Raw genomic sequence first — 248,388 nt, 5'->3', positions numbered from 1 at the left:
CACACACCCACACATTCTCACTCTTTCTGTCCACAAGGCCAACAGATGCATAGCAGCAATACAGCCACTTTTGCAAGGCATGGAGCAGAACGAATAAACTGGAAAGTCTTAGCTTGCTCCGTACAGGGCCAGCTAAGGTGTCACTGCATCCTGAGGAAGGGGAGGGGGGGCAGGGAGAGAATAGCAGACAGTGACTGTGCGTGTCTCTTGTGTTTACCCATGCTGCAGAAAGGTTTAATACCAGCCTGTGTACCTCACATATGTGCATAGCCAGACTGGCTAATTATTGCTCTCCTGCTCCAGAGCGGTGAGACTCACAGCCCAGGGACCTCCCCCCAGCTTTGCTGTGCTAACTGTGCAGCTGCATGTGTCTCCACAAGCTCCCCAGCAACCCTCCAATACAGGTTTTTCTACTGGCTGGAGTATCCCAGGCCTCCCAATGTTGGGGAAGTGATTATAATGTATGGGCATGTTATTAATCATTCATAGCATTATCATGCTGAGCCTTGGCCCAGGCCCCCATGCTGAGAGGTGCTATACAAAGATGAAATGAAGAAGTCCCAGGTCCAAAGTCTTTACAGTCTAAACATTTCCTCCTCCCCCCCCCCAAAAAAAAAAAAAAAAACAAACACAAAGCTTTATTCTACTTATATTACAGGGTTTCTTTGATGAAGGAGCAAGAGCAAATGTGCATCTGGCTCCTGCCTGGTCTGTCAAGACTGGCATCACTATGTTCAGTGAATTAAAACACCAAGATTTTCTTTATTTTAATCAGATTCCAAGGTTAAGGCCCCAGCTGCACATTTGAGGACATAAGTACATCAATCAATTCTGGTGACTGTTCAGCTTCCAGCGTCACCTGCTGATGCAAAGCTTCCTTTCTTTTAGCAGTTCTCATTCTTCTCCTGGTTCTAACTAACTGAAGTGGGACAGAGATTGGTACAGAGAAGAGAGAGAGCAAGCATGCTGAAAAAGGAGGAGAGGCATATTTAGATGTTCCTTGTGAATACAGAGCGCATACTCAGCTTCAGTTCAGATTGCCCAGGGCTGAGTCCACCAAATCATAATGCAGTGAACTTAGTAGCCCCAAGAGAGGCAGAATTTTAGCATCCAGTATTTTTGTTTGTGCTATCCAAAGACTTCTTGTAGTGCTGGAGGACTAGTGCTCCAATAGCCTGCAAGAGCCTTTCCTGCACTGAGTTGCTGTGCCCCACAGCAGTAGAAGAGGTTCCACATAAGGTGGTAGAAATCATGCCCTTTAATCAGTGCTCAGCTCTGCATAAGGCAAAGGCAAAACAGGGTTCAAACAGTACTGGAAATATTTCTACAGGTCAGAGACAAAAGTCAACAGGGAGCAGGAAGAGGCAAACCCTCTGAGAGCCGGAAGCTGAGTCAAGTGAAACAAAGTGGGAAGCAATGACTAGCTAATAGAGTAAATGTCTGGAAAGAAACAAGGTGGGAGAAAGGACAAATGAGGCATCAGAGGGAAGACACTGCCTCTTAAAACACACAGCAATACTCTCCTAAGAGTCTCGTGAGAGATAAGCACCTTGGAAAGCCATACATACATACATACATACATACATATATGAGAGCAATATAGTCATTTCCATTTTCCTCAGGTTAAAATCCTGTTTTGAGAGCTGCTAACAAAGCCCTTGCAGTGAAAAATTGATAACACTTTACGACAACGGATAAGGGCAACTTACAGACAATGCAAGAAAAAGGAGTGTCCCTTCATTGCTTCATTGTGCCTTTTCTCCTTTGCTAGAGCTGTGCCTCGCAGTGGAGCCAGCTGTTTTCCCCAGGACTCGCTGGGGGTTAGTGCTCCTCATGGAGGTGGGTGGGAACAACTATCTGCTTAACTTGTACACCAGGTATACTTGGGGCTGCATTACTCTTGCAACAACATGCCTTTTTTCTTGCACTACAACACTGAGGTTTTTTTGTTGTTTTGTTTTCTCCACAACACACAACTCCTTCAGGAAGGACTGTTTTATTTTACTATTTAAAAGTGACTAAAAGCCATTAGCAACTTTTATTAGAGATAGCAACTCTTAAATAATTACAGTATAAACATAGCATCTCGCTCAGAGAGGAGCTGTGCCAGACAGCACCTACAAACAGAGCTTTTCTGAATTCTTCTCTTGTTCTAGGAGCAGATCCTAAATCCCCTCCTTAAACGACTGCAGTCCCTGTGAGTTGTCCTTCTCTCAGGCTGATTTATACCACATTTGAATCAGACCTCCAACTCCTTCATCCACCCTGATAACTTATTTTCCAGTATAGCAGCCTTTAAATAGCAAACTCCTGTAACTGATTGTGAATTTGGTTTAAATTTTGGAAGACTTGCATAAACATTTACATTAGTTTTGTTTTGTTTTTCTCTTTCTGCCAAGAGTTAAGACTGTGTTTACTAGACTGGCACTAGTCCCTACTCCAGTAAAGTTTATCTATTGCTAAAAAAGCATAAACATGCTTATACTAAGGAAAAAGTTTTTTATTCTTACCTCCTTCCCAAAGTTTTTTCTTGGGGAGGTAGGGAGGGAAGCCTTTGCTTAAGTTTGCAATTTGAATCCAACTAGGAAAGTGTTGCTATTTAAACAGGGAAGACAAATGAAGAGTTTCCTTAACTTCTCACCTTTCTTTGCAAGCATAATGAATCCTGAGCAGTTCAGTCCTGGCAAGGAGAACCTGAAGGGAACCTTCTGGGGCACAGTGTACATCTCAGCAACTCCATTCTAATAGCAGCCTGTTTTATATTTTGCTACTATATTGTAACAGCTGTTATGTTTAACTTCTCACTTCTCTTCCAGCTGCTGAATTTTTAAACAAAATCTTTACTGAGCTGAAAAGTATTCTACGGGAACTAGACACCAATCAGAAAATTGTCCCTCATCTCTGTTTGGCCTTCACCTTTGAGGGGCCTTCCCTTTTGGCAATGGTCTAACTTGGTGAATCATACATAATGCACTAAGTCTGCTAGAAGCTTGATTTATTTGCTGACTATGGGAACAAGGATGGTGCATTAGCAAGTCAGGAGAGGAATATTCCTATTGAGGAATAAAGCTCCAGGAGAAAAGTCAGATTGTTTAGCAGTATCATTTAAATTACTGTTTGTGGAAGAGAACAGTATTTTTAAAAGCAACTTGTATATTTTTGGCCATTATTTAAATAATAATCTGCCAGTTTGCAGGTGGGTATAGAATAATACGTTGGGGTAATATAATCATAACAGTGGAAAGCATTAGTATGCATTGTAATTATGCAAAGATCTTTTCCTCCTGATTGCTAATTTCACTGAAGCCCTGAACTTTAACCAAGAGAATACTGTTTGGAGTCTGAATAGGAAGGAAATATAGGCATTCCTGAACACTTCAGCTGGACACATTCTTCCCTCAAAAATGTAAGGCAGAAAAATAAACATAATAAAGGGAAGCATTTTAATTAACCTTTCACTTAATAGGATTAGAAGATGAACTTCTGTCTATCTAGAACTATAAATATTGCAAACAGTTTCATGCTTTGTTGAGCTGTTTTTGATACAGCAATAGTTTGCATGCTATAGTCCTAGAATCTGCTACCACTCTTGTATATGAAGACTGTACAGTACAATAGCTAGTACCTTACTAGCCTAACCTAGTTATTCTGACATAATTCTAAATCTGAAAGAAGCCTGATAAATTTTAGCTTCTGCATTAGAAGCGCTGTTATGTTTATCATCCTGTTTCTTCCTTGGCTTTCTTTTGTTTCTGTTTTAAAAAGCAAACTGATTTTCTTCAGACATTCTACTAGAATTGGTCACAAATAAAAAGCTTGCCCCTCAAATTATAAAGGTCCTGTTTTCAGTCTCTCTATCCTCTCCTTTGGCACAGAAAGTATCAGAAAGTGCTCTTCACAGGCCCTGTTCTGTAAACTGCAGTCTGCTGCCTGACTATTTTCAGATTTCCACTAGGTCATCAAATTCATTAGCCATTGAGGCATCATATAAATGCAGGTTGATACAGGAGTTGCACTATGATAGGCAATTTAATAGGTTATTCTTGCATGTACAGGGAACTTTACCACTGCAAACCATCCAGAGCTCTGGAGTTAGGCAGCAGTTGAAGAGGGGAGATAGGGGAGGGGGTGGGGTTACAATTTTTAATTTAGGTGAGCTTCAGCATCGAATTCCTTCCTCAAAATTAATAGTTGGGTTCTGTTCTCAGCCCTCCTACCTTCTTGGCATGTGATAATTGATTTGTCCCTCAACTGCCCTATCAGTCAGATACAGAGAGAATACATATCTTAGTACAGGTCTTTGACAGCAAAAGGTGAAATATTTGCTCCCCCCTTCCTCCTCCCTCCCCTCCCCCCTGCAATAACATTTCCTGTAAGGAAGCCTATAGGAAAAAAATCACATATATTCAGACTAGGTTAACTTACTGAAACCACAGGTGTAGGAATTCTGCTCACCTGGTGCTTGCTTTCATATTGCTCCATTCTTTCTTAGTTGAAGGCAGACATTGTTCTTTAGCGGGAAGAAGTCTGAAGAGATGCGATGAGACACTGAAACATCAGAAGGTGGAACATTCCCCTTGGTCAGACATCCACCAGGAGGCTGCGTTTTGGTCCCAATACACTTGACCTCCTTTTGGTTTAGATAATGCGCAGAGCTCTTCCTCCCCTGAGTTCAGTGCCACATTTACAGGCACAGCCTTTCTGCTGGTCACCTTTCAAGTAAATAGGATCATACAGTCCATCTGTGCCACAGTTCCAGGACCAGGGCCAACCCTTCAGATCCTAGCAGCTTAAGCACATCCTTTCTAGGTAGTCCAGCATGGTGGAATCGGTGAGTTTTCCTGAGAGACATATTATGGCTGAAAGTGTATACAGATTACAAAATATACAGGTAGACAAAACAATAGTGACCCTTCTTTCACTGCTTCTGACTTGTCTTTAAGGCAGATCTTTTCAGGACTCCCTGAAAAGGAATTAAAAACTCCAAAGAACAACTTTACTTCTTTTCAGACTTGCAGACTCTCTCTGTCTTTTCAAGCTCTTCAGGCAATGCTCTTCTAGTCTCCTGGCCAAACCTCTTCTGAGCTGATGATAAATGCTCTTTTATAAACCTCACTCCTCCCTTCCCCTTTATCGATTCTGTTAGATGGTCAAAGAACCTGCCTGGTTACCAGCTCACTTGGCAGATCCCTTTTCTCAGTTTGACCCCTTTCTTTGCTGTACTCACTGTCCAGACTTGTTAGCCCATTTGAACTGGCTCAGCATTTGTTAGGTAGCACAAACATTGCACATTCCTATCTATATATGTGATACATATACACGAATGCACTTTTTGCTCACTTTTCCCCTATTCTTCACTCTTGGCGAGTGTCTTTGGGAACAGGCTAACAACTGAGGTCATAACTAATGTACAAGTGAAAAGAAATCAAATCTTTCAATACTTTAAAAAAAGTCTCCAGTATTTTTCTGTATTTTCTGTAATTTTTATACACCTACCATTTTGTCACTATTCCAATGATGTTTTAACTTCCTGGTGCTAGCAACTTACTGCGTTTTGTAAATTCTACTCTGTCATACGTGTTTAGGAGAACTATCTCTTGGGAATAACAGTCCATAAGTTACTGTGAGATAGACATATTTCAGAAGATAAAAGAAACCACTGGGGAGTAACAATTCTAGATTTGGGTCTACTGAGATTCAATTACAACAGAAGGTAGTATGAATTAAAGGTAATCTTGGATTGATAAATGTTTGCTAAGAAAAAATAAATTCATTAGCACATAATTTTAAAAAGTGAATAGTCTGTAAAGACAGCAGGTGTAAGAGGAAAACTAAGGGAAGCAAAAGTCTGCTGCTAATAGAAAATAATAAATGATACACAACATATTGCTTCCTTGCTTCAGCTCTGATGGAAAAGTCTGTGACTTACTGAAATGTATTTTAAGAGGACACAGCCACAGACCAGAACAAAGAAAGAACAGTATACAGTAAACATAAGATAGTTGGGTTCAGATTGGCAGGACCTGGTTCAAAGAAAGCCAGTTTATCTTGAAGCAAATACATGCAAACCAAAAAAACAGAAGCAAAAACCCCTCTAGATGACAGGAACCTGGACTTCAGAAAGAAATTCAGTAAAAATGTGGTAGGCCTACTAGTGTGAATTTGAAAGAATGGGAAAAAAAAGTATTTTAAAGAAAATAACCAATCAGAAAGATTAAAAGCAGGCAAATGCATCATATATCTTCATAAAACAAGGAAATGATGCTATCAATCTAAGTTCAGCGTCCCAAAGATGCTAAAACAAATAGTTAAACAACTGATGTGCAATTAGCCATGAGATAAAATGGTGAAAGAAAGCTAACCCTAATTTACTGAGAAGAATCTATGTAAACAGTCAAATATCCTCCTCTGACTGGTAGATTAGTCTAATTAATAGCAGGGGATATACAGGCACAATACAGTAGGATTTCAGTAACAGTTTTGACAGTATCTTACATGCAAATCTCTAAAGAAATTTAAGGGAATATATTCTAAATATGATGGCTATTAAGCCATCAAAAAATAATCTAATTGCACTAAACAATACTCTTCCAAAAAACCACCACCATATGTTGTAACAAAAATAAAATCTGCTGCTGCAGACTAATCCCATGTAGTATATGTTCCTGCAGACAAGAAAAACAGGTAATACTTCCTTTTGTACAGCTACATCTTGATAGTTGAAAAAAGAATTTACTATTTTAGTAGTAACTGAATATCAAAATATAGAATTTAAAACAACACCTAAGGCATTTGGTTTCTTTTAAAAAAGCTTTGGGATAGTGTCACTGTTTAGATATACCTCACCTTTGATGAAAAGCATAATGAGCCAGGAAACAGTTTTAAGGCTTTTCAGTATTTCCAGAGATTAATTATTAAGTTATGACAAATTAAAGGAGGGCAACTGCTCAAGTCCTACTGAAACTTGGTATCCTTGTTTTATGGCTGCCATCTTCAGTACAAAGATTTTCTATAGCTCCCAAATTGCCCAACCTAACTATGCCAATATTCATGTGTCTCACTGGAGAGGAAAATGGCGGGGGGGAGAACGGGACAATCTAATTTCTAATCTGGGTCAACACCGTGCTAACACAAAACCATGAATACACAGTAGTACTGTGCTCCACTTCTTATTTGCAGTCAGAAGGGATCCATCAGCCACAAGATGGACTGACCTAAATAATGAGAGCTTATAACATACACGTAGCCTTTGTTGTTTTGCAGTCACTAGCTCTATTATACCATTAAGTTTTGATGCCTGCTTCATGGAAGACGCATGGATGCTTTCTTATTCCTCATGTGGCCAGTGTGTGTAAGCTGATGAAGAGCTGTGAGTATTTGCCTCCTACTGCATCATCCTGTTAAAAAGCAATGTGATAATTTTAAAGAAAAAAATAGCCTTGTAGATAGACATAAATATTTATTATCAGTTTAACTTCATTTTCCTAGAAGTCCTTAAACAGTTTTGCTTTTTGCCAAAAAAAGTGTTGCATCTCTGACATAGTTGCTAAGATCATAGCTTCCTTGCACCGGAAATGTACAGCTTACACTCAGATTCCAATACAGTCTGTTCAGGATAAAGAATCTTCAACTTTAGTGCATACAGAGCTATTCAAAGATTGGTAAAAAGACCTCCCTTCCCTCCCCCAAATTAAGAATCTGTTACAAAGACATTTCTTTACCAAAAAGTGCATATAAAAATGCTGAAAAAAAATGCTGGCTTGAAAAAACTGATTTCAGAATTTACTGTACACATTGTAACAATTTATTATATAAGCTGCTTCTACATGCAGGCAGATCTTACATTTGGTGTAAAACATTTATACACATTCTTTACAGTTTGTACATATTTAAACGGCTGTATCAAACAACACTGCACTATGGAATTTTGGAAGCAGAACAACTAAAATTGGGAGGAGGAAAGAAAAAGACAATGCTTATAAAATGTGAACAAAATCCGTGACACTGAAAAGCATCTGGACTTAGGTTTAGTCTTGTTTTGGTTTCAGGCTGTTCAGGCAGACCCAGATTTTTCTTCTGGGACACAAATAACACCAATGCAAAATAGAATAAGGCAACTATTCAACCAGCAGACTGTACCCGTTACTTAGAATGGCTTGTGGGTAAAATGCTTTTTTTTTTTTTTTTTTCTCTAAAATGTTTATGTTCTATGCATATTTTAGCAAAAACAGCATTTTGGCTTTCCTGCTTGCTTATGGCATTAAGTGAATTACTGTAGTTGGTACCCATTTTGAACAGGCTTTTTTTTTCTCCTTTTTAATCCCAGGCTCCAAATGGCATTACACTAATAAGGAAGACGACAATGGGCCACTCATTAAAATGTGATAAAGCACAGAGTTTGCGTGATAACTGATGATGTTATTCAGCATCTTTGTCACCTTTTAGTTTGCATTAGAAACTAATAAAATGTAAACCCAAGCCAACAACACACCGTACAGCTATGTGAAGACCTGAGCTTTGTAGGAATTTTAGTACTTTTACCAGTACGGGTTAGATGTGACTTAGTGTCCCCTTTGCTGAAAAACTCAAAACTCCTGAAGACATAAAAAGGAGGCTGGCTCTGTACAGCACTGAAGAGCACTAGTGCTTCATGGCATAACATTTGAGGGGGAATCAAAATGCTGGTATGGAAAACTTGTCTTTCACTCCTTCCTGAATGGCTCTTTCCTTGTTTGAACTTTGTCTTTTACACAGTGCATAGCGAGGAAGAAAGAGCCTGACACAAGCTCTGAGGCTTTATGCCATAAGAACACAAGATTTAGTTATGAAGAAAAGAAGAAAGGGAAAAGTGAATGAGTATTTACCAGAAGTCATAATGAAAACAGTATGCCATGGCTGCATATGGGAAGCAAAACTTCTAAAACAAAGTGTTCATTCAGGAGATTATCATGAATATGTACCAGAAACATACATGAATATAATTCCTCCTGGCTACTGAATTGCCAGCAGAGTGCTGAATTTGATATAATGAGAATTAAAACAAAGTCACTTTTTCAAGTGTGTTTGCTTTCCCACTTTAAAAAACTTGTAATTCTGATGTTGATTAAGAGTATTTGGAAGAACATCTGGTAGATGCAAATCTACATGTAGTCCATGGCAACACATTAATTTGATGATTTGGATCCCAACAACTGACAGCATTATTTAGCTGCTTTTATTAAATAATGATACAAAGGGGAGAGCATTCAAAAAGAACCTAAATATCTGATAGATTTAGACTGATAAAGTAAACATTTTAAATCATTTCTTTCTTTTTTTGCAACTGATTTTTTTGGTTCATTTTTGGCTGGCAAAGGCTAACAAGTTTTTATTGGCATTGCCCCCCAAATCAGAAAAGCACTTCGGAGTTGTTCTTCATTGTTGACTATTCCTTATTCTCTACATCACGGGAAAGCGACTGAGTGCCTGCCTCAGCTTTTGTGCAATCTGAAACAAAGAAACAGAACATGTTAAATATGTAAAGTATACAGAAATAAGATTTCAGGTTGAAAGATTAAAACAATGTTCCCTCATCTTCCAGAAATGGCAAAGTGCTTCCTCTGCATCCCTGATGCATACAAAGCTGACAGCATTGTACATTCAGCTGCTCTATTAATACAGCAGATACAACACGGTACCTAAGCACAGGGAGTATTGTACAGTCAGTACACCTCAACTCTGACCTGTTGGTACTTTCTTCACAAATTCAAACAGATTTTGAAAAGGACCAGCTGTCAGCACTGTCACCAAAACTATTGTTTAGACTGCAGTAATGCACGACATTGGTCTTGGAAGACAACTGTCTGTTCAGGAGAAACATCTGCTGATTAATAACTTTGACTGGTAATGACTGAAAAGCGTTCCAAAGTCTCTGATGTGGTTCTTCATGCTACTAGGGTCCCTCAAGCTGCAACCCACCATCACAGTGAGGACTGCTTTGATTCCATGTGTTTTACTACAGGTATTCTAGTCCAAAATCCCTGGTAGACCCAGGCATGAAGACAATTGAAGTAGCAGCCCTTTTTTTCCTCCAGATCTCATCCAAGGTGTAAATTATGTCCCTCTGTGTCATTTCACTAACAGTATTCAGATAACCCATTCTAGCTGAGCAAAAGAACAAGAGCACAAAGAAAAAATCTGTAAAGGGATTGCTTGATCCAGGAGTCTGGGTCTCCACTAGGCTTCTCTCCTTCCAGTAGGAGCACTGTTATTACACAGAGAGCCTGTATGAATTTTCTGTAGCTTGTTCTTTTCTACATGCTGAGACACCAGAAGTAGGTGTCCTTTCTAGTGTATTTTCATGTACAACATAGGCACACAGGCAGGGATCTGTCTTTGGGTCAAATAGGAATTTTCTTTTGGAATGTTTTAAAGCAGATAAAAATCAAATTCAGAACTCAATCAAATACACTGTCCCTTTTGGTGCCACATTCTCATTTATATTAAGAATGTTTTACTCCACTCTTGTAGAATATACAGGGAAGGAGGAAAAACATGCAAGAAAGATTTTCTAGCAATATAACTGGCATTACATAACCCTGTAAAATAGACCATTATATTTTTTTCCATTTGGTCTGAATTCATGATTTGAAAGATTTGCCCAATAAGAGAACAGGGTTATGAAAGTTGCATGTACTCCTCCATGTCTGTTAAACAACTTAAGAGTCACTAGGATGGTGTGGGAGGCAGATATGATAGAAAATGTGGACTTGCATTAATGCTCCATTGTCTTTTTGGGTAGAACTAAAGAGAAGTCTGGTAAAACCTGGTTATGGCAGAGGGGAAAAAAACAAAACAAAAACAAAAACAACCCCTATACCTACAACTTGCCTTGGCCAGTTCTGCCTGCTGTGAAAGCAACATCAGTCCCAGATCATCTTGCCTGCTACCAGCAGGCCAGAGAAAACCAGTTTTTCTCCCTCACTCCTGGGGGCTGGGGAACCAAAATAACCCTAAAAGAAACAGAAAACCCCAAACCACCACACACCCATCTAAGCAAAAACCCATTTCTCCTACTCACAGCCCAAACCCCAGGTTGCTTACAAAGTGTAACAATTCTGATAGTTTCCACCAGAGCTGCTTATTTTCATGTGCAGCACTTTTTGCCTTGTTCATTTTGTGCTTTCAATTCTCAGGTTATATGTTGGATTAAGTACTGTACACAGGAAGGACAGCACGCTGCCTTTTAGATTATCTAGCACTGGACTATGCAGTATAAGAGTCATTTTTCAGTCATACATAGCTTTCAGGAAGGGCAACCATTTGGCCAGTAGTTTTCGATACTGGATGTCTGAACACAGGCTGATGTTATCCTAGAAACTTGTCAGCTATTTTTAAGAAAGAGACAGGGAGAAAAAAAAAATATATATATATATATATATATGTATATATGTATTGCTCTGCCCATGTAACCAAAAGCCTCTTCACTTTGGACCAGAGACTTCTTATTTGGCTGGAGGAAAGCAGCAATACTGGAGAGGCACCTTTGATCATTCCAAGGAAATCCACACAAGCCTGGTTGAGCTGTAAGCCTTAAGTTAAAGGCTAAGGAAAAACTAACTACTCAAAAGATCCAGTTATCAAACATGCTTTGATACCCATAAGGTAGGGGTCTAAGGAACAATGCCAGATTTTTCATGAAATCCTCTCTCCTGGAACAGCACATCGGAGCTGAGCTCAGTTCCTGTGCTCTCCCTCAGGCCTTACAGTGCCCAAGCACCTCACATGTGAATGCAGATCTGATCCCTGTACTGGAGGAAAGTGGGGGACTGACCCAAGGAGACTGGTGAGGTTACAACTGGGAGAGGAGAGAACTGGAATAGACTGGGCAAGAGATTTGAAGAAGGTAAGGGAAATGTGTGCCTAACCTCATCAGGTGAGAGAGAAAATGAGCAAGGTGACCTGAAGTTCTCATCCACTAAAGATACCTCTGAAGCCCCTCTGGCACCTTTTACTGCTGTGAAGGGCAACCAGTTGCTTATCACTCCTTTAAGTGATAGAACCAGGTTCCAGCACTCTCAAACTCATGTGTTTTCCCAGGGTACCACATTAAGGAATTTGTTCTCAGGCTTCATTTCAAGAAGCACAAGGGGTGACATACATAAGAAAACAATGTTAGATGAAAACTAAGGTTGCAGGTCAAGTTCTCAGAATAAACATGTTGAATAAGTTACCTAAACCACTGTAAACCCACTTCTTCCCTAGACATATACATCAGGCTTTAATCACAGATGCCTCCTTTCGCCCTCCCATTCAATGGAATGGAAGCATCCCTCAAATGGCTTACTATTGTATTCAGTGCTATAGGTCTTATTACATACTGTTCAAACTCATCTCTGAAAATAGATTAATTTTGTGTGCATAAAGCTAACACAAGCTCTTTGTAAATTTAGTTGTGGCATTAAAAAAAAAAATCAAGCTGTCAATTAGCAACAATGTTTCTCAAAACCTTTTAGGTCTAATATGACACAGAGTTATAGCACAAAATAGTATCTATAAGAAAATGTTATTTCAACTCATTCTTTGTTCTCATGGAGGGTTTTTTTTTTGTTTTCTTTTTTTTACATGTACAATTCCTCTTCAAATATCTGCTCTCAGGGAGAGGCCCATACAAAAAGATGACTAAGTGCAGTGAGCCTTTCATACACAATGAATGTAGCAGTGCAGCATGGGCCAAGAAAGTGGCACTGAAATACTACAGCTTACCGTTTCATAGAACTGTGCCTGCTGCTCCAGATACAGGCGAATGACACTGTTGTAGTCATAAATCCGGTTGCTGTGGAAGTGATTCATCTCAGCTGTAATCAGACCCAGGAAGCAAACATTTTTAAGAAGTGTTCATAATTCAGAACAGTTTCACTCAGTTCAGGTTAGTTACTGTGTAAACAAGCTCAGTGACCAGCCCTATCAGTATAGTTACTATTTTCACACTTGCACAAACCATTTTGTCCACAGCACTCAAGTTATGATGGAACCATCTGTAAAACCAGTAGGGTGTCCTTTACTCACTGACAAAATGCAGACACTTCTTGGATAAAGCCAGGATCTTGTTATAGTATTCAAGTGTACAAAGATTTGAAAAAAGAAAACCACTAGGATTTTATCCTGTTGAGGTAACAGCATTTTCCTCAAGTTTTTCAAAAAAAATTTAGCCAAGGCAGTCAGATTTGGAAGGGTATAGGTATTAAGTTGCAAGCCACAACTGTTAGTAATCAGCTGAAAAGACAGCACATCCAGCAGTGTGCACCCATTCTTGACTGAGGCTGTTTCACTAGGAACTTAAGGAACAGCATTACTGAGTCCATAACACTTTTCACCACATCTCTGTATTTGCACCTTCCAATTGAACTGATCCAACCAGACCACTGAACTTGTCAAGTCACTAAACAAGGCAGCTTGACTTATGGCTGAAATAAAAAGTTAATCATATTTTCTTTGAGATACCCATAGAAGGAGAAGAAATATTCTATATCCTAACAGTCATCCTAGAGGTCTTTTTCTATGATTAACACTGAAACAGTGGAGTCATTTTGCATTAGTGTGGCCAGGAAAAAAGTGTTTTTTTTTTGTTTTTTTTTTGTTTTTTTTTTAAACTCTCACCTCTAAATCAGCTAAAAAGCAGCTCTCAGAAATGAGTAATCCCACTGAAGTCAGTGACAGGAAGCATTTAAGGGCTTTGTATCCTGCAGGACTGAGCCCTGGCTCCTTACTTTCCCAGTTCTTCAAGTCCACTGTGCTATATCTTGTACTTACAATAATTCTAACAAAGATGAAAAGTTTGAGTGACATTGAAGGAACATCCAGTAAATAAAGCCTTATCCACAAGAATATTAACCAGACAAGATCCAGCTGAGGTTAAGCCATGAGTCAGAAGAGTACTTGCGCAGGTGCTGACCTGCTTCCTGCATCTGGGCCCAAGCTCTTTGTTTGAGACACTGTCATTTGAAAATGAAAGAATTAGTAGTCTGAGGTTGTGTGTGTGTTTTTTTTTTTTTTTAATTGTGTTTCTAAAATATATAATATGAGATCTGAAAACAAAATAATGGGCAAAAGAGCTATAATTCTAGAGGAACAAACAAAGGATGACCAAAAGAAAAAAAAATATATATATATATATATATGTAATACAAAAAAAAAAAAAAAAAAAAAAAAAATCACACTAGCTCTCACTATCGTTCCTGGTAGAGCAAAGATTCTCTAAGTTTGTTACTAAGTTGTTAACAGTTGTCTTTCAGAAGTCGACAATATTGTCATCTAGCCTGTTTTACCTTGTAGTGCATAAGCCATGGTGCTCACACGTTTCACCATGTTCTGTTTGTCTTGTGGCGTTATCTTACTGGTCGCAACTAATTTGTCGCTTTCCTTCACTTTTTCTATTGCTCCCTGTAGAAACCAAAATACAGAAAGATTAAAAGAGCAGTCAACTTAAAGAACTTATAGTCATCTTCAGTGGCACTAGCCACATTTTGGATTTGCACACTATACATACACAATGACCAATTCTGCCTTCTGGCATTTTCACCTAAAGTTTGTTAAGGGTGCTAACAGTTTGCAAGAGTGACTTAAAAACAAGGCATGAGCTCAGTCAGAAACTGAATTTGGTAAAGACAGTAATAAACAGGGATGTGTACAGGAAGGACAAAAGGACCAAATTTTAAAATATAATTGGCTCTAAGATAATAGACATCCAAAAGCCTCAAACTACCAGATACCGGTAGAATCTTACTTGCACATTCTACAGCATTCAGACAAAACACTGTTTTCCAAAAGGCTCCACTTCACTGTGACATTTGTGTGATGCAAGGCTTCTCTCAGATCAAAAATTAAATAAATAACAAGAAACAAACACCTCCCTCTTCACAGTATATTTGTAGTGCACTTTCCTCTTCGTGACAAACAATATTCAAGAAAATCTACATGTCTCTTTGCCATAGGTTGGCGTTTCAGGTTTTAAAAACATTTCTTCCGCATTTTGTTTATGCTACTATTTTTTCCAAGTATTCTGTGGGATTGGGCACCTTAAATATCCAGAAGAATTAAGTTTACTGGAATACGTCTAAATCTGACATGCTTTTATAGCTCTTTGCTACTCTTGTAGCAAACAAGAACATACTTTTACATTTAGCACTTCAAGTGGTTGGAAAACACTTGTGTTCTTGTTTAAAATTTTAAATTTTAGTTTCTGAAACAAGTAATAGCTGTCACATGAACACGTGGACAATTCCAGGAGAAAAGAGAAAAACTGAACATGCAAAACTAAAAATAATGACTAAGTTCATTGCTTTATTGTATGATGGCTATCATGTTACAGAGCACTTTTTTGGCACAAAGTTAGCCCTATTGCTCTATTTTTAAAGATTAAAGAAACGTACGGGCAGTGCACAGCTGGATATCACATATCAATAAGTCAGCTATATAAATGCAGACTTTTTCCTACAGTATTGATATGCTTCAGTGTCAAGTACCATGTAAAATTCATCAATATTACAAATTGATACTACTGCTATTCACCATTTAGGGATATGAAGTTACCCTAAAGAAAACCCTGAAGCTTCTAGTGCTCTGCTATAGCAGCAAACCATGATATCCTTAAGTCTAAGACAAATTCTAGGTTCCCTCCCCTCTAAGTATTTCTTATTTAAAAAAAGTCGTCTTCACAGAAGCTTTCCATGTTACAAGCAGCAGGGGCCAGACTGCAGTGCAAATGCAATATAACATACCAACGCTTTTGTTGCTGTGTTCTGTAGGTCTTGCTACTGCCTACCCCTTACTAGGAAAGGCCTCCTCCCACACACATACCTTATGAGCTCCTATGATGTCAGGGAAGCAACCAAGAAATCCCTTATATTCATGATTTGTTTCCATCAGAAAGTGAAGATCTTTCTTTGGCTAACAAACAAAAATGTAGCATTAGTAAAAAATATCTGTGGCATATTAGTAACACAGACACTGAAAAGAAAGATGACAGAAAAGAAGGGAGAGAAGAAAAAGAAGGAAAGAAAAGGAAAACACATCCAACCAAAACCTCAATTGCTTGTTGCAAGTTTTTTCATATTTAAACAAGTTTTTTGCCTGCTAGAAGAATAGTATTTTGAGGTAAAGGGAAGAGTTAAAGGATTCTGAAAACAGCATCAAGATGAAGTGTTAAGCCTGGCTGCACTCACAGAAGTGCAAATCTTCCCATTATTTGTAACATACATGGGCAGGTAAGTACAGAACCTTTATAAAGATGAAAGCTCTTTGGAGTAAGACACTGAGCACCAGTGAGCAGATGCCTTGGTTCTCCATTTTACTCAGCACTGGTTCTCCATTTTACTCAGCATTGGTTATAAAGTGAGGGGTTTGCACCGAAATTTCCATCGAAGAGGAGCTCCTAGCCATAGCAATGGCACTGTTAAGCAACAGTCTCACTGCACATAAAGATGTGCCTAAGCACAGGTGCATCTCCTTATTTGTTGATTCGGAAAGTCGTTTTAAGAATAATTTCCAGACTCAACATTGAAATCAAGATGCTCTGCATTTTGGAGACTTTAAACTTCACAGGTGGTAAACACAAATTTATGACTTAAACAAATTTTTCAAGAGAAATTACAAAAATTGAAGTTACTGAAGCAGACAATTGCATGTCAATATATAATCAAGAGCAGCAAGATGAGGATTCTGTGGACATTTGAGGAAAGCAGGGAGAAGAGGGAAATCCTATCCTTGATTAAATCTCATTCTGTTGCATCTGTAATGAAGATGGCCCACTGACATCAGAAAACAAAGCCATTTAAAGAGGAAATAAGCACTTTAGGATTTTAGAAACCCAAAAGTGAGCCTTCTTATCCAAGAGAAATACCCTCCCATCACTTCCCCCAAGCTCACATGTAGTAGAAAAGAGAAGTTGAAGGTACATTTAAAAATATTAACAGTAATTTCATTGAAGTGGTCTGCAGCACTAGCATTTATTATGTTTTAATAGAAAAAAGAAAAAAGTCAGAAGTGAAGCAAATAGGAGATAAGCTTGCACACACTGTGCCAATGGATACATTACAACACTTCTACCTGATCTGCTACAAGACTGGCAATTTCCTCATAGGTTTTTCCTGCTTCTGTTATTGCTTCATTGAGATCAGATTCTCCTAAAAGTAAATATCAGTGCTCAAATTACAATAAATTACAGACACAAGTCATGATTCAACCCAAATTTAAAAAAAAAAAGACTTATTTTACAATAATAAAAGCCTATGCATCATTTTATACCCAAAAGTAATAAAGAAGTTGGAAAAAAGTGTTCTTAAAGCATAAAAAAAAGCCAAAACTCTTAAAATCTTGTAGAAAATGAAAGCTAGAGGGACCATTTAAACACTGCTCTGCTGTATTACTAGTACTATTTGCTTCCACATTTAATTAATATACATAGTATAAATACAGTTATTCCTACACACAGGACAACAGGAAGCCTACCAGAAAGGGAGGGGAAGGAGGACAATGAGGGTGACACTAGAAGATACCCCACCTGCAGACATACTAACAAAGCTGGAGAGCGCACCTGTCATTCCAGTTTTTAAAGTAACTTTCATACCTAACAAGCAGCAAATTCTCCACGACATCCTACAGAGCAATGATGATAACCCCAACAACTCCAACAGCCCTGGACCATAATTATTAAAAAGACAGGGGAAGGGATAGGCAGGCCCAACTTTTTTCCTCCCTGTCAACAGGATTTCTGTCACTTTAGAGAACTCTTAGATCATGTTTTCAGGCTCTACGAATTTCAGATTTTATCTGAGAGACTGTTTCTAGCCTTCATCATTATGTAAAATAGATCAAGGGACCCCAGAAGCTACAACTAGAAGCACAAACACCACCACAAATCCCAAACTAGACAACATCACAAGAGCTATTACTAGCAGGACATGGCTACATGGAACAAAGATGAAAGCAAGCCTTATGTTCTTGTTTTTTCATGACACTTCACCTTCTAAAAACACCAGTTTCTTTCCATCCTTGTTAGCTTATCCAAAGCATGTAGTCAACAGTAGGGAAAGCAGGTTGAGGTAGAGAAGGGGGAAGGTATAACTTGCAGATATTGAATACTAGTTCAAGGATTTTTTTCATCCCTTCAAACATGTCTTGATATTAGCGAGCAGTTACAGTATTTTACAAACTTTTTTATTCTATGGACATATTAATCAGGAACTCAATTTCCAATTATAAACCTATTAATCATTAATTTGAATATTAAAATAGTTTTTTTTACTCCCACATATGAACTCATCTGTGTTAGAGATTTAATAGGACAGGCTGAAATGAAAGAATCCTAAAGAAAACAGAAGAATGACCGAATATTCAAGTCTATCAATCAGTTCTTACTTTTCCTTAGACTGGTTTCAAAGCCGAAAGCTTTGAGGAGGAGCTACTGAACCTAAGTGCTAGTGAGTCCAGCAATACAAACACTGCTAAAGAAATGGCTGTTTTTCTCCTATTTCTATTTAAAAGCCTACCTGTCTGGCTAAAATAATAAAAAGTTTTAATATGAAGTCTAATTGACTTCATAAGTTTAAGAGGCACATAACTCAAAAGGGAGCTTACTACTGTAAGACTAAGAAGTTTCAGGGAGATCAAATTATTATTTCACGCAGATTTAAACAATTTCATTATTGCAGGGTTCCAAGCCTGCTCAGGAGTAACCTTGAGTTTACTCAGACTGCTGCTTAGGCAACTTGTTCCTAGATTTTGCAACAAAACACCGTATGGCTTCAACTAGATTCACAAGCCAGGTTGGTCTGGGTGTTGCTGTTCATTTTATAACACCATATAAAAGAAAGTTACTTTTCCTATCTGAGCAAAAAGAGGGAGAAAGTGTTTATATTCGAGTAGAAACTACTCCTGTCCGTGCAGAATTCACCCAAGGGACTTTCACAGATTGGAGCTGCAAAAACTCCAGACAAACCCTTCCAATCCTGGTCCTCTCTCATTTGGGGGACAGCAGGGCACAGAGTCAGCTTGTAGAAGGCACAAGGTATGTTCAGTTTCTACTACTAGCAGAGACATTCACATCCCTAAAAAGCTGGGGCTAAAGAATGATTTAAAAGTTGGTCTAGATGGTGGGTCCCAGCAATAGACAGGCACACAAGTGGTAGAAGAATATTTGCAGCTTCTTACATTGTAGAAGGCCAAAGGATGCAGTCCCTTTCACAGATAATACCAGGGCAGCCTTAAGAATTAGGCTTGTCACTTGTACCCTCCAAATTCAGACGTTATCAGCAGTGTCATGTCATGCTCGGTCTGTCATGCCTTACACTAGGCCTTTGAGAAGTTACAGCATGCAGTTGCCATGCTCACCCACCAAGGCAGCTTGAGTTCCACCAGCAGATTGCTCCCATTAGTCACTCTTGGTATGGGTTTCAGCCAGAGTTTGCTATTTCGATAGGGCCACATCTCCAGCAGCCTCAGCTTCTGGAGATCTGTGCCAGATGCTAAGTTGGCAATAGGCTGCTTAACCCAAGTGAAGAAGGCTGAGCTGGGTAATAGGTCCCAGTGAAAGGGCATACCAGGATGTCAGGTCATTCTTTCATCAACGGAAAAGTAGAAAGCACCACATCCTGCTGACATATTTACAACAAAATTAGGGCAGTGTCCACTACCTATAACCTCAAGAGAAGCAGAGAGGCCTTAAAAGCACTGATTAAAGACACTCATAAAAAGACCAGTTAAAATTGCCAATAATCTTCTGCAGCTGTTTTAACACAACTGTGAGTAGACAGTATGCAGGTCCCTAAAGCAATGAAAATATGTCATGGGGAAATGAAAGAAGATGTGAAAGCATAAGGAGTCTTTTGAAGATGTTCAGCAGTGCCTCCTAGAAGTTTAACTGGTTGGTAAATGCCAGTGGTTATCACCTGAGAGAACACACATCAGGCATACTGAGAGAGCTAATATTCTGTAAGGCAAATGATTAGGGCCGCAGAAATTTTTGCCAGGAAGTCCTGTCCTGTCCCCCCCCTTCCCCCCAAAGCAGGTTTTTAACAGAATCCAGGAGTAGGAAAGAGATAAAGTTTGATGTACTACAGATTACTTGTAGCAAGTAATTTTTTTTCCCCTGGAAAAATGCACCTCAGACTGGCAACACCTAGTACACGAGCACCTTGGAAGGCAAGATCTGTCTGTTGTTAACTGGCAGGATAGTGAAACTCATATGTAACTACCTAAGAAAATTCCTGAGGGGTGATGTAGAATTTGGAGATCTCACTGTGGTTGAATGGCATACCATAGACATTACTTTCTTAATACAGAAGAAAGACTTGCCCAGATTTGGCACCGCAAAAGGAAAGTCATGCTATTTAAGGCTGTGTTAACCTCAGAGCATCATACTTTGCGATAAGATAAGCAAGGTGTATCAGGCTGCAAGACTATTTCCAGCTGTATTCTGGAACTGTCCAATATATGTTTTTGGACACGGATCATATTTTCACAGCTGATATTCTTAAAACAGATCAGACAGTACATAGGCCCATGACCAAGCTAAAAGAGAACCTTTTGATGCATCATTAATAGTTTTAAATGTACTCTTGCTTCTGCAAAAACTGGGGACAGATGCCTTATATGCATTGTGGGTGGCAACTAATTGATAAGGCTCATTCTGTAGCGTAAGAGAAATAGCAGGATTAGGTCAGTTTAACAAGTGGATCTTAACAGATGCAGCCTTAGACTTTTTAGGCTGTAAATTAAGAGAGAAGGCAGTAGATATTCACCACACAAGGCTGGCAGGGTAAGAAGGCAGCACTGATGAAAAAGGTAAATTGGTTTTAGGTGGCATTCAGAAATGAGGTTGTTAGCAGTGCATGCAGGCCTTCATCAGAATATCTGAGTCACAGGCAGGCTGGCAGGCCTGCAGATGGGCTGAGAGTAGCTGTTGAAAGCAAGCTTTCCAAATCCATAAGGCCAGTCTGATGGACTCCAGGACAGTGTCACATTTCAAGGTGAGCATTCCCTACTAGCCAGTATTGCCTTGCTAATGTTTCTTCATTCAGAGGAATAGGTTTAGTACTTTCTTTTAAATATTGAGATTAGCAAAGCTGCATCCTATTGATTTACATCCAGGTGCTTATGTCTCTTGCACAGAGCCTGCTCAATCCACAGACCACTATTCAAAACAACCATCAAATAAAAATGCACATGAACAGCAGCAGGACAGACTGAGGGCAATAGTGACAAAGACATTTAAAGCAATACATACACTTCACTTGTTCTCTCTTCTGGGATCTGAACTTTAAATGCAAAGAATCCCATATATTCTTAATTCTGAATGAAATACACTGCTGTACCAGTGAAATGAAAAAGAGCAAAATAGATGGGATCAGGACAGAGGCTATCAGTGGCAAAGATGACATTTTCCTCAGTAATACACCGGGGTGCAACCAGGTACAACTAGGGAAACAGCAAAGGGCAACATCCCTGCCTTGCTCCCAGGTATCATGGGATCTATTTTTCATACCATTCGAAGATGCTGGAAATCAAACTGAAGCTTTCCTTCGTAAGGCTGAACTGCAAGTTTGCATCCTAGCTTTAAGCCATATTGTTTTCCCTTTACCCTGGTAAAAGAATGTGTGTTACAGTTCAAGTAATTTTCAGTCCTTTCTCAAGAACTATTGCTACATATTGTATTTGGCTAGGGTTTACAATTCTCTAACCCATGATAAGAATATATAACTATGCATCTCCTCTGTTCATCTCTCACACCAAAAAGTAAAGTTTAGGTAAGATGCTACTCTGATTTTAAATAAGCAATCATCCTGTTAAAATACAGAACAAAAGAGGGAGAACAAACTACAGGGAGTATACCTATTTCCAGTGTTTCAAGCAGCAGAGATCCTGAATTTCAGAACTGGTTCCATTTTAATACAAGGCTAACGGGTCAAAAGAAGTTTTAAGAGTACAGAACAAAGGACCGATTAGTAGTTAGCAAAGTAAGTACTGGTTAACTAAGTGGCCTATGATAGAAAGACTTCAGGAAATCTCCATGCTGTAGCAATTAATGTTTTGGAACAGAGCAATTTAGCTATTAAGTCTTGGGAAAAAAAATGGCTTAAGAAATCTGGAGAAAAATGGACCCAATCAGGTCCCTTTGGGATAGAAAATACTTTCCAATTACTTAGAAAACATATTAGCAGAATTTAGCATATCAAAGCAGGATAAGTTTGGCCTAAATACTACATTTTAGGAGAATATGAAGTCTACAAAAAGAAATGGCAATCAATTCCCTCCCAGAACTTTCATACCTAACATGACAAGCTACAGTATTTTAGGACTCTTGAAGGAGAAGGAAAGGTGAAGGACAAAAATAGGCTACAGCAGCCAACCCTCCATCTCCAATAATGGCATACAAGAGTCTTTTAATAAGTTTTCCATCCTCATGTGGAGTTACTGTTTCATGAAATAAGTCACACAACAGTTTTGGGTGGCAGATATTTTTCAAGGCTGCATTTTTCTTCCCTTCCCTTTGATATAACACAGAAATATAGGTCATGAGAAGATACTGCAGCATATTTTGTTAGTCAGGCCACTGACCAGATTACATATTAATGAGATCAAACAGAACACCCTTCCCCCCTCCCCAAGCCATCACACAGCTGCACAGTGAGTGTAAACAAGACTGCAGACTAGGAACAACAACAACAAAAACCCCACAAACCACACCCAAAACAAACAAAAACCCTGTAATACACATGGGGAAACTAGGTTTTAATATTTTGTCAGAAACAGACTGAACATATTAAAGATTTTAAAATTCAAAGAGCAAAGCATTAAGATCTTTGGCAAAAACGATAGCATGATCTAATCAAAATATCTTTTGTTAAGGAAAGTGCAAATGAAGATACAGAAGTACCTTGGTATCCACTAGTGCTGAAGACCAGTGCCAGGCTCTGCAATGCTTTTCCTATCTTCTGGTATTCCTTGGGTAGTGCTGCAGGCAGGAAACGGATGGGAAAAAGAAGGAAACAAAAGCAAAAACACAAGAGTAAACGTGACTAAGTCTGCAGCATTTCCAGAACTTGACAGAAACAAATGTCAAAAAAAAACCCTAGGTTTTATTTTTTTCCCCTCTAGTGAAACGTTTAGTCACATTCTTACCCCCTCCCCTACAGAAGTTCCACAATTGGATAAAGCAAGTGCAATCTGGCTTCTCGAAAGCCACAGCTGGGGAGACTGTGTGTGACTGCTGTAGAAATCTCACTGTACTCCTAGCTTACAGTCTTCCAACCTATGCATATAGTGAGTTTTTTTCTCCCCCTCTGTGAGCAGCCTGTATCTTCCCAGAAAAAAATGCTGAAGTGATGTGGAGATCTCATCAACATTTTAAAGAAGGGATTATTGTACAGACCTATAATACCTAACCTCTCTTCAAATCATGGATTTTTAGAGAGACTAGAAACCAAGATTTTCTGGGAATAAAAACAGAAGTATCTGGATCATAAAATTAATTGTTAGAGTCTAATTATTAGAAGTGTATGTATAAACTGCTTCCTCACAATGAGGTCAAAAAGCTGTGATTTATGAGTAGGTATTCAATTATTAACTATTTGAATACCATCACCCCAAAGGCCTAAAAAGCAATCTGAAAAGTGAAAATAAACTACTCTTACTAGCAGAAAACAAACAAACAAAAAAAAACTAGATCTGCTTTTTGTTTTCAGACATCTGTATTCAGAGGGTACGCTGTTTGGTTATAAGAGCAGTTTTCAGTTCCTCTGGCATGACACAATCCAGATGTTTAGAGGGACCCTCACGTGGTGGTGGTGGTGAATCCCATGTCAGTTTATTGACCTTGCTGGATCAAATTCTTGCCCAGAAGTTAGTTTATTTTTTGACAACTGATATTTCTTATGTAACAAATACATTTTAGAGTACTGAAGTTCTGCTATAAGCCATTAGCTCATTACTCCATCCCCAGTAGGAACTCCAATGAAAAATGTCTGGTTTTTACTTGCATTTAAGAAGTTTCGGCTGTCAGTCATTTTAAATATTACTGAACAGAATGCACATAGATATCACACAGAAAGTGCCAAAAATACTTCTCACTAGGAGCTGGGACTAGTGTTGACAGGAGAGTAAAAATTATATATTATATTATACATATATAAAAAGACTACTGAAGTTCTTATGTTCTTGCATGTCCAGGTTTACCTGCCTCCTTGTCTACTCTGTATGAACGTCCAGAAGGTCCAAACAATTTGCCAGCATGATCACAGCCGATTTGTTGTGTTTACACTGGCTAATAGCTATAATTATTAGAAGAGTCATTACATACCCAAAGCGCTAATGTCATAAATTTATGGAGATTATGTTGTATTTTAGTAGCAAACAAAATACTGAATTTCTACCATAAGTATAAAGAGCCAGCCCTTAATTTGGGGGTTTTCATCTCACTTGATCTGTATAACTGCACAGTAACACTGTTTAGAAAGTTGCTTCTGAGGGACCTTATTCCCTCTCCCCCCTCTGCTTTCCCGTCAGTATCATTTGCTAGTGAAATGAGAGCCATACAGAATCAGAGCAAAGTCCTGTGAGAGAGGAGACTCTAGGTTAGACAATTTTTGACCTTAGTAGCAGGAGTGTCAATGATGTGTAGTGGTAAACCCTCCTATTCAAAGGAGAGGAATTTAATTAATTTAAAACCACATCCTACAGGCACAAAGGCCTAATGTAGTCACCACCAGAAGAGACTGTGCTCCTCTACTTTCCATTCTGTCTGGTCAGTCCCAGATGTTCAACTGCAATGTGAGATTGAGAAAAGAGGCAAAGAGGTAACTCGGGAGATGTATTTACTCCAAGTCTGGGGACAGAGTATTGCATGGGAGTAAGAAAAATAAATACAAAAAATTGGAGATTTGAAGAGATTTATGTGATAGGTCTTTGGTAGCCAGACACTACAGCCTGCCCTGAAGTGTTTCTTATTATGATCCTCAGCTGTAGTACCTGCTTCCTTTCAATAGCTGCCTTGTGGTGGCCACAAACACTGAACACTGCTGTGGACTAGGAAATTAGAGCTCAGGCAGAGACATAGGGACTTGGTGTGAAGTTCTGCAACCCTAAATATCTGTGGGAAGGAAGAGACAAGATAGGAGAAAAAGAATTGGGCTAAAGAATAAATTAGAATCAAGACTTTATTTTTTATTTTTAAGTCTCATTTCACCTTTAAATCACTCCTCCTGGCATGCAAGAATCCTAAAAAAGGGGTTAATAAAATGCAACCATTTATAATTTGATCAAAAAGATCTACTTTGCCCATGTTACTAAAGTCTAGATGAAGGACAAATATTATTAGAACAGGTCCAACAAGGATTTTTAGCTGGATGATTAGAACTACTTAACTTTAACAATTTTAACATATGGGCGGGGAACAGATATTTTCTGTCATGAGAAAAATAACAGGGGAAGGAGAATTGTATGCTTTATACTTTCAGACACTGAAAGCAGACAGAAAGGCATAAAAACCTCATGACAATTAAGGATTTCCTCGAGTTTTACGATGTGCCTTGAGTTATTAAAAAGTAAAGAAAAAAGCAACACAGAAATCACTGCTGAGTTCAGAAGGGACACTTACGCCCTGTACACCGTTTCCAGTGCTCTTGTCCCACTGTCAGAAGCTCTTTAACACCATCATCCATTGCTTTGGTGAACCTACCCACTGCATCACACTTCTGTTCTCTGTGGCATTTGGAAAAAACAAAAACAAAAAACAGTTTAAACAAATGCATTAGTTTAGTCTAGCTCTAAACACAAAAGTGAAATATTTAGAAGTGCCAACTATGTCTGAGAATCACAGAAATAAGTGAATTCCATGAAATCTCTACGAACTCTGATGTCAGTGAAATTCCTTCTTCGGATCCAGGCATTCATCATGCTATTTTTCATCTCTTAAGAAATGTGTGGATCAGGACTATCATTCTTACTATGGTTCCTTACCTTAAAAAAGGCTACTAGCTAAATATCCTCTGTGATGGGATCATGTAATAACAGAAGAGCCAAATGCATATCTAGAGCACTAAACACAAACAAAAGGACCTCACATTGTCAGAAAATTAAATGTTAGAATAACAGAAGTAATAAAAATTCATATAGCAATGAATAAATAAACAAACTGTTCCACATAAACATTTAAGTCTGAAGTAGGTGAATAAAAGGTAATAGATCAGTTCTTCTAAGGAAATATATATGCATAACTTAACATACTTTGACAATAATCAAAACTTTCCATCAATATAGCACTGCATGCATAGTAATGCTCTTAAAACTTTACAGAAGATGATGGCATACATGTTCCAACTGTAATTTTCCATCAGAATTTTTCAAGCTGCATCAGATGTTACGAACGCTTTCTCCAGAGCCTGCAAGAGTCAGTCTCTTGCTCCCAGCAAGGCAACAGCAAGCAACTCCCCCAGACCCTGTGCAGCAGCTCTTGGGGCAGCCCAGAGACTCCCACCACCCCACCAGCACCTCCAGCCCTTGGATGGCAATTATCCCTGGAAAGTTACTTGTTCACATGAAGACAGAACCTCAGCTTTTTAAGAGTTAAGCTGCCATGTTCCTCGTTTTACTCTAGCTTCCCCAACAGCAAGACATCCTCTTTAATTCCAAATACTTTTCTGTGGTCATGATACTGTAAAAGTCCAGCCAGCACAGAGTTACCATCCTTGGGTCAAAGTCAGGATGACACACAGGAACAAAACCTAGAACTAGCAAAATGGTTTCAGTAAATAATGCCTTTCACTGGAGAACCTAAAAGCTATTGGAACAAGCCGATTTGCCCACTTATATATATTTTCTTGAAAGCCATTACTCCTATAAATTTATATATATTTATATAAATTTATATATATATATATATATATATATATATATATATAAAATAAAAATCAAGTTTTATTTTCAAGGGTAAATTTATCTTTTTTGGAAAGAGGACAGACTATTTAAGGGAAAAAAATTAAAGCATCACAGCTGCACACCCCAATACCCCAAAAGACTAACAGGATGAAACAACTGAATTAATGGATAAACTAAAATTGGGCTGATTTACAGGAGGAAGTTATGACAGGTGACTGACTTCCAGCAAAGCTGTTCAATAAAGTATGGAGCTCTACATGTTCAGGCCCTCAAAAATACTTAATGTGATACCAATAATGCCACACAGCTGTGAAGTTTCAAAGACGCAGTAAGCTGTTCTCCTCGCTGTACTATTTCCATTCTTGTTTTTCTGAAAACTCTACTACATAATTAACCATTCCAGAAGTAGTCCCATTTTTACCTGAACAGTGGCATGCTTCAGTTGCCACTTTCTTTGAAGTGAAAGAAACCGAGACAACTTTTTAAAATCAAGATACATTTAAATATAATTAAAAAAAAAATCATTATATGAATCATGAGTTGTTCTCCCTGCTCACCGTTAAAAATACCTAAAAAATCCTTGAAAACCACCCTTTAAAAAAAAGTTCTGCTTTAACTATTCCCTCCTAATTTAAGAAAGTATGAATGAAGGTATACAACTACTTCTGTTACTATTAGCAGTTTAGTATCAATGACAGCAGACTTGCCAGATGACAGTATAGATATATCTGTACTTGCGTGTATGCTCAGACACACTTTTTTCCTTTAAGAGCACCCTGAAAGGTTCCCAGACACTGGAGCATCATGCGTATTACTGAGGTGTTAGAGCCACCCCTGTAATGCTTGTAGTTAGGCCCCCAGCACTGTCCCAGCTCAGGAGCCGATACCCTCTGGGGATTATTCTCTGCAGGCAGCTTGCACATCCCCACCTTGCTTTGGGGTCTAAACGTCCACCAGGACGGAGGCTGCTCGGTCCCCACCAGTGACTGTCCGTGCCCAACTGCTCCCCAGCGCGTCTCATGTGCTAGCAGACGCGAGTTGCCCAGTTTGCAGGGTGTGTGCAGACCAGCTCCCACACGCGCTTCGCAGGGCTGACAGGGCTGGGCTTGGAAGGGGCAAAGTGATGCCACTTTATGAAGTCTGTCCCAGTGGTGACCTTGCTCAACACCACAGAAGTGCTGTGGTGCACACATATTTGTACACACATACCTCTCCATTTATACTTCCAGAAGGCTACCCCAAAGATGTAATAATGCATTTAAAAATGGAATTTGATCATTTAAATCACTTCATTTGCAATAGCTTACCATGGATTCTAGCCATTAGAATGATTCAGTGCATGCATTAAATACTACAGATATTTTACAGAAATATTTTTTTTGCCTGATGGCCCACCTACAGTTATTCCAAGCTGCTTGGAGAGTCTAGCACACTTTGAAACTGTTCAGAATAAGGGATAAAAAGAACAAAACATACTATTTAACTCCACAGGGTCTATCAGTGTCTTGGCAACTAGTTTTGGTAAGTCTTTTCAGGATCAGTATTCAAACTCTGAAGTCAAAGAGACATCATGTGGAGCTCCTCTAAGTTTTAGAAGAGCTTATGGGCAAGGAGGGGAACACCCCCACATAAACCAACACTCATTCAAAAGAACTGAGCAAAACACCCATTATTCATACCCAACTTAATAAGCATCTCTTCAAAACTATGAATACATACATGTGTGCACGCTTACTATTTAGTTTTATACTTGTAATTCAGTTTATGTTGTTAATATGGATGCATAACATCCATGCAAAAAGAAAACACCACCTTACATTTCTACCATGTCCAAGTCCGGAGCTTCTGGCTCCACTGTAGAAAAGATCAGAACTCCTACAGTCTCATCTTTTTCTGCCTTTCTCTTTCCCATTTTCCACTCCTTGAGGAAAAAAAGAAAAAAAAAATTGACCATTGCTATTCATCCACCTTTAAATACATAGACCTAAACAATGAATGAAACTTCTAGAAGAACTAAGCAATAGTCTACCCACACATTAAAGCCTTTCAGATGAAATAGTTTCAGTGGGGCCAGAGTTTTAGAGTTTCCCTCCCTTCTTGTGCACTTTGTTTTCTAGATCCTAAGGTGAACAGAACCTTCTTGCATATTCACAGAATCACACATATTATTGAAGTACAGAAAGGCAATTTTATTCAACTTTATTTGCACATGTGATAGTGCTGATATTAGAAGCTAGTCCAGAAGATCATGAGACTATTACTCAATAGCCATATTAAATTCTTAGTAGGAACCGATAGAAAAAAAAAAGTTTAAAATTCCAGATGTATTGCACCATCGGTTCTGTTTACTTCAGCCTGTAAGTTAGTTAGATCCTATGAACAATTGACTAGCTAGCAGTTACACAACTCTGCTCTGGCCATCCAAACAGTCCTTCACTAGGACTGTAGCTTACTATGTTACTAAGCCCTTACCTACAGGATTACAAAATAATTTAGATTGAGGAGGTTGAGTCCAACCTCCTGCTCAAGGAGGGTCAGCTGTGAGGTCAGACCAAGTTCCTCACGGCTTTGCCCAGTTGGATCTTAAAAACCTCCAAGGATCATTTTATTTCTTGAGCAAAGTCTGTGTATTTAAGAGTATAACTATGTGATGAAAACAGTTTTCTTGTTCTTTCCTCAATTACTAGATACCCAAATTGGTAATAGAGTTAGAGCTTAATCATGGAGAAAACATTATTTACAGAAGGTGAAGATATTAAACCTCTAGAAAAACATATAGGAAAATGATGTATAACAGGAAAATTGAGAGGGGTTGTTATATCAGGTAAGACTGCAGTTAGCAAAGCTGTACCAGAGGACTGTAGCATCTAATAAATCCAACAGATTTGGATCAGAGCAACAGTCAAAAGAGTTCTTATAATTGTTCTCTTTCTACTGAAGGAAGATTATACACAAAGCAGTACTGTAAACAAAATCGCTTTAAAGAGACCCACTTCTGTTATGATAGCAAATAACATTTCACAAAGCAAGTTTATTTTTCATTTTAATCAATGAGTTAAGTCTACTAAACCCAGCATTTTGCAGCTCTTCATTACTGCCCACTGGGGGGCAGACAAATCAGCAGACTACAAAACTGAACTCCTATCTGAAAAGGGTGATGGTGGTAGGAAACAATTCCTCATTCCCAATCTTTTTGTGAACATTATTTCCTACCTTTTCATCTCGGAAATTGAGAAATTGCTGGAAAACTTCACTTTCTGAAACAACAGGATGGCGACACATCCTTGTCATCCAAGCTTGCAGCCTCTCCATACGCATTTTGATAAATTCTTCTTCAAAGCGCCCTGTAATACATTAAACAAGGATTGTTACATTTCCACTTTATTAGCCTCGGGGGTTTTGTTTGTTTTGTTTTTGTTTACTTAAAACAGGACCTGTGATTTATCTGGCAAGTTATTACAATGGATATAGAATTTACATGAAGGAAACATTATCCAGACAAATCAGAAGAGCCTTATGATGTATTGTACAATATATTGATTACTGCAGAGAGAACTGCTCCTTTTAAAGATGGTCAGGAAATATTAAAATCCTGCAATTTCCACACCCAATCTGGATCAATTGCATGGGGTGGGGGAGCAGGGAAAAGGAGCACTTTCGGATGAAAAACAATGTATTCAGGTGACCCAAGAGAAAAGCTAGACACAGGCTCAGAATGTAGACAGCTTATGGATACAGTTTACTCAATCCTTTGGTCAAGATGATGCTCGGAAGAGTGAGAGAAAAGGAATCTCAAGTCCTAGCTACCAAGATGTCACATCCTAGCTAACAAAGCATTTGAAACTGTACTCAGCTCAAATACAAATAGCAGATTCAAAAAAGCAATACCTCCCATAAATATATTTCTTTATAGGTAAATGATATGTCAGAAAAATAACAAAAGACTTGATAAATCATGTATGTATTCTATTCAGTTTGCACGTATGTAAGGCTCAATATGAATTTCTTTTGTAGTTAAAACAGTTTGTGCTTAAATCTCTTAAAAGTAGGTAACCAAAAGAAATATTTCTACCAGCACTGTTTCACCATTGTATTTATAAGAACCTTTCAATTTTAGCACAAACTGGGTCTTCGAGAGAAGCATGCAAGAAGAAATGCACTATGTTGGACTTCTAAAGTGTACAGTGAATAGGATGTGTCTGAAAGAGATGAGAGATTCCTCTAGCACACTAACTGTTCCAGTTTCCATAGCAGGGTAGATGGCAAACCTTGAATGTGCATACTCTCAATATAATCCCACTGTATAGTTACTATGGCAGCAGCTCACAAGAGGTTCCCCCCCGCCCCTTTTTATTTTTTTAAACTACAAATAAGGGAACTGGCAATACTACAACCAATGAAAAATTAAATGTTGGTATGAGCACACTTCCTGCAAATTAGCTAGCGAAACAAAACAAATACTACAGAAGAAAGATTATAACCCACACTTGTACCTTGTTCCTTGACCTATACAGAGATCGCAGCAACATTCCTGTAAGGCAACAGGAACAGTAACATTTGGAACTTGTAATCTAGTCATTAGGCATATCACCACCAGCAAAATTATGATCCTCTTCTGAGCAAAGTCAGTCTATTTGCATAGAATCTTGCTTTCACAAAATTAAGGGGCAGAAAGAGACCTTTCTAAACAGTCTTTAGAAAGAAGCCTCCCAAACACAATGAAAGATACATACCATTTTTCAAAGAGAGCTGCTTTTAACATTTCAAAAAAGAGAAGGAGAAAAAAACCCCAAAAAACAGAAAAGAGCTTTTTTGGCATGAGACTAACAAATCAGCTTCTCCCATAGACTCCAAAAAACCAGAAATCCACAGGCAAGGTTTAATTGAGATGCAAAGCTCAGTCTTTTATGATACAGTTACAATGAAGTCTGGAGACCCCATCAGGTCTTCTGATTTCTTTTTTAGTTTACATGCACACATTTAAGTAAAAATACTGGTGAATTCTAAATATGAGGCTAGCTAAGGGGAGGAAGTCACTTCCTCACTTCTCAGTTTCCTCGGCATTTATCCCAGCATTTGCATCAATACTTAGCTTTCTTCAAACACAGCAGAGCTGTTGCATTTTTAGTGATGCCCACAGACACACGGTTGGCTACATGCCGGCTTTTGTGTATTTGGTTTTGGCTGGTTGTCTTAAATGCTGTGTAAAAATCTTATCAGAAAACACACAAGTGGAAATAGGCAAAAGTAATGCATTTTCCTTCTACACTGGCGTCCAGTCTTTTCTTCACATACACTCTAGCATATCCTTGTAAAAGGGGAGCCAGAGACCACTGAAAAAGCACATATACTCCCAGATATTCAACGTAACGGCTGAACTCATGAGTGTCTAAGAATTCAATCCCACTCTTCCATTCAGAGAGTTTGATCAAGCTGAACTAACATCAAATGTGGCAGAAAATTATACCAATGAAAGATGCTTTTAATCAAGTATCAGGAAGAACAGCTGCAACCTTTTTGTTACAAGCAAAACAAAGTTTGTCAGGGACTAAGATCCTCCCCTTCCTCCAGAAAATGCAAAAGAAATGAAATCAGTTCTCCAGACAATCAGCAAACATAGAACATAAACAAACATCTCTCTCCAGTAATGAATATTCTTTTCTGTAATAACTAGGGTTTTCTTAATCACTAGATTAGAGGACTAAACCTGAGTTCTGAAATATGTTCCTAGTGGCAATGTTTTGTTACCAACAGACCCTCACATCTCATCACCAATTCTGAACAGTGAAGATTCTTTTACAGCTTCTCTAAACATAATAAAAAAAAAGAAAACATAAAAAAAATAGTGAAACCATGCACAAAAGTGATCTCTCTGTTTCCCATCCCATGAATTCACAACTAGGAACACTTACCTGTTACTTGCTTGTCTGGAAGAGATGGGATCGGAATGGCTAATCCAAATTTAACCAGGAGACGCTCATATAACCAATCAAAGTGCTTGTATCTGTGGTTGACAGACCGATTAGTGTTCTGTAAGAGAAACACAGCTCTGAATTTTGACAGGCATCTCCAGATAGTGATATGAAACAAGGGTGTCCAAAATAGTAAACTTTGATTTAAGGCTCTACATAATAACTTTTAGTTACACTCCATAATGACAGAAGAATTGGAAATGGGGGGCAAAAAAAAAGACTAACTCTTTGAAAACAATGTGACAGCTATCACTTATTGTTACAACCTAGTTACCAATTTACACAAGCTATATTATTTATACGTACAAGTGACCTCTGTATGAGAGAGAATATCCTGTTCCACATAAACTTACAGTGCAGGTCAGCTGATATTCAATGTAGCTCTTGAGACCATACATTTTGGAACCTTTTTTGGGATCTGCCACCACACAGTCAAATGTGGAGGTAGGATAAACCCACATTGGGCCATAATCACCAATCTGTCAGAAAACGCAAATATTATCTTTTTTATAAATACATCACATTATACCAGGTGCAAACAAAGACAAACATTTATGTGAAAGAAGCCCATTTTGAAAAACTGAGATCCTAACTCTCTCCATTAGAAAATTTCTGTTGATTTCAGTAAGAGTTTGAGACTCAAGAAATGTTACCAGATCTCTTTTTAGGGTCTACTCCTACCAAGTTTCTCCTATAAGGATACTGGAGCAGTGAACTGTTGGGAGACAGACACTGTTGCAGATTGCTACTTACCACTTTCCACTAGAATATCAAATGTCCAGAACAGTCTATTAATTAGATGAGAAAATGACCTGACCATCACAATTGCAAATGTTTATGAATGTAGTTCCTCTGTATAAGATAACTATCAAGACAGCTGACAGACAGTGTATACATCCACTCTGCCCTCTCCCCCAATAAGGCTCATTTTCACAATCACAGATAACACAAATCAGCTGTGCAGCATGAGAAAAACAGTATTAAAAAGAAGAAAAAAAACCCAAAAAGATCCCCAGCACACTTGGAAGAAGCAAGGAGTTAAGACTTGACCCTGAAAAATCCCTCAGTGGTACAGGATTCTGAAACATGGTCTACCATGACTTGAAATGTTGAAATGGCATACAGTTCTCTTACAATAGTTCTGTTTTTAACTCTATGTTCCATAGCAGTTTCTTCTGACCCAGATACACATGAACGACCCTGAGGCTAAAAGTTAGGGTGGGGAAGAAGGGAAGGGAGGGGAGGAAACAACAACAAACAAAACCACATACACACACACTTACTATTATGGGAATTTTCTCTTTGGGTTTTGCTAGCTGCTTTGCCAACAGATACTGTTCCATCCCGGGTTTTGCAAATCCAGGAAATCTAGTCAAATAAACCAAGCAATCAGTTTACTCTTCATTCCCCCTCCTTTGACTTATGCAGAATTCCCAGCCACTAAGTAAACAAATCTCAGCACTTCTCAAGTATAGAGAAGAACTATCCTACGTGAAATCTGTGCTAAATGTGGATTTAACAGCTAGCAATTTGCCCCCCAAAAAGCAGAAAAGCTTAAGCTACTAACCTCCAGCTTGTATTTGTGTAATACAGGCCTCTTACAGTGCACAGTAGCTATTAGTGCTTGCAGCCCATCAGAGCAAACATGACAACAGGACATGTAGCAATATCTGCCACTCCATCAGAGCCCACTCCCTGCAGGGACATACACACACACACACACACACACACTCCTCCCTATTCCAGATGATGAGGATTCAATCATCTGAGAGAACAATGAATTATACATTATTAAGTGCTTCTAAACATGAGTGAGGTTAAATAATTTATCTACCAATAAAAACAACACACCACCACAAAACACCACCACAAAACACAAACTGATGAACAAAGTCTGTCTCTGCATGACAAGTCCTTAAGTTCAGTTACATACCTGAGGAGACAGTTATTCTACTATCATTTTCTGTTCTTTCACTCATTTTAAGATTACTACACAGTAGCTTCTCAGACTAATAATAGTTGTAGAATAAACAAATCTTAAGTTATAATACTAGTATAACCCAGACAAAGCTTCGTCCTGTTGTAACTTTTTTGTTTTTGTTTTTAATTTTAATCTACCAATCACAGGGGCGGCCGGGGGGGGGATAAAAAAAATTAATTAATTAATTAATTAGAAAGAAAGAAAGAAAAAAAGCAAGCTTCCTGTGACTCAAGGATCAGCCTGGGCTGATGCACCAACACAGGAGAGCAGAACTGTCTCCTACTTCTAGCAACTCAAATTGGCAGTGAACTCTGGGGCGGCACAGCTGATCAGCTTTGCTATATGGACAAGCCTCCATCACCTTTCACTAAGCACAGAGTGCTAAAGAGAGCTAAATTTTAAAAAATAGTAGGACCAGAAGTTTAGCCACTTTAAAAACATCATTTGACTGTATGTTATGCCTCCAAAAATATACAATTATGTCATGTACTCCAGGCCGTTCATGGATTTATCTTCTCCAATCACTTAGGGACAATGCTGAACTACAAATCCATCTCCACTTTTACCCCAAACCTGTAATATTTCCATTGCATATTTCAAGTAGGTTGAATGGGAACACACTTTCACAACTCAAATTCCAATTCTCTTCAGTGTATACACATTTGTCCCACATTACTTGTTAAGTGGCAACTTCATAGCAGCTGCACGAGAGTTTGCACGCTGGGGCCCCCCAGCCTCTGATGGCTCAGTCTCCTTGTAACCAAGATAAGATGGTGCAGTTGATTTTGGGTCATCCCAGTCATCATCCCAATCATCGTCGTCAGCAGCTGCTGCAGTAAAGAAGAGGAAAAAAGAGAAAAATTAGATGTTTCCTCTTTACAGAGAGGAAGCAGCCACCTCAGCACTCTCACACAAATAATCAATAGGGTGAAGATATTAAGCACTAGTTCAGCCTCGTATTTTTTGATTCTTCAACAGTTATTCCCTCTCCTACCCTTCCAAAACATGGCTTACAAAACACTACACTAGAAATCCACTGAGGGGAAAAAAAAAATGCTGGTGTGTTAAAACAAATTCAATGGTGTTCTGTATTCATACAGTCCAGGTTAGCAATCTCCAGATATAAGTTCTCTTCATTTAGGCCTTACCACAAAACAGTGAGGAAGCCTTCTGAAAGGCTAGCCAGTCCTTCAAATCCAGAGATTAGAGCCTACCTCATCATAGGCCTGAGGGCACAAGTTTAAGGGTGTACATTTGCAGAGTTCTTGTCATGCATGTTGAACATGCCTGGGAATTGATCATTTATGCACAGACTGGCTTGCCAAGTCTCCATACAGGTTTGAGGTGTATGTTACTGTAGATCACCTGAACTTTTTTCTAATTAAAAAAACCAATACTTTAGTAGCCTGTTTACCTGTGTGGCAGTTTGCTACTAGTAAGGTTTTTGGTTTTATAAATCATATTCTGTAGTTAAGAAAGGTTAGGCAGTTCCCACATCTATTGCTCACCTATTCTAATGTATTCAAAAATAAGAGCATTATCACACCTGGTCCTTGATATGCCTGTGGATGACCAAATGCTGCTGCTTCCCAGTTATTTGAAGCACTGTTTCTCTGCCCCACTGCGCTTTCAGGTTTTGTTGCCCAGCTATCACCAGCGTTTCCATTATCCCAGTTTCCAGGCTTCCCAGCGTTCCAGCTTGACCAAGGATCGCTGGCATTGTTTACCTACATTATAGGAGACAAATTGGAGACAAAACTGAAGAAAATTCTGAAGAGAACAGAGATGATATACTTTCTTCTTGGAGCCTTTGCTCCTCTGCTGATAGGCTATAAGTCTGCATTCAGCACTTGACTGGTTTGGTTTAGGAGCAGTAGCTAAATCTCAAGTTCCCAGCTACACAGCTCTTCTAAATGCAGTAAGCACCTCAAAGGCCTGATTAACTTTTTCAATAAACTGACACTAGTACGTACTGGTAATAGTGTTCCATTTCCTTAGGGAAAGGAAATTCTTTGTTCCAACAACGTTATAAAGCACTCACCTACAGTAATTATTTTACATTAACACCAGAAGTATGGTGCATGCGAACCATCACACACACAAAACCACACGCTAATTTGCACAGTCAGAAGTCAAGGACTAAGACTTTATTGAATGCTCTATTTTACTAAAGTCAGATTAGTGGCTTCATTAGAAGCAAATCATAAGTTTCCCACCCACATCCTCACTACCAGTGTGACAGTTCAGGCGTGGGGCCCAGTAACCTGCTTGGCTTCCTTGCCAGGGGTTACCTCATTTACAGCAGAGATGAGGGAAGGAAGCAAGCATCTCTGAGGGAACAGAGTCCGGCATCTCCCTGTAAACCTACTCCCTCAGCATAAGCTTCTGACAAAAGGTAATCATGTTTACCCTTCTGCTGACGCTGCTGTGGAGGCAGAAATCTCAGGGAAAGAGTGTACGGCAAACACGTCTCAAACTACTGCATCAGTTTGTCAAAGTTTATCTGTCAGTACATTGGATAATAGCTTAGCATCCTGCTTGGCTCTTTCTGCTTTTAACACTACACTTTGACAAAGCATTGACTAGTTGAGTGTACTCCACTCCAAACACTTTTAGCACAGAGACTAGCTGGCAGCAACGAAAAAACAACAAATCAAAACCCACACACCCAAAGCGTAGAAGGAAGGAGGAAGAGAAGGGGAATGAAAGCAAACAAAGTCTACAAAGCTTGTCTTGTTCAGCAAAGGGAGAAATTCTGAGTTTTGCAAAAAGAAAAAACCTCAAGACCTACAGAAGTCAGTGTGTTATCCCTATCATGCAGCAGCATCTCAAAAAAGGTAAATCTAATAGAAATTAATTGCTATTAGAGGATAAGATTCCATGAAGTTTAGAGCATTTGCTAGAACAGAACATTTAAAAAAAACTCACTGAAATCCAAGTTATTCTTCTCAAACACTGCACAAGAGTTGAATGATTGTTTCTTCCACACAAAAAACCCCCCCAAAACCCAACACACCACACACATACACACACTGTGAGTCCACATTTTATCCCCCCACCCCCACCCCAAATTTTCCAACTCTTATTTCAGCTTACAGACAAGTCTATTTCTCTACAAAAACTGAATAAGATCTGGTTCACTACATGGATTTGAAGCATTCTCTTGTAAGCAAAAAGAGCAAAAAACCTGGTTTGTGCAACAAATAAGCGTTCAGAAGGTAAAAACTGCAAGTGTTTTCTGGCATTCAATCCATTTAAGACAAAAAACAACTACTTTTACAGATTTTTAAATTTAAGACTGCAGTTATGATTTTCCTTTAGATTCTTTGATGCTACCAAATGTCAAAACAGTCCTAACAGTAAGAACACCACATTTTTCCACGACTTACTGGAAAAATGAATATCTTTTTCTAACAGACAGCTGTAATTATGCCGACACATTACTGTTCTACAAATTTAGTTCTTTAAGCTAATAATTTAGCTCTGCTAAAGAGCTCTGCTTTAATTTTTTCCAAAAATAGTCTTCTTACAGCCAGACTTCACAGGCAAGATCAAACCTCTGCAAGAACCAAAAACACTTGAGACCTATACTGTTGAAATCATATGGCAGCAGCTCTTTATGCCCAGAGTCAGGTAACTCAGTTGGATGCATGCAAATGAGACTTCCCCAGGAGCTGGAGGTGAAAGCCAAGCCTCCGCAGGGTGGGGAATCACCATTCAGAAGACTACTGAGAAATAAGCAAACCAGAGCTCAGCAGGCATCTCTAGGGCCTGATGGAGAGAGAGGGATTACATGGACAGCTTCTAGATAGATGAAGGTTTGGGTTTTTTTGAGGAATAAACTGATCTAAGAATACTCTCTTGGGGAACCAAGGTCAACTGCTGAGGTCTACTTAATTCTTGGACAGCTGACACACAGGACTACTCTTGTGCATTACAAAGAAGTTGCCAGTAGCTTACAGGGCGTCAGTCTGTTCTTCCTAGGATGTTCACCTGATATGAGATTACATAATGAGAAAAAAAAAAGTCATACATGCCATGAGAGTTTAACATCTTTGCTAAAGGAAAATGCATACATATGGGAAAGAATGTGCCTACTCCTAACTTAACTTAGAGCACCTAGAAAAGAAGAGTTTGCATAACATTCATTTGCATATACTTCTGCAATGCATGTTGTGCTGACAACTCGCAAATGGAAGTCCCAAAGTGGGATGATTGCCAGAAGGCTGAGTAAAGTTTTCCTCTCCTCAGTTCATGTGAAACCTGGTACATGAGTGGGTAGCAAAGAAAGCTTAAGATCTGCCGCAAAACAAGGGGTAGGCAATAATACTGGTTGCGCTACTAAAAAGAATGACTGTCAAGAGACATCACCTCGAAACTTAAAGACAGCTGCCGATACACATGTTGTACAGTGATGTACAGCAAGGGGAAGTGAATTACTTGAACTGTTCTTTGTAACTAATCCATCTTTCTTCAAATATTTGCCTACGTACATGCACACTGTGGACAAGTGGCAGCCAAAAATCACCTGGAGAAGGATGCAGGAATCCAAAATCCTCAAGTTCCCATAACACTATGGAGGCCTCAGTAGAGACACAGCATTTGTTAAAAGAGTAATCACAGCCCCATTCAGCACCTCTGCAGATCTCAACAGCTGGCAAATTCCATTAAGCCACTATTCGGTGGCTGAGCTCTGGTTGAATGAGCCCTAATTAAACCAGAAAGTATTTTGTAAGTGATTAAATTACATTCTCACACCTTTGCTTTTCCAGTAACTGAAACTGAGAATCTTCTGAATCACTCTTTAGTCAGCACAAAAAGATGAAGAGTCCTTTCAAAAACTTCTTCAGTCAATGTAACTTGACAAAGCACACCTAACATCTAAGTATGCAAAGCAATCCTCAAATGTAAATCCACAAGAAGAAAATGCCATACCATACATACTTTAGAAACTAATCAACCTCCAAATGAAAGGCTGTCTCTCTTCCCTCCTTGAGCACAAACACAAGTACTTGGTTTTCTGTACTTTTTCCAGTTTCATTCCTATTTTCTTACCTGTGAGGTTATTCATAGTCTAAGTGGGCTAGAGCCTGCATTGCATCTGCACAGTGCAAGCACAGGATTTCCATCTATTGACTCCCGATTCAACTCTAAAGTCATGTTTGAGGCAGAGAATGGTCTTTTTGGAAAGATACATAATTTGAACTCGAACAAAGAATAGATATCAATGATCGGGGCGGGGGCAAATCATATCTATTGCAAGATCATTCCAGAGGTCACCCTCACTGCTTAAAGGAAGTGATCTTTCAATTCAAGTTTGCTTAGTTTCAACTTTCAGCCACTAAAAAACCCTGCATACATTTGTTCAAGGAGCTCAGACTTCTGTTTTTGTCACCCAGGCAGGCACAAGTAAATGGCAATCAAGTCACATCTTGATATCCTCAAAGAGGACGTAAGGAGGGTTTCTTGAATCTTCATTATAAATGCACTTTTGCCACTGTAACTATCCTCGTCTTCTCTTGAGCTGACTTCAGTCCCTAATGGTTTTGTCTTGAAACACAGATGAGAAATTTCAGACAGTTTTCCAAGGAGCAGTCACACCAATACCAAAAATGGATGACAACTCCCTATTCCTCTGATGTTCTCTTCCAGACATCCCAGGATCAAGTTATAAAGATTAAACAAAGTTTCCACCTTTATCCTTTCTTTGTGGGAGAAGCACCATCTATTTTTGTTGTATAACAGACTACAGAGTTTTCACCTTTTTGCCCTTCTTGGGGGAGGAGTTGAAGGTGACAACCACCAAGGCTTTTCAGATTACCAGTCCAAATGACAAATGCCAAAGCTTACTGCTTAAAATAAGAAGTGCTCAGTGAACAATGAAAAAAAAAAATTAAAGCAGAAGATAAAGAATATACTGCACTAAACTTCCTGCTGTTGAGTGTGGGGAGTGTTGGGGGGGGGGGGGGGAAATCAGTGCAACATATGAATGCCACATGTCTCAGGTCACTGTAAGCACACATGCAAGTGGAAACACTCATACAAGAGCTGACAAGACTGTCACCATCACCAAATTAAAATATTCTGGTAATAACTGGTCAATGGCAAACTGCTAGACCATGATGCAACTCACAAAACAAGAAGGCAAATAAAAACAAAGCTATAAGAGAAAGAGCATGCAAGCACTGTAAATTACAAGACACTATTTTAGAAGTAGTCAGATTTTGCCTGAGGCTACAAGAACATTATGAAGAGCGACAGAAGCACTGCAGTTAACAACTTGCTGCCTGTCACTTGAGCTTTTGCATTCCATTAGAGGACACATGGAGACACACACACACACACACACACACACACACTCTCTCTAGATTTTATTTATCTTATAAAATCTTAAGACAGTTCTGTAATTTGAATTGGTACAACCACTCATACGTCTTTTTTTTTTAAATAAATATGTAAATGCAATGCATTTCAAAGCGAGCAAGCCTCTGTTTCCACTATTTTATAGCACTGATTGCCTGGAATTTTTGTTAAACAGGAGTTGGTCACAAATTCCTTTTACAGGTCTGAGTGCAATTTTGTGACTTAGATGGGGGGGGGGGGGGAAGAGTTGCTTTCAGGCTACACTTAAGAATGGAGGATGTTATATTGTCATAATATGTAACGAGAACTGGAAGTTACTAATCATGAAAGCAGCAAGTCAAAATAAAACACTTCAGGTATTTTTGTGACTTCTGAAAAACAGTTTCACCCACAACTAGTTTTGCTTGTACTTCTATTTAGACACCTTTTATGCTATGCCAATATAGATTATTTATGCACAGAGTAACTTTACATTTAATCCTATAATATTTAATTATGTATGTTTGTAAACATACATATTTATGCAGAGTTATGGAAGCAATAATTTTTAAAATCCATAATCAGTTACAGTTATTGCAACCTCCAGGGTGAACCTACCTGCATATATTTTATGATAAGGTATTTTAGCATACTGGTTTAACAAGACAGACTGGACCCAAGCAAACATATGAGTCATGCATGCCCCATGACAATACTTCTACCTTACTACAGGTATGTAGCGATGACAAAGCACAGGAACGCTGTTGCAGGATTGCAGTAATTGATGCAAGTCATAACTTTCACAGAAGTGGAATAGTGTATTTGTATTATGAGCACTATATTTATTTTCTTCAGTCTTAGCATTTACTGCTGTTTATAGTATTTCCACACAGTGTGGGGGAGGGCAAGTACACAAATTTAACAACTACAATTTGTCTTTTCAACATTAAGCTGCAACTAGTAGAAGAGAATCAAAGTAAAGCTCTGGGAATAGCTTTCTTAGTGTTTTCCTTGTGCATGTTCAGCACTGTGTCTACACACCAGGTAACTTACCAGTTGTCTCAGCTCCTGCACACCAAACTAGGAGTTTTCACTAGTCCCAGTCTTCTGAAGGGAAAGGATTTTCTATACATAAGGTAGCCTGTTTATTTAGATACCCTTCAACAACTGTGTAGCAGCTTTACTTGTTTCACTGAGGGAGAAACTATCTTGAGTTATTTCACATTTACCACTGGGCAATAAAATATGAACATAATAAGATTCTGTTAGCAGCTCCTTGTACCTACTCATGGACCCTTACTGGTCAGCCCACAACACAACCGAAAACATTTAATGATTAGGTTTATTAAAGTTACACAGGAATTAACCAATACAAATCCACAATTCACAAAAACATGAACTTGCAGGATACACATTTTATCCGGAACCAAGAGCTGTACAGTCATATTTATACAGAAGTAGTTTTGGGCATGATCAGAGAATCATTGTCAAAAAAAGGGAACAAACTCCTCTATGAATGCAACTTACAGTCAGCAAGAAGTATTTTTATAGCTAAAGAGCTGTAGATGTGGCTTTACAGTACTTATGTTGACATAACGGGTGATCCACTTCCAACCTGAAACAGGCAGTATTCAAAAAAATTTTTTTTGAATTTCATTATGCATTTGTATTTAATACTAGGTTTTTGTTCTTTGGAAAATAGCTAGATTTTAAGCTACAAGGAGAAGGGAGGAAAAAACCTGCATACTAAAATACATAGTATATAGAAGCCTATGCCGTTTCTATCATATGTGCAAACACACGTTATAAAGGCTGTAAGTAACCTGACTACCTTATGATTATTGTACATACTGTTTGTTTACAGACCACTGATGAAACTACTGTACATCTTAAAAAAAAAAAAGGCTTGGCCTCTCAGTAAGATGACTACTTTGGTCTAGTGTAATTAGTCAAATATACACCATTTTTTTAAAATGGAATAATCCAGTAGGGTAATATTTGTTCACATCTTTTAAAACATTTTAAAGTTAAATAAATGAAAAGCCACCATAAGTTGTGGTTCAGAACAGATGCAGATCATTACTGCTAAAATAGTTGTTTATGAAGCTGGAGCACATGCAAAATAAACACAAGCACATCTGACTCAAGAAGCACTATTCTGGATCACCTAAGTGCAGGCTCTCCCAAAACAGTTAGAGGAAACTACCTGGAATAAATATTAGACAAAGCTTGTATTTCTATACATACTCCAACTACCAACTCCCCAATTACCAACAGAATACCATCAAGCTAGCAGTCTCTTGCTCACTCACAGTAAGAAGGAAGCACTATTAAATAAAAGTGAATAGCAGGATATCAGTTGTTGTTACAGCTCCTGGAAGCAGCTCAGAGTCAGAGAAATAATTGGGGGGGGGGGGGCGGGGAGAGGGAGGCCACTGTTATCTTTCAGAGATGAGAAGTTTTCCCTTCAGTGTATTTCAAGATAATTTACATTCATTTCAGTGCCATTATTGTCAGTGTTACTTTAATAACAGAATAGTTTATAGGTAAGTTATTGAACTGTATATATGCAATTACAATGAATAATAAAAACAAAAACAACAAAAATTTAAGAGTTGATACACTTGCTCACTGGTTGGCCCAAATGGCAGTCTAAAATTAGCGGCCTGCATCGCCATGCACAGGAGCGATGGTTTGACTGAGAAGGAAGATTTCCTATTCCCTTCACTGCCTTCCTCCACGGCTACAGGGTCAAAACTGCTTGGCCCTGCTGTGGGGCCAGGACTGTGGCCCCTGCCTTTGGCAGCTAAGGGTTACTTAGTTATTATTTTTTGACTAATTTTTTTTTTTTTAAAAAAAAGATCAGATGCTACACCTGCCCATAACATTTGTGGTTTAACATCACATTCTCCTATCTGTTCTTCCTCTTCTCTATTTTGAGTGTAAAAAAAGGTCACACAAACAAGGGAAAAACTGACTAAACTGTAGTTAACTTCACTGCTTCCTCTGACTGACTGCTTCTATCCCCCTACAGGCAGCTCTTTGAAATACCCACCTCTTCCTGGCTATATGGGTACGAGTTGATTAAGTCTCTAAAAGAGTGGTTGACCAAGAGCTTTACCAAAATGCTGATTGCTGGGACACAACTTAAGGAAGGAACTGCGGAAAAGAAGAAGATTGAACTGCCAAGGGTCATGTTGACTATTTCCCTTCTCTTTAGGGAGCGTATTTGTGCCCCCTGTGTATTGCCACTTCACATCTGTGGCAATGCCAGATTTGGTACATCACCAAAAGTCTCGCTGTGGCCACTGTATCCTTTTCAGTGAAAAAAAAGGAAGTAAGAGCAGCTGCCTTTCGGTTATTGCTTATTATTTTTTTTCCAGGAGATGATTTACTAATCAGACACCTTCTTATGAAAGGATAGAAAGGAGCAGGACAGTGATTTAGCTGATGATCTTTCTGTGACACACACACACAAAACAAACAACCCCCCTCCACCAAAAAACAAAACAAAACAAAAAAAAACAGTCAATCAATCTGGAGTTGTAGAGTGGGAAACCAAAGGCCTCCAGCACATCTGAAAAGCAAAGGAGTTGGGAGGCAGGTAGGTAGAATGAAGTTTCATTTTGAGAGAGAGAGAAGCATGCATAGGAACTGATCTGGGAAAATCGTAATGGTTTAGGGTCCTGTACTGCAAGCAGCACTGCTACTTAACGAAAATCAGTCTCCCTCCAGATCTATCAGGGCATGTCAAGATAGGGATAGGATAAAACGTTGCCATTTAAGAGTGCTGTTCTTACTCAGTGCACCACAATACACCTATAAACACTGTAGTTCCTACTACGCTGGCCCCTCTATCACCAGCTCTATTTTAACACCTTATTCATGGTTTTCCTATGCTCTCTATAGCCCTGATCACACAAGTTTCATTTATAGATGAAATGCTTTGTGCATTGATCCAGTCACTCACTAAGACACTTGAAAACAGTAAGTCAACCGCTTGCAACTGTGCATCTGAATCTAAAGTGCCTGACTTAACTCATGGTGAACCATAAATGTTAACAGAACCACATGCAAATACATTTAGGAACAAGGAACATGGGTCATACCCACAAAGCAGAAGATTGTGTTCTCATAAGCAGTGGCTCTAATGAGAGGCTAATACTTGTAGGAGACTAGCAACTCAGTACGGCCTCTCAGTGCAACTCTAGGACTAGAGCCAATGCAATCCTCCAGGGTAGCAGTTTTCCATACACCAGAACGGAACATTTAACCTCTGCATTTGGCATCACGAGAGGTACACGGGAGTGATGCATACGACTGATACCTCCGTTTCACAAATAAGTCAGAACAAAGCTTTGCTGAGAACAGAAAAAAGTGTCTTGCGTCAAGAAAGCAAACAGGCTGAGGTGTTTTTTGTTGTTGTTTAAAGTCAAGAGGATGACCAACCATGAAATTTTTGCAAGGACAAAATACCATACACTAGAGAACTCTGATCTGGTAGAGAAAGACAAAGACAGCTGGAAGCTGAACCCAGACTGCTCAATATACAAATTAAGTCACAAGTTATTAGCAACAAGCCACTGGAATAAGCTACCAGATTGACAAACTCCAGTCCTGTTAACTCTTCACTCGCCTGTCAATTGATATGCAAAAGAACTGATAGCACAAGAGCTAACGTGCACAAAGCTGTTGAACAGAGGACTTAACAGAACTAAAGTTGTCTACCAACCGATATGCGCAAGGACTGATATGCGCAAGGCTGCGGAATGGCAGCATTAACAAGCCTGAAGAAGTCTGCCACCTGGAATCTGCAAGGACCCCCGGGGAGGGAAGAAGCAATACGGAGGTGTTGTGGTCTTGCCTCGCTAGCAGGGTCCTCCCGAGCAGACAAACAGACAGTCCTGTGATTGCGAAACTTGCTAAAAGTCAGCAAAAGCAGTGTTTGCCCAGAGCCCCAGCCGTATAAAGAGAGACTTGGGAGCTAGGAGAGTTTGAGCAGGGACAGGAACGTGACCTGACCATCCTCTCCGGCTGGACCGTGAGCATCCCCCCCCCCCTTTTCCTGGGACGCTGGGTTAAGGTAACTCCTCGAGGTTGAGAGCCCTCTCACTAGGAGAGTGAACAAGCTGGCTTTCAAGTAGGGCTAAGCAGTGCTTCCAATTAATAGCGCAGTAATTGACGGTTTCAAGTTATCCTTTCTAAATTAGTAATCGCATTATTTTAATGGATGTTACTAATCCAAGAACTTGTGTGAGGAAATAAATTTTTTTATTATTATTATATTAGTCTCAGTTGTTGCTATCGAACCTTCATAGCATGACAGTGCAACACAGATAAACATCAGAAGCTGAAGAAACCAGTCTTCAAATCAAGATCTGCTGCTTTTCTAGAAAATATATAACCAAACAGCAGTTACTGGCTCAATTACAGGACAACTGCGGAAAACAAATCACCTGAGACAAAATCTTGACCGTGTAACAGTATGGTTCCTGATATGGGGGAGGAGGAGGGGGAAAACATGCTTAGCAGCCTGCAGCAATTTCTATTAGCTTCCCCCAAATCTTGCGTGGACTTGGCTGCATCCAGGTGCACACTCTCCTTCTCTTTCTTGTATTAATATTAGCAGTATAGTACTGCTGCAGTACACTGTGGTACACCAGTTCTCCCAACTGCTTCACACAGAATTGATGGATAATGGAGAGGAGTAAGACCCTGATAAGGATACGGAACTGATACAGAAGATTCAAGCTTTTCACGTGAAGTTACTGTATTCCAACATCTGTTATGAAGAAACTGCAAACTGTGTATATTACAGGGCCAATATACTGCTGATCCTTATTAAATTACAGTTTATGCCAGGTGATATTAAGTGTCCATATTTTACATTTTTCCAGCTCCCTCCCCCAAAGTACACCTTTCAGAACTAGATTGACATAGCAATTCTCTATTATTTAGAACAGAACAGATACATTTATTTTAATTTTTCCTCCTGTGTAGGCAAGAGGGCTTTTCTGCCCTCCTCCAGGCATACAAGTACCTTGTGTTAAGCACTGACCAAGTTCTAATAGATACCTGTGCTACCATTCAAAGTATTCTATATTTATTTTGCTGCAAGTAATTCCTCCTAGGTTAAATTACATTATACTTTTCTCTTTCTTCATAAAGAGAACAGTATTCAGATTTGACAGAAGTAAGTGCTGCAAGTATTTCAAGCTTCCGCAGCCTTAAAGTTTCCCTAAAAAAAACTCCATAGAAGGAAACAAAATTGGGGCAGGGGTAACAAACAAAGCAAAAGAGATGAAATTTCCGCTCTACCTTCAAAATTCCTATGAATTTTACTGAGGTAGAATGAACTCAAGTAGAATGAACAAAAAAGTCAATGCTTTTGGATCTCTAACCCAAGAGGTAGTTCAAGAGCTCTGTGTTTAACCCAAATATTCAGCTGGGCCTTAATAAAGAAAAAAAATAATAAAAAAATATATAAATACACACACACACTTTGTTGATCAACAATGAGACAGTCACAGTGAGGTCTGGAGTTCTGAATATGCACACAGACAGAGCTGTTCAGGAGCCAAAGAAAAGATGCATTAATATCATGCCTTGGCCTGGAGCATGATGAAGCATTTCCAGGCACCACAGGAAACTTCCCCCCACTCCACCCTCTCAAACTTTATTATACAGTAGCAACAATGCAAACTGTACGTGATCACTGAAGCACAGCTAGAATCTTTTAGTTTGAAGCTAGGCAATCCTTGTATAACTCCTGACAGCTGAATACAAGCAGGCATAAACCAAACACTACACAGTGAAAGAACTGTTGTATCCACTGTCACACAAAAATATACCATATATAGTTCAAGAGAGATCTCTGTCCATCTTAAAGTCCTGCAACGCAAATTACAGTTAAGAAAACTAGTAGCTGATTTTTAAGTGCTCCACAAATTAGGAGTGCATCTCCAGCTGCTATGATGAGTAAAGCATTTACTTTTCAACATTTGTGACCTCTACATGCTGCTGTTAGAAAAAGCAAGTTTTGTTCTTCTGTTGACCTCTGGTCGTTAAAGTGTTTAAGTGTTCCTGCATGTGGTATATGTTGCAGTCTGAAGACCATAATAAACAGCTTGTGTTTAAGATAACATAAGTCTTCCTATATCTAACCTGAAACTAGATACTTACTACTAGATACTTAGTAAACTGACACACTGGACAAAAAGAAAAAAGGAAGGAATGAAAAAAAAACAAAATAAAACATATCCTTCCAGCAAAACCAAAGTCAACCACTCCTTCAACTGACCAGAGACTATGCAGGAACTTGCTTCATCACCCACTGTGCCTGAAAAACCTGCAGACATACCTGATTGTTGCTCTTAGCAGCTGAGTTAGTCTGAGCTGTATTTGAAGAGAGGGAATCAAAAAAGGCTTGGTCAGCTAATGAGTTACCACAAGTAATTCCATCTTTTGCACCTTCATTTATAATCTGAAATAGAAAAAGTTGTTGTAAAACATTTGCCATGCTCCCATTAACCAAACTGCACTGATTATCTTGTATAATCATCCTAACATGCTTGTCACTAGACATTAAGATTCTATGACAATTCTACATCAAGGGTTGTATATGCCATTTTTGAACTCAAATTCAATTGTACCTTCCACTAGAAGTTGTGGAATAATGTGGAGGATTTATCTTCATAACAGATGGAATTGGTTTACACTATCACAGTGCAACATGGAAAACCTGTGGCAGTGAACACCCATCCATAAACTCGCTATGGATTAACAGGGATGTTAATATAACTGCTTGGAAACTGAGAGGATCCATTTGGGACCAGTTTGGAGAGCCAAAAAACTACCAGACCATGAGCTCACACTAACTGAAAGGGGGGGCGGGAAGGACAACAACAGAAAAGCACTACCACACACCCACAAGATTATGCCAGCCAGCAATACCCTCCTGCCCTATACACTTTAACAAAAAAAAAAAAAACCCAAACAAACCAACCCCAAAAAAACATAGTACTGGAAAAAGAGGCAACAAGCCTTAAGAGGAGATTGCAAAAATCACAGCCAGAAGTCTTGACTGAGCTGCCAGCCTGCAGACTTACCAATACTGGGCCCCCCAAGAAAGAATGAATTAGAGTTCAAGAATTACATTCAGCAACTCATTTCCACTCCCTCACCCAGGAATACCAGTCATTAAACAAACCAACACACACACACACACACACACACACACACACACACACACACACACACTGAGGAGTCAGCACTGGCCCCCAGGAACAAGATGGGGATGGGATGCTGTATCCTGAACCCCAGAGCTGGGGTTCCACTCCAGAGATTTATGAGCACATGGCAAGTCAGCCACAGCAACGTCAGTGTAGACTTTTATTACTCATTTCATTTTCACATCTGCATCCTCAGACAGGAAAACAAAACAGTTACTGGATCATGAGACCCCCCCAAAATCAGGAGGAAATTCAGAGTAGCCAACATTCACAGCTAACAAATTACCTGTATTCACTACAGCCAAGCTCCCTCTGCATTTCTTGGGAACCCACTAAGAAGCACAGTGGTTTTGAATGAGATGTTCGCACTGATCTCCAAAAATCACCTACAGTTGCTTTCATGAGATTAAGTACTCTGAGCTTTAATACTGCAAGTTTTAAGTTTGAGCAATAGAGTCTGATCAGCAAATCAGAGGGTGGCTTTTTCAGTAGTTTTGCTTTCTTAGAACTTAACACACTGCAGTCACTTACTTCAACGTAATCTGTTGGAACTAGTCCCCTCTCTCCTTGGCTGTTTTTTCCTTCTAACCAGCCTCCACCAACATCCTAAAAGAAAGGGGGGGGAAAAAGAAAAAAGTAATAATATGGAAGCAGTTTTGCAACGGATCCCACAGCATGCTTTAAACAATTCTGGAGGAAGCACCGTCTTGCTTTCAAATGCAAATTGCAATGTTTGAAAGACAGTTATGACTGTATGACCATGAACAAATTCACTTAAATCTGCTGAAGCAGCAGAGACTCATTTAAAAAGAGAACATTGACCCATGCATGTTTCACATGGCTACTGTGGACTTTAGTTTTAACAAGCAAGAGGAAAAGAAGCTCGATTTTCAGCACTTTTGATTGTTCATGCAACCACAGTCAATTTTTTGAGCACAGACTGCATCAAAACACACAAGGTTATTAGTGTGCTGCTTCCAAAGGACTCATTCAACAGACAAAGAAAGAAGACTCAAGGAATGAAGTTATTGGTAATGTCTGTAGAACTGCTGCTTCGCTTGCTGAAGGTGCAGCAGTGTCTGGTGAGCAGGAGCCGTGACCCACAAAAACATTAAGGATAATCTCAAAGTTGAGAGGCACATGCCAGACAAGAAAGAATATCTCCAGGTCTTCTGTATAAATCTAATATCACACTGGTAGGTCTCATGCTATTTGTTTGGAAAGACCTAGCACACTGCAGCCTTAATCTCAGTGGGGCAACCTCTTATTGCTTGTTTTAGGCAACACAGACGTACATTTTATATGCTAAAAAGCCTTGCAGACCTTTACAATTAAGCAAAGTCAATGCCAGGACAACATTATCTGGAATAAGCCAGTTCTGCCTGAAGTCCAGTTGTTCCTTGAACACATAGTTACATATCAAGCTCATTAACAGCCGAGAATTGGAACCACCTATGCTGGACAGCAGTTACTGAACTTCAGGATATCTTGATTTACTTTGTAATGGATATATTGGTTTTACTTTGTAACAGATATATTGGTTTAGGCACACTTTTATTCTTTCACTTAGAAATTCTGTGTAAGCCTCTACATAGCAAAAGAGAAGTCTGCTTATTAATTGACTATTTCAAACAGTAAAGTCAATCACTTATGGGAATAAGACTTCAGTTTGCTTTTTCTTATGTACCTAAAAGCTTACACTCAAGAACACAGAACAACTACACATCTCAGATCATAAATTCAACCAGCTTGGTTAATCTGCAAGTGTAATGACTTTTTGAGCCATAAGCCACATTTGCACCATTGCACTTTACAGTGGGCACCAATGACTTCATGACTTGAACTACTGCTGTCTGAACTTACCACACTGAAAATCAAGAGCCTTTGTGGCTATCTATCCCGCAGTTTCATCATGGATGGTATGAAATAAATACCTTTGTTGTTGTTGTTTTAAATATACTGCCTTATGAACTCACAAGAACTAGCTTAAAAGTGGTAAGCTATTTGTTTAGCCCTACTTATAACGCAAAACAACATTAATAAACTCCTTCACTTGGAAACAAACTGATCTGTTGTGTGGAATAGAGCAGTTAGTTAATTTTGTTGTTCCTTTAATCTTCATAAACTTTAAAGTGTTACTTCTGCTACAGCACAGCACCCTGTTCTTCAGGAAGGTGCTGGTTCTATTTAATATCTGCTTCAAATATTTGAATCGGTGCAACTTAAATGATCAGGACTATGGGTGATTACGCTCTTTAGAGACTTGGGATCTACAGACTAAACTAATTTCTTAAAGTTTCCTATACAAACAGATTAAACAAAAAAAATATCTTTATGCTAGATTATTTAAATTGTTCGCACACAAGAAAGCCTGAGCCATACTACTACAGAAAACTCAAAAGTTTGGTAACAAAAGTGTTAGTTTATTAATGTACGAACATTACAAAAGAATAAAAGCACATCCATCATAAATTAGCATGTCAAATGTCAATGCTCAAGAGTACTATTAATTTTAAGATTCCTTGACAGCATTATCTTAGTATTTTCCCTACTCCTCCCCTGCACCTTGTGTATATTGCTTTAATTGTGAAAGGACCACAGATTTACTAACAGATGCTGTGGTAAGTTCTCTGAACATACCAGTACCTTGGCATGCTAAAGTCATTAATTAAAAACCCAGAGAACCTTGAAGCAAGTCAGTGTGTCAGAATTATCATTTAAATGCAACTGGCAAGTATGCGAAAGATTACATACACCCCAAAAATGTGGGCCACTAACCAAGCAAAAGGACACCACATCCAGATGTAAAAGGTATCACCACCATTAGCTGCTTCCTCTGCCTTGGCAATATCCCATTTAGAGGGAGAAAAGTGCCGAGCAAAGAATTCTGAAGCGTGCAGGCACAGGCTAACAGGGCTGTGGAAGATGGCCTGTCCGCCAAAAATTGTGCTCATTACATTCGTTTCCACAACATTACTAGAAAATTCTATGTATTAATTTGTTTGCTACTGTGTCAGGGGAGGGTAGCCAGTGCTTTCTGCCCATATGTCACCCAACACCTCTTTTCTTCCAGTTGCTAGAAACAAGTCAGGACACTGCACTGAAGCCTTGTTTCCGTGCCATTTTTCTTACCGGGTTGGTAATTATGATGATCTCCCCTTCACTGACAGTCAGCTCGTTGTTTCCAGGCTCAGCAGCAAAGTCATACATAACACGAGCCTGTTTGTGGGAAAAAACAAAAACAAACAAAAAACCAGTAAGCCTTCCATCCTAATCAGAATAACTCTTAAACAGGAGAAGCAATACTAGGTATGGGAAAGGCCAACTGTACAAAGAGCAACAAAATGTGGGAAGCTAACATTTTCTAACTGAACACTGATGCAAACTTTACAAGATGAGTCTCCCCTGCAGAGCTTGTTAGAGATGACCAACATTTTCCGGGAGGATTCACAGTTTAAGACTGGCTGTTCTCTGCAGGGCCCAGGACTATCTGTATAACTTTTTCCAAGAGGAGAAGGAAATGCTTCTCACTTTAACAAACAGTCTAATAAATAATTCTAGAAGACATGTTCCAACTTCAATTCGGGTAAAGGAGGGTTTCATAAAGCAAGCAATTAAGAAAAGGAAATCAAAAGTTACTGCAGATTTAAGTAACCACTGCTGTATTTAGAAACACGTAAAATTGCATTTTGAGACTTTCTTTGCATACAGGATGAACTATGCAAATGCCTAACAAATAGTGAGAGTAGGCCTATTACATATTTGGGGGAAGGGGGAAGGAAAGTAGGGGATGACACTGCAAAAACATATCCTAATTTAAGTGTTTAGACACAATGGCTCTATTGGCTACTGACTACTATGATGCTATATTAAAAAAGAGGTACGTTTGAAGCACTGACAAAGTTGCCTAGCATTTAGGTAACAGTTCTGCTTCTTTATACAAGGAATTGTGGCATAGTACAAAATCATATTCCCAACCATCTTTCTGTTGTCTTCTATTAAATTCCCTCACTGATTTAAAAGTAAAGAAGGCTCTCAGGAAACACAAAGTAGCTAAATTTATTTTCTCACAAACTGTGAAAATGGATACAGAAGAGTATCTGACAAAAACTGCATATATTTTGCCCTGCAATCTTAAAGGAAAGTCTAAAATCAAGGTTTTAGCCTTCCATTGAGAGTGGCATATTAAATAAATTTCAAACCTGGGACCCAACAAGAGAGCAAGATACCCTTTACCTGTGCTTCTCTTCCCCTGAAATAAAACTCATTGCCCTACTAGGGCATATAAATAATAAAATACTGTATAATAATATAAATAATATAAGTATTATTTATACCCTCAAGTTTTCAAGTTAACCACTTGCTCCAGAAGTAACTAGCACATTATTTTGTTTGCTAGATGCCAATGCAGAAGTATCAGAGAGCTACAAAATGGAAAGCTAGACTACAGGTCAGGGAGTCCAAATAGCATTGCCTGTTAACATGTGTACATCTTCTAACAGTTGTAACAAGAAACTTTTGTTTTGGCTGCATAAGAAGAAACAAAACCATAAACTCTGTTCTTAAACCCAAGAGAGGAGAGAAAAACAAAAGTCTTCAGTAGCTTAAAGATTAGGAGAAAAGTAATTTCTTAAGAACAAAGGATTTGTGGTTGTATAGAAAGGCCTCTAAAAGCAATAATGTAGGTATTTTACAGGCCTGAAACCCACAGAAGGGACAACTAGGAAGAAAAACATTTCTCTGTCCTGGTACATCAGCAAAAAATGATGAAAAACTCAATATAGATTACATCATAGCTCCTATTTCCCCAACTCATATAGGATGAAGAGCTGCAGAAAGCTTATTTCAGGAAACACATTAACTCCCATAATACATATTGGAAGATGCAAGATTATGGCCTTGTTTTCACCACTGAGATGTAAGCTGTAGTTAGCTCATGGTGGGCATGGGTTCCTGCAGGGAAGGGGGCGGGGGGTGTGTGTGAAAAAATTGAGGGAGGGAGGGAGGGAAACAATCTTATAATAGCATTACTGTGTGAAGATAATGTCAGACAAGGCACACAGCAAATGAGGTCCTTCTTGCACTTGGAGGTCGGGGTAGGCTGGGAGGGGGAAAAAGGAGAATTGGAAATCGTTTTGCCATAAAGAGTATACAGTAAAATTACAGTAAAATTTCTGCTGTAAGCAAGTTATGCAAGAGGGGGAAAAAAAAACAAAGACATTTGTCATCAAGTCTTGCCTGTCTCAAAACTGCAGCTTGTTATGATCCCCACATAGACACTCCTTCCTCTGACATAAAACCAGAAATAAAAAAAGAAGAGAAATCCTTCCCTCCCCCATATTTTAATTTTTTTAAGCCTGGAAATATTTCTTGCTGGTCAAGAGATGCTTTACTTGAGCGTAAATACACACAAAGAGGGGAAATAAAAACCTTATGTTGTAGCGCAGCTGACTTGAAACTAATCATGAGTCACTCACACAGCAAATCAAGTACTTGGTCTTCGCTACTAGAGAAGTACAACAGCGAAGAAAATCATGTGTTCCAAGCGCGCTTAATGCCTCCTACCATGACGTCTTTTCCCTAGGAACTGAGGTTTTCCACACTTTCAGGTTATATTGTGCAAAACAAAGATGAACAGAAGAAAACTGTGTTCAGTAATTATGCTGGCTGCTTTCCTTCCTGCAGGAGTCAGGCCTCTCCCCCCAGCATTAATGGGAGCAAGTTGTTGACGGTGCCATTTTTTCCAGCAGATTACTGCTACTTGACCTGTTTCTGCAATTCGACTTAAAGCTCAGATGCTAGACATCTGAACTGCGAGGAAAACAGACTTCTCCAAGAAGTTTTTCCTCCCTGGTTAAGTACAACTAGTATCAAGTTCTTGCTTTTATTCCCAGGAATGAAGAGAGTTCACTAGGACATGGGCAGATTTTATTAATCTTTAGGAAAACTAGCAAAACATCCAAAAATAACGACTGCAGTGGGAGCACAAGATACATTTGTTTCTAATAACTTAGAGATCAGATGCATATACTCAGTTCTTCAGATGTATCACAGAGACAAAAGTAATTCCAAAAAATTCGGAAGTATTCAGCTTCTAGGGAAGGAAAGACCAAAAGAGATGTGTAGGATTTAATAAGGTCAGAGGCCAAAGGTTAGCCATTCCCCTGCTCCAAACTCCTATCTCAGAAGTTGTTAAAAAGTCAAAGACGAAAAAGCTACAAACCCACCCAGTAATTTGTGCCTTACTGTAGTGTGAGAAATTGCAAAGAAGAAAGATTGGCAATACCAGAAATGGTATCCACAGATGCCATAGCCACAAAAATGGATTATTATAGAACATTGAGCATTTGAGGTACATCTGTAACCTGATCCATATGTTGATGTCGCAAATACACTTCCCAGATTTTTCTGCTAGCATTCCCCCTTTCACTTGCATCTCTTTCCCCTACTTTGGGGGTGAATCCCCTAAGAAGTCCTGGCAAATAAGCTGTAATGCTACCCTCAGACTCTTGAGATTTAATGGGAAATACTATCAGTTCAACCCATTCCAAAGTGAATACACTTGCAAAATTAAGTGACTAAATGTCAGTTAACTGTTTCCTCACTTTAATACAAGTATATTGTTAACAACTAAAAGAAAAAACCCTTCCCTCTCCCCTTCCACTAGCCTTTCCTTAGGCAAAGGCATCAGCCTCACCCCTATTTAATTTTTTGACAATCAGTTCCAAAAAAAACATAAAAAGGAATTTTTTTTTTCCTGCAAGAAACATTCTGTCCAACTTACTAGCCACAGATATTACATCCAAGTAGCAGTTACAGCTTGGAGTTAGATCATTGCCACTTATGCAAAACAGCACGTGGATATGGAGAGAACAAAGCGTCAGACCAGAAAAGGATTTTACATCCTGTGCACTGCAATACATGCATCAGATATCAGAGCTAAGCTCTATGGATGTTTTAAATATTTATAAAATGGGACTCTCTAACAAATGAAAGATAAAATTCTGAAAAAAAATACATGGAACACTACAATTTATTCAAAAGCATAGTATTTATACGTATTAGCAGCACTCATCAGGCTTAAAAAAACAACTAGATGTTACAATGACCATGATGTATCATATTTACTTCTCATCCTATGTAAAAGGATCCAACAATTGAATAACTGCAGGAACTTCAGAGATTCAGCTACTTAGTTGGTGGAATTAAGGCCATTACTTCATTCACAGAAGTACTGGAACCTCACAAAACAAGTAAATGAGTAGCTGAGCAATCTATTAGAAAATTAATTTAACTTACTGCACTTAGATTTCTTCCCACACACAGGGTACAACTGATTCCAGATTCTGAAGTTGTTTCCCAGATCCTTTGAGAAAAAGGATTTCTAACTCAAAGATTTTAACAGATTTCATTGACTAGACACAAGCCCTAGTCATTGTAATGTACATCTACTGCCTGACGTTGCTTAGGTAGGAGTGGAGCTTCCAACACTTCCCCAGAGAGCTTGTAACATCCTGGCTTTCATCCCAAATGCTCCCTCAAGTGAGAAGAGCCCAGTGCAGATTAAGCGCATACCAGCGAGAAAAGGGCTCTCTGCTCTGCAAAGCCCCTACAGCTCTCGAGCACATAACTGTTCTGCAGAATGAGGGAGGTAGCAGTCTTCACTACAAGGCAAGGACAGTGAGAAACTAGCACTAATTCCTCCTTATGAAAGGAAGATGAGCTTTTCAGGAGTATGGATATAGATATTTAAACTGTAATATGGAAAAGGGAAAATAGAAAGCAATAATTCTCAATTTTACATCAGCATTCTTATGACCTGATTGGACTTGCTGTTAAGTTACACATCTGGCCTGCTGTTTCCTGATTTACAGATTTGCTGACCTGTTACATTACAAGGTCTCTCTTTCAGAGATTTTAAGCATCATAATCAATCACTGACTTTTTAGAATGGTCATTTTAATAATGTCTAAGCATATAAAATACAAAGATCCTTTATACTGAAAAGCAGTACCTAGACTAGTGAAAGCACTATTCCTCTGCACATTTGGAGCAGAGTTGGCTTTTATCCATTGGTTACTTCTGTCACTGAGTTGAGTACCTTCTCCACCCCCCCACCCCCCAAAATCTTAAAAGCAGAGATTAAAAAAAACAAAAAAAAACCACACATCCAAAAAACCAAGAGCATTTGCCAAGTGATTTATGCAGCAGGCATAAGAATACGAAACCACAACTGTCAGTGTGTCAAAATTCTTGGTATAAATTAAGTGGGCAGGAAGTTGGCTAGAAAAAGAAAAAAGTCATTAATATAAAATTCTAACGAAGGATTATATCATCACTACACTAAATTACTAGAAGAGTATCCAAGATTTTTGCAGACATCCTGATGCACTGGCTCCTCTCTACTTGTCCCAGAATCTTTAAACAGGTGATACAGAGACAGAAGCACCTACTTCTCCTAAGAAGAATCTTTCTGCTTTTTCTAAGATGTTTTAACCAAGAGACAGCTCAGATGCAAGAGCAACTTGCCGCAAGCCAGACAGCCTGCATTACAGTTCACCTGCAGCAGGCAAATTTTGTCATGGAGAACTAGGACAACTAAAGCTCTGCGCACTCCTCTCTAGTTAAGGATATGCATACTAACAGTTAATGCACATCAGTTGCGCTCAGAGCAGCTTTTACAGTAGTTTGCCTGTCTAAACCTCTGTTGACAAGAATGATTAACAACCCTCAGTGATCACTTCACTGTATTTTGTTCAGGTTTTTACTTCTGAAGTTCAATGTTTTTGCGATCCCAGACTTTCTGAAGGAAAAAAAAAAAAGAAAAAGCCTGCTGCATTATAACAAAAGTATGCTTCATAATACTAACCGTGGCAAAGTATCAGTGACATCCACTCAAAAATTTAAACATGTCCTTGAAAACACTTTCCCTATGTGATTCAATTTTACTCTATTAGAAGGAGAGTTCATTCGTTATGCCATAGACTCATCTGTTTCAGCCATCTGTTAAAGTTTAGGAAACTTATACCACAAGATGGCTGTTCCTCTAGGACAGCTGGCAGTGACAGATAATATAAATTCAAAGGAAGCATCTGTAGAAGGCTCAAAGTGTTAAGTTTCTATAATAAATGCAAGGCTTCTTTTTAGTAGTTCACAAGTGATTCAGAGCTTGAGCCATACAGCAGGGCTCTTTTCAAGGGACAGGGATTCACATGTTTCATTTGCTTGGTGGCACTGTCTCAGAAAGACAACTGTTGTATCACAGCAGCAAAGATGGCAACAGCTTCTAGGTTCGTACTCGGTCTCCAGTTTCAGGTCCTACTCTCCCATACAGTTGGAGACAGCAGTTCCCAGGCACACAAAATGGGACCCAATTCCACATTTCTTTTGTGGAAAGGAAATGGGGCAGATGGGTCTTTCTAAGAAATCTGCATCCCACTAGATAGGCAGAAACCATAATTTGGGAAGCCTGGTTGTAAATAGTGTCTTTAAAAGAGAGAGAATTCAATTGTTAGCACCAGTGTCTTTTTTTGAGCTAGGACACTTATTCACAATAAGCTCCTAAAATTTCATAGGGCCTTGATAGTGAGCAGACTTCTGAATTTTTCTAGGACGTCAGCTTAAGCTTGCAGCTGGAAGGAGTAATGAAGGGTTTCTGGTCAAACCAGATAACTCTTGTAACATTTTGGCTACAAATAAACAGGGGATAGACACAGAGACAAAGATAACTTCATAAAGTTTTGCTACAATAGCTGCATCATTTAATACAGGTATTCTCCACTACATCTAGTGAACATGAACTTTTGAAATCAGTTACCCATGAAACACTGACAAGCACTGTTGGTTACATCTGGATGCACAGAACTGTAAGGTACATTTCTGTCTTCCTTAACTATTTTAATTCATTCTTGACTATGAATTTTTTATTACATTCTCTAAACAAGCAGCAAAGCACCAAAGGAGAGGAAGCAGAAGACCCAATAGACTGGTTCCCTTCTCCCCTAATCACTTCTCATCTTTGTCTAGAATTTCTCACATCAAAATTGCAAAAAGACCACAAATACTCTATTTTCCTATCACCTATAAGAGGCAGGTAGGTTCCCATACAGATGGGGCTAAGGGCAAAAGAACATCAGAGCTAAAACACCAGTTCAGCTAGGCACGTATTTAAGTCAGGCTGGGCTGAGAGAATAATTTCTCACTCCTAAATAACTCCACTGTCATTCAGCATGATTTTGCCTATTCTGAAAATCTTTTGGTGAGTGTTGAACACCTTTGTTACAGAAATACACAAACAGTTGAAATGAAAAATTCCCATGAAAAGCCAAGCCATCTACTAAATTCTGAGAGTTTTTCCAATTCCACAATCACAGCAATTGTAAGTATTTATTCATTTATCTTGTTGCACAGGAAGTTTTGCATTAATCTCAGATTAATCTTGAGATGTTTTTTGCATTTTCTGTTCTATAGTCTTTGATCTTTCACAGCATTTTGTTCTATAATTATCATCTAGTAGTTTCTGAAGTAGCTGACTACTACTTAGAACTGCAAAATTTAACTTAGTATCAGCTGAAAAGTCAGCATTAAAACCCTTTTTTCACTGCGTCAGTGAAGCTACAGAAATTTATGTAACATAGACAAGTCTTTCAATGACAGTTTAACCATTGTTTCATTTCGCCATAATAAACAGCCAGAACAATACTTAAGTCTCCATGCTTTAATCAATGCATCTTTCAGACAAACTCTCAGCAGGCCAAATATATGCACTAAGTCCCAGTGTTCATACTAAGGGAACAGAGAGAAGTTTAAGAATTAAAAAGCTGGTATCCACAGAGCTAAAAAAAAACAAAACAAAACAAAAAAACCCACCACACACACAGGAAGCAAAAGGGCTTTAGAAGCATAGGTAGGAACTCCCCTCCAGAGTACTATTCACTGAGTACACTACCTTTCTTCTGACAGTGTCCATAACTTGTGTGTATGTTATTCTCCCCCCCCCTTCATTTATTCTGAAACCCAAGCTCACCTATAAGCCAGTAAGTACTCCTTTGAGACAGAACAGTTTTTCACTAAAGCAGCTGCAATATGATTTAAAAAAAAGCTTCTTCATTTTAGTCCAGCTATCACAACTGTATCAGACTGCTTAGACTAAGTGTATATTTGTATGGTCTATGCTGAAATATTAAACAGCTCTTACAGTGCCTTTGTCCCTCGACCTAGAAAGGTAGCTACCTTCTGTCTTGCCTACAGTTGAAAAAATCTCTAAACCCAGTCACATGTTCTTTTTACAGACATTCCCAAGAGGCAAGAAGCAAACAAAGTGAAGATGGAAGCAAAACAGGACACTAGGGGCATTGTCTCTATGCTCCTAGAGAGCTCTAATTTAGGAATTCAAGAGATTATACATAGTTTTGCAAGCTGCCAGTTACAGTGATAAAGATTCATTGCTTGTCTTTTTAACTAACATGGACTGAATGGAGAAAGTTTATAATGTTTATACACTGCTAAGCATCATCACTGTTTTTGTGTATGTGCTCAACAATATCTGCCTAGGGGAAAAAAACCTACTTGACTAGAGTCTGAAGAAACTGAACTGTCCCTTCCAATTGGACCTGCATTAAACAATTAAAAACTAAAACCGACTTGTTTAATAAAAATCTCCCTTTAATGCTATATTTTTTCCCCAAAGCAATTTATTTTTTGTGTTGAACAGCATTATTAGAACACTGCCCCTCCCAAAAAGGAAACCAAAGTCTAGTCAAGTAGGTCACTCCACCTTTGCATTAAGATCACATTATTCAGAAACCATTACTCCAAGCCCCCCCCACCAGCTGTAACTGGTGGATCCCTGCATTAATCTGAATCTGTGGAGTAATGCGAGTTGACAAATTTGTCTCTACTGTTTACTCAACCAACATTCACTGCATATTGCAGAAGTCTGCTGCACTGCCTCCCCTGGTATCTGCCCCACAAACTTTAGAACAATCAGCCAGTATTAGATCTCCACAGTTCTGTCCCCAAAGACAGTGAAGCAAGTAAGAGGTAAAGGTTTCAGACAACATCTACAGCGTTCATCCAGAAAAATTGCCATGTTGTGACCTACTCATTAAAGCAGTCTGTAGTTACACAATAGTGTTTCCTGTATGAGAGAGGAGATTATAGAACAGTAATTATTCCAATAATTGGAGAGACAGACTTTGGTTAAGGTTATCTAAGGATCTTGAAGCCTTTTCAGGCTGAGGACACTATTAGAGGTGCCAGCCCGTACATTTAATTTGGCAAACATTTCAATGTACCAGCTGCAAAAGGCATTCTAGAAGTGAACAAAGAACTAGTAAAGCAGACAACCTGCATGTTAAAATAATGCTATTTCAAATAAAGCTTGACCTGTGAAATACAGAAGGGAATAGTCTTACTACATTGAAGCCCCAAACACTGATAAAACTCATTAGAAAACAAGTGCTCAGTAACATGCTAACTGAATACATCAAGGAAAGAATTTAAAACGCAGCTAACTAGATTCTCAGCTTGGAATTCTGCTAAGTTCTCTGTTACTAACTCTTGAGTAACCAACACTAATCAGGACACTAATGTTTTGGGATCTCATAGTCCTTTTTTTTAAAGAAAAAAATACTTTCACAAAAGCTTAATAATTGAACTTTTCTTATATTTATTTTTATATTATGATGACAAGTGAGGATATTATTATACCAGCATAAATATATTACCATTTCATTAGATTAAGTTACTTCAACTCCAGAAACAGGCAATGTTCAACTATTTAAGCTTCTCTGTGGAAAGCACAGCAAGTTACAAGACCCTGTACAGTTACAAACTATTCAAACTGCAGCTACAAAGCTCTACTAGATCTAGCCAAAGAACAGCCAGGACTTAAATTGAACATTAGTCACCTGCAATTTAATGCAGTGTGCATTAGCACTAAGATCAGCAGTATTTCCCTATCCCACTTTAAGTATAAAAAAAACAAAACAAAACACGCATTAATGACAGAACTAGAACCACACACCACACTTTAGTAAAGTCATGCAATATTTGAAGTTCCTCCTTTACAAATCTCCATCTTCCATTATCCAGGAATGAATTTAAATTGGACACCAACCAAACTTTCCTTCCAGTAGAAACATTCATGGTGACAGAAACAATGAAAGAAGTCATGGCAGCAAGTTGGAACTGCTACTTCCTTATAGGTTACTAGAAAACTTGGAAGCTTCATAGAATACAACAGAGCTGCCGATATAACAATTACAATTCAAAACTCATATACAAAGTTCTAGAAATATGGTCTAGTTATTCACAGGGAGAAAGCTACTTTATTTTATATTCCATAATCAATCACTTTCAGAAAACAAGTACAGGACCATTAAGGGAGGAAGTGACCGTACTGCTGATAGAAATGTGCTGGAATTAGGTATGCACTACCCACATTATTTCATCGTATGTTATGAAGATTTTCAACTATATACTCACATCTTACCTCAAAAAGAAAAGACAAAAAGAATTGTTTAAAAGAATTGTTTACTGCAGTGGAGGAGATAAAGCATTTAAGCTTAATTCTCAGATCTGAAGAAGTCGAGCACAAAATGAAATGCCCCATCACTAAAGCTCTTAGCGCAGCAGAAAGATCAGTTCTGTGAGCTCTTTAATGGATCCCAGAATTTAAATCAGAACTAGCAGAAACAATAAATACAGTGCTCTTGTATCAGTGGTCTTTCTTTTGGAACCCACCCTCTAATCATGACAAAGAAAAACATTCTTACACAGAAGAGAGAACCAATTTAAAGCCATCCTAAGAGAATTTATAGTTTTTCTTGAAAATCAGCCATTTAGTTGGATCAGCCAGGAGAACAAGCACTTTGTTTGAATTTAACTAGAATCAAGAGGACAACTTATTTTAGCTCTGAAAGTTGAGAATTGTAGCCTCAAAAGGCTGGGGAAAGCAAAGCAAGTTTAAAACCTACTGTATATAAATAGAGAGACCATATGAATACCCAAAAGAAAACACAATGGGTTCCTTTGCCAAGAAGGAGCAGATGGCAAGTCAGAGCAGAAGTCAGTAACACAATAAGTCATAAGAAAATGCCCATTAACAAGTTGTAGACAAGTCCTGCTTCTTGCAAAAACAGTACTGAATGATTTCACATGGGCAAGTCCCACTTGCAGAAACCCCAGGTCAGGCATCACTGCCCATCCCCAGAAGCAGCTGTTTTGCTTCTGGCTCTCAAGGGACCTCCCTCAAATTGCATTGCCTAGCATCTTCCTACAGCCCCCCTCTTCCTTCCAGCCATTGATTTTGCATACTGGAAAACCCTCCTGTAAAGTAGTTTCCGTTACGAGGTATGGCCCGGAGAATGGAAGCACTGCCTTTAGACTGCTTTGGGGGAGCTGCTCTAAAACACAAGAAGAAATTAAGAGTTTTAATTGACAAAGAAATTGGTCACACACACAGACACTAGTTTGACTGTACCTAGGATGCTTTCTGTGGGCACTGCACCCTTTTATGAGTGGTGCCCAGCACAGTTCCTGGGCCCTTCATACCATGCCATGTCCTGAATGTCCTCTCTCAAGTACAAAGCAGCTGCACCAGCGTGCGTGGAGGCAGCTCCCTACAAGAAGAGTTACATCTCAGGCCTCTTTTCATTTACTGTGGGTCTCACAGAGGAACTGTCAGTTACAGGATTCTGGTCTTAATTGCTTTCTTTTGACAGAGATTTCTTAGCCATGCAAAGCTCAAACAGAAGGTCTGCTTTAGAGGAAGAGGGGTACAGCTCAGAGCTCAAAAGAGACTTTCCAGTAACCCAAATGCATACACTTTTTTCCTGTTCAGTAGCATTTCAGGTTTTCCAAATTTCTTGTTACCTGGGAAGCACCTTTTTGACCATAAATTGCTGAGAAAGCAAGAATACAATTAAAGAAAAGGAAAAACAAGTCCTGATGTTTGGCCCCTCAATAGAAAAGTTTAAAGTGAAATTTAATGAACTTCTAATTGTGGAGCATGCTTTGCAATAGAATAGACTGCTTCCAACACCATTAATGTTGCAATTGCTTGTAAATATAATACAGGTGGGAGCCAATACATATAAAATAGCAAAGCTCTCATATCATTTTCCCTTGTCTCTTTATAAGCTTTAGCCTCTGAAATTTGCTACATGTTCCTAATCAAATAAGAAAGCTTTATAGACAGAAGAATGCACACATGTTCATATTTAAGGAGATTTTAAGACACAAAGATCAGACGTTCTAGAAGAGGAAGACAATTCAGAGGAAAATAACAAAAGAATGATGCAAAATAAACTTTACTACAAAGCCGCAGTTAACTGTAATGATTGCTTGCTGAAATACTGATACATGGAGAAATTCTACCATAATGAAAGTTTGAATCACTGAGTCTGTAAAACAGAGGAAACTTATGACATCTGATATCAGACTTCCTTCTCTTTAGCTGCTAGAATCATGTTTAAGCAATAACCTCTGGTACTGAGTCTCTGATGACTCAATCTCCAAGTGCTTAAAATAACTTTGAAAAACTGAGTCACAGAAATTATTACCCAAGCATAACATAACGTCACACAGAATCTAATCACCTCTCCAGCTTCCCAACACAGAGTTTAGTTACACAGAACCAGGCTTTCAAATGAGAGGCCTTGTGCCAGTAATTGCCGGAACGTAAAGTAACCCACTTACCACAGAGCTTCAAAGGGTCGTAAAGCCAGACAGAGAGAAGAGAGAGAAGAAAACCTGTGTCTTAATAGAACGATACAGTGCCAGGTCTTCTTGTGCTGTTTAACTCATCTTGACATCTCACTATATCACTAGGTCAGGGACTTGGGGTAAATTTGTATTACCATGCATTTTCACCTTCGCCAGTACTTTAAAAAAAATTAAAAAATCCTGGGAAACATTTTCACATTTAGTTTTAACTGAAAAACAAGCAACTTTTCATAGGATTAAGACAATTAAATTGAAAGGCCTTACAGACAGAGGATGTGACAGATCAAAACCAATCACAATCTCATTCTTTGTATTAAGTCCTGATCTGCTGTATTTTCCAACAGTGGAACACACAGACTAGATTATGAAGTGATCAGCACAGGAAAGTTTCATCACAACTCACTAACATATTAGGAAAATATTCAGTTAGCAAATCTTAAGATATGACTTCCTAGAAAAGACTTTTGACTTTCAAAGTGATGACAGTACAGAAAACAGACTTGCGCAACGTGAAGTTTGGGTATTTTGGAACACTTAGCATATGAGGGATACTTCACTTTCCAGCTGAAAATCAAAACAGCGAGAATTGATTCTGTCCGATTCACAGGGCAAACATACGAACAGTTTCATGATGACACAACTGAGAACGCTTCAGTGAGACTTCTTTCAGAGAGCCTTGCACTGGTAAGGGCAATACAGAATGGAAAGAGCAAGCTGATAGGAAGGATACACACCTGAGAAAAGTAATCTTTAAACATCTTCAGTGCTGTTATTTCCTCCTCCCTGCCCCAATTTTTCATATATAAATCGTGGTCTTCCCTCACCACAATTTTTTTTTTTTTTTGCAAACTCAAGTATATAACAACATTCATAAGAGATATTCTAAGGTGATAAGATGGAGAAAAGAGCCTTGAACAACAATATATCTCCATGTATTCAAAATACTGCAAAGCTATACCTTCTTCTAAGAACAAAGTATTTGTTCTAAGAACTTTCACCTCAAAGGACTTCCTCCCACGAAAAAGGGCCCAGTCCTATAAACTGAACCAGACAAGTGAGTTCTTAAAATAGACAGGGCATTAAACAATACAGAACATAATGCTGGGATACAGGTGCCCAAGGTTACAGAGGGACAAAAAAGCCTTGATATTCATACCAACAGGGGTCTAATCTCACGGACTTGATCAATACTTATCTCTAACCTGTGAAAGTCATGTCACTAACTTCACCACTACTACTCCTATGAATCAGAGTTTGAAGGATCAGCTTCTAACTCCAACTTCAACTTTAATTTAAAGCCTTTGCTGCACACTAGCGGCACAGGTTCCAAAGACCAGTCTTGACCATCAGCGTGCACTTGACCTTCTGGCTTCTCTTGTTATCTCTTCTGAAATTATGACTTCACAAATTGCAAAACATCAGGCTCAACAAAAAAAAGAATTGCTTACATTATTAAATAATAAATGCCTCTAAAAACAGACTGAGGTAGATAGTACATTACATAAAAGTCAGCATATCACTTCCTGACATTTCTAACTCTCCCTACTCAACAAAACTCAAAAACAAAAGAAACTGCATGAGTGAAGTTTGCAAACGTTAGTGAGGAAAGAAGAGAAAGAAGAAAGGCCAAAGTCAAGAAGCAGGAGGGAAAAAAAAAAATTAAGAACGGGAATCTGATCTGCATTTGGAAATCTTAAGCATCATTATATACTTTTACGCTTCAGCATTTTTTGCTCTTTTTATGCATACTTAAAAATAAGGAATTAATGTGCTCAATGTTTCTGAAGGAAGCATCCGAAATAAAGTATCCAACTCGATGCATCTGTTCTTAAACACGGATCAGCAAACTGCCTACCTGTGAAGTCAGGCTCAGTTAAGTTACCACTCCTCAAAACATCTGAAGCTGGGATCTCCTAAACAATCCAACTTTTTTTTTTTTTTTTTCTTCCTTTTAACATGGCTCCGTTTTTGTAGCATGTGACCTTGAGCAAGCCTTTAGGGAAACAGAAAGGCCACAGCCAAGTTACAGTAATGATACACAAGCAGCCAGCCAGACTAAGAACTGCCACCAAAAGGCTCAGATTCTCCTTTTCCTGTTTTCCCTGTATATTTCTACCCTGCACCATGAAGACTGTTCTCCCCCGTCAGACCTTTTGTGTTGGCTCTGAGCAAACTGTCAGCCACTCTACCTCCCTTAAACAGGGGAAAACTGTCCCACCATTTTCACCTAGGGTGCATTTTTTTTTTTTTTTTTGCTATTTTAGCAAGTTACAGTAGCTCAGAGACAGACCTGACAAGCACTGGAGTCAACTCCTAGTAAGTTCAGAGAACCCAGGAGTAGGAACAAGGCAGAAGGAGCAGTGGCAACTGCTTGGACAGAGCCACAGCCTTCACAGGATTTAAGTCCTGCAACCATCCCTGCTTTGTTTCAACGAAAGACTGCTTCCTTTGCCAGTTTACAAATATTCTAGGAAAGCATTAGTAAAGGCCTTCTTTGATAGAAATAGCAGTCTTACCCTTTAAAAAACTTTGCATTATTTCAATAGGCAATCTCATTAGCTTAAATGGTACAGGGAAGAGCCAGGAGATTGCAAACTGTAACCATATTGTCACACCTCAAAACTCAAGGAGCTGAACTGATGCAGTTTATCAAAGTGGGAGTTAGGAGCAAACTGACCAGAGTTTACAAACTAGATATGGAAGAAATGCCAGTCTTCCCCATCAGCCCCCCAAAACTCTAATGATCTGATAGAAGTGTTTTTATAGCTAGCAGAAAAGAGGATAATAAAACTGGAAACAGAAGCTAGGCAAATTCAGATTCAAAGTAAAACAAGCGTCAACAGCAAAGGAGTTGATGATTTAATAAAAAAAAAAAGAAAGAAAAAGGAGACAGGCTGGATTTTCCATTACTGAAAGAGTGCAAATCTAGACCGAACCCCACTCCCACCCCTGGAAAATATATTCTAGTTAAAACAGGAATTAATTCAGGAAACACTAACAGCCTGGGCAGTGCAGGCCAGACCTGATTGACAGCCATCCCTACCAGGTGTGTAGGTTCAAATGCCACTGAAGTTTGAGAAATTCACACCCCAGAAGACTAATTGTAGTTTTGCCTTGTTAACATTTTATGTACAGTTCCAATACACTGCGTACTTCTTATAGAACTAAACTATTTTGGAAGGAGAGGAAGTAGAAGGTGGGAAGTTTGTTTACAATTTAAAAAACAAATCTGACTTTTCAAGTGAAATAGTGACTGGTTAGCTGGCAGAGTTCCTAAACACTGTTTACTGAACACAGCTGCTCCCTTGCACCATTGAGAGGAAAAAAAATAATAATTTTTTAAAAAAATCCTTTTTTATAGCTGACATTACAAGAAGTTTAACCAATTAAAATCCAGAATAGGAGCATTAGCAGAGAATGACAGACCTCATGGGTGAACCTTACAGAAAATAAGGTTCGCTTCTGCTCTCAGTTATCAATATATCAAAATGAAAAAAGAAAAAAAAAAAAGCACAAGTCTTCAGTGACTATCACTTCCTGATGTTAGCCTTCAAGTTAATTACCATAACTCAAAGTGTAGAAGAAAAAAAAACAACACAACAACAACAAAAAAACCCCCAAATACTTGCATCTTTCTCATCTAACTTCAATAAAGTTCTGGTTAGTAAGTTAGAAATCGCATACCCATCATTCTGAGGCCATAACAACTCCAAAAGTTTATCTCAAGAAAAACAAAGTGCAAGCTTCCAAATGTACGAATACATGACTCCATGCATTAGGCACAGAATAAGCGGAGTCCTGCACATCCTCAAGACTAGATGAAAAACAGTATCGTATTCCACATGTTAAGCAGATAATATGCATTACTTCTATATATGTGCATATTAGTATGTAATTCAATTTTTCTTACTACCTGCAATAGTTAAATGTGTTTACATATTATTCATACACATACCCCACAACTCTGTGGAAACAGCCAATATTAAAACTGAGTCCATTAACAATATTCTAAAACTTGAGGAGACAGGAACACAAATTTCACTATGCTAATACTTCTTAAAGTGCCTAAATGATTTTGAAGCCTAAACCACTTTCTTCTGTGCTTCTGAAAATGTTACTAGAGCATGAATAACCACCTACTTCAATGGCTACTGAGACTACTACTTATATATTAGATTCAACATATTCAAGACGCAAGTTTCTCAACTATTGAGAAACCCAGTATGAATAAGTGGTGTACTGCACGAGACCCATCTGAATAAAAGGATTTTTTTAAACTACAGGCCAAGCCTATGGAATCATATGAATTTGAAAGCATTATTTCAAATACCAGAAAGCCTCCTGCAGTATTTAGACAACTTACAGATGATACTTGTTTGTGGATGTTAACTCACACCTACACAAAGCAGAGACAAGCCAGTATAGCCACTTTCATGGGCTAATATAGTAAATAAATATTGTTAATTTAGAAAGAGGCCAGTTTCAGATAGGATGTGCTAATTTTAATGGCTGCATTAACAGCAGACACTGTTGAAGAACAAAGCAAAACAATTTCACTTCCTACATTTTTTTTTTTTTAATGGACCCTGTTATTAACAAGTCGCATACTACAGACTTGGGACTCCCACAAGGGGGGGGGAATAAAAATTAAAAAAAAACCCTAGCACGCCTATCCGCCGGGTGACACCCCAGCAGATTTCCATCAGCTGCTCGGAAACACCACTTACGGCCTCCCCTTTGGCAGCCGTATTTCGTAAAGCGGGGTTAGGCGGTCACACCGCGCCGGGGGGGGGGGGGGGGTCGCACCCCCCCCTCCCCGCACCCGGCCGCGGCCCCGGGCGAGCCAGGCCGCCCCGCCGCCCCCACCCCGGGCGGGGAAGCGCCGAGCCACGGGGGGCAGCGGGGCGCGGGGACCGGGGAGAGGAGCCGGCGGGGCGGAAACAGAGCCGAAAACAACTTTTCCTCCTTTCCCCGGGGCTGGCGCTGCCCCCCCCGCGGCCGGCGCCGCCGCGGCCCGGCGGGGAGGCGGGACCCCCGCGGCGGGCAGGGGACTGCTCCCCCCCCGGCCCCGAAACGCGGCGTTGCCCACGCGGTACCTCCCGCCGCCGCCCCGAGAGCGCCGCCGCCCGCCGAGCCCCCTGCGCGGGGCCTGCCGGGCGCCGCGGACTGCTCACCTTGGTGGCCATGGCGCTGCCGGTGCGGGCCCGGCCGCCGCCGCCGCTCTCCCCTCCCTGCCGCGGCCGCGGCTGCTCGCTCGGCGCGTCCGGCCCGCCCGCCGCTGGGCCGCGCAGGCGGCTCCTCCTCAGCGCCCGGAGCCGCTGCCGCCGCCGCCTGGGGGCCGTGGGGCGGCTCCGCAGACCGCCCCGGCGCTGGCAAGCGGCGGCTAATGAAGCCGCGCGGCGCTGCCCCCTCGCCGCGCCCCCCGGGCGCCCTCCCCCCGCTCCCCCTTCGCCTTCCCCCGTCGCGGGCGCCCGCGGCCGCTGCTTCCCCCGGCCTCGCCGCCAGGGCCGCAGGGAGGCGGGAGGGGGCCCCGCGGCGGCCGGGCCGCGGGCGGGCAGCGCGGCCCGGCGCGGCCCCCTCGGCGTTTTCCCTCGGCGTTTCTTTCCCTTTTTAGCCAGCATTTGCCTTCACGTTCCCGTTGCTGCTGGCTGTAGCGCCTGTGCTCGGGGTACTGCCTCACGGCGTCGTCGGCCCTGGCTTCGGCTGCCGCATGCCACCGAAAACTTTGAAATCCCCGCTCGCACCGTGCGCGGGGAGCAGGTCGGCGTGGAGTCGTTACCTCTCGGCCGCTTGTGAACAGCGGCTTCAGAGCAACTGCACATCGAATATAAAAAATAATTTCTCTTCAGCCAAGCTCCCTCCGTGGCTGTTAGAGATGTGCTTCATCTGCAGCCTCCTGTTCCAGCCGGGCCTTGTTGTGTGGTGGTTATTAATGGTACAAAATAACACCAGGAAACTGGTCAGGATCCGTACAGGTCCCATGAGACGCTCTACAAACATGTTATTAAAAATAGCTGTGATCCCACTCGGTTTCTTCCTCCCGATGGGAGGCTAAAACAAGGGGGGAGGGGAAAACCCAGCTGCAGTGCTCAAGCAAGGTATGTGCACCATTTGCAAATACAATATCTTGTGTGTATGTATACATACAGTGTTTGATTTGGATCAGTGGATGTTTAATTTCTGCAAAAAAAAAAAAATAGCGTAACTGTTAAGACTGCCAAGGAGATTCCTAAAAAGCAGGTATGCTGTCGTGAAGTTACATACCTCTTTATAGCCATATTTCCTTGTCCATAGAAATTATAAACCTCTCTTCTGCCATTAGTATAATTGCCCACTGAGACAACTTTATCAAAAGCGAAAAATAGATCCACAGGTTTTTTTAAGTTGGAAAAAAGGTTTTCTTTTAGGTAGGACAAGTGAAATAATAGTTTCTGTGGAGAGTGAGGATGGGGACTTAAGAGGAATCCAGCTGTGTAGGAGCCACTACTTTTCAAACAGTTGAGCTGATTAACTTGAGAAGTTTTTGAACCCCATTATTTCAGTTTTTAACTTCTGCAGTATTCAATTAAATACATGTGATGGTTCCAATTTTTTATTCTTTGTAACAGCAATATCTGAAGTGCAACCTTTGTATGTGACCCATGAATGGCCTTTTATGATACTGCATTTAATGTGAGGTATTCTATTTAGGGTCGGCTTTGCTGTGTGGTCCCTCCTAGACTCATATTTCATCCATTTTAGTAGCCCCTTCTGAGCAAAACTCTCTGAAGCCCTGCTTTGTCTGTATGTTAATGGAGCCTGTCCTAATTTCTTCCTAAAAATCTTTGCAACATTGCACATTTTGAACTCGGTCACACTGATTAAGATGTTGGTTGCCCTTGGTACAGGTTGGGTGGATACAGTCCCTCCTCCATCTCTATATGGCGTGGGAGAAGGGCCCTACAAAAGGCTGATTGAACCACAGGAAGAAAGGTGGAAAAAGGAGCTTCAAAGCTTGGGTATGAAAGAGCCTGTTTCTTTCTAAATCCACAGGAAATAGGGATTTATCCATAGCTGGAAAGAAATGCTGTGTACTGCAGATATATTTGTCACTGGCATTGTTAGAGCCAAAAAGAGGGGAGTTCCAAGAAAAAAAGAAAAACTTGCTAATGTCTGCTTGGATTTATGCCTTCTTCAGAGTATCAGCTTTTGGGGTAGAGGTCTTAGAGGTATAGGTACATGTACACATACCACAATGTAAAGGAGGTATAGCTACGTCCACCCTGCTAGAAAGGAAAAAGGGCCTGGGACTGATTTCTGTCCCTGCGGCCAATTAGCAGTATCTGCCTCATGTCCGCACTGCCTAGGGCTAGCTCCCTGTACAGCAAATTTGCCTGGCCAACAGATAGCTGGAATGGTTTAAAGCCGAGTTAGCCAGGTAGTTAACGATTAAGTGATGTGGACGTTCAGGGATCTTGTGCTCAAGGTTGCTCCCTGGCTCTCTCCCCTGTAAACTGGCCAGACCCGCTGCAGAGATGGGGTAAGGACCAGCTCTTACAGGTAGCAGGCTGCAGCACCTTTCTGCACCTAGAAACACCAATTTGTAGTTGAAGGAACTTTTAACTGTATGAAAAATGACAGAGGTGTGTGGAACCAAGGGACCCAGTGGTGTCTTATTTAGGGATTCCCAGCTGATAGGTATATGAAGCACCCTATATGCATTCACCTTGTTTTGATATGTGATTTATAATGCACTTGTGGCTTTTGCATAAGCTTGAGTCTGTCATTCTTCGCTTGTGGTCAGAACAACTGCCAGAAAAGCTTAAGTCTACAGCTGCCAACCAGTATGCTTTAACAGAGCCCTCTGTGCCCATCTGAGGGATAAGGAACAAAGTCATGATTTGTTGGGCCTTTCTATATGCATAAAATCTCCAGTTTACAGTCTTCTTCTGTGAGTTACTCCTAAAAATAAGTCTTGCTTGACACATTTGGGGATGAAGGCAATGTTAGCATTTCTTTCAGGGTGAAAGAATGTTCTGGGAAAATTATTTTGATGGGTTCTTGCCAATTCTATTTGCAATTAACTGCTGTTAATTCTTGCATCTACAAAGATTCAGAATCTCAGGAATAACTTTGGATGCCAAACAAACATATTTCTTCTTAGCTGCAAGCTTTATTATTGCTTGGCACTAAGGGCTAAATACCAATGATGAATTGCAAATGAATGTCACCTAAAATTTCCAAAATTTTTGAAATTAGTTAATTTTCTGCTACCAAGCTGAGGTACTTAAGGGTAGATTTTTTTTTTAGCTCTAGACATATAAGAAATCTCACTGACTTTGGCTGGATTGTTCACATACTTAAGTATTTGTTAGGCTGGAAGTAGCATGCTCTGTATGTGGCTTACCAGCTCTCAAACACAGTTGGCTCTTTATTCAGTTTGTACTAAAACTCCAATGGATGCCTTAGTAGTTAAAAATCTCCACCTCAGAAAAACCCCATCAACAAGAGAAGACGACCCCTTGCTTGGTGCATCAGTTGCAATTTTTTGGTGTTCTCTTTATAGTTTTTTTCTAAATATGTATTTTTGCAGTTAACTTCTCTACAGTAGTTTCCAGGAACAATTGCCTCAGCAGAATGCAGTGAGAAGTGATCTGTTCCAGAGAAAAGGCTGCCTAATTAAATGAAAAGCTCCTGTCAACAGCACTCTGTGAATTTTTTAATTGAAGCTGGACTCTGGGCGAGGATGTGGAGAACATTCCCCAACTACTGTTCTCTGCTGGGCAAGGCCTGCCTGTAACTTCAGGATCACTGAAAGTCAGCATTCCTACAGGTGCTGACTTATCCAAGCTTGCTAGGGAACAATAAAGAAAAAAATCGGATTATTCAGAAAACCTTCAAGCTGAAAAACAGGTACAAAAAGAACTTTTCTGCAAGGAGCTTGCAGGCTCCTATGCTGCCATCCTCAAGCACTTGGTGGGGTGGCGCGTCCTTGAGCGCTCCCTGCTAGTGGGCTCTGCCCTCGGCATCGCCTGCATGGTGCAGAGGGGGGACCCCAAAAATGACCAGTGACACTGAGGAATTTACTGCAGCCACGGAGGGACCATCTGGGATGATTTCATTATCTTCAGTGAAATAAGTGGCAACAACTTTGCAATTGTCCATCAAACACCTGTAATCCCAAAGTCTTTTCAGAAGACATGCTGAGAGTGTATTGTCCTAGTTCTTTATTTTCAAAGGTATTCTATGAAGTGAAAAACATGGGGATTTTAAGGGGTTTTCTTCTGATGGAGAGGGTTGAGGGCTATTGATGTGAAGTGGGATATGTGCTAAAAATTATACAATAACATCAGTTCCACATTACATGTTTTTAGCTCAAGAATGAAAGAAAAATCACAAAAGTAAATTCAGTTGTGTAACTCAACACTGCTAATTGATCAGGAAAGGCTAACAGTGACTAGGGAATAATTACAAAAATAGTTCAAATTTTTCTTATGCCACTTTTTAATCACCATGATTGCCTTAACTGCCTGATACACCTCTTGTTTTAAAAAAGAGCAGAGATCTCAAATTTTCAAAGTCTTTAAACAAATTGTTTAAGTAATAACTTAATAAATCAAAAATAATAGTCATGTGTTCTTCATTTGCAAAACTCATAGATACCTCTCCCTTCAGAGGTTCTTCTGCTGTCATAGTTGGTTTCCCCGTGGCTGACCAGGCAAGTCTATTTTGGAGCTGGGTTAACACTATTTCTTTGGTACTTCTGAGAAATTTGCCAAAGATCAATATAAAATATTACCTCCTCCCATCTCACCCCCACAAATTGGACAGAAAACTATAGGTGCTACCACGTGCATGAAACCTAATGTTACTTGCTCAGAGCAGCAGTGGAACAGCTGGTGAATCATGTTTGCACATCTCTCTGTACAATAGGGCATCATTTGCAAATTCTGCATGAAAAATATATTTAATGAAACATATTCCAAGGAAAAATGTGATTCTTTATTATACATTGGGAGACTTTAGCCCCAAACTCTTTGATCATTTAGTATTTGCATCAAAGTACTAGAGCCTCTCATTTAGGCAGAACTTTATATGGCAGTGTAAAATCATGCTCAAGAGATTACAGACACGCTCTTAAATCTGACTCCGTACCTGGTGCCAAAGGACATGCAAGACCACTATCAGACTGGTAAGCCAGCCAGTCTTCAAATACCATCGGATGTTAGGGCCAGATTTCCCTAGTGCATAAAAACTGCTGTAGAAAAAAATTGCACCCAAATCCTCTGAGTTTTTCATGCCCAGGTATATGTCTCTGAATAAGCAATTCTGAGAAAAACTGTGCTTACCATGTATTTGCTTTCGCCTTAAGGGCTTTGTGTCCTTAGAGCTCGTGATCAAATGCCCTTATTACTTATCTGAACTCTGGCATGCTATATGGTTATTTTCCCAAGTAAGTTCTGGTCTGACATAGTTATACTTTTGATAAATACACAGCTAAGGATTATTTTTGTGTTGTGTGTGAAAATGCTGTTCTTATTTTCTTTATGCTGGGGAAAAAGTGCTATGAGGATGGGGTTTTTTGTTTGTTGTTGGTGGTTTTTTACACATTGGTGTGAAGCCAACAGTTTTAAGTCATGCTGGACTCCCTGGACTTAATTTTCTCTTTAAAAACAGAAAAAAAAAAACCTGTGGACCATTGAAAACATGTGAACAAGCTACACAGAAAAAAGTGTGGGTGTTCCAGAGGCAAAACATTGTTGCAGTATGCTTTTGGACAAGGCCAGCTTTGAAGAGCAATTTTTTCCATTTCTGTGGAGCTGATTGCAGAGCTCAAGTTTTGGTGCAAATTTGGTCACACTTCCAAAACGCGATGGGAGCTTAAACACCCAGTGCAGATCTTCATCAGTGAGCTCCATGACTGCAACAGTTATGAGTTTTCTTCATCATGATAAACTATTCTTTCTTCAGATAATCTTAATAGTGTCGTGTAACATCACCTTTTCTCCCTTTTGTCCCTGTAAATGTAACAAATGTTTTGACCGATTCTATATTTTATTCTTTTTCTGCTTTAATAGCAGAATAATCAGTAGTAAGCATTATTTTCTTACCAGCACAAGCTTTGAAAGCAATGAAATAAAAATTATGACTTCTTCTGCAAGGAGTTAAATAGACTTCCTGAAACATCGAACACTAATGTCATTCTTACTGTCCTCCCTTTTCACTTTCCCTTCTGGCCTGACTACCACCAAGGACTTTCAGGGCCTGTACACTGACTGTTAATTTATTATATATGCTTATATCTGACCTAGGATACTTGTGCATGCATATGTACCATACACTTTAGATGTTTTGCATTTGGATTTTATGGTAACATTTTATATTCATTTAGATTTCGATACAATGACTGTGATGTTAATAGGTTTTGAACTTAGCATTTCTGAAAAATGAATATAGTTTACTAAAAAGCATATTAAAAAGTATTTCAATTGCCGCTGCTAAATGCACTGTTTCAGTTTTGCTCTTCGCTAGCTTTAGCAAAAGCGACTTGCCTTTAGAGCTATCGAGTCTCACCACTACTGACTCAGTCCATGAGGAGTGCTGGCTGCCTGGGGCTTATTTCCAACTTTTCCTGTGCTGTGGGAGGCCCCTGCCAGCTGGAGTGTCTGGGGACCACAGTCTCAACAAGCAGAGCAACAGGAGAGGAGCATGGTCTGCTGCGTATGTCAACTAACTGCACATGTGGCTCTGTGACAAAGTCACACTAACTTTAAGAAGCTAAGGGTTGCACCTAAATTGTCTTCCAACACACAGGTTACTAAGAGTACTGAAGGTGTAACTATTCTTTGCAGACTTATTTGTAGTCGTAGTATGATGGCTAGGAGGACAGGATACCATCCCAGGGCTTGTTGCATTACTTCACCTCTGGATGATGTTTCAGTTATTCATCCTCACTGAGCACCTGACCTGTTGAGAAGGAACTTTATAAAAGGCTACAGAACCAGATTAAAGATTGGAGCCCACTTGCTCTGGTTTCTGAGACTTTACATAGGGAAGCGGAGGACCTCATTTAGTTTTGCCAGTGTAGCATCAGGCTGGAGTTTTCCAAGGGAGCCTAATGAAATTAGGTACAGGAAGCTCACTGAACACGGACCTTGGGTCCTTCACTATATATTGCCTTTACACCCAAATTAACAATAGCACATTAAGTATCAAATCAGTGTGAGGCACTTGCAATAGTGATCATGCAAAGCAACAAACCCTGTGGATAAATGTTGTTTGTCATGGGTGTATAATTTTTACTGTAAATAAAATAACTTGGGTGCTCTCCATTATAAAAATAAGAATTATCATTTTACTGACCTGACAAACATGGATCTTGAATGTGTTTTACTCATAGTTCAGTGTTTGTTTTCCAGCATTCCAGTGTGCAGCGTTCACACTTTTTTTCCCATAACACAGACACATATTTTGCAGTAATATGATTCTGAGTTTTCAAACTGCTTGTGTCTTTTCAATTCTAAGAGATTTATTACTTCACTGCGTTTTTTGGTGTTTTCATCATGGCAGTTGGGGGAATTTCAGGGACTCCAGCTGACTGTGTTTCCATACAAAAGAAACTGGGTATTGTGGCATTCATATGGTAATATCACCACAGGTCTGAACCAGGCTTTAGTGTCCCTTACCCCTTAAATCTTGCTTTGAGCCACTGCTTCCTTTAGAAATAATGATCGAAGAAATGACTTCATAGAAAGAAATTCTTGATCAGCAGATTCATGAGTCCATCTTTAACAAACACAGCTCAAGATGATTAGAACTGCTCCAAAACAAATGCAGAGTAGCATTAATTTCCACAGGAGGTAGTGTTCATATGTGTTTTCTCTGGTAGGGTTAAAGTGGCCTGCAGCCAGAAGAAGAATTCTGAAGCTTCTCTCTAATGCACATGTATTTCTCTTTCATGTCAACCCATGTCAGATATCCAATGCACAGACTGTCTTATAGCACAGAAAAACCTTCCCATAAGAAAAGGGAATAGATAAAGTAAAAATTTCAATGAATTTCATCCTACTACACTAGATATTCTCCATTTCTATAGTTTTTCCTGTCTTGAGGATGGAGCTTGGAATCTTGAGGTCCCTCTTAATCCTACTTTTTGTGCATTGTTCTTGCAAGTTATAGCAAATAAAGAACATACTAACCTAATAGAGATAATATTGTACAATGGAAGAAAAAGTAATGCCTGTGGCTAGATGCTGGGCTCCAAACATGCTTTGTAGGCTGCATACCTTGCATTGCTGCTGAGGAATTATGCGGCTGTGGGCAGGTCAGAAAATGTTAAGTATCTGTGAAATTGTTTACAACCACTGCCTCAGATCTGGGTTTGCAAAAAAGCATTTTTATTTGGTTGCAGGGCACAGGACAATTCATTAGTAGGAGTATTAAATTAGTAGTTGGGAGTTCTGAGACACATTATAGAAATAGGTGTACAAATCCTTTTGAAAACCCAGTATTGCTAGCAAGATCAATAAGTCTGCTCAAGCATTTAATTTATTACCAGTGCTACAATAAAAATGATGCCCTAGGAATTTAAGTGCTTCATATCTTTCTGCATGTGTCAAGATGTTCAAAACTAGTTGACAGCTCTTTTCTTCAAACAGCCCTATCAGTTTTGTAAGGGCAGATGTCCAAAAAAAACCCCTGCAAATATTTCCTGGAAATCTGACCCTCACACTGAGGTAAAAAGAGCAGACAGAGGTGAGTAAATTTTGCAACTCCCTTTTCCAGAGCACAAATTTTCTTATTTTTTGGTAGGCAGTGAAGTCTGAAGCTTGTTTGAATGAGGAGCTCTAAATGCATTCTGTAAAGAAAGACTTCCCCTTTAAGTTTGCAGAATAAGCTTGTCCAAACTTTTTGTACTTGAGGGGGGCATAACAGATGCAGCACTCAGTCATGTGTTCCGTTTGCGGTTAGCCACACAAAGCCAACTTTTTTGATGCTAAGTTTTACTTTTTTTTTCGAAGAAAGACTGAACACAGCTACTCTTGACATCAGAAATAGTCACTGAAGAAATAAAATAGAAAAGCAGTATACTATCCAACTGACAGATGAAATTTAGAGCCCATTGCCATGAGTTTACTGAAAAAAGGACCTCCTGTACCACAAAATACCTTTTTAAACTTGCCTGAACCCCACGTGTGTGTTTTTATATCATATCATGTCATTCTGTTTGCCTATCAGAATGGTTTTACCTAAAAGGGGTCCTTTAAGAGGAGCTTGCTGTCTTTTGCTTGTCGTTGCTACTCAGTCCAAGCTCTTTACAAGCATAAAATATAGCTGTTACGGACAAAGTTGTCCCAGAATTAAATTGAAAGGAGACTACTTTGAAGTTATGATAACAAATGAAAGAGGAAATGTGACTGGAATATGACATTAAAAAAAAAACACACCTTAAACACTGCATTGAGCCACAGAACCTACTAATATTTGTAAGTTTGCTTTATGAATTTTCTGTGTTATTTCCGAGCTCTATTTTCCAGCATAAATAGGCAGCATTTGCACTTTTTTCCCCATGGTCCAAACAATAGGAACAATAGGTTCAAATTAGGAACAATATGACTGCTAGCTCTCTACCTGCCCATGCCCCTTCCAGTTCCAAATTTATTACTTCACTACATTTCTTTGTCTGTGTTTTTATCAAGGCATTTTGGAGGACTTCAGCTGAAGGCATTTATTCAGTTACTTAATTCCCAGCTAGTATGAGAAATTTGCCCCATAATATTACTCCATTAATTGAGTTGGATGCAAATGTTATCACTACTGTGCATGCTCCTTTCCTCCCTGAAAGCATCCTGACTAGTTTTCCAGAAAGTGAATTTAATTCTGGATATACTACCAAAAATATTTCTAAACCGCTGGCATCTGCCTTAACACTTCTCACAGGTGAAGCTCTTCCAGCAACCCTGACAGTGCCTTATGGCGGAGGAGGAATGAGGCTGGGGTGTAACGTAAGGCTGTGCTAGCATGTGGTATCTCTTTATAGTTTTATAACTGTTTGTATGGTGGCAGTCCCTGGGGATCCTCGTTATGATGAGTGCCCTGTATGTGAAGCACTGTGAATGCACCTAACGTCTTGCCTGCCTTTCCGATGCCCAGCCCTACTATCACGCTTCCTCGCTGGCTCCTTCTTTGACTCACAGGGCAAGCTGGAAGCTTTCATTCCACATCAAACCCCGATACCTTCTTTTCCTTGAACATTCAGTCACAGTCCAAGTGAACCGAAGCATTTCCTAGCACTTTTTCCGGACCGCAGGCCCCAGCCTTTTCAATCCAACGCCTGTGCGGAGGGAGGCACGGCCTCACTGCAACAAATGTCCCCGAGTCAGTGACACACTGTGACAGAGAGAAAACCCAGGCCCTACCCTCATCCTGCTGAGCTTCAGCTTGACCCCAGCTGGCAACCAGCATTTGCTTTTTCTCAGGCTGGAGCTGCTTAGAAGCTTCCTTATACAAGAACTCACTCGTAATTGCAGACTTCTCAGGGACGGCTGATTTATAGCCTTAAACTCTCCAGGCTCTCAGTCGTGTGATCTGGGAGAGGATGGGGAACTGGCAGAGAGGAACTTCTGCAAGAAAGTTGTTCATTCAGAATTAAGAGCTGTTTTCCTGACAATTCAATTCATACGTATCCTATCCCTACAGTGGCTGACAAGATACATAGACGTGTTTGCTTTAAACAAGTAGGACTGCTCCCTTAACTGAACATTTAGACTCTCCTGATTTAATCCCAGCATGGTGTCTCCAGCCCATGTAGATGCCGTTATTCCCTCCTCACCAGCTGGCTTCCTGGAAACTCCTCTGTGGCCAAATCTGCAGCAGCAATCGCTGCTGGCTTTTTCTGCTCCATCAAAAGCCTGTGGCTGTATTACAGCCTTGGATTTGCTATTCTGGAATAATTTTCTCTCATTTCTTTTTTTGTAAGATGCTAAGTCCTTCTTATGGGTGTTTTGTTTGAAGAGAAATCTTGATTTCTATTATCTTTAATTACAGTGGATGTGAGAAGAGACACTTCAGGCTGTTTTCAGCTGCATCCCTCTGACAACATGCCTCCTGTAGGTATCCCATTAACCAATATTATTTGTTTCAAGCATCTTTCCAAAATAATTTACCCCAGGTATTTATTATCCATATCGGTTGGCTTCTGGGACCTGAACGACAGTAGGCAGTTCAGAGTAACGGCATTTATTATTTTCCTTACCTATTTAGCAGAGTCCAGGTTTCACAGTGTCAAAATAATTTGAATGTTATTGTCCTGCGGAGAAGTTAAATCAGCAGATTTTGCTGTGGGCTTTCACTAAGCTAATAAAGGGAAGTAAGAGGGCATAGTCTTATTTTAAAGCATCAGTAAATTAATCCCTGTGTGCTGAGAAGCTCTCTGCTGACACGGTGCCAACTTGCAGCAGCACAGGACCAGGACATGCTGCTGCTATGCTTTGCTCTCCAAGGCTTTTCCCCTGTTGCCAGTGGCAGAAGTGCATGGGGCATTGCCATGACCATGTTAAAGGCTGAAGTTCATTTTAAAATAAAAATTGGAAGTATAATGTCTTTTCTGTGTGTTGATGGCAGCTTTGTGCTCCTGGACTACAATTTGGCCATTCTTAAAATACCTCTTCTGTACAAAATTTTCTGCACTAATAAACTGTGTCACAGCATAAGCTTATTTCTGTTTAAATCAAATAGGTGTCTTACTGGTCAAGTACGAGGAAAACCATTTTACTGTGTAATCTTTATGGCAGAACAGTTCAGGGGTTCCCCATAACTTCAGCAGAAGTGCTCTCTGGGCCACTTACTAATTCTCATTTCTGGTACCATAAAGCCACACAGTCCATGGAACTGGAAAACTGCTACTGCTCTGAACATCAATTAATGCAGAATATATCTGTGCTAATACCAAAAAGAAAAACAAAAAAAACCCCAAACCCAGAATCAAGGCCTCTACAGTATTGCCTTTATCACCATAGATCAGAGAGTTTTTCCAAACCTCAGTCTCTGTCTATACCAGTAAATTAAATGAAATTGTTTATGCCAGTAAACCATTAGGTTGTTCCCTGGCTCGGCGGTGGCTGGTGCCAGCTGCTGCCCTCCTGCACGCCTCATGGGCCCAGTTTGAGAATTACGGCCTTACAGGGACGGTCCCCAGCGGGCAGTGCGCAGGCGGCCCCACCGTTGCGGAGGCGAGCTTGCCAGCGGGGACGGGCGCTGTGCCCTGCCGGCTGGCCTCCCGGCCTGCAGTCAGTCCCGCACACGCTTCGTTTGCTGGTACAGACATAGCCTGTAACACCAGCACCAACCTCAGTAGCCTGGGTGGTGATCTTGTGAAGTCCTTGAATTAAACACAGATTGGGCTGAGCAATACGAGGGTGAGAGCCCGGCAGTGAAAGCGCAGGAATAACCTTGAGTTTAGACAAGGCACAGAATAAAGATCTGGAGTAGTCACTGAGTTTTGCAAGAAGATACATGAAACCTTCACATCCTCATGTACCCTAATACCTTGTAAGTGGCTTAAATTCAGATCCCATAGCTCTAGCCTGCTTTGGGGATTGCAGGGAGAATAGAGCAAAAACTAGCTGGGCCAGCCCTTGCCTGAGTGGGGACGGTGACAGGGCAAAAGTCTTAGCAGAGGAGATGGAATCAGGTTTAATGTGGAGCAGTAAAGAAGGAATAAATGAGATCTGTCTAGCGTGCAATTTTCTGTGCTTTTTGAAAGAGAAATAAATTTATTATGAAGTGGAAAGGGGAACTGAACTGGTTGTTTATTCTGTGGTTATGACAGGGTGAGTAGCTTGGTAATTAGTGCATGTAAACAGGCTGAATCCTTTTGGACTGGGTGGAGCCGCTGGGTTTGGGGAGCGACAGACTTCAGCCTGGTGGACTCACAGATGCTGCCGCCAGGAAGGGAGGACGGAAACCCCGCCGAGCCCCGAGGACTGGAGCAGCGTGATTTTGGGTTTCTCAAGAGCAAGCCCAACACAGGGCGGTCACTACGTAGGGCCTGTGTTCAAAAGTGAGTCACATACTTTGGGTGCCTGCATTAACCCCCTGTCATTAACACTGTCATTAACCCCCAAAACCCAGAGTTACTTCTGAACATGGGACATCAGGCCAGGTCACGCCAACATGAATGTAGTTACATAGTTCCTGGTTTTTAGGATTCTTGGCGTTCCAGGCAAGGCTGATCAAATTTTTCCACTGAGTCTGTTTTTAAATGAAAGTGTTGAATTTTTGACTGAGTGACATTTTTATTTCTTTGAAATGTGCTTTCCATGAAACAAACACACCCCAGGTTCTCAAATGAAAACTTACAGCATTTTTATAACTTACTAAAAAGGAAAGAAGAAGAAAATGCCTGTTCTTGACCAGCTGTAATCCTAAATTATTCAGAGATGGCTTCAGAAAACTCAGTCTAGATCACATGCACTCTGGAAAAGCTTCTCTCTGGTCTATTCAACACCTGATTCTTTCCAAGAATACTGCAATATTCTGTTTGGACCTTTGCTTTATTTAGCAAAGTGTACATATGTCCTTCACATAATGTCCTAAGCTGGAAGGGTTAAAAAACATACTAGCAGCTATGCTTCCATGATAATTCAATTGCTGTTTGAATTGCTGTACATTTATTTCCAAACACATAAAGTTTATATATATGTAATAAATTACAAAGGAATAAATTTGTAATAAATTACAAAATAATGCTAATTGTCGCATTTGGATTACAAAGCTTAATTTGGATAAACTAACACATGAAATAACTTAAAACAGCCTTTCAGTCATTTCTTTGGTGATCTGAGCTTTGAGACCTGCATAATAGAGTAGTGAAAATCTGAAAAGCGATGCATAACTGGTTTTAACTAAGATGACTTTCATAAATTTGTAGAGCAAATTTTTAGAAGTTGCTGCATTTACTTTTTTGGAGAAGTTTAAAAAATAATAGCATTAAATTATGATAAATGAACAATGGTATCTCTGTCATAGGCACAGATTTTTTTTCAGAAAATTTCTCTGCTTACCAGATTTTGGGGATGTCTCAGCTTCAAATCTCTAATAAGCCAAGAAATGTTCCCTAATACTCTTTAAAAACTCATTCTTAGCTGAAACCTTTGAATGTGTGAATACTGCTTCTGGATTTACATTTTCAAAAGCTATTCCACTGATAGTTTTTCATCTCTGTTCTAATACGTAAAGTAGCTATAGGGGAGAGTAATACTCAGTGTACATAATACACAATATTCAGTGTAGAGCAATAAAAAGGGGAAAATAATGTTTAGCAAAATGAGAAGCAAGTTGTTGTTAAGAAGCTAGCAGGTGACACATATTTTGGGTAACGGAAGGATAAGTTCTAGCCTAATGAGGAAGGGAAAAAATGTTGATTCTTCATTATAAAACTTAATATTTTGTCTTAAACAATGTGCTTATACTCCTATAGCATAGCGTTTCCTTTTACATATATTACAAAACAGGATGGGATGGGAGATGGGATTTCAGAAGATAGGAAGAAAGGATGTATAATGCCAATTTTAAACAGAGGAAAAAAGGGGGGAAGCAGCTAATTATAGTATTTTCAGTACTAGGAAACCATTTGGAACCATCCTGGCCCTTTGGGAGAGACTGGGAAGTGAGTGAACTGTCAGACTGGGTTTACAGCAAAGGGGTCCCAGTAGACGAAGAGCATATGTGTCTAGACGAGGAAAGGAGGTCATATTTAAAAGCAAGCTAGCTAGGGTAGAGACAAAGACTGATCCCAATCTCTTAAATATGTTAAACCTGTTTTAAGTAGCATTTATGATTGGTTTGTTTGGGGGTGGAGGGTGTTAAGCACACAGTAGCCCACATCTTTTAAATATGACCTGTTTTCCTAATCTGGATAGGGACAAAATGGCTTTTTTTTTTTTTTCCCCAAAGAGAAACAGAAACAAAAAACCTATCAGCCAGACTAGTAATTGATGTGGGAAACAGATGTGTTCTGAATGGATTTCAGTCAAGCTTTTTAGTAACATATTTCAAAGAAGATTAATTGAAGAGCTTTAAAAACGTGCTAATGATGCTTGATCGGAGGGAGAAGTTCTGCAGGAGGCCATGAAGTACATGGTGGCACAGTATCAGAGAGAAATACCTGGGTCTTGACCCAGAATTTTTCACAGCCGATAGAAAGTCTGCTCTGGGCTTTGGGGAGAAGTTTATCAGAGCTGCAGAGTATCACAACACAGGAGGAGCCCTAACAACCTTATCCTGGCAGTTCACTACCCTTCTGCTGTATCCTACCTTTCAAGCTCCCAAGCTATTTTAGTTTATTGCACTCAGCAAGGAAGTTAAATAATATTGTTTCCTACTAGTTAACTCAGGTGCAGAGAAGTTACGCACAAGATTTTGTAATCTTTGCTCAGGTTGGTGATCACTCACTCACATGTCTTACTCCACAGCAGGCAGTGGGACTGCTCATGGGTTTTAATTGCTCCTCAGCATGAGTAAGGATGATAGTGCCCAGCCCAGCTGCCCAGATCACAAGGTCACACGGGAGGTATGTGGCAGAGCCAGCTGTAGGATGAGTCTCCTTATTCCAGCACCTCTACTGATCAAATAGGCAAAAGTTCAACAATATTAAAATATCAGCTTACCTAGAGAGGTTAAATCCAATTGCAAGAGGTAACACACAAATCAAAAAACAGGGAAAAAGGACCCATGGAAAAGCATCACCCAAGGTAGCAGACTCCATGTAGGAAATGAAAAATCAGTCCGAGACGCCCTAGCTGTGACTTTAGTGGCTTTGTCTGGGGTTTCCTGCCTTACCTTGGGATTCCCCGTGCCAGACTCTGCACCACAGGTGAGAACAGCAAGCAGAGGAGCAGCAGCCAGTGCTGCTGTAAGGAGACCAGCTGGCAAGAGGGAACAGCCCACCTTGCAGGAACGCAGGAGACAGCAGCAGGGCATCAGTCAAAGCTGGCAGCATCCCGGCTAGAGCTGGTCCCATGAACTATTTGATGCTGCTCAATGGCCAGAGCAAGACTTTTTGCTGCAGATGTCAGTGGACCAGAGGGAGAGAAGCCACATGCCTGTTTGGGTATAATGAGAAGAAATTTAGGTGGATGGAGTCCACCTGTTGAATAAAAGCTCTAGGTTCTGACCTAGGAAAATCACTAACCGGGTCTGTGAAGTAAACACATGCTAATACACAGTATGAATTATGTTTTCTTCTATGCTAACATTGGATTGCTATGTTTACAAAAAATTTCTGTGGGACTTCATATTTCCAGGGACTGGCGAACTGGTATGTAGGAGAGAATTATTGTAAAGGTGGCCATTATATTTAAATTTGAAGGGCCAAAAGACTGCCAGTGATTTAGCCCGGTGCCTGTAGCTACTTTAGAAAGTGCCCTGTGTCAACTCCACTCTCCCAACTACTTCTTTTGACTTCTGGTAGATAACTTGTCCCCACAAAAGACTATGGTCTGGGACTTGCTCTGATCCTCTCTTGTCACTGAAAGCGCCAGGACAGGTGCCAGGGTGGGTGGCAGCCTCTTTCTATCTAGGGTCATCTCCGAGAGGCAGAATTACATGAGGATAAATGCAGCATGCACCATGATAGCTTCCATTTTCCCTGCTCTCAAGTGCAAAGGATGTTTTCAAGTTTATGGTAATGATTTCTTGATGAGGCTTTTAAGACTCAGATGTGTTTCTGTCTTATATGCGACTCAAACAAAGCAAGATTATTTAGGAGACAAATGCTGATTGTTCATTAGGAAAGATTTCTGCCAAGTTCCAAACCCTTTTGGGTTTGCCTGAGCTGTGGAACATGCATGTTTAAATTTATTAAAGCAGAGCAAATTTTTGACTACAGGAAATTTCTTTTAGCACTTAACTAGCAGTTCAGAACAAAATAAAACTTACATGCTCTCAAACTTCAGGAAATTTTGAACTGCTTTTAGGGTTTTTTTCTTGTCTTATTTTTCAACTTTTCATAATAGCATAAATAGAGCTAAAATACTAAATGTTTATTTATGGAGACTTTTGAGCCTGGCATGCAAAGGAGTTCTTGAATTAACTCCATTCACCAGTAGACTGGCACTGTTACTGCACAAATACTCTTAAACCACACTCTCCCCAAGATCCTCATGTTGATTCCTAAAACCTAGGCATTATGTCGTCCTTTTCATAGCCAAAAATACCTTGGACAGTTTTTATCTCCACACTGGGAACCCTCACAAAGTTTTATTCTCAACAAGGCTTGATTCACATATAGGGGCTACACTGCACTGTGTAATTTTAAAAACAGAAACAGACAACACATGTAAATGGTACATTTTCTTGGGCAGAAGAAGAAAGTTTTAAAAGAGAATTTCATAAGATAGAGGATAATGTACTACCTAATTCTAGTATTTCATCATAAAAAATAATTATCATGTTACTGACACACACCCCTTTACTGACCACAGACAGGCTTTGGACCAAGCCACAAGTCTGAACTGTTGTTAGGCAGATGAATTAACCTCTTTTCGCTGCTGGGAACATGTGTCAACACAGTGGGCAAGTAGGCATTGGCTGTCAACAGATGGAGCAGTCTTTTTTAAAATTTAAATTCATTTTCCTTTAAAACAACTAGTTTTGCAGAAGGCTGCAAAGTTATGCTGTTGCTGTCTGTGGACCCTCCTATGTGGCTATCTGGTAGGTATGGAGGGATAAGTCCTGTATTTTCTGAGTTCTTATAGTTCCTATATCAGTGAGTGGGTGCAATGATTTGCCAAGTTTTAATGTAGTTTCCCATCATTGCCTTTCCCACCCAGGTCTCCCCAGCAAGAGCCGGCACTGCTGCATCCACAGCGGGTCTGCCCAGACAGTAGAAACTTCTGTGAGCAATGAGGTCATGGAAACTCATGACAGCTGAACCCTCATTTAGAGTAATGAAGCCTACAAGGTGCTGGTCACCCCTGCAATTGCAGCATGCTGTAGCAAAGGGATGCATCCAAAGAATGTGCTCATTCAGCGGCACGCTACAGACACTTCACCCAAATGAGTTTTGGCAGGAAATGGAGGGCTCGAAAATCCATTAGGGAGCAACGCTTCCCCGTTCTCCATAGGGACGTCTGTTCACTTCAAATTCAGAAGAACTATTTATGTAGGGACAATTAATTTGTATCTTGCTATGCTAGCTTGTCTCTATTTCTTTGGTTTTCAATAGCTTGTGAAAGTACTTACAGTATTACAAGATAAGCTATTTCATAAAATGTCATGGAGAGCTAATATGTAAGTAGGCATATATACACATACCTATTTCGTATCACTAAAATTCACATGCACTTTAAAAACGCTGGAGCATGTTAACTCTGTTTCCTGGGCATTTTATTCCAGGATCATAGTCTTAAGAAGGATACACTGCTCTGTGATCACATAACAACTGAATCGATCCTTAATGTAACCCCACTGATTTTGATGGTGCTATAACAGAGTTAAATTTGATCACATATCTTCACAATCTAAAACTGAATGTCTTACCATCAGTGCTTTAGAGTGGCAAAGATTTTATAAGGGAAAAACCTCTCAGGGTTCTTATCTAGTCACTGTTGTTTTTATGACTTCATTTTATTCCAGGATGAATTATTTTTCTATTGAAGTCAGTACATATAGTTATCGTTTGTTGAGCTAGATATTAAAAGCACCTATCTCAACTTAGACATGTAATAGGGCTGCACTCTTAAGTCTTTTCAAATGTTTATTTAATCCTAACCTTACAGCTCCAATTAAACCCCAGCTGTGTGCTCTGCCTTGTTGCGTGCATACTCTTCTGGCCCACTGCCTTTCTGCTTTAGTGTCACCCCTGACCTGTGCCAGCAAGCTTTTGTGGAGGACATTTCCACTCCAGCTGACATTGTCCCCGTCACCTGAAGGCTCACACCCAGCAAAACATTCAGTGATTCATCACTGCAGCCTGGAAAGGCAAAATTATCTGCTCAGGAATTCCAGAGTCATTAGTCTGCTGCTGTTTCGTCACATGCTTTCCTCTGGATAGTAGGCAACTTCCTTTTCTGAATTGTCCAACGCCTGTGGGCCAGCAATTATTTAATGGATTCTCTGCTACTCATTATTTACTTATCCTCCCTAGGTATTTGGTTCTGGGTGCATCACGGGGGGGTTTTGTGTGTGTGTGTGTGTGTGTGTGTGTGTGTGTGTGTGTTTGTTTTTTTTCTTATGACTTTCTGATCAAATTGTCTCATGGAGTGAATCACATTGTTCTGCCAAATCTTTCCTCCGCCACTATCAGACAATATAGTCTATTCTTTCCACTCGAATGCAATAACCACAAATAAAGACTGTGTGAGAAGAAAGTCAGAGGGAGCTTGAAAAACAGTGAAAGATGAAAGAACCTACCTCTGAAAGGCAATACATAATGAAGCAATGCTAACGTGCGGGTCTGTTGTTCCTAGGGTTTCTAGAGCTGATCTTCGTCTGCAAAACATGAAGTCAGCTGTCCCATATTCTTGCTCAAAGAGCCTTGTACTCTTCTCTCTGCAAAAAGACCTGCTGAAGGAAATGGCCCAATAAACATGAGTAAAACCATAGCTGATTTCATATAAATTGCCTTTTTGTGTGGAATATCTGACTACTTTTTCAGTGTAGTATAAACTCTCCAAATATACCTAAAGTTAGATTTTAAAATAAGCTCAGCTTTCATGAAGTCATTAAAGAAAAATGTTTTCAAATAAATTTTGCACTCGGTGCATAGAACTCGTAGAAAAGTTGGCCCTTGATAGCTGCTATATGGTGTCTGTCACAAATACTTTGGAGGAAGCAGAAATTATCATTATACACAATTGGAATTTATTTAATTTAGATTATTATTAGATTTACATCAGGAGGAATAGATTTAAGACAGCTTCCTGGGCAAGAGTCTATGTGGGTTTTTTTTTCTAAAATCACATAGCAGCTAGTAAAGTTGTGGCCAGTAGAGGCAGTGAGAATATAAAGTAACACAGCTCTACAACCTATAGTAGATCTTGAATCTCATCTTAATGGCCTGCATACATTTGATCAACCTTAGCTGCTGTGTTTGTATCTGTTTCAGACTATTTTTATTGAATATTTTGCATAATTACAAATTAATTTTCAAACAGATCTTCAAAGAGCTTCCCAATTATAACCTTCAGATATTTAAGCTTCATAGAATGACCCATACTGGAAAATTACATAATTAGATACAAACAGGAGCAAAATTCAAGATATCTGATAAAATATTTCTTTTTCACAAGCCGGAGAAGGAAATTCAGTGACATCCTGAGAAGATGGATGGTATCCTGCAGTTAAGGCACCTCGGTTCTCCAAAAAAGGCATTTCCCTTTCCCAGCTTCATCACTTGTCAGAACTGTATTGCTTACTTGCAAAAAAAAAAATAGACAAGGGGGATTATTTGTTGAACAATATCATCATGCTAAACTTAGGCTAGTCTGCTTGTCTGCCTAAGGGTGGTAATCATCAGAGGGATCAGGGACTAACCATTATCACCACGTTGCTGCAGAGATGGCAAAATAAGCTATGGAGAGGATATGTACAGATGGATTTGGTCTGAGGCATTATTTTTTGCCATCTGCTGAAACAGCCAAGGACCTTATTTCCTTTGCACTTTGTGTAATAGGCCATCTTACCGGTTCCCCCAAAAGAAGCAGGAAAAAGTAAGGGCTACTGTGGTGAAGTAACTCCTATTGTTTCTTTAGAAGAATTGTGAAACCACTTCATGCTGGTCTAGGATCCAAGAGCAAATCTTCTTTGCTGTCCCCATAATGCTTCTGTTTAACACAAGTTATGAAGGACCACACATGGGCAGTAACATATAACATTTCATACAGCTTTGATTTGCTTACTTTTCTGCTAGGTATCCCAATTTGCTCACTGGAGATTGCATTTCCTGAAAACTAGTTCCTAAATCAGAATCATTCCCTTTATTACCACGATGCATCGTAACTGGAAGGAGTGTCAGATCTTCTGTGTGCTTTCCAGAATCCCCTGTTGTGCTACCTGCCCAAATCTAACACATCAGAAAACTTCAGGCATCCTGAAAATGTGCCATTAAGACTACACTTTGTGTCATTTGTGAAAGAAGCATCATATCTTTTCTGAAACAATTGTTGCCACAGCCGTCACCGCTCGCTATATCCACTGGTTTGGCTCCAATTACTATATTCATTTTTTAGAAGCAGATACGTTCTTATGACTATTGATATGCTAAGTAATCTGCGCGTACACCTTAAGAATTAGATTTCCTCTTCAACTGAAGAACTGAGCATCTTTTTTCCATTAGCAGGTATAGACCAACAGAAGGCACAGAAATTCTTAAGATACCAGAATAATTGTACCCAATATCCTAAGAAGCATTTGTAACTCTTTCCAAAATTATATGCCCATGCTGGTATGAATTTCTGTGAATTAAGGTATGTTGGTGATCACATTTTGTGCTCGAAAAGGACATATTTTCCTACTCTTGACTTTTTCTCCCCTAGCTGTATTCTCAGATTTCCTGAGACTTCATACTCAGTGTTTGTTATGCCCTTAAAAAGTTTTGGAGAGTGATTTTTTGCTGTTATTATATAGAGTGAATATTACAGACAAAACATTACAGATAGAACTCTAGGAGATCTGAAAATATCAGTTGTACAGAAGGCCAGCTGGAAAGAAAAAGCTGAGTTACGGGAAAAACAGCTGAATTTGATCTTGAGATTGACAGTGAAGAGGGACAGGAATTTCCAGCTTGGAGTCAAGGAAATAAAAGTAATTTTGGATAGAAATTGCAATACATATTGTTCACATACTGCAGTGCATTTAAATAGTTTCATACATACTGAAGATGGTAACAGTTTCTTCTATTTTTGCTTAATCAATATGTTTAATATTTTATTTGGTTTAGATGCCCAGCAATTGATGTTTTTAGTCAGATTTGCACAATTGGATCTGACCTACTTAAGACTAACATTTTCCATTTGCCTCACATTACTCACTTTTGGGAAAGATCAGCTTTCTGGGACTTCTGACCATTTGTTCCAGGGTCATCTTTACTGACACTGGGTCTGTTTAGACAGAGGCTTTTTGACACAAATATTGCATAAAGCATAAATATAGCACGACATCCTCTGTGACTGTTAGCTCAGTCACAGTACTGGATGCTTCCACTAAACAAAACCAGGAAATGGTCAAAAGCATCTTGGAAAAAAAAGGCAGGGGGATAAAGATATAGCCTTTTCCTCACCTCATACAGTCAGGACCAAGAATACAAGCAAGCTAAGTTTATTTATTTCAAGCATCATATTATTCTTTCAGAAATGCTGCTAGATTTAAATATGCCATATCTTAAAAATATAAAGAAGTGAATATTTTGAGTTTTCTTTGCATATCAAATGACACTAAGAAAATGAAGAAAATATTGCCATTCACAACACTTTAAAGTTTATTGGTCTTCCCATGAGCAAATCCCTCATCCAGAGGATTGATTGTGAAAGTTCCAGTCTGGATGGAAATCTGGCATCAAACCCTTCTGGATTCATAATACTATTAAACTAATTAAAAACAAGCAATGCTTTCAGAAGAGCTATTTCCACCTATTGAGTTAATAGTGTAATAAACATTTTCTTCTCGTCATCCTTTTACAAGAGCACTCAAAATTTAGAAGCAAAATGGGGTCTCAGTGTGCCCTGGGTCCCGCTTCTCAGCCCACTCTTGCTCACGGGGCTTGGAGGAGCGTCACAGCTTGCTGCCCAGCCAGCCTTCTGCGGGTGCGAATCCTTTCTCTTCCTCTGCGGGTACGAGCCCTCTGGCGGTCCTCGGCAAGGCCGTAGCGGCCCTGCGTGCTCGAGATGATGGGTGCCGACTCAACCGCGCCAGCCTCAGCGCCGTGCTTCTCCCTGGAGCGTAAAGCAGCTGCGGGGCAGGGGGGGATCTGGCTCTGCGACGCATTGCAGGAACTTGCATTAAACTCATTCTCAGAGCACCAGGCACAGACAGATGAGGTGTTCACTCGCACACAAGCAAGTATTTATTCAGTCCTTTGCACACTGCGTCTCTTACAGGCATCCGTCTCAGCTTCCTGTCTATTTGAACAGGAGAGAAAACAGGGACAGAAGCTGAGGACTCCTGAGCTTTAATTTGACTTCTGGTATTGACTCATTGTTTGGCCTGACTTAGTGACTATTTAACCTCTTTGCCTTTAGTTGCCTCACTGAAAAAGGGCCAAAAAGTTGGATCTGGCTAGACAAGACAGCTCTCCTCAGGAAACAAACCCAGAGGCTGTTGCAGAGAGCAGCTCTCTCCGGGGCAGCCGGCCATGAACAGAGAAGGAGCAAAGTGCAAGAGGCAGATTCGGACCCTGACCTGTAATATACTGTTACTAATCTTTAACCTTTGGAAATGATTTCCCTGAGCCCTGCTACCACAGCTCCCTGTAGCTGACATAACGTAGACATGAAGCTGTTCTCTCTTCCCTTTTTAACACAACAAATCACAGCTTAACTTTGCTGGTGAACGGTGTGGCCCTGCTGGTTTGGAGGTGGTGGCTGGCTGCTGTGTCCCCCCCTGGAGGCAGGGGGTCACGGGAAAGGCAGACGGTAACCACAGGTTCGAACCAAGAGGCCAAGCTGTGCCACGGATGCAGAGGGGCCTCTGAAACAAGGGACGTCCTCTGTCTCAGAAAGCATCCGAGCGGCCTGGCTGACGAAGAGGGAGCTTCTAGGTACCCACTGTCACACCAGCAGATCTACAGCATGAGAGGCAAGAGAAGAAGCTCTGCCCAAATACCCAAACCGAAACTGAATGACGGTTTGGGTCGGTGTGTTACGGCCTGGAGAATTTCCTCCTAGCAAAATTGTGGGATAAAATTTGCATTCTGTGACCACTGTTAAGGATTGTTCGAAGAGAACTGAACCAGCATAGCACATAGCTTTGTAGAGGCCAGGTCCCACATAATATAACTAGCAGTATAACCACATGGCTTTACTGTTATTAACAATACTAAACATTTAATTCTTTTTCTTTTTAGTTTCTATATTTAATTCTGTTATAGTCACATTTCCTCCACAGCCATAAAAATGAGGCTAGAGGTTGTCATTTAATCCTTTGGCTGCAGGAGCTGAAGCTTTGCAGAGCTACCCAATAGCTTTTGATAAAAGCATGAAAGATGGCAACACAAGCACCTGCCAGCACAAGCGCTTGCCAATATTAACAGATAGAAGAGATGCGAAAACATTTCAAAGTGCCAATGAAGGAACTAAAATGCTCTTTAACTGAGGGGCGTCTTTCTACTTCTATTCAGCCTGGGTGAAGGTAGAAGAGGGAGCTGAGCAGTTCTGGCCAACACCGCTGTATGAAGCAGAGCTTGAATACCTGCCAGGGGACCGGTGGCTGACTGCTTTATAATTCCTGTCACTCTTGCGGGGGCACAGTGATGAAGTGCCCAAAAAGGGTGGAAATCAAAACTCCGACATACACATATGTCCCACACCTGCCATCCTTAGTGGGCACCATCCATAGGAAGGTGCAATTTATGTGTCCATCCATAAGCCAAGGTCTGCGGGTATGCCCTGTGGAGGAAGTGCAGTTGGGGTGGGCCAAGAACAGAAGACTTCACTTCTTTTTCTTCTCCTAAAGGAGTGAAGCAGAGGTCAGAAGAAGAATGTCAGTCCAGTAATTAGGAATTGGCCTTAGGCTTGGAAGGCCTGCTCCAATTCCCTGCTCCTACGCTGCCAATATTACCTTAAATTAGATGCTTTGGAGGAAGCCCACAAAGGAAATAAAGCACCTGTCACCTATTTATGTGCCTGAACTCCTATTGAAATTGCCAAAGTAGGTATGAGGTGCCTAACCATCTTCTCAGAGGTGGTCTTTATGATCTGTGCTGCCAGAGAAGTAAAGATACAGGTCTGTTCAAGACTTGAGGGGAGCTGAGAGGTGACAGAAAAGCCCAAACATACTTAGCACCTAAGCACAGGGCCACAGACAGGCTGTGCATGGGTAAGATGAAGTGTGCTACAATCAGTCTGCCAGCACATATCCTGAGCTAATTACAAGAACAAATGCAAGCTGCTCAGACATGACAGTGGCAGGTCCTGTATCAGCATCTCAGACCAAAGTAATCCCTCTGTAAACTGTTAAACATCTCAGGGCAGCTGTAGCCCAGGGGAGCTGAAATGGGTGAAACTCCTATGTAGAAGCACATAGCCTCTACAAACTCTTGGAAACTCCCATGTTTTGGCCTCACCATTAGGGATATTGTTCTTAAATGCCAGTTCCTACCCCAGCTAGAGAATGCAGCGTAAGATCTTGGCAGAGATTTTTTTTTCCCTAAATCTCTCCCAGAGCTTTTGTTGCAGAAGGAACAATCTGGTCTTAGGAAAAGGTTTCAGATCTCACACTTTTTAGAGAGGAAAAAAGTCAAAGCCTGCTGATTAAAAGCCTGATTAAAAGGTATTGCAATGACTAATATGCCACATGGAGACATAACTCACTGTCTGTTTTAGAATTAGGGTTCAGACCAGCTGCTCTTCACAGACCCTATACCATCCTGAAAGGATTTAATCAATACTGTGCCACAGTAATGGGCTATGTGTATTAATCTCCTGAACTTTACACAGCAAATCATACTATATACTGTCCCATATATTCATATCAAACACAGGGATCATCATGTAAAAAAAACCGTACAATCTGGAAAGTAAATGTTGTCCAGCCTCATGCGGAAGGACATTCTGCTTCACAGTGGGCTTGCAATCTGTTACGGCTCAGGCTGGCACTGCAGCAGTAGTTACCCAATTCAGTTTAACATTTGGGCAGGCAGTAGTTGCACGTGGGCAGGCTGAAGGGACGTTAAAATTTTTGAAGCAGGATAGGACAGCTAAAAGTGGAGAAAAAACTCCAGGCTCAGAGGAAAAGTAAAAATGGAATGTAATAGTGATCCTACTTTGTTAATCCATGGATATCTCTTGCAAATGCACCCCGAAGAGAGGAGATACAATATACATCAATACAACTTGAGAAGACAGAGTACACAGCATGATCAAACCCTTCTTAGAGGCTACAGCTTGTCACCTAGATACAGAGACAGGCTTTTGGATTTGACCTTGAGATAAGGAAGTATGACTTTCTTTCCTGTCTTTTATACAAATTTAAAGGGAGTTTGGAATAATCACAAAAACAAGAATGACACCTCAGGCACGCCTGACTGAGCATGAGATTATTCTTTTACACATGGGAAAATGATAAAGAAAAGGTCAGATGATTCAATCTGGGGAAAAGTAAAATTGTTTCAGAGCACTGGTTTTTGGGTGCTTTGCTTAGGGAACCTTTATGGTAGAACCAGGAAGGAACACCTTCTGCAGAGGTACTTGATCAAACCTCAAATTACCTAACTTGGGTAATAAGGGTAGTACATCCCTGTTAGTGTGGTACACAACCTGAAGCAATCACCTCTGCTGCGAACATGTTGGGGGCACTTGCTTCTGCTCTTATTCACCAGAAGTTCGAACAACATTATTTGGTTCACTGGAGTAATGTTGAAGTCACTCCAGCTGGACATCTGTGTAGCAGACAGCAGAATGCCCCCCTTTTCATTAAAAATGCTGGATAAGAAAGGTGTCTGGCTTCATGCACAAAAGCTACAAAAATTCTGACATTCAGACAGCCTATTTTTGCCTTCTCAGAATCGTTTTGAGATATCAACCATACAAGCAACCACTTGCAGGTGAGTCCTGCCTGTCCGAATCTCTCAGTGGCCTGGGAGGGAAGCCTGAGCAGCCTCCCAGACCTGACTGCGGTCGGTCATGGCTGTCAACCTTTCCTGCTCCTCTCATCGCAAGGGCTCACTTCAGGATTGCACTAAAAGAAGGCACAAGGGGAGAGGAAAGGGAAAACATGGGCATAAGTGAGGTTCCCTGGAGTGGAAGTGCCTCAGCTGGAGCACCTGGGGGTCTCCAGAAGTATAGCCTAAGATCAAAAATACATGAGGGCTGAAGCACAGGCTTTGGGCAGCAGGTACAGGCTTCTGCCACCACTGCACAAACACCAGGGAGCCAGAAGTCAAAAGGCAAATCACTGTGACTTACAAATGTATGAAGGACTGTCCCCTGCCATGCTCTGGTGTCAGTAAGCAGGCATATTTTGTGGCTTTGTCAGCAGTGTGAAAGCAGGGTTGAGAGGACCTCAGCAAACATAAGGGAATGTAAGAAAGCCAGTCAATCCTGGCATCTGACAGGTGCAGAAGGCAAAGATCCAGAGAGGCTTACAGCTACCAGGAGAAGATGCAGGTGTCTTTACGGACATATGGAATACCAAGAAGCAGAAAATACAGCATGAGAAAGCATTCATGTTAAAACACTCACAGTTCTCTACCACGTATGCCTTACCACACCCAATTACTGGAAGGCAGTACAGATACATACAAGACCTCATTCTGCCAGCGCCAGAAGATATTTTTATCCTGGCATTAAAAAAAAAACAAAAAAAACCCCTTTGCATTTATAATGCACCAAAGCTTAATTTCACTCAACTTGGAACCTCAAGCAGCAGTTAAGATCAGCACAGAAACAGCCCATAGCAAATATTATTCAAAACATAGTGACTGCTCAACAAACGCACTGTTGATTACATATTATATATACTAATACAATATGAAAATCTAGGACAAAGCAAAAATCATGTCTATTGACTTAAAGTGCAAACCCCAGTCATCACATAAATCAAAAATTACTGAGCCTTATGCATGTTTTTAAAAAAAGGCAAAACTTAAGTATTTGTTTACTACACAGTAGCTGTGATAAAACTGACCTGCTTGCAGCAACAGTTCTGGAACATGCGGCTGGAGCCATGGATGGTGCAGGGGCCAGTTCCAGCTGGAACAGGGATGCTGACAGCAGCTACAAAAGGAAACAGTCTCAACAACAGCACTGGCAAACTCTGGAGAATATGAAACAGGAACAAACATGAGCAAGCTCTTAAAGAGTAAGAAGATTTTGCTCTTGCACAAATATGCTTACTGATAAAAAAAAGTATGAAAGAGAAATAAATCTAAAATACAGTTCCTCAATAGAAAAGTTTCCAAATTTCCTAGAAGCTATTAATGTGCTGTCTGACTTCAGAGGCAATCAGTAAAGCTGGTTACACTTGTTTTTTTGTAATTGTGGATAATTCTAAATTCCCAGTTACTTTAGTTGCACTGAACTAAAATCATTACATTGCATGTAATTAAAATACATATAAATGTTATTTTTTAAATTGCAATGGTTTTCTTACTAAGAATTGAAGAGAATGGCTTATCACACAGCTGGCTCAGAGCTGCAGGGAACACAAAGATGAGGGGTTTGGGGTTTTGGGTTTGTTTTGCATCTGCTTCCTCGTCTGTGCTCTTCCTGGCTGCCATAAAGACGACAGCCTGCTACTGTTATCTTGCTCTCCAGTCCACAGCTGGGACTCCTGTGCTCAGACATGCATATGTCTGAACTCCCTCCAGTCCATCCCCCAATTCTTTAGAATTTAAGCATGCAGATAAATAAATACCACAGAACTTTACGGAGAAACTCTCTGCTATAGCCAAAAAAGTAAAAAATAAAGTAAATAAAATAAAAATTAGGCTTTTGAGCTCAAATCTGGCCTGAATTGTGTCTAGCTTACAGAGGGAATAGCATTAGAGGCACACAGTTATCTGAGATAAATATATCCACATTGAAAGTGAACATTTATAAAGAGTGCAGGTATCACATATAAAGATATTTTTTCTTCTTTTCAACTCATCAGTTATCACTAATATCTGTATAAGAACTTCTCTGGAATGGATATAAAAAGGAACGAACAAAGAGCAGCTAAATCTTACTTCAGAAAGTGATGAATTTTTGGATCCCAAATCATAGCTGACCTCTCTCTGCTGCATTAAACCCAGCCTCACCACCAAACAGGTGAAGCACAGGTGGTGACAGTGCCCAGGGCCCCCCATTGCCAAGGCTGCTCGGGAAGGTTTACCTGGTCTCCCAGCTCACTCTTCCCTGCTGTTTTTGCCAAGACTGACCGAACGATCCCATCAGGAACACCAGCTGGGGAGGCAGACTTCCTCCTGCAATGTCTGCAGGTCCCAATTAGTACTGCGGCTTCCCATGCAGGCTCTGTGAAAATGTCATGTGAGAAGTAAGCTGTCCTTGTCATGGTGAAAGATGCTTTATGGAGAGCTTAATATTAGTTCTCTCAACCTCTGTTGAAGAAGGTTATGTACGTTAAATGCAGGCTTTGACAGTTAAAGCTCTGCAGTTACTCACACTGCCAGGCAGCTGCACAAAAGGAGGTTTCACAGCCCGGGTTTGTCTTCAAAGCCAAGGTGGCCTAAAAGGAGTTTTGATGGGGTTTGCCTGGGGCAAATGTCAAGAACTGAGATTGATGCTGAAAACTTGTTTTTTTGGGTGACTTAACTGGATGCAAGTCCTGGAGAAAGATATTTCTGGAGACAGCCAGTGGGTCGGGCGCTCTCCTTCTGAGGCAGAAGAGCTGAGGAACCTGTACACAATCTGCAAGCACCGCTGTTCACGAACTGGACTTGCAAGCATCTTACAAAAAAGCAAATTACATTGGAGCCTATATCCAGCGATGAACTAGTACCATACACAAACCTTGGACAAACAACACATCTATTTGCTTCCTCTCAGAACTTTAGTATGGAGATTGAAAGTTAGCAAATGAAAAACTTAAAAAAATATTTGGGGGTAAGGGGACATGTATTGAATAATTAGACAGCAGAACTCTCTACCACACGTATCACAGACACCAAGATCTTAACTGGAATCAAAAGCATCAGACATTTTTAGGGAATGACAAAAATATCCAAAGGTATTTTTTTTTTTTTTAAACAAAAAGAAACAAACACCACCATCCTGATGTTGTGAAACAGCTATAAATCATCAGGTTTCATAACTTGGGCCAGCACTTTCTAGGAGAGATGATTCCTTCAGTGCTCCTGGCAGGATATCATGCATTTTCCTTCGGGCCTTTGCAGACAAATGAAACAGGCCTAAACAGATCAGTGGCCTGATAATTGCTCTATGCTGTATTTTTAATTAAGCCTAAAGAACTTGTAACTTACAATAACACCTATTTCTACTTCCAAGACCTTTTCTGGTTTCATATTTTAGTATTAATTTTATAAAAATTCTATAAAAATTAATTTTAATTAAATTACTTAATTTTATAAAATTTTGTAAAAATATTTCATATTTTATTAGTTGTTAATTTTATTAATTATATTGAGAGATTTCAAATAAAACACCAATTAAAAGTATCCTGATTAATAAGTAAATAAATTTCAGTACTGGGTCCAGTCTTGTTCAACTTCTTCATCAATGACCTGGATGAAGGGACAGAGTGCACCCTCAGCAAGTTTGCTGAGGATACAAAACTGGGAGGAGTGGCTGATACGCCAGAGGGCTGTGCCACCATTCAGAGAGACCTGGACAGGCTGGAGAGGTGGGCGGAGAGGAACCTCCTGAAGTTCAACAAAGGCAAGTGCAGGGTCCTGCACCTGGGGAGGAATAACCCCCTGCACCAGTACAGGTTGGGGGTTGACCTGCTGGAAAGCAGCTCTGCGGAGAAGGACCTGGGAGTGCTGGCGGACACCAAGTTAAGCATGAGGCAGCAATGTGCCCTTGTGGCCAAGAAGGCTAATGGGATCCTGGGGTGCATCAGGAAGAGTGTTGCCAGCAGGTCGAGGGAGGTGATCCTCCCCCTCTACTCAGCCCTGGGGAGGCCCCATCTGGAGTACTGCGTCCAGTTCTGGGCTCCCCAGTACAAGAGGGATGTGGCACTACTGGAGCAAGTCCAGCGAAGGGCTACAAAGATGATTAGGGGACTGGAGCATCTCTCTTATGAGGAAAGGCTGAGAGAGCTGGGCCTGTTTAGCCTGGAGAAGAGAAGACTTAGAGGAGATCTTATCAACGTGTACAAGTATCTGAAGGGAGGGTGTCGAGAGGATGGGACCAGACTCTTTTCAGTGGTGCCGAGCGACAGGACGCGAGGCAACGGGCACAAACTGAAACACAGACGCTTCCATCTGAACATGAGGAAAAACTTTTTCACTGTGAGGGTGACAGAGCACTGGCACAGGCTGCCCAGAGAGGTGGTGGAGTCTCCTTCTCTGGAGATATTCAAAACACGCCTGGATGCAATCCTGTGCAATGTGCTCTAGGTGACCCTGCTTGAGCAGGGGTTTGGACTAGATGATCTCCAGAGGTCCCTTCCAACCTCAGCGATTCTGTGATTCTGTGATTCTGTGAAATTAACAGATCTCCAGGAACCTTTTCATGTGAAACCAGACCCGACTGAATTAGTCAAGGCGATTTATTAGGACAGTGCAAATACTACCCTTCCTGCTCCCAGGAAATTAAATCAGAAGAAATAAATCATTAAATTCAGTTTCTTGTGAACAAATTTGATCTGCTAGTTGATTTTTAGGGGAAGAAAACGACCCTCTTCATCAAAACTTTCTACTTTTATACCAGTGCTAGTGAAAGAGAAAACTAAAAGATAATTTTTCCTATAGTTTGCTAATCTGAGCTTAGTTTAGAAAAGTTCTTTGCTGTTTCCTTGACTTTTTGCTAGGAAAGAAATGATAAACATTTATTTTAGCAAGCCATTTCTATAAATCCAATGCTCCGGAAAGAAATAAAACTCACAGAGTTTTCGGAATCCTTTCCTGTTCCTTCGGGCATTGGGAGGACGGTTGCAAGCTAAATGGACACGGCAGGTCCTCGCTCCCTTGTGTCTGTCACAGACCTATGGCACAGCCATCAGTTGACTGAAGTCACAACCCCTCCTCTCCTTGCAATTCATTTTTGTATCACAACAGATTCACCTGAAGACAAACAAACAAAAACACCCTCCCACCTCTCCCCCCCAAAATAGCCACAACTTAAAGCTACAACCTGGAAAACTGGCATTCAAGTTTCAGTACTTTTAATGATGGAATGAAAATTAACATACATGTTGATAGCTTACCCTCCAGAAGTGTAGTAATTTTAGCCAATCTGAAGATATCTCAATCATCTCTAAACATGGGTCGAAAGGAGGAAAGATGATGTGCAGAAATAAGACTATTTTAACAATACAGATATAGGTACCGTGTAGAAATGCAGATCACAGAAAACCTACTGGTCTGCACACTCTTAGGAGATAATAACAAGGACGGAGACAGCTCAGGAACACCTTCATTTTTGGACAACTATGCAGCTGTGGTGAAAGAAGAGGAGAAGGAGTCATAGCTATGAGTATTTAGTAACTGACTCTCTACACTGGCAATGGTCAGAAGACTGCAACACTGCTAGACTGCAAAGAGAAGCTGGAAGCATATTTGCCTTTCTTCCCTTTCTTATTTCACATCTGCTAAGGATAATTCTAGCATTAGAACAACATAATTTTATCACCATTTCTCAAGACTCTCAATCTCTCAGGTTTGCCAGACATTAGTGAATATGATTGATCTACGCCAGCGATGAGACTGGACTATGGCCCAAACATATCTGACAAGCCAGCAGAGCCTGCAGCGATCACCAGTGCGGGGAGTACAGATTATGAAGTCACTTTTGCACAGTCTCCCTCCAATACATGGACTTGTACCACTTATCCTATAATCACAGTGTAGGAGCCATCTCTTTTGCTCAGTGGCACAAGCAATAAGGACTCCACAAAAGCTGAGTTTCACAGTCTGAAAGCTGGCCTCAGCATGCCTCAGAGGACTTCTCTCATACCTTGGAGAGCAAGCTGCCACTGACGCGTAGCTAGGAGACACATGATTTAGCGTTTCAGCATCTTGGCACCTCTGAAACCCATATGCAGCTCTTGGCAATCTGAAAGACAGATTTATAATGAAGTCAATAGAGCTGCAGATTTGCACCAAGATCTTCTGAATGAGGACTGCAGTCTGTCCCCATGGATTCTGGATATAGGCAGGAATAGGCTTCACTTAAGTACAAAATCACATGACTTGGCAACTTCCCTACACCAAATTCAGAGACACTGTGGAAACATTGCCTGGAGCAGTCGACCTGAGACAGTGTCACCCAGAGGTTCTCAGCTCTATTCCTGGACCCTGATGACGACTGTTCTCCCTTCTGCTAGTGACAGGTACCATCTTTGTGACAATGACAGTCATTTGTTTCTTACAAAGATAGTAAAAGGAACACACAAAATATATTTTGATTTTTTTGTGCAATGTAGCAACAACAGCGGCAAACAAAATCAGCCCATTTTTTATGGGCTACCAACGTGAAGTCCAAGAACTGCAGGTGGTCTGAGGACTGCAATTTGGAAGCGCTAGACCTGATTCTTATGATATTTTAGATACCATTAGATCCTTGTATAGCATCTAACATATCATGTCCCAGGTTACCACAAACTTACTTTCAGCAATGAACCATAGGAAATGCATTCCACTTAAGAAGTATAATGCCACTTTGTAAACATTAATTTAAATGCAACACTGTCAAGTTTTCTCTCGTTATAAGATGGCACAAAATAAAATCTCCCAGAGCAGAGGCAGTTTAATACCTGACTATAATTCAGCTAGTCAGGGAAGCAATTTTCCTCTCCTTGTTGACTATAACCTACTGTGACTATTAATGTCAAAATGTATGTTTATCTACACACAGACATACACATAAAAATATATATATGGTAAATGCCTGAGTGAAAAATGGTTGATCCATGATGATTCTACAATTCAGTGTATTCTTTAATCACATCAACAGTACAACACATATTACTCCATGTCCTCTGGGATTTATCTAAATCTTGAGCATCTTCAAATGACCTACTGAAAAAACAATTACAAAAACTCAGCCAGAGAAATTGTTCCTTATTTTTGCTCAACTATAGGATTGTTGATTCCTCCTTCTACCCAATACATATGTGATTTTTATTTAATGGCACTATGAGGCTAGAAATTAAGAGAAATAAATTTTGTTTTCCCCATTGGGACTGAGAAATCACTGCAAGCTCTGAAATGCCCATAATTGCAAACATTTTTAAGTTTACAGAAAGTATACAAGTGTTTTAGTTTTCCTTTTTAACCCCCCCCCCCTTTTTTGCAAAGGAACAAAAAGTTCCAATAAGAAATCTAAAGTCTCTCTATTTATAAAGGTCTTTTTTAGATATACATACACATAGACATATATACAGATATACACATGTGCATATTAGAGGCTAGTATAAGGAAGTAAATCTCCCAAAGCAGCATCACAGTTAGACTCATGTGCATATATAGGTAGCCAGATGAGTTGATTTTATAACCAGTCATGTTAAAACTCCTGTTCTCCTTGTAACCAGGATTTTACTTTTTGCCAGAAATTGGCTTCCAAGCCATTCGCTCCACATGCATCTTTCAAGCAAGCGTCTGAAAAGTGAGAACCTGTTTGTTCAAGGCAGATTCTAAAGTATCCACAGATCATTGCACAAGAAAGGTCTTATAAATCATATGGTGATACTTCTTCAGAATACCCTAGCAGCCTCCAACAGATGGCAGCTCCAGGACATCTCTGTCAGGTTTCCAGGCCACAGAAAAAGGTGTACAACCACAGATATGCAGTAAAGCAACATTTTGTGACAGTCACCCAATTAGTTCATTCTAAACTAAATTCTAGATAATTTTGTAGGGTTTGGGGACTGCAGAACATGATAAACCTGAAATCCAGAATTCTCATATTCTAGATTATTGGTGTTTGTTTTCAGCGTAATACATTTGTTTTTAACTAAACACAACTCTTCTCCCGGGGGATGGGAGGGTGAGGAAGCAAGAAACCACACTTTACATATGCAGAAACATAGGATTAAGCTAGATTGCTTTTCTGCCTGGAAACTGCATCTCCATACAGTAATACAATGAAAGTTCCCAGAATGAACCTAACCAGTGTATAGAGCATCTGGCACAGTAAATATGATGACAATAAACAACTTGCTTGAGATTGTGCAGCAAGTTGGTCATTCAACTTCCTGACTGAGCTTAGTCCTATGGCTAAGTCATTAAGGGCAGGTCTACATGGCACACTTACTCCAGAGGACTGGCTCTACTGACCGAGCATCAAGGTTAATTAACGTAAGATTATGGTGCAGACAAACCTTAAATGGTTCTCACTCTTACAAAAATCATCTTAGTAATACCGTATTCAGGACAGGGTTTTTGCTTTTTTCCATCTTCAACAAAAAAGCACAACCCAAAAGATTGCGAGGGCTTGAGTGTCAAATTTCCACACCCATGGCCAATATAATTTTTGTATTTCCTACTTTATAAATTTCTTTCCCAGGTAACTTGTAGCCTCAGCCAAGTGGCTGGTTCAGAGCTCTGTTCTTTCCCAGTAAAGGACATTTTTACACCACTCCAGAGGACCCTTGCCTTCATCTCTGCTCACTGGGATTCCAGCACTTCTCCGCAAAGTGCTGAACCCAACTAGAGCCTGACGTGTGCTCCAGGCTGTACTCATCTTTCACACTCCCCTCTTCCTCTGCAACTGTTTTACCTCATCAAGCCATCAATTCAAGCCAATTAAAATTTTGGAAGACTGAACCAATGGAACTGTAGTTGCCTAACAGGGCAGGAAGTAGAAGTACCCAAAGGTTCTTGCATACATGGGTTTCATCTGCTCCTTAGATCTGCCCTTCAAATCCTTCAGATGCCTTTATAGCACTTTATCAACCACAGTATAAAGAACATGCTATCTGCCAGTGATTAGTAGCACCCTTCTGGCCGTATACAGGCTCTCGCTGAACAAAACACACAAGTAATCCTGCTTAATTCAAGTTCTCTGATAAATAAATGCACCAAAAAATACAATAAATCGCAGACAGAGAAACAAGCTGCATTTCCACTATGGAAGGGAACAGAGGGGCACTGACCTGGCTGGTTGGTCTGAGCGTTCAGAGGAAGGATGGCTGCAGGCAGCTCAGACCGCTGAGCCCCAGCACATCACACACCAGAAAAAGCGGACTCAACACTTACTGGAGCGTTGCTGGGGAGCACTGGTGTTCCCCATGACTGAGAAGGAAGTCTCAGGGACTAACTGAACATTTTTAATCCATAAATGCTATATAATTGGTAGGTGGCTTGAAATTCTGTATTATATTGCAATTAATTAAGTGTTACTGTTGGGGTTGTCTGGGGAGAAGCATATAGGAAGCACTACTTTTAAAATCCTTTGTCAGGAGCTATTAGGAAGCAGCTGCTGGAGAGTAAGCTCAGTTTACCCAGTTTGTTGAGCAAGTACAATTCATATGCAAAAATGAAATAGACTTCATGGAACCAAATCATTTTTGAACATCACATCCTAAAGCGCAGAAGAACTGTATTCAAATAACCTCCTTATTTAGACTTCAAACAGGTAGTTTGAACTAGTAGAAATATAACAGACATACTCCTCCTTTCCTTCCTTCTCTTCCTTCGCCCCTTCTCCTCCCCCACCAATCTCCCAACAGCCCTCCATTTCTGAATGAGATAAAGATATCACACTCATGACAGGAGCTGAATGAGATACTGAATGGGTAAGTAGTCAGACAGTGTCACACAAATGTCTCCCAGAAGTATCCCTCGTCCAACGTGTAGGAACCACCAAGACGATATAGGCAACGCACGTAGCACTGCAGCCTTGCTGAGAGTATCTGATGCAGAGGAACTAAGGTAACACCTGTCCTGCTACTGTGCATCGTGGCCTAATGCGAGACCTTGCATTGCCAATAGGCTATCCTGAGGGTGTCTGAAAAATGAAGTCCTCTGCCTGGCTGTCTTATCATAGCAAAGAATGCGGATCCGTGTTGCACTGAAACTTTACCACAATTGCATGAAGACAACAGTGAGGTCTCTTTCCAAAGAATCATGCCAGTTGCCTTATGAATTTTGGAAGAGCTGACATAAATGTCACGATGCATCCCTTACAACTAAAAGTTACTCAATCTCTATCATCTTCCTTATGCTTTCAGTTAATACAGTAAGATCTAATTACTTGTTCAGCTTTTCTTCATTTCACTGCACTTTAGAAGTATTGGAAATGAAATCAGTAAGATCTTCTGAATCCATTAAGGAGTTTCCCAAGTAGAATTAATCAAGCCTCATAAGCCTCCCTAAACAAGTATCACTATGTCTTTTTTTACAGACCAGCCGAAATGTCTCATGGTAACAGACAAGAATATGGCTCAAGCAAGTATACTTGGCTGGCAGCAATTCTTCAGTAAAGAATTTAGGGCTTATAGTGCATTAAACTGTGCCTGAGTCATGACATCAAGTTGTTATGAAAAAGGCAAATGACATAATGGATAAGTGGAAGGTTTCTGTTACATGAACCGATCCTCTGCTTCCCTCAGCACTGACTGGGTCTCAGCTAGAGTCTCACAGGCATTACAACTGTTTTACACAGGCATTGCACTTTCCAGGATGCTACAAGACAGCTGGAGAGCTGTGAGAAAAGCAATGAGAGCAGTTAGGGACATGTACTCTGATGACAGAGTGAACCAACAGCACGTTTAGCCTAAAGAAGAGAACAGCAGCTGCTGAGGCAGAGGAAAGAACATGCCCCCATCGGATGCAGCAAGGAGTAATGGGAGTGAATTATGTCAAGGGAGATTCAGGTTAGACATTAATAAAATTCATCTAATGGTGAGGATATGGAAGCTGTAGAGGATGTGAGCCTGGGGAGGTGGTGGAGTCTCCCTCATTACAAGCAGTATAGGCAAAATCTTTGACATATGACAGGAACAGGTATTAGTGTGTCTTGAAAGCATCTAATCCATCCTCGCATCCCAAATTCCCTTTCAGCAACACTTCCTAATTTCCTGACTTTAACTTGGGGTTTAACATTTTCAATCTATACTTTTTGCTTCCTGTGAAATATAGTCTACTCTAGGATTAATACCAGTTAAACCTCTTTACTGGGCCAGACATCTCTAATTTAGTTTTCTCAGAGTGAAAACAGGAAGACAAAACACAAAACAAAACAAAACAAACAAAAAATCCCTTACAGAATATGTTTCACTTCCTTGTGAGCTAAACATTCTCTTCCCAGAGCCTAGAACATGGGTTAAATTATCACACATGATGCCAATTTTGAGACTTCAAGCAGAAAAAAACAAACAAACAAACAAACAAACAAACAAACCCCAGATGATCTCCCAAAAAAGCCAAAAGTTTCTCACTTTCTTGGAAATTATAAAAGACAAACCAAAACTTAAATCCCACAATTTACTGAGGGCAGCATGAAAACAGCAAATGAAAGAGAGTCCTAATCTGTTTACTAGCAAAACCTAATCTAGCTCACACTTACAGTACGCATCTAACTCATCACAGCAGAGAATTGATTCTAAATGCTAAGAATTGAACATGGCATCAATGTAAGCCTATTTATTTGTTATTGTAAAACACTGACATGAAGCAACTGTGATCCAAACATTTGCAAATACAGCAATGGAGAGGTCATATGAAAAGGGATTTCTTTCTATTCGTTAATGTGGGCACGTAGACAAAGAATTTGCCTTATCTGATCAAGTCCCTGGATGGCACTGCTTTGTATAATATTGTGCGCCGGTGTCCAATACCTACTGCATACAATGGGCAAAACTATCAATTGCTAACCAATTTTGCAACATTATAGGCAGACAGGAAAAGAACCTTTCAGAAGACCTTGACTGCAAATATAATTTTATCTTTTGGAAGCAGGTTCTTTTTTTTGGCAATAAGAATGACTGTGAAACTCTTTCCTATGCACTAAATAGCCTTTTTATACTAGCAACCCAACAACCATTTTGCTAAAGACTTTCACAGAACATGCATTCTTCAGGAGTTATTACAATTTTGCCAAAATATGTGTTTATAGATGAAATGCTTGTCAATACAGGGACACAGAATATTCTCCAAAAGAAGAAGAATGCTGCTCTGGGAGGAACTACAGGCTGTTTTGCAATGTTCCACTGTTGTAAAAATGATTTGGAATGGCGGAGGTGAGTTTTCTGTGAGGTCTGTTACTTCTTCCTTTGCCTGAAGTGCCTTCTACATAGCTGTCTATATCAGATCTTGAAAAAAGTAATCATTTTTCTTTGAATGACAAACATATTAATTCCCAGTGAAGTTTCCATTTGTAATGCAAGGTCTTTAGGCCATAAAGACATAGGGATGATAGCTATGCACAGGTGTTGTGTGGGCCTGCTTCAGAGTGGATTTTCAATCAGTTAAACTAACAATTGCAGTAGAAACTTCCCATATTATCACAAGTGAGTACAATTATTGCCCAGAAACTTTCCTTTATAAGGATACAGTGATTATTAATTATAATCCCAGTAAATAAGCATTCATTTAAACAGGCAGAATGGCATGCATCTTAAGATGAGGTGATAGATGTAATGTATTCATTTAGAGTGTGGATATGTGCAATACATTTCCACAGGAAAAGAACCATCAGATTTTCTGTAAGGCTGAACTAGCACATGATTAAACACAGCTGCACTATACTAAGCAGATATTCTGGAAAAAAAAACAAAAACAAAAACATATTTTTTTCTAACCAGTAACAGTTTTAAAAGCTCTGGTGTAACAGTACAATTCAACAGGGTTGTATTCCTACTGTTCTCACTGTTTTCTAGTCCTAGATGCAAAATACTTCATTATTGAACATAGAACCAGTGATGCAAGAAAAAAATTACAAGGAACAGAGTTGCTCTAATACTGAGTAAACTGTGCTTCTTTTTGTGTACGCCTGCTCATCCTCGTGTTAAGTATTCTCTGAATTATAGAAGAGATAACCTAACTTCATCCCTTCTAGAGACACAGGTACTAAAACATTTATAGGTTGAGTCGTCCACCAAACCACTTACACAAAATATTATCTGCTATCTTGAAGCTTTTGGCAGACTTTCAGTTTAGCTCAAGGAATGGCTCTAGTTCAAACTCAGAAACACTGGGGAGTTGCAGAAATGCACTGAAAGAAGCTTTTTTCTATGCCATACTTAGAGCAGGAAAGAAAGCCACGTGCTACACAGCTTTGCACATATGTGGTTGAAACTCCATGCTATCGTGGACTTGCATGTAAAGGAGGTCAAAGCATAAAGCAAAATTATAAGGAGTGTCAGGCAGCATGCCGAGAGCAGGGCTGCCACTGAGAGCGCCCTAGGTGGGCCGGAGGAAAGGGCAACTGCCTGCGAGAAGGTGGGCAACAGCCCCGCCAAGCTGTGTGGGACCGTCACGCTGCCGCTGCGAGAGAAGCGCAGAGAGTCCGAGTCCCTGGAGCACCCCTCGGGCAGGGAATCGACAGCCCGAGGCCGCCAAGTGAAGAGAAACGGACAATATATTCTGCCGTCGCCTAGCTCATACACAAAATTGGTGTATTTCCAGTTTAGGAAGCAATTGCAAACATTGGCTGGAGTAGCAGAGACAACTGACATTTAAGTGCAAGTAACAAAGGTGGCTGCGGTCAGAAAAAGAGAACTACTTAAAAAAACCAGAAATGTTTAGCAGCTTTTGTCCCATGTGAATTGAGTGGGGTTTTTGGGTTGTTTTTAAAACAGACTTCAGTCACAAAAAAAATACAATCTTGTTTTTCCTTTTTTTTTTTTTTTTTTTGAAACCTATGCAACTGTGGGGAAAAAGCTGTGTTTTTTTCAGTCTACGCATCACTAGAAAATGCATACTCAATTGATCAGAATCATAAATCTAACCACATCTTTATTATACCTATATATTCTTACTTTCACTAAGGAAACTAGTGAAGAGCTACAAAAGCCAGAAAAAAATAGCATTCAGATCCCAGGATATCATAGCCCTAAAAGGGAGTGCAAGAAAAAGAAAAAAAAGTTTATTTATAAACAAGAGATAGCGAAATGAGGGAAGCTATGAAGCCCTACCCCAAAGATGAGATATATTTGAGGCCCAGCAGAAAGCTACAGACCTCACAGTCTTAACACCACTGACTCAAGAACTGAGTTAGAACTGAACTGAAACTCTGCTTATAGTTGACTCCCCCTCCAAAGAGTTGTGATCAGAAATCAAAAGAGGAATATTATCTCTATCAATTAACTTCCTAAAAGTCCCCAACAAGAAACTTCCCAGCAGAACAACCCTCTGACAATGAAATCAGAAAAACAAGGCAGGGCTGTGCACCATCCAGAATCAGTCACTGCCACCTGAAGGAAGAAACCAGGGGACAAATTATAGAGGTAAGTATTTATGCAACTCAGATGACAGAGAAGAAACCTGAAAACATTTCCTGCTTCTTGTTTGGGGCAGAACTGTGATCGCTCACACTTCTATTAGAAAAGGATTTACCACTAAAAAAAGAAAGCAAAATACTGCCTAAATTTGTGAGAATAGACAGAAGCAGCACCTCCAATCTATACTGTGATACTATCTTGGGATACAGCCTGGCTCTGTGAAGTCAGTGGAGCACCCTGGTGAGAGATCATACCTGGATATTTATTTGTATCGTCAGTCTGAGCTGTACAGTATCAGATATGATAGACACAGAATGCTGAAAAGCTGTTTTTCAAGAAAAAGAGATATGCTATACTCAAAAATAGTACTGTGTGCTCTTAATCTACTTCTGTCTTATTCAGAAAATTTGGCTTTCATCATTTAATTAAAAAACAATCTCACAACTCAAGATTGATATTAAATCAACACAGTATTTGTGATTTATGTACTCCTGAAAATGTAAAAAACCCAAAAAACCAAAAAACTTTAATCAGTCAGGGCTGCCTGCACTGGGCAGCGATTGCATCCACTAAGCCATATTTTTCTGCTGGAAATTCAGTATCTAATCTGAACTTATTAGAACTTTAAAGACATGCAAAACTCAGATTTCAAGCAAAGATTCAAATATAGTTATATTTCTAAATTACTTGCAAATTGTAAAATTAATCTTAATAATTAATCATTTTACAGCATGTTAGTACTCAAACATTTCGGTTATATGAAGTAGCTAACCCTAGAAAACTGTTTGAAAAGCTCTTTCTCTTTTTTGCTAGTCTTACTACCCTTTAAACTGTATGACCTCTGTAGGAGAAAGTAGATCAGCAAGCAAGAACCAATACCTGGCTCACCCCTATCAATCCACCTCAGGGTGATGGTCAGACTCAATTACAAGTTAGCATGAATTGTGCTGACAAGCAACATGAAAAACTGCATTTGGAAATGGCTAGCCTGCATGTTATTGTGGGAATAAACTTGTATCACACAGGCTACCAAACCAAACCAAACCAGACCAAACGGAAAGTCATTAGTCTCAGGTATTGCTGTGTCTCTGGGTGGGGAAGGGAGGAAAATAGCTTTTGGTATCAAAGATATGCCTTCCTATTTTTCTTCTCTAAGAGAAATCAGAGAAAGCCAGCTTCAGAAAAAGCAAGGGAGAAAATTTCATGTGTTTAGGGACTGATTACTTATTTGTGTATTTTGGTACAGGATTCTGAGTATATACAAACGCCTCTAATGCAGATGTTCAAGCACTGATAACTGATAATGCAAACAGCATGCTGGGTCAACAACTAACCTCTAGAATAAGATAAGATACACAAATTGCAGTTTAAGGGGCTTATACACATGCTTAATTTGCACACAGTCATTATGAATCAGGTAATGGGCTCCATGCAGCAGCCCCACTCTCCCGTGATTTTCCTCATGACATATATGCAGTGCATCTGCCATTGTGCTGGAGCTAATGATTTGTCATTGTATATCTTGGTAAAAAGACAGTAAGTTAAAGACCTTGAGGTTTCCTCTTTAAATCCTTTATGTGGCTTGATGTTCCCATGTAACACTAGTAACCACAAACTGTTTGTATGAATGTGATATGATATTAGATTAGATAAGATTAGATAAAATGAGATTAGATAAAATCCAAAACACTGCACAAGATTTCTATTTTCTCAAATGTAACCTGATGTTATTTCCTTACAGTCAAAGAAACACATCACTTTAAGACATTTTATATATGTATTCTAAGCAGCACTATGCTCTTTAATGACATCTTGAAACATACAAAAGTAAAATTCAGCAGGATACTATCATTATTATAACCAGTGGCAACATGTAGGAAGAAGAAATGCAATCATTAATCTCAAAATACTAATCCATTCCTCAGGCATCAGTGTTACCAATTATTATGTCAAGAATGTAAGATCAGAGCCTTAGATCTGTATTTTCAGAGCAACTGACTGTTAAGTAGATAGGACAGGAGAGGAGGGCAATGAAGCTTCCCATTGTTCAGAAAAAAAACACACAGTTAAAATAATACAACCTATTTAAATCTCCTCAAATAGATTTGCATAAATGAAAACAAAGTCTTACCTGTAGAAACCAGCAGAAAGCTCAGTTTGAGCTTTAACAGTTGATATTACAACTCATAAACTAATGAAATCGGTATGTACAACAAATCAGACCCTAAGATTTCTGGACAACACATTGTCACAGTGAGTGGGTGTCTCATGGAGGTATGCGATGATACTGAAAGCACATCCCTGCATTGCATGCATTAGTCTTGCATCTGACCAAATTCCAAAAGTGCTTTCTGGGCACACCGTTAATACCTTCCTCTTTTAAGTTTTTTTTTTTTTTTTTTTTAAGAAATGTGCCCTGTGAATTCACAATAGCTAATTTTGACAGACTATGAGGTATTTCGCTATACAAGTTGGTTATGAAATCTACCTATGGCTATTTTTACTTTCACAAGTAGTGACATTAATAGGAGTAGATTTCTGTAGCAAAATATTTGGTGCTGATGACCTGATGTTCATACTGTATGTTTTGGGGATTTATACTTTGGACTAACTCCAGTCTGGTCCCGTTAGCATTTGGAATGCATTAGGTATGCCCCTGGAAGGTACCTTCCGGTTTAGTTTTATTTAAAAGAAATCTAGCTTTCATGTTACAAGACTGCTCCATAATATGAACCAAAGCGCTAAGCAGAGAAAACAGGAAGTTTCATTCCAAAGATGCATTAAGATACTAATGTGGATGCACCCCCAGTTTCCGGAGCAACAGGACCAAATGCCAGAGGAAATTCAGTCACAGGACCATTTAATCAAAATGGTCTGGAGATACAGCTTCTCACTCTCCCTCACCCCTATATACCTTCCTTATAACATATGTCAGCCTACAAATACAAATTCTTACTAATTTTTTCAGCCTGGTTTCCTATGCAAGTGTATGGCCAGTGTGTCTCTCAGTCTTCAATTCCACATATAAGAACATATTTCAATCAAATCAGATAAAAGAGTTGAAGTCTTGAAAACATGGAAGTCCTGTGCATTTCATGAGAACAGGCAACTGGGAGGTGACATGCTCCTCACATTACTGTGTGCCTCCCTCACCTCAGAGAAAGGCTTCCACGTGAGCTCAACAACAAGATTCATTTCAAGAGAACCCACATAGGAAAGAGCAGTCAGAAACCCGGCTTGTTTTATTGCAGACACAGGGTTTCTCAGGAGTCACAGAACTGATGGAAGATGCGCACAGGGTGCCTGGTAAGCGTGGAAAGGGGTGGAGCGACTAATGGGGAAAAGACCGAGTCAGATGCCAGACTGGAGGACCCTGAGCCCATTTGCCCTGGGATTTTCTGAGAAGGAGGTGGGGAATGGGACAATGGGAGGGAAAATTTACCCTAAAATGGGAGATCTGAATTTTCTATGCCTCTCTGATATCAAAATCTGGAATCTGGAGGTCTTTTCATACCATGTGCACTAATTCTGTTACTATTGTGCAGTAAAGTCTTGTGACACAAATATTAAAAAACATTATTATTATTAAAAATTTAATTGTATAAATTAGAGTAGCCACCATTTTTAGTATCCCTATCTTATCCTATCAGATGTCCTATCAGATTAATCAGATCCTATCAGATTAATAGAACAAGGTATGATGTGTTACAGAATATTTATTTAGGAATGGAAGAGAATTTTAATCTTTGATATTACAGAAAAAATACTCCAGACGAAGACAAAAATATTAGAAACAGCTGCTACTTGTGCAATTACGGAATAAAACATTTAATCCTGTTTTCTTCCTCAAAGGTAACTATAATAAAAGATTGACACTGTGAATATGAAAACAACAGTAGGAATTTGGGATATCATTTTAATATTTTACTATTTTAATAAAATTAAAATATTTAATATTTTAATAGAGATGATGAGTCATATAGGTAACAAGTTATATATGAAATACACAAACTTACTATTCATTTAAGGATTAACTGCTATTTGTGTTTCAAAAAGTTTTTCAAATTAAAGTTTTCAGAAGCTGTGGAAGTTCTTCAGAACCTTGTTTTTCCTTTCAATTTAGGGTGAAAAACAAAAACACAAAACCTAGGTATTTTCTGCATGCTACAAACTTAGATGGTTAGTTAGCTCTACTGAACATGTGTTTAATTTTCTGTGACCTACCTAGAAGGAGACTTAACAGTGAAATGAGCTCTTGCTGTGGTTTCTGCCAGGAACGCCACCCTCCAAGAATTCCAGGCACTAACCACAGCCGAGTGCCACACCATGACAAGGCACATAGCGGGCGGCCACCTTAGGGATCCCGTAGCCTCTTGGCTGTCTATTGCAACACAGTTGTGGTTCACCTGCAAACCCATGCAATAACTGCACATGCTTACGTAAAGTTAAATTAAAACTCTCAAATATAAGCAACCTTTTTTTTAAATGGAGAGAAAAGAAATTCCCCGATGACAAGCTGTGCTAGTGCTCTCTCTGCTGACAGTGCAGGACACTCAGGAAACAGGACATCAGACTCAGTCTAACACCCTTTGCTACCACAAACCTTGTGCTTAGCAAAAATACACTCAACAGGAATTACTTACTCATATCCTTCACGCAAACACTGTGTCAGCTACAGTTCCACTACCTGCACTGAATTTTGCACCATTCTTTAAAGTTCATTCCCTAACAAGTATGAAGCCCAAATGTTCCACTTCATCTTCCACCTCACTATGGGCAATCCCCAGTACAGTCACATCCCTGTACGTTAATACAGACACCCTATGGAGCGCAATACCAAAGTGAGATACTTTGGAGCCTGCCAAATTTTTTCAATTGTATATGGTGGTCTAGGAGCAAGGTTCCTTTGAGAGGAACCCAAGAAAGGCTCTCAGATGTCTTCTCACATCACAGATCACTCTGCCAACTTACTTTAAGTTGGTCCCTTCATGTCTTTTCGGATAACTACACCTAAATGAACACAGATAACTTCCAGCAGTTACTACTTCAGCATTAGGGAGAATTAAATTATGGTAGAGTTTACCTTGTTTTTCTAGTTTTGTTTTTCCTAGTTTTCAGAAGAGGCAGTATAGCTGAAATTGGGAAGGGCATCAGGATAATATTAACATTTTGCTGCCAACGGAATTTTCTTCAGTAAATACTGCAAAGTACACATCTCTAGGAGACAGATTTATTTGGTTTGTAAACCATAAATTTTATCTGGCTTGTAGTCTTAATTTCTACTTGCACGCTAGTCAGAGAAACTCCGACTGAATTCCAGGCTTTATGCCCAATTGGCTAGACCACTACTTAGAAAAACACTTTTCCTTATGAATGAGCAAATTTAATGAAGGAATCACCAGGAAACACAGAACCCTACTACACCATTTTCCCAGTGCAACAGCACTCCAGGTATGAAAATACAGAATGCTAAACAATTACCAATTTTTGACATAGTCAATGTTTTAAGCTTACCATTAACTTCAAAGGGACCAAGATTTCAGCTGTTTTTATGTTTACAAATGTATTTCAAAACCAAAGAAGGAAAAGATATGGAGGAAAGGAGCTTGGAGGCACATGAACTACTCACATTTTTCTCATCATCTTCCTACAGCTCTTTTGCCTCAAGGTCCGACCTTAGTTCTCTTTAAATTTTTTTCATAATTATTTTTAAGAAATTTCTCACAAAAATATCTGAATACCAGTGAGCAATCCTCTTTTTTCCCCTTCTTTGTGACTTTCTTGTTTATGCCTGCTCCATCTTCTTCCACAGTTTACAGATAATTCCTGTCTTCATCCATGTCACCTTCTAATCTTGTCTGTTCTGCTTTCACTCAGACTTCTCCTTTTCATCTTCTTATTCCTGCCTTCTGTGACCTACCACAGAAACAAATTCCTATTTTCTCTCTTTATAACCTCCTCAAGTTGTTCCACCCTCTACCCCGTACAGTTTGGGGTGACTGTTCAAATTATATAGTTGAATGTTAACAGACACTTGCATGCTGCTGACAGAACTAAATTGCTGCATTGACTCGGAATTAGTATAGATTTGCACAGGTTTGAAAAGCTCACTTAATCTCACCAGTCTTTTCGCTGCCAAAGCGGTACACTCAGCCAGATGTCAAACTGCAATGTCTTTGGAGGCTAAACTATTGCTTTTGGCAGCAGGATGCTAAAACAGATAATCAAAACCAGGAAGCATTGACCCAGATAGATCTCAAAAACTAGGACGTTTCCAGCATAAATGAACTAAATCTGTATGTGACTGTCTAAAACACATTCCATTCATATTTAGGGCCTAAGAATATTTGGAAGTGTGTTAAAATATGCTACCTGATTTCGCTTTGTTTTTTAAAACAAAATTGCTTGGGCAGCAACTGATTTTCAAAACAAAGAGTCAGGCTGGTCTGATGCCAAACACACCGTGCTCATGATCAGGATACCACTGGTGATAAGAATGGGGAGATCAATAAATACATGATGACAGTCCCCTCATATAACTCAAAACAGAGGAAAATTAAAGGAAGGATTAGATCTCTCTACACATTACTGAATTCTTCTTCAAACTGTATTAAATTTGGGGACTAAAAGACTAGCAGAAGCTCCATTTCGTTAGTTCTACAGAGTTGCTCCTTCATTTAGTATTTTGAACATTAGACACCAACCTACTTACTGTAAACCATTATACTCATTGTATAGACTTTAAAAGATACAAAATCTCTCCACTACTATCACAAGCTGGTCATCTCCCTTGTAACACATGCTGCATGTTATCTCTTTGGATTTATGAGATGAGTTTGCTTCTTCTGTTCATCCACTAGGATCAACTCCAAAATAGCTTATCTTCACCTATAAAATTAATTTTAATGAATACATTAACCAATTTATGGACAAATAAACCTACCTGTATCGTCAATTGATACAAACAGATTAGAAATTGATAAAGGATGCACTGATACACAAAACCACAATAATCTTCTGACATTTATTACAAGACATTACTGTTTAACTGATACGAATATAAAATTCCCTTTTAAAGTAGAGATGTCTTTGAGAAAGCCTTTAAGAACATTTTATGAAGCACTGAATTCACTCTACATAGAATATTATACTGTATAGACACCCAGAAAGGAAAAAAAAATCATTAATAAAAAAACCCAAAGCAGAATAGTTTTTATCAGATAAACCAACCAGCTTCTACACAAAGATTTTAGACTTTTAAGCAAAAATTAAATATTCACTTCTGTGTAAATATCAACTTTCACTTAGCTTCCACATTTAAAAATCAGATGAACATAAAAAGAACAATTTTAATACCAGTATACTAATTGTCAGAGAAAAGAAACACAAAAACACCTCTGCAGTATTGACTAGGATTATCGTTTTGAATGCCTCGTGTGCATGCTCTGTAACCATAGTACAAAATAAATCAGTCTGAAGAGCAGGGGATGCACAGTGCTGACTCATTCCAGATGTATGTACAATTTCCAGCAAAGCAAGTTCCCATGACAGAGGACAGTTGTGATGGAGGTGGAGGGGAACGGACTGAAAATCCTTTTAGAGGCACCTCTTCAATCAACCTGCTGTTAAATCCCTGTCTGCTGTTCATCAACGACCGCAACTACCCAACCATAGGCATTAATAGACTTAGTTCCAAAATTTTCCAGCAGATGTCCTCACAAGGCAGTTGTGTCAGGGAGGTTAGAGAAGTCACCATTTAAAAAAAGACTGGGATGGGAAGGAAAATAGATTTAAAATATGGGTGATATAAATATCTATATAGACAAACTTGAAATATTTTTTTCTCAAATGACAACCTTAAAAATATAGACAGCACTTAAAAAAAAAAAAAAAAGACCGTCACCTTAATGACTAAAAAAAGTCACCTGATCAAATATGTAACTCCAGCACATCTGTTTAAAGTAGCACATCTATTTTAATTTTCTTAGGTACTTCTTATTTTTCAGTCACAAACAAAACAGAAGGTTCTAAAAGTGATGGTGAAAAGCCCACACTGAAAACAGCATGAAGACCTCTCCGTAATCCTGTCCTCCTCCCTTCTGCTCTATTTAAAACTGTCACTAATTTTATCATGTGCATAAAGCTAATGTGCAGTTTTCTGCACTACTTGCTAGTGGTAAGGATATACAAATGCTGCCACAAAGCTGGTATCTGTGGAAGCAAGAGACCCCTCACGTATTGCAGGGAGACTTAAAAAGAATAATTTGCTTAAAATAATGATCTTTATCATCAGGGAAAAGACAAAATCCCTGTATTGGGGAAAGACAAAATCAAGATGATGAGCATGACTGACTCTTAGAAAGCAGACTCAGAAATAAGTGCTGATTTAATGGGAGACCAGCCAACGCGGAAAGCATCAGTCACCTGGGTTTGGCTGGTGGAAAGAACTTGGGACCACCCCAACATTAGAAAAGAGCTGAGAGGGGGATTCAACAGCTGGACAGACCCGTCTGCCACACGTTCATCTATGGAACATTACTGCAGTTATGGCAAGAAAGTATTGCTATTTTCTATACACTGAATTAGGTCAAAGCTGGCATCATCAATTATAGAAACACGTTCCTTACGAGATCTTAGAGGAGTAGTTTTTTGCCAGTATCTTGTCTGATATTTCAATAGCATGGGTGGCTGAATTTCTGCAGGCTGATTGTCCTCACTATCAACAACAAAAATAGAAATAAAAAGATTTTTAGCTTGATGTCAGTGAATGACCATGCGTGAACAATACAGAAACGTCACATTTCTTAATTGCTAAACACTTCCACACAATAGAAACATCAGATAAAGCACATACTGAACTTAGTTTGTCCTGAGAAAAGAAGAATCCAGGTTACACATCCTGAAAAGCAAGGCAAATACAATATTACACTTATTAAAGCTTTCTCAGCTTAACTAAGGTCCTCTTCAGCTATCGCTGAAAAAAAAACCCCAAACCTCCTTAACCTGTTCACTGTGTTTTACTTAAACACAAATAAAAGCACAGAAGAATTCTCTGAAATCAACACTTACATTTAAAATAATAGAGGAAAATACAAATGAAGCATGATGGCCAGTGTGCAGCTACAGCGTATCATTTACCATACCAGTTTACTCCATTAACCTGTCTCTGTCTGTCTTGAGCCTTAAGTCCCCACTCTTTAGCCACATGACAAGAAGCACAGGAGTAAGGTGCAAGCAGATGCTAACTCCACAGTCTCCAAATACAGGCTTCTTATGGGAACAAATAAATATCTCAAACAAAAGCATAAAAGATGTTGAAGCAACACTAATCAAAATCAGAGCTCCCTAGCTCTGGTTTTGTTATGTAAACATATTCAAATTAAACCCTTTACAAACCGCGTAATCAAATCATGATTTTTCCCTTTTTCCCCAGGAAAACTGTGCAAGGATAACTGTACACATGTGCAAGAAATAGAGGATGTCATTTTATTGGAGGTCCACAGGTAACTGTATCACATCAGGGAGTGGAAGAATCTGTGGTATGGCACAACACAATACCTCACTCTAAACACTTAAACAGAAGGCTAAATGATATGTAACATGATCAAATCAGTAATTCTCCATCTCCTAGGCACCACTGATTAATTTAAAATAAACTTTAATAAACTGAAAAAATAATATAGTCCATTAGTTTGTTTGTTGCACTGTCTTTAAATGAAACAGCACTTTGAAAGTCACAAATAAAAAAGCAGCACTTTCTCTTAATACCAACACCACTGTAACACAGACTGTAGCGTGGCATGCAATCCATATCTGTAGTCTTTTTTTTTTTTGTATTAACAAATGGAATGGTAATTTTCTATCTCAAATATTAGTAGCATAACATGTAAGTGCAGATCATTCTGGCCACAAGTGTGGTAAGCCTTTACAAGTGTGTATTACAAGAGCATAAAACAGAGCATGACACTTACATCCAAGAGTCTCTCTCTTTTGTACCGTACAATGGTCTTTGCTACAGGCTGAATTCCAACTTGCTGTACCCAACCTTCAAAAAACAAGATTATTGACTGCTTCTGGTTTTACTTAAAAATAAAATGTAGTCACCATCAAAGCACAACCATTAACAACCTGGTCAAAAAATGCCATAGCTCCACTGAAAAAATAATTTGTGTTTTTAATAGACTCCATTATGCGGTAGTTTCCATTATATAGGCATGGTACAAAGTCTTACAGTGTCATTCCTGTTGAATAAAGATTTGTATAGACACCGTGAAATGGTGCAATGTCATCAAAAAAGTTGTTCAAACTGAGCTAAGCTTCACAAGACCACGTACTGAGTCTTCATGCAATGAATCTTGACTGGCTAGACTCAGGACGTGCATTGTATGGCTGTGTATAATAGGACTTCCACTTGGCAGCATCCCAGGGGGTGATGGAGCTTCTTCAGGAGTAAGAAACTGATGACCTTCGTGTTCCTCTTTTAATGGTATCATGTCTGTCAAACCTGAATCTGATGTGAGATTTGGCATGGAAGATGGTGGTGTTGGTTGCCCTAGAGTCAGGGTTGCGCAAGGCCCACTGATAGTAGTCTTTCCTGGTAAAGGTAGCTCTTCGCTAGTTATGCTGGGCTCACTCTGTAGTAGGGGGGTGGCAGCAGCCTGCAAAACGAATTTAGTGCTCTGAATGCACTGATCTTGGTCACACTGTAGAATGGAAGGGTGTCAAAATCATATAAAGCAAACAAAACAGAGGAAAAAAGGGGAGGAAATGGACAAAAGGTATGGAAAAGAATGGGATGTGAAGAGAAAAAAGAAAGTCATTAGTATCATTCCATGGTTAGCCACCCAAAAATCCCATTCCATGCTGCCCAGGAGAAAAAAAAAAGCAACCCCCCCCCCAAAAAAAAACAAAAACAAAAACCCAAACCCAAGCATGCTTAACCAAGCCAGTGTTTTGGGTTGTTGTCAAAGCAGATTAAGATAAACATCTATAGTATTCACTTAATGGTGTTTGGTTACCTCCAAAATAGTACTTTGTAAGAATTGTAATTCATATGCTTTGCTTATTCTTATTTGAAGCCATTTAGAATGCCTCACTGAACAAGCCCTTGTGGAGCTAACTGCATGGGCCACCTCAAAGCCTCCCTGATTTCAGAGGAGGTAAGCAGGTGAAATCGCTTCTTGCTACTCATTTTACCCTACAGTAGCTAGCAATTCAGAGAAAGGCACAAAGGCATAATTCAAGTATCCTCCAAGTTTAAAAACACTAGGCAAATCTCTCTTATTTTGTTGGTCTTCACATGATCTAGGAATTAAGGTGCTACAGCAGTCTTCTAGAACAAAAATTACTTTGGATGCAGGTGATTTTGTAAAGATATAGCTGGCAATACAGTCTCCATGACCAAAATTTATATTTTCCAGTCTAACACGTAATATTCTTCCTCTAAAGGATGTCTAAATTAGGTTATTTCTTGTCTTGATGTATTTAATCTAGATAATGTGAAGGTTCAAGCTACAAAATGCAAGTTTTCTGGCAAGCACTTTTATAATAACAAGCCAAATCCAGCACTACATAAAACTTTAAGCTTAGTGAGCATTACCAGGAATGCTTTTGGCTTGGCACTTAGGAATGCAAAATTATCATTCATTCCTTGCGATGACAAGACAGGTGGGTGTTTCAGTAACATCCGACTAAATGCGTGTTGCATGACACAGACTTTTGCTGTAGCACGTAAAGATAGCTGCTTTTCAAAGAACATCTACAGTTAATCTTTTCTGGTGAATTTTAATACTTGTTGCTTATAAAGCACTTCCCTTGTAGAGCTACTGTCAAATTAAGTTTCTCTAACACTAACCAGGATGATTTTTGAGAGCTTCCAATTATAATGTATATTTAATTCATGGCCTGAGCAGTTATAACATCTGCAGATTTTCAAAATCCTGTTTGATTCATTTGCTATTCTACTGTTCTGTTGTGCAAGAGAACATTACGCACTTAGTGAACACAACAATAAATCCAATGCAACAAGGATAAAACTTGAAAGCAAGCAAGCAGAATAAAAAATATATCCAGGGGTAAAATATGCCTATTTACTGCTGTTATTTCAAGGATTCTGTTCGAGCAGTACGTTCTGCTTTTTGTCACTGACTTCTTCGACCCATATCAAATTACTGACAGACATTACAATTCCAGCTTCAGTTCAAGATATACCTAAGCACAACCGTTGTTACTAGCATTACAGCAATTTCTTACAACGTCCATTTGAGTTTAATAATCCACTGTGATATGTTCTATGTAAACTAATAGAAAGTCTTTTGTTTCCTTTAGTATATCATAAAAAGCACTTAGAATGCTTCCTCTGATATTTTCAGATCCTTAAATTCTAATACAGAATACCTGAATGGTGGATCAATTCACATTATATTCAAAAAGTGTGCATGCCAACTACCTCGTCAGAAGAGATAGGTAGTACTTTAAACGTGCCTAAGTGCTTTAGGACCACCATGCCAATTACTTTTTGACAGGCAAAAGTCTGATCCTTACTTGGTTATACATTATCCAACACTTATGCTTTCGGGCAGGCAATTCTTTAGGCAACTTTTTGTCCCGCAAAATGATGAATGGCCCCAGCCAAACAAGTAGCCTCCTATCATTTCAGAGGGATTACTCACAGGTTTAAGAACAAAATCCTGCATAAATACCTTACTAAGGAGAAAATTCTCAGCACCTTATAAAGCCAAGCTCTCAATTAGTAATTCACTGCAAATAATTCATTCTTGATTAATACACTGTTATTCACCCCTGCTGGTTTAAATTACACAATAGCCCCTGAACCAACCTTACTATGCAGGCCTTACAAATCCCTTAACTGAATTTTACAACTTCAAGACGACCAACAAAATTCACCTTCTCCAAAAAGCAGTAGTCAAAGAGCATGTCAAATCACAAAGTAATGCCTAAAACCACTGGGGTACACCAAAAAGAAGTGATTTTAGCAGCTGATTTATTGCCTTAGTGACGCTTCAGCACTTCAAAAGCAAATCATTACTTAAGGAGTTCCAGGCAACACAAGCACACAGTTTTAAAATAACTGAAGGTAATTTACTTAAGCTCATTGTATAGCCTGAATTAATTTTCTTACCAAATTCTACTGCATTTCAACTGAATCAACATCTAAAAGATAAAGCAGCCACATAAAGTTCCATTAAACAGAATATTATAAAACATTCTCAGGTGTTGTATATCTCTTCTTAGTTTTCTTTTCCATTCACTTCTCACTTCCCTAAAGCTCTCTTCCTAATCTGGTGCATAGTACATTACTCCCCGCCACTTCCCCCCACTTTTTGCATTTTGCTTTTAAAGAGGCACTTTCTAACATGCCTGCACACTATAACTCTGCCCTCAGGAAAGAGTTTTCAACAATTGCTGTTGGGTGGGGGGGAACTGGGGGAGGACGGATACAATGACTAATCCCCTAAACGTGGTGTCTTTCTTTACTTTTTCATCCACTTTTTGTTGCCTTGAGTTTACACAGCTAGCCTGCAAGATTTTTGGAGATGGCACTAGTTCTTACACCATGACGTAATGTGGGTAAGGACATAAGTAATGTCTAGCCATGTGCTAAGTTTAGTGATCAAATATAGAGATTTACACGTTTTCAACTGGGACTGAAAGCTGGTTTTATGGATCAAATGAGAAAAAACAACTGAAGCAAATCAGCTAATAACCTCTACAACATTCTCTCATTCAGATGCATAACTTCAGCTTTTCATTTTTTATTCATTTAATGAACAGCGACCAGCATGATGTAAAATTTTATGTAAAATACAGGAAGTAATCAGCTTTCAAAAGTCACTAGAGTGGGATTTACACTAGAAAAGCTAGATGTGTTAAGTGAAGCTCTCAAAAATACACGGCAAATACAATGCATACTATGCCGGTAGAATATTCTTCAGTTTAAGCAGTCTACACAGAACTAACAAAAATACAGATTCATTTATAGGGCTGGCATGATGGTTTTCCTTGGTTGTATATTTCACTCTTAACTAAATAAACTATATGGACAAATATCTTAACAGCTACAAGTCACGTGAATTATTCAATGCTAGCATTTCAGGCCCTCCCCCCCCCCCCCATAATATATAAAAACAGAGTTAAGCGCTGAAATCTAAATAGTTAAAAATCTACTAATAGAAATTATTTCACTAGTATCTTTGTATTTCAGACCTATTGATTTTATTTTCCATTTACAATTTCTACTGTTCAGAGGAACAGCAGATTCTGAAGGTAGGAGAAGTTTAATTAAAGTTCTGTAAGTAGAGAAGTTCAATTATATATGGACATAGAAATATTTAGTCATCTTGGTATTTATTTTTACATCAAAAGGCACAAACCAAAGCAAATTAGACAAAAACTAAAATTCTGTATTTATTTCACAAATAACAAATACAAATAACTAAGGAAACAGTGTCTTTAATTTTTTATGAAGAAAATCTGATTTTTTCTAGGCTACACAAAACATACATATTAACACAGTTCTTGTACATGGCAATATAGTTTTCACATTTGTAATGCCAAGACCAGAGATTAGTTGTTTTGAATTTAAAATTGACTTTGTTAAAATTTTTCTAACACTGGTAACATTAAAGAAATGTTACAGTTTTTGGAAGATGTAAAAAATAAAGGCTGAATTATCTCAGCATCTCTGAATAAAGTACAAACAATACCAAAATGAGTTCAGAGGAGATTTGGCCGCACTGAATGACAGTGCTATGAATAACGGAAAGGATGCTGAAATATCATAATAGATGGATACAACAGATGGGTAAAGAGTGGAGGGATGGAGCTGCATAACTGTTCACAATGTCTGTAGGAGTTCAGACTCAAAACCATGGTACTGCAGATATCGTGCAACAACTGAGCCACAGAACTGACCAAGACAGACAGTGGTTACATTAGCACGTTGTGCAGTGTAACAGGAGTGGATGCATGAAGAGAAACAGTTCTGAGAGCCAAACGTCAAAGTATGCATGTTCCAGGGATTTTACTTCAGACTAGCTGTAGTTTGTTCTTGTGGACTGAATGTCCAGGTATGTTACAGCACATTAGGTATACTCCAGGGACACATCTTCCGAAAGAAATGTAGTTCATATGCTCTGACATTGCTCCGTGATGTGAACAAAAATGCAGTAAATGGGGATGGTCAGAAGAGTGGCTTCTAAAGCACACCCTGACCCAAAGCAAAATACTAATGCAAATTCACTGTATTTGCCCTTAGCCTGTTGTACCTGTGAAATAAAATGCTTTAATGAAAAACCTCTTTCAACCTTAACTTGACTGTAGTAACACTGACTTGATAAGAACCCCAAGTTGTGTTTTGGGCAAAGAAAAATCATATTTGTGAAGTACGAGAGTAAATATACATGGAACCATGTTTGTAAAACTCTCAAAGTGCAGTTCCAATCCTTGTGGAGCCATGTATTGTCACGGCAGAAATATTTACTACTAACGATCAGAATATGAAAGCTAAAGGATGCTAGAATAGTCAGAGGTAATGTTTTCTGGGTCAGTTGGATTCCTGTTTCCTGATCAGTGCTAGAAATATCTGAGAGAGGACTTCACTGCATGTCTCACTGGTAACAAACAGTTGCACATGCATTAAGAGGTTTCCTTCATTTTGGGGTGGTAAGTATGAGTAAGAAAACGAGCACTCTAACCAAAGAACTGGCATCCAAGAAAGGAAAGGGAGAACTGGAAATAAGGGAACTTGGCAAGGGAACGAAGCACTGGGGAAGAGATGCCTAGAATGCAGGGGTACAAGCTAATTCCTTTAAAACAAAGAAACGAACCAGTCCTGATGCACAGGCTAACAGAAGCCACTTGATAAGGCAACAGAGAATTCCTAGAGACATCACAGCAAAAATAAACCAAACTAATAACTCTAAAAAAAGTGCATGGAGTGAAATTCTATTTTTCTCTATAATGGACTGATAAAGAAGAAAATATCCTGCATCAAAACCCAAGAATCAACTCAGGCTTTTAAGATAAAGGTAAGTACTACAAAAGTACAGATTCAATTAATGGTAGCTGATGGGTTTATGGTGAAATAAAAGCTTTATCAGAATACAAAGAAAATAAACCATAAAATGAAAGAGAAGGAAAGAATAAAATAAGCAAAAAGAATAACATGATTTCATAATGGATGAGATGCTGTGCTTCTTGCAAAAAAAAAAAATCTTTTTAGAACGAGAAGAGAGATACTTGGGCAATCAAACTAATGAAGAGCTTATAAAAATAATTAGCAATAAAAGGCAATAGGGAAATACTTTGGAAATATGAATGTCTACAGATCATTAACTTCAAGCAGCATGCTTCTAAAGACAATAAGAAGCTGGGTAATGAATTTATCAAATTAATTTAAATTTATTTTGAAAAAGAGATTAAAAATATTGGGAATGTACCAAGAAAAAAAAATGTGGTAACTAACCTTCAAAAAAAGTTAACCTCTGGTAAATCCAACTTCAGTCCTTAGTAAAATAAAGGAGGTACTAAGGAGAGAAGGAGGAAAGCAGCTCTGTTTTTAAAGATCTAGAAAAAAGTGATACTGAGGGTCTATGAAGTACTGATTATACCAACAACCTTGATTTGCTGAGATTGTGGCAAACATAGTCAATACTGCAAGTAGGGTAGATCCTCTAAGAAATACTCAAAGTCACAAAGGCAAAATTACCATAAAAGCTCTAAAATATAAAAATGGTGTCCCACAGATGGTGTCCTGAATAAGAGATGACATATTGCACTGAAAACAGGTGTCTAAACTTAGACTGATATTCGTTTAAGCTTAAATGTAAAAATGATTCTTTCCTGGAAGATGTTATAAAAAAAAAAAAAAAGAAGGCAAAGTATAAGACTAAGCAGCCTAGAGAGATGAAAGAATGACCAGAAATGAGATGGCTGGGGCATAAGAATTCTATTTAGAAAGATGTAAGTCAACGGGGAAAAGATAGTCAGCCAAGAGGGAAAGAAAGCTGAGAAAGATCATAAGAATGGGAAGAAAAAAATAGTTATCAATGCACTGTGGCAGGAGAGAAGGAGATTGTTTTTCATATATTACAACACAGTAAAACCAAAGCAGTTCTTTGCGCCGGGTTAGGTAAGATGTGGAATTCTATATCTAACTGTAAGATGTTCAAACAGAAAGATAAGAGAGTTTACAGAATAAAATGATTGGGATAAGAGACTCACATAATATATTTACCCTTCTCTTGAAAAAGTTACATGCTTATCTTTACGCACCGTCATTAGTCCTATTGATTTCTGTGGACTACTCAGAAAGCATAAAACTAATCAGTAATGCAGGACTAGGGAATAAGAGAATGCAAGTGAGAGAGAAGACGCTCATAAAAATCTTCCTTTAATACCAATGGGCAGGAAAGACATTTTAGGACACTGTACAGATTAACTAGCATAACACCTAGAAATTAAGATTGACTATAGAGACAGTAACATGTAACACATTCTGGAATAAAATCCAAGGAGCCATGCCATAAAGATGTACTGGAACACACTTCAGATTTCTAATAAATGATTTGCTATACTTAGCAGAGGTAAATTTGCTAAAATAGTGTAATTATCTATGGCGATGCATACATGGCTAAACTTCTGCCCATTTAAACAGTATTTATAAATTAAGACTACTGTCTAAATATGCTCTTAAATTAGGGAATTTCACTTCATTGTCCTTTTTTGAAACCATATAACAACACAAGCTGCAATTTCAGATACATCCCTTGAGACTAGCTAGCCCTTTGGGGTCCATCTGCCTCAGCTCTAAGAATGCATTATTCATTTTATGCCTCTGGCTTTATTTCCAAGGGGTATGCAACCTTCCAGAAGGGAAGATGGAACCATTTCCCATCTGTTGCCAAATCTTCGTCAGTGAGGACAACTGGTAAAAAGAAATCCTATAGTCTTCCACAAAGACTCTCCCTCTACTCATTTGCTTTGACTGAAGTCCTGGGTTTGAGCTAGTCAGTCATCTTAAACCATCAATCAACAAAGGAAGTTTTAATGTTCACGTCTAAGCTCCTAGTGAAAGGATTTTCACAGAATCTTACAGAGATTTCTCCTCTCAAATCAATGGGACGCCGTGTGCCTTATTTTACTTCTGTCATAAAGTATACTTCGCTGTCTTTCATTCAAGAAGCTTCAACACTTCTTTAGCAGGAGAGAACAAGTGAATGGCTGGTGTTCCCACAACTGCTGTTCCCAAACTGTTTCAGAAGAACCTAGGATTGTGTACTGGGGAGAAAGATGAGAAAAATGGATACTGTAAAGCCTGGAAAAGAACTACAGGTCACTTAATGGGAAAAAGTTTTTAAAAGAATCATGAAGTTTTATTTGATTAATTCTGTCTATATTTAAAATGGAACAGAAACTTTGGTAACTGAACAGAATGGCTGAGAACAACTCAGCTAGCAGTAAGGTGACTTAATTGTGGTAGAAAAAATCAGCCTGTCTGTGGATGAGATTGAGGTCTTAGATGTGAATTAGGAAAATCAGGTTTGCAGCTTGCTGCTTTATAAGATAGGAGAGATGGGAGCCCTAAAACAGGATCTATTCAGAAGGTGAAAAACATCACTTAACAGCACAGAAAGAGGGATATTTGAAGAAAGAACAAACAAAGGTGAAGTTATGCCCTGCTGTATTGTTGCCAATAGGAAATTAATTTATTATTTCTTATGCTCCAAACAACTCAGAAAAGAATGCACTACTTTAAATAGGGAAGAGAACTTAGTGTTAGAGAGACTGGGAAACTAAACAGGTCTTTACAGTTTGTAACAAAACTCAAGGGAGACATTTAAAAGTTTGAAAGATCATACAGATAGCCAGCTGCCATTAGAAGCCAGTTGGTCTTAGATATAGACCAGGAATAATACTCTGAGAAAAATGGCATCACAGTCTTAAAGATACTCCTGTATGTAAAATATGACCTATTAAAACTTGCATGTTTTTTCTGGGAGAGCATTTGCAGCAACAAAAGCTGAAGATTTCAACAGCGTCAAAGTGACTCTAATAACTGTTGTATCACCTAAGCCTTTCCCAGCTCGAGTCCTGCAATGTTCTGCCAGGATGCAAGAAGAGAGCTTCTTATCTTTGAAGATTTGTGTTTCTGTATTTACAGGTAGTACACTCCTAAATTGTAAGAGCTACTTGTTTGACTTAAAGTCATACTATAACAGATTTTTGCATTTCTAGAGAAAAATACAGTCAACCTACTATCAAACTGACAACAAATTTCCTCATTAATACCTAGTAACAATGAGCTAGTGCTTTCTTACAATGCCAAAAAAATTCTTAAAATGCCAGTATAATATAATGCCAAGGACTTATTGTGGGCTAATAACTTTCATAAATAAGAAGCCTTGACAGACTCAGGAAATTTGGCCAAACTTTAAAGACCTCAGGCTATTTCTAAGTTTTGCTTTCTTCTTCTTTTTTTCTTTTCAAGGTTACATTTCTTGAGTAAAATTTGCATAGGGCACTACCCTGTTCTGCTCAACTGCACCTCAGAAAAGAGTCAAAGTGAATATTGTGTTTCTAATCAAGTTTCTCATTAAGGAGACCAACAAATCTTCCCTTTAATTCTAGAAATAATAAGTAGAAACAGCTTAGGAACTACAACAAGATGTATATACCAGTTTGTAAATGACACTAAAACTAATTTGTCTGGGAGGAGTGAGCCATTTCTTGTTTGTTCAAAAGAAAGGCTGAATTATGTTAGGAGGCCTTGTGGCCTCCTCTCTTTTGGCTGTAAGGGGAGTCCATAACTCACAGCTTCTTTGATAAAGTCTTAGAACCCACATACTGTAAAGATATGTGGATAACAATTCAGAAATAGGCACATAAGATGCTTGCCTTTGGAAAAAGATCTCTTTCCAGTTATTGTCTTCTTCTTGGCACTGGAAATCCTATCTTCTTAAATCTTCTTAAAGAGGAAATCCTATCTATTATGATAGCCAATGCTACCAGCAAAAAAACATAGTAAGAACTATTGGCACAGTTTCAATAGACGTTTAAACACTTTTGTTGTATCACTCCAGTTGCCATTTTTTGTTCATTGGAAGTTCAGTGTCCTCCTGCTCTTTCTTCAACACACTTCTCCCCCAGAAGCTCCTTTTTGTTAATCTTTGCTTTTTAAAACACATTAGTCTATGCAAAACTGCAGTGTATAAGCAAAGGAGGAAACAGTGAATGAAGAAGTTGCTATACCAAATAACATTTAGCTGGAAACCGATGAACCAGAGCAAGTCCATAATATTTGAATATTCCAGTTCAAAACACAGCAGGTGTCAATAGGACAAATCAAAATGCCAATATATTCAGTAAGTCAACAGTGTAGAAGAGCCTTGCTTTTTTAGAATCCATGAGCAATATCTATTACACTGTGTGAAACATACATTAAAAAAGGCCTTGTTTTTTTTCTTTACTGTTAATAAACAAGTCATTCCACCCAGTGTCAGCTGTATCCAGTTAGTTATTACTTGATTAGTTCACATGAAAGTGGAGAAGAAAAACATTCACAGGGATCTTGATGAACAACATTATGGGATGATTCCTACCATGTTGCTCTGAGACTGAGTGGCCCCATACATAGTAATGCCATTTGATGGTCCTGCTAATTGTGGTGTATCTGGCTGTATAAATCCTCTTCTGTCAATTAAGCTATGGAATAATCAAAATAAAGAAAAAGAGAATTAGAAATATTTCTGATCAATAATTACCTCAACTTAATAAAAGGAAAAAAAAATTATAATATGCAACAGACCTTAATGCATCATCAATACACCTTCAAATATCCCCTTTTATTCAACTGAAGAAGTATGACACTTTGTGTCCATTAATGAGCAAGATAATTGATAATTACTATCCCTCCATATCATTACATGTATTGCAACTTTTCTGGATTTTTATCATAGACAAAAGACTTAGAAGCTGAGTAGCAGATACCATGAAAAGATGAATTTAAAACCCACAGGTACGAGAACAAATTACAAAACTCACTAGCGCGCTTTGAATCAGTATCTATTTTAAAGATTCTTTTATTATTCAGTTTCTACACCTCTACCTTAAAGCTCAAGACCAAAAAAGAAAAAAAGAATTTTTACAAGCTACTTAACAAGGAAATTTAGAAAGAAAGAGGAATGCTGATTTAGACAACTTACCTACCAGGGTGCTTCATTATAGCTATCTAAGATTGCTCATATTGTTCCACTGTTCTTACCAAAGTGATACACTCATAAGATGGAAGTAAGAAGTTTTTAAGAAAAGGAAATGGATTTGTGGAGAAATTCATAAAAAAGTAAAAATTAATGTAAGAACATGAAATAAACAATGAATGGAACCATTTGACATAGCTAAAGATTTTGCTAAAATTCTGTATACAATTTTACTCTCAATTTGAGAATCAAAAAACTCACTTTGGTTCTGTCAGTTAATACTCACATGCAAAACTGAATATGCAGACTGAAGTACAGTATTCTGCATGTGTATTAGCACTTCTCACTTCTACACAAGACAAAAATTTCTTGACTGTTTGTGCTTCAAATGCATTCAAAATCTTAGGTGGAATTCTCATTTATATTTTCTATATATTTTTAATCTTAGGCCAAAAAAGCTATTTGCCCGTGACGTGAACAATGTTGCTTCACATCTAAAAACTTTACAAACTTCACAAGCCGAGAATGCTCTAAAATTTTAGTCCCAAAATAAAACCTTTTACCACAGTTTCTCAAATTTTACCAGAGCTTTTATAGTGCCTGTTGCTAAGAGATAATGACAGGAATGCCATAAGATACCTGAGAGCTAGAGTTAGCATAGAAATGGTTTTGTTTGCTGATTTATAGGTCCTCTAAATTCCCTCTGGGTCAAGATAGCCTCAATTTTAGAAAATAAGAACAGGATACACAGAAAACACAGCATTTTCCTTCTCAAAAGAAAATGAGATTTCTACCACTCAGAGACCAATCTAAACTCTCATTACAAAGGTTGGCAGAACAGGTTTCTAAGTACATTTAAAACACTTAAAAAAACCATTTGAGATTACAATTTCTTGTGGAAAGCAATCCTTCAAAAGTCAGATTCTTATAAAAAAGGTTTATGATTTATTAAGTCAAAATACTACTGTGGATCCAAATAAAGATTTGAAAGTTACTGCTGAGGACATGTAAAATGTATTCTGAATTCACTGGCAGGTGTTTTAAAATTGAGAAACATTATCTTTCAGAGAACTGACAAAAATTTAGATTATTTACAGAGATCCCCTCTGAATCTGCATTCTGTCCTTAGAGGGACATGAACATTCGGAATTTTAAGCTCTAATTGCTATTAGTCCACTTTATCAGGATTTAAGGAAAAAAAGGAACCTGAATATCTAGTGATTTAGGATGCTGCTGGGATTAAATATTTCAAAGTGATCTTATTCACAAGCAGAAGTTTAGATTCATTAGATTTCAGACTAGGAAAGAGAGCATAATTTACAATTACAGGGTTATAATTTACAATTTACAGTCTGTCACAAAATATCTCCCTGCAGAAACTGTAAATACTTTGGCATCTAAATAAATTGTGGTGGTAGATGGGATTCAGAAAAAAAACATACAAACTCAGTCAAAACCCAGGGACAATGCCAGTCTAGATGAATACTTGTCTGGTGTGCTGCTACTTGCATCAGTCTAAGCTTCTATTTCAAATACTCTGAAACTTTACATATTTTTGATAAAAATTTTCATTTGGAGTCAACCAAAAGCATTTGGTTCAAAACAAGGCATTGAGTTTTTATGTCACATACTTCTATCGAAAGCAAAACAATAGAATTAAAGGGCTGGCCTTTAATTCACTATCCTTAAAGGCACCATCCATAAAGGCAGAAAGCAGTGGCAGTGCTGCCCTTTCCCACTACAGTGATTACTGTGTTGACCCAGTATGTGGAAAACATAACTTAGTTATCTCCTCCTTAGGAAAAGATGTTATCAGTCTCTCCTGTTGACCTTCTACCACTCTGTATAAGAATTTCAAATACTCACAGTAGCAATGACAGAAATCCCACTTCCAATGAAGCACATTAGCTACATTACGTCTGTATGAAGTCATTTATTCTTTCTTTCTCAATAGTTCAGATTCATACCGACGTAATTCCAGACAAAGCCAAACAGCTTCCACAGATGACTATTGCCACAACAATAATCTGCAAGACGGCAGTCACTCTCTACAGAGGAACTGGGCCTCTGTCACACATGTATCAGAGGAATCTAAGCATTGAGCTTTGAAATAAGAACAAAATTGTGTCCTCCCTGCTGCTAGTTTTATTTGTCTAGTCTCAGTTGTCTTATATTTTTGTTCAAGTTGAAAATCATCTGCAATCTTGAACATCCAAATGTATTCAGGAAGTAACATTTTGGATTTGAAAAGCAAATACATATTCACCAAAAAATGAATCCATTAAGACTTCTCTGGAATTACTTTAGTGTGAAAGCATCAAGCTCAGCTTAGCGTATATATGTTAACAGTAGTATAAATAAAGAAAAATTATTGTCCATTTAAATAAAACTTTCAGAGTAAAAAGACAAAGTCAAACTAGTTATAGAGTTCAGGTTCCAAACACACACCTCTCCTAAACTCCTGTGTCATGCTTGTTAGATATGTAAGAGTTCAATTAGCTTTCAAAATATGATGTGGGTTTTTAGACTAATTTCTGCTGGCACTAGGAGCAATAGAGTATACTCTTCTTTTATATTTTGCCACCAAATATTATTATTTTGCCTTGATATGGCTGTCAGGGGCAGATGAAATATTATGGATTTATATTTTACAGCGAGGTAAAATGAGGACCAGAAGCATACGCCACACAGTGGTTTTATGGCACTGCTACACAAGACAGGCTTCCTGTCCTGAAGAGGTTAGGCATTACTCAAAGTCCACATAAGACCAATGGTTGGTAATAAATATCCAAGAGAGGTCAAATGACAATTTTTATTTTTATTTTTAACTACTAGATTATCTTTCTTTTGAAACACATGCTATGTTTGAAACACATGCTATGTTAACTATTTGTCACTTTTGATTATACCACTCAAGCAATCATAGAGATAGATAAATTATATTTAAAAAATAATCTGAGATTTTGATGCATCTAGTTCCACTTCTGATTGATTTTTCTAATTAAGCTATTTTGAAGTTTGCTCAGCAATACCAAATCCAACTCTGTTACTCTAACAGCCACAGTGAAAATTCCTCATTTTGAAAGTTTGCAATACATCCTCCCAATTTCTCATCACAAAACATCCAGAACATCCTTTGTTTACGTAAAGAAGTACTACTCAGGAGGTATATCAGCTGTTCTTTAAGCTGATTTACCATATAGAAATGAGCAAAAAATTTCATCAGTAGAAAAGCCTACTGGAGACTTGAGCTATCTGTGGATTAAAGTAAGAGAAATACTGAGCTAAATGCACTTAATATTATGGAAAGCTTTTTTATCCTAGTAAGAAAAGAATGAAAATGAATGGTGAGAAAGTAATAAAATGAAAGAGAGCCCCCGCTCATCCTGCAACACCTAGCTACTTAGAATTTTTTACTGCCAGCAGTCATTAGCTGCTGTGGTAAAGGTTCAAAGAACAAAAAAAAACAAGTTTATTTTAATTTCAGTTGTGTCAACTTTAAGTTCATCTGTTTTACAGGATCTGATCACTAACTTAGTTTAACCACAATTTACCAACTTGTCTATTTAACATAGAAGAAGATTTAATTAAAGTCTCTAGTGGACAGTAAAACAAAACTTTTTGTTAAGTCGAAGAAATCAGAAAGAACATTTTTTCATAAATAATCATTTTACTTAATTTTTGCTATCAATACTTTTGATATTCTTACCTTGGAGAGAGGGGCCCACAGAGTGCAGCACAGCAATTAGTAAAGATGTTGCCGTAACTGTATGGATTATAGTTTTCTTTACCTCTTTTATTTGACCATGATCCTTTAATCTGAAGAGATATGAACAAAATACACCTCATATAATACAATACAGAGAAACACTGAGGCAAATTAAGGGTTATCAAAGCTGCAACAGGCTACTTATGTCCGAGACAGACCAGCGAAAACTAACGATTACACTCTCCTAACAGCTTAGAGCTGTGGGCTGTTATAAATGGCTGTACACTAAAACCCTGAAGTACAGCTAAAAGCACATGCTTTACCTCCATAGACTCAGAGAGCCCCAAATCTCAAAGGATCAACATATTTACAGTAGGAATTTCAGCATCAAAGCATGTTTTGCATAATAGGTCTGGATTTAATTGTACAAAGATTACAGCACGTTCTACAGAAGAGGTTCAATTGCGACATACCACTAAAGGAAGCAATAGAGCTTGTACTCAAGCTGTACAATACCACAAAATTTTCTCTTCCCCCAAAGCCCAAAAAGGGCACTAGCATATCATGAAGCAATTGCAGTCATTATTACCTTTTAACCCAAATTATGTTTTATTTTAGCCACTCGTACACTTCTTTTTGTGAGATACCTGATAGCCTGAGCAAAACATCTCGCTGCATTCAACTGAAAATGTATGCTTTTAAATGAAGTTAAGCAGTTTACTTGAAATTCACATGTTATGGCGTTGTAGTTCCCCGTTATCTGACAGCTTTTCAACACTCCGAGAGAGAGATTTATTTGGGGGAAAAAAACGGAAGCATGCATGGACCATCTAGAGAGACAATGTTGGCCTGAACCTAATAACTGAGGAACACTACCGTATCTCATCTGTCTTATTAATGAAGTGAATTTCTTCAAAGTCAGGCTCCCTGCCTGGATACCTGGTCCTGAGGTACAATCCATTCTGAGTCTGCTTTGGTAAGTTTGCGGTTTTCTTCTCCCTCAAGTTTAACTATGACCTTAACCACTATCAAACACTTATGTGGCAGTGCCAGAGATGCTACTTCTACTTTTACCAGCTATCGACAAAAAAGGTGCAATAAAAAGTTACAATAAAGTAATTTTAAACTTGCAATAATTTGTTCAAAACTGTTAGGATCACTGTATTTGGATTACTCGCCAAATTCCAACAAGAATTCTATACCATTAGCTAACCAGCTATTTTTATTTTCTCCTTTTAGGTAGGAGGAGACACATTAAGCCTCCACACACAGTTATATTTAATTTCGCACCAAAATCAATGAAAACTTATGTGCTAAATAGGACAACCGCAGAAATGGGTAACGTTGACCTTTGAATTAACGATATATTTCTTACTAGAGGTTTCACCCCTCACACTGGCAAAGAAAATTCAAAGGAAAGATGAGATAAATAAATGTTTTGTTTTGAGAAGGCAACATACTTTGAAATTTTTAGTGTAAACAATTTTTGAGTCAAAGAATATTTAGGACTCCAAATGAAAAAGAGATACTGAAAATTATTCAGTGTTTTTCTACTGAACTGAAATGTATAAAATATACTTTTGGCTTGTTCTTCTTTGTCTACTCTCTATATTTTCCTGTTTCAGGATATAGGTCTTGTGGGTGTAAATCACAATGGTAGCGCTAGGTAACCAGCAGATCTTCAAGCCACAACAACCATGGTCCAAGAGATCGCCTCCGATATTCTGAATCAAGTTTGGCCAGGTTACTGCCTTCTTTCTTACCGAGGCAATCACAAGTTATGCAGTAATACCTTCTCTAAGAATTACAGAGAAAAAACTGTATGCAATTAAAATTAATCATCTACTCATCACTACTATTTGGAAACATGTAGGTAGAAATATACCATGAACTTACATCTTCATTTGTTGTTTGATTGGAGCTGATCAAATACGTGTGAAAACCTGAGAGACCAACAATGGACCATACAGAGAAAAAACACACCACAGCTTCCAGCACAGTAATTGAAAGTCAAGGAAATACAAGCAAATGATATTACATCTAAAAACAAGTAGTTACAATCACAAAATTCAGAGTTGTCAACCTGTAGTCCACAACTCCCTATAAGTCCTGAGGGTACTGCAAAAGGGTCAGCATATATTAACTCAGAAAAGCATGCCTATCATCAGTTGGCTTTAGCGTATAGATCACTGGATAACATCTACACCAGAAACTATTTAAGGGTCTGCAGATTGAGAAAGGCCAGAAACTACCAATGAGTCATTCAGATCTTTTCAACTGCTGAACTTTAAATTCTACATGTTCACTCAATAAACTATTTGACATTTTTATTGAGACAGGTACATTAATAAATAGCAGTAAATAATACTTCCAATGGGGTGAAGGGAAGATTAAACACAAGATAGGTGACCCAAGGCTAGTTGAGTAGCAAAAATAGAACAGAAATGTTTGTATAAACACTTAGTGCACAAAAGGAGTCTTGAGCAAGGACCAAGGTTTCTAGACCTGTGTTCATACAGTAACAACAGCTGAGTAAACTTGTATCTCCCAGTCATATATATTAACTGTTAAGACTCTTCTTCCTTCTGTTATTGAAGTTAAGATGCTGATAAGGACCCTAACGCTAGCATCATAGAAGTGTGTTAGTCCAAGTAAAATACAAAATTCACTTGCTTTCTCAAATCCCTTTGATAACTGGATATACTGGATATATTCTGCACTGCAACTGTGGGGGCACCTGCATGGGCCACTGTTGGCAAATGGCCTGCATAACAGCTCCAGTTAAGAATGAGAGCATAAATACCTTGGGGAGGGGGGTGAATACACAAAACTGTCTGAACAGTGTTTGCCCAAAACTGATCATGTTGAAGAGGAAGACTATCTACCCCCAACTGATGGTGCTAAATAGGAAGCTGGATTAAACAGTAGTTGGGGAACTGCAAAGACTTTTGAAGGAGGCATCAGCCTGAAAAGAAGTATAAGAGAAGCATGAAAATTGGGGGAAAAGACCTTGAAGTGGAAACAGCAGTTGCCAAAACCTGGTATGGCATTGCCAGAAGTCACTCTGCCAGCATCTGCCTAGAGCACACACAGCATCCTCCCTGTCAGCTACTGTTAGGAGTCTGCATCCAGCTAGTGAACTGTCACTCCAGGGTACAACATGTACGGAGTCACATCTGACGTGCGTATGTGAACTTGTGGGGTGGGTTCTCAACAGCATGTTGACCAGCAGGCTGTAGGGAGCAGCCCAGGTACACATAAAGCTAGAGCACCCACATCTCCAACAGGAGGAACATACAAGTAAGGAAGTCCCAGGAGAGGGAAGGTGTGTGTGCGTGTGTGTGTGCACCACTAGAACTTTGGGGAGTTTAGTTATAGAAGGGTGCTTGGACATTCGTAAGTGTTTATTAACATTTCCTAAGTGTCTAGTATAGTGGTTTACCTGTTCTATTACTGATACTGATTCTGAACGTATAGTTCACTGATTGCAGGTTCATTATATCTCATTAATAAATAAACTAACTGCTTCAGTACTGATTTGGTTTAAACTACATGTGAAAAACTACAGTTTTTCATTGCAAGAGCAACCTTCACCTTTTTTAATTTCCCTAACTGGAATAACGTAGATGAAAAGCATGAATTATGTTCCTTAGTTTTACAGAAAAATTAAAAAACAGATTTCACTATTAGATTGTCAAATTATGTTTAAGCTTGTGTCTTTCATTCCATTTTCTTTCTTTTTTTCTTTTTCTTTTTTTTTTTTTTTTGCTTTCAAACTACCTTTGTTTTCATTCTTTAAAAGAATGCCATAAAAAAGTAACTAGGCTTTCAAAGTGAGATTGGTATACTAGCAAAGTCAGTCAGCACTCATTGTTGCATATTTACTAAGTTTATATCATTCTTTTAACTCTAAAAATTCATCATCTCAGTGATAACACAATGAAGGTACTTCTAAACCTTTATACACTCAAGCACAAAGAGCAACTTCTTGTAGAAGACTTCCTGCCCATAGTTCTATTTTTTTAATAGATATTTATTTTTATTTATTTTCATTTACATACAATAGTCAGGAACTCAGAATATATCTGCTTCTAATGTTATTTTCTGCAATCCTTCAACAGTAAAATTTTTTCAGGGAACATGAATCAAGAGCAGAAAAGGCCTTGGTCCCTAGAAAAATTATCTAATAAATCAGTAAGAACAAGACAACAGGAAAAGAATAGGATAAAAATAATCTGTATGCCAACCATACACTAACCTTTAATGAAGACAGTTTCCAAGACAACAGCACCTCAAAATAATTCCATAACAGGGACACAGTCAGCCTTAAAACATACAAATAATACACTTATCACTGAACCTATCAACAGAAAAGAAATATGACAGCTGCACACCATTATATAGAGACATAGGCTGGAAAAAGCATGGATGGACCTAAGCATCCTAAAATATCCTAATATAAATTAACAGTCAAGAGTCTTATTTTGCAATCTGCTGTGATTTAAAGAATTGGGAAATGAATAAATTATCTCTATAATTCCCATTAACATCTACTTCACTCAAATTCAGAGTAGTTTAGAAAACAGAAAAGATCTGTCTGCATTCTAACCAAATCTGCTCCTACAGCAGCAGAACAACTGAAGAGCATTTCTCAGCAAGATGGTTACTGCTCTCTCTCATCTCCGCCACCAGCCACGAGGAGAGTCAAACCAGCACAAGATAGGAGCTCAGTCTCAGTTGGCCACACAACAGCCACAGCTAAAGCAAAGAGAAAGAGGGAGAATGGATATGGAAGTAGATTGTTGTCAGCAGGGGTTCAGAAGGTGTAAGAAAGAGGGAAACGGCCTGAAAACATCAGGCACAACCCAAGCTAATCCACCTAACTGGGCTTTGAGAAGCCAGAAGCCCTAAGATGACTACAGAAAAGCACTGTTTTGTGGAATCTACAGACCAAGACTAAGAGGAAGAACCACCAGACCCGAAAAGGGGAAGTCGAGGGGGAGAGGAGCTTCCTGGAGCCTCACTGTGTGACCGAGCACACCAGCAACAGGCTGTTCCTCATCACCATTACATTCAAGAGGGTTCTGAAAAGTGAGTTTCTCCCTCCATGCAGTAATGCCTACTGACAACGAAAGTGAATTCCTCAGACTTATATCAGTTCCCCACACCAAGATCCTAAAAGATCTTTAGAACAACAGGGGTTTTATGTCAGATTAGCCTGACTGAGCCCATTAATAACAAACAAATACAGAAAAAGCAATATATTCTCAATATAAAGTATAACTTATTAGCATAACACAACATAATATTGGTATCTCTTACAGGGTTGTTAGCAAGATACAAATGGCAATATTGTCTCTGTGCCTGAATAGACTGGCTTACCCCAAAGCAGAATTCCCAATACCATTTGGACAATTAAATTTTTTACTGTTAGGAATTGTAACCAAGCTAACAAACCAGGCTGCTTCTGTAAGATGTGCTATTCAGTCTTTCAGATTTGCATGTCTCTGAATACAAATTATGAATAAGCAGTCTATTATTCCTGTACAAGGGACCCTGAAATGTGTAATCAGTTACCTTTTGATTTAAGCACAATTGAAAGCTATTCTCATTTTGAAAAAACTGGAAGACTAATCTTTGGTAAGAAGTGATTGTTACTGTTTTAACTGGAAGCTATTGTTGTGCTATTTAGAATAGTTTGTTTATGCTTTCCAAAATTATTTTTCACCCCCCCCAAAAAAATTCTCAACAGTTCCTTTGCTTAAAAAGGGTGTTTGCTTTACAACTCAGTGACTCTACCTGATGAACATATGTGAAAAAGTTGCATCTGCAGAATTTGACATTTAGAAAGACAACCTAGAAAGAGAGGTGTGTCTTCATGCACAATACAGATGTAATTCTTTTAACAGGTTATTTATCATGAAAATGAAAAGATATTTTAGAGAATGGAACCTGCCCCTTTGAAATTGTTTGTGGCATACCTTCACAAACATTTTATCCTCCCTCCCCTCTTTTTGTTGAAGCTGTACAATCATTCTTTCCACTTATCTTCACTAGACAAGAAAGGGTTTTTAAATGGCATTAGGCTTCACAGACGATTGACAGAGTATGAGCAGTATAGAGCACTACATCCAGTTTTAAAACTGGCTACTGCCTTTTGATACATGAAGTACTTTTACAGAGCAACTCTGAAAGTGCACTGTATCAAGTAAGCAGATGTATCAATCTTTGTATTTGGAAAATGATAAAAAAACCAAACGGTATCTTCTCAGAGAACACAGAATCGGTGTATATTAAAAGAGCAAGGAAATAAGCCTTAAACACACAGTAACATTTCATTTTGAGATTTTAACAGGTAATAACACTTAGAATGAAATTTGCTGCTTCCTTCCACAGCAAGTATTTTCCTAGGAAAAAGTTCTCTTAAGTATATAAAATTTTCTGAAGTTCATACAGAAGCCTTCTCATGATTTCATTCCAAGTAATAACGAAGAATGACTGGGAACAGAGGAAAGTTGCTTCTTTTTAATCTTTTGTGGAAAAGAGCAAACTGTATGAGGTACAACAGCCAGAAGAAGTTGCTTTAGCACATGTATAGGAAAGAATTATTTTTATAGTAGCTTTGCGAGAGGTGCAAACTGCTTATACAGACACACCACTCAAAAGATATACATAAGGAGTAGGAAGCTTACAGTCTGTACAGTAACGTAAGCAGGAAACTAAATAGAAGTTATATCAGCTTCCCGTTTTTCCTTTATGCTAGCTGCTTTCAGATAGGACCAGGAATCCTGTTCCATTCTCGCTGAGCAGAGAAATATACAGAAAGCTGGTGTCAAGTAATAAAAGGAAAACTGAATATTTACAGAATAGTAGTCCCTGTGTATGCATATGTATACTTTTATGTAATCTAACAGAAGTAGATACTTGAAAACATGACTTCTCTAAAACCAGTATATCAATTAAATCAACATTAAGAATACTTTCAAGTATTCAAACTCTTCAGAGGCAGCTTAAGATTTCAGTTTTTTCACAATCCACTTTTTGTATTCTGACAAGAGTCAGCTGTTTCAGATACTTTCTATAGTAAGAGCAGAATAATCATTCAATACATTAAATGAAACCATGGCATGAGTATAATGTGAGATATATTTATGAATTCCATCACAAATATATGGAACATATTTCCATCACACATGGAAAGTATAGACCTTTGTCACGAACACTGTGCTGCAAAAGAAAAACCCAGGCTAATCTTTTTCCTACCTCCAACATTTGGTGAGAAATCCTGTTGTGCAGGAAGTGAGAAAGTCATTAATTGATAAAAGTCCCAAATGCACATATCCAACAATAGCAAGCAACCAAAGAAAAATACATCTCAGATGTTATTATGCAACAAAAGCTACAATTTGTGTCAGTGAAAGGATATCTTGCAGGGCTGTCCTTCAGGGCATTGAGGAACCCTGTTTGTTGTGAACCTGTGGAAATAAAACCCAAATTACCAACTGAATATGATATTGAACTACAGGCTGTTTTCACCACAGTTCTCACACAATTAATATTTGAAGATCTACTGAATAATCGCAGAATATGTTTTACTAATGTGAATCTGAGATTATGTTAATCAGCAGCAACAACAACAAAAAAACATGGGTAAGTTATCAGGTCTAACATCTGCAGTATATTTTCTCAGTAATACCAGACTGATGCCTGCATATTTTCCCATGAGCAAGATCTCTCATTATGCCTGTTCTTTTTAGACCTAATATGGAAACAAAAAAAATATAAGCTATTTTTTCCCTGTTAAATATTATTTTTCAAAAGCAACTTTTGACTTGGAAAATTTATGAAATTTATACTATGAACCCAGATTCTCAGCTTTCCCTCCCTTATTCTGGAAGCAGCCAAAGTTCTCTAGACTATAATCATGCTTCTACTGCACCTGCATAGGTTTTTTTGTATAGGTGCTCGTTGCCTCTGGGTGAGCTGAGAATACCTGCTAGCTGAAACTAGCCCAAGAACAGCATGCCCCAACGAACCAGAGATGGAGAAGTGTCTACTTGGGTTCCACAACCATGACATATCCATCAAAAAGGGCAATTTGACAATTTGCAACAGATGAATTAGTCTGTAGAAACTGACTCTTAATGTTACATAAGGACAAGGCATACACAGCTTATATTTTATTCTATAATTTAAATGATTTAAATGCATCTGGTTGAAAGTATTTCAGCAAAATTTCCCCCCTTCTTAGCTGAATTCATCTGAACATTTTTAGGAAGAGAGAAAAATCTTGATAAACCAAGATATCTTTAAAAGAAAAAAAAAGAAAAAAGAAAGAAGGATGTATATATACTGTTTCTCTAGACTCACCTGGCCAATTTTACTGTTTGTCATTAAAAAGGGAAAAGTTACTTAGCTTATATTTCTGAGCCTTGAGATTTTCTTTCAGACTCTCATAACTGGCTCTTAGTCTCAAGGCACAAGACTAGTGCAACTTCCCCCTACCTTCTTACTATTTTCAAGATCTTTAATGGCAATGGCAGGAGGTAGGCATGATCTACATTCCCTACTGCTGGTTACACTCTTCCAATTCCCAATATATCAGAAGGGGAAGGTTCCTCATTGCAATACACAACTGAAATACTGATGCCTCAAATAAAGCTGAAAAACTATGAAGATAGACGATACTACTGAAAATGTATTAAGCTCGGGAAGTTGGAAGAAAGTCTTGCAAGACAACACCTTCAGAGTTATTTTAGCATCTTCAATAATACTGTGTGCAAAGATTCTTAATCATGGAGAGGGAAAATTTCAAAGGGATGCCCCAAAAGTAAGGCCACAGAAAACAAAAATTTAAGCTACATCTCATAAATCTTATCACCAATTATGCTCATCAGAAATTATAAAAATGCCAGCTAACATGATTCACTAAAAAAATAAATGAAATAGATTTCAACATTTTGTCTATATCAAGAGATATATAAAAGACAGAGAACAGGTTTCCTATGTAATCAACAAGAACAAAGTTAGAGAAGGAACTTCCCTCTTAAGATGAACTATATAGGATTTTGTTAATGTAAATGCCTACAAGTTACTATGACTATCCCTCAGCCCCTTCCTAAAGGGCTATTGTCAGATGACATTCAGTCAAACACAGGATATCGAGAATAAAACGTTGCTGATGGGAAAGTAATCCATCTTCATAAGAGCTAAGAACTGGATTTGGCTACGTCAGCAGAACTCTCTCTACAATCAAGAATTTTGCCAGGATTTGTGGAAATAGATACAATAGTTTTCTCTTCTCGCCCCTGGAAACGTTGGGAAAAATGCATCTCTTTTTAATACAGTCTCTTCCTATTGCCACATACAAATAATTGAGCAACTTCTTGTTCAAGTGAAAATCGCATGCACTCTCATATTGATAAAGCAACTGATTCAAAGGACACCTATCAGACAATTCACAGATCATTTAAGAAATTTCTTTGACAAAATATTCCACTACATAGGTGCAAGAACTTCCTGACTCTAGGGACAAAACACCTTTCAGAGATCAAGTTCTTTTGCAACTTCATGACACTTGTCTCCAGAATTTTCTTTGGAAAATCACTGTTCTTTTGTTCTTTTACAAACTTCAGTATCAAAAACCAGGATAGCATTAGTCTGGGATTTGGATATCATAGCTACCAGATGGGTTACAGTTCCCTGGACATGTTGTGAAGGTCTTCATGAAGTACAGGCTTCCAGAGGTTCTAGGTTCACAGAAGACTGTCTTCCTTTCAAACATAATGATTACAATGATATACAAATACAGAGGTATTTTTTACTGGTTGCAACAAGGTCTAACTCATCATGGGATGTGCACTGTGTGTGTGTTTTTTTTTTTTCTTCCCCCCCTCCATCAGTACGGTGTTATTTTGGCTAGGGAACTATTCACTATTCAGCTATTAAGTGATCTCATCTCCATCAAACTAATACTGCATTAGAGGACATCTTAGAAAGAAAAAAGAAAAGTATTGTCACAGTTGAATGACCTTCAAAATGCTGGACCAGAGTCCTAAGACTAAGAACTGAGACTTCTGTCCATAGATGTACTAACACAAAGTACTCTATGTCAATTGCAAAGATCCTTGCTTAACAGTTAGCAGCAGCTGAAGAACTTCAGGGCTGCAAAAGAGAACAAGAATGGCTGAGGATAAGTAACAGAAAGGTGAACAGAAGAGCTCCAGAAGCATGGTGGGCACAGAACGAGTGGAGCTGTGACCAACTAAGAAACCTTATTGCAGGGAATCTTTTTTGGTCACAGTCAAGAATACACTAGATAAATCTGAAAACTGAGCTTAAAATTCAGATGTAGCAAGCATCAGCAAGCAAACAGCTCAGGAATTCTTCAATGTTCATACCTGCTCCCATTGCCTTTGAGGACCAAACAATCCTTAGAACTGGGGAGGTTTTTCTGACTCATGCAAGGGAGAAAAAACTTCATAGCAAGAATGTTTTACAGCTGATCTACTTAGAAAAGTCAGCATTCAACATTTATTATCTGCAACACCTACACAATGCTAAAGCGTTTCTCAGCCACACAGAGACACAATCCATTTCTCCGATCTTTACCTAATTCTCATTTAGAATTAGATATGGACTTCTAATTGGTCAACGTCGTAAAGTTAAGACACACTGGATAAATTCACTTGACATACAGAACATGAAATACTAGCACAATTTCAGTAATTCAAATACTTAAAAGTGCAAAAAAAAAAAAAAAAAGCACTGTAGTCTTTGTGAAATAAAGATTAGCTTCAACAACAATAGCTTTGTCAGAGCAATTACCTTTTCAACTACTGAATTCTGGCAGGCAAGAGCAAGACCACAGTCAAAAACATGCCTCCTTCTTTGTAAATGTAAGAGTTGTGCATGTGTATGCTAAGGCATGTCCAAACAAATTTCAAGGATTTAAATATTAATAGCAAACATTCTCTTTCTAATAATTACTTTCTCCTTTTTAAAGGATATGTACATCTTTTCTCTGTTATTTCAACTAATATTAGAATTGCTGTATCTGGCAATGAGGATAACTTGTTGATCCAGACTCCCACAAAATTAAAGTGTCCCTAGCTCTAGACTCTATGTACTACATTTTCAAACTACAGGAGCACTGCGGAGTCCCCTTACCCTTCTTCTGCGAAGCACAAATAAGAGCAGGAGTTCTGCTTTTCATAATACAAATTTTCATCCCTGCACAGTAAGTAATTTAAGAAATTGAACATAATCTGGCATATGTTTTCTTAGATCATTTTTTAAGTGTTGTCATTATGAAGCTAGCTTTATAAATGTATTATAAAATGAATAAACTGGACGTAGTTGTTTCTATCAGGTTTCCATTGTAATAAGGAATATAAAGAAACACAAGATCATATTTCCAAAATGATTAAGAAAATACTGTTCAAGAGGATACCCTATGAAATCAGTGAAAAAGATATAGCATTCTTAAATTTCCTAATGAAAGTGGGTTAAAAAAACCCAGAATACACAAAAGGTCTTTGAAGACAGCTCATATAGTCTATCACCACAAACTGGAACAATAACAACATGCAGAAGCTAACACAATTTGTTATGTGTGTGGGAAAAAAAAAAAAGAAAAAAAACCCAAAAGAGCTTTGAAAAAACCCTCCTTAAACTCAATCCCAAATACAAATAAAAATCTGTCTCAAATTCATGATTATTCATCTTCCTACATTCACTACATTATAAACTGGTTATTTTCAGAATGTCTATGCAAATGAAAGTAATTTGTGTTAAGAATAAGGTTGAGGAAGATGTAAAACTAAACAGGAGAACAACAGAAGCTGTAAAATAGCTCAGATCTATTTGTTACTAAGTCACCTTTTTTGGATGGATGTCAAGTGACCAATGCTTACTGTCAAAAAAGCACACACAGTTTTTCTCTGGGAGAATGATACTATCTCTACACTTGGATGTAAAGTATGTGTGCTGCTTTTCCAAAACACTGTCCACAAAAGGACCCAAAAAATGAAGAAAATTAACATTATTAAGATAAAGCCTGTGCTGCACCAATGACTACCATGATCAGGGTCTGCTACAGACCAGAATGGGAGTCACTGGAGACTGTGACGCTTCAGAGAAAAGGCAAATAAATAAATAAATAAATAAACAAACCCTGAATGATCAAAAGATTAACTTAAAAATAAAAAACTCAAGCAAATGGCTACATACGTAATCTGATTTCACCAGCATACTTACGAAGGATGACGTGGGTGATAACGAATGCAAATATAAAGACTGTCAGAAAGGACAGAGATAAAATAAACATATAAAAAAATCTGTAGTTTCTTTTCCCCACACAGTTGCCTACCCAGGGACAGTGGTGATCAAACCGTTCTGAAATGAGAGGCAGAAGAAAAAAAATGGAAAACAATTAATAAAATGCTGCTTTATTTGAAAAAAGTTCTCTGAATACTATATTAGAACTCATGATTTAACTGGCATTTGAAAACTAGCCACAGAGAAATCTTATTTAGAAAAGAAAAAATAGAAAAAAAAGCAATATTTTTATGAAACCTTACAGCTTTTAAAGAAAAAGTATGGCTGAGGTGAGCTTCTGTTAAACTAACAGCATTACAATGATAAATTGCGCAGTCCGACCAATAAATGTATATTTTCCACTGTCACATGGAGCAGTACCAATTCAACTGTAAGGATCTTTTTTTCCAGTGACTTTTCTACTAAAAATTGGAGTTTTTGACACTGTTTTTTTTACATATTTCATGATCATACCTTTGAGGTTTATGCCCACCATCATATCATTCATCAATTATGACACATGAAATATTTCCACCCTCCCCCTTTTCTTTTAGTATTTTACTCAAAATATTATCCATTTCAGACCTCCTGTTTTTCCACTTAGAATTGACACTGCCATACAAAACTGTTCAAAGTAGTAAAACCAGTAACAAAAACCCATTTTCTTTGATTAAGATTCAGATCGCCTGGTAAAATCCATTTTCTCCTTTAGCTTTACAGGGTCTTCTAGGTGTTTTGGTTTTGCTTTTTAATAACCCGTTATATCCTGCAGGAATTTTGTGAAAACCACATGGTATAAATTGGTAGATGCCTGAAAACACTATTATCCTATGTACCACTCTGGGCTCCCTCTTTCTTTTCCTTACTAAACCGAACCCTTTCCCTTTATTTCTCTGAGAGATTAACTCATTCGTGAGACAGAAAAAGGCCAGGGCAGTTCAGAAACAAGTTTCCAGAACCTCAGGGAAATGCCCCAGCGCTGGCGAATGTCGCAGGCAAGACCTAACTCTGCTGCTTGTGCAGGGTCTGGGTCTCCCCACGCAGCCTGGAAGCTCCCAGTTCCAACACGCCAGTTAATGAGAACAGAATGATTGTCAGGAACCAAAACAGCATTTTGTAACTTTGCTTTGGAGAGATTACACTGACATAATAACAGAATTCTAAATTTTTAATCAAATCCAAGATCATAACATAAGACAGATGCTCTCATGCTGACTCCCTCTCACTCTCTGATCCTTGTCCAAATCTTGTTTTGTTTTCTCTGACTTTTATGCCTCCATTGATGTACGATATCAGTCTATTTGTAATTGCACAGGAAAGGCAAGCTATAAATTTGAAGTCCTTAAGCTCTATGTTAAAAAGGCACATCTGTTCAAACAGACTAGTTTATTTTAGCTATGGCTTTATGTTAAAGACCTACATGAGAGGTTTTCCTTGAAGGATGTGTTTAGGATTACCTTCATTAACAACAAAAAAAAGTCAAATCAACATACACTACAGATTTCTGAGTCCACTAGACTTTCAGGGTTGTTTTTTTTTAACCAGTTTTGCGTGACAGCTGTTTGAACCACATGTTTCTGCCATAAATCTGTTTCAAATTCCAACAGGGCTATTCAAGGTGAAGTTATTGAACTTTCTTAAGATAAGGCTTCAGAAATACTTTAATTTATTGAGTGCTGCTAAGAATACTAGGAATTAAGTACCTCAAGTACCTACAAGGGTGGGCACTATCGCCTTTACTTCAATGCAATACAGTGGTGTTCCCAAAGTAAGCAGACACTGCACGTGAACAGTGCTAATTTTTACATTTGTGCTTCCGAATGAGTTCTTAGGCTCTGATAAACACTTTATTTAATGGGTATCTAATGCAACACATGAGCAAGCAGTACCGCAAAGAAAAATAAAGTTATAAAGCCTTTTAAAAGCATAATCCTAAGGTACTTTTGTACCCTACTGCTTCAGAAAAAAATTTCATGATGTGTCTTTGGAAGATGAATTTAACAAATACATATTAATTCTCTTCTATGCTGAAACAGTAGGAATCAACAAATTCTATTGACATAAATCTCAGTTTCTAGCCATGAAATGATATTCAGATATATGTAGATGGCTATATGATGGATTCAGATAAATGGAGACACACACACACACTCCGTACTGCAGACTGACTTGGTATTTTTAACCTACTTGCCACTCCCTTCCATTTCTGTCTTCAGACTTCCTTGGTAAATTGAAAGGCTCTGCTTTTACAATAAACACCTCACTAATCATTGCGAAGTTAAGCAACTATCTATGATGTTAATAAAGCAGAAATGGACAGAACACGCTAGTTGAATATAAAAAAAGTTTGTTACAGTGTTAAAATTGAACCAACTCTATTACAATGAGTATTATGAATGAATAAATTGGGCCTCATATTTCTCACAGACAGTCACAAAATCAACAGAATGGTTAAGGACAAAAGGGACATTTAGAGATCATCTAGCCCAACCTTTCTGCTCAAGCAGGGTCACCTAGAGCACACTGCACAGGATCGTGTCCAGGCGGGTTTTCAGGATGGAGACACCACAATCTCTCTGGGCAACCTGCACTCAGTCACCCTCACAGTAAATTTTTTTTCCTTAGATACAGATGAAATTTCCCATGTTTCAGTTTGCGGCCATTGCCTCTCATCCTGTCACTGGGCACCTCTGAAAAGAGTCTGGCTCTATCTTCTTTACACCCTCCCTTCAAATATTTATACACATTGATAAGATCCTTCTGGAGCCTTCTCTTCTGCAGGCTAAACAATACCAGCTCTACAGATACATAGCACTACAAATAATAAATAGCTCTAAAAATACAAAGGGTTGTGACATGTATGCTATATGCCACAGAACAGTACATTAAATAATAAGGGATTATTCTACTCAGCTGAACACAAACAAGTAAATGCAAGCTAAAGATAATAGCCACATAGTGTACACCAGACAAGACTCAAATTTCCTGATGCTTGAACTAATTGCCAAAGAGACAACAGGCACTCAAATAGCTGCTTGTGATTTTTTCTGGAAAAGTTTTTGACCTGTTCATTCAGCCTCTGAAAGGAGAAGGCTGAAAGATTCTTTCCACCAAATTACATAAAGATCCCTGGAAGGTCTAAAGAATCCTCTGGAATTCACAGCATTATTTTTTGGAAAGCAAGGGGACTTTGAACCTAAAAATACCTATGATCTTAGAGCTTGTGAACCATTCTGGTTAGCTATTAATGCAAGAGAAAACAGCCAATACTGGCAAAATGAGCAGACATATACTAAGCAGAAACTTCTAACACTATTAGGAAATATAAACTCTCTCTCTTAAGACTAGAGCTCTTTCTTCTTCCTTATAATAGCTTAATAAGTATTAATGAAGAAATAACAAAATATCTTAAGTTTCATCCTCAACATTCCAGAAACCTGCAAACTAAACAATCACCAGTTTGGAAAAGCAAGTTCTGCCCAACATCTTTGCTTGTTTTGGATAGTGCTGGAAGCAAAATTAAGATTTACCTTCATTGACAAATGTAAATACATTAATGATGAGAGAAGTTGGGAATTCTGGCCTAATGAACTGAAAATGCAGTGTAAGTATAAATGCAACTGACCTGCATTATGAAGAATCACAGACTGTCTGGAGTTTTGGTTTAAATTTATAGTGTATCCTACCACAGTTAATGTGATACTTGTGTCAAAGTTAATGCAAAAAACTTTGCAGCAAATGAGAGAATCAAAATATTGGCAATACAAACGGTTGTTGGTAAAAAGCATATTAGAACTGTTAATGTGGGAGGAAGAAGTTACAAGGCCTGGAAAGTTTGTCTGTGGAAGCATCCCAGGGACAGAGAAGTTATGACAGATCCTCCTCCTGCACTCTCACTTTCAAGCAAAATAAGGAAGGCATTTGCTTCAGGATGTGATTTGATGTTACAGCCATATCAACCTAACAACGGACTATTGCTGAAAAGGATGGTCCTGCTTCCCCCCTTTTAGCATCCTGTGAGCAGCCTCTTGCCTGTGTGTTTATGGCCCTCCTTCCTTGGGCCAAGACTGGTGTTCATTTTATCCCTTGGGGAGCTGGTTCAGGGAGCCAGAGTAACTGAAATCTAGGGTTAATTTTTTGCTGCTTAGTTCCGCAAACCAGCTCATCAAAATATCAAACACCAAAGCTGGCACAAAGTGCAGCAGTGAGAATACGCTGCCTGAGAAGAGATGAAATGACCCCGTCAGAGACAGCTACATGTTAATTCAGCTTAGTTGTAACACCAACTACACTACTGGTTAACACGTACCAGGAAATCCAGTTTTGACTAATCCTTCAGAGTCTGAGAACAAAAGCGGAAGTAAACAAAAAAGACCGAGAAAATATGTGAACAGTTTATAAGGTGAAGTATCAATGAAAAGAGGAGACTAGAAATGCTGCTGTAAAGACCACACAAAACCAAAGAGGTAAGAAACCTGAAGAGATGTCAGGAAACCTCCAATACTGATTATTTTACTAGTTTTTCCTAAGTCATCAATAACTTAGAATTTAGATAATAACTTCTGCATACAACCAGCACCTTTATACCCAAATCTAAGTGTGAGGTTTTACTGAGGCAATCTAACAGTCTATTGGCAGTGAAAAAAGATAGTCACAAGCTGACTCTCCTTCATCCTGCTTCCTTTTTTCCTTATCTAAGCTGTTGATGAGTCAGGTCAGTTAACTAACTGGCAGAGGAGGAAAAAAAAGAGGGAATTAAGGCTGCTCAGTGAGTAAGATGGGCTCACCAAGGGCTGTGTGAAACAGCACAAAGGAGAGAACCACACAAGTGGAAACAAAGGGGAGGAAGTTAGGAGGCTGTCCCTTTGGAAGCTGTAAGCTGCCAGCATGACTAAGTAGTCCCATTAAAACTCACCTAATAATATATGCTAACTGGATGACAGAAGAGCATACAAGTTATACCATACTTTAGATATTCCTCTTACTTTTTACCTACCCCTGAAACATTTACATTTGCAAACTTGCTTGAGAAACATTAACTGCTGGATATCTCAAATAAAACCAGAAATGAGAACAGTTCTTATTTTAATAAGCAATGGCACATTTGGGCTTTATAGATGCAGAGTGTTTCTTTAAAAGCCCCACTGAAACATGTTCCATGCTGCTCAGGACGGAAGAGTCAAATCTCTACTTTTCCATAGCACAGCATGTAGACTCTCTAAATCCTTAAATGTTTCCCTTCCATTTTTGAATCACTGCACATGAGGAAACCATGTACAAAATGACCCTAAAGATTTCTTTCATCTTTTAAAACATTCAGTAAATCTTTGTAACTTGGAAGAACAAAAAGTGTTTTTACATGGAACATTTGTAGGCCAGCTTGGTCCTTCAGCTTGCAGCCTTTCTTCTCTGTATGCATTATGACCTTAGCAGCATTTATTATTATTTATGAACCACTTCCTTTTTTCTCTGCTTGACTAAATTGCTACTTGCCAACGTATGTTTTCTAAAGCTTAACATGAAGGCAGGTCTTAGTAAGACAAAAAGTCTACAGGTACAAAAACATGTAGGTCACATTACTAGCAGATTCTAATGTGTACAAGTTAAAATCCACTTTCTTATTCTTCCATCTCATTCCAGTAAAGCATTGTACAGCAAAGACACAAACCTAAGACATTCAGTGACTGTTTAATATGCTCTATTTAACACGTGAAAACATGCATCCTAGGATTCTGAAGAGTCAACAGCCTGCTTTTCAAATTATGTGACAGTCAAAATCACATTATAACTCAAATAATTGGGCAGCATTAATCAAAATTACTTCAGACAGACTACAAGGCCATTGTTCTGACACACACTGGGCAATTATGTAGAGATCACTGGCACCTGCACGTGTTTACAATAGGACAGTTACAGCTTTTTGTAGGATTATGACATCATGATACGACTACATCTATTTCGGCTTCTTGATTTGGTATTTTGTATGGCAAATGGTACTCTCAGAATTTGGTTGCTACTGAAATGTCAAGAAAAGTAAATGAAGTTTTTATACGTCCCTGTACAGAATATATATTTTTTATTACAGAAACTGTTTATTCTATTCTAAGATGCAGTAGTTCAGTCCCAACAGAGCCTAATGAGACTCATGCACACATGTACAAAAGCAAATATAACCATGGCATCAAATCCTCCACAGTCAGTTCAGAATGTCTGATACTTTAGCATAATCAATAAAAAAACCTTGTATCTGATCTTCATACCTTATTCATATCAACTATCCTTCTCTCAGATGCTTAGTTCCATTGACTTAAAACTCATCACTCAGATGAAAATTGTTTATTTATTCATATTAACAAAATTGATGGGATTTGCCCTCAACTGGCAACAGCAATCTAAAAATATAGATCAATACGTATAACTTAGTATACATCACATCCACCTGTGTGATAGTCATTCCCCTGACAATGCCTTTGGTGTTACTTTTTGGAATGAAATCAGAGTAGAAATTTATAAAGAAAAGTAGTCAATAATAAAATAACAAAGAACCAATTGCAAATTGCATTTTTATGCATGCTTATGTCATTTCAGAACATCTGTTAGAGACAATGCACAACGGGTCATTTAAAGCACCAAGCTTGAGCACTTTTGTACTCTTATCCCAAATCGAAACACTCCAAGAAACAAATTAGAACAGAATGAGCCTTTTAGCCTCAGGTTTACATTCAGGAAATACACATGCACCAGAAGTTTATTCCAGATTACATCCTGGGCACTAAACTAATCTCTACATTGTGATGCAAACTGAAACAGCAATGTAACATTGTGAAAAATAGGCCTCTATTAATGAAATAAATTGGTAATGTGGGTGGACATCTACACCAAGAAGTCATTCAGAAAAGCAAACACAAGGGATACTCAACAGACATTTTACTCTCTGCATCATGTAAATACTCTCCCAGAAAGCTAAGCCATTTATATGGGTATTTTAAGAAAACCAGCTGCAAAGTCAACTTCTTCCACACTGATCAGTTTCAATAGTGGCAGACTAATGTTATTCACAAAAGGGAAATAAACATGCTTAATTTTGTTAATAAAAATAACAACTGATTTATTAGGAAAACATCCAGCCATTGCCCTAGGATATTTCATAGTAATTAAACTACATCATCGCACAGCTCACTTCACTGCTACCTCCAATAATAAATGTTAACTAATTAACAATAAACCCCTTTGACTGCAAGCACATTAACGGTGACATTTTCAAAGGCACCAGTGGCAATTAAGAATGGATGTTATTTGATAGGCCATGGGAGTACCCAGCAAAGAACCTCACCGCTTCACAAGCTCTCCTTTATATACATAGTCTTGCAAATATGGTATGTTCACACAAGAACCACCACATGACTGCCAGACACATACCCAATTGTGGAGGAGCAGAATTAAAATAAAACCCCAAGCATTCCCTGAGGGAAGACTGGCATCCTTACCATACAGCTGTCAGTCTCCATAAAGTTCAGGGCTTTCTTCTGCCTTGCTCTACACAAAACACAACTTTTAGACACTTCTATTTAGACACTTTGATCTCTGCCTTTGAATTTCTTAATCATCTTTCAATTGTTATTGCTTTAAATGTAAATATTTGGTCATTTACTTAGATTCCTAAAAATATTTGTTTGTTTTATTCTCTCCTAGTAATTTCTCTCTCTCCTTTTTTTTTTTTTTTTTTTTAAACTTTTACTCTGACTTCTGAGGTTTACAGCTTCATTCACATACTTGGGTATTACAATCATCTCTGCTCTTTCTTCCACAGGCAGGCCAACACATAAGCTGTGACCCTTCTCTGAAGAAACCTGTATTACCCCATCTTTTTTTAAACAGGCTTGCTGCCTTATTTCCTAATGCTTACACTAGAAACTCTGAGACACACGCCATTCACCCTGTATTTCTAAAGTATGTGTAGTATATAGATGGCACAACCATAAACAAATAATCTATCACTTCTTTATGTGCTGATGTGTACTTCTTTTGGTGGTGTCTTAAGTGCCCCCAAAAGGTAGAGCACCTTCAACAAAAGAGCCAAAGCTGACTCCCACATGTGAAAGCTGAAAAGAAAAAGTAGGTGCAACAGTTGACCTTATAGACTCAACCGCTCAGCTAAAGAGTCACCTCTTAAAAGAGCTGGAGCTAAGGTTTAACAGGTTCAAAATCAGGCCTAAAATTAAGTGAAAATTGTACTCACTTCATATTAGCAACTCATAACTTTAGCTAAAACCAGGAAATGTAAGGAGAGAAATAGTCAAAGGTCATGAAAAGGAACTGAAAGCAAAAAGGGAGATAACAGAGTAATGAAGGAAGAGTGCTACAGAGTGGAATTCAAACCAAACCAAGTCATGACATCAAGGAAAATGTACACTGGTTATACAGGACCAGGACACTTTGGGAAAATTACTCTCAGACACAGTGTTGATGTTAAAAAACAAACTGTTATAATGCCACCTCTCAGGCTGTTTGAAGTAACTTGCGTTTTCCAGGCCAGAAGATGGTGGCATCTGGAATGACAGCTCCCGGGAAAAGCTTCTCCCTGAACATACTGGGTAGTAATTCTTACGCCTTGTCTTCCACCAGCGACGTGTTGTGTGTGTTTTAATAACTAATTCCCCATTCTAAGAAAATAAATTTACAACAGTAGTGCCTAATCTGGGAAACTACTTTTTTAAACAATGTTTTTATCTGAATTCTGCTGCTTGGTATACTGCTAGCAAAATGACACATTGTATTTTCAAAACAATAAATCAACCTAATTGGGTCCAGGCCAGAAACAAATGACTATGTCTATGACTGCCTGGGAGAAGTCCTTTACGCAAGCAATGATTTAAGAGAAAAGGGGGTGTCTACTGGCTTCTAATATAGCATGTTTTCTGGTTTTTTAAACAGCACTACTTGTTCTTGTTTATCTCAAATTCACTGCTTTCTCTTCTTTAACAATTAACTGATTAGAGTCACCAAAACACCCGAAATATCCTCAACGTCCTGGACCAACCTGCCCTATACTTTTATATTCTTTATCAAAGAACTGTTCATACGTTCAAGGAGGTCACTAATATATAGTGCTCTTTCATTACCTTTCCAATACTGGACTAAAAATGACAATTTCTGTGCCACTGATGTATATACTTGTATTTTCATATGTGTTTTTTTTGATAAAAGGACCACCAGTTTGACTATGTTACAACTTCATGTAAACAAGTTTGATTTTGTTTCTTCCCCATCCTCAGGGAACTATATCTTATTATTTTTCCCAGGATGCTATCTCTCTTATGGCTAGCCACCACCTAAGATAGACACAAGTTAATGAAAATAGGAAACAACATTTCACTTCTATCAACATCCTGAAAAGCAACTTACGTAATTTTACAGCTGGATATAAAGACTTGATACACAATGCTAACCATATATTATATGGTCAAAAAATTGAGAGAGAAATGAAATTAAGGTCAAAAAGTATCCGCGATGTTACAACTTTCTGGACTCATCTACAGCCTTAAATCTTTGTCTCTTCTGCTTGAAGAGTAAAGATTAAAAAAAAAAAAAAACCCTCAAAACAACGACCCCTCTCCCCACCTTGACATTCACTCCCATGTTTAGGATCTATAGAAAAAAAAAAAAAAAGAGATTTACAAATGAGAAGAATCCTTCTCTCCTACTGAAATCAAAAAACATCAACAGAAAATGCCGGTATGACACATGGTCCTTTAGCATTATATGGCATCCTGTTTCCCCCTCTGAAAAAGGTTATACTAGGAATAAAGAAGGCCAACTTGGATCCATCAATGGCTATTAAAAAGAAAGAAATAACCCTCCAGGGTTCAGGAAGGCCTATGCTGCAAATTTCTGAGAGCGTGAGAATATTCTGCAGGAAGTATCATCGCATGCTTACCCTCTTCATATATTCTTCCCTAGGGATCCACTCTGGCCATGGCTGGAAATAGGCTATTGCACTAATCGAAACCTTAGACTAACTTAGTATGCCATTCTCATGTTCATCAGTGAGCTCTGAAAATATCAAACTGATTTCTTAGTAATCCTAATTAAATATTAAAACATTTCAAAGTTATTCTGTGACAACCAGCTTCAAAAATTTGAAGCTTTCAATCCTCTGTGAAAAAATCATCTGTGCTGAAAAAAACACAGTGGAGCCTACAAGAGATTTTTATCCATCAATCACATACAGATTTAAGATGCATAGATTGAGAGAAATAAAAAGGACACATTCTCTTAGATGAATGTATGTGGTGGTATCTCTCCTTCCACTGCACTAGATTTTTGCCTTAGTCTAAAATAGGCTACTTTGCTTGGCAGGCAAAGATGGGGCATATCAATGTGAGGGCGTCTTCAGACTTTTGGTTTATTGGACTAAGTTGATTTACTGCCTGCTAATAACTATTTACTGTTTCTGCTTAGTCATTCTGTACAATATTTAAATAAATTGTTCAGAAATAGCCAATTGCATCTTGTTTAGCTTTTATTTTCTTGTAGAAAGCCAGCAAGACTAAAATTATTTATCAAAACAAAATAACAAAGGAAATGAGACAGACAGTGTTGAAACAAATGATCAAAAACGTAATTTCCAGAGCAAGTCCAACCATTGGCTTTTTAATAGCATCACACACTGCAATTAAAACCTGTTGTCAAAACCCAGTAATAACCATCCCAAACTGAGAATCTGACTGCTGTGGTTATTTTTTTTGTTGGTTTTATTTTAGCTCTTTTGTTTATGTTTACTATATTCACATTATTTAAAAAATTTTTAAGCAAACATATGGCACACAGAAAGCCCTTGAGGGGCTAACTTCAAACTGCCATTCAGAAAGGCAGTTAAAGAAAGCAAGCCAGGAATCCCTCTAAGATCTTTGCCTCAGGGACACTTATTTGACCAAATCTTTGAAGGCATTACATAAATGCAACAAAGCGCATTTGCACAAAAATCCAGATTTTTCTGGATACTCTATGAAGGTATTGCAAAGCTAAAGGCGTTTGAAATATGCTACTACTCAGATTAGTTCGAGGTTCTTCCCCCCCCCCCCCCCCCAAGAATTACTACTATATATTTTTTACAAAATACACTAGGTAGCATTCCATATAAAATTAGTGAAGAAATAAAAATCGGAAGCAAGATCAAGAAGTAATAGATATGTTTACTGGACAACTAGAAAGTTAGGATTAATTAAAAGGGAAAAAATTACATGAAAAGTTTTTTGCATCTACTTACATTTTTAAAATGCTGCTAAGTATGTCTTACAGAGTAAAAAGCATCAACAGAAAATACTGAATGAAAGAACCTCTCTTTCACACTATGTTCATTTGCTCAGTAACATGAAATACCTTTAGGCAAAAAAAGCAAACTGGCTTTTCTGTGCAGAGAATGCTGGTTTGAAGAAAGATTCCATTCCTGTATCGCACAATTTCTGTAGTTAATTTGTAATTATCCAGCAAAAGCTTCAGGAACTAGCTATGTGGTAAAAAGGAACTCAATCATATCAGTAGTGAGCCGCAATCTTAAGTTACTTAAAAGTCTGTGCATCTGTGAAGTAAGAATATTTTTGCATTGGTTTAGTTACATCAGTGAGGAACTAGCAAGTTACAGTGATACACGAAGACTCACAGCTAAGTAAGATTTATACATAAACTAAACCTAAATTAAGTAAAAGAATCATCATAGAGACAAGCCTCTCTCTTAAAAGTGGAGGCAGATGAATAATATATAGTCTGATCAAGTGTCCACTCTCAGACTGCCGTTTTCCACAAGTGCATAAGCAATCCACTTCTTCTGACATCAATTTTTCACAGAAAAGAGTTACTAATATTTGTAAGTTTCACATTTTGCATTCAATACACACGCATATTTATATGAGAAATATCTGTATCTAATCGGGAATCGAAAGTACTATGCACTGTACCTGGAAGAAGTCATAGTTTTTTGTAATTTCCATTTAAAAAATTGAGGAGAAAATCGCAGAAGATTCATTCCAGTAAATGGATGAAATAATTTTAAAAATAATAACTTAAAATAATGATTATGTAAGACAAAATTACATGATCTCACAACTACTTTATGAGCAGAAGAAAAGACTAATCTTTTTTGATGCAGTTATCATTTATGTGACTTGCTCAGCTGTCTTTCTGAAATATATTCCTAATAATTTCATATCTGTTTCTCCAACACAATCAGTCAGAAGACAGAGGTTTTTTTGAGTTAGTTTCTTCCCCCATCACTAATCATACGTTTCGCAGAGTAGGTTTCCCAAATATAGCATGAAAAGGACATGAGAAGATTACAGAATAACCTGTAGAAAAATTCCTTCGTTTCAGATTATTAAGAAAAGTTGAAACATTATTTTAAAATAAGCTTTAGTGTGTGTGTGATTGGGATGGGGGGGAAGATGGTCTTATTTATGCACACACTTTGTAAAGACAACAGCTTTTAACTTCTGTTTACGGTACCGGTCAATAACTGTGTTTTCACATTGTCAGGTTCGTTGAGCAATACCACAACACGATAATAGGATACTTTTCTGAAAACATGTCAACTGCAATTCATAAATATTCCTATTTGTGAAGTTCAATGACTTTTACAACACTTTACAACTCCTGAATATCAGAAAAACTAATTATTTACGAAAGGAACTATCTATAAATATTAATCCATTGTATAGGGCTAAAAGGCTAAACACTTCATTCTCATCTAAGAGTATTCACTATATGAATATCATCTAAATACGAAGATATAATTCTTCCAATGACTGCTTTATATCTAAAAATATCACTGTTGAATGCTGCAATTACATTTCTCAGCGGGAGACATCTTTCTAAATTATTTTTTTGAATGCATAAGATCCAGGCTCAACAGTGGGCTAATCAGCCGCACTAAACTCCAAATGTGATCTAATTAACTGGAAAACTACTTAGATTTGATTGGTGGGTTTTTTGGTTTGTTTTTAAATTCAAGCATATCTTAATCACCTTGCCTGCCCTCCAAAGAAAAATGTCATGGAAAAAGACAAGATGTTCAGAGAGAGGGGGAAAAAAAAAAGTATCATTACAAGTAGGTCCTGGCATTATCTACTCACTCTCAAAATAGGATGCTTGCCTAGTAACTTCTTACGGATTCTGACTTTCCAATTTCTCTCTTTAAAACTGTTCATAGGTAGAAATTACCTACAGTGTATATTCTGGTCACAGATCAAAGCCTAAATATTTAAACTATGCCCTATAGAGTTATGATGGAATTAAAACTGGAAAAGCAGCTCCTTGCCCTCAGTTTAGTTTGAAGAAAACAGTTTGGAGACTCCCGTAAACTGTGGCTTTCTTTGCGCTAGAAAATTCAAGGCACATACTAGGCAGTCTTACTCAATTTGGGTCTGTTCCTTGTCTTGCAGAGCAGGTCAGGAAAGGTATGTGTGCCAACAGATATTTTTCTTTCCTAGGATAGGAACGACTATCTCTGAGGCCAAATCTCTTCCTCTTCTGCCTCCTCTAAAATTATTAATATTTACTAGAGCTTACAGGAAAGAAGGATGAATGCAGCAAGTGACCTCCTGGGTAATCCTGTCATCAACTCAGATTGGTTCTTTTCTCTCTGATACCAAACGTATTCTTAAGAACATATAAATTACTAAATTGAACATATGCCACATCTTTCTATACTTACCTACGCAGTTATCACAAAGGCTGCAATGTGAGGCACGAGGTGGGCGGAAAATCTTGCAAGTAAAACAGTATTTTAGTTTCACTGTCTGTCCATTGATGATCACTTCTTTTGTTCTGGGAGGGGGGCGGTATCCTCCTGAACTGGAGCCATTTGCAATATCTAAACATGGAAATACAACACATTAATTTTCTTACATGAGTTATGGTGTACACACATAACTGTCCTCATTGTCAATCTAGAGCAAGTTTCGAATTTATGTTAACTGCATATTAGTAGACTTAAAATAAACTACAAATTTTTCCTCCCTTTTCATTCTCCTAAGATAAGCAGTTTTACAGAGAGTAAACAGAAAATTAATTTCAAACAGCATCCATAGCCAATCACTCTGAATTAAAAAAACCCCAAGCACAAGTTTCAAATAGCAAGAGCTTTCGGGATCACAAAAATCTTTCTCATATTCTCTAGCACACATGCTATTAGTTCATAGAGAATATGTTAAAGACAACTAGACTACTGGTACAGGATGATAAGAAGTCCATTTTTGCAACAGACCTCATTCAGTCAGACCTTGAAAGATAAATTTGCTCTCAGGAAGATGTTCAGCACTGAACATGAATCTGGACTAGCCATCGACTCATTTAAAAAAAGAAGGGAAAACACTTCAGATAATAATTTCAAAAAGCCCCTTCTGGACAAGTTCTCCTGGGATTTTCCTTTTTTTTTTTTTTTTTTTTTTTTTAAGAATTCCCATAATATCAAAAAGGTCTTTCTCTTGAGAAGTACTGCAGCAATTCTACAAACATTTTTTGCTAACTTTTAAACAGGAAATCATTTTAAATAAAAAAGCTAACTTTTTAACTTAAAAAGGCAAAGCAATTGAGGGTGTAGCCTCAATTTAATGTAGAACCTACACATCTACTTAAGCAGCAGCATCACTTTGTCACTAAGACCACTTGGCATATGGTATAAATAAGATCTGCCACCACTTGCAGATCTCAAATGCTGTGATACAATGGAACACATTCAGAAAAGCATTTAACGGATCTTGCTTTTTCAAAGTTTAAAAAACCAACCCCGGTGGTTTTTTTTTGAAATGTATGTCTTGAAATTTGTTGCATAAAAATAGTTTCCGACTACCTTATTTGGTAGAAGTGGCAGTTGTTGGGGGAGGGGGGGGGAGGTGTTTAAAGACATCAGCATTCATCATTACAGCAACCACAGGACTGACCAGGCTAATTCAAACTCAGCTCCTAAGTTGAGTTATACTCTGAAAGTTGAACATGTAAAAGTGGTACCTTTTTCTCAGTTTATCTGCTCTTGTGCAATCAGAATCAAATCAGACTACAGAAAAGTGACAAAAAATACATTTTTATTCCTCTCAGACAGGCAGAACAGCAATAACTATGGAAAAAGGAAATCAATTATTTTTCAGTTTATAAATGAAGCTACATTTCAAAGTCAGGCTCACCTGCACAACTGGGTTTTCTTTAAGTTATCCCCTTCCCTTTCATGAAGGACAAGCACAGCTGGCTGACAGGATACTAAGAGGTCCATGACTTGTAACTGAGCTTATATTGCTAGAAACATCACCCACAGTTGCCATTTCTGCCATATCTGCAGATACATCTGCAGCCTAAAACCCACATTTTCCAAGGGAGCAATTAGAAAGCCTCCTGCCTAGCAAGGTATTCCAATTAGTGACAGCAGAGCTGTGCTAGCTAAGGTGTAATAACACAGCATGTTAAATGTGACTGCAAATCTAGCTTAAGAAGTTCCCATCCGCAACCCATTCACCCATGCCATCAATACGCACCAAGAGAAGTATTTGTGGGATGGCACTGTAAACCTGAACATGGAAACCACTGGCCTTCAGAAAACGCTCTCTTGGAGGAGAAGGTGGGAGGAGGGGAGCAACAGCAGAGAATGAGGGAAGCAGGATACGGAACTCCAAAGTGTCCCTTATGGGAACCAAGTAGTGAATGAAGCAGTGAATGCTGAAGAAAGGGCAGCTTAGAAGCTGGCTCTTAGACCCCGACGAGGTGCAGACACTTGGTTGTGTTGGATTTGGAACAACCCCTGCTCTGTCCCCTGAGATGCTGGGCCAGACCCTGTGATCTGCACGTGGAAGCACCGAGTCCTGTGTAATTCCTACAACAGTCAAGAACACTGATTTTGACCCCAAGGTCAGTACAGCCTGGCATAGTATTTATGATTAAAGAAGTACTGCATTATAAACTGCTAGTATATTTTCATGCTGTGGCATAGCTAGACAGTAAAAGCTGCTTGAGGTACAATACAGACATTATATCACATTTCCTCATTTTTACTCTTATGTTATTTAAAAGAAACTTTTTATTTCAAGGGTTGTGATTTTAAAGCACTCGAACATACACAAGAATTCTAAAAGGCAAGTATGAACAATTTAATTTCTTCAGGAGATATGGAAATGACCTTTGGATTGCATAACAGGGTTTTTTGTCCTTATGACACATCGGTTTGAGTTCAATAACTTGATTTTTGTAATCTTACTCAGAACTAAGCTGAAAAGATGTTCTCTGAGGGGCACAGCACACCTGTGTTTATACTATTTCAAGCTTTACAGAAACATGGATGATTCCTAGATCCAAAACCTGAGGAAGAATTTCTAATAACTTTGGGATTATGTTAAAAAAACTTCCATAATTTCAGGGAACACTTTTTCTCTTCAGTACAATTATCACAGACTGCAGTGAAATAGTAATAAAAAACCTGTAGCAGCAATAGTGTAGTACTGATCTACTCAGGATGATACAATATGATATAGGGGAGGAAAATAAACATTTCTGTAACAGTTTTGGTTATAAAAGACCGTCTATTGCTGATTTCACTTGGTATCATTGAAAAAGGTAAATATATTTTAATATACTGTACTTTAGGGCAGCAGCAGCAGCAGTCTTGTAATATTCTTTAATCTTTAGTATAAATCCATGGACCTCAATAAACACAGGATTACAACCCTCTCTGACTACGAGTGTCAAGATAGACTGTTAAATTTAATTAAAATGTAAGTCATTAGCCCTAATTAACTTTTCATCCACTAAAGCATCTAAGTATGTGCATGACTACTGGTTCATTAATAAATGTATGATTTCCATCTGATACTCATACTCAAATGGAGGTACACAATTGTCAAACGTTACTGAAGCCTTAACTTGATATAGTCATAACTTTCTATACTTCTAGAAATGCAGATGCACTGAATTTCCTAAAATAACACTGTAACACTTAAGATTTTCTTCTTTTAGAAGACCTCATTGCAAACCTTATTGAATATGAGCATAATCTTGGAAAGAAAATGACTGAAATCATTTGAGGTGAATTGTTTAGAAGAAAAACACTTTTTTTTTTATGAATAAATGTTTCATTAGGTTAAAGAAGAACACTAACTGAAAAAAGAGTATTTCCCATCTTTCTAAGTTAAGAACTGCACTGTACCTATTTTATTTTAAAATGTGCTCTGGTAGAATCTCAAAGGCAACTTCCCTCATCTCTGCTAGAAAAGGGAGACTGCTGGTGGCCCATTATACTTATAACGCCGTTCTTCTAAGAGGATTTCCTTCCAAACCTGTGCAGTGAAGTTCAAGTTCACAGGGACAGCCAATCCTAGCTCTCTAAGCCAGGAAAACTAATCTCAAAATCCAAGGGTGAAAGCTGATACAAATGAAATATAGAAAACAGTCTCACTGACTTTCCATGGAGTCAGGATTTTACCCACAATCCCAAATGCATAATCAAGCCGTAAAGTCCCAGCCTTTCTGTTTAGTACGAAAAATTTTCAGGAAAGAAGCAACAGGGCAAGGTCAAATATACTTGGATTTAATCAGATTTATCTAACCTAAATGTGCTAAACATGCTTTGTCCTGGTCTCACAGTGATCTTCAAGATGTAATTAGCCTTCAGTTGGACTGCTCATACTTGTGTTAAAACACAGTCACATTTTTTAATGTATACAGTCCCTTTACGGCATGATAATAAGATTAACCTTTGCATCATCACCTTCCACAAATATACCTCTAAATGACCAGCTGCTTTTTACATTTTTCTTTTGCATTGGAGATAATAGTTCTTGATGTTGCAATCCAAAATATTTTACAAAAAAAAAAGTAAAATTCTCCCAGTAATAGAATTGCCTTCCAGTCTCTCTGTTACTTTGTTCTGACACACTTCTCTAGCAGCATTAAGTGTTCATGCACTAGATGGGGCTCCAGCATTTTTATTACTCTATTACAAAAAAACATATAATCCATATCCTTGTAGGACTGGGGTACCTGAACTGTTGCAAGAAAGTTGCTTCAAATATTTAATGGAGATACAGCACAGTCTGGGAGCCTTCAAATATAAACATACTCCACTTAGTTCTTTCAAACTATTACACTGAAAACTAATTGGAGATGCTGTTTAGAGAAGACGCAGAGGCTCAAATTTTGTATACATATCACCAGGATTCACCATTCAAAGAAACATTTCCTTTACGATCAGTTTTCCTAAGATCCTAGGACAAACAGGCTCTAGAAGGTCTCTCCATGCTGCCTCTACACAAACTTATCAAGGACCATATTATGCAAGGTTTATCATTAACTTTACAGGGGTACTATCTCAAGTTATCAAATAGTAGCATTACAAGTAACTTGAAGTAGTTCTAATGTTTCCTGCTGAGGAAAATAGATAACACAGTGATCTATAGTATCTGAAGAATAAAAAACCTGCAAAAATTTAAACCTACTCTGGTGTTTTATCATTTAAATCTAAGCTACATGCTCAATAACAGTGGGTTGCAAGAGGAAAGAGTCTTTTTCTTTTTTTAAGGGCAAAGAACCTAATCAAATGACATTCGCTGTTTCCAGACAGTAATCTCAGGGACAAACAACAAAAATCCTGGGAACCCTGCAAACCTGGCTTAGACTAGTGCTAGCTGCATTCTTCACATAATTCTTAATCTGCTATCTAACAAGAGATACTGCCAAAGGTTACTTTTGACTTTCGATAAAGGACTTACTGCATTTGATTTTGGAAAATCAGCATATTATTTTCTTAAGAGTAGAACTGCATCACCTTCTTGAAGTCTAAAATTTTCATGTGAAGAGTATCCTTGCTCCCAGATATAAATGTTATCTTTAGTGATTTGCTGAGGGGAAAAAAAGAAGTATACGCTATAAGACTTTAAGAGCTCTCTGAAAGACCTACCTGGTGCACAAAGTAATTTTACTAAATGTATTTTAACAATGTTGTTTAAAACATTCAGTATCAGGTATGAACACTAGCCTATCAAGCTGGTATCCCATCTTTGAGAAGAAAGCAAAACAAACCCAAGTTGTACCCGCAAGCAGTATTTGTTTAGACTATGGTGCAATGCTAGGAAATGCTATGTGATGGTGGCCACATGGATTTAATTTTAAAAGCCTCTGGGGAAATCAGATTATGCATTTCAAAATAGATGAAAGATGGGAGAGGAGATGTAGAGAAGTCTCAAATGTAGTCTTGAGCATCAATGAAAATTAGTCAAGACAAAAACAACTGCCAGATACGGTTTGCTGGTGTAGCTAATATTTTGAGTTTTAGGCTTTTGGAAAAGGTAAAGGAAGCAGAAACTGCAAATTGGCCTGAAGAACCTTGGTCATTTCGAAGAAATTGTGAGGATGTACATAAGTTAAGAAAATTACCCCAAATAAAAATCCAAAGAATGTCCTTGCTATAGATGGACCTTTTTAAAGCTGGACGGATAAATTACTGCGGCCATCTTTTTATTTATCTGCAACACCTGCCCAATGAAACAAGATTAATATTGTAGATGAACTGCTGTCTTGTCTATGTCGATTGGACAAACGCAAATGTAGAGGCTCTCCTACCTGCAAAACCCATTCTGCTTGTTTTGGTTACCCTTTCTAACCTTCATATTAAAAAGAAAAGTATTATCCTATAAACATTTCTCCTATTTTTGAAGACCACTCCAAATTAAATTGACTACAAGAGATAAATCATAACTGCACAGAGGTTAGAAAACTTCAAATCATAAACAGTAGAGAAATTCAACAATAATGCACACAGGACTAAACAAATCTAGTTATAATATACAAATGATGGCCTCCAAACTAGTTGTGAAGTCTTCCAAAAGATATCTTGGAATTACTGTGTCTGCTACAATAAAAAAGCAGCTCAGTACTCAAGCGTGGTCAAAGAGCTGGCAGATAAAGGTAGAAGACAGAAAACATGATTATGCTAGTGCTGTGCTAGATTAGGCTAATCCATAATCCACCTTCATATTGAAGATTGATATAGATTCCTGGTCTCTGCATCTTAAAAAGGATATAGAAGAACTTGAACTGAAACAGAGAAAAATCAAGAAAGATCATCGAAAGTATGGAACAGCTTCTATTCGAGAGAAGATTAAACAGATCAGGACATCTTCAGTTTTAAAAAGAGATGATTATGGAAGAAAGATGTAACAGAATGTTACCAAAAAACCCAAATGTTACCAAAGGGGTGGGGGGAGAAGGCAGGGGAACAACTGTTCAGTATTAGTGAAAGAATTACTTGGTATCAAATGAAATAATCAGATACTGATTTAAAAAACAGCAGAAGTAGTACTTCTCATCTAACTCACAAATTCAAAATCAAAGGTGGTGTCCAAAGTTTTGGCAGCTTCAGAAAAAGTAGTTACAGAAATTTATGAAAGAAATTATCAAAACAGTTCAAACACAAACAATACAACCTCTAATTTCAGATGTCCCTAAACTATAGGTTATGCAAAGCAAGGAGGGCATAGCAGTGTTCTTATATTCTCTCTCTACATATCCACTGCTGCTCGTTATCCCAGATAGATACTGGGCTAGATGCACTACCAATTGGACTAGGTAGAGCTGCTCTTCGTTTTCATCCTCCCTTAGAAACAACAGTCCCTCTCTATATAGTATTTCATGCAATTATACCACCCATACTCATATACACCGTGGAAAGAATGTGACTTCTATGGGGTTGCCCTGAGAAAAAAGACTTTTTGATTTTCATGAAAATTATAATCTAAGTAAAAATACTACATCAACAAGTTTAATTCTGCATCTAGTTGCTTTTTGTTCTATTATGTTGTGTGAAAAAATCCTAGCATACTTTAAGACCTTTGCTCTTTCTCTCTCTTAGACCAAATGCATACATTCCTAAAACATTTCCTTTTAGGTCATGTTTTCTTGCTGCCTTCCTCCTGAGTTCCCATGTACAGTGTCAAAAACTGGACACTGAACTGAGCCTTCCTCATCAGTACCAGGCAGTGCAGAATGCTACCTCTCCTGTTCTATGCATGATTCTTCTTCTAATGCATCCCAAAAGGAATTTCCGCTTTTTGTCACACTATCGCAATGTTGACTCAGTCTGTCTGTGGATAATACTCAAGTTCTCTTTCACTGTACCATTCACTAGCTAGTCAGCCCCAGTTTTGTTACTATCTGACTTCCATTCCTAATCATGCATTTTTTACTTTTTCCCTAAATTTGCTAAAACCATTTAGAGAACAAAACCAGAGTGCTTGCAAACTCTCCCAACTCAGTGTGAACTGCAAGAGAAGTATATTCCCTTTCTTCCTGGGCCCACAATCAGTCCCTGCACTTACTGCTTGCCATTGTGTGTCTTTTTTAGAAAGTAATTTCATCTAGACCTTATTTCCAAAATTTATATAAAAAGAATCCTGTGTAGGACAGTATCAAGAGTTCTATTACAGTCAAGATTTAGCACAGCTGCTTCTTTTTGACCAAGGCAGTTACCCTGTCAATGAAGGAAATTAGATTGGTTAGATCTGATTTGCGCTTGAAATAGTGTTGTTTGTTTTGAGTCTTAAATGGCTATAACCCTTCTACACACTAATTCCTGTAATTTGATTATGTAGTAGTTTGATCCACATCTTTCCAGAAACAGAATCGGATGTTTAATTTTAACTACTTCTTTCCCTCTTCTGACCTGCATTCCTATCAGCTGCCAAGAACTATAAAAGTACTTTTGAGGTCAAAGCAGAGGCAATGTTGAATACTTCAGGTTCCCCTTTGTTATCTCTTATTTCCCAATTACATAACATGCCAACACTTTCTCTTTTTCTTCCTGACCTCTTATAGAACCTCTTCTGTTGCTTTCTAATGTTCCTTGCTACTTGTAACTGATTTTTTTCCCCTTTGCCTTTCTGACATTACCCCTGCAGGCTTGTGATATTTCTTTATAATCCCTTTAGGAAAATGTCTCCATTTTTTGTACAATTTTGTTTGGATTGTGATCTTTGTAAAACTATTAATACAGCCAGAATGGCCTCTTACTATACTTCCCAGCCTTCCTCTGCATGGGGATAGTTTGATGATATGCATTTAACATTATATTTTTCAATAACTGAGAGTTCCCTTACTCTCCTTGCACTTTGGGGACATCCCTAATTTTTACACAACTGCCTTCACCTTTTTTGCTACAGACAACACAGATGGCTCGGCTACTACCACCTCAACAAATCCTCAAGCAACAACTGCTTTCCCCCTCCTCCACGCTGGTGGAGGAAACAGCAGCATCTCAGCTCTGTCCTCCATCTTCATCTGGAAAAGGTGATGGCCCAAAAGGAAGCATTTTACGCTATCAGCAGGACCATCCTGTTTCAGAAAAAAGTCACTATAACAAACATGGAGTACTGGTAGATAGAGTTTCTTGAAAAGGTCTTATTTTTAGATCCATTCTCCTTAATCAGCTCACTCTATTCTATGCTTTTTGAAGTACAAAAAATAAAGCTTAATGAAGCTTTGAAAGAACTTAAGAATAACATTCTTAACATTCAGAGCTCCTGCTCTCCCTAACTGTTCCTTACTGCATCTGTAAGAATTTCTGTGAGGTGGCTTTCCAAAGAGACAGGTAGGGCAGAGTTAAGTTTCAAGTATCTGAGACCAACCTGAGTAGAATCAGAGCTACAGTGCTGTATGCACAAATGTTAGCAGAGAAACAATTTGTTAAATACATTGTTTTTAGGAGAATTATTTTGAGAACCTGTTCCTTAAAATTGTATTACCACTAACCTTGCATCACATCTTCTGAAGGTGCTTCAAGTTCAAAGGCACAGCAAGTTCCAAGGCAATCCAAACCAGAATAATAGTTTTGGAGCATGTAAGGAGTTTCTTTTGAACTGCAGGAGACACTCAGCTTTCCCTGTAGCACAGATGCCACCCCACTACGATACATCTTTTCAGGGCACATTAAAAAATGCATTTGAACAATACATGATTCCAGAATCATACCTTTTGGAGTCAGAAGAATTTGTTATAATTACCTAACTTGTTCCTCTCCATTAGACTTGCCATAAGCCCTCATATTTGGGAACTTGAAGCTCAGACCCCACTTCTGCTGGCAATATACCCCCCACTTCAGGATTCCATTGGCCTTTCTGGAGACTCCTGGTTTTGCTACTGCTGAACAAAAGATGGTGGGTTTGATCAGCTCAGTGGTTTGAGCCAGGGAAGCCAGTCCCGCAATACTGCTTTGTTTTGTTTTCAATATGTCCTAAACAAATTCTGAAACAATCACACATGAAAACATTTTCACTCCCTTAATCAATAGTCATAATTATATTTTTCATATAATTGTCTTTTTCAGCATCCTATTTATACTTATTATTTTGCATTTAGCCAAAACTCTGTATCTCACAGTCTGTTTCTGTTGTGAAAAATAAGTATTGTCAGCTGTTTATTTGAAATTATCTATTTCCTGACAGATCAATAGTCCCTTGAGTACAGGGAAAATAAACAATTCCTTGAGCAGGAACTTGTGCCTGTATTTTGGATTAGAGCTGGTATCTATTCCAGGTATATGATTCCATGAAAGAGCTTAATGAAATTACACAGCAACACTGATGAAGTAAAAGTGCCCAATACATACTTCATTATAATTCTTTTTCTTTTTCTTTTCTTTTTAAAGGACTCATCAAGTTTTTGTAGCCTGAGCTGTATGCCTCATTCTGAGGTTTTCAGATGCTTCATGAAATCATTTCAACATTTCAGAAGGCGAGATGAATAGCAAACATTTTTAATAGCTCTATCATATTTGAGACTTTGGAGAAAGGAGTTGAAATCTGGCACATGCTGCAGCAACTCTTTCCTCACACTTTTTGGCAGAAGAAGGTGGTGGTGATGGTGGTGGGGTCACAGTTCACATATCCTCAGTAGCAGCTTAAGAGACATACAGCTAAATTTCAGAGTTTTCTTAATGCAGAGCAGAGACTAACTCCTTTTGTGAACAGATTATGAACGCTCCATCATTCTAGAGAAACTAAGGATGTTACATTCCAAAAACCTGGACTGATCATGAACTGTTGTGGTTGAGTACTTTAAGCTGAGAACCTGGCTGTCTCTCCTAGTACCTCAACAAGAAAGAGGAGCCACCTGCCAGGTTCAGAGACAGGAAAAGCTGCGAGGAAATCCCACTGCAGAAACATGAGGTGAGCGAAAAGCAGAGTGGCAGGAAGGGAGGAAGTACCAGAAAAAGAGGGAAGAGGGACAAACTAAAAGATGCAAGTAAGTGGGAACTAGATAGGAGTCATGGAGGTGAGGCTGAAAAGAAGTACAGGAAGGAAAGGGCAGAAATTAGGGTGTATGCATTTAACATATGCAATAGGAATAAGGGGCAGAAAAGAGCTACAGAATGGACTCTAAGCACCAGGGAGCGCATGCTTCTCCCAAAAACAGGAGCTGAAACCCACTGGTAAAGCATATCCTCAGCCCACTCTAGCACTCCAGCCACAGACCATGCAATGAAGGAGTGGCCTATCAGTTATTTTAATAGCTTCAGTGACTCACAGAAGCTAAACTAAAAGCAAAAGAAGTATTAATAAATGTTACCATTTCTAAAGAAAGTACTCCCCGACGGACAACAGGAAAAGTCAATTTGAGATCATCTGTGTAATCTTAATTTGAACCCCGCAAGAATTTCTTTTGTATATAATAATTCATTTCATGACACTGGGGTTCTTGTTTTGTTTTTAAAAGCCTGTAATAATCGATCACCACTGCTTTCCAACATACACATCAAACACAGCCTTGAAAAATTCTGCATAAACTCTTTAGTTTGACAAATGCATGTATACAACTACTAAAAGTAGTGTGTTAGCTCAGATAGATGAACAAGTTACTGCAGATAACAAGTTAACACAGTTCCGTTCCATGGTAACAGTCTGTGCACCTGTTCTTTGCCAAGAGCAAAGGCAAAGATAATTTGAATTAGCACAGTTCTCGCAGTTCTCTCCCACTGATGAGCTGACACCTGTTGGTGGAAACCATGAGCAAGCCAGCAAAGGCCTGTAAGTCAAAACTCTTTCAGAAATACTATAGACAGCTTTTCTGAGCAGTCAGGATTATAAGTATGGGTATGCTGCATTTTCAGGTTCAAGCATGTTAACAAATTTTTGAAAGTTTAACGTACTGCGGTGATGATATGCAGTTAATGTGATTTATTCCAGTTTTGCATCTGCATTAAGTTCACCCAGAAGACTTTTCAATGAACAGGAACCAACATTTTAATAGTGAATTTCTGAAACTGTTAAAATTGCCAGGAATACAGGAATTAATTTAGGGATGGGTAGATGCCAGCCATCTAGGGTAGAGGAATGATAAGAAGCTCCTTCCATCACTGCTCTCCAAAATAAGCAAAGTAATAAATCAAACATTTATGATTATCTGGGAAACAATTCTAGTCATATGTTTGAGGGAATTCCATAAATAGAAATCAGTGAAAGTATGTGAATATGTGAATAATGCCCAAAGGAAACAAAAGCTATCAATAGCTAGAGACACTATCATAAAGAACCAAAATTAAAATCAAAACTGTTAAGAAATGGAAATCTCTAGGATTCTTCCAAGTATGAATAATGTCAGCAAACATTATGGAGCAGTAACAACTAGGTGCTTTATTTGTCTATACAATTGGAAAGCGAGGGTTTTACCTGCACAGTATCAGTATCTGAATAAAGTCATGGGTGTAACTACCACTTTCCTTCATTTGGAGCAGAGAGGGACAATAGCTCTTCCAACAAGCAAAAGATTACTTTCTTTAAACAACCCGCAGTTACTTGCTTCTGTGTCAATGCCCTGATAACAAGAAGTGCACTGTTAAAATACTGCCTTCTGCCTTACCTGTCTAGGATTTTTATTATTCAGAGAGCATTTTATTCCTACTTTTGGATTTTTTTTGTATCTTTATATCCATTGGATTATGAAAATAACAGATCTAAGCCAATTTCTGTGCCAATCAGCAAGCATTCAAAATACTTCATTCTTCAAATGGGGCCAGGAACTCACCCAATTAACATTTACAGGCTGTTTATATTTCTGCCATTCTATAAGAAAAGAGAAGTAAATTGCACATCATGAAAACTCTAAGGTGACTATTACATCATGGCTATTTCAAAACCATGGATACAATTAAATATTGCATGTATGGATATGAGATGTGAAAAGCTGAGGAATTCATTTGCTGTGGTTAAGTTGGGGAAAATCCCCTAATAAAAGCTGGATTTAAAATACGATTTACAGAATGATTGAACAACATAATACATACATATCAATGCACCTGCTCATGCATTTCACCAAGCAGCTGGATATAGTGATGAAAAATATCTGTCACAGCAAAATAACTAAATCCTAATAGCTAGTTATACTCCAGTGACTCACTTGCAATATGTTTTAGCTCATCACCAACATTATCATCTTTATATGTAACTACTAAAAAGGTGCCTTTCCATTAGAAAGCCCAGCTGTTTTACATAAAAAGAATAGGCTGTGCAGGTTTCTGTTTGGAATAAAATTTTCCAACTGCACCATTGTTATTATCACTGGCATATAATCAGCCAGCAAATTTCAGCAGCACCTTCATTAACGGATTTTAATGTCATTTTCTGCCTAGAGAGCTTAAGAAATTCAAAGACACAGACAGAGAAATGGAGAAAGACCTACAGAGATGACAGGGAATGCAGGACAGTACCTAAATGGGTACTACTGTTCTTTGCAGTTCATCTTACTCTCCCCACTGTTCTCTTCTCAAACACTGGTGGAAAAGCTTTGCATTGTTTGGGAAGATTTTGTTTCATTAATATTCAAACAGTTCAAGGAATTATGACAATGATTTTTTGTAGTTGAAATATATACCACCACTGTACTGGTATAATTCAAAGCACCATACCCGTCTTCCTCTTCTAAACTGAGGATCACTTGTTTTTACACAGCAAACTTTTCACAGCAAGGAAGCAATAACAAGGATATTCTTACCTTAACCAGAGTTAAGGTAACTTCCCTCATCAAATATCTTTTACTTCATATACAATAATGCTCCAGCTTTTTTCTTACAACGACCTCTCATTACAAGAGGAACAGATTATTCTCCCAATCATCAGTGCTTGTCCAGTCACAAAGGAAACAAAACAAGGCCCCGTGACTTGTTTGCAAATCCTAACCTTAGCCAATAAAATGATGATAGTCTCTCCTACCAGTGGCCCCTGGATTTAAAGACATTTTCTCCACAAAATTTTACACTTTAAAGAGTTTTCAGATGCTCTACCCCCATCGCATTATCCTTCACTTTATCAGAGATCATAAAACTGCAACTTCTCTTTGAAGCTTTATTTCAGACTAGTTTGGGTAATCAGTGACATCTGAACACTCTTAAAGAAAAGACATGCTGTACCTTTTCAGAACACTATTACTACCTCAGAGTCAACCCACTATCAATTTCCAATTTTGCTATATACATGCAGTCTCTTGCAAATTGTTTTAAATTCATTAATATAACAGATGAAAGACAGATGGTTGGTCAACAAGCTCAGACACAGATGTCTCCCCTTCTCCTAGCTCCGATTTAAAACACGCATCATCAGTGCAGACTTCCATACAGTGCCCTCTTATGGTACTCCAACCTTTACCTAATGAGAACATCTGATCAGGTACAGCAGCGTTCCACTCAAATGGCCAGCAAAGGGCCAGCTAACACAAAAGTGCTGGTTGTATGTGTAGGTGTATATGTAAGATGATGGACGTGTTGTTCAGCAGGAACAGATGATGACTAAAGTGGTTTTTAAATTATCACCTAACAATTTCTAAGCTTTCATTTTGGACTACCTTTAAATGTCAATTTGATAAAAAAAATAGGAAGGTAAAATTTAACTGAGACATTCAACTTTCTTTTTTTTACTTTTTAAAAACATTTGTTTGTTATTTAGAAAACAGCACTGCTTTCTTTCTGAAATATCTTAAATAGCTTGTATCAGATATGACAAACAACTACTTTTATTCTTTGGAAACTGTTCAGATTCTGTTACTTATCAGGACAACAGAGACCAGGACAACTATCTGCAACCGCAGTCTAGTTGTGCTTCACCATTCTGGGATTCTTGAAGTTAAACAGCAGGCAGAAGTCAGACTGTGGCAAAGGGACACTTATGAAGGGCAGAGGTTTGACAGAAATCCATGTTCCTCAAGCAAGCCGTAGGGAAGGTTATTCTATTAGAAAGACACTCTTATGATTCCAATCATTTAATAATGATATTTACGTTCCAGCTGTAAGATTTTTTTTTAATCTCATTACTGCAAACTACTACTGAAACAGGCGAAGAATGCCCACTGCTCCCCAAATACTGCATTAATAAAACTGAAGCAAAATAACATTTTAAAAACACACAGAACTAGCGTAGTTGCATCAATTACAGCAATCTTTTCACTTACACAGAAAGCTCAATTTCAAAACAGCTCTTTCTGGAAAACCCTATATTTTAAACAATCGCTTATGTACAAATTATAACACCATTTCATGATATAAAAAGACAGTCATTTCTCAGCAACACTCTAAGGAGCAACACTCAAACCTGCCTGACTTCCACCCTCCTCCCACAAGTTCCTACACACTGAATAACTTTTTTGGGAAGAGGTGAGCGGAGGAGGAGAAAGAAGGAGAAAAATCATAGTTTTTTCTGAGTTTTCCTAAATAGTTCTCAAGACTTTTTTTTTCCCCACTCTCCATCCTTTCCTTTCCAACTACAAATACCATACCATTACCTATCCTAGCAACGTACACACTTGCATGCAGCACATTACTCAGCACTGGATTTTGAAAAATGTTTTCAATGGCAGCACTAGCAAAGCTAAAAAATAAATTTTAAAATCAGTCTTCCTAAGAAATCTTTCCTTAGTTTCCCCAGCAACAGAAATTTGAACTTTGGCATTTGTTTTCCACATATCTGGATTCTGTGAATATTAGGAATTCCTTCTATGACACAAAAAAGGACTGGAATTACTGTGTTTGAAGAGAATTCTAATTCCTCAGTATTAGCACATTCCATGTCCATTTTTAATGTTTTTTGGACTGTAGCGATAATGCAGCTTCAAAACGTTCCTCCATTTCTGACTTTATTTATTGATGACATGTAAGGATAGGCTGATTGAGGTTTGTCTTTTTAAAGTACCCAGAACGCCATATCCAAAAGTGATCAAACAGAATAAATTCATAGGAATCTAAATTCATCCATTTGAGGTTGAGATATTTGAGTCATCTAGGATCTATCAGTTTTTTTGCCTGTATACCATGTGCAGTATGGTCTTTGCCCAAAGCAAAGTCATGACTGGCTAAACATAACCTCCTTTCTGCCACAGCAATGAAAGCTCACTCCTGGCTCTGCACAATTCGTCCAAGCAATGAACAAAAGCAATACAACAAACAAAAACACTGAATACTGAACGCTAGCCGAATGCACTGTTTCTATAAAACTATACCAGCTCTATAAAAATTGACAAGTTACACATCCCAGAATTCGCACATCCATGGGAAAGAATTTTCCTCTCACAAAGTTCAAAAACCAGAGCTGCTATATGACCATATAGTTTCAAAAGCCTCAAACCTACACAAAGAGTATATGAAATAAGTAAAAATAGCTTTTGTATCTAATATATTGCAGATGCATTGACTCCAATTCAGAACTCAAATCCAGTTGCTAACTGAGGTACACAAAATACAGATTATTACACAGACAGTTTTTCATCTTATGCTGTAATGTATTGTAATAGCTGTGGCTAGGACCTTCCAAAACTGCTGAAAGAAAATTATCTCAGTGTAGTGACAACCAATGAACTCATCTCTGTATTTTGAAATCCCACTTCTTAGAACATCCATGCTAAAGATAGTGTGTCTTTCCAAAATATAAAACCACTCTTTCTTCCCCAACTGCAACTATTTTGAAACTGAGCCCTGCAGACAAAAATTTTTAATCACCGTGAAACCATGAGATTCGAACAACCACTAGAATATGTAAACTATTAAAAATGAACGTTATCAAAAAACGTGCTGTAGAAGACATTTAGTCCAGAGAACCAAATGAAACCTAGTCTGAAGTAAATCCCTCAAATTCACACAGTGTAGATGTAGGGAACTCTGCACCAACAGCTTTAGTCAACTCATTTGCTCCTACTGCATCAAATTACTTGTTACAGTAGACAAAGCCTAAGATTCTACTATAGTATCAAAAGAAACATCAAGGACCCCACAGGTACTTCTGCTGTGCTTCGATGTACTTGGTATCTATCTTTTCAGTTACATGGGTGAGGATTCCTCTGAAGTGACTTCTGAACATGTGATTTCCAATGACTGTCATATCCAAGTACATATACAGTAGATCATAGTAAGCTTTAGTAGTTTACTAAAAAATAAACAGAAACACAGTTTACTAAACAGCTCTGCAAACTCACCCTGTGTTTTCTTACCCAGTAGCATATTTTTTTTTAGCTATTTAGCACATTTGTAGCTATAGAAATTCCACAATTTGAATTTAGTTAACAGTTCTCCCGATGAGCAAGGCTGATGAAAATCTAATTCACTCTCCTGTAATTGTGCTGCCTTCGCACAAGTAAAAAATGGTAGCGTTTTGTTACCATGACTGAAGCACAACAGTTACAAGACTGCATCAACTTACAAGATTGTATATTAACATAGAGACTTATCTGACCTTGTGGGAATACAAATAACAATGTAATTAAATTCAGTTAAACTCTGAGGGTACATTACTTTTAAAAGATGCACAATTTCAGAATCTTTGCAATATCAGCTTTCTTGCCAAAAACACTTTAGAAAGTACTCTCTTGTGCACTAGAGACTTCTACCATACTTGCAGAAAGGTATCTGCAGTAATAACTCTCATTCTCCAGGGCCAGCATTTTATTTTACTGTCTTTCTGAGTGAAGAACTGATCAACAGTCTTTCCACAGGAATCAGTGCAATGTCATCGGACATTACAATTCCAGAACAATCGCTGTGGCAAAATAGGAACAACTCTTCCCATGAGCAGAGCAGCACACTGCCTTCACAAAGTACATAACACCCTTGGGAGGAAAGTGAAGAGACAACAGACCTTCAGTGTTACCTATTTGTCTCTCTAGATCTGCTGCTTCATCTGGTGTTGCGCGTGGGAGGACACCAGGATCACTGAAACTAGTACGCAGCAGGGTCCCCATCACGAAAAAGAAAAGAATCCCACCAATTGCAGGAATAGCAGGTGTAATGTTCTCTGACAAGTATGGGCAACTGGAAAAGAAAAAAAAAAGAAACATAATCAATAACAAATAGTGCAACTTGTTCTCAGAAATATTTACCATTATAAATGCATATCAAGAAACCATTTTCTCTTATGGATACATTCTTTGTGTTGGACTATTTCTCTCAACTTTATTGAAGCTGAAATTTGTGCTTATGCATTCATGAAACTTCTTCTGACATTTCTCATAACTTGTTTAGTATAATAAAAGTCCAAATAGCATAGCAATGATCTCACTAATACCTGTAATACTCTAACTTACGTAAGAAAATATTTTTATTGCAGAATATTATGAGTTCATATATTGGTTCATCTACTGCTTATTTACATAAAGTAATTGGGGGGAAAAGGAAGTAACCTGAAGATATTCAGCAATAAAAAGTAAAAGCAGATAACATGATGAAATAATCCATGGTGAAAAATGTAATTAGGTCTATAAAACAAACTGATAGCCCATCAAAAAAGAGGATGCTCAAGAACTTACACCTGTGACACATTCATCTCAACGGCCTTGGCATATTTCAATATTACAACACCAGTGGATGGTGTTGCAAAGCCTTTGGATTCTCTTTCCTAATCCATTTCTTGTAACTTAGGAAGCTTGTTTAGTCATTTACAGAACAAGATTAGTGCAATGACAGTGCAACCCATATGGAAACAAATAATCCAGCTGGTCTAGGGCAAAGTCAACAGTCCTTCACCACTGCAGAAGAAAGGCTCTATGGTTACCAGATTTACAATATAATTACAGGGCTACAAGATTATATAGCAACCTTAGCAATTTTCTCTTTAGTCCACATGTAATAAAATCAGCATGGACAGAAGCATTGGAATCTAAACAATAAACAAACATAAATATCTCTTAATCATTATGGTTGTGTTAAAAGAGAGCATGTGAATGCTTAGACAATACACAATACACCACTGTGGTTAATCTGAGTCATAGTGTAAGCACTATAGGATCATTTCAGAAAATGCACAGTCAAACTTTCCATAGGCTCTTATACTGAGCAGAGAGGGCGAAATGCACAGACTGCTTCTGACATTTCTGACGTCTGCATGATAAGTCACAACATAAGCCTAAAAACCAACAAAAAGTTCTCGGCCTTAGGGCTCCATACAAATTTTCCAGGTATCAGTCAAGTTTAACGAACTTTGTCTTCTGTGTTTCTGCTGACTGCCTTAACCGACGGTTCAGATGCGCGAGCTCTGGCCCTGCACATTAACTGCCCTGGAACGTGAACTCTGAGCATGTGGTGACAACACTGTCAACTTCACTGGTGGTCATTTCGGCAGACAGCACGGGGAGAGAATGGAAACACTTATCATCAGCTACCACGTTACCAAGTGTTTATCATCCTGCATAATCCTGTTAAATATCCTGAACACGGTGGGTTTAACAGATGCAGTGAATCCAAACATTACACGGCACATTGCGCCATCACTATGAATGGAATGAATCTTTCACCCTATGTGAATGTGATATTCCAGGTGTAACAACTTACGAAAGGTTAGAAAGAAAACTAGGTAAAAAAAAGGGGGGGTATATTGTTGTTTTGTATAAAAAATAGGCTGTTTAAATACCTGGAAACATACTTCAAAACACACACTTTCAGAAATTCGCTTCCAAGACCCAGATCCAGAAAATCAGTACCAACTAAAGGAATCAGGCAGCAAGACACTTCATAGATATAGGCCTTATTCCCTTAATGTCGGAGAAACCAGACAGAACAAACAACCACACAGAAGCTTTCATACCACATAAACGTCCTACTGCTCAACTTATTTCTTGCCACAAAGGATTATTAAAATCAAAACCACTGTAATAGGCTCAGACAAGAGTACAAATATGCTGCAGGAACATATTTTTAAAAGGATTAGCAGGAACATGTACATTAATGAACACTAAATATAGCATAGTGCTGTTATTCCTCTCCTGCATTATTGATGCCACATACCAAAGAAACTGCAACTGTGATGAAGGTCTGTTGACCAAACAAGAGCCGTGTGTGTGTGAACAGTACCCTGAGAAACCCTTAGGGTGGTGCAGTAGGTGTAATACAATTTAAGCAGGTGCTAACACACACAGCTACATACTTAAATCTCGAATCCTCGGTGGATACTCAGAGAATGGAAACTGAAGGGCCATTGCAAGAACAGCTTTATACGAATTTTAAAGAAAACAAATTCCTATGCTTTCCTGAGAAAGCTTTTCACTGCAGGAAAGCGATGACTTCATCACAGCAAAAAAGCCATGAAAAATACTTCCCTATCTACGCCATGAAAAATACTTCCCTACCTATGCCTTGCTGAAAGACAGTCCATCTGCAGTGAAAAACACCCCTGAAGCCCTGTGCACTTTTCATCACATGCAAATGTAAGGTAGTCCATTTTGCTCCAAGGTGCTTGCAGGGCATAGCAACTCGTGTTTTATGAACTTTGATTTGGAAGTACTTCAGCAGTTTATGCCTGTAGAAAAGACTGAAGATGTAATCATTTGCAATAATAACCAACCAATGCTCCACCAATTCAAAAATTATTTCAAATTGCGAATCTAGTCCTTGCAGAGATTCAGATAATAAACCTAGGCCGAACCATTCAACCCAGCCTGACTAATGTAACAACAGGCCACATAATATCACATGGGCCTGCAAAGAGCCTAATAATTTCTCTCTTTTCGAAAGGCCAAACAATTTTTCAAATTCCCATCAATTAGAATAAAAAGAACAGAAAGTATCTACACAATTCACTTTCTGCATTTGACAGCACTCTGGAATTTTTTTCATGAACTAGAAATGAAGATAGGTAACAACAGACCATATACAGGTCTGGGAGGAAAGCTCATATGAACCTCCTGCCCTGGGCTTTGGAAGGGGAATAAAAGCACAGCTAAATATGTTCCATTTGATTATCCGTATTTTTCTTCACAGGCCCATTTAAAAAAGCAGGGAAAAATCTTAATATCTCCAGAGTTTTTAAAAAAAATCCAGTACAAATATGACGTCAAATTAAAAATGTGAACTCAAAATTGTCAATATATGTGTAAAAATATATTTGCATATTTATATAATTTCTATTTCTATGCTTATATAACATGCATTTGTACTGCTATCTTAAGTTCAACGTTATCTCCAAAAAATTAGTTTATTGTTATTACTTCTGGAATGGCCAAACACTATACACAAAAAAGGTTTTTCCTAACATTTGCTCAAATTTCTGAATTAAGTTTGCTTCAATTGAGTTTGCATCCTATCAGGCATTAACTTTTCTCAAACATTACAGGAAATTTCTTTTCTGGATGGTATTTTCAGTGGGTTTTTAAAGTAAATATTAGCAAATAGCTGCTGACAGCAAATTTCACAAATTTTAAATGCAGCTACTCCCCTACCAGAGAACTGACTGCGGTTTCGTTTATGATAAAGCATCATGGATACCCAAAACAAATCTCTGTCTTACCCACATCTGCACAGCAAGTAGGGACAGACCTTTTTAAACCATCATATTGGTAGTTACAAGAAGTGAACTAGCATCCTCAGTTTACATCTTAGACACAGTAAACAACTGTCATTAATTAGTATCAGTAGTGATAGCACAGAACAAGGACCGACTATCCCTGAAAAACTGTTTAAGAAGAATTATTTGACCATAGACCACGCTAAAAATTTTTACAGATGAAATGGCATCTTCAGAGAAGAATGTCTGGATTTGCACATAGCAACCAGCACCACAACCTGAAGTTAAATTTAAATAGACAGGCTGTATACAAATCAGCCTGCTTTTTGCTTTGCTTCTCATCTCCTTTTTCGAAGCATCATGTGAAAGTCTATATGACTGTAGGAGGGAAATGAATCTGCTGGAAGACTAGTCTGTCACAGCTAGATAAGAATAAAAACATGCTGGCATTTAAGAGATAATTATCAAGCATCTTCCCCCTGAACTAAGGATGCAGAAGAACAAAAGTAATTCATACCACCCAGCAGCGCTCTTAAGTGCATGACCATGCTGCCCATGGCTACCAAGATCACTAGAAAAATAAGACATGTAGTAACTGCACTGAAGAGAGCACACAGTGAGAAGCCTATAACCTTCAACCTCTTTTACTAGAAAAGGGAAGAAAAAGAAGTCTTCTTTAGACCTTTGTTGGAAAGATGAAGGCTTTTTTAAAAAGATGTCACTGACAGTTGTTATTCACTGATAGGGAGATACGGAATGACAAATCCATCCAGTAAAGATAATAGAGACCTGGAGAGAGTTTAACTTGGACTAACTCTGTAGTCATAAAACCCATTAATAACTGACAAAAACAGTCACTTACTACAGAGCAGAAAAAAGAGTGTTTTTTTACCTATGAGAAACTGAAGCTCTTGTTTACTGCTTGCTAAGCAGGAAGACAGAAAACAATAAAAATACAGATTTTATGCAAACATACAGCCATCAGGCTGAATTACACCAATTAAAAAGAAAATGACCTATGAGTTTGGTTGGTGAGACCAGTATTAGACTGCTGTATGTCAAGCTTTTCATTGACCTAAAACTCTCTGCAGAAGATATAAAAAAAGCTTTGTAGGAAAAGTATAATCTAATACACACAGAAGAAATCAAGTAGCATATGGGGAAAACTTACAAACTGTTCATTTTCCTACATCACCAATTTAATTTTAATTTTTCAGTACCTTAGGTACTGCTTACCAGTAGCTACTGGCGTGATGATGCTGTCCAGTGCTAAGAGAAGAGGACTTGCGCTGGGATTCCTGGGTTCTGTTCCACATGTTACACTGACACCTGAGTGGGAGCATGCTGCTTTCCTTGGATTACTTCTCGGGTTCACTGCTTGGCCTTCCACTCTTACCTGTGGCTCCCCCAACTTCTCCTTCTTTTCACTTCCCACTCATCATTGCCCCAAGCCATTCAGTCCCAAACTACTAACTTTGTGCCAACGCATATCTTTGTCAGGTTCTTTTGTGAGTCAATTTAGTATATTAAATTTTAAGAAAATTATACCATTGAGTTCTCTTTCTGCCTTTTTAATAAGTCAAATATGTTCCTGGAGAGGTCTCATGAGCACTGATATTAGCACAAGGCAAGAGCCAGAAACACACACAAGAACAAGTGGGAAAGGGAAGATGGGATGGAGGAAAGAGACTTCCATTTCAGCAGTGGTAAGCTTTTTATTCAGACCACTGCCTCTTGTGGAACCACATTATAACCTTGATCATATCCAGCTTAAAATCAGCAACAGGATACCCAGAAAGATGCATCAAAGGCAAATCAAAACTCTGGACTAAAAGTACAAAAATAGCTCATAATACACTTTTCTAATGAAAAGTTACCAGTATAAAGAAAGTAGCCAAAGATGTACATGTAGAGCACAACATAAAAGGGACAGTGGGAGATGTGAGGATGGGCGAAACATGAGGGCACAGCAAGGATCTTGAGGCCTACCCACAGAAAAAAAATACAGGCAAATAAACCTGACAAAGAGAATGATCAGAGTGAAATAATTCTACTGTTGTAGGGTTTGGGGTTTTTTTGGTTTGTTTTCCACCAAAATCTCAAATACACAACACTATGTTTCATATTGCTATTAGGAAAAGTGTTGGCAAAGTATAAGGAGGTATAAGAACAGAGAAGCATGCTTAAGGATGGTATCATGAATTCTCAGAGATAACGTAGGCTTCAACCTGTTTTTGGAGACTTTAGATGTACTGCAGCTATGACATTAAAACAGTGTGTTACCACATTCAGAATTACAAGATGCACTGCACAATTTTCCCACTGGATATCTATAGCTACAGCAGAAAACGATGCCACAGAAAAGAGTGCACAACTATTGTTAAGAGTAGGAGAAAAGTAAGATCAAAGAGTGCAACTCCAACATGGAGTAACATGTTACAAAAACAAGGAACCAAAGAATCCATCTGTAGAAAAAGGCCACGTGTGAAATAGCTGGATGATGTTATACAGAAGTTTTGCACCGGTGCTGTGAAGGCTGCATCTACGCTGCCAGACTAGCTTCCAGTGGGGGTTGGGAAGCTGATCTTTCCTCTCACAATCTCTCCCTCTCTCCTCTGCCCTCCCAATTTCATCTGTGCAACAAGAACAGCTTGTTTTATTACAGAAATTTTATTTTGGTATGGACATTGTTAAGAGGCAAGATACTAAAAAGCAGTAAAGTCAAGGAGAAAGTCAAAATAATTTTAGCAGAGAAAATGTCATAACTAGCTTACAATATTAAAGATGTAAAATTGTCTCATCTAAAGCAGAGTTGTTAATTTTATTATATCTCTGCACTGTAGCTTCTAGAAATGGGAGAGGACATGAGCTTTCTGGTCCTCAGATTAGATGTTCAAGATTTATCAAAAGGACTGAATGTATCAGTTCTTCGGTCAGTATTTCTGGGATGCTCATACATTTCCAACAATCCCCCTCAACCCCTGCAAAAACACCCTTGCCACCTTACAACTACCTGATTGAGAGAACCTTATGTTGAAGTGAAGGTTAAGAAACTCTTAAGAAAGGTCAGACACATGAACAAGTTACAACAGGTAACAAGTTGCTGCACATCAACTGATTTATCGTTAACTCTTCACAAGCATGCTGTTGGAGCACAGCAAATGTGAGGTAATTTGAAGGTAGGTTAGGCCCCAAAATAATGTTACATAAAATGCCTAACAAGATTAGCTAGAGAAGCTCTGCATTAGTTTCCTACATCTGTATGATTTTTTTGTACAGCCTTTAAAATTCCTATTTGAATTTTCAAAAGATATTAAGGAAGCCACAGACTAATTCCAATGGGCTTTGAAATTTCCCTTAAAAATGGCTTTAAACATTTCATTATTCTTTGTGTTTTAAAATATTTTGCAATATCCTACGTTCCCTCATTTCAATCAGTTTTGAGAACTTACTCATTTGATAAAATACAAGATAAAAATCACTCTTCTAATACCTACTCCTTTTAAAATCTAGAAAGTTTGGAATGCTGCAAGCATGTAAAGACTATGGAAAACACAACAGCTAAGAAAAAAAGAAACAGAACAACCGCAGGAAGGGGAAGAGTAGGGAGAATCTTCTCTCTCTTTCATAATCAGTTTAGTAACCTAACGTATTATACACTAATCATAAATGTAGATTTATTGAATGGTTTCAGAGAAGAAGCATTTAAATTTGTTTGAATGCTATACCAGTTTATACCATACGTGAAGATGTTGGTTATATCTCGGCTTTTCTGTACAATATTTGTTAAATTGCCTGGGGGTAACTCCACTTAATTTTAACTCTAATTAAAAATCATTCAGAACTGGGACACATACAGAATAATAGTACATTATATTGTGTATAAGTGTTCCACCTTCCACCAGCATTTAAAAATCATTACATAAAACAAAGTAGATGAATATGACAAAATTGCAAAGATTAGAGAACGTGATCTTTAAATCTAATAAATTAACTACTTCAGAATTCTCTCAAATCTAGTACAGAATAAAATTAGCTAAATGCTATTCTGAACAGCAACTGTTCAACAACCAGTCTTCAAAATTTCATGTGAACACCTGGAACAGCTTGGTCTTCAATGCTGATATCAAAACATACAAGCAATTACTAAGAGTGAAAGACTTCAGGGACACCTCTCTCCCCCTTGCTCAAGCCAGCAAGTGTTCAATGAAACTCCTAGCAGCGCTGGCTCAATTTAATTATAGTGCACTACCACTGAAATCAGATTTACACTCGGTTGGATTTGGATGTAGGGGTTCAGACAAAGCTAAGCAGGTAGCGTTGATTATGACATTGTATAAGATAACCACAAACTCCTATGTGTAGAAGTCTTTCAGGTTTATTGTGAAAGATATGCAACAATCAAAATAAGAGCTCCCAATTTTTGTTGCTACATAAGTTAACTTTAATGATCAACTGTCAAATTTCAAAGCTGGGATAGATAAATACATAATGCAAAAAGAGCCTGTCTGCAAAACAGATGTGGTTATTGTAGTTCCTACAAGGAACAACTAAATTTTTCCTTTATTACACAAAGGGAAACTTCTTTGTTTTGCAGAACACAGCTAAAATTTCTAAAACATTGATTGTACCCACTGTTGGCAAGAAATTTCAAAGTGAGGTAATAAGCAAACAAGAAACATTTAACTCCTTACATATCATGAGCCTAAGTCTTATCAAGTAATCAGTTCCTTTATGGAAGGCCAATGGAAATATGAAAAACTTTTGAAAAAACAAAAGCTTAGAAAAAGAGTTACCATGCCGCAAATACATGGCTTTTTAATGCAGCTTCTGTTCACTAAGTAGTTATTTGCTTAAGAAGCTAAAAATATATTTATGCTTTAATTCACTGTCTTTGCATACTATGAAAGGCTTCCATAGTAAAAGACTACCAATTAATAAAATCTACTAGATGCAAAAACCTCATGATTTCAGTTTTAAACAGGTCACATAGAAAAATCACGTAACAGGAAATAATAAGAAATAATGAGGAAATAATAGGAAATAATATGAAACATAACAGGAAAAAAAGTGTTCTAAGCAAGCCATCAAGTTAGTCCCAAGTAGTTATGAACACAAACGAAAACTGGGACAAAACCAAAGGAAACGCCTTATGCCTCAAACACCAGTCCCTGAAGGAGTACAAGCTTCCAGGCTGATTTTCCACAGGATACTCGGGAACTGGAACCTTCGGCAAGTAAGCTCCTGTCAGATAACGGGCACTTCTGAATAAGCAGCATTTTGTGTTCGCCTTGCACAATTTATATGGTCTAAATTTATAAGGTCTGTCGATGCAATCCCTACCCATGGGACATACTCTCCTGTCACTTCCACGGTATAAGCTTCAGAGAGCTGGCTAGCAGCGAGTTAAACTAGCAAAATTGCTCTCAATGCGCGCCCCTTCCTCAAAAAAAACATGCATTTGCTGCTAGATGAGTTTCCTGAGGCACTTCTCAGCGTGATGAACTGAGTGCCAGTGCCACAGGTACGAGCATGCAACAGAGGGCGGGATGAAGTGGAACTGCCATTTTCAGAGGCATTCGACTGTTACATGAACTTAGCCATAAAAAGAAATCCCATCCGTAGTCATAAAAGCTTAGTAATACTAGATCTGGCATCTTGTTTTTTATATATTTGCTTTTATTATGGCTTTTTTCAACCCCACAATTCTCTGAATTGCAAGTCTTTTGCATGAAACACCAAGCTTTACTGTAAAACACAGGGGGAAAAAATATCAGCACCTTAACCACTCAGCAGAACCCATTAAAATACAAGCCTCTGTTGTTCTACTGAAAAACAGAACTAAGCTTCACAGACACAGCACTTCCTGTACCTGCTTATACCAAATAAATACTTATACCAAAAAAAGAGTCAGAGACTGAGGATCTTGTCCACATTACATGTCTAAAGTACATAAAACATTGCTAGAAATAAAGCATCTGGGATTATAAAACAAAGATGAGTATAAAAATGAACAAGTATGAAGATGAAACGCTCCTCTTTCCTAAAAGAGATGGAGTAAGGCAGCAGCAACTCAGCGAGCAGGTCATCCTTCCAAAATCTTTAGAAGCCTGTTTGTAGTAACTTCACAGGCTTGGGTCTCCACATGGGGCGGCAGACTCGTACCGGAAAAGGCATCCTTTGTTTTTTTGTACTTCCACGGTATCACTGGAATTCCCTTATCCTGGACCAAGCATTTGCTGGGCAAACAGACTGGCATAGGAAAGCACAAAGACTGCACAAAGCAGTCAACTTCAGATAACAAAAAAATGACTGGCACGTATCGTGCCAAAGCACTGCCAGTTCTCCATGTCTAAAAATGATTCTGTCTAAATATAAATAAATTACAAGACTAGCTTGAGGCAAACCTTTTATTTCGTGAAAAAATAAAGCATAAAGTGATTCATCTGCACACAAAGTGTCACTACTGCAAATATTTTGGTTAGCAATGTGATTTAAACAACTAGGAACGTTCTTTCACTGTTTGGTACTAGAACTGAGATTTGGATGCAAGTCATGAGAGTCGTGAGAGCTTGAAGAAATGCCATACATTGCAAGGCTGCTTCTAAATTACCAGAGTTAGCAACATCATAGCATTTCATTAGCTCCAGGGATGCATAGAGAAGAGGAAGACTGTGCTATTTGAAAATTAAAATGTTTTTGTCTGAATTTTTCCATTTTTTAAGGAAGACATTTAATTTGTTCTGTGTAGACTATTATGTTAAATGCTCACTTATCTAAAAGGCATATATGAATTTAAAATCAGTGGCTTTATCACATTATTTTTTCTCTGTTGTTTCATAAATACATCATGCACAGGCGCTATCCTCTTCAGAAAGGCCACTGACAGAAATTATTCATTCTCTATCCCTTTCCTGGACACTTGTGTAATTCACTGAAAGTTATTTCTACCGTGCACCAATTCTATGATTTCAATCATCCCTCTAAATACAGGAAATATATTTCTACAAATTTTCTCTTAAGCATACTAAATCAAGAAATGTGCTACATAAAAATACAAGAAGGAAATAATAACAGAAGTGGTATTTTGAAAATTAAAAACTGAAAATGAAAATCCTTCATATGAATGGTTAAAAGTATCACACCAGACTCTGGAACAAGCTCAACAGCAGAAAGAAATAACATACTTAAGAGAACAACATTCTTCATCCAAGTGTCAGTCATTTAAGTAATCAGTGCAGAATTACTCAATATTTTGATTGCTAATGCATGTACAAGACCTGAATGGACGGAAGACAAAGAAATGCCCAACCTTAACAGGGTTTCTCAAAAAAAAATTACGTTTAAAATTCCCACTCAGCTAAGCATTTAAATTATTTGATATGCAATTTTGCTTTCTAGTATTTCACTTAAATTTCCAAGCCTTCTCCCAACTGAGTTATACTGCAATTTTGTTCAGTAATTACCTCAGAACTCAAATTTTAATGTAAATCGAACCAATATTTCACACCATGGAGAATAATGAACACAGACTATCACAGCTACCCTTCCTCAAAAGTGTAATTTACTTTTTCAATTTAACATCTGTCTATCTTTGTCAGACCGCCAAAACATAAAAAAAAGTTTCACCTTTTCACAAGAAGGTGAAACAAAGCAAGGAGAGTCTATGATACAGTCCCAAGCCACACTGAGACAAGCATTTCTTTTGCTACTCTTTATACTGACATTTAATAGACAATTTTGCAAGTGGAATAATTCAATCTCTATTCCTAAAGTAAACCAGCCTTGAAAATCAGAGCAACACTCAGTTACTTCATTGTTCCCAGAATATACTCTAAGGATTTGCAACACAAGATTTGTGATACGACTTTTCATTGTCAAACATGCTCTGTCGTCCTCCTGGTTTTAGATGCAGCCATGTAAACAATTCTCCCAGACACACTCAGCCATGCAAATACTGTTGCAACTGCAGGTTGGTACTTTCATAAAAACAGGAAACTAGCACAGCACGCAGTTAAATAGAAAGGAAAATCTTCTGAATATGTAAAACAATTTTACAGACGCTAAATAAAACCAGGACTACAGGAGCAAACCAAAACACTGTTATAAGACTACTACCCTACAAAAAAAAAAAGGGTCTGGCTGTATAAAATGGCATAACATACTATTCCCTATATTCCTGCAGTGCACTCCCTCTAAACACAAATTGGTGATGTGTGTCCTACTTCGCTGAGCCCTTCAAGTGCTGACATCCCTAACCCCAGCTTTTGCCCTGGTGCCTTGTCTTTAACCAGGTCTGCTACTGCCTTTCTCCAGCTCCTCGCAGCCTCCTTGGCTCCCTCGTGCCGGGACCCCTGCTCACAGTAGGCTGCCCAGGCACTTGAGGAAGCCAGAAGTGAGAAGAGGGGAAGCAGCCACGTAGCGAGGCAGCTCCAAAACGCCCCTGCACCTTTGGCTACGGCAGTGGTGGGGAGCTGCAGCACTAGCCCGCAGCCTTTACGCCATGCAACCAGCGCCCACCTTCATCTGAAGGCACTGGCAACTGAACTGGAAGAGAAGCTGCCACCCTGGATTAACCTGCTGCTTTCCACACAGCGACAGGAAAATACCGTAATAGGGAGGGGATCCACAATTAGGTAATTTCCTGCAGTCTTCACTGTTTTCTTCTGTCCTGTTCTCTGACTAAGTCCATCCCTGGTGGAAAAGCTTGCCTTTCACGTTTGCAAAACAAGGTACTACATTCAGAGAGACAAACTACACAGAAGTGATCAGAAATGTGCTGGTTATTTTACTTGAAATAGTTGCACTAAATAAAAGGATAAGTGACCAACATGTTCCTCCTCCTTCTTTCCTGTGCCCTTACAAATATGACAAGAGGCCAGGTACTATTCTTCATTCCAATAGTTTTCCCATGCAATGTGTGATGTAATGGGGATTTGTAGCATTTTCTGTCTGTGTTCAGAAAGGAGAGGCCTTCGTGGATCTTGCTCCTAACTACAGATAGTGTCAACATAAGAAAGATACCTTCACAGGGACAAAGAAGTTGGCAGTATATATATCCCCTTCAAAGATAAACAGATTTGATCTCACATCAGGCAACTACTTATAGTCTATATGTCAAGTACTACAAAAAATCACCTTTTTAAAGAAATACTTGGAACTCTGAAAAAAATAATCTTAAAATAACTTCCTATTTACTCTACACCTTTCACATATAATCCCCCATGACTTAGGAGAATTTTACTTGTTTTTTTATTTCATTTTAAAAAATCTACATAAAAGTTGCTCAAGGCTGTCATTTGAAAGCAAAATCTGCATAAAATCTTACTTGAGGCCACCATCCAATACAAAAACAAAACAGTCCTGTAAAACACTCCCTGGCACTGTATTTCCTATTTTTAATATATACAAACATTAAGCAAATGCTCACAATGAGTATGTGATAAAGGACAGTGTATGAAAGACGCAACATTCTATTTCTTCATAAGTATAGAAAAATTCTTTTCCTCTCAAGGCCTAAGTAAATATTCCATTTTGCAATTCAAGTGTAGCATTTTTTATTTCAATACTCTGTTTAGTCTGAAAAAAGTAAGAGGGCAGGGAAAAATGGGCAGTCATGCAAGCAATCTTAAATCAAAACAGCTGTAAATCTAATTTAAGGTCCACTGAACTTGACATTACAAGCTTAAATAACATTATGTGCACTTATCCCTGCAATAGCAATTATTTTGCCCTCTTACTCTCCAAAACAAAGCTCATTTTTCACATCCATTAAACAATAATGTATTATCTAGTGTCTCATTAGCCTGAAGAGGACCAAACCCTCAAAGGGTTCACTGGTATGAAGAATACACCAAATAATTCATCATTTCCCTGTGAATAAGTTCACAAATCAAAATCCAGAATCAATGCCAGGCAACTGAATTTCTCTTTTGATGAAGTGAGTACTGAGCTTACGGCTTTTTTTCTTTAAAGCCCTTCTTGAAGTAGCCAAATAGAATAATTTGGTTTACTACCTTCATTCTTTTCCTGTGTTTGACACTTTTGTCAGATACACTTCTATTCTGAAAATATAGTCAAAGCTTCTCACTAGCAGGGAGAAGATTCTAGTAAGATTTTGCTGAAAGGATGAGAATAGGACTGAAGACTACATGGCTTACAAGCAACAAACATGGTCTTCAATCGCATTCTGTAATCTAGAGAGATTTGCATTTCAAATGTATGTTAATTAAAATTCTAAACATTGCGCTTTGTCCTGGATTGCAAAACAACGTTAATATACTCTATGCCCCAAATACATACTAACCACCTATTAACTTATTTTAAACATGCAGAAGATACTGGGAGTGGAAGGGGAATTGAAGTAAGCATGCCAGGGTGGAGTGTGCAGTTTTTCTATTCAGAAAAGCTAAAAATCTCAAAGTAGCAAGCAGCATGTCAAATGCCAAGTTGTCAGTATAACCACATCTATTCCCCCAAAAGAATTTTTATGTGAATATCTTCAAATTAGAAGTCACAGCCATGAATGCGTATGAGAGCTTCTGTCGGTGTCCAAATCCTCACAGATACTGAAAAATACTAAGATGCAGGCTCTCTGAAGTTTTTCAATCTATTACAACAGTGAATAGTCATTAAAATGTGATAGCTCATATTTGTCAACTGAGCGCTAGGCCTGTGCTTAGGGACCTTGCACTCCCCGAGAGGGAAGGAGCAACTCCCTGCAAACGTTCTCAGGATAGCACAAATCTTGCTCTTCGCGCAGCAAACACGCTATGCTGCTTCTCAATAACGATGTTGATTATTCACAGCATCCTAAGAAACACTTTGATCAGTAACCTGGAAGTGCGAACACTTGCCATGCAAGCCTGCCCTACGCTAGGATAAGGTCCCAGATTCACAACAGTATTTAGGCATATAACTACCACTGATTGTAGTGGGATCTAGATGCCAACATGAACCTAATCTTTGAGGGAGTTTTACTAATCAATCTTCTGCTAACCCTTTCTCTCCCATTTCTGGAAACATACACACCCACACCATAATAATAAACACCCAGAAGAGTGAGTCCACAATTTGATGTTCTGAAACTTATAATACCTAGCTGGATATTAAGATAAACAAAAGAGAACAGCTGATAAAATGGAGGTCCATAAATGGAATGACCTGTGCTCCTTTTGTTGGCTTTCAAGCAGGAGTTTGCTTGAACTCCAGTCTCCACTGTCACTGCCAACAGCGCCAGTTCATATAGAATAATATTCACAGAAAAGCATGGCAATGACACCTATATTAAAAACTAAGAGCCATAAATTAAACAATTTTAAAATAGAAGAGTCAAAAACGATCAAAAAATTCATTAGAGATTTTTAAGAAGGGAAGCTGAACAACTGCAAATAATGTTATATGATGTTTTACTACTCTTTTATGTATTACTCTCTGTTCAAAGTTAAGGACGTAAGTTCTTCCCTGAGTTTGTTCTTAATGTTTTACTTGAAAAGCTGGGCACACTGCTCTTGTCAAAAACCTCTCAAGGTGCTTCCCATCTGAAGCAAACTGAACAGCAAAATAAACCTTTTATCTGTAAAAACATTTTGGAGTTCCTAAAGCAGCACTTCTATTTCAGTTAAGTCTAAAGTAAAAAAAGAAATCTTCCAGATATGGAAAGCCAAAGCGAAGTGCAGACGAAGGCCGGCCCGGTAAGCACTGCTGGCCGGAGGTGGTCTATTACAGCCAAACCAGTACAAGAACATGTCTGAATGATTTTAAAAAAAGTGATATTGAAAATATATAGCTTAAAAAGCTATAATTAGCGCACTTTGTGTGCAAATCCTACATTGCAGTCATCTCCACTTTGTATATGACATTGTACTACTCTTGCTAAAATTAGCTAAAACTGTATACTCTTTCAAAACAACAAAGCAACACTCCTTATTTTTTGACCTACTCTGCACTCAGATGCTTGTAGCTTAGCCAGCCCTCTCCAGCTGCTGCGACACCACGCCAATGAGCCCACTTCCTCAGCCCTTCTATGCTTAGAAAAGACTCTCTGGAGACTTAAAGAGCGTTGCACAAACAATGCTGCGTCCTCCAACTGTTGCTAAATAAAATATCCATCTTTGCTTCTTTTGTCTCTCTTGAAGGGCAGTGAACTTATGCTTTAGACTTCATTTTTGGCTGAACTACTAGTTTATTTTCTCTAAAAAGGGGGATAGACTAACCTAGGAGCAGCCTATGAAAAGAGAGGTCAGAAGCGGTTCAGTGGATAGGACAGGAGACGAGGAGACTAGTAAAGTTCTCTTCCTGGTTTGGCCAGGAATCTGCTGTGTGACCTTGAGCAAAGTCAATTCACCTCTCTATTATCCCTTTGCTTTTTTGGAGCATACACCTCTCCAGGACATAAGCAAGATGGTAATTATATGACAAACTGTGTATGACTATAAGGATCCCCCAGCTATTTATTTTTTGTTTTTTTGCTGCCAATGGACACTGATCATGGTCTTGGACTCTACTGTACAAACACTGCCCAAGCAACAAACAAATCAGCTGGAATCTCTAGGCAATACAGAAATACAAATACTGAAATACAAATAATAACTACCAGGATACACAGCTTGGCTTACACAATACAATAAAAAAAAAAAATGAGGAGGACTTGAAATAGTAACTCCATATGTCACTGGGATGACTATAGATATATTGGAAAAAAAATAATGTGGTTACAAAGAACTGAGAAAATAAACAGAACCAGAAATGCTTCAGCCACTCCTAAGGAGACAGGATATTGCCCTTATAAATTTAAATCATTTCTTCTAAAATGATACTGAGTCAGGTTTACACAAGAACTTAGCTGGTTTTCAAAAACATGTAATAGAAACCTGATGCTGAAAGATATTTTTAGAAATAGTTTCTTTCCAAATATAGTCAGTGCATGTTTGTCAAACATTTTAGCAATAATTCTGAGGAAAAATTAAAGTCATGGGAAAAAAAGTTTCTTAAGATGCTTTAAAGAGAAAATGAGAATTAAAGTGAATGATATTGTGACACACATGTTCCAAGAAAATATTTTCATAAAAACAAGCCCTAGTCTTTATGAATAACAATATCTGAGTCCTGAAGCAATCACATATCAACTACTTGCCACTGTGAAGAGCAACAGTTGTCTGTACAGACCAAAGCAATTTCCTCCGCCAACATGCCAGCTGAGCGAAGTTTCATGAATAGCTTTGGTTGACAGTGCCAACTTCAGCTCCTCTTCCTCTCACCCAGCCCAGTCACTTCCTCCCTGCCTTGTGCTGACACAGATGTTTTGCACCTACACGGTGAACTGGGAAACAGCCCAGGCTGACATCCTCACAAGGAAAAACGCAGAGAGGGAAATAAGTTCAGGCAAAAAAGAAGGGAAATGGCTGTTTCTAAAACATATAAATAGTTGACTTCCGGCCTTCAAAAATTTGTAATCATCTTCAGTTACATTGTAAGAATACCTACCACAGAGAGAGGCATTGCAATATTCATAGGAAAAACCAGACACCTCCACTTCTCTTGGGCCACACCACAGAACCGAATAGAGCCTGACAACGTAACCAGTTCTGTGCAGTAATGTTTGACGGCACTTCAGAATCACTGGAGTATTCCGCAGAAATAGTGACCTTGCAAAATCAAATCATCCAATGAAAAACTTTAAAGGAAAGCAGCAGACATTCATAAAGCCTATTCATATTCTTTATAAAGCAATACTTGCTGTACATTATAATTTAGCTGACTGGTTAAGGAAACAATTCAAAGCACCTAAAATACTTAGCACTTTTGAACATTTTACTCTTGAACTCCATAGAATTTTACTGACAAAACTTTTCCAAAATTTTTCCATCCTTTTTAGCCCAATATGCTATTACTTCCTCAAGTTGTTTTTCACAAGTTTAGAAAGCTTCTTTAGGCAACTATCTATTTGACTCGTTCTTTTGGGGGAATAATTCATTCTATTAGAAGTAGTTCAGAGCCAAGTTAGCAAAACTAAAATCTGCAATTTCACTCTGTCCATTCAAAACGTAATTATTGAAGTCAAAATGGGTCAGGTCATCTGCAGAGATCTGGACTAGATTTACAAAACAAATTGTACCATTACCATCATAACAGCAACAAGATGGTCTCACTTTGCTCCTTACTTCCCTATTGATTTTGTTATATAGCAGTGCTCTGATTCTAGGATATCGAACAAAAAAAACATGTTGGTGTTGTATGGCTATTGTTGCTATTTAACATAAAATTTGTTTACTGTGCAGTTTACTCCTCTGTCAAGTAAAACATTTGCTGCAAGATGAGTTTGCTTAGTAGAACTGAAAAATTCTTGGACAGAATGACAAATTGCTGGAAAAATAGGTGATAGGTGTTCCCCCATATTACAGTACATCATTATGGCTAATACAATGCACTTCAATAACTCAATCGTTTCCTGGCCTGCTTAAGTATGAATAAAAACTTTCTTACAATGTCAAACTTTATTTTTTGCTCTCTTTAAATCTTGAATACAGACATCAGACATTTTGCAGCGTAACAGCTTTCTATTTGCAAGAAAAGCAAGTCTCTTCAAGTCAGTCTCTCTGGGATTTATTATTAGAATTCCTTATTTAAAACACTGGACAAATTTGTATTTGTTTACACCATCTGTATGAGTTGATTAAATGAACTCCAGAAAACACAGAATTAATCACACAGTCCTATTCTGAAAGCTGAATCCTGACTGCCATCTTTAAGATGACACAAATATTTCTGAATTGGAAAAGATTAATGCTACAACACTGGAGGAGGACTAGAAATGAAATAACCAGCTTGGTAAATAGTAGAGCTTATTGACTATCCAAGCTGGGAAGCACCAAAACACATTCCCCTAAAACTAAATACTGGATAAGAGCTTTTCTTACTCTACAGCTCTTTCCACAAACCGGACTTCGCTGTCTGTGAAGTGAACAGATCAATCCCCATCACTGGTGTTCAAGTGTCCTGAATGTTGCCCTTTTACCCCCTGGCGCACTGAAGCCCTGGGTCATGGACAGCAGTGACAAAAAACAAAAAACACCTTGTGTTCAAGGTGAAATGAATCTTGCAGAAGATTGCAATGACAGGCATATATCCCTGATGATACAGCTGTCCAGGGAAGCACCCTGATAATAAGCTCTTACAAATAAAAATTTAAACCTTTTTTTCCCCCCTAGTTAGTCAACAACCCTAGCTCAGCACTTGACAAATACTTGGATGCTCCAACAGTGCAGACTCCAGCCAGGGGACCATTCCCTCTGCTCAACAGAGAAACAACAGCAGAGAAAACAACAGCAGAGACTGACTACACCTGAGAGGCCCATTATATACGAGGATGTCGTAACTCAAGAATCTTAATGATCCCACCAACCTAATAATATAATAAAGAAAGAAATATTACTTTTTTTTTCTAGAAAGCTTTTTCAGTGCAGCACTGAATGCTTCATTTTTGTTCCTTTCAGCATTGCTTCTTTTTCCAACAAAAGCAAACTCTGAGTGACAGAAAAGTACATTTCCCTATCTGCCCTGCAGCTCACTGTGACTGTGCAATCAGTGGAAAAGTCTTAAATGGGGGGAAAAAAAGATACAAGAACAGTACAGTGAATAATGAATACCATAAAAAATATATGTCCTTGTATAGCCTCAAGCTTCAAAACACGAAAAGTAAGGGCTGTGTACAAATGCAAACATTCAAGAGGCAGACAGTCATTTCTTACCAAAATTCTTTTGTTTTTTGTTTTTTCTTTTCTGCATCCCTGGCAACTGTCTGTGTGCTGCCATTACTGTTTTATTAAGTGACATGATACTGAGTAAATTGGGTCAACACAATGAATATGACCAACAAGTACTGCCTTGATCATAAGGTATACAAAAATATGCTTCATAAAAATAAAACATTCATATTATTACTTTTATACATTATACAGGAGACACTCAGATGTGCTTTGTAAATTATTTCAACTTTTAGTAATTTCATTTTTCTGGCACTCATTTTTGCTTTGTCTAACAGTGGAGGATAGAAATATACTGTCAATTGTACTTTGGATTTTAATCACACCTCATCTGTACTCAGAGTTGCACCCCCTTAATTAAGGCATGATTTTAAGCAAGTTGAAGCAGCTTTATACCTTATAGGTAAGTCACCCAATCCATGTTAGATTAATTTACGTGTAATTCAGTAGACCAAAGCAAAAATGTCTAAAACAGCCATTATGTAAAGAGTATGGAAACCCCCTGTGTGTACAAGCTTATACTTAAACCTGTTTTTGCATGAAGTCAGTATCTTAAAAGATTTTGGAATCTTGGATTCAAAGAGAGTCGTAACACATTTGGTGTCCATGCACAAGAGAAGTCAGGGGTACACAGACACAAGAAAGAATTAAAGAATCTGGCTACAAGGACAACAAGGAAGAGGTTCTGATACTGATGAGAGGTGCAGTCACAGCAGCAGTTCCCGAAAAAACTGAGCGTGAACTGGCTCCTACAGGAAAGGTTAGGAAGCAACAACAGACATTTGCACTTAAATGTAAGAAGCCTGGGAGACACCCTGTGAGAAATTAGAAACACTAGTTCAGGACATTAAACTCCCCACATTAAAGAGACTACAAAAAAGATAGTGGAATAGCAACATCAGAGCTGAAGGGTATATGGTATTTAGGAAAGTGAAATAAAAGTAAAGCCAGTTAGATACTGACATGCATTAATAATGTGTTACCAATTAGAAATAAGGTTACTTGGATAAAGCAGAAATAACTTGGGTTAGATTGATTCAATGAAATGATAGTTTAAAAAGGTTATAGTTACAATATTGCTAAGGGTTCCCAATATTTGGACTGAGATGAATAGATGGTAATAGAACAAGAAATTTCATCATCTTGGGAAGATTATCTTCACAAATACAGACCAAAAACCCAAGTGCTATTAACACTAGTATTCCTGAATCTGATAGCCAAAGACTACTTCAATCAAAAAGCACTCCTTTAGCAATGATGCAATGTTATTAAAAATCTGGCTTTGGATAGTAGGAAGGACTTTACAGAAAAGCAGGTCATTGAAAATAACGTAGTATTAATCAACTGTTTAAACACTCAGGTTAAATGGAAAGATAAAGCAATAAGTAATTTTCCTCCAAAAAAACTCTTTTGTCCTTTTGGACAAAGTCACTAGAACTGGAGAACACAGGAATCTGGATCTGAAGGAGGTTTCACATTTTAAGTCAAATGTGAAAAAGCTATACAGGTTTTATATAGAGGGAAAGAGAAGTAGGTGCTCCCAAATTAACTACGGAAATAAACACCTCAAGAAGGTTACCAGGATTAAATAAAAGGTCATTAGAAATGCTGTGGGAAGACAGACTTAGAAGTTTATGTCTGGGAAGTCAAGAAGTGTTTGCTTAAAATGAGAACTGCTCAAAAACCCCCCAGCTAAATCAGTCCTTAGGAGGGAAGTCGGAACAAAAAGCAGAATTTTGTTGCTTTTTTTTTTTAACTGTATAAAGAAAGAACAGGAAAAGAAATGTGCATTTAGGTCATTCAGGTGGAGATCAAAGATAACATAAGGTGATGATCCAAACAGATGTTTTGTCTCTTTTTTCAAAAAATGGAACAGTGAATATCAGAGTCACGGCAAGAAAACTAATGAGACTGAGTGAAGAGAAATGCAAATGACCACATCCTACGTGAAAGAAACTCAGAGAGCATGTCATGCTCCATTCTGCGGTTGATAAGCCAGAAAACTGATATATTAAAGAGCAAATTAAGTAGGATTTTATTTTCATGAAACTGTGATAGTAACTACGTGTTATCATATGAGTATGAAATAGCAAAAATTGCTTTTGCAAAAAAATTTTAGATAAATACAGAACTGTAAATTTGCCCTAAATACCATAAAAAAAAAGCTTTAGAAAGGATGTTGAAGGGAGGAACTGAACAGGAAGTAAACAAAGACAGACTGTATAAAGTTGTACCCAATACTTACCTTTGATGAGCTAAAAAAATTCTAGGTGCTGCAAATGTGTTACATCTAATCTATCTGGACTTCAGTAGACTATATATGATATAATGCCACTTGAAGGAGAAAGAAGATTGTACAACAGCGATAGGCTGGGAGAGAAACTTGCCTCAGGGAAACGATGATACCATAAGGGGAATTATGTAAAAGAAAAGTGTTTTGCTATTCATATTTTTTAGAATTACTGAGAGTTCATGAAGTGCAACCACACATACAGAGATATAAAAATGTAAGTGATGTGTTTGGGGAAGCAGGAAGAAGGAACATGTCCCTCTTATTTCAAGTAACCCAAACAGGAACAGTGGTATTTTCCTTCCTTCTTTGCTGAGAGCGTGGCAGGTCATTCAGCTGACATCCAACCAAAGATGAGCTACCCATCTGTGACGGGACCTTTCTAGTTAGGGACATGTCAGTTAAGAACTTTATAAGCCTTTAGGATAAACAGACATGAACAAAAACACTGAAGTAACTGTAGTTTTTAAATATTCCTACATGAAGACGGTCTATAAACTGCAAAAATTCAAAATGCAAGGCTACAAGCCAAGAGGCTCTTGGTTTTATTTCTATCCACAAAATTTAAAATACTCAGATGCCCAATAACTTAGTGGCTGATACGGAACAAGCATCTAAACAGAGCTGAAACTAAGACAGCCAAATACTCAAAATGGTACTAACTTGTATGTAAGCCCATCTAAAGTAGAAATGGGACAATGACAGGAGCATCTTATCTCCTGCCAATACTTTTTCCATGTTTACTCATCAACTCAGGTGAAGTAATGATAATTAAGTCAAAGTGTGAAATTAATTACACTTAGGCAACAGACATTACTAATTCGGATTTCTTCACCATTAAAACTACCAAAGAACTGCCTTTTCCTCTGTCCAATCCACATTTGCAGTTTACATTGCCTGTTGTAAAAATCACACATCCTTTGCAAAGACCTGCAGAATATCCTGAAACCTTGTTCTGGCACAAGCTTGCCAAAAACCTCTACCTCACGCAAATCATAACAGACTTCCAAAGGCAAAATGACCTATTAAAATTAAAAGACAATGTCCTCTATTAAGAATGAGAGAGAGAAATTTCTGAAGAACATCATCTCTTATTTTTGCTTATACAATCACATTTTAACTATAGTCACTTTTGCAATTTCATTTTTCCATGCATAAGTCATCAGAAAGCTAATGTGAAGTGCTGACCGTCTATTTTATAGGCTGCTTCAATGATTTCATCTCAAATTAGTACACTTTTGAAAAGCAGATTACTAATCCAAGATGCTACACAAAAGAACTCTAATTTATTAGAAGGACTTTTATGAAAACAAAGTTGATTTAAACAGATATATAAATTAGCATCACTAGAAACAGCTGTTTAAATCCAATTTTAGGCAGAAGAAAAAATACAAACAGATAAAAATATTTTCTCAAATTACTAAGTGATTCACAATACATATACACTATATAAACCAAAATATGGACTACAGAAAGTGATGGAACCTGTAAATTACCCCCAAAACAACAATTTAAAAAGTCAATATTTCTGACATATAGTAAATAAAGTGAGGTAGGGAAGGGCTCAAGTAGATTACAGTTATTTAGATTTACACTTTTTTGATAAGATGTGAAAATATATTCTTGACAAACTCCTGGAAATCTGGAAAAAATCCACTGAACTTAAGTAATAACCTTTTAACAAAGATTAAGTTGTACAAAAATAGTAAAATTTGGCCTCTGTCTAAAAACCATTCAGTGATGATGAAGCTGCACATTCATATACATTTAGCCAAGAGAACTATTCTCAACCAAATTGTTTAATATATATGAAACGAACATTAATTCCTAGATCAACAGAGACACATGATTAAAAAAAATAAAAAAAAAATCAATCAGCAGCTCAGGCAGAAAATTATGTTAACATTTTGTACTGAAAGCTTCATGAGAAAGGATTTCTACAGCTTGTTAGAAACTCATTCAGGGGATTTAGAAATTGCAGTAAGCATACCGATAAGGTTTTATGCAAAATATGAAAGTTAAGAAGCACAGCTCCAGTATAAAATAAAGTCACTGAAATGTGCAGTTGTGAAGACATGTTAAAAGGTAAGGACTAAAATCTGAAAGTCCTAAAAAAAGCCTGTGGAGTCAGAGGTCAGGGAGAGGTGCATCTGACCTCTTGCAAAGTTGCTTGGGTAGGAAAGACTAGCAATATGGTATTGAAAAGGGCAAAATTAGGAAGTTGCCAGCGGAGCGTACTTGGAAAAGACTGCCCTAGAGTATGAAAGAGCCTGGAAAGACGCAGGGTGCTGGGTTCCAGGCAAAGGCACGCTGCCAGCGATGGGAGCGCTGCTGCCCCGGGCGCCTCGGCCCTGCGCTGGGCCGGCTCAGCGCCCTCACGCAGCAGGGAGGCACCGGGCCAGGGCCCTTCTGCTGCCTTCGCAGCCGGCGGCAGCCCAGGGACCAGCCCCAGAGCCATCCGAAGGAGGCAAGGGGGAGGAAAGTCCCATACCCACAGCCATGGCAGTGGACAGGAAAGAAGATCTCTCCCTCTTGGTACCGGTTGTCTAATATTAGATCATCTCAGCTCCTGAAGGAACCGCTGCCTTACTCTCTCAAACCATGGTCTTATATTTTCCCTAATCCTAGTGGTTTAATAATATTTTCCTTCCATTCTATTCTTTCAATATCTATTTTCCTATTCAATCTTTGCCAAGGCTTTGCAAGTGGTTTTACAGAGTTGCTCGTTTTGATATTCTCTCACTGCGGATGAAATTCATCCCAAGCTGACAACCAAAACACAAATGGCATTTAAGTCCTTTTAAGTCTTATTTTTGAATACTGCATTTGCTCAATGCTGTTTCACGCCTAACTGAAGAAGTCTAGCAATAATAGCAGCCACCGTCTTAAAGCAGTAAGCCATTAAATAATCATTTCCCCTCAATATTACATTTTGCTTCCTCAAAATCACTTTAAAATGTTATTTTTACTTGTGGTATTGCTAGACACAACTACTAAGAGCTCAGAAAAAAAACGTTAATTATAAATAACACTAATTTTACTCTCAACTCTACGTTACATCACACTAAAACCAAAACAATTGGAAAAGCCAGCAATTACACACCAGATAGAATAACAGTGAATGCAATATACAGCACAATGTAGTATATTATGTTAACCTAAATATCATTCAATCTTGAAGAACTTCTTAGCTGCAAAACTGTTAAGACTGGTCTACTACTAAAGCTTCTAAAGATGACAGCCAAGATGACAGGGTTTCCAGCTGTGACTGGATACCTGAACTCTATATAAACACTCATAAGCATCTTGAATGATCTCCGTAACGGGCCAGCTGCCTTGGCAAAACAGGGAATGAAAACAGATGTTTTGCACCAAAAAAAGTCCCCTACTGCAAAGCAAGAATTAAAACCATCTCTAAACTCTTCTAAAATAGTTGCATGTGTAAATCTCACTGGCTGCAAGGAATTAGCTAGGCTTCTTTATGCATTTGTGTGCCTTGTACAAGAACCAGATTTTTCAGAATCAAAGATCACACACACACACGCACGTATGTGTATGTATAGATGTAGGTATGTGTATATATATACTTATATACACACACATACAAGCCTACATATACATTTATATACACATATGCATACATATACATATGTATACTTTGAACCTCATGGTCACAAAAAACCTGAAAAGTGTTTCCAAGATAAATGTGTCTAAGTACAGAATACTTAAAAAAGCTAATTAAATTTTTATCTCTGAAGAACAATGAAGACACATTACATAAGCATTAGTTATTTTAGAAGAATAAAAGAAACAGGAGGAAGAAAAAAGAATCCAAGCAAAGATATTGGTAATGCCACAGTTAATATTTTTATCCACTGACCTAACACTCTAAAAGACAGAATTTGATAGAAACGCATTAAACAAAATAATACACAAAACATAGTTAGCAAAAAACATTTCACTTCTGACCTTTGTTAGCCATAAGTCTGAACATCAGCAGGAGTCCTTGCTGACTGAGGGTTGTACAGTCCTAAATTCATGCTCTGGTGCTACCAATCATAATCAAAATGAGAATTCTAAGGAAGAAAAATATATTTGTACTGAACATATTAAAGCAGGAATTCTCTTCTCTACCAGGACATCTGATATAGAAAGCTTATTAAAAACATTTCTGAAGCTGTTTTCTCTCACCAGAACTAACTACTCCAAATCTGCAATTGGTTTTAAAACAGCAAGTTCATTGCATTGTGGTATTGAAACAAATGGGAAGAAGTAAAGCTGACAGTGTGACTCCTCAAGCCATAAAAGTCATGTTATTCACTGGCTTTAAAGAATAGCATCCATTAAATAATAAAAATGTTCCACTGTAACATAAAGTCTATCTTCAAAAATAAGAGAAATTTAAAATTGTATTATTAATAAGACCAAACATACAAAAAAAAATTGTGATTTAAATAGATTTTTCCTTTGGAATATGGGTGGTGCATTCCAGGACAAACCTTTTTATTTCTTTCACTATCACAGCTTTTCAAAACACTGCTAGGTTGTGAAATTTTTTTTTTTTTTGGCTAAGAATAAACGTGCTGTGAATCATCAAGGAAATCATTACACAGCTCTTCCTGGTCTCTCATAATTCCTTTCAACCAAAGAGCTGAAGTTCTCATACTTTCTAGACCCACTTTCAGTAGTGTCAAGGCACTTCATTACAATTAAAGGTGCCATCTGTGTAAACTTATATGGCATTAACATATGACTTTAAAGCCTTCACAACTTCTCTACAAAGCAATTCTGCCGATAACGCTTTTCTAGACTTGTACCTATCTTTTACTACAAAGTAACAAATATCAGAAACAAAGCACTATACAGTAAGAACAAAATTGCCAAGCTGCACTCTGTATTCTGAAAACAGGCGAAAAACTGCAAAGCATATCATACAGCAGATGACACAGACTGCAGGCAGACAAAAAGGATGCCAAAAGAGGCATAATTTGAAATATTAACATACTATTATTTTACATTTATATATATACACATACACTTCTCTTTTGATAAAACACACTTCACCCCATATAGAAAAATGAAAATTTTCTTCACTATGATATTTATTTTCAAATCGCTTCACTAAAAGCACTTTAGATATCTTGGGAACATTCCTTTTTACAGGCTTTTGATTTTAAACTAAAACATTATCTCTTAAAACAATTGTCTTTTCAGAACACTTCAGGGTTTTTCTGCATAAACTGTATTCCCATAAGGAAAGGCTCCAATCACAGACAAGAGAATACTTTTAAAACCTTGTTACATGCTGGTTCTTTTCCAACAGTGAAAATTATAGGGAAAGACCTCAAGATGTTCCTGGATCAACTCCACTCTTTGCCTACCTTGTTACATCAACCAGCCGCAAGTCTATCCAAAAGCTAATTAAAAAAGCTGGCAGGAAGGAACCTACACAATGCTGAGCTGGAATTGGTTAGAGAATTTACTTATGGCAGTGCTGGTTATTGCCTGGAGATTTATGTTCACCTACCAACTATGTAGCAAGTGTTCCTTCACCTGACACTGCACGCATACTACTCTATTAACTCATGTACAACACAGACACAAAAAAGTAAGGGGGAAAATATAGGGAATTTTGACAAGCAACTTTTTTTGTGCTGTGAATCTTGTTTACAAACACTTCAACTTGAAATCAGTTTGTTCCAATTATGTCAGATCCTTTTCTATACTAAACTGTTACATGCTTTGCTTAAAAAAAATATATATATAAACTAAATTATTCCTGATACTATTCTCTTAGAAAGAGCATTTTAATTTTCTTCTCTTATCTGAATTAATGCTGATAAAAAGATTAAACAGACTCTTGGTAGTGGGGAGAAAAGACCGAGCAAAACAGGAATAATACTGATTTCTCATACTAATCTCTTCAAAAGTACAGTTTTTCAAGGGCAGTTCACAAATAAAGCTACAATGAGCAAATAAATATTTTGCATTTTGATATATTTAATCCAGGAAAAATATCTGAAATCTATTTCCTGTTCTAACTTCTAACCATAAAATGTTAATAGTTTAAGAGTAGAAAATTGAACAAAGATACTAGGAAAACCAGTTTGACACAGAAGTTATGTTTAGATTTAATGACAACTAGGGGCCATAAGAAAACTGAACAGAGGTAGAAAATACCTGGGGCAACAAAAGGGGATTCTTTTATGGTGATGCATCTGCCTGCTGAAAGAAAAGATATTAATAAAAAGGCTGCTGAATATCTTGCTATTCTGCTATTTTAGATTATATAGAGGCTTGACAGAGATACAGCATGTTACAATAGAAGCCTCTCTATTAGAGCTCCATTGTAAATCTTCCCAACTAACATTTGTCCCGTGGGGAAAAACTTAATTCTCCAAAGAACTTAATTAACAGCAAGTTTAACTCAGGGTTTCTAAAGCATTGTCAGTTTTCATGCAGAGCAGCAAAATCAAAATAATAAAGATATAAGCAGCAGTGGGAATGAAATTATTTTTCACACACAAAAATATGTGTAATACCTTCCTCCTTCTTCCTTCAGGGTAGGAGAGAGGGTTATGTGAAAACACACAGCTCAGCTGAACAGAATGTCCACCGCATACAGCTAACCCACCCCTCCGTAGGATGGTATTAGACACACTATGGGCTCTTTCCTAAACATTCAAGTTTCTTTTGGATGCTGAAAGAGCTATTTCTGGAATTATGAAAATTTTACAAATCTCTTCCCATGACCTTTCTGACATTCAAACTTTGATGAATAGCTCCCACACGAGATTGCTCATTCTGAGAAGGAAATTTCACGTTCCTTTTCCTCAGTGGCAGATAAGTTATGGACTGCCTACAGCAATGATTTAACACATTTTACAAATATACTGGCATATCAACCGTTTGTGCTAAATTCAAAAAAGCCTGACCTTTTTTTTCTGTCATGACCCTTTGCTTTTCAACCAAACAACGGACTTTGGTCAAAACAAACTTTTAAAACCTACTCTATACCACAACTCCTCAATGCCATAGGTTCCCAAGGCTGTTCCTAGAATTACATGGTTAAGAACAGAAACTGTGTGTAAGCTGCCCGGGCTCCTTAATTTGCCCTTGCCCTGTGCGTACGTAGTATGATTTAGTTTGTAACGTATGATCACGTTCTGCTTCCCCCCTCAAGACTGCTTCCTGACTCAGTTACGGACAAACGACCCCCTGCCCCCACTTGCTTACTAACTCCAGTATTTTGTTTCCTTCTCAACATTCAAAGTATAGCCTGAGGCCTTAGGTACTGCTCACTACTCCAGTACTTCTGGGAAGGCAGAATCCTGAGTCTCCTGCTGCAATACTCCATGAGGCTCAGTGTTGTATCACCCGCGTGTTTGATGAACCGCTGTCCTCAAAACACACCTCTAGGGAATCACCCCAAGATTTCAGACGGAAGAATCCAGGCACAGAAAGGCAGTAATATTCAAGAGTTGTGGAGGCCTAGCAGTGTATTTTCCAGACTAATATTTTATACAGTATTTTAATTAATTCAAAAGGTATATTTTATATTTACTCAACACAACATTACTGCGAATTCAATTGCACCCGAAAGCATGTTGCACTTTTGCAAGTTAAATTTCAGATTCTCAAGTTGAAGCAAAAGAAAAACACAATCAGTGACCACCTACAGAAAATCTGATTTTAAGTGAATCACCAAAAGAAACTTGAAAAAGGTAGGAATAGAATTCAGCTCTCAATGCAACACTGAGCTGTACTCTATAATTAAATTCTAAAATAAAGTCAATGATATGGCTGGTAGTCCCAAGCTACTCAAATATATACAGGGATGAAAAATGTAGGTCATCAAGCTAAAAATATGAGAATCACAGATGAAGGGCTGAAATGTTGCCACCAAGGAGAGAGAGAGAAAAAAAAAAAAAAAAAGAAAAAAACAAACACAGAAAACGAGAGTTCTGTATATCAAAACATACATCCTGAAAGCAATTTTGCATCTCTATGCAATAGTTTGCCAAGCAGCAACCTAATGAAGGAGAAAGGAAAATACACAGTATTTGAAGCTCAACTGATACTATATGGGGCACATTCCAATAATCCAAAAATTGACTGAAAGGAATACTCGCATAGGAAGCCACAAAGTTACTAGGAATTCTGGCAAATGCAATGCTTTTGAAGTACACATACAGTGTGGGAAATGACAAGCATTAAGGACACATACAGCGGAGATACAACTTCATAAAGATAAAAATACCATCTTTGCAGGACATTGTGAAAAACCTAAGCCAGAAGGGTTCTAGATTTAACTCTTGGGATAGCACATGTTAAAAGAAAAATACCAACCAAAAGTGATTAAAACCTAATGGCTGAGTCTGTGCAATGTTTCTTAATTGCATCTCAGTCCTGGTACTGTTGTCTAACAGTATCAACAAAAGCGCTGTGCTATAAATGGTTTCAAAGGCAATTGCAAGTAATAGGAAGCTCATAAAGAATCATTTCATTATTATTTCATTAATTTCTGGAATTTTATATAGAACTTTTGCTAGATAGAACTATGACAAAATCTTTTATATTATCTGTCATTTTTGTACTGTATCCTTACATCCACCACAGGGTATAAGAGAATTCTCCAAAATAACAACAAAAATATATTAGAGTTAAGACTGAGAATATGCAGCTACTTTTGGAGTTGTACATATTTTAATTACACAGATACAACTGTAAAGCATATTATCAATCCAAGAAGTTAGAACCTATTTTAAAATCAATGTTATAGTACAGAAATGCATTTAAATCTCTCTCTTTTTTGTTAAATAAAGAAGTTGACTAATCGTCAGAACAAACTAGCACAGAAAGTGTCCACTTCTCCATGTCTTTAAATGAAGGATGGATATCCTTCTGGCAGACACACTTTAGCTAAGCACAAATTGTATCTCCTCAGATAAGTCAGTAGGTTCATTTTTAGGAGAACTGAATGAAATATAAAGACCTGTAGCATGCAAAAGAGGTCAGATTAGATGATTTAATGGTCCTTTCTGGACAGAAACAGTATGAAGGGCTGTCCCTAAGGAAACCATGTAATAAACAAATCATTACGTTCAATTAAGCAGGTTCACACTCAAGGACCTTAAAATCTTTCACTGTTCCCTTTGCTTCCCTCTGGTGGTGGTATCACATGGCGGAACAGCAAAATGAATTCCCGACAACTTCCTCCTTTATATTCAAATGCAATCTGCTATGTACTCAAATATATCTACCCTCCTTTCATTACTGTCTTCCTCAAATATGCTGCTTTTCTTAAAAAAATTTTTTTCATTGTTTACCCAATTAGAATATTTTCTGTCAGCAGACACCTTAATCTAACATATAAATCCTGTCTATTTATCAATAGAATAACTGTCTTCTGCACTTACTGCTTCTTCTGAAAGCAAGGTTGAGTTACCCTCAGAGAACACAACTCCTTTGCTGACAATAGGCAAAGAAAATTGAATTAAAGTGAGATAATCCTTTTAAAGTAAGTTTACTCTTCATGGCATTCTCTGTGATAAATGATATTCCATCAACCTCTCTCACAGAAGAAACTTATACTTCTAAAGAAAAGTGATCACTTCTGAAGACAAGTTATCATTGGGCCTAAAAAAAGTATTTAAACTACTTGTGACCAGGTTGAGAAAGGTATTTAAGGTATCTCTCTCAAAACCCATAAATTTCAGCAGGAAGGCAGGTATCTAAATATCTCTGTGGATCATGGTACGTTAATTCCATATAAACCAATTTTACGATGACAAAGATGTATCAGTTTATTTTGTTGCGATGTAAAAAGCAAAGCAAATAGCAGTAGTATGATTTAAAAAATTGTTTCTTTCAAACAAAAATCTCATTAATACATCACAGCCACGAGTTTACATATCTAGAGTTATCAACAGGATATTCAATTATGATAAGAATATATACAAGACTCCTGTTTAGGACAAGTGGATGATATGCATTTGCTGAAAGCAAACTCCCGTTACTCTGTCCTCTACAGAACTCAGTAACACTAAATCCAAGCAGTGAAAAAGAAAGCCCCACCACCAACAAAACTCTGTGTGATAACTGTATGTTATGCATGCATGTTCAGAGAGCTCTTGGGGCTCCTTAAACTAACACCATGGCAGTCAGCAGCCAAGTGCCTCAGCCATATACACATGAAAGCATATGCTGCAGACAGAGGCTTACCTGCCTCTCCCCAGCATATGCTCCTATAAAAAGAAAACAAAAACCAGCTAATGATATATATTCCAAGAAGCACTCTGTGCCGCCAGCTGCAACCGTTAGTTACTGTCTCTGGTAGCAGATCCATTCCTTGTAACAGTCTCAGAATTCCTTGGTCAAGTAGAACATGCAGATAGAAACTTCTCCCACGCATTTTCATTTCTACTCATTTTTCTAAACATTTTCTACTCATTTAGACTACATACAAAATCACATTCAAAAGCATGCATAGATGTTTTTTAAATTAATCTATTACTTTGTGACACATTTTGAGAAAGAGACAGACATTAACTATTATAAGTGGACCACTGCTGAGATATTAACCCACCACCTCAAAGTATCTCAGTTATTATTTTGCTAGCTTAACAAAAAACCATGATTCTGGAAAGCAAGACGTGATTAAAAAAAACAAAAACAAAAAACCCCACTGCATTTGGCATTTCATGAGAAAAAATATCTATTCAAGACAGTATCCTTTCACATAGATTGTGTGTCTTAAAAGTGCAGATTGCAAACAAACTGCACACATTCTTTTTCCACTCAGGCTGGGATTATAAGAATAAATTAATGGAATATGAGACTTGGGCTCCTAGTTTTCAAAAATCCTTTCTAAAGTTTCCAAATAATCATCTGCCTCTACTTAAAAGAAAAAAGATAGATTAAGATAGATAGATTGAGGAAAAGACGCAACAGCACTTTGGTGTTATTTTATAGTAAATATTACTCTTGTGTATTTTCACCTCACTTAGAAACTTCTGGTACAATATGTTTATAGAAATCACTCGAAATCCTCTGGCATGGTTCTTGCTGTTCCAGCAGAAAACAAGGTGAAGAACTGAAACAAAGATCAATCACTTTATATTTAAAGATCAATCACTTAATTTTATATATATTTTTTATCACTTTATTATCACTTTGTATAAATATCTGATGAGATGGTGTCAAGAGGACAACGCCAGACTCTTCTCAGTGGTGCCCAGTGACAGGACAAGAGGCAACAGGCACATTTTCTTGCGTTCTAGTGAAACAGGAAATTCATTCCACTTGAACGCCAGAAAACGCTTCTTCACTCTGAGGATGACTGAGCATCAGCACACATTGCCCAGAGAGGTTGTGGCATCTCTATCCTTGGAGATACTCAAAACCTGACTGGATGCGGTCCTGGGCCACCTGCTCTAGGTGACCCTGCTTGGGCAGGGGGCTTGGACCAGACGCTCTCCAGAGGTCCCTTCCAACCCCAACTATTCTGTGATTCTGTGACCTGTATATTTTCATACTAACAAGTAGAAAGATCTTAAAAAGCTATTTTGGAAATTATTCAATTCTGGTGTCTATATTCATTCCTAAACTTCAGCAGGGGAACCCAGTTTGTCCAGTTGTGGCGCTACCATTGTGTTGCAAAGCAGCAGTGATTGTTTTCACACTGAAGCTAGAAGTCACAGGTACCATTCACAAAAACATGTTAACATTTTTTTTTAGTTCAACAGTAAACTATCACTCCTGGTGAGCCAAAGGGTGCAGTCTATTAAAAAGCGGTCCCGATTTTGTTTCTAATCTCAAAAAGAAAAACCTAATAGGAAAGGCTGTCACTAGCTATATAAAAAGCCTTTAATTTTTTAATCGCCAGCAAAATCACCACAATGTATCTGTTTTTTCTACAGTTACTGCAAGTCTTTCAGACATCATGTTTAGTACAACCTGCAGTTGAGCCTTCTTGTTAACAAGACTGAAGGAATAAAAATAACTCAAGAAGAATAGCTTACTATCTGAACAGTCAAAACAGCTCTCAAAATTGAACTGTACCTCCAGGAAGCAGTCAATAAAAAAGGCAGAGCACACAATCCTACCCCCAAATGATATGATTATTTAAGTCTGAGTTTAGTTATAAAATAGATCATACTTTCTATTTAAGTTGCATATTTACAAATCATAAAGAGGCTGTCATTGCATTTGTTTCAGTTTTACCAATCTCAATTAGACATGACCTTTATGAAAAAGAAAACTGATTATATAGACAGACATCTGTTTATATAGTAAAGAGTGTTTCCAGTATTTGTTTTAAATGAACTCTGAAAATGACTATAATCCATGTAGACTATTCCACTCCTTAACTAATAAGACTTTCTAATCTCTTCTACAAACAATTCCATTATGAATATAGATTATATAATTAACATTATTCCTTTCAATAGGCCAAAGACAAAAGCCTTCTTCTTTGTTTAAAAAAAGCACCATACCTTCTTGGAAGAAATGTTTCTTCTGGGCATGTGTTTTTGACATTGAGCAATGAAAAGCCCTGTTAATTTTATTAAAAAAAAAAAAAAAAAAAAAGAAAAAGGAGCTGATTAAATATATAGAAGCCTAATGTAATTACATTTATTGTGAAATTTAGAAAATAAGATTATATTTTCTGCTGCATTTCTGCCATGTCTGATATAATTTACAGTGCAAGGAATTAGGAAACTAATTTTGATGACAAGGAAAAATTACTGAAACAAGAACTGTGCCAAAACCATCCATTCTTCACTTACTCCCTAAAAATGACTGACACACCCATAAGATCATTTGGAGTAATTGTTTCTTTGACAGGAGTTGTTCACATCTCTCCTGCCTATAACAAAGAAAAATACTTGTTCTTCCATGGCTACAGTAACCATCCCAGAGCAGAGTTTGATAATTACAGTATTCAGAAGAACCCCTGGATTTGGGCTCTTCACACTCCTGCTCTCTGAAAAGCAGTACTAAAATGTGCTCTCTCTAAATATATAAAAAAAATTTACAAGCTGTTCCACAAAACTGCTTTATCCACTTCTTGATATTTCACTGGACTTACTTTAATATCCTTCATCCTGATTATGCACTACTGATTAGCTCAGGACAGAACTCCACAAGAATCTGCATTCAGATGTCAATTACTAGACAGCAGTCAAATATAATAGCCAAAAATGAATTTTCCTTCATGTCCAAAAGTCGACTTGGCGTCCTTACAGTCATCCTCTCAAAAATACGCTAGCATCTACAAACATTCTGCGAACATTTCTTCTACATATATCTTTACAGAAGACATTCTATATACTTTCCTGTATAACCTTTCTATGAGTTTATAGAAGACATCTTCTAAACCCTTCTTCAGCTATGAATGTCTAAATCACAGCAAGCTTCTGGCAGGCCACCAAAAGTAAACTACTGGGCAAACAGCAAAACAGCTAGGGGCTATAGGAACAAAGCACTTAGGCAACTGTGTACTTCTCCCTGCATATATGCAAGACTAAAAACCCCTGCTGTTAGTGTCATCAGATATGAGAGAAAAGCAAATTAGAGAACTTCATTAGCAATATCCAATTTACAGTGACCATCACCTAATGCCAACAATCCAGGGATCTGTAGGAAGCAGAGTCACTGCTCTTTGTGATCAGAGAGGAAGCGGGGAACAGCAGGCCGTGCTTTGTTTTTCAGTCATGCCAAGCCTGAGCTGACAGTTAGATAGCCATAAGGAAACGTCAGAGAAAATGTCAAAGAGGCTGAGACTTCAGTTTAGGCACTGGAGGTTAAATGTTGCACAGACAGGTATATCTGAATCGTCACCACAAAAATGACAGTGGGCTTTATATTATTCTATGTCTTTCATAACTATGTTCTCTTCTGGTTCTCTTCCTATGTTAATGCATTTTGGTTGTTCTGTTAAGGTTTTTAATGAAATTGTTCTCAAATTCCTTTCCTCCTCCTCCTCCATATTTTATCTTTGGATAATCTCATCCATGAACAAAAACTGAAAAGACCATGGACAGTGACATAAAAAGCTGCTGAGAGGGCACGGTGGATGAACCAGTTCTGAGATTTTTTCTTTTATTGGCCTCTTCCTAGACAACTTTTTAAAAGAGGCATGGTAGCAATGGAAGGAGAATAATTCCAGGTATGCTAGTTACATCCTAAATAGTCTGCAACAAAAAATAGTATCAAAAAATCAAAAAAAAAAAAATCAAAAATACCAAAATCAAAAAATAAGAAAGTAATCATGAGAAGCCAACCTGTTCCTCCATTGGGGAGGAAATACAAAGCTAGGACATTTGAGAAGGAGACTTTAGACCTGATTTAATATGAGCCTCATTATCTGCTAGAAAGGAAGAGCCAGATCTGTTTCAACAATATTCATATAACGTAATCTGGCCCAGCCAGCCAGATCCAAAGTACATCAAATCTCTTGAACCTTGACTACAAAGTAATAGGACAATTTAGACTGATTGGACCTTTGGAGCAGGATAATAACAACGCAAAGACAGATTCATTTTTCCAAAATATTATGCATGTGTCCGTTCTGTTTCACTCCAAAGTCTTTCAGATCTTTTTAAGTGTATACAAGAAAACAGATGTATACAAGAGAAGTCCTTGAATTAAACTCTCTCTGGCATTTTGCTGTAGCTCTCCTGAAATCAACAACAGATTAATGAACGAAACCCCTTGTTTCTAATGATTTGGAAAAATGATCAGAAGTATTTTAATGAAATGAAAGTTTCCACTATTAGAAGGCACAGGCAGCAAAAAGTTTTGCATTTTTTTAAATATTCAGGAAGAACTATATTACAGATGAATATGAGAAAGAACCTTTGCATGCAAAAAATATATCTTTGGCAACAAAAAAAGAATAGGATATAAAACATGTAAGGTTAGAAAAGTTCCACTTAAGATTTCAAAAGAAGGCAAGAATAGGTAGCATGGGATGAATTAATGAACTTCATTAAAAAAAATAAATAAATCACGTTTCTGCCTGAATATGCCAGCAATTACTCAGTGTAAGCCTAATAAAATCTTAAATTTGCAGTGACAGATTATAATAAAAATCAACAATCCCCACAGGTTGTTTTCTTCATAACCTTCTGTCTTATATCAAAGGAGTTACTTTTACCTCTTGTTGCAAAATTCTGCAACTGATAATGCTCATGGAAATACTTTACATCTTTCAACGGAAATGAAACTGGCTATTATTCAAGTGATAATATATTTTCTTTTTCAGAAGAATATAGGAACTATAATGATAATGAGGTTTTTTTTAAGAAATGTTTTAGAAAATGTTCAATAACAATCAAAGGGGAACTAACTGTATGTTGCTCTCTGAAGTAGCCCACTGCTTCTCCAGAATCAAATTATGCAGTATTGCTAAATCTCATGCATTAAACCCAAGTGTGTTAAGGGCTATCAAAGCAAGAAGATAAAATAAGCACTTTGGTGGCTACATTTTTGATCCAAAATAACTAAGACATAATTCTGTCACTACAAAATGACACACAAGAAGCTGACTTTCCAATGAATTTTACCAGGCATGCTGTACACTCCTAAAACAGGGACTAAATTTAACATAAATGAGTGCAAAAAGTAAATAAACAGTAAATAAAGCAGAATAAATAAAGTAGACTTGAAATCTCCTTTCAGTAATCTAATTGGCATGCTCTGAACCACATGACAGTCATAGCTATGATGCTCATTTAAATCTTGCATTACAAAAAGCAGAAGATATAAAGAAATAGTTTTTTATAAACAACTCGCTAATGGTTTAAAGGGACTGAGAGACCTAGATCTCTAATATAGGAAGTTTTCATCAAGTCTGAAGTCATATGCTTTAAAACACCTCCCAAGAATAAAGATTAATGCATAATTTTAATTTCTTTCAGATCAAAATGAAATATTTCAGATAACAGTTACTTCTTTTCAAACCTATTCCACAGATCTTTTTTCTCTTTCAAATGTATTTAATACTCATGAATATTTTCCTTCTTTTGAAATCTATGATCAACTATTCCTAGGTTCACAGCAAATGAAAGTGCTTTCTTCATAAATTTGAACAGATTAAGAGTTTCAGATAGTTTAGGTAATTTTTTAAAAAAAGAACAGTACGTTCTTGATCAAGGACAGATTTAATGCAAAGCACAAGTCTATAAACCTTCAAAACAAGCCACCATAAGTAATTTATAAAAGCATAATATAAACAGATCCGTATTTTTTCTGTTCATTGTATTATTTTCTAATGTTTAAGTGACAGAAATCATTCTTTGTTAATTAGTATCTAAAGTGTAGAAAATTCATCTTTGTCAGCAACCGAAGCAGAGGTAAGATGTCTTGAGAACTAAGGCACTGTCCCTATCTTTTACTAACTTTCAAAAATACATCTAAGTGGTAATTGCAGAATTGATTTGAATTATATTTGTCAGACAAAAATGATAAACTTTTGGAAGGATCCTACTGAAGAAGGTCACAGTAACTTCAAATGCTAATTTGTTTCCTTAGTGTCACAAACCAATATGTTTCTGTTTTTACACATTACCTCAATAAAGCCTACAATCAATTACACTACCGAATTTGAAAACACAAAAAGGTTAACAGTAGTGACCTTAAATTTCTGGTCTTTACCACAGTATGCCAGACTTAAACAAACAAACAAACAAACACTGGGATAAAAACAAAGTTAAGTTCCAGAGCCAAGTTAGGTCTAAGAGCAACTCTTTATTTAGCACTCCCATTCAGTGAATAAAATGTCTAAAAACCTGTGTTTTTAATAGGCACATAATGAAGTTGAAAAGAAAATTTCTGAAGGTGAAACCTACAATTAGCCTTTTTCTCTATTTAGGTGAAAACACAATTAGGATTTTTGTACATGGTGGGACTCTGATACTAAACAATTACGATCCTATCATGCAGATTTTAACTTTCAGCTACAAAAGCTTTCCAATTTAAAACTTCTGTTCCACACAGTTCCTATATAGTCCCTTTAACAACAAACATAATTCTTTTTGCATAATATAAAACTATGCTTTACAGCCAGAAAATAACAGATGCATGTACAGATTAAAATAGTTTGATACTCATCCAGTCTGCCTCTCTCCCCTTTGCAATACACCACCACAGCTGGAGTCACAGAGATGGAAATGTATGATCTGAAACTCCATTACTACTAAAGCAAAAGTGTAACTAAGAATGTTCTTCATAAAGGCTTAAAACTTACTCTTAAGTCTGGTCTGCTATATATTGTGATGCTAACCACAACTTTCTTCTTGGCTAACAAAGAAACAGATCGAAAATATGGCTGAGTAGCATGAGTGAGAGACTCCACAGTGCTGGTAGACAACTTAAAAAGTTAACCCAAATCAAGCTGACCAGGTTATCTGTTTGCTTAGTAAGCACTGAAGAAACTGTCAACAGCACCAAGTACTGAATGAGAACACTTAACTGCACAGCAGACAAATTAAGACAAATGAGATCACAAAGATCTGCAAAACAACAGGTCTAGAGCAGGTTGTTTAATTATCCAAATTACTTATTAGAACATTAAAATCATGCATAACAATTGCAGTCATGTCACAAAATGATAAAATGCTATCTCATTGTCAAGTTGCTCCAACAGCAATTTAGGAAGTTATTTCTCACACAAATCCTCACAACTTGTTCCTAAAGTACTTCAGCAGTTTAAGAGATAAGCAAACTCCCTTACATTTGCCATTCGGGACCAGTCTATTGTCCTTCCAGTAAATTCAGTATCATCCTGGCAATCTGTTGCCAATGCTTTCACCACATGCTTTCCAACCCTCACTCAGAGCTACCTTGTGAAGTTGAGGCTTCCATTACTCATTCTCATTCCAAGGATAGCAGTAGATTGGTAGAACCTGTTTAGACACGTTAAAAAATTATCCATAATAGTTCACAGAATCACAGAATAGTTTGGGTTAGAAGGGACCTCTGGAGGTTGTCTGGTCCAAGCCCCCTGCCCAAGCAGGGTCACCTAGAGCAGGTGGCCCAGGACCGTGTCCGGTCAGGTTTTGAGTATCTCCAAGGATGGAGACACCACAACCTCTCTGGGCAACGTGTGCTCAGTCACTCTCACAGCGAAGAAGCGTTTTCTTGCGTTCAAGTGGAATGAATTTCCTGTGTTTAAGTTTGTGCCCGTTGCCTCTTGTCCTGTCACTGGGCACCCCTGAGAAGAGACTGGCCTTGTCCTCTTGACACCCTCCCATCAGATATTTATGCACAGTGGTAAGATCCCTCCTCAGTCTTCTCTTCTCCAGGCTGAACAGTCCCAGCTCTCTCAGCCTTTCCTCAAAGGAGAGATGCTTCAGTCTCTTCACCATATTAGTAGCCTTTTGCTGGACTTGCTCCAGGAGCTCCATGTGTCTTTTGTACTGGGGAGCCCAGAACTGGACGCAGTACTCCAGATGCGGCCTCACCAGGGCTGAGTAGAGGGGGAGGATCACCTCCCTCCATCTGCTGGCAACGATCTTCCTAATGCAACCCAGGATACTATTGGCCTTCTTGGCCACAAGGGCACATTGCTGGCTCATGGTCAACTTACTGTCCACCAGGACCCCTAGGTCCTTCTCTTCCAGGCTGCTTTCCAGCAGGTCAGCCCCCAGCCTGCTCTGGTGCATGGGGTTATTCCTCCCCAGGGGCAGGAATTTGCACTTCCTTTTACTGAAGTTCATGAGGTTCCTCTCTGCCTGTTTCTTCAGCCTGTCCAGGTCCCTCTGAATGGCAGCACAGCCCTCTGGTGAATTAGCCACTCCTCCCAGTTTTGCGTCATCAGCAAATTTGCTGAGGGTGCACTCTGTACCTTCATCCAGGTCATTAATGGAGATGTTAAACAGTACTGGCCCCAGTATCAACCCATGGGGGACACCACGAGTGACCGGCCTCCAGCCAGACTTTGTGCCTCTGATCACAACCCTCTGAGCCCAGCAGTTCAGCCAGTTTTCAGTCCCACTCACTGACCATTTATCTAGCCCGCACTTCATCAGCTTGTCTGTGAAGACATCACAGGAGCCAGTGTCAGAAGCCTTACTAAAGTCAAGGTCAACAACATCCACTGCTCTCCCATCATCCAAGAAGCCAGTCATCCTATCATAGAAGGATAACAGGTTGGTTAAGCACAATTTCTCCTTTGTAAATCCATGCTGACTACCCCCGATCACCTTCCTGTCCTTCCTGTGTCTGGAACCAGATGTTTAGTACTGCTAACAATGATCAGAAGAATGGATTCCCTGAGTACTTATGTCACATAGGCCAAAACAAGCATTCAGGGTTTCACATTACATTCTTTTTTTAATAGATCTCTCACCAATACTGCTGAAATTCGTTGGAAGATTATAACAAATAATGAATTCACATATTTAGAGATGAATGTATCACATGAACATGTAAGTGCTTCACAATTTTTGGAGGTTTCAGGTCCCATCTTTCATTTTAGCTCAACATATTTAAGACGCCAGATGCCACCTTTTCTAATAAGGTGACCTTATAAGCTTCTCTAGTGGCAGAAGATGGCTGCAGGTAATAGTCCTTTCCTGGCCATATGTCAAGACAGCTGATATGTATATACACAGCAACTCCAGAGCTTCCAAGAAACTACAAATACACCATTCTGAGAAATCACGTAGCCAGGAACTAAATGCCATTGTCAGAATAATTGGTCTAACCTACCTCTAGACACCAAAGAAGCTGCAGCCATCAGCAAGCTGTTCCCATCTGCCATTTTTCTTGAATGCGAAATAGAGGGGTTTGACTCTTCCCATATTACAACTAGATATATATCCTGGATTATATCTTTTCTCTGGGAAAAATTATGTCCAGAAGTCCAGTACCAACTGCTTCCCAAAAGCCCTCAGGATTTACAGGAGACAGACAGATGAATTGCCTTGGTAGGCAACAAGCAAATCATATGCTTACTAATGGAGTACGATTTTTTTTACTAATAAGAAAATACATTTATAACTAGTTGATTATTATGAATTGAATTTAATTAATCTTTTTGCACAGAAAAAGAGGATGCTTTATAATAGAATTAGGTTTCTCGTATGCAGCAGAATTGGAAAACACCATCTGGTCAATTTGGTAACCTATTGAATTTTTCATGTCATTCTCCATTAATTACCTTTCCCAAAACACCAGTGAATATTTATAGATTGATTTATTCCCACACTAATAGTCTACTAAAATAATTCTACAAGCTAGATTTTAGGTTCCTTTTAAAACTGTTTTATATGAGTCACCAATAGCCTTTCCCCTCCCCTGACAAGTTAGAAAGGACTTTCTAATATCATCTATATAGAGTAATAGTTATAATGCATTAATGCACTTACACATTATATTCTACTCAACACACTGTGCAAACTCCTTCCTCTCCCCACCCCCAGTACTACTGCATTATTAAGGACAAGCAAAACAACAGTTTCAAGTGGTTTTGGTACTAACATCCTAACATTTTATAGGTATATTCCTGAATAATGGTAGTGGAATGATCTTTGGAAGTTACCCTTCTCCAAGAAAGGATTGACTACACATGAAGCATTTCAAATAAAGTTTTGTCTGGCCTGCTTTGCAAAAACTTCTAATAATGACAATTCCACAATCTTCCTAGGAATCTGAGTATTTCTTGCTGCAGCTTAAAGCCAGAACTTCCTGTCATGTCCCAAACAACACAGAGAGCTATTCACTATCATCTTGCCACATATCCAAAGACAATTAACTCTCTCAGCATTCTAGGTGAAAGAACCCCCAACCTTTAAATAGTCATGTCTTTTTTGAGATACTGGGGGAGTGGCAGTGTTGGAGTTGGGGGGCAGGAGGGAAAGGGAAGAGAAAAGAAAGAAATTCTCATGATGAGTAAACTGCCAGTTTTACTGATAAGCTCTCTAATTTTTAGAGGAAAAAAAAAAGAGAGGTGCAGAAAATTGAAATTCCTAAATTCCTAAGAAATTTCTCAATTTAAAGACATAATTAATATTTATTGTAGGAAGCCAACATCCTAGGGAAGACAATATCTTTCATTACATCATCCTTATACATTACCCAAGCACAATCAGGACTATAAAGACTGAGACAGAGTTCTCCAGTACAAACAACAGAAACAATCATGTGTTCATGTAAGTAAATACATGCGAGTTCTGATCTATACCAAAGAGTTTACACTGACACCAACAGGATTCAACAGCTTTCTGGACACATCATAGCACCACCTGTGATCTTTCTCAAATATGTTCTTAAGATTTCACTTTAGACATTTAAGAACACTTCAGCCAAATCTGGAAAGAATAATTTGATCTAATCTGGTTTCAGCGTAGAAAAAAGAAAGAGGAGTCCACTTGTCTCCAACAGATTTCTCATTACAGCTTTTTTTTTTTTTTTTTTTAACAGTGCAGAGCACAGATAATTTTTTGAACTGCTATCCTGCATCTGACCAAGCAATGTTGCAAGGAGAAATTTACTATTCTGAGGACAGTTTGATTTGACTAGGTTGATCCTCCTAACAGAGTGCAAATCAAAAATAGAGTTTTTGAAGAACGATTTAAAGCATGAGCATGAGGAAAAAAGTCTGAGAAAAAAATTAGGAAGATACCACCTTAAAATACAGTGCATTCCAAAATATTTTAGCTGTAATAAACACAACTCTAGAGTTGGCCTTCAATTCACAGTACCAGCTGTGCCATAAAACCACATTTCTAGAACACAGAATCACAGAATCGCTGAGGTTGGAAGGGACCTCGGGAGAGCATCTAGTCCAACCCCCCTGCTCAAGCAGGGTCACCTAGAGCACATTGCACAGGATTGCATCCAGGCGCGTTTTGAATATCTCCAGAGAAGGAGACTCCACAACCTCTCTGGGCAACCTGTTCCAGTGCACTGTCACCCTCCCAGTGAAAAAGTTTTTCCTCATGTTCAGATGGAAGTGTCTGTGTTTCAGTTTGTGCCCGTTGCCTCGCGTCCTGTCGCTCAGAACCACTGAAAAGAGTCTGGTCCCATCCTCTCGACACCCTCCCTTCAGATACTTGCACACATTGATAAGATCTCCTCTCAGCCTTCTCTTCTTCAGGCTAAACAGGCCCAGCTCTCTCAGCCTTTCCTCATAAGAGAGATGCTCCAGTCCCCTAATCATCTTTGTAGCCCTTCGCTGGACTTGCTCCAGTAGTGCCACATCCCTCTTGCACTGGGGAGCCCAGAACTGGACGCAGTACTCTAGATGTGGCCTCACCAGGGCTGAGTAGAGGGGGAGAATCACCTCCCTCGACCTGCTGGCAACACTCTTCCTGATGCACCCCAGGATCCCATTGGCCTTCTTGGCCACAAGGGCACATTGCTGCCTCATGCTTAACTTGGTGTCCACCAGCACTCCCAGGTCCTTCTCCACAGAGCTGCTTTCCAGCAGGTCAGCCCCCAACCTGTACTGGTGCATGGGGTTATTCCTCCCCAGGTGCAGGACCCTGCACTTGCCTTTGTTGAACTTCAGGAGGTTCCTCTCCGCCCACCTCTCCAGCCTGGCCAGGTCTCTCTGAATGGCAGCACAGCCCTCCGGTGTATCGGCCACTCCTCCCAGTTTTGTATCGTCAGCAAACTTGCTGAGGGTGCACTCTATCCCTTCATCCAGGTCATTGATGAAGAAGTTGAACAAGACTGGACCCAGGACTGACCCCTGGGGGACACCGCTAGCTACAGGCCTCCAACTAGACTTTGTGCCACTGATCACAACCCTCTGAGCTCTGCCATTCAGCCAGTTCTCAATCCACCTCACTGTCCACTCATCTAACCCACACTTCCTGAGCTTGTCTATGACGATGTTATGGGAGACAGTGTCAAAAGCCTTGCTGAAGTCAAGGTAGACAACATCCACTGCTCTCCCCTCATCTACCCAGCCAGTCAATCCATCATAGAAGGCTATCGGATTGGTTAGGCATGATTTCCCCTTGGTGAAGCCATGCTGACTACTCCTGATCACCTTCTTTTCCTCCACGTGCTTGGAGATGGCCTCCAGGATGAGCTGCTCCATCACCTTTCCAGGGATGCAGGTGAGGCTGACTGGCCTGTAGTTCCCTGGGTCCTCCTTCTTGCCCTTTTGGAAGACTGGGGTGACATTGGCTTTCTTCCAGTCCTCAGGCACCTCTCCTGTTCTCCATGACCTTTCAAAGATGATGGAGAGTGGCTTAGCAATGACATCTGCCAGCTCCCTCAGCACTCGTGGGTGCATCCCATCGGGGCCCATGGATTTGTGGGTGTCAAGTTTGCTTAAATGATCTCTAACCCACTCCTCCTCCACCAAGGGAAAGTCTTCCTTCCTCCAGACTTTCTCTCTTGCCTCCAGGGTCTGGGGTTCCTGAGGGCTGGCCTGAGCAGTGAAGACTGAAGCAAAGAAGGCATTCAGTAACTCTGCCTTCTCTGCATCCTTTGTCACCAGGGCACCCACCCCATTCAGCAAAGGGCCCACATTTTCCCTAGTCTTCCTCTTGCTACTGATGTATTTGAAGAAGCCCTTCTTGTTGTCCTTGACATCTCTCGCCAGATTTAATTCCAAACGGGCCTTAGCCTTCCTCGTCGCATCCTGCATACTCTGACAACGTTCCTATATTCCTCCCAAGTGGCCTGTCCCCCTTTCCACTTTCTGTGTACTTTCTTCTTCTGGTTGAGTTTTGCCAGGAGCTCCTTGCTCATCCATGCAGGTCTCCTACCTCCTTTGCTTGACTTCCTACTCATAGGGATGCACCGCTCTTGAGCCTGGAGGAAGTGATGTTTGAATATTAACCAGCTCTCTTGAACGCCCCTTCCTTTTAGGGCCCTAACCCATGGGATTCCTCCAAGTAGGTCCCTGAAGAGGCCAAAGTTTGCTCTCCTGAAGTCCAGGGTTGCAATCCTACTTGGTGCCCTGCTTCCTCCTCGCAGGATCCTGAACTCCACCATCTCGTGGTCACTGCAGCCAAGGCTGCCCCCGACCTTCACATCTTCCACCAGTCCTTCTTTGTTTGTTAGTACCAGGTCCAGCAGCACACCTCTCCTTGTTGGCTCCTCCACCACCTGTGTCAAGAAGTTGTCACCAATGCTCTGCAGGAACCTCCTGGACTGTTTGTGCCTAGCTGTGTTGTCTTTCCAGCAGATATCAGGGTGGTTGAAGTCCCCCATGAGAACCAGGGCCTGGGATCGTGAGGCTACTTCCAGCTGTCTGTAGAAGGCCTCATCAACTTCCTCATCCTGATCAGGTGGCCTGTAGGAAACACCCACAACAGTGTCACCCATGCTAGCCTGCCCTTTAATCCTTACCCATAAGCTCTCAACTCGCTCTTCATCCACCCCTAGGCACAGCTCAATACATTCCAGTTGCTCTCTCACATAAAGAGCAACTCCACCACCTTGCTTTCCTGGCCTGTCTTTCCTAAAAAGCACGTAGCCATCCGTGACAGCACTCCAGTCATGCGAGCTATCCCACCATGTCTCTGTAATGGCAATGAGATCATGGTCCTGCGACCGCACACAGATCTCTAGTTCTTCCTGTTTGTTCCCCATGCTGCGTGCATTGGTGTTTTGGATGCTACTCCTTTTCCTTCTTGGAAAAGGACATTAGCTGGTTCTTCCCAGGCCAAAAAAGTAAGTAAATGTATTACTTGGGCTGCATCCATCAGTGGCCATTTTCTTCTTTGGAAATATTCAGCCATTTGTCAAATTCCACTCTTCAGGTATACCTTTATTAAAACAGTAACACAGTTGTGTTCACAAACATAAGATCAAAAGAAACAGACGCAGATGACTGGATGCGAGCTTTCCCAGAAGCCAGCCTTCCATTTCAAAATAAGACACAAATAGTCCTTAAATTCAACTAATGTCCTACCGTAACAGTAAGATAGTCCCTTTAGATCTCTGTTTTCAAAAATAGAAAAAGGTGTGATTCTGTAAGATTTTTTTGCTAAAAGAAAATTGCGGTTGAACCTGATGATAAAACAGTAGATATTCATTAGGTAGCATTCAGCTACCTTAGGGAGACATTCTCATCATTCATTTCCACAACTGCTGAAATCCCTCCAGTGCCCTGAGAGTCTTTGATTTAAATAAGGGCAGCCAGTGACACAATATTATATATGAAGGGTCAGTAGCTCTGAAATGCACTTATTCCCATTGGTCAGAAAGAAGTTTGGACACAGTGACCTTCACAGCAAGGTTCATCTTCTTTCCCAGGCTTGTGCAAGAAAAATAAACCCCAGAGATGCCAGGGAGCCTTGATAACTTGCTGAGGAAGCAGCCAGTGCCAATCTTGTTGCAAAAAAAATACACTAAGCTACAGTGTAATAATGTAATAATAAATAATAACAAACAGCAAAGCAAAAGTAGTTTTGCTTCTCCCTCCCCCCCAACTATTTATCATAAACTAGTTCTCGTGCCTGTTGATTAACACAGCTGAGGGAAATCTGTACTGCAGCAAAAATTATTACCCAGCATGTCTATCAAGCACATGCTTGACCAGAGACCCGAGTTGTCTGTAGTCTGATCAACACCTGGTCCTTTTAGAACCACCATGTACAGCTAAACAATACTTTTGAGTTATTCATACCTTTTTTTTGTTCCACATACTATACCAATGCTGTCACTTTAGAACCAAACTAACCTCCTCAGTTTCCTCTGCTGTCAAATGCACTTTACTCCATTTCAGTCAACATAGCTATCAGAAGGTGGAGTCATCTTACAAATGGAAAATAAATTTAGAACTATAAAGTATGTGACCAAAGCTGAAGAAGCAATGTTGCCTACCTTCGGAAGAAAAAATATTTAATATTTTCTGTTAATGCACAAAAAGCAAAACCAAATTGATTGCCATCTACAATTAGAATACAGAAATTAAACCAGAATTACAAAAATTAAAGAAAAAATATAAATAGGTTCTGATTATCAACACATAATCCGTCAAATTCATACTTTAAGGTGCTAAAGCTCTACAGTACAAAAATAAAACCAGACAGTATGGGGCTGGTAGGCCTAAACACCAAACTGTTTGCAGTATCTTATCTCTTAAAGAGCAGTAGCTTATGCATTAAAAAATTGGTCTTTTGCAAATGTAAAGAAAGCCCACGTATAAAATGGTCTTGAAATGAAAGTTGTGTGCATTAAATACCATGGACTCTGCCAGCCATAAATTAACTGTGAATTTCCATTTCACTAAGATCCAGGGAGTTTTGTAGGTCACTTTGCTATCCCACAAATTTGACTGTTCACATGTACTTAAATCAAATAGCTTCCCTTACGCAACTTCCTTAAAACTTAAAACTGAAAAAGCAAGATGAGTATTTACAGTTATTTATTACAATTCCTACAAAAGCAGCATTTAGACCCTGTTAGTCAAGTATTCTGTACAATGTATTATGTACCATGTTAAATGCAGATTATATATCAAGTCACCCTGTTTTCTATAGCAGGGCAGTACTGTAGTCCACTGTGCAGAAACATTTCTGACATGGCCTGCGCTGTTCAATCCTACCCATTCCTGGTTGTACTTCATTGTCTGCAAACAGCATCTCCGCATCCTCCCCAATTTCTTCCAGTCACCCCAATCATGAGCAGTGTGAAAGATACCTCAACAGTGGCAAGCAAGTGCTTCCTAAACAGTCAAATGCCTCCCTCTGCAAAAGTACACAGCCCAGCACAGGACCCCTCCCTTCCTAGTGCTATCTATAGTGCTTCCCTTCTCAATTAGACATGAGGCATAGAAAAACAAAAGCAACATTAAGAGATTTATCTGCAGGACTTGGAGAAGTGAGAAGCAAATATGGGAAGACTACAACAAGAGGACAAAATGAATCAAGTCCCTTGCCTCTGCCTCTCCCACCCCTGCAGCAAGGCCAAAAGCAGGTCTGAGCAGAAGAAAGAGGCAGTGCTGTCCCTTGTGGCTTTCTGAAAAGCAGTGGAAGGAGAAACGTCAGTCCAAGGAACACAACAGAAGAGAGCAAGACTATACAAGGTGTTTGGAAAGATGGGGGAAGCAAAGACAAAATAAACCAAGGCAAAACAAAACACAGCAGCAGAAGTCATGTAGGAGGTGGTGAAAAAAGAACAGAAGCATTCCCTGGTTGGGAACTTACTGGTCTAATAATTACACACAGAAAAACTGTGCTGAAACAAACTGCAGGATTGTCACATTCAAGACTTCCAAAATGAAAGAAATGCCAGCATGCCTGTACAGCTTGAATTTTGACACCCTTATTTCTGGTTCTCCTTCCCCCATTCATACACCTTCCAACACAGCTTTTAGTTTTGAGGCCCCCCCCACTTCCCCAGGAGCTCTACTTCACCCAGTGCTGTGGGTGGGACTGTTCTGGAGATCAACCTCACCTGTTGTTCTAAACAAATAATTATACTGCGTTTGTTCCTCAATGTGCGAACTGCCAGAAGTTAGCTGAATTACTCAACATATATTTATTTTGCACTTAGACTTTTTTCTTATCTTGAGAAGGAGCATGAACAGTGGCATTTTATCTGGCAAGGTATATAAAAGGTGCATGTGTTGCTGAGAATACAAGGTCAAAGAAATGCACTCTGAATTAAGAGCAAAAGACAGAAAAGTTTGCAGACTCCTGCCTATGTATAACAAAGATCCAGAATAAGCCACTCCATCTCATCTGTATATGTCCTGCAAGTCTGTCTCCTGGGTCTGTCCCCCACCATTGTGGCACTGGGGGGAAAAAAGCAAAAAAGTCCTTTGGGCAGAGCCACAGAACTTTCTTGGCATGAAAAATTAGCACAGGAAGGCACAACAGTAAGAAAATGGAAAAGGTACTTTCTTGATTCAAAAACACTGTTAAAAAGATTTTGAAACCTTAAACGGCTGCTGGTATTACTGTCCTTAACAGCTGTCTTTTCTGAACTGCTCTTAGAACAAATGCCAGTATATGAAGTCATCCAGAAAGAGAAAAATAATAAAGATTAAGCATCAGGCAGTCATTCCCACAGTTCTTAATTCTGTGCTGATAAACTAGGACTGCTGGTGCATCTCCATGAACCACTTCTGCATCTCATATCCAGTGTGTAATCCACCATCCAACATGATTTAGATGGATCCATTTACCCTTTTTCTAGCAGGATCCCATCAAATACAGGTTTTCTTTCCTTCTCCAGACAGTCAGCAGTACTAGAAAACACCAACAGAAGTATTCGATTTTTAAGGTTATGTCAGTTTTAACCTATTTCTCATGTTTCAGCTGGCAACAGATGTCAGCTTCGCTTCCAAACTTTCACTCACTAAACACACTCCTAAAAGGCTTGAACTGCAAGGAATTCTTATGTATGAAAACTACTTTCTGCAAATACAATGCATGTTTGAAAGTCAAATTTGATCTGGCATTTATCCCTTCAAATAATTCTTTCTTTCCCTTTTCCCACTTCTTCAGGATCTCCACCTATTTCACAGTTTAGAGGTCTGTTAAAGAGGACAAACTTACTATCCACATTCATTATCTCCTTCTATTTAACTGGATTTTTCCCTTAAACAGTTATTGCATCATTTACTTTAATACGTATTTTTACAACTAGGCAGCATCTACTTTTTAATTGTTAAAAAATATATACATCAGCAAGAAAGCTTAGAAACAGTATCTAAAGCATTTTTTCCACTTATTATCTTGTAAACTGTCAGTCTATACTCCTTTCCTGTTGGATTTTAACACCTACACAGTAAAGAGCATATATTGGCAAAGCTTTACGCAGCTTTTCTTTATAAATGTTATTTTGTTTCCTGTGTCTGCACTATTATATTCATTTATTTATATGTCATTTAAACCTTATGGTAGTAACTTCCTTTATATTCACAAATATATTTGTGTACATCCTTTATATTCTATTTTTCACAAGTTTATTTTTCATTTTCACACTCTGAACCAAGAGAGATGTTGGTAGGACACAATATACATAAATATCTTAGAGTGCAGTGCAACTTAAGTATCTTGCTGTGCAGTCCAACTCCATTTACAGTAGCAGATGCATTAATGATTACTGAAAAGTAAAGCATATATATCAAAAGTTACTGCTAGGTTATTTATAAGTACTAACTAAACGTGTACATACAACAACTGTCCCTGAAGTAACTGAGATTAGTTTCCAGAAGCAAATACTACAGCAGATACTTCAGTTCCCTCCCAGTCACTTCTTTTCCCCCTCAAACTCTTCTGAATACATTAAAAAAATCTTCTGAAATTGTCATCATCACTCTTTTCATCTTTCAGAATATGAAAGCAAGCACACCTGCACTACAGATGCACTCATTGTGGATCAATAACATAACTATGCATCTCTTACCTGTAGACATCAACTTCAGTGACAGGTTTCCATGCTCCCTAAATCTTTGACTTTTATTTTGCATTCAGAAAGAGTATTTGAAATAGAGCCGAAATTAAAAGCTTATTTCAACAGTGAATTACCTGTGCAACAAATGTTGCTTCAATTAATCTCTTATATATAAGAACTAAGAAGCAACGAACCTATGGTCTCCTTTCACAAACGCCATTTCTTTGCTGTAACCACAAGGGCTAGTGCCAATAACCGTTTAAAAAAAGAAATGTTTCAGAAAAGGAAGTAAACTTATTTTTGCAAAATGCACTCAACCATTGGGTAATACTGCACCTCCAGACTATCATTTAGCAACTCTAACTGTTAAAGTTTCTCTAGGATGCAGTAATAGAAAGGTACGTGTGTTGGGAAGGGCATGTTTACCTTTCAATCAAGCTGGATGTCAGCCAACAAGTTTCGCTTACTGGGATCAAACCACGTCAGTCGCTTCTCTCAGATCAAGCTGTCCCAGTGTTCTCATTCACAGCCAACTGCCTCTTTTTCAAATGCCTTTAGAATCAGGGCAGAGTAAAACAACAGAACTATTTTATCCCACCCAATCTTCACGCACCTTGCCCTTCTGCCCCTAGCACATTTGTTTTGACATATTCTAGTACCGGAGATGAGATTCAGCCTTTCATCTCATGATTTAGTAGGGTCAGGCTTTTATTTCATGATTTAGTAGGGACTGGTGTTAAAAAATGAACAGCATAGCCTGACCTCAACAGGGGCTGAGGGTCTTTACATTATAGAAAAAACATACTGTACTTTGAGGATGAACACGTACAGTCACTAGAACTATCAGAGTCCCTGCCTCCACATCTCAAGCTAAAGAAAAGAGAAGCTTCTGAGCTTAGTGCCTTGTGAAAGAAGAATGATTATCCTTTCAAGGTCTTATATTGAATTAGATTCATCTCAGTCAGATTTCAGATCATGACTTCCTCCCCATCTCCTGCTCCATAGCCAATTTCTTCTGCTCTGATTAGTTTTAGGTGTCTTATTTAACAAAATCATTTTAAAGGTTAATTCTTTTATCGCACTGTGAATAGAGACATCCACTCCAAGGGCCTCTTGCATGCAGACTGCTCAATTTTCCATTAACACACTTTATGTTTCTTCCTTCATCCTCCTAAGCTGAAACTTTCAACATTTACAACACCAAATGAACCCATAAAGCAAAAAACACCGAAATAGGCAGACTGCAAAGAAACAGGCAATTTCCCTGGGTTGTTTGCTATCGCAGCTTAAGTGTGGCAAAAGCGGCAAGGATTATGAGAATGTGCCTTTCCTAGTTCAGCTTAGCATGGTTTGAGCTAACTTGCTGTTTCTGCATGAAAGTAGATAAAGGAGTGCTCATGCATCTTTTCCACGGGCTCTGTTATTGAGGCAATGCAATATACTGGCTCCACAGTCAGGGTGTGAGGAACTGAGAGACTATACAAGCAGGGGTGCAGGAAGAAGAGTTGCTTCAGTTACTGCCCCTGTGTTATATTACAGAATTGGGTATAATGTCTTTAAAGAAATTTACAAATGAACAACACAATATGAACAACTAAGAAGCACTTAATAAGGTATTATTTGAAAGATGTTGCCATTAAGTTTGTTAACTACAATTCAGTTTACTTCAGAAATAAAACATGAATAAGAAATCAAAACTCTGTAGATCCTCATTGAGCAACTAAAAAGTAATTCAGACAGGCCTACAGATGTTCTGTTTGCACTCTCACAGATGCCAAACAACAAATCAAAACATCACACGAAAGTCCCCCAAGCTGGGATACAATTTCAAATCATATCTAAGATGATCTGACAGTCTCCTCCACCTCACTTTCCTACTTCCTCCCTTGCATTGGCAGGGATCCTCTTCTGAATTGTCAGGGAGTCAGCTCATGGACCTAAACCAGCAGAAAGTTTTTCTTTCTCTTTCTGTGGGCAGAAGGGATGGATAAGCTTTCTGCAGGGAGGGAACTTCCTGAACCGGTTCACCACTGGGTGGGAAAAAGTTGGACAAGGGAAGTAACACTTAAGGCCTGGGAGAAGGGAAGAGGTGGGTCCATCCTTTTCAGCAGCTTATGGCCTTCAGATTGGTCTCACTACAAGTGACTGCCACAGAGAAAGGAAACAGGGAGGTTCTTATGAAATGCTTTGATGTTCTGCTTTAATTCATGAGTAATAAGAATCCAACCTCCCTCCCCATAAAAAAAAACAAACAGGTCTACAGGTCCACTCTAAAAACTGTACTTTAAAGATATGGTACTTGGAAGATGCCCCTTTGGCTCCACCAGCCCGAGAGAAACAAAGTGAGAGCTATTACAGGTCATAGAGGTTCAGCTGTATTTCACTCAAACAAAATATACTCTGCTTCATTTTAACTTTTTCCTCTTGTAATTTTATTTCCAAATTGTAATCAAGAACTGGGCACCTGCTTTTTTTTTTTTTTTTTTAAATCAGTATTTAAAGTGAGTTTGGATTAATCTGACACATCCAGGGTGTTTTCCCTTCTCCAGAGATAACAGACCCAGCTAAAGTGACTTTCCAGACAAGCCATTTCATCTTTTATGTCTAATAATCCAGAAGTTGGAATGTAATAGCTATTAAGTTACAAGAGCTAGTACTGCCAAGTAGCAGGCTCAAGGAAGAAGTCCAGCCCGCAGGATGAGAGCAACTTATTGATCTGGCTCAAGCAATTGGAGAAAGACCCCATGATTTTACATAACTCCACAGTGACACAGGCAAATGCAATGTAAATCACAATTACTTTTGGAAAGAAAAATGTATTCTCATCCCTTATGACTACTGGATGGGAAATAAAAGGTCCTTCAACTTCATATCTGCTCCCTTCCCACCCCTTCTAGAGACAGCTCTACTAGAAGTAAACAAGCGGCTAGGAAGATTAGCTGGAGGGAACCATAAAATTTAAGGGACACATGGACAAATGGATGAGCACATCACACTGCTGGAACAATGGTATACAGGGACATTATTCTCGAGCAAAATTGATTTTATTTAAATTTAATGCTGTAGTTTATCTGAATTGAAAAAAAGATACTACAATTCAGCACAAGTTATGTTTACTTCTCAGACAGACAGTAAAGGGCAAAGCTTGATAGGGAGCAGCAGGTAAGTGAAAGAATGCAGGAAAAGAATCATCATAAGTCTTGGAAAATCTGCTTTGAACTGAGAAAGCTACATTTAAAGGTAGGATAAGAAGGGAGAAGGGACAGAAAGAAGCACTGTGGCTATTTCACTATGATTAAAACAGGCTTAAATACTTGCAAATTTTTACGTTTTCCTGGACTGATGCTTTAAGTTCAGCTCCTAGAACTAAAGCTGAAATAAGTTCTCGCATGTAATAAATGGGTCACTAAAACAAGATTAAAAATTATTTCATTAGATATACCTCTTACTGACTTACGGGAAGAAGTTATCAGAATTATCACAGAATCGGTAAGGTTGGAAGGGACCTCTAGAGATCATCTATTCCAACCCCCCTGCTCAAGCAGGGTCATCTAAAAAAGTTTGCTCAGGACCATGTCCAGTTGGGTTTTGAATATCATGAAGGCTGGAGACTCCACGGCCTCTCTGGGCAACCTGTGGCAGTGTTTGACCACCCTCTGAGTAAAAAAATCTTTCTTACATTTAAACGGAATTTCCTGTATTTCAGTGTCTGCCCATTGTCTCTTGTCCTTTCACTGGGCACTGCTGAGAAGAGTCGGGCTGTCTTCTTTACTTCTCCCCATCAGGTACTTATACACTTCAATAAAAACCCCCAAGCCTTCTCTTCTCCAAGCTGAGAGAAAAGGCAAAACCAGAAGCAAATATGCTCTGTACACAATGCACTCCAATCTTTTATATGATACTACACAACACATTTTATGTACCAGTCTATTGCCAACTAATGACAAAAAAAAAGTTTACTTTGACTGGTTCCACACCCAATGCCTGCTCAGTCCTGGAAAGAGTTCAAACCTTGTTGAATGATAAAAGTATCTTAAAAGTTGTGTTTCATCACTAAGTAATAGAAGCATTGTGAGCTTGAGCCCTAAAAACAAAACAAAGAAACAAAAAAAAATGCATACACAAGAAGCAAGTTTATTACAGAGTTGCAGTATTGATGCAAGAGAAGTCACTATTATTCTGCTTTTACTTTTTCTGTTTAGTTAATTGCTTTACATAGTTCCAAATTGAGAAAAACTATAAATCTTCCAACTTCTAATTCAACACTAGAAAGCCCTTTTTGTCTACAAAATAGAGGAACTTACATATAGATGGCTATGCCATGAAAACCCACACCATGAGCACAAACAGGCATGCCAGCCAGATTTAACTACCAGCTGGTCTTACACTTGCTTCTACCCTGAAATGTGGCATTAATAACCAGTGGGATATCTAACAAGTGTTTGAACACACAATAGCAAAACTGCAATTCACTGCATACCCTCCTCTTCAAGCTGTCTGGATATCAAAATTTATCACCATCAGAAACAAAAGTTTTGTATAGTCTTTCTCATTACTAGTCCTTTTCCTCGGAAGAAAATTTCAGAACTCTTTCAGCGTTGTTTAATATACATTCATAACTCCTAACAATCTACTAAGCAAGTATGATAAAATGGTAACAAATGCTAGTTCCTTGCTCTTAAGTTCTTATGAGTTTATATATATTGATCATATGTGTAACAAACATACATTAAAAAACACACATTTATTTCATATATTCACTTAAAGCAGGCAATATACCAGCTCTATCTTGCACTTAAACTATGCCATGAAACTTGCAAACTGCAGATTTTATATGCATCTTAACTTCCGAGTTCAGGTTCTCAGTATTGTATTGAGTCTGTGCTTTGTAAAACATATTCTGTAAAATAAAAGAGTAAATTTTAAATAAAAAGTGGAAGTAATTGTAAATTCACTACAGTAAATGCACACTGCCAGTATTTATTGCAGTAAGCAACTTAAGGGAAAAGCCGAAGTGAAAAAAGTAAAACAAAAAACAGCTGTGATCTCATTAGCCAAGTTCATTACACAAGATCTCATTAGCCACCATCCCACAATAACGTGAATAAATCCTACAGACACTGATGAAAAGAAAGAGAAATCAGGGATACAGAGGCTGAATAATCATATAATATTACAGCACACTTAACTTAGCAGTTAATGCCTGGAATGTAATTGGATAAGATATACAATGATGCATACTGCAGAAATCCCATGGTCAGGCTTCCCAAATACACAAGCACCCTTTGCCTAATAACAGCAGTAAATAATAGCAGGAGCTCCAGATGGCTCAAAACCTCTTAGAACATATACAATAGGCTAAGGGACAGAATGAGACAGTATGTTACACAGAATTAAAAATCCAACACGCTTCAGCTTCCTTCTCATAATCTGGCCTACAAACAGGGCCTCTAGGTAGGTTTCTATGTTAGTAGCAGTAAATATTTCTACAAAGTGAGAAATATGAACAGAATTTAATTTTTCGGCATTACACATTGACTTCAACTTGAATTATTGATTTTGATCAAAGTTTCTTTAGTTTGTGAAGAGTTTAACCACTTTATAGTTTTTGTATTAAATTCAGAAAAAATGGATTGGAATTATACAAAGTATAATAAGCTTTGGTAGTTCCAGCTGACTTCAGTGGGACTTTTTACCCTTTCCATCAGCTTCAGCAAGAGAAAGACTAAGCAGCATTGACACACACAAGCCTTTTACTGGCAGCCTGGGACTTAAATGATCATCAGCTACCGAAGTTTTACTTAGAAGGATCATCATAATAATAAAAACATTTCCTAGATAACGTTGTTAAAACATTTAAGGAATTTATTAGAATGCCCCAGTATTTTAAACCAGTGGGACTTTTCGCTGGGCTATTTTGACACAATCATGCAGCTTAGACAGGCTAACAGTATTCTCAACTTTCTCTTCTTTTGCAGTCATCTCATTAATTAGTTCATGTCTGAATGTTCCAACTCGAAGTTTTACAGCTGCATTAGAACAGAAACGTTTTTTCATAAGAAAGGCAGTATATGGGGGCAAGGTGTGTGTGACTGTGGGTGTGTGTGTGTGATGTTTTGTTTTGCTTTTTAACTATGTAAAAGGTATAACTTAGTTGCTAAAAAAGAATTTGCATTTTAAAATATCTAGTTCAGGTTTCAGCATTTCAGTTTCTACTGCACCTAGAAATGAGCTTAGAAATTTTTAACACAGTATTTTTTTCTTCCCAGAAGACTATGAAAAGCATAGTTTTGTTCAAGTCTCGCACAGACTTAAGCTTTCTCTTTCTGTTCTAAAGGAGGTGAATTTCTCACAGTCACCCAAAGACAAGCTAATCACCTATCTATTTCCTATTTTGTATGAAATGCCATTTGCTAGATAATGATGCAACACAGCTATAACAGAAAACAAATCATGTAGCAACGTAAGTATTTTTTCCATCATGAGTCCAAATTTAAAAATGAGGTTAAAAATGCCTTATCTGAACCTAAAAATGCAATACAATTCCTGAGAAACTGACCTGAGAAAGCATCTGAGAAAATACCTTTCCTTCAAACAAGGTGTGAAAACTACTGCGGTTGATGGGTAGAGTCCAAGATAAGGTCACATGGGAATGCTCAGCTCTTCTAAGAAGAATCAAGAGAAATTATTTTTTGATAACCTAAACCTATTAAACATGAAGCTCTCCTCCCTCCCAACTACCCTCTAGCAGATACATTTTAATCCTTTGGCACACACTCATGAAGGGAAAGGGGCAACACTACCTACACCCAGGGAAAAAATAAAACAAAAATCAAGCATACTATAGAGATTATATCAATGATAGAAACGTCAAAATTTTGAGTGATGAATTAAAATAGATTTTGTCAAACATCTTTCACAAGATTACAAGTCTAACCTCACAGTTTTGAAATTGAAGATGTACATAACAATTATCCATCAGGCAGTGTAAACATTTCTACACATTTATACAGGTAAGAAGAACATCCAAACTTTTAAAATTAGCTGTTTTTTTTACTCTGGAAGTGATATTAAATTCAAATATCACACTTGAGAGTTTATACCTATCTAAAGCAATCAGGCTGAGCTAAAATGAGAGTAGCAAATTATCTCACATCAGACTGCTATGGAATTTTCACACTTTCTCTGAAAGGTCAGGGAGACATCAGGCAAAGGAGACCACAAATTTTCACATTTTACTCTGCAGATGCATATGCACTGATGGTCCAAAGCCACACAGTGATCTCAAGAACCTGAGAGTGTGGTATCTGAGGAGCCAACGTGTTACATACTCCCTTATTTCCATTTGTCCCTACCCTCTAGAAAGAAAAAGAAAAAAAATGTAATGCTTTTTTTCAAAGAAGGTGGAAAAGATGAAGCTGAAAGAAATACAAACAGAACTACAGGTGAAAAAGAAGCTGAAAGACCTAAAAGTATGCTTAAAGCTTGTCTCCTCCATGAAACAGTATAGAAGACCAGCAACTAAGCATAATACAAAAACTAAAAAAAAACCACTTCAACATTTCACTATTGTACAAAAAAGAGTGAAAGCATTATAAAAATCATAAAAAGCTTCTGCAGTTTCAGGGGAACTGAAGAAAGTATGAATTCTAAAAGTAAGAGAGGTTACCTTCTGCTATCCCCACAGAATTTTATCTTGAAAAGTAAAGCATTTAATAATTACCCGTTTCCACAAAGAATAGCTAGCCCTGAAAAGCAGAGGTGTATGACTTAATATCAAATGTTATTAGTGCATTTCTAGGTAAAAGAATTTCAATCTGTATCATATAATGCATTCAAAGCAGGTTTGAAAGCTTAACTGATGTACCTGCTCAGTGAAGTGCTACTTAAAGATAAGCTAGAACAAAACAATTCCCTTTTGGCCAGGGAGAAGCTACAGCAGGCATACTTGCATAGATCATTGAGAAACTTGGAAAAGGTTAATTAAGTAAACTTGTTGTGATCAAGGAAAGTTACTTGTCAAGGAAAAACATATTAAATACACTTTGTACCTGAAAGATATTTGATTCTGACAGCTAACATTTTTGGAATAATTTAAGTGTGATTGGAATGCATATCATCCCTTAGGAATTTGCCATGCCCTTCGGTGTATCTATATAAACTAAGTACAAAAAGTGAACCCAAAAGGTTAGGTTTACATTATTCTTTGTATTTTTCACTGAAGTTATCAGAGATGCATAATATAGCAAAATAAGAAACAGAAATATTGCAACAGATATTTTTAAGCAATGAAATCTGAAGGGAAAAAACCCCCCCACAACCCTCACCTATCCATCATTACATTTGACTATGATACTAGGCATTATTAAGCGGCTACTGCCTTGCACATAGAAAAGGATACAGACCTCTGCTGAACAATCATTCTAGTTGTATGTCGTAATACTTGCTTTAAAAGGCATCTTGTCACCTTCAGCAGGAAACACCCTACAACTTCATAGCAGCCTTTAACAGCTGAAGACAGATTTGGTAGCAGTTTCTGTCAAGCAACAGGTAGTTTAAGGACATGGTCACCATAAGACTGTGACAACAGCATTTAATAGAAGGCTAGATTACAATTGTTCTCAGCAGAGATAAGGGGGAAATGGAGTCCTACTTGTTATGTCTAAGAAAAACTTTTGATCAGTAGGCACTTTATTAAAAAACCCACTGGTGGATATACAAAAGTGAGACAGAATACTGTAACAATAATATCCAGAATGTTTCAATAATCATAACACTGCTCAAAAGAGGCTGGAGTATTCTATGGGAAAAGTAGACCATTTCTTCTTTGATTTCTATTTTTACTAAAAGATTATGTATTTCCCTCAAGCAGTTTTAACACAGACACTTTAAGTCCTTCAGAACAGATATTAGAGAATGAAAAACTTGCTCCAGTTCTAGCAATAGATAAATACTACTCCTGCTACAAAAGACTAACACTCAGTGAAAGGGGACTGCACAATGTAATACATGTCTAGAGTAAATATTAAGTTTTATTCTTAGTCTGCATGTATTTTAGTCACTTTATGGCAGAATTATGATACATATTAGTTCTACGGATGCTACATGACCTATCGACAGATTATTATATGTTCAGTGTATCATCTTTATATAAAGATCTTGAATTTCTATCAGATCATCAAAACAGACTAGACGTTTAATGAACTATTAAAACAAAAGGCTCTCCTCCAAAGAGTTTATCTTCTACTATCTATAAGCAAAGAAGTAGGGAAGTCATTTTTGTGTATGGATTGAAAAAGAAGAAAAGGAAGAAAAAAAAGTGATCTATTCATCTTAAATGCAGAAGAGAAAAGACAAATGAGGTTATCAGAAGAAATACATTCCAACTACTTGGAATATGACCTAACACTAAGAATTCACCTCTTTCAAGAGCATAAAACATCAACAGTTGTCTTCATCTAATGGAAGATATTACAGTGAAAATGCTTAGCTTACTAACATCAGTGTTTATACATAGAGGTTTGTAACAGCAAGCAGCAAGTTACACCACTTTACCAGAGCATGTGCTATAAAAGTTCAATATTGAATGATCTACATCCCATGAAAAACCATGAGTCATGAATGTCCTCTAGTCACACTGCTTTTCAAAGTGGGAGGCATGGAACAGGTTGCCAGCAACTGTAAGAGCAGATAGAAGGCAATGATTTGTACATACAAACACACACACACTATCTCAGTCTAAATAATTTTCTTACATCTATCTTGTGAAAAACAGTGCAATTATACAAATGGTCACACAAATCAAGTTTTAACAAGCTCAGAAAAGAAAAAAGGAAAAAAAAAAAAGCACGCCAGCTAGCTGAATCAGTACAAGTGTCAAATTAAATCAGAAGTGATAAGGCTCTGACTCACGTTTACAGAGAAAAGAGCTGCGCTGCTTCAGCCCTTCCAGCATCTAGCCATCTGCCCCAACCTTCTTACAGAGCTACTGACCCCGCAACTGAGTTAACAGATGAAAACATGACTCTGCCTGTGCCAGTTCAGTTCAGTCAGCATCTTCACTCACATCCAGCTTTTATCAGTAGTTTAATTTGCTAGACTGAAGTGAAGTAGCTCAGGTGCAGACATGTTCCCTCCTGCTACCTGTGCAGTCAGTTGCAAGGAGGAGCAGACCTGTCAGCGAGCAGGCGGTGGTAGAAAAGAGCAGCAAAGCGCCCGAGCCCCGCTGCCCCAGCACTGGAACTTACCAAGCTTGTGCATTCTTACAAGACTTGCCACTTCACAAAAGTATCTCTGGTTTACATGTCCTAATGTGTTAAATACGACATTCAGCTTCCATTTTGCTTTCCAGTAACCCACCCAAACAGTGGTCTAAATGACTGTAGGTATAAAGGGTTCTCCTCTCTGTTGGGTATGCATACCCAGCTGATTAAAAGCAGCAAGGATAAACTGCCTTAATTTTGCCTCTCTTTTTTGCACCAATAGAGAACTTTAAAGGTATGTAAACACTGGTTGCACTGGCTCGGTGGATTAGTAAGATCTGCCCTTTAGTTATTGATGCTGTCTTTATCCGAGGAAAGAAATTGTTTGTTTTGCAGATGCTTTTACATGAGCACCAAATAGTTTAAAAAATACATATGTCTGTGTAGTGGGGCAAAGTAAGAAAAAAAAGGATGTCCAACACAAAGCCAAATTTGCCAGAAAAAAAAACAACAACAGCTAAATATGATGAAATTAGAGTCGGGAATTATATTTCCAAGATACAATAACATACTCAAATCTTTAGAGACAAACGCTGCCTAATTTTGAGCATTTTGAAATAGATATAATTTTTAAGAATATCTCAAGCACAGCATAAGTACTTACAATATATCATACCACACTTAATAAACAAGTCACAGAAATAAAACTTATTCGCATTCCCTTCCTTTGGAAGGGGAGGGAGGCAGGAATTATTTCAACTGCTTGAAAATTTAAAGTTTTTTTTTTTCTTTTTAAACAAGTTCTGGCTTACCTCTTCTAAAATGAAAAAGAACAGTGAAATGATAAAAGCAAGAAGAGGTGATGTACTTGGGGAAGATGAGAGAGAAAAGTCAACAGGGAAAAAGAATAAAAACAGCAGATGGTAGGGGCATGAGAAAGTACATAAACATAAATATGAAAAACCAAAGATTAGAAAGGCATAGTTCAATGTTAAAAACTATACAGGTCAAGATGTATCATATAGTTGTGTTTTTTTTTTAAGAGCCAGGAGTTGTTGATTCAGGGAAATGTATTTCTCCCCTGGAGAGGATTCCAAAGTACATGAGATACAGCTCCAGATGAATTGGTGTCAGAAGAAAATAAAGGATAGGAAAGGGTAGAAAAAATATATATATGTCAAAAGGATACCGGAAAAGTGTGTGTTAGGATGATGCTTTCTCAGGAATTAGCTGTTGAAGTTCTCTCTTTCCTACTCCTCCTCTTTACTGTCTGCAAATGGGGAATGCATTGGAACATTAGTATCTATTTTTCAGTTTCCAAAATGAAAGTGAACAAAAAATCATTTCTTTCAACTGTAACAAAAGATTAAACAATTCCAAAAACAGAAAGGATACCTTCCTTTTTAGTGGCAGTTTAACCTTATAGCATATACCTGTTTAAAATGTCTCTTGGGCCCTTGTGTACATGAAGGGCTGCAACACACCTCTATCATATTCTGTGAATCACTGGTTTATGAGTAGCTTCACAACCAAATCAGTCAAGTAATAAAAATGACATTCTAACAACTTAAGATATTCTTAACTGATCAATAAATAGTAACCTCAGACCACTAAGTGACACAATCAGAAGCTGCCTCAAAGTAACACCTTTTAATCAAGAAGACCCTCTCCTTTTCTCTTTGTTAATGTTATTAACTTTTTGTGGTGTTTACAGACTCACTGAACATCATTCTCAGAGTCTAATCCTTTGTTTAATTAGCCTTCAGAGGATGAGTAATAATTCCTGCGCAAGTGCTTTCTGAAGACCAAAATCTACCTTATTATTATAAAAATGAACTACCATTGCCACTCTCTTATTTTGAATTTCCTTAAAAGGGGAGTGCAAGTGATATAAGAATGACTCAAGTACAGTACACACACATATAATTTTATATAGTTATAAAGTCAAAGATTTTTCCTTGTTTCAGGACTTCTGGTTAGAATAAGCACTAATTATATAGCAAAATGCTGTAACTTGGCTACAAATACAGTTCATTGCATATAAACACAATTCAAATAAGCTCAAAGACACAATATAAGCGGAAGTGTTTGACTCTCAGAGCAGATAACTTACACTAGCAATGAAATCAGAAGCTTGATGAACAGCTAGCAGCTCATCCTGCTTTAGCAGTTCTGAATCATGCAATGGAACAGAGTATTTTTCTTTGAAGAATCCGAGGGTAAAACATGTTTAAATAAACTCTGAATGGTGGCTTAATAAATGAGTTTTACAATTACAAATCGTAAAACATTACAGTTTTGATCTTTCACGTACATTTTGGTATTTGCAGGAAGTCCAGCACTCGCCTTCAGAGGCTGTATTGAAGGGGATGAGACTGCACGCAGATCCAACTGTCAGCCCACATAGAAGAGCTTGCCAAAACTAGGCCTAATCATGGCAAACAGAACAGAGCAGCACCCAGTCCCGATGCAATACTATCAGAATACACCTTTAATACCTCTTTAAAATCAGAAAAGTAAACACACTTGCAGTACGTGGACACCATCATTCAAGGTGTTACCTCAACTACTCAAGGATGTTCAAGGAGTTTCATAATGACTGCAGTAAAGTTTACAATGAATAAATCCCTCTAAAGTCATCTGGAGCACACTGAAGACAATTCATCTGCTGAGCTCACATACATATTTAGCTTCTGGTCACCTGCTGAGTATTTTTACCTTCTTAACTGCTACCACTACGTTAAGATGGTCTGCATTTATCTGGTACCATTTAGAGTTTGCTAATGTCACTATGGTCTTCCTTAAAGACACCAAGTAAATGGTGGTGTTCAACCGAATTTCTAGAAGCAGCATCTAAATTTACTTATGACTAACAGTTCCTCCTCAGGAAAACGGTAAGAGCTGTATACATATTTCTGCAGAATTTTCTTCCTGCCACAAACCAACAATTAAGCTAAAACAGTTTAAAAAAGGTAAAGTAGCACTAACCATTAAAAAGAATTCAATTATTACTATAGCAAGCTTTTGTCACTGTGCTTTTAAAAAAAAAAGCTGAACTGTATTTTCCATATCAAGTGCTCAATTTTTTATTGTCATGCATAGTTAATTTAACCACACCAGCATCAGTATTTCTGATTTGTTGGCTCTGTGTGTTCATTTTATATACACGGAAAGGATTCCTGAAGATTCACAGCAACAGAGGAAAAAGGCCCTAGGAGGACATTGGATGCCTGCTTAAAAAAAAAACATTCTAAAACAAACATAACTTACAATAGGATCACCAAACTCGCATACAACAAGTTAGCATCACAAAGTAATTCTGTTACCTAGTGGTGGAAAGCTAGATACATCTGAAGTTGTACAGCTTCCAATTTTTTAATAACTTGAAATTCTTGATTATGAACTATTAAACGACTTTAGCTTATAAATAAGGTGCTTTCCCCCCCCCCTTAATGAAAGAAACTGCTTTTCTTGCATTCAGTTCCGTGACAAAGGATATTATTGCACCTGTCAGTTCTGATTCTCAAGAGAGTAACTGGTAGACAAGAAGCTATATCTAATCCTGACGATCCTAAACCTGCTGTTTTACACTCCTCCTGCAACAGGGAGGGGAAAAAAAAAAAAGGAACCTGCACCATAAAAGCACTACAACCTTAACTGTCAAACCCCAGCTTTCCACAGAGTGCAATAACCAAAACAAGGCTGTGCATTTCTCAGCATCTTATCAGACTGTATTTTCAATTATATAAGCCAGCATTAGCTGAAATCAACCAGCATCCTCTAAGACACCTGGATAAATACCTTTGCTTTGCTTTCAGCCAGAAAATTAATACAGGAAGTGACGGAAGATATGAAGACTTTAATGCCACTTACTCAAATGCAAAGAAGAGTCCACTGGTGACCAAAATGAGAACAAGAGTCAGGTAGAAGACTCCAGTCTGCCGAGCCATCATGATCCTCCCATTGCAGAAGAATTTGTTTCTTCCAGGAAAAACCTCCCATTTTCTCTTGGGAGCCGGTTTCTTTTTCTTATGGGGAGACTCCATGGGAGACGAAGAGCTGTGTGTGCTGATCTGACTGTACTCACAGTCTTTCATGGGCCCGCTACCACTGCCAGGAGTCATCAAGAGAGAGTAAAATGTGGGGAGAACCCCACCAAAAAATATACACAATATATATAGGGGCAGATATTCTTCCGACTAAGATCACCCTCTCCAGCGGCCCCAATTAAAAAACAAAACCCGAGAAGTCTGCTACCAGGCTAGCGATAGGTGTATCACGCAAACCCCACTTAACTCCTGAGAAACCAAAGCTGTCATATTAGAAATGCTTGAGAGGGATCCTTCCTTTCTCCACCAGTTAGAAAATCATGTAGGACAATCCTCTTTAAAACATCTTATCGCAAAACAAGTCCCCCAGAAATCGTAAAACAGTCCGTCTGTCGGAAAAATATGGTCTTTTTTTCAAGTTTGTTTTCAAATGGGAAGGGCTTTCTTTCCCACGTACACCCCAAGAGACCCCTCCGAGGGTCAAAAGGTTGGTCGAGGCAAGGTTTAGCGATCGAGTCTATCATTCATTGAGATTTGTTATAATCCTCCCTCGTGCAGATTTCACTGCTAAAAACAAGCATTCCTAAAACGTCCCCTCAAGAGACACGCGTAACAGATCATTAGGGAGGGGGGAAGGGAAAAAAAAAAGGCAGGAAAGAAAGAAAAACACGCTGCAACTCCAGCTTCCGAGGAACACTTCGAGCTCGCCTCTTCCTGAAGCTGCAATTCAATGGGAAGCGGCCGCCGGGCCGCCGCTCCGCGCAGACCTGCGGGGGGGGGGGGGGCCGGCTCACCGCGGGCCCTTCTCCCCCCTCGCCAAAGGAGATTTTCCTGAGCCGGAGACGGAGCGGGGCAGGGCCGGTCCTCGGCGGCCACCAGCGCCGCCGGCGCAGCTCCTCATCCTCCCGCAGGCAGCGAGCGGAACCGCTTCCCCGCCTCGCGCCGCGGGCGGCGCCGCCGCCACCGCGTTAACCCCCGCCTGCCCCTACACAACAGGTCCCCGCCGCATGCTGCCCAACGGCTCAGCCCCGCGCGGCCGCCGCCCGCCGCTGCCCGCACCGCTCCCCGCCGTCACCGTCCTCCCCGCCCGCCGCCGCCGCGCAGGCTCCCGCGCACGTCCCGCGGCGTCGCCGCGGCTCCCCCCGCATCCCGCCGCCCGCCTCCCTCACCCGGGCGCAGGGACGGCCTTCGGCCCGCCTCGCCGCTCGCCCCGCTAGTTTTGCTTTCCTTTCGCCGGGAGCAAGGTGAGGAAAACACCCCGTTCCCCCTCCGCACGCTGGGGAGCGGGGACTTTCTGCCTTCCGTTGTTTTTTGGGTGGGTTTTTTGTTGTTGTTGTTGCTTTTTGGAGCCTTTATCCAGGTTTATCCCCCGCAGCCAGACCCAGAAGCAGCAGCAGCCACCTCTTCATCTTCATGGGGAGGCGATAATCCCCGCCGCGGCAGTCGCCTGAGCGGGCTGCGGGGAGGCGGTGGCGAGGGCAGGCACCGCACACGCACGCCGCCGCCTCAGTCAGCCACTTCCCGGCGAGGGGGCAGGCAGGTCCCGCTCCCCATCCCCCGGCGGGGACGGAGCTCAGCCAGCCCGGCCCAGCTTCTCTCCGGCCGCTGGAGCGCGGCGGCAGCGTTAACTCGTCCCCGTCGCCGCCTCCGCAGGTAGCAGCTTCCCGGGCGGGCTGGAGGTGAAGCGAAGTGAGGCGGGCGCCGAGTGCCTGCGCTGCAGCCCCGCTCCCGCCGCCTCCGCCCGCGCGGGGCGCCCGCTCAGCCTCGCCTCCCCCAAGCTCACGCAACCGCCCGGCCGCGCGCCGCGTCGCCCCGGCCCGCACGCACGCGCGCGCGGGACGAGCACACGCCGCCGAGCGATGTCTCTAGTCAGGCCCGGGCGGCGGCGACCCCGTCCTCCCCTGCTGGAGCTCCCAGGCCGAAGGCGGATTGCTTGTGTGGGGAACGATAGGGAAAGAGAAACCCCCCCTACGCCGCCCGACCTAACGGGACCACCCCCCCTTCCCCGTGCAGGCACCTACACACTCACTCGGGGACACGCCCGTCCTCCCCCTGGGAGTTGTAGTTTCGCCTCCCCTCCGTGAAGCGGCACCGGAGGAGGAGGGCGGCGGAAAGGACTGCAAGCCCCAGCATGCCTTGCGAGTCCTCCGGGGGGGGTGCGGGCCCGCCGGGCAGCGGGGGAGCGCTCGCAGCGCCCGAGCGCGAGGCGATGGCAGCGCGGGGGGAGGGGCGGGGCTGCCCCGCGGCCGTTTGGAGGGCGGTTGCTGCCCCGCGTGGGGTTTGGGTTAACTTCGCCCGCCCCGCCCTTGCCCTGTTTTCGCACTTTGCGGAGAGCCAAATTCCCCCGAGGCAGCCCTGCCTCGCCATCCTGCTTTCCTCCGCTTCCTTTGGCCTGTCTGCTGCTGGTGGTCTTGTCTGGATTTGTATTTCAGTTAGGACTACAGGCCAGAGCTGCAGCCTCTAATGCATTCTGCTGGGCACTGCATGAGCCCTCCACCACTTTTTGGCCATCCGCCTTCACCAATGTTTTCTCCTGTCCCACCCACTAAAGTTAAGCACTCTTCTCTGATAACAGAAGATGGACCAACGAATGCCCTTCTCTACTCCTCATGTGCTTACATGCAAATGTTTCCCAGTTTTCAAGCACATCAAGCACACCCCAAATTAGAGTAGCCTAGTAGACGCCCTCCTGCTGAGCCTAGCGCTCTGCTCATCAACACACAAGAATCCTTCTGGGAATGGTAAGGCCAGGTAGCAAGAGTATGGATAAGAGTCTCCCTCAGCAAGAGCTAAAGGAGGAGTCCTTTGGCAAGCGGACAGAAGGATGAGAAACCATTTCACGACATCGTTCTTGCAAATGCAATGGCAGCCCTTCGCAGCATGTAATAGATGGAGCTGTGTTATTCCTTCCCTTCTCCTCCTCCACCCCTATGCTTCACTTGTCAACAGTCTGCTTGCTATCTCACAACTTGGACGTCACAGCATTATTATTATTTAAAATATTCTCTGTAAACATCTACTAACTTCTCTATCTTCATGAATTCAGCATCAATATATGCCAGCACAAAGCTGAAGAAAGAAATGTTGTGGTTCGCTGACAAGCATTTTTAGTCTTCATCAGCTTTTTATTAAGTACATTGCTGGAGATCTGTCTTCAGTGCTTTGACAATATTAATGATTGTATGATGTGAAATGGCACTATTCTCTCCTGAGATTATGGAATATTTTAGGCATACAGAAATAGAGCAAACAGTTTATGTAAAGATGTCATTGTTGGCTTATATTCACAGATAGTGCTCAGGCTAATTTCAGAAACATGAAACATTTGTAAACAACGGCAGCACCTCATTTGAGATGCTGTCTTACCCCACAGTATTTCCCT

At 38.6% G+C, this 248,388-nt stretch overlaps 2 protein-coding genes and 1 long non-coding RNA gene across 10 annotated transcripts; all 3 read right to left on the bottom strand.

Annotated features, from left to right (window-relative positions):
* Positions 1-7,439: 7,439 nt before the first annotated feature.
* Positions 7,440-70,444, bottom strand: SNX9 (sorting nexin 9). Of its 2 annotated transcripts, XM_067293604.1 has the most exons (18): positions 70,340-70,444; positions 52,569-52,655; positions 49,968-50,042; positions 48,566-48,688; positions 36,410-36,590; positions 35,540-35,693; positions 34,166-34,250; positions 33,236-33,361; positions 32,823-32,940; positions 30,124-30,254; positions 28,728-28,831; positions 25,631-25,734; positions 22,913-22,990; positions 17,086-17,162; positions 15,838-15,927; positions 14,307-14,421; positions 12,745-12,836; positions 7,440-9,486 (listed from the first exon to the last, which is right to left on the bottom strand). In XM_067293604.1, the coding sequence occupies exons 1-18, from the start codon at positions 70,349-70,351 to the stop codon at positions 9,439-9,441; spliced, it is 1,800 nt and encodes a 599-aa protein (XP_067149705.1). In that variant the 5' UTR covers positions 70,352-70,444; the 3' UTR covers positions 7,440-9,438. The 2 variants fall into 2 exon arrangements, with proteins under 2 accessions (XP_067149705.1, XP_067149706.1); XM_067293605.1 differs by lacking the exon at positions 33,236-33,361.
* Positions 70,445-92,446: 22,002 nt separating this feature from the next.
* Positions 92,447-98,035, bottom strand: LOC136991579 (uncharacterized). The gene is made up of 2 exons (XR_010883743.1): positions 97,986-98,035; positions 92,447-93,262 (listed from the first exon to the last, which is right to left on the bottom strand). It is a non-coding gene; the product is annotated as an uncharacterized lncRNA (long non-coding RNA).
* Positions 98,036-118,385: 20,350 nt separating this feature from the next.
* Positions 118,386-246,018, bottom strand: ZDHHC14 (zinc finger DHHC-type palmitoyltransferase 14). 7 transcript variants are annotated; one of them, XR_001294873.2, is made up of 11 exons: positions 244,831-246,018; positions 179,744-179,916; positions 162,319-162,477; positions 148,551-148,688; positions 143,719-143,767; positions 138,189-138,291; positions 136,293-136,402; positions 131,987-132,089; positions 121,337-122,068; positions 119,993-120,081; positions 118,386-119,132 (listed from the first exon to the last, which is right to left on the bottom strand). XR_001294873.2 is itself a non-coding variant. In XM_013959021.2 (10 exons), exons 3-10 carry the CDS (start codon positions 179,844-179,846, stop codon positions 121,667-121,669), a joined length of 1,167 nt encoding a protein of 388 aa, XP_013814475.1. In that variant the 5' UTR covers positions 179,847-179,916; positions 242,147-242,227; positions 244,831-244,892; the 3' UTR covers positions 120,818-121,666. The 7 variants fall into 7 exon arrangements, 6 of the variants coding, with proteins under 6 accessions (XP_013814475.1, XP_013814470.1, XP_013814471.1 ...); XM_013959021.2 differs by lacking the exons at positions 118,386-119,132; positions 119,993-120,081 and adding an exon at positions 242,147-242,227 and having other exon boundaries at positions 120,818-122,068; positions 244,831-244,892; XM_013959016.2 differs by lacking the exons at positions 118,386-119,132; positions 119,993-120,081 and having other exon boundaries at positions 120,818-122,068.
* Between the last annotated feature and the right edge of the window lie 2,370 nt (positions 246,019-248,388).

The sequence above is a fragment of the Apteryx mantelli genome, chromosome 3 (genome assembly GCF_036417845.1).
Source record: "Apteryx mantelli isolate bAptMan1 chromosome 3, bAptMan1.hap1, whole genome shotgun sequence".
Classification (NCBI taxonomy): Eukaryota; Metazoa; Chordata; class Aves; order Apterygiformes; family Apterygidae; genus Apteryx; species Apteryx mantelli.
This window is presented reverse-complemented; position numbering and strand designations above follow the sequence as displayed.

Coding starts and splice junctions, on each gene's coding strand:
- SNX9 (XM_067293604.1), bottom strand. Junction 33,362..34,165: donor AAGAGAAAATTCCCATAATA/GTAAGTGTGTGT, acceptor GTTTTCTGACAG/ATTGGTGATTATGGCCCAAT. Junction 14,422..15,837: donor ACATCATAGGAGCTCATAAG/GTATGTGTGTGG, acceptor TGGTTTCTACAG/GGAGCAATAGAAAAAGTGAA.
- ZDHHC14 (XM_013959016.2), bottom strand. CDS start 245,081: ATGACTCCTGGCAGTGGTAGCGGGCCCATGAAAGACTGTGAGTACAGT. Junction 162,478..179,743: donor ACAAATAGGTAACACTGAAG/GTCTGTTGTCTC, acceptor TTCCATGTTTAG/ATATTGCAAATGGCTCCAGT. Junction 138,292..143,718: donor CTGAAGGACAGCCCTGCAAG/ATATCCTTTCAC, acceptor ACTTTCAATTAC/TGTGCTGGAAGCTGTGGTGT.